Source organism: Cryptomeria japonica, chromosome 6 (genome assembly GCF_030272615.1).
Source record: "Cryptomeria japonica chromosome 6, Sugi_1.0, whole genome shotgun sequence".
Classification (NCBI taxonomy): domain Eukaryota; kingdom Viridiplantae; phylum Streptophyta; class Pinopsida; order Cupressales; family Cupressaceae; genus Cryptomeria; species Cryptomeria japonica.
In genome coordinates this window covers 520424743-520713100 of record NC_081410.1, presented here as the reverse complement: position 1 = coordinate 520713100, position 288358 = coordinate 520424743, and the positions used below count along the sequence as shown (strand labels likewise).

At 38.2% G+C, this 288358-nt stretch overlaps 2 protein-coding genes across 10 annotated transcripts; both read right to left on the bottom strand.

Moving 5' to 3' along the window:
- Positions 1–9065: 9065 nt before the first annotated feature.
- LOC131073051 (uncharacterized) lies at positions 9066–10049 on the bottom strand. The gene has a single exon (XM_058009414.2). The coding sequence runs from the start codon at positions 10047–10049 to the stop codon at positions 9066–9068; it is 984 nt and encodes a 327-aa protein (XP_057865397.2).
- A 37524-nt stretch (positions 10050–47573) lies between these two features.
- Positions 47574–264931, bottom strand: LOC131067952 (uncharacterized). Of its 9 annotated transcripts, none has more exons than XM_059207457.1 (14): positions 264085–264931; positions 232973–233761; positions 199585–199803; positions 199018–199386; positions 198476–198594; positions 196731–198125; positions 193311–193452; positions 192944–193151; positions 192588–192751; positions 149904–149989; positions 143199–143298; positions 94706–94767; positions 94358–94511; positions 47574–47997 (listed from the first exon to the last, which is right to left on the bottom strand). In XM_059207457.1, the coding sequence occupies exons 1-14, from the start codon at positions 264409–264411 to the stop codon at positions 47956–47958; spliced, it is 4176 nt and encodes a 1391-aa protein (XP_059063440.1). In that variant the 5' UTR covers positions 264412–264931; the 3' UTR covers positions 47574–47955. The 9 variants fall into 9 exon arrangements, with proteins under 9 accessions (XP_059063440.1, XP_059063438.1, XP_059063439.1 ...); XM_059207455.1 differs by lacking the exon at positions 47574–47997 and adding an exon at positions 49554–50053 and having other exon boundaries at positions 264085–264926; XM_059207456.1 differs by lacking the exon at positions 47574–47997 and adding an exon at positions 49554–50053 and having other exon boundaries at positions 199597–199803; positions 264085–264925.
- Positions 264932–288358: the final 23427 nt, after the last annotated feature.

Below are 288358 nucleotides of genomic sequence, written 5' to 3'. Positions count from 1 at the left end.
TTATATAGAAGAATTTCCTCCTTTTGATCAAAGCCTTTGAGCTTAATGGTCTTCTTTTCAAGTTGATATTCTAATGATGCTTCTTCTTTCGCAAGATGTGAAGAATGGTCATAAAATTTGACTCTTTTGTTGCTTGCACTTTGTTTTTGATATGTTTGGTTTGGATGAATACTTTGTTTTTGGAAGTGATTTTCTGATTTTTCTTTGACAAGAAAACAAAGCAAGCACACAAACACAAGAATGTTGCCTAAAAGGCACAAATGAGTATGGGTCTAGATCAACCCAATCCTTGGACTTGTATATGACCCTTCCTTTAGATGTCAATTTGCACTTGGTCTTTAAAACGAACACACTTCAAACACTTTTTATCCCTAAGGTCAAATGGCCAGTTGTGATAAATTTAGCCCACATCTTGATATTTATTCGACTTTGGTACTACATACCTTATGAATCCCGCTGTGGCAAGTAAGGATGTGATATACTAAGTCTTGCACGAGCATAACAAATAGATGATCCCTATGATGGGGGAGTCACCACTTTTATCAAGCCACAAGTGACTTTTCAAAAAGCTATGTTTCTACTCAAGGAAATATGTATGGTGAGTATCTTGGGAGCAAAACCATCTATGCTCTTGCACTAAATTATATCGCAAATATCCTCAATCAATAGGACGAGTGGGCTACTACTTATAGGTGTTTAGTCATGTTCGATGTTTTTGGACATAAGTTCATTCTGCAGTGACTCACTTAAGAGCCTTGTAACTGGTGGTGGGGCCCATTTGTCCTTTTGGCCAGTTACACTATAGGAACAACTATACCTAAGGCTACAGCTTTCGCTCTCACCTGATTTCTATAGCGGCTCGAAAGATTTACTGTGCGAGGTCATTCCCAAGAGTGATGTGTCTCTTGGCAGGCCTCTCTTAAAAAGATAAAAAGTTTGAGTGTTACTAACACTTTTCTCTTGCACCTAGGACCACGAAAGCCAAGGGAGAGGATAGTGTGTGTTAGAAGTAGGACCACTCAACCGACTTTTTGCACAAGCGTGCCAAACACAAAAAGCACTTGTTCTTTTTAATCTGCCATTGCAATGTGTTCTAACTATTTGGAGATGTTGCTCCAACAATCATGGTGTTCGTTTTAACTTCAAAGGCAATATGTGTTCTAATCTAGAAATTGGAAATCCTGGTCAACTTAAGGGAAAACACATTTGCATGAAGTAAATCGCTTGCAAGAATTTTGAAACAAGTGGATTGTAAGTTTTAATTGCACCAAAATTTGAAGTGTGGCTTGTAAATTCTTTTGATGCAAGAAAAATAGAAGTGTTGATTTTAAGCCCCAAATGAAGTGTGTTTCCTAACTTGCAAGAAAACAAATGTTTGTTTTGTTCAGTTTTAATGCACCAAAAGACGAGTGACCCTAACTAGAAAGCAAGGAAATTTTCTTTGTTCAAGTTTTAAAGCACCAAAAGAAAGTTTATGATTTTTAATGGTGAGTTTTAACCCTGCACAAACAACGACTGGTTAGTAAAATTCATGTCTAGGGGGGGCTTCCACAAGCCTAAAAACTTTTTTATTTTATTTTGTTACAAGGCCCTTTGTACAACGTTCTATTACAATAGCGCTAGTCTGTGTTTGAACAGAGGCGCTATTTAATACAAAGGCGCTAAAAGAAAGGGAAAGACATAGAGGCAAAAGCACTGAAATAAGGTGAATAGCGCCAAAACAATGTCGAAAGCGCCAAAACAGTTCCAAAAGCACTGATCTTGATACAATAGCGCTATCGTAAGAACAATAGCGCTAGAACAACAAGTATCGATAGCGCTAGAACAAGTTCAATAGCGCTAAAGTGCAACCTGTGTGACATTTTCAACATTCAAACATGTTATTGGTTAAATTTTTTTTTGATCTTTTTGGTGTTTGGATTCACGTCGGGTTCAGCAAATGATGCTCTGCAAAATGGACAAGGTTAGCAAATGACAAACAACACAAAAAACCAGAAAATCGTTAGTGTTAGTCAATCAAAAACTAATCTAAACAGGCATATCAAAAGAGACACTAAAATCATGCTAATATATCTAACAAATGAAACAAAGATAATGAGGCATCTCCAAATGCCTCTTAGCATGCTCTTAGTTCCTTCTCCCTTGCTCCTCTCCTCTCCAAGTTCCAAAGTAGTGTAGCTCTCAGCAACTTTTTGCACTATGGATGCTTATGGAAGATTGAGATTGAAATATTGCTCTAAATGTAAATAAAGAAGCTAATATTAAGTTATTGATACTAAAATGATTTATTTTAACCAAAATGACAATATAGGAGTTTGCTATGCTAAATGCTCTCTAAAATGCCTATAGGTTAAATGCATACAAGTTTTCAGGATCTAGATTATGAAGAAATGGACTCTATTTATAGGAAAAATGGAGCAATGGATGGTTGAGATTGAGTAATCTCAACAAGGGTCAGGATTGAATGATTTCAAATCCATGTGAGGGCTTTCAACCCAATCCCAAGATGACAAGTGTCAATGTGAGATAGGTTGAGAAGAGAGGGAATAAGCATTACATGCTTGACATGACTTTGGGAGTTAAAGTCAAGGTTAAATGAATGAATAAACTCTTTATTCAAAGAATAAAGCTTTTATCCAATGGATAAACTCTTGTGCAAATGTGAAAAGGATGAATATGGTCAAAACAATAAATGCTTGGGGGGACAAGTTTGAAATAAACATAAATGGTTATGTAAGAGCCATAAATGGTCATGTAAAAGCCATTAGTGGTTTTGGATGACTTTGGGGGTTAATTTGTTGAACACACAAAGCATTAAATGCTTTTCAAAGACTTTTGAAGTCTTTGAGAAGTGACTCCATTTTGCTTAGGAATGTGACAATAATTAGGGGATGGATTAGGCTAATTAGGAAGGGGTTAGAAGAATCTAGAAGGGGATTAGATTTTGCAAGTGGATTTGGTGGGTGAGGGAAAATAGGATTTTATTAAAATAAAAATTCATTTATTTCAATAAATGTGTGCACATTGCATTTGTAGGAAAATGCAAGTGGGGGGGGATAATGATTTAAATAAATGTTTTATTTAATTTATTTAAAAGAGGAATAGGGGGTTTTAATTAAATAAATAGATTTTATTTATTTAATTGGTTGTGAATTTGATTAAAATAAATTGAATAATTTATTTAATTAATAGAAGAATGTTTGGGAATAAATTAATTAAATATTAATTTAATTAACTGATGGCTAGTGGATTTTTAATCAAATAAATAGCAAATATTTATTTAATTAAGCTGGACAGATTTGTGTGACTACAATTTTATTTTTTGTTTTATTTTCTGTTTGCAGTTTCAGTTTTCCTTTCTGTGTGTCCCGGTTTTTGGTTCACTGGATCCTGTGGAGTTGGTTTCTACTTGAAGACTTGATCATCTTTCTTGTTTTCAAACTGCATCTCATTTGGATAACTTTCCGACAGGATATCGCCACCGGTTTCCATGACAGTTTCTTGTTAATGATTGTTCCTTTGTTACCGGTTGCCTGAGACCTATTCTAGTGATATACCAAAACCCATTCCAAAGCTTACGGAGCCTTGAGCGTTGATCTCAGTGTTTCTTTGTGTGTGGCCAACCTTCTACATTTCATCCTTTGGATTTTCCAGAGGAATCTCTTGGCAGAGGCTGACCTTGTTCATTTTGCACGTTAGATCTTGTTCTTCGGGTTTTGATCCCTTTTGGGCTGACTGGATCCTTTGGATCGATATATATATATATATATATATATATATATATATATATATATATTTGTAATCATTCTTTAGATTGTAATAAATTAGAATCAATCAGAGTATCAGATAGATAGACTGTTCCTAGAAGATAGACCTTTCGATTCAAGGTCCCGGTTGTGACCTATTCTACCAGGACTATGTGTCAGTATGTTGTAACCCAGTTGTTACCGGTTGGATCTAATCAATTTTCATGTAATAAAACTATTTGTTCTGCATTGCCTCGATCATATCTGTGTGTTTCCATTATGTTTACTCTTGCTAACTAGTCTGGACTGATATCCTTGAGGTCCTTCCTCACCAGTGACTACTTCAAGTGGTATCAGAGCGAAGTTTCGTTCTGAAGGCTGTGTGTCTTGAATTTGGTTGTAGGTTGGCAGATTGCAGATCTGACCTGCAATTGAAGAGGACTAGCATGAATCTATGGCACAAAGAGGAACTAGGAATGGTGGAGCACATGGGAATGCAGACCTTGATGTGATGGAGATGTTGCGAGGAATAACAGCTCGGTTAGAAGTTGTGGAAATAGCCCATAGAAGAGGCTGACATATTGAAGATGTAAGTGAAGATGAAGGAGAAGAATCTCCAATAGAACAGGTAAACCTACTGGCAGTTGATCCAGATGAAGAAATGTTTTTAAGGGTTTTGAGTAGGGCAAACACTAAACCTCATTTTACCCCACCGGAATACGATGGGAAGTTAGCTTCAGATGAATTGATGGATTGGATCTCAGAGATAGAGAAGTATTTTGATTTTAAAAACACTGTAGAAGAGAGGAAGGTTAAATATGCCTATACTCGGTTGAAAGGTCATGCATCTCTTTGGTGGGAGCATTTACAAGTTGATAGATGAAGAAGAGGTAAAGAAAAGATTAAGACATGGGATCAGATGATTGGTAAGTTAAAATCAAAGTTTGTTCCGATGAATTATCAAGTGGATTTGTTCCAAAAATTGCAGAACCTGAGACAGAAGGAATCTAGTGTGAAGGAGTACACCGAAGCATTTTACAAATTGAACATCAGATCCAGACATGTTGATGATGAAGTCGAACAAATTGCAAGATATTTGAATGGATTGTGGATGTCTATACAAGATAAACTCAGTATGATCAAATTGGAGAGTGTTGAAGAGGCTTACCGGTATGCACTAAAGGTTGAAGATAAATTGAATAAAAGGCATGAGTAGAGACATAGAGGTAGAGGTGGAAGGTTTATCGAAGGAAGATTTCAAGGGGGAAGAGGATATATTGGAGGAAGAGGAACTAGTACAGATCAGAACAAGGACAAGGAAGTGAGCAAGGAAGGTAATTCATACCGAAAGGATGATAGAAATTTCTACCAGAGGAGAGAACAAGATGGTTACCGGAATGAGAACTTTGGAAGACAAGACAAGAGGACATTTAGATGAACCTTCTTTAAGTGTGGAGGAGAAGGACACCATGCATTTGAATGTAAGAAGACAAAAGCTATCAGAAGAGCAACAATGGTGGAAGAAAACCCCACCGGATCAGTCAATAAACCAGAAGATGGAGAATTGTTGATGATGAGGAGAGCTTTGTGTCATACCGGAGGAGATGAAGATCCATTACAGAGGAAGAACCTGTTCAAGACTAGATGCAAGGTATCTAGTAAGTGTTGTAAAGTTGTTATTGATAGTGATAGTTCAGATACTCTTTTTTTAGAAGAGATGGTGAATAAGTTTTGTAGACACCTAAAATTGTCATGTCTAATTAAATAAATATTTTATTTATTTAATTATCTTAAGCCTAATTCTTCTATTAATTAAATAAATATTTATTTATTTAATTAATTCATTTATCCTCTTCTAGCCTTATTTCTCATTTAAATAAATACATTTATTTATTTAAATTATCCTTTCCCTAAATTAAATAAATATTTTATTTATTTAATTATCCCACTTCCTCTATTAATTAAACAAATCTTTATTTATTTAATTAATTCATTAACCTTTTCTACCTATGACACATGTCATTCATCTCTTAATTCATACACTACCTACCCCTTTCATTATTTTATTATTTCTTTTACCTACCCTCTAATCATAGCCGACCTCCTTTTACACCTCTCAATCTTATCCCTCCATTTCATATAGTGTCTTCTATATAAGGAGATGCTTCCTTCATTATCAAACCCTAATCATTCATTCTAATGAAAGATCTTATACACTTGACTACACTACGATCCTACTAGCAGCCACATTCCGTTCTTTGTTGAGCTCTTGTGCACATAAAATCTGAGAGCAAATATATCAAGCAAGATCAATGGAGATAGGAAGAATGGAGATCCAAACCCTATTGGACATGTGATGGTATAATCTTTGTGATTTCATTTGATTTGCATTATCTTAGGTAATCTTCATATGTTATGGTGGATCTTTGTTGTTGTTAGGCTAGGGTTTTGTGGTTGAATTCATTTAGCCTTTCAATATCGTTATTATTGTTATCCTTTTTCACCATATACATTTTGGCACGCCCGGTGGGACTCTTGTCCCTTTTGCATTTAACTTCCTTGTTGCAGATTTTGTAATGTGAAGTTGCAGATCCGACGTTTTCGGTAGCATTTTGATATTTCCGCGTCTGCGTATTTTCAGATCGCGTTTTTGATTTTCTGGTGTGTCTGCGACATCCGGAATCGCATCTATGTTATTGGCAATATTTTATTTTTGCAGGTTCAGGAAAACGCGTCTATGTTGTAAAGTCACGTCTGCGCTGATTTTAGCCGCGTCTGTGTTTTGTAGCCGCATCTGTGTCTCACAGAACCACGTTTGCATTATCCAGTCACGTTTGTGTTGAGGGTAACCGCGTCTGTGTTCACCAATTTCAAAATTTTGGGTTTTCATTGATTCAATTTTTTGGATTTTGCATTTAGGGTTTCAGATCTGGTTTATTTTGAGCTAACATTTTCAGATCTAGCTTACGAAATTGGTGCAGCTTGTCTTGAAAGCAAAATCGTTTGGTTGAAGGCCCCTATTTTCACAAAGTCTTTTGGGTTTAAAATTTACCCAACTTGTGTGCTTGCAAGAAGGGGTGATTATTTGAAACAATCCAAACTACTAACAACTCTTTGTTGCAGGTCCTTGGCAAGGGTTTTTGAATATTTATTGTGTGCCTTGTTTTCATAGACTAGCAAACACTTCAATTGGTGCACTAAAATTGAATCATTGTTTTTTGTGTCTTGAGCAATAGGCTCTTTTTGTTTAATCTTTAGAGGGCCTGTCTTCCCGTGTGGTCATTAGGACTACTAGTGAGAAGAGAATGACCCAAGTGGTAGCGAGGAAAACCCACCTCTTCCAAACCACTATAAACAAATGTATTCATGGTGAAAAATATGAATAACGTGTGTTGATTAGTTCATAACGACACTATGTCTCCCACTAAACCTGTTTGATCAAATTTATTTGATCAGTTGTAGGGCGTAACCCCTACCGACTGGGAGCCTTCTGTATTTACAGGGCTGAAAGTGCTGCATGTATGGCCACACGAGCAGATGCCCTTACTAGCACCTTTTTGTTTTAGAAGCCCAAATCCTTCTAGTTGTTGGGGCAGGAGGTCGGACCTCTGGTAGCGGCCCACACACATACGGTTCTTAGTAGAGATACAAAGTTCACCATAGGGAGTTTTCGTGGGGACTGATGCTTGGCTGACCCGAGAAGTGAGTGTCGAGGGTGGAGCCAGTGAGGTCAAGCATCTAAGTATCCGCTCTGAATAGCATAGCCTCGAGGGTAAAACCCCATGTGGGATCAATAACTATTGTCTTGGCCAGCCATAAGAATTGTGCTTGACTTATGTTAAACATTCAAAACATTCAAGACCAAATAGCAAAACATTGTGTCTTTTGTGTCTTCAAGTGTATGCAAAACATTTTTACATCAAACAACACACTTTTCTTGGAGTCATTTTGAGTCTAGACACTTGCAAACATTGGGTCTTCATCAACACTGTGTCCTCTTGTCACGAAAATCAGTCAAACAGTCAAATTTGGTCACAACAAAATGACTTCACAGATTGGAAAAAATTGCACAAATTTTACAGAAACACGTCTGTGTCGGACATAATAGCGTCTGTGTTGTATAACTGCGTCTGTGAAGGGCAGAATCGCGTCTGTGTTCCAACAGTCAACATTACACTTTGCAAAAATCTCAAAAACGCGTATGTGTTAAACAGAGCCACGTCCGCGTCAGGAAACCACATCTGTGTTCAAAATTGAAAAACTGTTACAGTCCAGCAGACAAACACAGTCAGTTTCGAAATTCTTCAGCTTCCTAGGTCATTTCTCCAGGGTTTCATTTAGCATTCAACCTGTCTTTGGGTCTCACAAAGTCCATCATTGCTTCACATTTCGCTTTACATTCACACTTGTCTAAACTTGAGTCAAAAAGGTCACTTGCTTGTCCTCACTATACTTTGTCAACACACTACATACAACAACATTTTGCTAAGTGGTCCCTCATCAAGGTTTCTTACCTTTGGGTCTCATTTGGTCTTACTTAGAGTCAAGGTCAACTTACCTCATCAAGAGAAACTATCCTCTCTTTGGAAGTCACACCTACTCTACTACATACATACTTGGTCTTACACTTTGGACATTTCAAGTACACTTCAGATTCATTTACATTTCATCCAACTCTTGGTCTTCCATACTCTTTCCATTTTTCATCTAGTCTCACAAATCTTGGTTGATACCTAGTTCATGGTTGAAATCCGTCTTCAAAAATCTAGGAGAGAAACTAAAGAGGCTCAAGAGTCCGCAAACATGAGTTCTTATGAGTATGACAATGAGATCTTTTTCAATTCTGATCATACTACATTACCTGACATGGATGCCTATAGAAACATTCCAAATGTTGAGAACATGGACACTATAAAAAACAATGCTATACATAATGACAATGTGGACAACTTTTCATAATGCAGTTTAAACACCACCTCTTTGATCTCTTCCCTTGTGAATTTGTCGCTAAGCAAGATGTCATCCTTGTTTGTAAAAAGTTTGGGGATCTCAACCAGCACAACATTAATACATTCTAGATCTCCTTGCTCCTCACTGCGTCTGCTCCAATCTCCTCCTAATCTGAGCACCACTCTCCTCTGGCATTTTTTATCATGTCGTTCCTATTTAGACTCTTTCGGCCTTCACCGAAGCATGGAAAAAACTCATGTTAGAGTCCCCCTCCTCGAGTCATATTTCTCTAGCTTTGTCCTTCCAATGCGCTTCCTCCCTAGCAAGTACTTTCGTTAATTCTACTCTGAGAGATTTTTCCTCATTGAATTATGAGTCTCCCATTCTACATACTATAACTCTCTCGTTGAGCCTTTCTAGCTCCTCCTCAATCTGAGCCTTCTCTACGAAGATATTCTCAAATTGTGAAATGTTCCACTCCTTCAAATTGTTCTTAATGAAGTTCAATCTGCAAGAGAACCAAAAGCTAAGCGTTCCTTTAAATTGGTCACTATCTTTCCACCATTGTTCCAAGTTATCCACCACTGAACTATCCCGCCACCACATAGATTGAAATTTGAAATAGCCCTTCATATTGCGGTTAGGAAGATTGATCTTCAATGGTATGGGAAAATGGTCTGAGGCTAAGTAAGGAAATATTGACGAGGAAATCGACAAATCACTTCCCACCAATCCTTTAGAAACTAGAAAGCGATCGAGCATTTCTGAAATCTTGGAGGACCCTTCCCTCTTATTGGTCCACGTGAAGCGACCATTATTTGGCTCAATATCGCAAAGCAGAGAATTAGGAACAAATTCCCCAAGGTCGAGCATTGCTTTACTATTCCTCACCAAGCCTCCAACTTTCTCCTTGTGGTTGAGGATCGCATTGAAATCCCCTCCCACAATCATCTCCTTGGGCTTCTCCCTATTCATCACCCCAAGTGTGGTATTCCATACTTCGACTTTCTCCTCTGGCATGGATGGGCCATACACATTGATCAAAACAAATGATTTGTTGGAATTCAAATGATGACCTTCCCCCATAATCCAATATTGGATTTTCTCTTTAATAGATAATTTCATGTACTTGGGGTTCCACACGATCCCCAGGCCCCCTAATTTTCCACATGCATCTTGAAAATCCCCTTCCCAGACTCTACAATACTTAAAAAATTTCACACCACAATCATGGTTAAACTTAGTTTCTTGAATAAGAATAATTTCTAGACTATCCTTTAGCAAACAACGTTTAACCAGTCTCTGTTTGTCAAAGGCCAATAGACCCCCGACATTCCATGAGAGGATTCTCATTTCCATCCAAGGGATTTCTTGACTCCCTTGGATAATTTAAGGAAATCTGAAATTCTTAATAGACCTTTCTTCAAAGCTTCATCCTCCCTCTTTTGTTTATTGGTCTCCCTACCTCTCCTCTTTCTCGAAATGCCAATTTGAGAAGCTGTTGATTGACTCAAACATCTTTTGTCGATAATGTCCAGTACATCCTCTCCCCTGTCATCCTCTTCTGAGAACCAATCCCCCTTTGAACCTAACGCTCTTAAATTTCCATTTGTGCCCATACTTCTCAAGTCACTTGTTTTCAGAATCCCCTCTTTGATAGAAGCCACTTGCATCGATCTTGCATCCTTTGTTTTCTTCTCAGGATTCTTAGGACTGGGAATGGGAGGATTGGATTGTCCAACTCCCATAGATTCCTTATTCAGGCAAGCTTCTTTGACTGACCCACAGACACCTCCCTCTTTGTCTCTCTCCATCGTAACTGAATTAACCGCCATTGAGGACTCGCCTCTTCCCTTTGGTCCATTCCTTTTCGGGGTCCACCGCATGTTGTTTTGTACCCTTGTTTTGCATTCTAATTCACAATGATCTCTACTTTTGCATTTGAGGCAAAACATATTATTTTCCTCAACTTCTATTTCTTGCGTCCATGGACTCCCGTTGACACAACTTAATCACCCTTGGCACTCTCCTAATCACAACAATCCTCATTCTTGCAAAAACATACAGATCTCTGTTTGAAATTTCTTTGTCAAACTCCAACAAAGTACCAAGAGATCAGCCTATTTTATCCAAGCATTCAAACATCCAAATTCCTCCCTGTAATACTTTATTCTTATCTGTAGACACCTAAAATTGTCATGTCTAATTAAATAAATATTTTATTTATTTAATTATCTAAGCTTAATTCTTTTATTAGTTAAATAAATCTTTATTTATTTAATTAATTCATTTATCCTCTTCTAGCCTTATTTCTCATTTAAATAAATACATTTATTTATTTAAATTATCCTTTTCCTAAATTAAATAAATATCTTATTTATTTAATTGATCCCACTTCTTCTATTAATTAAATAAATCTTTATTTATTTAATTAATTCATTAACCTTTTCTACCCATGATACATGTCATTCATTTCTTAATTCATACACTACCTACCCCTTTCATTATTTTATTATTTCTTTTACCTACCCTCTAATCATAGCCGACCTCCTTTTACAGCTCTCAATCTTATCCCTCCATTTCATATCGTGTCTTCTATATAAGGAGATGTTTCCTTCATTATCAAACCCTGGCTAATCAATCACTCTAATCAATCATTCTAACTACTTGATCAATTGACTACTTGGCATATGTGATCCTACTTGCAACCACATTCCATTCTTTGTTGAGCTCTTGTGCACATAAAATCTGAGAGCAAATATATCAAGCAAGATCAATGGAGATAGGAAGAATGGAGATAGGAAGAATGGAGATCCAAACCCTATTGGACATGTGATGGTATAATCTTTGTGATTTTGTTTGATTTGCATTGTCTTAGGTAATCTTCATATGTTATGGTGGATCTTTGTTGTTGTTAGGCTAGGTTTTTGTGGTTGAATTCATTTAGCCTTTTAATATTGTTATTATTGTTATCCATTTTCACCATATGCATTTTGGCACACCCGGTGGGACTCTTGTCCTTTTTTTTGCATTTAACATCCTTGTTGCAGATTTTGTGTTTTGAAGTTGCAGATTTGACATTTTTTACAGCATTTTGATATTTTCGCGTCTGCGTACTTTCGGATCGCGTTTTTGATTTTCTGGCGTGTCTGCGACATCCGGAATTGCATCTATGTTATTGAAAATATTTTATTTTGCAGATTTCGGAAACCGCGTTTGTGTTCCTCAGTCGTGTCTGCGGTGTTTTTAGACGCGTATGTGTCCAGAAGTCGCGTCTGGGTTCTAGAGCCGCCTCTGTGTCTCACAAAACCGCGTCTGAGTCAGGAAGTTGCATCTATGCCGAAGGTAACTGCATCTGTGTGCATCGGTTTCAATTTTTTTTTGGGTTTATTGATTTGGTTTTGGGTTTTGCATTTAAGGTTTCAGATCCGGTTTATTTTGAGCTAACATTTTCAGATCTAGCTAACGAAATTGGTGCAGCTTGTCTTGAAAGAAAAATCATTTTGTTGAAGGCCCCTATTTTCACAAAGTCTTTTGGATTTAAAATTTACCTAACTTGTGTGCTTGCAGGAAGGGGTGATTATTTGAAACAATCCAAACTACTAACAACTCTTTGTTGCAGGTCCTTGGCAAGGGTTTTTGGATTTTTATTGTGTGCCTTGTTTTCATAGACTAGCAAACACTTCAATTGGTGCACTAAAATTGAATCATTGTCTTTTGTGTCTTGAGCAATAGGCTCTTTTTGTTTAATCTTTAGAGGGCCTATCTTCCCGTGTGGTCATTAGGACTACTAGTGAGAAGAGAACGACCCAAGTGGTAGCAAAAGAAAAGCCATCTTCTTCCAAACCACTATAAATAACTGTATTCATGGTGAAAACTATGAATAACGTGTGATGATTAGTTCATACCGACACTATGTCTCCCCATAAACCCGTTTGATCAAATTTATTTGATCATTTGTAGGGCGTAACTCCTACCGACTGGGAGCCTTCTGTATTTACAGAGCTGAAAGTGCCGCATGTATGGCCACATGAGCGGATGCCCTTACTAGCACCTTTTTGTTTTAGAATCCCAAATCCTTCTAGTTGTTGAGGCAGGAGGTCGGACCTCTGGTAGCGGCCCACACACATACGGTTCTTAGTAGAGATACAAAGTTCGCCACGAGGAGTTTTTGTGGGGACTGATGCTTGGCTGACCCGAGAAGTGAGTGTTGAGGGTGGAGCCAGTGAGGTCAAGCATCTAAGTATCCGCTTTGAATAGCATAGCCTCGGGGGTAAAACCCCATGTGGGATCAACAACTATTGTCTTGGCCAATCATAAGAATTGTGCTTGACTTATTTTAAACATTCAAAACATTCAAGACCAAACAACAAAACATTGTGTCTTTTGTGTCTTCAAGTGTATACAAAACATTTTTACATCAAACAACACACTTTTCTTGGAGTCATTTTGAGTCTAGACACTTGCAAACATTGGGTCTTCATCAACACTATGTTCTCTTGTCATGAAAAATAGTCAAACAGTTAAATTTGGTCACAACAAAACGACTTCACAGATTGGAAAAAATTGCACAAATTTTGCAGAAACGCGTATGTGTCTGACATAATAGCGTATGTGTTGTATAACCACATCTGTGAAGGGCAGAAACGCGTCTGTGTCTCACAGAACCACATCCGTGTCAGGAAATCGCATCTGTGAAGTATATAGGCGTGTCTGTGATCAGAAAAAAAAAAAATCTGTTACAGTCCAGCAAACAAACACAGTCAGTTTCGGAATTTTTGAGTTTCCTAGGTCATTTCTTCAGGGTTTCATTTAGTGTTCAACCTGTCTTTGGGTCTCACAAAGTCCATCATTGCTTTACATCTCACATTACATTCACATTTGTCTAAACTTGAGTCAAAAGGTCACTTGCTTGTCCTCATCATACTTTGTCAACATACTACATACAACAACATTTTGCTAAGTGGTCCCTCATCAAGGTCTATCACCTTTGGGTCTCATTTGGTCTTACTTAGAGTCAAGGTCAACTTACCTCATCAAGAGAAACTATCCTCTCTTTGGAAGTCACACCTACTCTACTACATACATACTTGGTCTTACACTTTGGACATTGCAAGTACACCTCAGATTCATTTACATTCCATCCAACTCTTGGTCTTCCATACTTTTTCCATTTTTCATCTAGTCTCACACATCTCGGTCAATACCTAGTTCATGGTTGAAACCCGTCTTCAAAAATCTAGGAGAGAAACTAAAGAGGCTCAAGAGTCCGCAAACATGAGTTCTTATGAGCATGACAATGATATCTTTTTCAATTCTGATCATACTACATTACCTGACATGGATGCCTATAGAAACATTCCAAATGTTGAGAACATGGACACTACAAACAACAATGATACACACAATGACAATATGGACAACTTCTCCATACATTCGACATATGTGGAAGAATCCATTATGGATCCCCATTTCAATCGATTGATTGAGGAAATAATGAGGAGGGATAGACAATACTTCTTACAAATGATGGCACAAAGTGGAGCCAAGATACCTCATGATTTTGACATGTCTCAAATAATGGAAAATCGACCTTTGCAACAAGCTCACTCCAACATGGATCAAAGGAGACCTAATAGTGGAGGAAATAGAGGACCATATTTGGTACCTGAATCACCATCAACTTTGCTTCAAAAACCAGAGGTCCCACATACACATGGTCAAACATATGATACTCACCTTCGCAGACCATTATGGAAGTCTTATGGAGAAAAATATGCTCAATCACATATCAATGCTAAGGATCAACCACCAAAGCAATGGGATATTCAAAGGCATGCTCAAAATTTGGACACAAGGAAACCCTGTGTCAAATTTGGGGGCAATACAATAGAACATGACATTCCTGTAGAGTATGGTATACATGCACAAAATAGATATGGTGTTCCTCAACATGAATCTATACCAAGTGGTTCATATACGCAACATCACTATAGACCTCCTCCATATGAACATGTGTATGATCAATATCATCCATATATGCAACATGCTCCTCCTCCAATGGGTACTTCAAGCATGGGGTATGGTCCAAGAAGTTGTTCTCCACCTAAGAGCAATTTGGAACAACAAATCAGGGACTTACAAAAGAAAATGGAGGACATAAATACACCGAAGCCAATATACACAATGAGAGACATATGTCCTTATCTATTTGACAAGAGCATTCCAATGCCTCCTTTTCCTACACACTTTGTGACGCCTAAATTTGATAAGTATAGAGGAAAAGGGGATCCTAAGGCACACATAAGACAGTTTTTCACAGCTTGCATTGAGGTAGCAGCAGAAGAGACATATTTGATGAGATTATTCCCACAAAGCTTAGGTGATCAAGCTATGGAATGGTTCTCCCAACTACCACCTGGAATTAATTCATGGGGTGATCTAGTAGAGGCATTTATTCAACATTTCTCCTACAACATAGAGACAGACATATCATTCACTACTTTGTGCAACACCAAGCAAAAAGAGGGAGATTCTTTTGCATCATTCTTACAAAGATGGAGAAATCTAGCCAGCAGATGCTCTTGTGAAATTCCACAAAAACAAATGGTAGAAATGTTCACCCAAAATGTTAACAAAGACATTGGGTATGACCTAAGAAAAAATTGTTTGTCCACCTTCAAGGACGTCATTGAAAAAAGCTTAGCGACAGAAAAGGTCCTAATTGAACAAGGAGTCATTAAGATATTCAAGGAAAACAAAGATGATTTTAAAGGAAAAGACAAGCCAAGATTTTGGAATAAAAACAAGAACACAGTCAATGATGGTGTTGTTGATGCCAACACAGTGCGACCCAAATTCACCTTTTCAGGATCAAGTCCTATGAACAATCAAGTGAATACTCAAACAACTTCCAGATCATGAAGGAAGTACACTCCATTGGGAGAACCACTTGAGTCAGTTTTCAAGAAGCTTGTGGCAAACAAGGTAATCACAGTTCCAGATTTTCCTCCATATGAACCAAAGGTTAAACCAAATTGGTGGAATGATGATGAGTATTGTGAATTTCATAAGAGCAAAGGTCATAAGACAGGAAATTGTCATCGACTGAAGAACATCATACAAGATCTCATTGATAGAGGTGACATTGAGATTGAGGGACATTTGTCTAGTCAAGAACATGAGATGTTTAAGGAACCATTCCCAAAACATGATAAGGGAAAAACTAAAGCCATACAGGATCAAACCAACTATACCAGAGCATCTTATAACTATGATTCAACTATCAATCACATCTCGATGGACAATTATGTCTCTACCATTATCATCAAGGACAAAAACCCTGAGAATTATACCCAGAGACCCAAGATTGTCCTAAAAGGTGTTGGATCTTCTTCTGAACCTACCTCTGAATGTAATGTCACAACTCGTAGAGGTAAAATCACTTTGCAAGGTGCTCCAACTAAAAACACCACTTCTTCATCAACCAAACCTAAGTATGACCTTGTAGAACAACTAGGGAAGACACCCACGCTCATCTCGATCCTTGAGCTCCTACGCATATCTCCCGCACATAAAGCCATTCTTGACAAAATATTGAGAGATACTGTCGATCCTACTGATCTGAACATGAACCATTTTCAAGCCATGGTGGGATACCTTTCCATTCCACATTCACTTACTTTCACAGAAGCCGATGACGCCTCCGTAAGTCAGCCACATAATGCACCACTACACATTGAAGCCTTCATACACAAACATCGAATAAAAAGAGTCCTGATAGATGGAGGAGCAGGTCTAAACATTTGCACATTAAGCACTATTACACAATTGGGATATTCTGATAAAGCCATGAATTCTACAAACAAAATCACCATCAAGGCATATGATGATGAAGAACGTTCATCCAAGGGTACAGTCATCTTACCTCTCAGAGTTGGACCAGTTACAAAGGATGTGGTTTGTCAAGTCCTGGATTTAAATCTCACTTATAACATATTGCTAGGACACCCTTGGATTCATGAAATGAGGGCAGTCCCATCCACATATCACCAATGCATTAAGTTTCCTCATAATGGAGTGGAAGTAACAGTTAACGGTGATCCAAATCCATTCATATACTGCAATAACCTGAAATCAAAGACTGAGACCATCATTCCTAGTAATCGTGAGGTTGTTCCTTCCTTAGCATACATTGATTCTGAGTCATTAAAACCTTCGACATCAAAAAAAGGTGAGCTTAAAGGCAAGTTTCAGGACAAAGGCATGGGGGAATATACTTTAAATCAGAAAATGTACTTATGACAAGTCATGAGTTCCCCAAAAGAATATGGAAGACCACATCCTAACAAGCAAATCTCTATCATGATGCTTAAATGGGACCCTACTACCTTTCAAAGATGGGGTGAACTAGAAGAGGAAGATTATTACCAAATGCTTTTCAGAGACAATGAAGAGGAAACACAAGATCACATCAATCTACCATGTGAGAAATATGGCAAAGGCTTCAAAATTCTACAAAAATTTGGGTATGATGGAAAAAGCCCTTTGGGATTACGAAAGGAAGGTATCATTGAACCTTTACAACCTAAATTGACTCTCAAGAAGGAACGCTTGAAAGGACTTGGTTTCTCAACTTTCGAGGTCCACACCCAAAGGACAGAAGAAGCCTTACAAATCAAAGCTGCCAAAATTCAACAAGAGGATCGCTATTCCACAGATTCCAATGAATGGGAATGGGGTTCCGACAAGTCTTCCAGTGACTACGAGCTCACCGAGACATTCAGAGAGCCAGAAGAACCAACAGAAGAAGAGGAATTTTATAACAAGTTCAGAGTTGGTCAAGAAACAACCCATGAGGAGTCTACACAGTCCTTGTCTCAAGGTTCTAGGTTGAAATCACATAGGATGAGAACACCGGTCCCAAAATGCGCTACTAGTGATGATAATTTGGATTCTCTCGTGATCGAGACTGATGAGGAGAGTGCCATCGATGACCTTGATAATTACCTTGACATACCTGAATATAACTGCATCTTCACTCTTAGCTCCGTTAACTTCGAAGACATTAACGACCTTCCCCTTGTTCACCACCAACTCATTGACTGGGATCATGAAGGACCTGCACAGTTTGACACATTCCAAAATGATGAATCTTTTATTAACTATTTGGGCGTATGAGATGATCTTCCCCTTGGAGACCATAAAGCGGGATACACTATAGAACTCAATAGCGTGACATATTTTGGTGAGGGTGTCGGACCTTCCAGTCGCAAAAATGTGAAAATAAAAACAAATCAAGGGTCTTATGGCGAAAACCACACTGTGGCGCTGTCTGACCCCAAAAAAGTGAAAAGAAAGGACGTATCTGAGGGTGAAAACCTCTCTGAGGCACCCAAAGATGGAAGGCTCGACATTCTCCTAGCATCATATGAGGAAAAGTCATCCATGTTGGTAGAAGAGACTATCAAAACAAACATTGGTACAGAAGAGGTTCCATACAACATATTCCTAGCTCAATCACTGACATAGTCCGAAAGGTCAAAATTCATAAGTTTCTTCAAAGAACAACAAATCAACTTCGCCTAGTCCTATGCTAATATGGCTGGATTAGATTTGGATTTGGTAATGCATCATTTGACAGTCAAACCGGGGGCAAAACCAGTAAAATAGAAATTAAGAAAAATGCATCCACAAGTGGCATTACTAGTCAAAGTAGAACTTGAGAAATTACTCGATGTCAGATTCATACGCCCAATTGATTATCCTGAATGGATCTCCAACTTGGTACCTGTTAGTAAACCGAATCGCAGCATCAGAATTTACACAGATTTCAGAGACATCAACAAAGCTTGTCCAAAGGATGACTTCCCATTACCAAATATTGACTTGATTGTTGATCTCACAGCAGGTCATGAAATGTTATCATTGATGGATGGATTATCTGGTTATAATCAAATAAGGATCGCACCCAAGGATCAACATAAAACAACATTTACTTGTCCATGGGGAACTTTCTGCTGGAATGTCATGCCTTTTAGGCTAAAGAATGCAGGTGCTACATATCAAAGAGCCATGACTACTATCTTTCATGATCTCATGCATGTAACTGTGGAATATTATGTTGACGACCTCTTGGGCAAATCAATAGACAGAAATTCACATTTAGACATACTTTCAGTCGTCTTTGATCGATTGGAAAAATACAAAGTAAGATTAAACCCCAAGAAATGTGTCTTTGGAGTAACCTCCGGGAAGCTCCTAGGATTCATTGTATCCAAAAGAGGAATTGAAGCTGATCCAGCAAAAGTCAAGGCCATCTTGGAGATGCAACCTGCAAGAAATATCAGTCAACTTCAGTCCTTACAAGGCAGACTCTAGTCCATCCGAAGATTCATAGCACAACTTGCAGATAAGTGTAATCCTTTTCAGCACCTGCTACATAAAAACATCAAATTCGAATGGGATGATAACTGTCAACAGGCTTTCCAGATGCTCAAAGATTATCTTCTAAATCTGCTAGTTCTGATGCCACCAGTTCCAGATCAACCACTGTTACTATACATATCAGCTACTCCAACAGCACTGGGGGCACTCTTAGCACAACAAATGGCTGAAGGCAAGGAAAAAGCAGTATACTATATCAGTCACACATTAGTAGGATATGAGCTAAACTACACACCAATTGAGAGTTCATGTCTCGCCGTGGTCTTTGCTTCGCAAAAATTATGACATTACATGCTTACTCATAAGACTAAGTTAGTTGCAAGGATAGACCCATTGAAATACCTTCTCAATAAGGCAACACTTACTGGGCGACTGGCCAAATGGGTAATGATCCTGAGTGAATTCAACATCGAGTATGTAGACAGAAAAGCAATAAAAGGACAAGCCATTGCAGATCAATTAGCAGATGCTCCGATGATAGATGATGTTCCTCTAAGTTCAGAATTTCCAGACGAATCCATTTTGACAATGTCACATGCCAAGCCATGGCAAATATACTTCGATGACTCATACATACAGCATGGGGCAGGAGATGGCATCCTTTTTATAACTCCTCAAGGGGATTCTATACCAAAATCACACCGCTTATCATTTCCTTGCACTAACAATATAGCGGAATATGAGGCATTAACAACAGGCTTACGAATTGCAGTTCAATGGAAGATCTAGGAACTTCATGTTTTTGGGGACTCCCAACTGGTCATCCGTCAAGCAACTGATGATTACCAAACAAAAGATGAGAAGTTAATGCCTTATAAACAAATGGTGGACGACCTGAAACAACACTTCACAAAGATAGACTTTGAGCAGATACCAAGAGAGCAGAATTGCGCCACAGATGCCATGGCTACAATTGCTTCCTTGATTGATTTACCTCCAAACGAGACCTGCTATGAGTTCTTGGTGGATAACCTTTTGGTTCCTTCATATGAGATCATGCCTACTGAGACGATATCCGTTGTCAGTCCCGAATCCCAGTTATATGGTTCCATTTTCACATACCTACATGACAATACTCTACCTCCTGATCTATCAAATAACCAACATCACACTTTCATTCGCCAATCCTCTTGATATGTCATTTTAGCTGATATCCTATATCGGCGAGGTCTAGATGGCACTCTTCTTAGATGTTTAGAAAGCGACGAAGCTCAGATTGCGTTATGGGAAGTGCATGAAAGGATATGTGGTCCACATGCTAGTGGTCCTACCTTGGCCAAGAAACTCATCAGGACTGGATATTACTGGCCCAATATGGAGAAAGACTCATATCAGTTTGTCAAGAAATGTAAGCAATGTCAAATTCATGGAGACCTCATACATGTGCCAGCACAAGAACTTCAACCACTTGCATCTCCTTGGCCCTTTTGTTAGTGGGGACTCGATCTCATAGGCAAGATTCACCCTCCTTCTTCCAATGGTCACAAATTCATTATCACTGCCACAGAGTATTTTACAAAATGGATTGAAGCCGTGCCTCTCACACAAGTCACAGGAAAACAGATTGCTACATTCATCCTCAACTATATCATTTGCCGATACGGTATTCCTGTTTCCATTATCACTGATAACGGGCGTCCCTTCAAAAATCAGGATGTTCGTGAACTCTATGACCACTTCCATATTTCCCATCGTTTCTCCACACCATATTACCCCCAAGGTAATGGCCAAGCTGAGGCATCTAACAAAATGATCCTTAAAATCCTAAAGAAGACAGTCAACGATGCTGGTCGTAATTGGCATATCCAACTTAATCCTGCACTTTGGGCTTACCACACAAGTGTCTGTACACCTACAGGAGCTACACCCTATTCACTTGTCTATGGTATTGAAGCCATCTTGCCTATTGAGGTCGAGCTACCCTCTTTACGAGTCTCTTTGCGAAACATCATCAGTGACAAAGACTATAGGGTCTCTCGCTTACAAGAGCTGGAACTACTGGATGAACGAAGACAAACTACTTTTAGTCATCTCAAGGCTTAACAACAACGAATGAATCACAGCTACAATCACAAGGTCAAGCCTCACACATTTGAGGTAGGGGACTTAATTCTCAGAGAAAATCCTAAAAATCAACAAGACAGAGAGAAGAAGGGCAAGTTCGAACCAAACTGGCTTGGTCCCTACATTATTACAGCAGCATATGGATCTGGTGCATATCAGCTCTCAACTACAGAAGGTGAACCTTTGGAGGATCCTATCAACAGCATGCACCTTCGCAGGTTCTACACATAGCTCTTCAAAATATCCTAATTCAAAAATACAAAAAAAATCATAAAACATAAAAAATCGTTACTTGGTGAAAACCTGGCAAACAGGCGCCTTGTGACACAAAAAACATTGAAAAATCAAAAAAGTAAAGAGAAATAATTTCGTCCAATGGTGAAAACCACTTCAGTGGCGCCCTAGGCAAGTACCATGGTGAAAACTGGGTCACCAGCACCATGTGTAGAGACATTGCTCCTCCCTCCTTCAGGATTCACTTTCATCCTTTCACTTTGCACACACTCACAACCTATTCGTCCATAATAAACTTACCCATTCCATCATGGCTTGTTATTGATCTACCCAAGATTGGTTTGCCATTCATAATAAATCTCCCTTTCACCTCCCTTTCCATCCATAATAAATCAAATCCTATCTGTGGCTAAGGCAAATCCTACGTCTAGTGATGGGTGTGGAACTGAGAACATCACATGTTTCGAGGAGTACAGTTTCTTCCGGCTTCCTTCAGTCTATTCGCGCACAATTTGCAATAAAGCAGCATCTGCATCGCCCATCCGCAATAAAGTTTCATCTTCTCCACAATAAGTATCAGTTTCATGGATTCAGTCAGTTTCAGATGAGACACAACAGCGACAATGGGCTTCAACAAATCAAATCTTTCAACAGACTCAGACAACATATGGTTCAGTGCTATCTATCCATTTTGTGAAAGTAAACATTGTGACCACAATCAAATAAGACTTATACAAGTGACAAGAGACACTAAACTTGAGGACTACAATGGATGTTGGTGTCGAGTCTTGGTTTTCTTATGATTTTATCTTTTGGTGACATGTCTTTTAGCTTTTCCGGGATGTCTTTGACTAGAGATTCTATCTCCAGGATGTCTTTGGCTAGAAAGGCGAGGACGGGGTATTGTCACCTATTTGTATTTGTTGTCTGTGGATTGTCTCTTAGTAATGCTATGACTTGTCCAAGGATATGAGGACACTGTGAGTCTAGTGTGAACTGGGGCATTCCTTGTTTGTGACTGTCTTATCTCCATGCAAACAGGTACAATGACTTTCTGGGTCGAACATATGCCTCGATTGTCATAACCTACTTGCCATAATAAAGCTCAATGATGATAACGCACAAGAAGCTCTTTCACTTTCATATCTTCTGTCTTCCATCCCCCTTTCTTTATTGACTTCCATTGTCCTTCTCAAGTCCGCGTAGCTGGCTATCACATGACTGAGTATAATGACACACCAAAAACATTTGCATTTCATGTAGTTTCACCTGCATTACCACATATAAGCATTTCATTCATACATATAGATATCACATCCTGCACACAACACCTGTTAGCACAATTTACGTTTGCATTATCATATTCATTTGCATTACATACATTTACAATTGCATTGGCATAACATTTTAAAACATAAAAGAACAAAAATATTGCATTACATCATATAAATATTTGCATCCATAAAACAAACATCACATAAGAACATCTCATCACATAGGTACACATGCATATGGCTGCCGCAAAGATGAATCATCTCATATATATATAAAGTGTCATGATACAATGATGTCAAAATCATATGGCTACAAAAGCACCCGCAGGTGTCTACAATACAAAAATGGTACAAAAACTGATACATAGGGAGCCCTCTACGGCTATGATGAACTCCCTCCCTTGGAGCCGCCTAGCCTCGATGGAATCTGAGCCCCTGAAGGACCCACCCCAGAATCATCCCTCCTGTCTCCTCTATCTGGTGGTGGTGGAGGACCCATAACCCCACCACTCGATGCCTGTCTCCTCCGGCTCCCTCCCGTAGCTGTCGCTATACGCGACAATCTATGGAAGCTCCTCGCCCGCTGATCTGCTGGCATTGCACCATAGTAGAGATCTTGCCAGTAGGCAATCTCCTCCCCTGCCCGAAGGACATAAGCATATCCTGCCCCTGTGTCCTCCGCTGCCTGTCTCCCGGCCCTTAGTGTTGTCTCAGCTTCTGTATAGCGCTGAATAGCCTGATCCCGCTCTCGCTCAGTATCTCTGAGCCTCATCCTGAGCCGATCCCTTTCCCTCTCTAGCTCCTGGATCTCATCTGCCTGGCCCTGGAAGATCTCCCTCAGATCTAGCAACTCATCCTCCACTGGGTCAACCCCCTCCACCTCTGCCTGTGGCTCCCCCTGTACCTGCCCCTGTGTCTGTACCTGTACCTATACTGGTACCTGTCTCTGTCCCTGTCCCTGCACCTGTACCTGTTTGAGACCCTGTGCTGCTGGCACCTATAGCGGCAATCCACCGCGACCCCTCACCACCCGAGCCTGTCTCTCCTCACCACCCTCCCTCCGAGGTGCAACCCTCCTCTCTCCAACTACTCCCCTCCTCCTCCGTCGGCCTCTGCCCCCATCACCTCCACCATCATCATCATCCCCACCCACATCTCCCTCCAATGGCTCTCCCGGATCCATCAAGCGTGGGAAGGGATGCTCTGCCCAGTATGTTGTGTACTCAGCATCCATGCTGGCGTCCTTGATCTCTGACCACATGTCCCAGGGTAGGGGTATCATCTCTATCAACTGTGTCACTTCCTGATCATACAACAGCAAGGGCCCAAACTATGCCTGATCTCTAACTGTCCGTGCATACAAGCCTGAGCCCCGGGGCATCCTCTGAATCCGGCCAAATTGTCAGCCAATCCTGTCCACCAGCTGCCTCTCTAGCACATAGGGCGTCCGCCCAATCAAATACCTGCTCCGGAAGGTGTAGGAAATCTCAACTGCATCATCCTCCCACTGCTCGCAGCCTAGATACGGTCTCCATATGACCATGTCAATGTCATCTATCACTCACTGCCAGTGCTCCAACCTGCCAATCCGTGGCTGTGATGTGATCATATCATACAGGTGCACAAAGCTACGTCCATGTCCCCTGCCCCTGAAGTGTATCAGTCGGGTAATCGGCAGATGCTCGTAGGCCCATACCTGCAGCAATGTCACTTCGCAGCCCAATCCCACTGATCCATGGTAGACAAACTGATGTAGCTCGTAGTAGAGGTGTGCCAGCACGCACGGTCCCCAAGTATATCTAGTGTGTTGTGTCACCAGTGTCTCCAGTGCTCCTCCCCAACCCACAACCAACCCCCGTGTCGCCCTATCTGGACACAGGAACCCACTGATCGCTCCTCCTACCACTGTTGGTAATGCTAATCCTGTGGCTGTCATGGTATCCCATGCCACGTGTCCTGCCCTCATCTCTAGTCCTGGGTCTTGGAATACTCGCCTCAGGGCCTCCCTGTCTCCATCTCGATCATATGGGATCAGCTCCCCATTAATCGGTATCCGTAGAATCCTGTATACATCCTCTAGGGTGACTGTCATCTCCCCCATTGGCAAATGGAACATGCACGTCTCAGAGTGCCATCTCTCAGCTAATGCAGTCAGCAAACCCATGTTTGCCCGAAACTCGGGCACATACAGAACATGTCTCAGTCCCATCTCGTCAATAGCAGCTCGCTCCTTGGCTATCAGCTCAGGTCGCAACCTCTGAGTTGACGGGAATCTCTCCTGTGACTCCAGCATCGACAAATACTCCTGCAGTCAAGCAAATCACTCATGTCAGTCATAGTGGCATTCAGTGTTCATCACAAAATGCTACTTTTTATCTAAATGCATATGGCATTCTATCCCAGTGACACTCACTGTTCATTACAAAGTGTTGCTTCTATCCTAGTGACACTCACTGTTCATCACAAAGTGTTGCTATTTATCCTAGTAGTACTCCCTGTTCATCACAAAGTACTACGTGTGTGACACTCACTGTTCATCACAAAGTGTTACTCACATTTGCACTCCTTGTTCATCACAAAGTGCTGCTCATATTTTAGTACTCCCTGTTCATCACAAAGTACTCTATCTTGGTACTCACTATTCATTACAAAGTGCCTTGATTTATCCTAGTCTTCCCTAGAGGACCTACTTGAGTGTATCCTCTCAGCAGCTTATCCAATCGATAGCGTATGTTCATCACAGAACTGCCGATTTGACCTAGAAGACCAAAGCTAAACACAAACGTGCTTACCTAACATAAATGCGCTTTCAGACTGCACGGACGCGCCTGAAAAACACAGACGCGCCTGATTGACACAGACGTGCCTATGCTCTACACAGACACGCCTGAGCGACACAGACATGCCTTCTTGGCACAGACACGACTTACCATCACAGACGTAGTCGCATTTGACACAAATGCGGGTTCCAACGCAGACGCACCTGACACAAACACAGACGCGCCTCGTGAGCACAGACGTGCCTGGCACCAATGCAGATGCGCCTGGACGTTCTTGGACACTTTTTGGACCCTAGTCTAATCACATTTATTGCCCTATCTAGCATGCATTAATGACAAAATTAAATGCGTCAAAGTACGAGGAGGTTTGGTGGTACTTACTGGCTCTCCTGCCTCTGCTGGCCTCTGAAATCGACGAACGCGGTTGAATCTATGGATGAAGGCCATCGCTATTGACTGCTGCTGCTCTATTTTCGCTCTGCAATCTGCTCTCGTGGACGTGTAGATGACAATGAGGATGTATTTTCCCCCGTGGTCTATCTTATAGCCTATCCTAGCCCTCGCCTTCGTTTCCCGAGTCAGTCTTCTTTATCCCGTGACTCTGTCACTTTATCCGGTCAGCCCATTCTATCCCTTTCTTTCTTATCGAGAGATTGTCTGCAATCTTTCCAGACATTTTCATCCAATCTCTCGAGGGGGCATATCATTCCCATCTTGGGGCAACTCTGTATCAGTTCATCTTATCTTCTTTGAAACAACGCGACAAGCCGCATTGTCTCAAAGAGGGGCAAAATGTAGACACCTAAAATTGTCATGTCTAATTAAATAAATATTTTATTTATTTAATTATCTTAAGCCTAATTCTTCTATTAATTAAATAAATCTTTATTTATTTAATTAATTCATTTATCCTCTTCTAGCCTTATTTCTCATTTAAATAAATACATTTATTTATTTAAATTATCCTTTTCCTAAATTAAATAAATATTTTATTTATTTAATTATCCCACTTCCTCTATTAATTAAACAAATCTTTATTTATTTAATTAATTCATTAACCTTTTCTACCTATGACACATGTCATTCATCTCTTAATTCATACACTACCTACCCCTTTCATTATTTTATTATTTCTTTTACCTACCCTCTAATCATAGCCGACCTCCTTTTACACCTCTCAATCTTATCCCTCCATTTCATATAGTGTCTTCTATATAAGGAGATGCTTCCTTCATTATCAAACCCTAATCATTCATTTTAATGAAAGATCTTATACACTTGACTACACTACGATCCTACTAGCAACCACATTCCGTTCTTTGTTGAGTTCTTGTGCACATAAAATCTGAGAGCAAATATATCAAGCAAGATCAATGGAGATAGGAAGAATGGAGATCCAAACCCTATTGGACATGTGATGGTATAATCTTTGTGATTTCATTTGATTTGCATTATCTTAGGTAATCTTCATATGTTATGGTGGATCTTTGTTGTTGTTAGGCTAGGGTTTTGTGGTTGAATTCATTTAGCCTTTCAATATCGTTATTATTGTTATCCATTTTCACCATATACAAATTTAAATTGGAGAGATTGAAACACCCTAAGCCTTATCAGATAGCATGGATTCAGGATGAACATAAGTTGTTAGTAAGTGAATAGTGTTTGGTAAAATTGAAAATTGGGAATTATAATGATGAAGTTTTGTGTGATATTATGCCTGTGGATATTTGTCATATTTTATTGAGAAGACCTTGGAAGTTTGATAGATAGGCAATACATGATGGGAAGAAGAATACATACACTATTGTGGCCAATGGAATGAAGCAAACCTTGTTACCTTTGGAGGAACCTTTGAAGAGTGAAGTCTGTATAAATTCCAAAATTTGTTTAGTAGATTGAAGGAAATTCATGAATGGAATGAGATATGAGAATGTGTGTTTTGCCTTAATTCCTAAGAAGATTGAGAGACCAGAACCGGAAGGAGAACACCCCGCAGAGATAAGAGATTTGTTGACAAAATATGAGGACATCATTTCAGATAATGTACCTGATGGATTGCCACTTGTTAGAAGTATTAGTCATTGCATGGACTTGGTTCTTGGAGCTAGTTTGCCTAACAAAGCTGCACACCAGTTGACACCGACAGAGAATGAAGAGTTGAATAGACAAGTGTAGGAGTTGTTGAAGAAAGGTTTGACCAGGGAGAGTTTGAGCCCTTGTGCAGTACCAACAGTATTAGTACCTAAGAAAAATGGAGAATGGAGGATGTGTACCGATTCAAGATTAATAAACAAGATCACAGTGAAATACTGGTTTCATTTGCCTAGGATGGATGACATAATGGATTGTTTGAGTGGAGAAAAATACTTTAAAAAGATAGATTTGAAGAGTGGATACCATCAGATTAGGATCAGAGAAGGTGGTGAGTGGAAGATAGCATTTAAGACAAATGAAGGACTATATGAATGGTTGGTGATGCCTTTTGGATTGACTAATGGACTGAGCACTTTCATGAGGTTGATGAATGAGGTATTAAAGAAATTATTGGGTAAGTTTGTTATTGTGTATTTGGATGACATTTTGATTTTCAGTAGAACAAAAGAGGAGCATTTGTTGCAGTTAAGACAAGTTTTGCAGATGTTGAGAAGAAAAGTTGTTGATCAATATCAAGAAGTGTACTTTCATGAAGGATGAGTTAGTCTATTTAGGACTTGTGATATTTGAGGATGGTTTGAAGATGGACCCTGAGTAAGTGAAAGCCATTGTGGAGTGGCCTACACCGGAAAGCATTGGAGAGGTAATATCATATCATGGGTTGGCTAGTTTTTACCGGAAGTTTATCAGAAATTTCAGTTCAGTTTGTAACCCTATGGCTAAGACCATGAGAGGAGATCGGAAGGAATTCAAGTGGACCACCAGAGCAAACAAAAGTTTTGAATTGTTGAAGCAAAAAGTGATTGAGCAGTCTATGTTAGCTTTACCGGATTTCAATAAGGTATTTCAAGTGGATTGTGATGCAAGTGGAACAACAATAGGAGCAGTTTTGAGTCAAGAAGGGAGAGCAGTAGCATATTTTAGTGAGAAATTGAATGATGCATGAAAGAGATATTCAGTGTATGATCAGGAATTTTATGCCATTGTTCAAGCCTTGAAGAAATGGAGACACTACTTGTTGCCTAAGGAGTTTGTGTTGTATACAGATCATCAAGCTTTACAGTATTTGAACAATCAGAGTAAATTGAATCAGAGACATATGAGATGGGTAGAATTCTTGCAGAGTTACACCTTTGTGTTGAATCATAGAAGTGGGAAATCTAACAAATTTGTTGATGCATTGAGTAGGAAAAGGAATTTGCTGACATAGATGAGAGTGATAGTATTAGGTTTTGAAGATTTGAAGACCTTGTATGATGAAGACCCAGATTTTGTGGAACCTTGGGGAAGCATGTAGAGAACCGGTTATGGTTGATAGAAGAAAATGGTTGGATTATTTCATTCAAGATGGGATGTTATTCAGGGGAGTTCAATTATGCATACCTAAGAGTTCCATGAGAGAGAACCTAATCAAAAAGAAACATAGTGGAGGTTTAGCTGGACATTTTGGCATTGATAAAATAGTTGCATTGGTGAGTGAGCAGTACTTTTGGCCCCAGATTCATAAGGATGTTAAGAGATATGTGTAGAGTTGTAGAGTTTATCAAGTTGCAAAAGGTAGTAGTCAGAATGTGGGATTGTATAAACCTTTGACAGTACCGGTAAGACCTTGGGAGGATATAAGCATGGATTTTGTACTTGGATTACCTAAGACAATGAGAGGGAATGATTCTATATTTGTGGTAGTGGATAGATTTTCAAAGATGGCTCATTACATACCTTGTAAGAAGACATCAGATGCATTGCATGTAGCAGACCTATTTTTCAAGGAAGTGGTGAGATTGCATGGATTACCTAAGAGCATAGTTTCAGACAAAGACATTAAGTTTGTTGGCTATTTTTGGAGAATACTTTGGAAGAAGATGAAGACAGATTTGAAGTTCAGTTCTACTTTTTATCCATAGACTGATGGACAAATAGAAGAAGTTAACTAGAGTTTGGGAAACTTGTTGAGATGTTTAGTGGGGGATAAAACCGGAAGTTGGGATTTGATCCTTGCACAAGAAGAGTTTGCCTATAAACAATTCAGTGAATAGTAGTACTGGAAAAATACCTTTTGAGATTGTTATTGGAGTGCATCCTAGAGGAATAGCATAATTGTGAGACGTTAGCAGTGAAGACCGGAAGAGTTCAGAAGCAGAAGATTTTGTAGATCACATGGCAACATTGCATATTCCGGTTAAACAACATTTGGAAGACATGAATAAAAAATATAAGGAGAAGGTCGATGAGAAGAGGAGATATAAGGAATTTGAAGCTAGTGATGAAGTGATGGTATATTTGAGAAAAGAGAGATTCTCGGTTGGAACTTATAATAAGTTGCAAATGAAGAAGTTTGGACCTTGTAAGATTTTGAGAAAGTTCAGTTTTGGAAATGCATATGAAGTGGAGCTACTGGATAGTCTAAGTATTTCACCTATATTCAACATTGCAGATCTTCACGAGTACCATGAACCAGAATTCAGTAAGGATAGTATTGCAGACTTGGAGAAACAATTGCCCTGGAAGGAACCAGATTAGATTGAAGAGATTTTGGACAATAGGATTGGGCATAATACCTGAAACAGTCAGCACAAAGAATATCTTGTGAAGTGGAAGAGTAGACCAGTTGAAGATTCATCTTGGATTTCTTAGGCAGAGGTAGACCGCCTTGGTTTCCCTTTGACCCTAGAAAAGTGAGAGGCTCATTTTTTCATTAACCTCGGAAATCTGATGTTGTAGCATCCCCGGTTCATAGCAATCTTGCATCAACCAAAATCATTTTCTTTTCTGTTTTGTTTTTTGTTTGTAGTTTCAGTTTTCTTTTTGTGTGTCCCAATTTTGGCTCACCGGATCCTATGGAGTTAGATTCTACTTGAATACTTGATCATCTTTGTTTCTTTCAAACCGCATCTCATTTGGATTACTTTTCGGCAAGATATCACCACTAGTTTTCATGACAATTTCTTGTTATCAGTTGTTCCTTTGTTATCGATTGCCTGAGACCTATTCTAGTGATCTACCAGAACACATTGTGAAGCTTGTGAAGCCTTGAGCGTTGATATCGATGTTTCTTGGCGTGTGGCCGACCTTCTATGTTTCATCCTTTGGATTTTCCGGAGGAATATCTTGGCGGAGGCTGACCTTGTTCATTTTGCACGTTAGGTCTTGTTCTTCGGGTTTTGATCCCTTTTGGGCCGACTAGATCCTTTGGGTCAATATATATATTTGTAATCATGATTTATAATGTAATAAATTAGAATAAATCACAGTATCAGATAGATATACTGTGCCTAGAAGATAGATCTTTCGATTCAAGGTCCCAGTTGTGACCTATTCTACCAGACCTGTGTGCCAGTATGTTGTAACCCTGTTGTTACCGGTTGGATGTAAATATGTGTGTTTCCATTGTGTTTACTCTTCCTAACTAGTCTGGACTGATCTCCTTGAGGTCCCTCCTCACCGGTGACTGCTTGTGTTGTATACTAACCATAAAGCCCTACAATACTTGAATCTAGCCAAGGAAAATTGAACCATAGGCACATGAGGTGGGTAGAGTTCATGCAGAGAAATACATTTGTATCGAAACTTTACAATATAAAATCACACAAGGTAGAAGACGTGTTGAGTAGAATAAAACTTGTTGGCAGAGATGGAGGTACAAGTAATGAAAGTTAAAGAGTTGAAACACTTGCATGAGGATGACCTATATTTAGTGGAAGCTTAAAAAACATATAGAGATCCAGTAGTGATAGATTGAAGCAAGTGAATAGATTGTTTCAACCAAGATGGTCCATTATTCAATGGAAACCAACTATGCATTCTAAGGAGTCCAATATGGGAGAACTTAATCAAGGGAAAACATATGGTGCACGAACATGGCAGTTTGGTGCACATAAGGCAAGTGGATTTTCTACGTGAACATTATTTTTTATCTCAAATTTATAAGGATATAAGAAAGTTTTTCAAGAGTGTAGAACTTGTCAAGTTGCAAAGAGAGTATTTAAAACATGAGATTATACCAACCTTTAACAATACTGAAAATACCTTGGGAAGACATAAGCATGGATTTCATATTAGGTTTGACAAGGACACAAAGAGGAAAAGATTTCATATTTGTATATGTGGACTGATTTTCTAAGATGGCGCATTTAATTCCTTGTAAGAAAACACATGATGTTGTACATATTTGTGGCCTATTTTTTAGGGATATTATGAGATTGCATGGATTACCATATAGCATCAGTTCAAATAGGGATACCAAGTTACAAAGATATTATAGGAGGACATTACATGGAAGAAGATGAAAATAGACCTCAAATTTAATTGAATATTTCACTCATAGATTGATGAACATGTAAAGGTAGTAAACAAGAATTTGTGATTTTTTTTGAGATGTTTGGTAGGAGATAAGATAGGAAATTGGGACATAATTGTTAGGAATAAATCTTTACTTGGCAGTGTTAATTTCCTTTTACATGTTACTTGTAGGAATATTTCTAAGGAATCCCTACAAGTCCTTTGTCTTATTTGAGTTCTCACATGTGTGATCATAACTCTTTTTTTTTTTTCGAATATGTGAAATATTAGATTTCTTTCTTATTAGGATTGTTATACTTTGCACACACATAGGATGCTAGATGACATGCTTAGACTTGGGAGTTAAATTTGCAACTCCACTCTCACCTCTATATATTTAAGGTGCCTCTCTCACTTCTTCTATGGAAGCATTTTGTATGCTAAGACCACTCTCTCTTTCTCTCATTGTATTTTCTTAGGCTTTATGCCATCTTCATAATTATGGGGGCTTTTTCTTTGTTTTTCTCCCCTTACAAATCTTGTGTCTCCTTCTTGGATTATTGTGTGCTTTCCCTTTGTTTTGGCTATTTTTCTTTATAATAATATATACCTTGAAATAATTGCTCATTGATTAGTTTGTTTCTGGTACTTCATGTTATTTTTCTTTTCATGGTATTAGAGCAACTTTCTACTAATCATTTCTTGAACTTGTATTTTTGAAGGATTACCATTTATCTATGGAAGCATTTCTATGCTAAGCTCACTCTCTCTTTCTCTCATTGTATTTTTTTAGGCTTTATGCCATCTTCATAATATTGAGGATTTTTTCTTTGCTACCCCCAATTACAAATCTTGTCTCTCTTTCTTGGATCTTGGTGTGGTTGCTCTTGGTTTTGGCTTTTCATCTTTATTGTAATATCATGCCTTCAAACAATTTCTCATTGATTAGTTCATTTTTTATACTTCATGTTTTTTTTTTTGTTTAATTTATATAATCATCTCTGAACCTCATCAATATCATTTTTTTTTAATAAAAGGGGTAAAAAATTTATTAGAACTTAAAACCGAGTTTTACAAAGCAAACCCAGAGCCAAAATCTTCGGAAGGAGTATACATCATCACCCCAACATAGATAGAATCAACAAAATCCACCAACCTGACCATTCATATCAATCACAAATATCTCCTCCAAATTCTAATAGTAATCAAGGGAAAAGTGATCCCATCCCTCCACCTTCTAATCACCAGCATGTTCCGAAGCCCATTTAGCCAACCAGTCAGTTGCCCTATTCCACTCCCGCAGAATGTGGATAAAAGACACCGACTCCATCTTTGATCCAATCTGTAAAATATGGTAAACAATCAAAGCCAAATGCCAATTAACATCTGTTACCTTCTTGTCAATCAACAAATTAATGATAATCTGTGAGTCTGACTCACAGATAACCTTACACCATCCCAAAGCATAAGACCTCTCTAAAACATACAACATTGTAAGACCTTCCATAAAGTTATTAGCTTGTTGCCCTTTATAAATAGAAAAGAGGAAGACAACCTTCCCCAAGCAGTCTCTACCAACACCACCGATCCCAACATGTCTAGGATTACTACACGAGGAACCATCAGTATTAATCTTTAAAAAATATTCTGGAGGAGGTAACCATCTACCCACTCTTTGAACTCTCTTTTTCCCACGTCTACCTCTTCTGATACAAGCAAAGGCTGGAGACAATCCCTGAATACCAAGTCTGCTCACAATATTGTCATCCCTTTTATCCAGAGGAAGCATTACTTCACATTTAGATTCCACCATCTCTTGGATCATCCCCACTATTATGTGCTATATCTACTTGTTAGAGTTATCTTTTAGTAGCTAATAATTATTTATTTAATTATTAGTCTATTATACTCTATGCTTAAGCTAAACTTAGGAATCTTATAATTCTTTAGGGTTTTCACCTTTAGGGTTTCAAGTATCCTCTTATAAGGATTCTCTCTTTGTATTTTTATAACTATAATTATTTAATTGCATTCTTGTTGCACAATCAATATGACTCCTCTTTTTTGGATCTCTGAATTCTGGCCTCCATAGCTTTTTTGCTTCTCTCCTTTTGTGACAGGTTTGCATGTAGGTGATCTTTGGGAGCTGTAGAGTTGATTTTTCCTCAACTCCTATATGGTATCAGAGCTCCAGATCTACATGCCCATGTTCTCTTCATGAGAGATTTTGGGCCTTGTTCTTCAGATCTGTGTATTTGGGGGTTTGTGCAGTTGTTCTTTTCCAATTCTGGGGGTAGATGATTTTTGGTACATTTTGGTGCCAAAGGACCTCATAGTTGGATTCAGAAGGCTGATTCCATGAATTTCAATATATAATTTGCCTATTTTCGGTGACAACGACATCAAGGGCATATTTTTTATTGGCACATTTTTCGAGGCACATAAATCTGTACGGCTGTACCTGCAAAAGCGTCAAAAAAATTTTGTCAAAAAAAAAAAAAAATTCTTTTTACCCTTTTTTTGCCCTAAAAGAGGGTTTTTTTTTCTTTTGGCCGTAACTTGGTCATACAGAGGCGCTTTTTCAAAAACCTTATATCGTCGGAAAGCTCTTTTCGAGCTCTATCCAAATCTAGAGGTTTGAACTTTTGATTTTTCCTTTTTGATGGCTTTTTTCTATCAAATTCAAAGGTTCCCTTTTGCACTCTGGGAGACATCACTTGAGCATCCGAACTCCGTTTTTTGAAAACTTTATATCGTTGGAAATCTTGTTCTGTGTTCTTTCCATTCATATTATTTTTCTTTCTAGATTCTTCTCCAGGTATATTTTATTCAGTTTTTTGCTTTTCAGCACTTTGGTGAATATCTTGGATGTTTCAGGTCCTGAGATCTCTTTCTTTGAGTAGGATGTCTCGTCTTTGGTTGTTCTTGCTATTTCCTGTGTCCTGTCTCTTCTGATCATTGTAGCATTTTATTTATGCAAACACACTGAGATAAAGTGCCATCATGCATTGTATAATTGGGATGTTGCACATCTTGTGCCTTACTGTACATGCACTACTTATAAAGTGCCATGGGGGGGTTGATGTTTGCCTTTTGTTTGCCATCTACCTTTGTCATGTAAGTATTCCTTCCACGACATTAGCCTCATGATGTGTGTCAAGTGAGTGTTCCTTCCACGATACTTTGTACTTTTTTCTGCACCTTCGATGTTCCTGGTTCTTCATCATGCAGTTTTTGTTGGTCGTTCTTTTCATTGTACCTGTCACTCTCCCTTTTCAGCATTATGGGGAGGTTTGTCTTGTTGGTTCTAATGCTTCCTTGGTTCAATTGATCAGCTCTTCGGGCTTTGGTGTTTCAGGCCATCTGTATCTTCGAGTTCAATTATTTGCCTTTGTTTTCCATCTGATTCAAGTAGTGTCATTTGAGGGCACTCATGCAGATTACAGTCTTCTCTACTTGGTCATGTTCTATTTCAGTGGAGGTTCTTCAGATCAACAGTTACTCTTTGACAGTGTTTACAGCTATTTCATGCTTCAGTGGTGTTCTTCATTCTCTTCTTTTTGTTCCTATCTTCTGGAAAACTCTTGTTTGGAGGCTTCTTAGTCCTTCACTTGAGCTTTCATCTCTTCTTGGAGAGGAGTCTTGTTCCCATAGGGTTTTCTCCTTTTTCTCCACTTTACAGAGATTTTATTGTACTTGGGTGCCTCATTAGGCCTGGTTGTCAGGACCCATTGTTGCTTTCCTATATTTTTTACATGTTTTTAAAGTCCTTAGTTGTTTCTTAGCTACTCCCTAAGTCCATCTTAAGGGGGGGGGGGGTAATTAGAGTTATCTTTTATTAGATAATAATTATTTATTTAATTATTAGTCTATTATACTCTATGCTTAAGCTAAACTTAGGAATCTTATAATTCTTTAGGGTTTTAACCTTTAGGGTTTCGAGTATCCTCTTATAAGGATTCTCTCTTCGTACTTTCATAACAACTATAATTATTGAATTGCATTCTTGTTGCACAATCAATATGACTCCTCTTTTCTGCTTCTCTGAATTCTAGCCTCCATAGCTATTTTGCTTCTCTCTTTCTGTGACAGGTTTGCATGCAGGTGATCTTTGGGAGTTGTACAACTAACATTTCACCTGAGAAAATTCTACGGTTCCTCTCAAACCATATCTGCCATAATATAAAAGTGGGGCCAATACACCACACAATCTAAAGAAAAGAAGGCAAAGTGGGAGGCTTACCCAAACTATTCCATAACTCCACTAGGGATGAATCATGAACACAAGGGTGTTTTCAAACTCCCCACCAAAAATTTCAGAGATGCAAAGAGAAAGGACACCAGAAAAAAAAGTGTGAGGAGTCCTCCTCACCATCACCACACAAGACACGGATAGAAGGGCATGAAAGCCACACTTACGAATATTATCCCAAGTCAAACACCTATTCAAAATCAGAGTCCACACAAAGAAATTACACTTTGGCCAAGAGAATTTTTTCCAAGCATACTTCCACCAAGGAACCTCCTCCCAGCCTAGCCTTCAGGACAACAACTCCCGATATCCACTAGCAACAGTAAAAGTACCCCTCATATTCGAAAACTGAGCAAGACTATCCTTATCCTTGATGGAGCGGAAATATCTATTAGATATAATGCCATGAAGCTCAACACATTCCTCTTCCCTACCAGCAACTGGCTAGTCGGAAGGAGCCTTCCATCTTACCACCTCCAGTTGTCCACATAGAGAAAAAGATTTAAAGTTACTCACCCTAGACCACCCACCCTCAAGAAACTGCTGGCTAAGAATCCTCAAGTTCAGATACTGAGAAGTAATGGGGAGGAAACCATCCCAAGATTCCAACCAAAAGTGTGTCTCCTCCCCTCTCTTGCATATCCAAAATAAACCATCCTTAATTAAAGCTGCCCCTTTCTTGAGTGTGTTCCAAATCACTGAGCCATCCCCGACCAAGGGATACCTTGAAATCTATTTCTTCAGAACTCCCCAAAGATACTTATGCGCCAAAATTTTAGCCCATATTTGATCCTTCTCCACACACCACCTCCAATACAACTTTGCAGCCAACGCCATCCCAAACAAAATCAAATGCCTTAAACCAAGTCCTCCTAACCGCTTTGGGCTGCACAGAATATCCCATTTAAAAAGGCTTCATTTAGAAAATGACAAGCTACCTTCCCATAAGAACTGCCTAGCGAAAGAATCCATCTCCTTGACAAAACCCATCGGGGCCACCTGAAGCATACACCTATAAATAGGTAGAGCCTACACCGCCGACTTGAGCAGTTGAACTCGGCCAACAAAGGAAAGTCACCTGTGAGTCCAATGATTGACTTTCATACGAAACTTGTCAAGAATATACTGCCAAGACTCCTTAGGGAGGTTTCTAGTAGATATATGAATACCAAGATAAGTCAAAGGAAGGGAACCAATCTAAAATCTCAAGATATGAGCAATTCACAACTGTATAGGCTCTATCGTATTGAAAAAGAAGATGGAGGATTTATCCTCATCAATCAACTGACCAGAAGCAACCAGATAAATATCCAATGCCTTACGTAGATTAATATCTTCTCTAACCTTTGCAATTCCCATCAAGGTTGTATCATCCACAAACTGCAAATGAGACATAGGAGGCAAATTGTTTCCACATCTCCACCCTTGAATCAGGCCCAACTCAACTTTACTCTTCATCAGTTGCCCTAGTCCTTTAGCAAAAAGAATAAATAAATAAATAAGGGGAGAGGGAGTCTTCTTGTTGAAGGCCTCTAGAAGCACCAAAGAGATCAATGCGTTCCCCATTGATCAATACAAAATAAAAAATAGAAGTAACACATGACATAACCCATTCGATCCAATCCGCAACAAACCCAAAGGCCCCAAGAACTTTCTAAAGGAAGGACCATCGACCCCTGTCATAAGCCTTCTCCATATCTAGCTTGATGAACATAGCTTTTTCTTTTAAGGTAGCTATGGAATGGATGGATTCAATAGCAATAACCACTCCATCCAAGATTTTCGACCTACCTCAAAACCACCCTGTTCCTCGGAGATAAGTCTTTTAAGCCACTTCTTCAACCTATCAACTATCAACTTGGAAACAATCTTATAGACCACATTGCATAGAGATATTGGGCGGAATTGACTTAACCGATCAGCCCCCTGGCACTTGGGGATAAGGGCAATAAAAGTAGAGTTCAAAGCACTCAACATCTATTTATTCCTCTGGGATTCTTGAACCACCTCCAATAAATCCAACTTAATAATATCCCATAATTATTAAAATAATTCAACTGGGAAACCATAAGGGCCAGGTGCCTTCCCCTTTCTTCATTTGGAACACAACCCTTTCCAGCTCCTCAAGAGAAATATGGCTCATAATATGCTCATTCATCTCCCTACTAACCAATGAAGGGATACAAGAGAACACGATTTTACTCTTTTGAACTCCCTTGAGACTCCTCTCTGAACAAAGAACCAAAGTACCGCACAACTTCCTTCAAGATGTCATGCATGGCTGAAAGCTGCTCACCCCTGTCATTTACAAGAAAAGGAATAGAATTGTCGTGTCTTCTGGATTTCACCGAATTGAAGAAGAAAGTGGTATTTTTATCTCCTTCCTGAAGCCACTCAACATGAGCACTCTATTTCCAATAGATTTCCTCTCATAGTTCACATTCTTCCATATTCTTTACAGCTCTAGCTTCCTCACTGAGAAAGGTCTCAGACAAGCCAACCTCCCTTAACTCTCTAGTGATGTTATCCAACCCAGCCTGAGCAACAACTTTAGCATGGAAAATATTGCCAAAGCATTGACGATTCCACCTTTTAAGTTGATATTTAACAAATTGGAGCAATTTGGTAAATGTATACATAGCAGTGCCATAAGCGGGTTTACCAATCCTCCACCAGTCAACTACATAATCCTATAGAGAGGAGACACGCAACCACAAAAGCTAGAACTTGAAGGAAGGAAACCTAGAAATCCTAGTAGAGAAAGCATTTAGCTTAGTAGGCTAGTGGTCTGACCCCCGCCAATCCAAGATCACCGAGCTGGTAGACCACCCACCACAAATCCAGAAACAAGAAACAAAGAACCGATCAAGTCTCTCAGCAATGCAGTTCTCCCCAATCCTTCGATTGTTCCAAGTAAACTGACCATTATGAGGCTTGATGTCAATCAAATTTAGAGCCAAAATATTATCACGCAATAAGAAATATGAAGGTTCCAACCACATAATACCACCATGCTTCTCTGTCAACTCATAGATGGCATTGAAAGCGCCAACCATAATCCATAGAAGAAGAGGCACCATGCTGTGGACAAAACTAATATGGAACCACATGAGCTGCTTACCCTGGAAATTAGTAGGTGCATAGATATTAGAGAGAAGGATAGCTTCTCCCGTCTCAAGACTTGAAGCAATCATAGATATGGACAATTTAGAGGCCATCCACCAAAGGGGGTGAATCTTCACAAGATTCCAAAGGCACGCCACACCTCCAGAAGAGCCATGAGCCCCAATACATTGGTATTCACCTCTCCCCCACAACTTAGGCAATAAGCCAATCATGCTCTCTACAAAAAGTTTAGTTTCTTGCAAAAAAATAATATTAGGAGAACGACTTCTCACCAAATCCAGAACAACTTTTTGTCTAGGGTCAATGTTCAAGCCCCTAGCATTCCAAGATAGCACAATCATTTCAGGGGACTTGAAAAGTGAGAATCCAGAGTCTTCACTGACCCTGACTCCACCAATTCTGCCCCATCAATTTAATCTTGTCCAAGTCTTTCTTCCTACCAACCTTCAATGATTTCTCCACTGAACCCTTTTTTATATCCTTCTGAAGAAGGCCCAAATGAGGAGAAACCTTACTACTCGTTGCCATTTTAGGTTCTAATCTCTTTACCGTGTGAGAGCCTATCCCCTCATCCATCTTCACTTCTGTTGTAGTAGCCAAATTCTCCTGATCCTCCACATGAAGATCTATGTTCATTTGCAAATCACCACCATCTCGAGGAGCCTGAATAGCATCTAAAATACCTTCCTCCTGCCCCATTATCATAACATTTTGATCCAAAATCATCATGCCCGAATTGACCTCTTGTCGACTGAGGTCATCTAGAGCTTCAAATCTATTGCATGTATCCTCTTCCTGTCTCTCCTTCAAAGACCTCTTTTGACCCCGATTCATATTATGAGCTCCGACAGAAGTGAAACCATCTTCACCAATCCCCTCACTAGGAATGGGATCCTTTCCTTTATCCACCCTAGGGGGACTGCAAAAGGCTGAGAAGGCTGGGGCTCAACGGGCTTAGACCTTGGGCATCTTCGTTGTAAATAGCCATATTTATGACATAGCCGACACCTGAATGGTAAAGCCTCATAATCTAACTATTGTACCCAAGGATAATACCTCGCACACATATCCATATAATTTGGCAATGGCTTACTTCAATCAATTTCAACACAAATGCGAGCGAAGGTCATTACCTTTTTAACTCGAGTTTGTTGATAGGATCCAATTGGTTTCCTCGGCATCGACGCCACCATATGCAAAATGTCATCTCGCCAACACTCCATTGGAAATCAAGGTAGCTGAACCCACACTGGAACCCGGTTCGATAACTCCTCAGAAGGGTTGAAACCCGCATGCCAAGGTTTAATAAATAATCCAATTTGATTATGAAAATAGGGGCCTCCTTCAAAATCTTTTTTGCGATCTGTCGTGCAGTACTTGAAGGTAACCATGAAATAGTTATTTGTTAGTAGCATAATTTCCATCTCCCCCTCCGACAACCATGCCCTTTGAGCCCATGATTCCATAAATTGCAAAGAGAACCGCATCCCCATGAACTTACATAGTAAGGAATGCTTCGAATAATACTTGACATCTTCAGCAATCCACTCTGGCTGAATAACCAACTTCAGCCTCTCCTTGCACCGTTCAAGGCACCCATTTATCTTCATGATACGGGAACCATTAGTCATTCCCATCGCATCCAATCTCGAATTAGGAGAAAATAAGTTGTTCTAAAAAACCCTCATAGTCTAGGACTGCGGCTTAGCTCCAGTCGCAGCTCGAAAGTCCATTGGCTAGGAAGCCCCCATTGTCTCCCCTCAACACATTACATCAGATAAACTCAAAACAAACATGCACGCGATTTGGAGATAAAACCCAACCCGCACACACACTAAGAGTGACCACCTTCCAAAATACCTGCTTCTAGCAGTCCACCAACCCACACAACATTTTTTGCTAAAGAAGAGCACAAGCTACAACACTCGCAACCCAAAAAAGGGTCACCAAACCCTAGCACAAAACACGAACCCCACCACTACACCTTCCACAACACGAGCAACAGAAAGAAACACCCAAAGAGGAAACAAATCAGAAAGAAGACCCCCCCCCCCCCCTCGCACTGCTCAAACACCCCTCCCAACGCACAGTCACACAGAAAACTGGCAATCGAGCTAGGACACAGCTACCCTAGATGGCCTCCTCGTCTGCAAAGGTGCCATCCTGTAAAAAAAGAATAATTTTCCCTCATCAATATCATTTTTAAATGACAAAGAGCATTCTAAATTTTTTTAAAGGTACTCTTAATGTTGGTCTATTTTATGATGCAAATTGTGAATTTATTATAAAAAGGATATTTTGATTCAAATCTAGGAAGAGATACCAATGATGGGAGATCCATTTGTGGCTATTGTTTCTTTATTGCACCGGGTGCAACGCCATGGAATAGTAAGAAACATCGATCTACTTCTCTTGGCTCTAACAAAGTTGAATATAAAGGTTGTACCAATGCATCCAAAGAAGCTCTATGGTTAATAATATTATTTGAAGACTTGGGACTACCTCATTTCTCTTTGACATCACTTCATTCAAGATTAAATTGAAGAAAAAAAAAAAAATCTTTTGTATTGTAAAGGTGAAGATCAATTTGCAAATATTCTCACCAAACCACTTTGTAGAGATAATTTTTTCTATCATTGTAATAATCTTGGATTGCAACCCATTCAAGTGTTTGATGTAAATTCCTCAAGTAAATATTAAGGGACAGTGTTAGGAATTTATCTTTACTTGGTAAAGTTAATTTCCTTTTACTTGTGCTAGGAATCCCTACAAGTCCTTTTCCTTATTTGAGTTCTCACATGTGTGAGCATAACTCATTTTTTTAATTCCAAATATGTGGAATATTAGATTTCCTCCTTATGAGGATTGTGACACTTTGCACACGCATAGGATGTTAGATGGCATGCTTAGACTTGGGAGTTACATTTGCAACTCCACACTCACCTCTATATATTTGAGGTGTCTCTCTCACTTCTTCTATGGAAGCATTTCTATGCTAAGTCCACTCTCTCTTTCTCTCATTCCATTTTCTCAGGCTTTATGGCATCTTCATAATTATGAGGGTTTTTTATTTTCTTTTCCCCCCTTACAAATCTTGTGTCTCCTCCTTGGGTTATGGTGTGCTTTCTCTTGGTTTTTGGTTACTTTTCTTTATGGTAATATTTACCTTCAAAAAATTGCTCATTGATTAGTTTGTTTTTGGCACTTCATGTTATTTTTCCTTTCAAGAAGTCTACTACAAGCAAAGTTTGCATACAACTTAGTGAATAGAAGTTCAAGGACACCATTTCATATAATGTGGATTTCATCCTAAAGGAATAGAATAACTAAAAGACGTAGGGAAGATAAAAGGTATGTGGAAGTAGAGGATTTCATAAGATACATGGAAACAACGCATAATCAAGTCAAGGAACACTTGCCAACAATGAATAGTAAATATAAAGGTCAAGCAAGCATATAAAAAGAGGAGACATAAGAATGTTGTAAGTTGGGGATAAAGTTATGATAAATCTCACAAAACAAGGATTTCCAATAGGTACATACAACAAGATGAAGATGAGGAAGTTTGGTCTATGTAAGATTTTCAGGAAGTTTGATTTAGAGAACACTTATGACGTTGATTTGCCAAAAGAATTAGGGATATAGTCTATATTCAACATTGTAGATTTGCAATAGTATCACATAGGACAATCAAGAGATGACACCATATAAGTTTCCTTCAAGGAACAACTATCGCAACAACGACATGAGAAAATAGAGCATATTTTGGACAACAAATTTGGATGTAATACCAAAAATGGGGAGTACACAATACCTAGTTAAGTAGAAAGGAAGACAAATAGATGACTCATTAATTTCATAAGTTGAGATTGAATGCTTCAAATTTCCTATAGAACTAGAAAAGAACAAGACTCGCTTTCCAAACAACCTCAAGTTTCTAATGCAAGAGCATCCCAATAAATTTTACTACATTTCACTACATAACCTCAATTTGGCTCATGATAGAAAACCAAAGTTTTGTAACATCTCATTCATAACATATCTAGATTTCGATGATTATGGATCACTCTACATAAAGTTACCATCACCATAATTTCATAGTTAAAAACAGTCAACACTCAATTCACCAAGTGAAGATCGCAAAACCTTTATGTACCTCGTGAGATCAAATTCAATAAATCATGAGGTGGTATCAGACAAGAGGTATCCTCAATTGGAACCATAGAGAATTTTATTAACTCTTGTAGCTTCACCATTGGATTCAGGTCGATCTACACATTTCATAGAACATCAAGCTTTGGACACCTTGCAATTGATGTGGATCATTCCTAAAGCTTGGAGCTAATATATAAACATCTCAATAATTTATTTGAGAGGCAACAAGTTAGAAGAACATGTTTTTGAGTAGATAGTAGTAAATTTGTAGAGTGACAATGTTGTTATTGTTTCACTTGTAATGTAACCTTGTAATAAGCCTATGATGAGCAATGAGCCAATTTGTAATCTACACATGGTAGGCTAATGAGCATGTAGTCAATCTATTGTATTGAATCAATGATAATTTCCTTTCTATTCTATGATAATTCTGCAATGTTAACTTTGAGTTGCATGATTGGATGGCTTGATCTCCAGACCCTATGTTTATGATGCTTTAGTCCATGACTTTTTATCTTTTATTTAACCTATCATTATGAATGATGATTTCATATATCCATATACTTATAATCCTTCTCCATATTGAGAATAATCATAACTAAGCATGATATATGAAATAACATCGAATATAGTTGATGGCAATGATGTAAAGTTAGCTAGTAATTTTCCAACTCAAGATCAAGAGAAGAAAAATAAGAAGTAATGAGGTTTTGTTTCTAGCACAAACATAGGAGCTAACCTTTAAGATGCCAAGATACTATTATTGTCTCTCAATTCTCTTTCCCTTAGGAATTGATAACAATGTATGCCTCATTCAAAAAGGAGACAAATCGCTTTCTCTAGTCCCACAAATGAGAAATATTTGAGGAAGATGCTCAAATTGAAAGTAGACATTACACTTTTTTCCTTAAATTGTTGTTGGGGGCATAATTCCTCTCATCTTATCAGAGGTACAAGGTAAACATGAATATCGCTTACATGCTCATGTTGAATCTCTCTTATGTCCTCATGTGGACTCTTGAATTTAGGTGTCAATATGGGAGGAATTCACAAAATGGCAAAATAATTGATTAACAAGGAGTTTCTACTAGGCCTTGACTCTATTCTGACTAATATAGTGTTTAGGAAGGTCTTCCCTAGTGCTAATGTTCCTTGGTTGCTAAGAAATGGCATAGTAACAGGCACTTAGATACTTTTCATTCTAGACAAGCTAAGTTGGAAGCCAACTAACAAATGATTGTAAGGAAAGCACTTTCTTTCCTCAAAGGCATCATACGTATCAAGACCCCAAGCAAGGTGGACAAGAATTGTACATAGGACTAATCTTATTAATGAAGTCTTCATAAGTCAAAAACAAGGGTGAGATAGGTTTTACAAAATGTTTCCTCTAGAAACAAGATAAAATTGTTATGTAATCAACATAAGTTTTTGTCATGTAAGTTTAGGAGTCTTTGTTATCTAAATACAATTTAGGATAGGTTGCAAGCACCCTATGGTGCGTTCTTTTGTCTACAACACTTTAACATTTATGTTATTTTCTCATTGATTTCAATATAAAAGAGAGTGGCCTCATGGCCAAAATTTACCGACCAAAATCAAAATCTGTAGGAGACAAATTTATGTTCTTCCTCAATTATCATGATATTATTTTGTGGCGAAGAAGCATTTGGCAACTAGCATTTAGCCATAAGAGCCTCGTATGATACCAACCCATTCATTAAAACAACTGTACAAAAATATTTGCATGTAGAATTTAATTGGTATGTGATAGAATACATGATACATTTCCCTCTTTCATTCATTAAAAAATAGTTTTGTTTTTTGAGTTACATTGCATCAAAATATATGAGAAACTAACAATGGATGTTTTAGGTCTCTTTTAACCCTTCATCAATGAAACTCCCAAAGTGAATGTATTTTTGTATTGTTTGTATGTATAGCAATGTAAACATGATCAATGCTTTAACTGATGTCTAATACAACAAAGTTACAATGTATTCAAGAATTTAACCATACTCTCATCCCATGTCCATGGGTGTTGGCATAAGATGGTGCTATTGAATTATTCCAAAAATTTGATAGGACTTGAGCCTTACATAAATAGACTACTCCCTTGCAAAGTATCGTGAAAATTATCATATATTCATCATAGCAAACTCTACATATTATCATTGTAGTTAAATTGCTTTGAGCATCCAACATATCAAGCATAAGATATGCATAATTTTGTGAATGAACATGTTTAAAATAATTTAACATGTAATATGTATAATTTTTTCAAAAACAATTAGTAGGAAGATTATGATATGCATTTGTGTCGTCCATCTATGGTATAATTGAGAATAATATCTAATTTAAGTGAGATGTTTGATCATTGACACATGCCACTATAGATGTTTAAAAAAAATCCATTAGGTAAATCACTTTTCACCTAACTCCACTTTAGTTTCAAAAGAAAGCAATTAAAAAATACATATGCACCTAGCATTATACATAACTTTAATATTTACAAAATGAAACATATACTAGACAACTATCTATATTATTTATATAGTACAATCCTACACATTAAAAATTGTGATCTATAACTCATGATAATTATTAGCAACAACAATTTAAGGCCAATCGCTAGGCCAATTTTTCTTTTCTTTTTAAATTTATGAAGTACGATGAAATCTAGAATTCACATAGAATTATACCATGATTTGGTGTTGTGAGGACATCTAGAATTTGCAAATATCTATATTGTATTCAAAACATTCAACTTACTCCATCTTTAAGCTTGTATTTTCTCAACCCCGTGATTGTCTTTAGAATATTACTTGGAAAAATAACAATAATTCTTGTTTGTCTAGTTTCACATTGATTGACAAGATTCCAAGTCTAATTTTGTCTTCTCATTACAGATGATTTCAAATGTTGGTAGAATACAATGACGATACTAAATAATATTCAAACGTCTTAAATGCACCATCGAAGATAAAAGTGAAAAAAGAGCACAAATTGTCTAGTGATCTATTAATTCTAGTAAAAACTGTCTTAGTGTATCTAAAGATTTATCAACTCAATGCTCAAATGCCACATAAAAATATGCTTATTTTTGTGCTAGCATCTCATTCATGTCACTGGGTGCCCTTAATTATTGTATTTGACCACAAGGCTTCCATAGGTAATAATGGTTTGAAGGTTTTATAATGCAGTATTTAAAATAGTCAAATTCAACACCCTCGCACTAGGTGATAAACATGCCTTCCAGACATTTTCCATCATCTTGAGATACAATTCCAAATTTTATGTTCTTTGAAAATATTAGGTCTATTTTTACATTTTCATAATAGTAACACTCCGCAATAAATTTTTCTATTTAAAATGAAAGACCATATCCAAGTAAACATCGACCAGCTTATTTAAATACTTTGAAATGGTTCTAGTGAAATGAACTGATGATGTATTCATTCCAAATCTGCTAGTTTCTAAATCAAGTTGGTAATGAAGGCAAATTGGAGGTTTGTAGCAGAATTCGAAGGCAATTAGAATTGTTTAAAGCAGAAACAATAAAAAAGGAAAGCAATAAGACTCTTATCTTTGAAGTGAGAAAAAATGAGCAATCAAGAGATGCAAACAATCAACAGAATTTGGAAGAATCTATGAACTCAATAATGGGAAATAAAATGATATCAGATTTAGACTACATACCCCAGGCACAAAAATATCGCTCAAAGCGAAAGTGGTTGCAAGGGGGGCCAACATGGGAGAGAGGGGGGTGTTAGAAACAATCCACATACCAAATCACAAAGGGATGAGTAGCTCAGTCGTATATCACTCCAATGGCAAATTCTCTAATTCTGGTTTCAATGAGCTAGTCCAAGGCATTGGTGCTATCCTATCAACCATGGACTTTTATTTGTATGGCCTAACATACAACCCCAGCATATTAAACCATGCTACAAAATAAATCACTATCAATATGCTTAATAAGGTTAATAATCCACCAACAAACATGTGGCTTTTAAGGTAATACTTTCGACAACTTATTATATTTGGTACAACTTGTTATGTTCAAAGAGACAAGTTTCTTCACAATTGCATGGATAGGAACCTTAAACAAAAACAACTATCTTGATATCAAGATAACTATTCGAAACAGTGCCAACAGTATAAGGTGCTACAAGAGCAAATAAAATCCCGCTTGGTCCGGTGGAATGAAGGGCCAAGCTTGAGAGCTAGAAGCCAGAAAAACATACTGAAGGAGCAAGAGGATGTTGAATGTGTGGCTAGACACCTCAAGTCCCTCCATGAGGATGAAGCAGCTGTAGTGCTGGAACATCTCTAGGTCTTGCTTTTTGTTTCTTCAAGATGACTATCATGCCTCTTAATAATGTTTTGTGTTAGCCTTTGGGCTGTGTTCCTTCCTTCTGCTTTGTCACCTAGGACTCTTGTTTCTTAGCTGCAACTTGGTTGTCTTTAGTCTGTACTTCTGTTGTTTTCTTAGACTTTTACCGAATAGGGGAGGGGCCCTTCCAAATCCTCTCTTTTGCCTTTAATTAAAATTTAGATAAAGAATTTATATAAAATCAGAGATTTTTTGACAGAAACATTATCTAACTGTACAAAATAGAATAAAACAATAAGTCGCTTAACAACAATCTAAATGAGTATCTTATGAAAACAATTTTGTTTTATGCTCTTAAAAAACCAATGTCCTTTACGAGACATTATGTTGATCATGGAATATTGCACCTCACTCTCACATATATGTATCACTAAAACTATGCTCACAAAAGTTTCCAGACAAGTTGACCAACTGATGGTTTGAATTTGCCTAACAAGAAAAACATCACTACTGTTTAGTGTCCAAGGTACTAGCACTAATGGATGTTGAGCTATATGGTAGAACCCCATGTGTACCATATATACCTAAAGAAACCCATAAAGTTCATACCCTTATCTTGTCAAGCCAAAAAAGTCTTGTGACTGAAAAATCTGAGTGGGGCAACAAATCTAGAAAAGTTGATTAAGTATGCAGAACCGAAATTGATTGTAAATTGACAGTCTCAAAAGAAAATGAAAGGGGAAGATTACTGCCATATTGGCCAGTACCAAGTAAATAACAAAGTCTCAGAAAAGAACTTTTTAATCATTTTGTAATAAATGCATTTAACTAACGATGTTAAAGACAATTTTATCTAATAATTTACCATATAACTTAAAGTTTCATCATAGAAACCTTCCTTTATCTACTGAAACATTATTGAGGAAATCCGTAACTAAATTAAACATCATTTGTTAAATATTTTCCATTTTCCCATGCATGTCACACGATAGCAATGTTGTAGTTGAATCCTATGAAGCCCAATTTATATGAGACTGCTGGCCAACAGTAGTTGCATTGGGACTATCCTGCCATTTAGAAGTTCTCAAATAATAATAAAATAGAACTTGGATCTGTGCTCACCTAAGCATCTCATAGTATTTGGCATACAAGAGCACAAGAATAATTAATTGTGAGAATTGAGAAATTGAATTCAAAGCAACCAATCTTAAAGACAATTCACATTCTGATGGAATCAACAGTACAATTATGAGTGCATGACAATCTAGATCTGTCTCATTGATTTATACTCATCACTATAAGTTGAAAGAAAATAGAATTTGGATCTCAACTAAGAATCTCATGTATTTGGCATACAAGAGCACAAAAATAATTTGTTGTGGGAATTAAGAAAATGAATTCAAATCAGCCAATCTTAAAGACAATTCACGTTCTAATAGAAACAACAGAACAATTATGAGTCCATGACAATGCAGATATGTCACATGTCTCTTTGATTTATAATCATCACTATACGTTGAAAGAAAATTGAATTTGGATCTATGCTCACCTAAGCATCTCATAGTATTTGGCATACAAGAGCACAAGAATATTTTATTGTGAGAATTAAGAAATTGAATTCAAACCATCCAATCTTACACATGATTCACATTCTCATAGAATCAGAAGTACAATTATGAGTGCACAACAACCCAGATCTCTCTTGTTGATTTATACTCATCATTATACAATAAGAACTTCATAGAATTAACATTACAATCATGAATACACAACAATCTAGATCTCTCTCATTGATTTATACTCATCCTTATACAATAAGAACTTTCCCAAGAAGTGTTTTGGATGCAGATTTTAAAAATCTACAATTTGGTGCAGACATCTTTTCCTTTAACACTGCTATCATATCCTATTTTAAAGGAAAACTTTTTTTTTCAAAGATTCTCTAAGAAATCAAAGGCTTGATTATAGCCACATAACATTTTGAAGATGAAATTGCTTCTTCACGTGCAGAGATCATTTTGAGTTCAAAATTATGGGAAATGCAAGTTAACATGGACAGGCAATTTAAAGTCGGGTCTATCAATCACCACCTTTGCACTGAGCCCTCACACATTCTTTGAAATTGTACTTGAAATAAATTCATTGTAATCTAGGAACATCCAGAAATAACTGAGTGATATTTCACTTTGTTCACTGAATTTTATGTATCTCTCATATAGCTGCTTCAGATTCCGTGCAAAAGTAGCTTTAACTTCAAGCACCTGGAAGATTTAATAGTTCTATCATTTATGTTTAAGAACATAAATTACATAAATATGTGAAAAACGGAAACTTGCCCCACAAAGAGATATAAAAAGAAACTCTATTTTTAACACGAGTCCTAAATCTTAATAGAGATTAGGATTTTTAAAAGAAAGACGTACTGTAAAAATGCAAGCAAAGATTATGAATCAGACACATCTGAATGGTAATTCTAATAATAACAATGCTCTCAGCCTGAAAGATGATGTATTCTCCCAAGATTATAATACTATAGTTGAACTTGCTGTCAACAATAAAAACACCCGAATGAATACTTCAATGAAACTAAAAGAATAGAGCTTCACTTAGTTCCTTAAGGATTATCATAATTTACACCCTGCTCATTTTTTAGATAAAATGAGAAAGGTATGACATGATAGCTTTGTCATAGCTATGGACTAGAGCTACAGCCAATATATGCTAGAGAGTCCACCTTCCTTGGGTTATTAACTTTTAATTGAGATTGGCATCATGATTGATGAGTTATTTGTATAAAAAATTTCTAAGAAAAATAACATGGCCCTCATAAATTGGATGCAATATTAACCACCAAGAACGAATCACCCCAATTCCTTGAGGAGAAATGTTTTAGCCATCAGTTAATCTCTGAATGATAGAGAAAGGAACAAGTGAGGAAGAGAGAGTGCAGGGTGGGGGCGCAAGGGGAAGGGGAAAGCAGGGGTGGTGGACAGGGGATACAAAGCAGAGAAGAGAGAGCAGGTTCACTGTACCCTCTAGGTGCACACTATAGCTGATACATCAACCTCTATGCTATACATTACATCCATCTTAAAATAATATCCTCACAGATGCCTTCTAGTTGCTTGTATTAAAATATTATTGTAATAATTCGTATATAATGGTCAATTTAGTCTTTAGGATAGACATTATGAATATTCTTTATTCTTTCAATTTATTAGTTGTAAGTCTTATCTTGTTAGTTGTCACTCTTATCTTATTTGGATAAAGCAATTTGTAATCTTATTTAAGGAGACTTCACTCCTTATTTAATATCAAATATCTTGGTAATTATTATGTGTTATATTTTTCATAATATGGTATCAGAGCCTAACTCAAGCTTCAAGATCAGTGAATGCATGTAGAAATACAGACTGCTGCAGGCAATGATGGCTTATATGCTTGTGATGCATAACGTGCCAAAGGAGCGTCATATAGAATAGTAAGGTACCATATAGAATTGTGTAGAATATTTTGTGTGAAGTTTCTACAAGGGAAAATCCTAGTGTTTGTATGCAAAATTGCAGATTTTCCTATTGAAAATCACGTACACTATTTCTATCAAAAATCACAGATTTTTTAGCCAAAATTGTGACTTCATTTTGTAGAATCATGTGTTTTTTAGAAAATGAAATTGCACAGCATTTTTTCCCTCTCAAAATCGTGTTAGGGTTTTGACAAAATTTGCATTGTTTTTTTATATTAAATATCGTCGCTGTAATAGGATTTTATTTTGGGCGATTTTGTTTCAAATTGTGAAGCTTTTTGTAGTGTCCCTTTCTACTAAAAACCCTAATTTTTGCCCTAAATCACCATTAGCACCCTTTGAAAGAGTGCAACTCTTCATTATTTCTGCCCTTTGAAAGGGACACAACCTTTCACAATCAGATCTGCACTTCTGATTCCCAAATTATCCCCCCTCAAATGAGGTTCTCTTCTCCCTTTTATATCTCATGTTTGAGGGAGTCAAAACTTTTCATTTTGTCTATTGACCATTCATTAATTAAATTTTAATAATATTTAATTATATTCTTTTATATTTTAATTTTAATTTTTAGTATTTTAATTTTATTATTATTATTTATTATTAAATTCTATTTCAAAGTGGGGACATTACAGTCTGCCACACCCAAGATTGCTTGTCCTCCAGCAATGATCATGGAGTGTTCAAAATGACTCCCAATATGAAATGGTATTGGAAACACACATGAAATAAACATGCTGGAAACATATCAGGCATGAACCAAACACAAAGCATACACATGGGCATATGCAAACACGAAGCATACATACAAATACATGTATCGATAGATCCCTTCTTATTGACTAGAATAATTCATTGATTCGTGTTTACCCTACAGGATGGCAGGATCAAAGCTCTGATACCATTGTAATGTCCCTTTTTAGTAAAAAAACCAAATTTTTGCCCTATATCACCATTAGCACCCTTTGAAAGAGTGCAACTCTTCATTATTTATGCCCTTTGAAAGAGACACAATCTTTCACAATCAGATCTGCACTTCTAGTTCCCAAATTATCCCCCCTCAAATGAGGTTCTCTTCTCCCTTTTATATCTCATGTTTAAGGGAGTCACAACTTTTCATTTTATGTCTTTTGACCATTCATTAACTAAATTAAATTTTAATTATATTTAATTATATTCTTTTATATTTTAATTTTATTATTATTATTTATTATTAAATTCTATTTCAAAATGGGGACATTACACTTTTGGCTGCATCTAGAAGATTTTTTGGCAATTTTTTAATAAAAATTGAGATTTTCAAACCAAATCGCGGGTTTTGCAATACCACTTAGGGCTTTCCCTAAAAATTACGGTATTTTTTTAGCCATTTTGACCCATGTCTAGGGTTTCAATTCAAGATTTTGGCATTTTTTTAATAAGATCATGGGGTTTGTTGTGTGCCTATTTATTGGTTCTAAATGTGCTAGAATTTCAGTTTCAAGATAAGGGATTTTATTCCATTAGTGAGGACTTTTTATCCATATTTACAAATTGCAAGAGGGATACCTTCATTACCCAACATTATGTTGGAAGGAACCCAATGTTTCATAGGAAAAATTACAACACATGGAAGCAAAGCATGCTTGCGATCTTTGAGTACAGATGCCTCGATAAGATTGTCCTTCGTACTAACACTCAACCAGCAGTTGCAAGTAAAGACCAAGACAACTTTGATGAGCATGATCGAAAAGTTGTCATGCTAATAAAGCTATTGGTGACCGAGGGAATTCTTTTGGAGGTTCAAACAAACAAAACCTCTATAAAAAATTTGGAAGCACCTATGAGATTTGCACGAGACATCAGATAAAGGCAAGGCCTTCTTCTTGAAAAATATGCTTTTCTCAATCATGATGGATGAGAAGATGTCTTTGTAGGAGCAATCGATAAAGATCAAAAACATTTAAGATCAATTGTCAACCACGGGTCACAAGATGGAAGAAGAAGATATGGTGGTCATTTTGCTAAAAAGCTTATCACGAGCCTATGAACATTTTATTGAGAAACTCAACAGTACATCTACCAATGTTGACCTAAAGTTCGAAGAGCTGTGCAGAAATCTCTTACAGTAGGATAGATGGAAGAAACAGTTTGACAACAGTAGTGATACATAGAGTGTAGAACAAGCGTTTGCAGCCAAGGAGTAGGGCAAAGGCAAATAGCCTCAAAAGAAAGGACAAGGGAATAATGAAGAGATGTTGAAGAATCTAAAAAACATCACATGTCATTATTGTGGTAAAATGGGCCACATGAAATAGCATTGTAGAAAGAGGTTGGTTGGAAAAAAATTCCAACCCAATATGGCCTCCATCAATGGCTCATGTTGTAGAGCATTTTGAGGCATCATCCTTCTATGCTTTCACGGCCAAATGATTAGAAAACCAATCAAAGTCTTCAGCATGGTACATCGATTTTGGAGCATTTAGACATTTCGCCAACAAGAAAGATTTGTTCACGGTGTACATGGCTTAATCAAATTGGGTTATCTTTGGTGGTGGTGAGTACATAGTTGTTGGCAGAGGAAATTCCAATATTCCAACAATGTTTTCCAGAATTCCGACTTACTATTTAGTATATAGATGATTCTCTTGTAAGATTTCAAGGTTTTCTTAGTTATCAAGAAATGGGAACTCATACTGAAACAAAAGACAAGGAGGGGTACCAAATCACCTTTCTTCATATATATCAGAGATAGGTACTTGGGGATGTGGGTGAAAAAAGTTTACAATAAGAAAATTTTAATTAGATAAGATAATTAATCAATGGCAATACAATTTTAAAAATGCAAAACACTTACAATCAAAAAACTAATATTTTATAGTGTAGAAATAGATGTCAATGGAAGCATAAGTTAACAATATTGGCATTTGATAATCATCAGGACATACACAATTTAAGTTCAGATGCAACACATTGATTACACATGAATAAGAACAAATTGTCAAGACTTGTGACTCAAGTACATACTACACATTGAAATACTAATGACTGCATGCAAAAAAAATAAAAAACATAAATGTGTTTTATCTCATCTAATGCAGAGAGTTCAACTCCTATGTTAGCTATTCATCAATCTCCTAGTCCTCAATTAGGATGCTTTCCAAATATTTATCAATATCAAGTTTAGGATACTCTACAAGGAACCAAACTAGGATAAATCATTGACGCCATTTGACTCAACCACCTCATCCTCCATGAGAGTTGTGTCTCCATCATGTGTCACTTGGTTCCCCTTCTCTCAAGGGTCCAATTTTACCCTAGGTTTATACAAGAGATTAAAAATCATATATGAATGTAGACCATGTTCTTAACCTTCTTTGACCCTAGTCAGTTTGTATTCAAAGAATGGATGAAATGGTAAGTATTCCAATTCCTCTCACGGGATAAAGAACTAACTAGTTTTGAAAGTATTTGTACTAAAATTGATTGCACGTCAAGTGCCTCACCTCCATTGTCCCACCAGCACTCTATTGGGTCTTCCTTAGCAATCATATCATAAAAGGCTTACGCAATTGAAAAATCACTTTGTCCACATGAAAACTTGTTCCACTAGGACTTGATAATGGACGCATCCTCTCACTAATAAATTGCTTTCATTGCAGCCCAAAACCCTTCCATTGCATTGCTATTCTTAGGGACCTCTTCTCGATGGCTTTTGTATAGTGCCATTCTAATGGTCAACTCCAATTTGAAACCAATTTTTTTTAACACCCACAAAAATTACTGATTTCTATTATGCTGGCATTTCCTCAAACAGTTTTCTTTCTGTTGGTTTCTATCTGTTTTCAATGTCTTTTCAATAGGATTTGTTATAGAACAATGCAATATGCAATATGCAAATAGAAACTGTGCCATATAATTTTGCATCAATAACATCACAATAATAGATAGATGTATTTTGTCATACATACATGGTGTCATTCCATAATAATGTTGCTCATATGATGTGGATACACGACAGCCCTAAGAAATTTGAACCCCTTATTCAAAGATTGCTACTATCACATACAACTACACTGCTGTAGCGTAACAATGACTAGCTGCAGGTGCATATTTTGTTCTAAATTATGAATCTGCTCCAAAAACTCTGCCCAACAGGTTTGAAATTGTTTCTAACAGCTGCACCTTTAATATAGAGTCACCGAAACACTCCCAGCTATAGCTCCTTGTCTCTAAACAGCCGCACCCATCCCTCAATACATACAGTCTGACCAAGAAATAGCATCCAATCTGCCCAGTCATAGTCCCATAACCCTCATGGACCTCAATGTTCCTTCCTTCACTCCCAAGTACCTTTAGTCAGCCAAGAGCAAATCGCTACCATCTTGTAGTCACACCTATTAGTGAAATGTGGCATCACTCATAAATTCGCCCTTTACAAACATAAGGTTTTAAGATCCCAAAAATATCAATGGCTGGAACAAGGGAATTTTCTCAAAACAATCGTCTATCATGCCCCCTATTTCATCTTCATGAATTAGCAATAATCCCCCAGAAATTTATTATTGTTTCAATCTCCAATACATTTGAAAAACCTTCAACTCAACACCAAGAAACCTGTAATGAAAATACTCTGAAAATCCTCTTTTACTGGAAACATTCAACTCACAGAAAATCTTTGTATGAAATTGCTCCAAAACTCCAGCATTCAGTACAACAGTAGATTTTGGATAAATCTACGAGCAAAACCTGTCCTGGACAAAGTAACTTTGAATGAGTCGGATACTATTAACCAGAGAGGATCTTTCACCACCATGATTAATCTTCTCCAAGACAGTTTTTATCCTCAAGAAAGCTGAGATGAACCAAGTTCAATCCCAAAGAAACACAAGGGTGTTACCATACAAAAATAGAATAAAATACACAATCCAAATGAGCTCACCAAACCTCCTCCTATACTTTTTCCCACCGAAATTTCTGGAAAACATATTTTAAAATGCAATTTTCATCAAATAACCCCTTTTCGGCTCCAAAAGACCTTTTATAAAAATAAAAATGATATTTGATATGCAAGGTCCTAATTTTAAGCATCCATGATTTAAAATTTTTTATCCCCTTTCTAATGAGCTATTATACTAAGGTACTTTTTAAATTATTTTGATAAAATTAAGAAACCTTCGTAAAATAATTAAACTGAAGCCAATAATCCACTCAAGTTGCAAAAACTGCCAAAAGCATTAGAATTAAAATCTAACCATATTGGAACGATACCGATGATCAATAATGAAAATCAGGGCCAACCGGGTGCTTCCTATAAATAGACACTCTCTCCAAGAATCTTGGAGAACACACCAAAAGCCGGAATTCACTTCAAAAAGTGTCATAGTGGTCCTTTAGACCAACTGGGTTCATTGCCAACATCAAACATCCCCTCAGACAAAGGTTGATGGTAACTGAAAAAGCCGGTGCTAGCTACAAAGCTAAAGTGACAGAAAATGGGGGCATTACTTTGGATTTAAACCTGTAATGGTGACAATATTAGGGTTTACTCCGTTAGATGTATGAAAACCGCTAACTTTTACTTAAAGACCAGAATTAGATAGATCTAATCCTAGGAGATCTGAATGCTGATCTAATTCCAAGGGTGTTGAATGTGCCCTCTTCTTTCCCTTGAGTTGAATTGATTTATTGAAGATGCTGAAATTAGGGTAAATGTGTCGGAATTGGTGTAAAACCGTGTAAATAGTGAGCTACAGTCGTCGGATTGAGCCATGAACCTAGATCTGAGGAATGTAAGAGGATTTGGACTTATTCCCAGAAGGAGCTCCTGATTTGTCGGGACCGGTGTGACGGTTGCTCTTGTCTTCTGAACTTTTAGCACACCAATGGGGGGATGATTCATCTTTGTAAACAAAACTTATCCTGAAGATCGCAGCTCCATACCTGCTTCCTACACACAGAAAGAAGGGGAAATACGTTGGAAATAGGGGTTTGCCTAAGTCAAACCCCGGTTTATGAATTAACCTTGAATGAAATGTTGCAAATACTAAAATAAATGATGGAAGGATATACCTTCGATCTACAATGATTGATAATGATGCTTTGCTTCTTGAATGTAATCACATATGTTGTATGAAATGACATGAACATTACAAAACCCTAATATCACACACATGTTTGCATATGAATGTTGTAACTTGCTCCACAATGATTGAATGAAGAATATGCAACCTTGAAGACCTCTAAAAATGCTTGATGATGAACACTTCAATGCTTGAATGCTTTAGGTCGAATGCTTGGAGTCTTAGTCTAATGCCCCTACTAGTTAGAGATTACTGTCCTGCAAAACAGATTGTTAGAATACAATATATAAACCATTTTTAATTTGCAATCTATCTTTGATACTTAATTAACATAATCATGATTTTCATCTAATAAAAAGGATACGAATGCCATACGAAAGTATGTCCTTAGGCGGCCGTGAAGCTCGCCTTCTTCGAACCCCTTGGTTCCAAGCCCTCCAGGAAATCAAAGATGAGTTCGAATCCTGTCTTGGGTGTAACCTCTTACACCCAAGCCATCCAAGGAAGACCCTTGTCTATTCCTTGCCTTGGGTGATGCTTCCATCATCCAAGTCCTCAGAGGGGACCATCCAGATCTATCTCTTCTTGGTTGAGTTTAATCAACCAAGCCATACATATGCATATCAGTTTTCAGTATATATACTGCCCTAGGGATTATCATAATCCCTCCCTTAGACTAAGGGAGTTTCCTCCCTATAGCCTCCATCATGTGATTAGATTTATAATACATTTTTTGCATTTTTATTACTACTACTTTCCATTCCATAATTAACCTTTACATATTCCTAATTTAGCATATATTCCATAAAATATATTCAGAAAATGTCCGTTATCAAATATTCACCTTTACGTATATTCCTAACTGTTCATTGATATGTATTCATTAATGCTATCACAAAAGCTTGCACCCTTGCAGAGCTATCAACTTAGCAACCTTGTGAAACATGGAAACAACCCCGAAGTGTGGGACCTTGCGCAAGGGGGTTGAATCTCCGGAGAAGGCCAACTTCCTTCTCACTCCAGGTGCAGTGTTGAAACAACTCAACACTTCAAAGCTAATTCCTAAGCCTACCCTAACAACTTGCAGAGGAAAAGAGAAGAGAGAAATTGCTTGAAAACAAAGGGAGGTGATGCACCAAGAAGAGATAGTTCCTCTCCCTACGGAAATGACGGAAGTAATTAACTAAAACACCCTGAAGATGCACAACTTTTAGTTGTATGAGTAACCCCAATGCATAGATGAAGGTTAGAATCCACTGAATGCCAAGAGGGGAGAAGAATTCCCACAAGTCACACTCAGAAAACCAGTTAACACAGCATATATGAAGAGAAAGAGCCACAACATACACCTATGATGAAGGTAAAGAAGCATACACAACATATATAGGTTGAAAGAAGGCAAGAATAGTGTTCTTCAATTAATCATAAGGCCAATCTTACAGTTGCAGAAATGCAAAGATTACAAGTCTTCAAGAGAAGAGGAGAGCATAAGAAAACTCCAAGCAATAGGGAGAGAACCCCTTACAATGAGGCTTAACAGCCTTATATAGAAAAAATGGGTTACAATGGTGATCATGACCCCTGCATGTCAGTCTGGAGGGCAGGGAAGTGCATGCACTTGACTTGTGCATGCAAGCAACCTAGCCATACCCACAAAGAGCAATCCTGAGAAGGTGGATTGACTGACCTTCCAAAGTCAGGCATGACATAAGTCACCCAGCATGGCCCCGTACCTCCCTTGATGGAAATCCTACCAAAAACATTAAATGCACCCCTGTGGCTCCACAAAAAAGTGCATAAGTCACCAAAACCGTCGGAGCATTTAAAGCTTTGAGTGTCGATCACGCCATCCGGAAGTGTTGCAAGTCGGAAGTAGTTTGGAAAACTTTGGAGACCGGGGTCACCATAGTTGGGGAACTTCGGAGATCGGGGTCTCCGTAGTTGGGGAACTTCGGAGCCTGGGGGTTCCGGAGTTGGGCAAGGAACTTCGGAACGTGGGGGTTCCAAAGTTGGGCAACGAACTTCGGAACCTGGGGGTTCCGGAGTTTCGGGGTAGAAGACTTAGGAACTTGGGGAACTTTGGAGACCGGGGTCTCCGTAGTTGGGGAACTTCGGAGGCTGGGGTCTCTGTAGTTGGGGAACTTCGGAGCCTGGGGTTCCGGAGTTCCGGGGTAGAAGACTTAGGAACTTGGGGAACTTCGGAGGCCGGGGTCTCCATAGTTGGGGAACTTCGAAGCCTGGGGGTTCCAGAGTTGGGCAAGGAACTTCGGAACCTGGGGGTTCCGGAGTTCCGGGGTTGAAGACTAAGGAACTTCGGAACCTGGGGGTTCCGGAGTTCCAAGGTAGAAGACTTAGGAACTTGGCGAACTTCGGAGACCGGGGTCTCCGTAGTTGGGGAACTTCGGAGGCCGGGGGTTCCGGAGTTGGGCAACGAACTTCGGAACCTGGGGGTTCGGTTGTTCCGGGGTTGAAGACTAAGGAACTTCAGAACCTGAGGGTTCCGGAGTTCCAAGGTAGAAAACTTAGGAACTTGGGGAACTTTGGAGACCGGAGCAGGAAAGAAAGAGGTTAAGGCAAAGAAACTCGGAACCTCGGGGTTCCGGAGTTTCAGGAAGAGAAAGAGAGGGCCAAGGAACTTCTGACAAGGCAACACTTCAAACCATGATTTCACTTCTTTTCTCCTTGATCAACTGGGCAGCACTAGTCCATGGAACATATCTTTGATCGGTTCTCACTGATGGACCAAGGGTGTCATAAAATGACAACATTTTTGGCGATTTCTGCGGGATGCTTGCCTGCTAAGCATGAAGTCCAGAAGCCTTAAGCATCTATTGGGCACTGAGTCATGGAAGACCCAAACATGTGTGTGCCATCACTTGGAGGAAAACTGAAAACTAGAGCATACACCCTCTTAAGGAGAATGCGACATGTGCATAAGTGCTTATGAAAGCAAAACAAACTCTAGTCTAATATTTACATAGTCATCAACACCCTCTTTAGAAGCAAGGCTTGAGATGAATCCCATTCACTGGGATTGGAAGAACTTCGCCATCAAGCTTGGAGAGATGAAATGCATCGGCCTCCTTGCAACTAGTGATGACATATGGACCACTCCAGATAGCATCAAATTTGGAGTGTCGCCCAGCTTTGGCTCTGTCTGCATCCCACTTAAGAACTAGGTCTCCCTCCTTGAAGACCCTATTAGTAGCCTTTTTGTCAAAAACCTTCTTAACCTGCTCTTGATGAGTCTTAAGTGTATGCATAGCCTGATTTCTAACCTCCTCTAGCTCCATCAGCTCAGCTAGTCTTACTGTCAGGGCATCATTCTCTATTAATTCCAGTTGATGTGCTAGCTCAAGAGAGGGTAACTCTAGGGAAGTTGGGAGTCTTGCTTCTTTCCCATATACTAGCATGAAAGGGGAGTTGCCAATCGCCCTCTTGGGTGTGATCCTGTCAGCCCATAAGGCTGTCCTCAACTTAGTGTGCCATGCCCTCTGATTGTCTTCAATTGTCCTTTTAATTATCCTGATGAGGTTCTTGTTGGAAGATTCAACTAAGCCATTACCCTGAGGGTAATAGTTGGATGATGTCTTCAAGTATACACCATGCTTAACTGCCCAAGAACTGATTTGGGTTCCAACAAATGCCCTGGCATTGTCTGATATGATGGTGGAGGGGATACCGAATCTTGTCACAATTCCCTCAAAGAATTCTAATACTGAGGCCTCAATAGCATCCCTCAATGCAACTGCCTCTGTCCACCTAGTGAAGTAATCTGTTGCGGCCAAGATCCACTTATGGCCAGCACTAGAAGGTGGGTTTATCATGCCAATGAAGTCTAAACCCCATTGGGCGAATGGTTGATCTGCTTGGATGGGATGAAGAGGTAGGGCAGCTAGTCTTTGCTTCCCAGAGAAGAGAGCACATTTCTTGCAATTCCTCACCCATCTACGTGAGTCACTGAATAAGGATGGCCAGTAATAACCAGCCCTCATTATTTTGATAGCCATAGTCCTTGCAGAGAAGTGCCCCCCTGAAGAGCCATCATGAAATTCCTCTAACAATTTGCCGACTTGGTTTTGCTCGATACATCTTAGTAAGACTCCATTGGAGTCTTTTCGAAAAAGAGTGCCATTCACTAAGACATAGGGAATGGACTGCAACCTGAAATGTCTTCTTTTAGTCCGGTCCATACCTTGGGGGTATCTACCTTCCATTAAGAAGGTGGTCATGTCACTTACCCAACTGAATTGAGTGTTGTTGTCAGTTGATTGATCCTCTTGTAACACAAGGGCGGCCTCTGAAGTAGTCTCAGAAGATGAGACAAGTTGTTCACATAGGCCCCTGCCTCTTATAAGCTTGGTGATCTTGATGTTGATGTCATACTCCATGACATTGGTTATCCACCCAGCCCTCTTCTCACTGATATCCTTGTTTAGAAGGAAATCCTTGACACTTGCATGCGGAACTAAGAGTTGGATCCTGTTGTTGGACAACATGTACCTGAAATTTTTTAATGCCCTTACAACAGTGAGGACTTGCTTCTCTACATAGCTATATCGAAGTTCGTAGTCCTTTAGCCCCTCACTAAAGAAAGCAATAGGTTGCTCCAACTTGTCATCGTTCAGCTGTGTTAGGACAGCTGAAATGGATTCTCCTCCGAAGGTATAGAGGATAAAATCCCTTTCATAATTAGGATTGACGAGGGTAGGGGCTTGAGCAATTGCTTGTTTGATCTCTTCGAAACCGGCCCTTCCTTCCTTGGTCCAACTGAAAACCAAGTTTTCCTTCAACATGGAAGTGAGGGGTTTTACCATGGTGGCAAGGTTGGGAATGAACCTCCTCACAAAGTTGATCCTACCAAGGAAACTTTGCAATCCTTTCTTGTGACTGGGGAGTGGAAGAGAAAAAATAGCCTCCACTCGCTCTGGGTCAATGATCAAACCCTCCTTGGATACGATGTGTCCTAGCAATCTTCCTTGATCAACAACAAATACACACTTGCTAGGGTTCAAGGACACACCATACTCCCTGCATTTCATGAACACTTGCTCAAGATGACCAAGATGGTCAGCTGCATGCTTCGAATAAACAATTATGTCATCAAGGTATACAAGTACAAACTTTGCTAATACACCCTTGAAGGCCATGTTCATTGCTTTTTGGAACGTGGCACCTGCATTGGTTAGCCCAAAGGGCATTTTACAATAAGCATAGGTGCACCACTTAGTAGTAATTGCAGTCTTGTATTGGTCTGATTCCTGGACCAAGATCTGATTGTAGCCTGAATACCCATCCAAGAATGAAAATCTTTCTGAGCCACAGACCTTTTGGAGAATTTGCTCCATAGAGGGAAGGGGATAGTGATCTTTAAGGGAGGCTCTATTGAGATTTCTAAAGTCTACACATAGTCTGATCTCCCCATTCTTCTTCCTTACAGGGACAAGGTTGGCCACCCAGGAGGAGTGCTTGATAGGGAAGATGATATTGGCTTCTATGAGCTTGGTCAACTCCTTCCTCATTAGTGGCTCAATTTTGGGATTTATTGGCCTTTGCTTTTGTCTTACTAGCTTTGCATCCGAGTTTAGTTCTATGGTATGCTGGGCTAAGCTAGGATCAAAACCCTTCAAGTCTTCATAGGTCCAAGCAACTATGTCATCATATTGTTGGCAAAGCTCAACGAAGGCCTCTTGCTCGGTTGAGGAGCACACCTTGCCCAAGTTCAAGGACCTACCCTCAGCAACAACGACTAGCTTGTAATCACCCCTCTTTGCAGCCAGGTTCATCTTCTTTTTCAACTGATCATCCGAGTTGAAAATGCCCTCCAAGGTAACTAGACCTTTTGGCAACTTGTTGGAGTTGAGCTACATGATTTGATCTCCATACTGGTCTTGCAGCTTGGACTGATTTTTAGCAGAAAACTCTGCTTCATTTTGCAAGAAGTTGACGATCTGTTGATCGCTTTCAAACACTTGCCAATTCACTTGATTGTCCGGGACAGCAGGCCTCACAACAAGTCTGATGTGTTGCTCTTCCTCTCGTGCAACATACGTTGGTATGTCGAACTGAGCATCAACTGCTGCAAGCCTATTAGCATGCTTGTTCTGACCCTTAGGAATGCTCTGGATATTGAAGGCCTCGAATCCTTCAATCAAGTCCCAAACCCTATGTTTGTATGATTTGAGTAGGTTGTTTTTTGCTACACTTTGGGCTCGGATATGATTAACAACCAACTCACTATCTCCAAATACTTGCAGAGATATGATCTTTCTGCTTTGTGCAAGTTGGAGACCTTGGATCAAGGCTTCATACTCAGCGACATTGTTAGTGCAACCAAATTGAAGCCTAAAAGAGAAGAAATATTTCTCCTGCTCAGGAGAAACAAGCATTACCCCGGTGCCTGCACCATTCTTGTTTCTTGAACCATCAAAAAACATGCTCCATAACCCCTCTGAATCTCCTTGCATCTTGATGAGGTTAGGGATAGGAGTATCCTCTTCATGGATACAATAGGTGCCAACCCAATCTCTTCAGTCTCGGCTAATGGATCAAACTGAAAAGCATTGGCCCATTCGTCCAGCAAGCAATCAGGAACCTCTTGCAAGAGAGTAGCAGGCTCACGGACAGCACACTCCTCCCCCTCTTCATGCAAAGTGCAATTCATGTTTATAGGGCTAGGGGTGTAGGGCTCAATGTGGTTTTGGGAAATGGGCTCTGCCCTTATGATGACCTTGGTACCATACCTTATTCGAAATAACATGTGGGACCAATCAGAAGACAAGTACCCACCTGTCTTGGAGGTGAAGTCTCTAGACAGATAGATGGCAAAGAAGGCAGGGAGGTCGATGATTGATACGTCTTGCAAGACAGTGCAACCAGGGCATGCATGCAAAGTTAACTTCAGATTTTTTACCACCCCTACTGTTTTAATAGAAGTGCCATCTAACTAGACCACCCCTTTGGTCACGGGTTCATATTCTATGCCAAGAAGATCAGCTACCTTCTTAGGCATGACTGAGCTACTACCTCCTAAATCTATCATGCAGTTGTGAACCAAGTTGTCTCCTATGATTAAGGAGAGATAGAAAGGGGGAGGCTTGCTGATCTTGCTTGAATCTTCTTCCTCCCTGGGCTGCACCAAGCTAGTGGAGGTTGCCTTTTCGCTGATTGCTGCCTCACCACCTGACTGATTGACATCCTTTAATGCCTCTTTAAGCAAATCCCTTTGGGATGGGATTGAAAGGGCCTCCCACATAGTGAAGTTGAGGTTGGCCTTCTTCATCTGATCAACTATGTTGAAAGGGATACTAGCTGGTTTTAGAGGCCCCTTTGAGGCTACAAGGTCTACTTTTGCTCTTTGGACGACTTGGACCTCTTCGTGCCTCTTGTTCCCTTGCATGGCACTTTAGCTTGTATCATGGATGGTTACATTGGGTGTTGGAGCTTGGACTGATGTTGAAGGTGAAGTAGCCTCCATGGCTCTCTTCTTTGACCTCGCATACTGCAGCATCGACTCACCATTTGTGTGGTTCAAACCACAAAATTCCGCCTCCTGCCAATTGACAAAGGTAGAATCCCCTTGTAAGTGAGCCTGGGGACCAACACTAGGCTGATTAGGGTCATATTGCTGGCCAGAAGTGGTCGGCTCATCTTGCACCACTAAGGTTTGGGCAAACCCTCCATTTTGGCATACACCTTGGTTGTGTGGCTGATTACATGGTTGACACCAATCTTGCTCTTGGGCAAGGTTATTTTGCATTGGAACTATCGCCTTTGAGTTGCTTGCATTTGTGGGGTTCACACTATTCAAAGGCCTAGCATTGCTCCATTGGTTTTGCCCTTGAAAGGGTGGCCTATTTTGGTGATAATTCTGACTTTGTGCTTGGTAAGGTTTGTTATATTGAGTTTGTTGTCTTTTTAGTGCCACCAATTCATTGCCAAAGTTTTGTAATAGAGCCTTGACCTCATGGAGCTCATTAGAGGATGTAGATGGCGTGGATGGTTGACTTTGCAAGTGCCATGGGAATAGGAGCCAAGGTTGGTTGTTGAGTAGGAGCTTCTGGGAAGAGAGGCATTGGAGGCTTTGGAGCTATCTTCCCAACCTGGATCAAACAATTTTCTGCTCTAATGGCTATGTCATATGCACCTGGTAGAGAGGCTCCACCCATCGATTGTACCATGACAGCTATATCGCTGTTGAAAGCTCTAAGATAATACAAGAAGGCATGATTTGGGGATGGCTTCACTAGAGCAGAAATCCTATTCCCTGTCTCATGGAATCTGAAATTGAAATCTCCCATGAACTCATGGGATGCCCTCTTGATCGTAGTTAACTGCTCCACAATTGATAGGTGATCACTTTTGTCTTCAAAATGGTTGCACAATTTCTCCCCCAATTCATCCCAATTGTGGATGGAGCTAGACGACAACCCTCTATACCACTGCAAGGCTTTGCCTTTCAAAGATGTGGCCAAGAGTCTGACAGCAACATCGTCCTGAGTGATGTTATGGACGAAGCGGATGTTTGCAATGTCTTGGATGTGCTCAATGGGTGTAGTAGTTGTTTCCCTAGTGAAGTGTGGTATACTCTTCAACGCAGCCACTGGTATGTCATTCCATTGAGTCAAAACAAGGGGACTCCCCCCATTGAAGGTAACAAAGACTTGATTTCTTGCCATGTGAAACAATGGTCTATTGATATGAGTGGTGGGAGCCCTTGATAGAAAAGGTCTTGTAAATGGAGGAGTAGAACGAGATCTGGGAGATGGAGTGTTTACAACCTCGTCACCCCTGACTGGTGATAATGAAGGTCTACCTCTCCTTCTAGAGCCTGCAAATGGAAGCTCTATGAATTGGAAACTGCCCCCAAAAGATGCCCTTGTATGAATTCTGGGCATGAAATCTACAACTGCCCTCGGGACCTCGGAGGTCCGGAGTTGCGGAGTGTGACCACTTCGGCACCTTGGGAGCTCGGATATCCAGGGTGAGGAAGTTCGGAAGCTCGGAACCTGGGGCTTCCGAGTTCCTGGGTCTGAGCACTTCGGAACCTGGGGGTTATGGAGTAAGCAGAGCTATGATGACTTGGGAACTTGTAAAGCGGAAAAATCGAACCCTAGTTGTTCTCCCCTCCCCAACTCCAAGGAGAGAGAAGGGAGAGTCACTACGGTACAAACCTAAGTTAGTAGTATGTAAGAACCCTGTGGAATTAATAAATCCCATTCGTCATTCGCAGCCATGAGGATATCTGCGAACATCTCCTCTCCTGGTTCTCCTGTAGGTGCTACCTCAGGCTCATCTCTAATGAAGGTAGGACGTGTAGGCCTGTCTGCTGTCCTGGAATGAGTCCTATGAGCTCTAGGTGACCCCACTGCACTCCTGTTATCCCCTTGCTCCTGATTCTGTCTGTCTTGTGGGTTCATGCGCTCAATCATGGTGGTGAGTGCCTGCAAGGCCTGAGCCATCTGTTGCTGTCCTGTAGCCATTACTCTAAAAAATTCCCTTGTTTCTTGCTCCTCATTCCTATCGCCTCTGGGTGGGCTACCCCCTTGCCTGTCACCCAGAGGCGATAATCCTAAGTTAGTAGTATGTAAGAACCCTTACTAACTTTGCCCTTAAATCATTGATTTCTACCCTTGGGAATTTTGTCAAACACTTGTCTTGCAAAGTCTGTACTTGCTGTTATGAGTTTTTTGTTTGTATTGTTTGGGTCTTGTACACTGCAATTAATGTTTTGAATGCCTCTAACCATGAAAGATTGACTAACAATGTCATAGAAATGATATGCCAATTGATTTTGATGCATATAAGTAACTAAAAATAACAACTACAGCTGCTTGACAAATCATCAAACACTTGGCATGCAAACTAGAAATTATGTGGCAGCAGCATAATGAAGTTTTTATTAGTTATTCTCACACCAAATAGTTACAAAGGTATAACATGTAATTTCCAAAACTTATGACAGCAAAATTAGAGAACCTGATATGTAAAATGCTTGCTGCAAATGATGGTCTCCACTCTTCAATGGACTGCCAATTAAACACGTTCCTGCTGTAGCTACGAATAATTTGCCAATTAAATGCCTGATTTCTTAGGACTGTAACACGTCACTATTCACGCCACTGTAGCATTTCACTATTCACGGATTACTGTAGCGCGAGTACTGTAGCGTCTACTGTAGCGCGGGTACTGTAGCAGCAATTGTATCTTGAAATGATTGCTTCAATTCTGATTTTTAATGGCTGCCAAATGAAACTGTAGGTCTGCAATTGATATATATTAGAAAATCTGCATACCCTAGATGTCTTCCCTTCTTTTTAAAGCCCAAATAGAACTCCAGAATGAAGCTCTCCTGAAATGCCAAATTCAGTGGATATTTCACCACCTCAAATGGTTGCAACACTGAAGAATTGTCGCTCTCCAATGGCTGACTGAATCAGAAACCCTTGGCTTCTTCTCCCAAGTTCATAACAACAAATATCAATTCTCTGGATGGATGATATAAAATGAGCTCTTAAGTCCCTTTTTATTCTTTCTTATGAGAGCTCGAACACTTTTTTGGCCAATGTGGGATTAAAGACATATTCACACATTATAATATTAAAGTGACTTTATTATTATAAAGTTGCTTTATAACTTTATAATAACATTAAAATATTTAAATAAATCACTTAAGTCACTTTTAATTAAATTAATTAAATATAAAGTCGCCTTTTTTTATTTTATTTTATTTAATGACTTAATAAGAAATTAATTTAATCAATTTCTTCTTATTTCTCCACTTAGCCTTCGGAGAATGTAAAGGCTAAGAACTCCACTGAGATGCTAAAAAGGTGGGGACATTACAAGAGAGAAGGGAGAGTCACTAGGGTTGATGGTTTTCACTTAGGAGAGACTTTACATTCAAAAGAGGGGTTGAAACCCACAAGATCCAATCCCATGCAATGCAAGATTGGATTCTAAATGAATTTCAAGGGTTAAGACATCAAGGATACCCTCTTTTGTAAAGAATATAGATAGAATGATTGAACTAGGAATGTATGTAGAAGCAAGAAAGATTCGCTTATAAACAGAGATAGGGGTATGGGATGAAGCTGCGGACCTAGAATTAGCAGTAAAATGTCAAGACGGTGTTGTTCTGCAAATTTGAGCGAAAGTTGACGGGACGATGGCGCCCGGCATGCACACGGTCCTCCGAAAAATCCGTGAAACGAAGGTGGATCTGTTCGTCTCTGCACAAGGATTCCAGATCTTCAATTACAGCCGCGTACTTGCAACCTACACACAAAAAAGAGAGGACGATTGGGGGGCTAGGGATTAGGGGTTTGCCTTTAGGTCAAACCCCGGTTTTGGAATTAACCAAGAAATGAGAATGTTGTAAGTGTAAATGTTTGTAATGTAAACAAGTACTGATACCTTGTTGTAAGAATGTTTGTATTCTTACATGCGAAGGTGTAATGTATGTAGTATGTTGTATGTTGTATGTGATCTCCTCTTCAATGGTTGAATCCGTGTCTTGAATGCAACACCTAGCCTTGAATGGAGACTTAGAATGCTCAATTGCTTGAAGGAATGCTTGAATGCTTGAATGTTTGACTGTTTGAATATCGCTTTTGCCTCTTGCTCTTGCTTATTTTCTTCCTCCCTTTCTAGGAGAGGAAAAGTAGTTTATATACTTGTCAATTAGGGTTGATAGACTGATTTTTCCGACCTTAGGCCGACCAGGAAACATTATTTCCCGAATTGCAAACTTAAAGACCCGATGCCCAAAAGAGACCGGGCCCAAAATAGGGCCAGGGACCAAGGCGCTGGGCGCCATGGTCCCACCTCCCGGGACAGCAGGGTGCAAGGAGGGATCAGGCCAGGGTGCAGAAAAATGCAGTTTTTGATGTCACAAGCAAGTTTCGGGGTCTCCATTCAAGTTCAACGTTGCGCCGCCATCATGAAGACCCAAATGCAGTCGAAATTGCAAGTGTCGCAATTTTAGGACGCTATAGAACCTGGGGGTTCTGGGGTCCCAGAGTTATGAAGCTTGTGTGAGCACCAACTCGTCCTTGAGCGGAGTTGCCAAGTGCTTGAGAGATGACTGCCTCTAAAGGCCAAAACACTAAGAATAGCACTAAATCCTTAGCATGTGAATTGAATAAGTCCCACCGGGCGTGCCAAAAACTGTTATCACAAAAGCTTGCACCCTTACTGAGCTATCAACTCAGCAACCTTGTGAAACATGGAAACAACCCCGAAGTGTGGGACCTTGCGCAAGGGGGTTGAATCTCCGGAGAAGGCCGGCTTCCTTCTCACTCCAGGTGTAGGTGTTGAACCAACTCAACACTTCAAAGCTAATTCCTAAGCCTACCCTAGCAACTTGCAGAGGAAAAGAGAAGAGAGAAATTGCTTGAAAACAAAGGGAGGTGATACACCAAGAAGAGATAGTTCCTCTCCCTACCGAAATGACAGAAGTAATTAACTGAAACACCCTGAAGTTGCACAACTTTCAGTTGTATGAGTAACCCCAATGCATAGATGAAGGTTAGAATCCAGTGAATGCCAAGAGGGGAGAAGAATTCCCACAAGTCACACTCAGAAAACCAGTTAACACAACATATATGAAGAGAAAGAGCCACAACATACACCTATGATGAAGGTAAAGAAGCATACACAACATATATAGGTTGAAAGAAGGCAAGAATAGTGTTCTTCAATTAATCATAAGGCCAATCGTACAGTTGCAGAAATGCAAAGATTACAAGTCTTCAAGAGAAGAGGAGAGCATAAGAAAACTCCAAGCAATAGGGAGAGAACCCCTTACAATGAGGCTTAACAGCCTTATATAGAAAAAATGGGTTACAATGGTGATCATGACCCCTGCATGTCAGTCTGGAGGGCAGGGAAGTGCATGCACTTGACTTGTACATGCAAGCAACCTAGCCATACCCACAAAGAGCAATCCTGAGAAGGTGGATTGACTAACCTTCCAAAGTCAGGCATGACATAAGTCACCCAGCATGGCCCCGTACCTCCCTTGATGGAAATCTTACCAAAAACATTAAATGCACCCCTGTGGCTCCACAAAAAAGAGTATAAGTCACCAAAACTGTCAGAGCATTTAAAGCTTTTAGTGTTGATCACGCCATCCGAAAGTGTTGCAAGTCGGAAGTAGTTTGGAAAACTTCAGAGACCGGGGTCACCATAGTTGGGGAACTTTGGAGATTAGGGTCTTCGTAGTGGGGGAACTTCGGAGCCTGGGGGTTTCGGAGTTGGGCAAGGAATTTCGGAACCTGGGGGTTCCGGAGTTCTGGGATAGAAGACTTAGGAACTTGGGGAACTTCGGAAGCCGGGGTCTCCGTAGTTGGGGAACTTCGGAGCCTGGGGGTTCCGAAGTTGGGCAAGGAAGTTCGGAACCTGGGGGTTTTGGAGTTCCGGGGTTGAAGACTAAGGAACCTCGGAACCTGGGGGTTCCGGAGTTCCGGGGTAGAAGACTTAGGAACTTGGGGAACTTGGGGAACTTCGGCGGGGTCTCCGTAGTTGGGGAACTTCAGAGCCTGGGGGTTGCGGAGTTGGGCAAGGAACTATGAAACCTGGGGGTTTCGGAGTTCCGGGGTTGAAGACTAAGGAACTTCGGAACCTAGGGGTTCCGGAGTTCCGGGGTAGAAGACTTAGGAACTTGGGAATTTCGGAGACCGGGGTCTCCGTAGTTGGGGAACTTTGAAGGCCGGGGTCTCCGTAGTTGGGGAACTTCGGAGCATGGGGGTTTCGGAGTTGGGCAAGGAATTCAGAACCTGGGGGTTCCGGAGTTCCGGGGTAGAAGACTTAGGAATTTGAGGAACTTCAGAGACCGGAGCAGGAAATAAAGAGGTTAAGGCAAAGAAACTCGAAACCTCGAGGTTCTGGAGTTTCAGAAAGAGAAAGAGAGGGCCAAGGAACTTCCGACAAGGCAACACTTCAAACCATGATTTCACTGCTTTTCTCCTTGATCAACTGGGCAGCGCTGGTCCATGGAACATATCTCTGATCGGTTCTGACTGATGGACCAAGGGTGTCATAAAATGACAACAATTAACATATGTTTATACCCATAGTTGAAAATCTCAGACTCGCCTCAAACTCGGCAAACCAAAATTTTGGACCCGGACCCGGACTTGGACTCGTGAAAGACTCGGCAAAAAAAAAACCGTAGTTTTACAAAAAAAACATAAAGAAATTAATGCATTTAGAGAACATAAGTGCCATAATTGAAACATTACACATGTCATATGATCTACAAACACGCAATATTTGAAATTTCATCATTCATGGCAGCATATTCAAGTTTCAACTTTCAACTCTAAAATGTATAATGGCAGCATAAGTATATAAATGTTCACAAAATTACATATAATGATATGTCTGACTCCAACTCCAAATGTTAAAAACAACAATGTGAATGAACAAACCAAAGAGAAGACTACATCTTCCTCTTTGTATTTTTCCTAATATAGCTCAATTTTTCAGGCCTTGAGCTAGAAGTAGTAGCAGTGGGTGTTGTGGTATCTAAATGGTGAAATGATTCTTCTTCAAAGTCAAAGTCCTCATCATCATCCTCATCCTCATCCTCCATTTCATCCAATCTTGCTCCTTCTGCATCTTGTGCTGCTCCTCTCTATTTTTGCAATTTCTTCTTCGGTAAGGAGGACATCATCACCATCATTTTGATCATTCATGGTCCAATCACCATATGGATCAATTTCATCCAAGTCAATGGCCTCATGTGAAACACCCTCCACCTGTCTAACTCGAAGGCGAAGGTTGTACCGAACAAATACTAGATCATTGAGCCGCTTTTGTGACAATCTATTTCTCTTCTTTGTGTGAATGCTCTCAAAGACACTCCAATTTCGTTCACACCCAGAAGCACTGCATGGCTGAGACAAAACACGGATAGCTATCTTTTGAAGATTAGGTGTGCCGGCACCATAATTCTCCCACCATAAATCTACAAAAAACATTTAGAAATATTAGAATTGAGAAAAAAATGTAACAATCAAGTTTGTAGGTTTTTTCTTGCACTATTGAACTGAGTTACTAAATTTTTTACCCGGTTGTTGTTTTCCTCTCCTATCAATTGCTAGTTGTGATGAGAAGAGTCTCTCCTCTGCACTTTTGTAGATCTTGAACAATGAACATTTCCAAATTCAAAAATAGATACTAGATAGTCAAAGTGTCAAACTCAAATTCAATAATGAACATTTCTGAATTCATAAATAAAGATAGAGCAATTGCAAATGTCAAATCTCACCTCCAACTCATCAAGAACCTTGTCTCTCAACTTAGGATCAGGTGTCATCTTATCAATGCATGTAATAACACCTGCCATGACCTCCTCATCAGCCCTAAATGAATCAGAGAAGTAGAATTTCGGGTTCAAAAAGTAGGCGAAGGCATGTATCGGTTGGTGGAGTTGGTTTGTCCACCTACGATCAATGATGCGCCAAAGGATTTCACATTTTCTTGTATTTCCATGATAGTAATGTGAAATGGCCTCTTTGGCCCTATCCATGGCCTCATAAATGAAACCCATTGGCATGCCCTCTCCATCCACCATACGAAGAACCCTTACCAAAGGTTCTGTCACCTAAAAAAATTAAAACAAATTTTAAATTAGTACAAAATCAACCCCTAAAAAATAAAATCAGCAAATAGACAAGATTGTATAAACTTTACTTTTGTGTTTGTTACTTACCGTAGTCAACTCCTCTCCACTTTTATTGAACCCTTCATCAAAAACAATGCTCACAATCTTCTCTACTTCAGGTCATTTGGAGTATGCAGACCCCAACCAAGCATCTGACACAAACATCTGCTTAAGATGAGGAATGGCACTAAGAATGCTCTGCAAAGTGATGAAGTGGCTAGCAAATCGTGTCACTCCAGGTCGCACAAGGTCCTTGCCATTTGTGTGTTTTCTCATCAAAGCAAGCACCCAAGTATGGTTGTAGATGAATTTGGTGACACTTTTTGCATCTTCAACCACCTTCTTCACCCATCCAATCTTCCCAATGTCCTCTAGCACCAAGTCCAAGCAATGTGCAGCACAAGGACTCCATGTAATCGAAGGATGCCTTTCCATAAGCATTCTACCTGCAGATACATATGCAGCTGCGTTGTCCGTGATAATTTGGACAACATTCTCAACTCCAACTTCCTGAACCACACCATCCAACAGATTACACAAAGCCTCTGCATTTTTTATTTCATTTGAGGCATCAACAGACTTTATGAATACCATTGCACCATTTGAAGCCACCAAGAAGTTGAGAAGAGTCCTATTCCGTCCATCTGTCCATCCATCAGATAAAATGCTGCATCCTTTTCTCTTCCAATACCTTTTCTGATCATCAACCACACCTTGTGTATTTTGCACAGCTTTCTCTAGCAATGGCCCACTAAAGTCATGACCTGTTGGGGCCTTAAACCCCTTACCCGCCACTGTACATGCATTAACAAAACTTTCCCAATACACATTGTTTGCTGCAATGAAAGATAGATTATTGTAAAACCAAAAGTTTGAAGCTGCTATCCGTGCTTGTTCATGCTTCTCTCTATTCCATCCTGTGCTAAATAAGTGTATTGATATTTAAATTTATGTCTACTCTTTTGTATTTTAATTTTATTATCATTTATTATTGAATATATAAATTATGTTGATAATATATAATATTTAAATCATGCTCATAAATAATATTTAATTAATTAATTTTACATAATCATTCGTTAATAATTATTATATTAATTAATAACAATAATTTCTTTATTTAGGGTCTCTCTCTTTCTCTCCGTATATATATATATATATATATATATATAATGATCCAAGAGGGGACATGACACTTAGGATTGAAATGAATTGATTAATGTCTTTATATATGAGGATCTAGGTCAGTTTACCTATTAGGCCGGCCTCCAACGGTCATATTGAGCCACCAACTTCGTTTCCTGACGGAGAGATGGGTCTCACCCCCTCCTTAAAAATTGGGCCCCAAAGAGGGGGACAAGGGCACCGGTGCCCTGGTCCTCCTCAATCAGGGACCAAAATCAAGGCCCAGGGAGGACACACTTCCAAAGAGTCATTTGGTAGGTGTTTGAGGCATAAAAGTTCGAGTTAAGGCACTGAATGGACCCAGATAGAAGGTGAGGGAACACACTGAGGTAGGGGCACAAGCATGAGGTGTAAATTGGCCCTGTGACAATTTACGACGCTACAAAACCATAAGCAAGACAATGAAGAGGTGTGTTATGTTTGTTCCATCTCTCTTGTTTTTTTTCTTTTATCAAAGGATGTAATTAAAAATCCCTAAAGCCTATCAATTTTATTATTCATTCCTACATAGGCCCAAATGTGCAATCTACAAATTTAACATGGCCAATCTAAGTATGCAAATCTTATTACATCACAAAAGAACAAGAATAAGTCGAGAAGAAAATTTAACATAAGCCTGAATGTGCAATCTCCATCTCACCACAATGCATTCTCTAAAATAGACTGCCACCACAATGCATTCTCCTAAAATGAATGCAAGGAATTTATGAGAATTTGATGGCAAACACCACAATGAACGCATGCTTGTAATTCACTATCATATGGGTAAGTTACATAGATGGTTGTAACTTGCGTTATAAGTTGCTTCTCAAAAAAATTGGCTAGGTAAAACAAACATCATAATCCAAAACCATATGTGTGTGTGTGGTCCAGTGTTACGAGACTCGAACTTGGCTTGGACTTGGCAAGCTGATTTTAAATTCGGCGATCGGACTCGGCAAAAACTCAGCCAAGTCTTGGCAAATTGAAAAACCCAAGAAATCCAAAGATTTTTAAGGATTTAAAACTTGTTTCATGCATCCTTTAATTAATAAACATTAAAGACACAATAATCTCATCAAATAGAAGCTACTTTGAACACATACACAAGTTTACATTGATCACATAAGTATAAATGCAAATTTTAGGCTTGAGCTGAAGCAAATAAGTTAAATTATATAACACATTAGAAATATAATGTGTCAAATGTCTACAAAATTCATGGTATATAAAATCCATGGCATCAGAAGTTCAAAACATATATCAAAATAAAAGCTAGAGCCTAGAAGTCTAAGGCTCAGAGGAGCCAATAAAAGTGACCACTCGACCTTGCAACCCTCCTACGTGTGTGCCTAAGATAGGACTTGGATAGTTTTGCTGCCATGATATCTACTAGTGTCTTAGGCTCAACCTCAGTGACATCCACATCATCCTCGAGGTCCTCCAATGGGTCTTCTCGTACTCTAGCCTCCTCCTCTGCAATCACTACTGCCTCTACCTCTCGATCCACCTGATCAATCCATTCCAAGTCTTCATTATTGAAGACAAGATCATCAACCTCAATGTTCCACTCTGCTTTTGGATCAACCTGCGCTAATGTGATAGGAGATGTGTCAGTGCCCAAGATCAGTCTATGACGGAGGCGAAGGTTGTAATGAACATACACAAGATCATTCAACCTTTGCACTACCAACCTATTGCGCTTATTGGAGTGAATATGCTTGAACATGCTCCAATTGTGCTCACATCTTGAAGCACTACATGGCTGGCTCAAGATACGAACTGCAATCCTTTGTAGATTTGGAACCTTATTACCAAACATCTCCCACCATGCATTTAAAACGAGAAAAAAATAAAAATCATTTTTATTCTAGAACTTTGATTTTATGATAATGGTAATAGAATCATAGATAGAAAAGTTTAAGATTTAAATTTTAAGCTACGCCTTGAATAGACTTTTACTTGGCATCATTTTTGTCCGGTTTTCCTTGCATATGTCTCATGAAAAGAAGTCTCCTTGTGCATTCCTAAACATCTCTATTGCATGGACTATGTGTGCTCCAACTAATGAATTAGATGACATTTTCTCTACAACATCGTAGAGCCCACTCCACACCTCGTCATCCGCCTTGGAATCTGAGAGAAATTGGAACGTCGGATTAAAGTATTAGGCAACTGCATGCATAGGCTTGTGAAGCAAATTGTGCCATTGTCGATCAATGACCTCCCATATGGGACCGTACTTGGCCTAATTCCTTGAATAAATAGCTCTAATGGCCTCCTTCACCTTGTCCATGCTCTCATAAATGTAGTTCATTGCCGGCTTCTCTCCATCAGCAGCCCGTAGGAGAACAACAAGAGGCTTTATGAACTGTGATCATTGTGAAAGTTGAAACATTAAGCTTTAAGTTTTAAGTTTTACATAAACAAGTGTGAACAAAAATAAGGTAAAGAAATGGAAATGAGAACAAAAATATAATGGAAAATTACCTACACAATCTCCTTGGCCGGTTGCCAAAAGCTATGCTCATCAAAAACCCGATCAGCCATGTTAATCCTGTAAAGCGGAAAAATCGCGATCGAACCCTAGTTGCTCTCCCCTCTTCCAACTCCAAGGAGAGAGAAGGGAGGTTCGCTAGGATTCGATGGTTTTCACTTAGGGGGGAGACTTTACATTCAAAAGAGGGGTTGAAACCCACAAGATCCAATCCCACGCAATGCAAGATTGGATGCTAAATGAGTTTCAAGGGTTAAGACAGCAAGGCTACCCTCATTTGTAAAGAATGTGCAAAGAAGAATTGAGCTAGGAATGCATAAAAAGTGACAAAGATTCGCTTATAAACTGAGATAGGAATACAGTATGAAGCTGCGGACCTGGAATTAGCAGTAAAATGTCGATACGGTGCTGTCCTGCAAATTTGAGCAAAAGTTGTCGGGACGATGGCGCCCGGCGCCACGGTCCTCCGAAAAATCCGCGAAACGAAGGGGGATTTGTTCGTCTCTGCACAAGGATTCCAGATCTTCAATCTCAGCCGTGTACCTGCAACCTACACACAGAAAAGCGAAGACGATTGGGGGGTTAGGGATTAGGGGTTTGCCTTTAGGTCAAACCCCGGTTTTGGAATTAACCAAGAAATGAGCAAGAGCTGTAAATGTAAATGACTGTAAAACAAGCACTAATACCTTGTTCTAAGGATGTTTGTATCCTTATGTGCGAAGGTTTAGATGTTGTATGTTGTATGTTGTAGTAGTATGTGATCTCCTCTTCAATGGTTGAATCCTTGTCTTGAATGCAACACTTAGCCTTGAATGGAGACTTGAAATGATCAATTGCTTGAAGGAATGCTTGAATGCTTGAATGCTTGAGTATAGTTTCCACGCCTTTTTCATCATATGACCTTCTTCCCAAATGGGAGAGGCAAATGTAGTTTATATACTTGTCAATTAGGGCTGATAGATTGATTTTCCCGACCTTAGGCCGACCAGGAAAGTTAATTTCCAAATTGCAAACAAAAAGACCCGAGACCCCTTAGGAGACCGGGCCCAAAATAGGACCCAGGGACCAGGGCGCTGGGCGCCCTGGTCCCACCTCCCGGGACAGCAGGGTGCAAGGAGGTTCAGGCCAGGGTACTTGAAAAATGCAGTTTTCAGTGTCATAATCAGGTTTCGGGGTCTCCATTCAGGTTGCATGTTGCATCGCCATCGTGAAGACCGAAATGCAGTCGAAATTGCAAGTGTCGCAATTTTAGGACGCTACATTTAGCCCCCACTTTAGCGGGAGTATGTATGCTCATACTTCCGGTAAAGTACAAGGAAACAACATTGAAAAACTTACACCACGTCAAGGAGGCAAGACACACCAAGCCCCTAGTGGACTAAGGATCTTACGACTTCGATTGACAAAGTAAAAGGGAAGATCACGAGGGAGAACCATGACTGTCAGTAGTAAGGTTCCCTCACTATGAGTCATGCAAGAAAGATATCAAGAATTTTCAAGGCAAAGCTAAATTTGTCAAGAAATTTTCAAGTATCTTGAAAAGATATGAACGGGATGTATGCCCCCCTACGTTAAAGCGATCGCACACGCCTCACCGGGGGTGATTGTTTTAACGTAGTGATACACATAAGAATGAGAAAGGAAAGGAGCACGTTATCGCAAGGATTTAGCCCCCAAGTGTGAGATAAGCCCAAGGATAATAGACACAAAACACAAAGCACGAGGTGACTTCGCTTTCCTTGGGGTCAGTATGCTGTATGATAAGTCATGTATATATCATATGTACGTATGCATAATTGTTCTTCATTCCCCAATCAAGGAAGGTCACCTAGAAGAAGGGAACACATGTGTCTTTTGAGTCAACATGAGAGAGATCGAGAGATCTCAATGCTTTGCATCATCCTCAAGTAGACAACACTAAGGACAACAAATAGAAGAATGAGAATAACATATAGAAGAAGTAACACAAGAGAGGAGGAGAGAATCTGCTATGCTAATGTAACTAGTCTAGCACGTCATCTACCCCCTGATCTTGCTGATCAATGTTTCGGGAAGGCAGGGAACACGCTAGAGGAGGAACATTCAACACAGCAGATGGAGCTATCACAAGATCCAAACAAGGGCTATGTTCATGTTTCGAGCCACATTGTTCTTGTCTAGGAGCTAGGATAAGTGCTTTAGAAAATTCATTAGATAAATGGTTATCAATATCAACAAGTTCATATTCACTATCAGAATGAACAGGAGTAACATTTTCATCATGAATAACATTTTCATCTATATCATCATCAAGATTTATAAAAATAGGATTTTTAACTCGCACAGGATCAAGACCATCATGCATCTTATGTTTAGGAGATTTAGGCTCAATGTCCGACTGAGGAGAAAATGGAATAATGCTTGTTGAAGGTGTTTTTGGAGATTTCAAAGTTTGAGAAGTAGCTGCTTGAGCCCTAAGACGACGCTTTCGTCGGCGTTCACGTGCAGAACGATTTCGTCTAGTCTTAGTAGGAAGTGAAGAAGATTGAGGAGGAGGAATGTTCTCATCCCTATCACTTGGGTGTTTAGGTTGTGATCTCTTAGGCTGAATAATAGGAGAAGAAGAAGGTCTCTTCTCTCTATAAAAGGAAGGAGGAGGAACTGCTCCATATAAAGGAGGAATTTTTGGTTTAGGAAGGAGACCAAGTCCATCATGACGAGGAGGTATAGGTCTACTTTTAGGAAGTTTATTAGACATAGACATAGTCACATCCATAGGGATGGGTTGGGAATCTTCTTGAGGAAAGACATTAGTTTTATCTTTCAAAGGAAGAACTTCCTTCTCAAGAATGATAGGAATGTCAAGTTTAGGTGTTCTAGGTTCACTTAAAGATAGGATCATATCTGTTTTCCACTTTTGATAAGATTTGAAAAGATGATCACTTCGCGAAGGAAGGGATTGGAATTGTTTAGGCCAAAAGTAATCAAGAGGAACACTAGAGGTTCTTTCAGCTGGTTTAAAGAGGCTATGATTGACAGTAACAACTTCACCATTATGGGGAAATTTCAAACACTTATGAATAGGAGAAGCAATAGCTTTCATGGAAGATAGCCAAGGATAGCCAAGCTTCACACGAAATTGTTCGGAAGATGGAATAATAGCAAAGTCCACATCAAGGGATTTGTTATAGACCTCAATAGGCAATGTAATAGAACCAATTGCGGGAGAAGAAAATGCATCAAATAGTTTCACAATCACATCTGTTTTATCATAAATCACTTGATTCAATTGCAAAGTAAAAAGAAATTCTTCAGTAATAACATTAACCATGCACGAAGGATCAATAAGCACTCCACGGCAAGGTGTATTCTTGACTTTTGCAACTATGTATAAAGGACCATCAGGTGCCCTAATGGTTTCATTGGAATCAAATGTGATGGAAGGTTCTTTAGGGTTTTCTTGCTGCTCTACAAAGTTAATCACATTTGGAGTCATAGACACAAGACCATCAGATGAAAGAGAGGAATCATTAGTCTCAATCGCATTAGAGGTATGAGAAGGTAATGGATCAGTGAAAATCTGAAGATTTTGATTAGGAGGAGCTACAGATGTATTGCCTTTATCATTCACTCCAGAAACAGAAATAGTATTATTATCAATCAAATCTTGAATTTTACCCTTTAAAGAAAAACATTTTTCAGTATCATGCCCAGGCTGACGATGAAATTGACAAAAGGCTTTGTTATCAAAATAAGGTGAAGTAATCTTTGCAGGATCAATTTGTCTTATAGGAGGAAGAGTAAGCACATTTTGTTCCAATAATTTATTCATAATACTATGCAATGATTCATTCAAAGGAGTATACTTTCTTTCTTTCTTGAAAAATTTAGAAATAGGAGGCACACCTGATGTTGCATTCACATTGTTGTTGATGATGTTTTCATTGAATTTGATGGAGTCTCTGTTCGGTTTAAACTTCCCAAATGGTTGTTGACTGCTATCACCCTTATCACTCGGAGCCATAGGATGTGATTGTTCCATTTGACTCACAGTCAGTTGATAATTGTGAAGAGTTGCACACAACTGTTGGAAAGAAGTAAACTCAGAAAACAGAAGTTTGTCTCGAATATCTTTTTGTAAATTAGAAATAAAGATTCTTTGAATATCATTGTCAGGCACTGGAAAAGAAATTTGAGCATACAAATGCTTATATCTACCAATGAAATCAGTCACTTTTTCTTTAACACCTTGTTTACAATGCATTAAATCAATCAAAGTAACTTTAGGACTTATATTGTTTTGAAATTGTTGAATGAAAGCATTTGCAAGTTGTTCGAAAGAAGTAATAGAATAGGAAGGCAACGAGCAATACCATTGTAGGGCTTTGTCTCTTAATGTTCTCGTGAATAGTTTTGCAAGCAACCTTTGGTCATAAGCAAAATCAGTACAAATTGTTTGAAAAGTCTTAACATGTGTTAGAGGATCACCTTTACCATTATAAAGCTCCAAATGCGGAATTTCAACATGTTTAGGGGGAATAGCTCGAACAATGTCAAGAGAAAGTGGGCTCGCAACATCAAATGTGGGCACACTAAACTTAGATTGATTCATAGAGGCAATTTGTTGCTGTAAAGAAGAGACAGTTTGTGCAAGATTGTTAATGGTCGCTTCAGTCGAAGAGTTCATATTAGATGTGTTAAATTGAGATGGAGATGTTATGTTATTGAAAGAAGGTAAAGAGTAAGGTGGTGGGACCCTATGATAATTAGTCATAGGAGATGATTGGACAGGAGGAACACTACAAGGAGGAATGGAATGATTAAATGAATTGCCCCCTTGCGTCATGTTCATTTGCGGAGATGTAATAGGAACACTCATTGAAGGAATGAATGAAGAAGTCAGATTAATTGAAGAGGAAGGATTGCCCCCATGACTAGTGATCACAGGGGGAATGTCTTGTGTAGAAGTAGCCATTATGTTTGATGTAAAGGTAGGTATGCTAGCAATAGAAGTCATCAAAGGAATAGAATGATTGACTTGAGTAGGAGGTTGTGTATAACCTAAAGTTTCGGCACAACTCTTCATAGGCATCACGTTCGAATTCACAATGTGTGAAATACCAGGCAAAATATCAATTCCATTCTTATCACTTTGAAGCATACGTTTTAGACCCTCAATTAAAGGAAGAGCTTGACTATCAGGGTATTCTTGAGACATCCATTGTCGAAAATCGTCAAATTGGTTATCCAATTTCGAAATTTGTTCTTCAGAAACCTCATGGAGAGCTTCTTCATCATTAGGAGGATTAGAGGAATTACCCATGTCCTCGTTAAAAAGGCTATTCAAATTAGGTTCCATCTCCTCAGTAGTTAAACCTCGGAAAGACTTAATTCTACGGCTTCGTCTAACGGGAATAGTGTAAGTAGGGCTTATTGTTGTAAAACTCATGCACTAGAGAAGGAGAGAAAATTTTGATTTTAGAGGTAGCAATTTTCAGTAAAATCAGCCAATCTTCTGGATTTAAGTTGTTAAATGCAATCACAACAGTCTCCCGAAATTTCGGAAAAAATGTCCGGGACCGTGGCGCTCGGAGTGCAACACGGTCCTTGCAACTTTTTTCAAAATTTGCAGGGATGAAAGGTATGATGATTTTAAAGCCAATCTGAAAAAATTGAGTGATTTTACGATCTGTAGATAGGCCAAATTAAAGTTGCAATCTCAAAATTGAACCCTACCCAGATTGTCGAAAAATGCAAAATTTGAATTTTGAAAATGAGAGGGAAACTGAAATTTTGAATTTTATGATTTTAGAGGGAATGTCAAAAGCAATGCAAGTTTTGAAATTCAAAAATTGACTCAATTTCACGCAAAATTCAATTTTGAAAGCGGAAATCAAAGTTGTTGTAATTAAGCACTTAATTTCAAAAGTCACAAAATGCAAGAATTTGAATAAAACACTGAAATTTTTAATGAATGTTAATGCACTTTTCAGATTTAGGACAGTAAGAACACAATTTTGACACAAAATTTCAGTTTCAATGATTTTTGAATGTTTAAAAGTCTTAATCCAAGCAATCACAAGACCAACTTTGACTGTAATTTTGAAGGTGTTATAATTGATAAATCAGCCAAAATTCTGGATTTTAGCAGGAAAATACAGTAAGATCTTGCTCCCGAAATTTCGAAAAAAATGTCGGGGACGATGGCGCTCGGCGCCACGGTCCTCGCAACTTTTTTCCAAATTTTCAGGGATGAAAGATATTGTGATTTTATTGCGGAATCCAAAGTTACAGCTGATTTGGAAATGTTTTGATCAGTGAAATTGTCGGACAAAGGTTGAATCAAGAGGGTTTCAAAAATTAGGGTTTTGACACTTAACCGCTTAATTTTCAAAATTAAAACATAGATATGAATTGATAATTTGTAATAGAAGGATAGATCTGAAACAAGCATTAACAATTAAACATTTCACAAGCTTAATTACTAAAAAGAAATTTTAGGGTTTTTATGCAATCACCTCTAAAATTTTGCAAAAGATCAAACATGGAAATGTAATCAATTTTTTTCAGATCTAAGCATGAAAAATCAGAAAGGATGTTCACGTCGGGTTCACCAAAATGTAAAGCGGAAAAATCGCGATCGAACCCTAGTTGCTCTCCCCTCTTCCAACTCCAAGGAGAGAGAAGGGAGGTTCGCTAGGATTCGATGGTTTTCACTTAGGGGGGAGACTTTACATTCAAAAGAGGGGTTGAAACCCACAAGATCCAATCCCACGCAATGCAAGATTGGATGCTAAATGAGTTTCAAGGGTTAAGACAGCAAGGCTACCCTCTTTTGTAAAGAATGTGCATAGAAGAATTGAGCTAGGAATGCATAAAAAGTGACAAAGATTCGCTTATAAACTGAGATAGGAATACAGTATGAAGTTGCGGACCTGGAATTAGCAGTAAAATGTCGATACGGCGCTGTCCTGCAAATTTGAGCAAAAGTTGTCGGGACGATGGCGCCCAGCGCCACGGTCCTCCGAAAAATCCGCGAAACGAAGGGGGATCTGTTCGTCTCTGCACAAGGATTCCAGATCTTCAATCTCAGCCGCGTACCTGCAACCTACACACAGAAAAGCGAAGACGAGTGGGGGGTTAGGGATTAGGGGTTTGCCTTTAGGTCAAACCCCGGTTTTGGAATTAACCAAGAAATGAGCAAGAGCTGTAAATGTAAATGACTGTAAAACAAGCACTAATACCTTGTTCTAAGGATGTTTGTATCCTTATGTGCGAAGGTTTAGATGTTGTATGTTGTATGTTGTAGTAGTATGTGATCTCCTCTTCAATGGTTGAATCCTTGTCTTGAATGCAACACTTAGCCTTGAATGGAGACTTGAAATGATCAATTGCTTGAAGGAATGCTTGAATGCTTGAGTATAGTTTCCACGCCTTTTTCATCATATGACCTTCTTCCCAAATGGGAGAGGCAAATGTAGTTTATATACTTGTCAATTAGGGCTGATAGACTGATTTTCCCGACCTTAGGCCGACCAGGAAAGTTAATTTCCAAATTGCAAACAAAAAGACCCGAGACCCCTTAGGAGACCGGGCCCAAAATAGGACCCAGGGACCAGGGCGCTGGGCGCCATGGTCCTGGGGGCCAGGGCGCTGGGCGCTCTGGTCCCACCTCCCGGGACAGCAGGGTGCAAGGAGGTTCAGGCTAGGGTACTTGAAAAATGCAGTTTTCAGTGTCATAATCAGGTTTCGGGGTCTCCATTCAGGTTGCATGTTGCATCGCCATCGTGAAGACCGAAATGCAGTCGAAATTGCAAGTGTCGCAATTTTAGGATGCTACAAATCCTTGTAGTGGTCTTTGCATATGATGATGTGGTCCACTCCTCACTTACAAACATCTATTTCAAACTGGCCTGACTGAAGTATGGATTGCAACGTGATAAAATTTGTTGTAAATCTGGTAATTCCTGACGAGCCAACTCTTTCTTATTTGTGGAATTTATCACAAGGTTGAGGACCCAAGTATGATTATATATGTATTTGCAAACATTCCTTGCGTTCTCTACACATTTTCATCTAGGGAATTTTGCCAAGATCCTCCAATATGAGGTCAAGGCAATGAGCAACACAAGGGGTCCAAAACAAGGTGGGGCGCCTCTCCATAAAAAGTTTACCTACAGTAACATAATTTGCTGCATTATCAGTCACTATTTGTACCACATTCTTCTCACCCACCTCCTCCAACACCCCACAGAGATACTCAGCATTTTTCATTTTTCTTAAGGCATCAATTGACTTCAAAAACACTATGCTACCTAAGAAAAAAAAAAAGTGATTTAGTAATATAAAAATTAAAAAACTTAATCACTAAATCAATATACTTTACAAAATACAAAGTACAATTACTTGATGAGGAGACAAAAAAATTCAGCAGTGTTTTATTTCTTCTGTCGGTCCAACCATTAGTCATGATGGTGCAACCCTTCCTCCTCCATACCTCACGTTGCTCGACAATTATAACTTAACATCAGCCACCTTTTGACTCAAAATAGGACCTTTTATCTCCTCATCATTAGGGGCTTTGAACCCTGAACCACAAACAGTAATGGCATCTACCATAATTTACCAATAAGGAAACCTAAAATAAATTAAATAAACAGAATAAGTATTTACTATTAACTATTAAGTTTTACTTGTATCTTTAAAAATAAAAATGATCAATGTGGTATACTCTTAATTTATTAAAAACAAAAATATCAAGACATAGAAATCAAAATAATAATGAATAACTTGTTGCATGAAATGGAATGACGTTGTAGAACCAAAAATCTCCAATTACATTTTCCGCAGCGTCGTGCTTCTCCTTATTCCAACCCATGCTCTCAAGCGATGGTTGGGCACCCAGAGTCGTGCGTGGAACAAAAAGTGAATCTAATGTGGATTTATTTTTACAAATCTAAGGCCTAATGCTCACACTCCAACTACCACTACTTCCAAATGCAAGAAATGGAGGCCGAGGATTTGAAGAAGCCTCTTCACCAATGTTTGCCATTTCTTCCATTTGCTTCCTTTTTAATTCTTTTTTCTCTTAAAATTCCTCTAATTGAGCTTGCACTTCACGTATAGCCTTAGGGGGTGCTCTTTTGCATGTTTTGGCATCATGGCTTTGAATTTGTGCAATGTGATATTTCAACCAGTTAATACCTCCCCCACTATATTTCATTTTGCAATGAAAACTTATTGCTTCTTTTTTTTATTTGGGGATGGTATGTTTCCAAGCCTTATCCGTTCTAATTAGGTCTGCCTTTGGGCACCACTACCACTACCAGTAGGCAAAGACATTAAGTTGCAATATATTATAAATGACAAAAATCAGCATCTACACAATTTAATTAAGTTAAAAATAAATAAAATAAAGAAAAAACAAAAATAGGGTTTCTTATTTTTTCCATCAACATAAAATTAAAGAAAACAAAAATGTACAATAAAATGGAAATATGAAAGTAAAAAAATCAAAAAGCAACAAAAAAATGCAACTTACCTATTCAAATTTTCCAAAATTGAAGAAATGCACCTTCAAATTTGTAGAGGCCTCCTCCAAATCCTTCTTTAACTCCTTTAAATGCATGAATGCAAGCTACTAACTTGCACAAACAATAAGCAATCACTATCTACTCTTCAATCGATCTGTTCTGCTCTTCTATGCCTCAATATTTTTGCTCAAATGCCTCTTTTGGTCAAGTGAAAACACATAAGTTTTTAATTTTTTTTTGCTTTTAATGTGTTCCTACATGACAAAGTCTTACCCTCGGGACTCGGCAAGTCTATTGAGTTTGAGAGACTCAGCCAGACTCGGTCGAGTCCGAGTCCAACACCCCTTGGACTATGCAAAGCCGACCCGGTTATGAACTCGCAGAGTCCTGGATCACTAGTGTGGTCTATTGTAGAAGGTTAAATTCCAAAAAAAAACAATTTTGGCTAAGCAAATTAAACACCATAATCTGAAAACATTTATATAAATTGATTTGGCTGTACGAAGCTAACATTGAAATTTTAAACTTATAGAAGGTTAAATTACAAATCTTGGCCAACAAATGATTGATACCTCAGTAGTAGGGCACCCAAACCAATATATGGGGAGTATTGGGTTCACGTCCTAGCTAGGGCCCTTATTTTTGTTAGGTAAATTGAACTCTATAAATGGATACATATATATGAAACAAAATACCATAAGTTCATAATTTCTTTTCAAATTCTGATCATTTATTAATTGAATGCTGATGGCAATTGTGCATTAAGGATAAACCGGAATGTTTTTGACAATAAGGAAAGAGCCCTCAATGTATTCAATTTTGAAGCCATAATCTATCATGTAATTATGTAGGCTTTATCCAACTCCACTTTGATGGATATTAGATTTGGCTAACTTTGAGAGGAGCAAAAATAAAAGAATTAGAGCCTACAATAAGCATAGCGGGGGCAGATGTACAGTCGAAAGAAGAAGAAAACGTAAAGATAATTAGAAAATTGCCACTCTACAAAATGGAAGTGCTAATCAAGTCCATAACTTTTATCCAGGTCAAAGATTCCTAAACTACAGGAAGATTTGGAGCAGCAACAGGATATTTCTTCTATTCCAGGTCCAAGCAACAGTTCCAGAATAGATCTGCCTCCTGTCTATGCAGGCATTAGTTCCAGCGATGATGAAATCAAGCGAATGGACACCTTAATTTTCTTTTGATTTTAAATGTTGTAATTTGGTAATATTGTGGCACCTCATTTAGTATCTTGGACTGGTGAAATAGTTTAATCCTATTATAAGATTTAGCAGCATGTTTGTACATATATTTTCCAAATAAAAAGAAAGGTGCTTTTCCATGCTCACAATTTGTTGATACATGATAGCCTCGGTAAGATAAATGATTGAATGAGAGATAAATGAAGTCTCCCATTCAATCATCTATCTCATCGATAGACTATGATAAGACTTCAGTCATCATATATATACATGAGATTATGATCATGATTCAGTTATCATATATTTATCATTGATCATATGCCTGATATACAATCTAGTTGTGATCGTATCCCTCGATTCATATATATAACCTTGCATATAAATCCCGATTAACAATCGGGTTCTTAACCAATGCCTAAATATCGATTAACATCGGTTACAAATCGTAATGCACATCACACCGATTGGTATCGGGTTTATTGTTTATCACATACACACCAATTAGTATAGGGTTTATTGTTTATCGCATACACACTGATTAGTATCGGGTTTATTGTTAAGTGCATACACACCGATTGGTATCGGTTAATTCGATTATAGTTGAAGAGGCACGATCAAGTAATATCTTGATCGGTCATGTCTAATAGACATGACCGGACAAGGTATTGCTTGACCTCCTTTGTTTGCATATATATATCGACGGTGAAATGTGGGAAGAACATCGAAATTAATAAATGCTCTTTCTCCATCTGCAACATTCCATATAATAATCAGATTTATTATATTGTGAATTAACATATACTTGAAAGGAAGAATAACTTGAATATAACTTGCACCTTGAATTGAAAATTGAAATACATTTACACAATTGTCTAAAGTTGCATCAAAATTGTTGAACATTCTCTATTTCTGATACGTAATCGGAATTCAGATACATTCCTAGGGACTATTTTGTTAAATTCGTGCCCTAGATCAATAATCAGATTTGTAATTTAGTAAACTATAATCAAGTAAATTCAAGAATGAAACAAGGAACCAAGAGACAAACACAAATACCTTGGGAAAACCTCCAAGGAGGAAAAACCAAGCATTAAAGACCCACAGGTCAGGTTATGTATTCACTCTTATTGCACAACATACAATACTTAGCTTGCTTTTCTAAATCTGATCTTTACATATCAGATCTGCCCCTTTTGCATGCTTCAAGACTGCACCAAAATGCCCTATGTCCTCTTGGACAATTTCGCACAAGTCTAGACAAGTTCGCACCCTCCTTGTAAATTCGCACCTTTTCATGCAGAGCTAATTCCCTGAACTTGAATGAATTGTCTTTGCAAGATATCTTTATTTATATATGTCTTTAGCCTTTATTAATTCAAGTCGACCTCCTTCCCTTTTTGGCACCAATATAGTTATTGTGGCGTGGGAATTTAGGATGGCGTGCAAGTATAGGGTTGGGTTTAGACTTGGGGGGATGTTACCCTTTAGGATAGGGCCCAGTCCTAAATGGGTTCGGATGTTGCCTTAAGGCAATCCGAACCCATATATAGACCTAGTTACAAACAACACTCCCTCTTAACTAGGGAAGAAGAGAATACATAATCTGAACCTTTAGAGTTCCATCTAGCACACAAGCATAGAATTACATCTTCCACCTAGCACACAAGCATAGGATGGTTCTAGCACACAAGCATAGAAAGTGTAATACACAAGTGGGTCTTTACATAATTACAATTATCCATCTAGCACACAAGCTTAGATTGGACTCAATTCATTCTTGCACACAAGCAAAGAATGATCAAAGTGCTGCAGATAGAGTCACTGAGATTGGAGCTCCCTCTCAATTAGGGTTCCGTTTTCCACAATACCAAGTCTGTCTCTGAAGTATTCGAACTTCACTCTAGATAAGGGTTTGGTAAGGATGTCTGCAACCTGTTCATCCGTGCTAATGTACTTTGGTTGAATGGCACCTCTTTGCACCATATCCCGAATGAAGTGATAGTGTGTTTCCACATGTTTGGACCGGTCATGGAACACAGAATTTACTGACATTTTTATGCAACTTTGATTATCACAATGAATGGTGGTAGAACCACTAGCTTGACCAAATAATCCAACGAGGAGTTTGCGAAGCCACACTGCTTCTCTGGATGCAAAAGATGCTATAATGTACTCAGCATCTGCAGTGCTCAATGCTACGAAAGATTGCTTTCTACACGCCCAAGAGATCACTGCAGAGCCCAAGTTGAAGCAGATACCCAAAGTACTTTTCCTGATACATTCATTGTGTAGTCTGTAATCTGAACTCAGCCAGCACTCCTTAGAGAGGATCACAACAAGTAGCCAGTAACCATAAATAATAAGTAACCAAATCACATAATGGAAACTCATCATGGAACCTTTTATAATATTCATCTTGCCTTGCCTGTAGAGGATGAATCCAGAACTTTATCATGTACACTTGCAAGACATGAATAAACACAAGTATATATATCCATGATATCTATCACGCATATACACCATCCATTGCCTGCTAAGAATGATGAAGAGCTTCCATTTCAATCTTCTCTCAGAGAAGAATGTCACATCATAATCCTTCATCTTGCTCACAAGCATAGAATGAAGTTACATAAACCATAGTCCTCCATTTTGCACACAAGCAAAGAATGAATAAACATAATCTTCTATCTAGTACACTTTCCATCCAGCACACAAGCATAGGATGAAATTCCATCTTTTCTACCATCTTACATTGCCCGCAGAGGATGGTAACAATTACTCTTCTCCCTGAGAAGATTACGCTACCACCTTACATTACCCGCAGAGGGTGGTTGATGAAACACAATGCATCACTGAGGTTGAGACTCCTTCTCAATCAAGGGCGATGTTCTCCACAGCTCCAAGTCTATCTTCTAAAGTACTCAAGCTTCAAAAGACTTGGTGAGAACATTTGCAACGCAAGATTATCCTGCCATAAGACACTGAATTTTCAGGTATCTCTATACGATTCTGATAATAAATAATTATAAGAAACCATTCAACAAGAATTTGAAAAACCACACAATTTCCTTGATACAGTTCATGCTCCAATGAATTCAGCTTCAGCAGTACTCAGCGTGACTGAGGACTGTTTGTTGTAGTCCTAAGAGATCATAGGGTATTCAAGTTACAACAAGAGATTGAAGTGACTTCCTTTATCTGAGACACTTCAGAATCTGAGTTAGCCTTCTGAGGTGATTACAGTCTTCTGCTCACAATCATTTGAGATTTTCAAAATGCAACAAGATATGCTTGGCAGCAACAACATGCTTCAACCTTGATCATGAATTAGCTGAGGCATCCACCAATCAGTTGCTTGTCTTCAGATGGATCTGCAAAATCAAACTTTGCTACAGACATCCTAAATCTTTATGTTAGTTTTCATAAAGGTTTACAATCCATTATTCTAAATATCAAAAGTATACTTGACTTGGAATAATTTGGTTAGATCCTTGACATATTTCTAATCCTAGAAGACAATAAATTTAGATCCTTGCGCTAATTATTCCTTATATTCCAATGATGAGAATAGAGTTAAATCATCACATCAGAAACCAAAATACTTTAAGAAAGGAAGTTAGAACTTTACAAAACCCTAGACTTAACAAATGATTGTCAATTCTTTAATACTAAGTATTTATTGAAGATAGGACTCCCTCTTAATCCTTAATCAAATAAGAATCAATAAAGGAACCAGAAATCATATACAACTGAAGATGCTACTTGCTTTTCTCTTACTTTCACCTTCTGCAAGGTGAATTTTCAGAAAACCTTCATCTTTAACCCCGAGAGGCTGAGATACAACCTAGTTCCCATCTGAATAGCCATGCCTGAAAGGATCCTTATATACTTATAAAAGAGAACAGGTGTGAGATTCAAGCAAGCAAAATACATAAGACAAATCATCTTTCAAAGAACAACTGAAATTTAGATTTCTTAGAAACCCAATCACAAGATATAGTATGACTACATACATATGATTGATAAATATCAAGTAGAACAAAATCTTCATACTTTGCTGAACAAGATCCTAATTATATTCAGCTTTGGTGGAAGTAGAAGAAATTAACGAGTGAAATGCTTACCTCAGCCTAAAGAGATCTCAATGCTAATCACAGAAAGAGACCACTTACTTGTTCATCTTTCACTCTTCCTACATATGCTATTTACAACAATACATTCTAACTTCTACTATGTAGGAAAGAGCATCATTATAACCAAATAACTGAAAGCAACCTGTCATGCAGTTATTTTAACAGATAAATGATGCATGATAAGACTGCATTTGTCACAACATTTAATGACATGAGCTCGAATGCAACAGGGATGATATAAGGATGGTAACTCGAGATAACACAGGCACAAACTTGCTTGTAAACCTGCAAGGATAAACACCTGTCACAGGGAACCTCAAAACATGATTGGCCCAACACGGGTTAATTCAAAGAGAATATTATTTTCCTTTCACACAACCCAATAGGGGTTTTACAAAACTAAGTAAGCACAAACCCATAAGAAGCAAATATTGATAATGAAACCTTTATTATTACAACTTGACAAAGAAACCCCATATATTCAACAGGAATACTTAACCTTCAATTATCATAAAGTCTCTCATCACAAAGTTAATAAAGAATTTAAAAAATACACCTGCTGATGTTTAGATAACACTGACACTGGAACCGAAAGCTTCTCAAAAGAAACTATCTTTGCAGTCTATCTTCAAAAGCCATAATTCGCAATCTCCTCTTGATGTGCCTTAGCACAGTCAGCTAGGGTTTGAAGATTGGTGGGAATACAACTGATTTTGTTAGCAATACAAAATAGTAGTTGCATGTCTAGTAGCTAAATAAATCTACCATACCATCAAAGATTCAATCATTATTAAAATTGGATCGGATCACATCAAGGGTTAAGAATCATGAAATATATACCAACCTAGGGTTTAGACCAATTCTGAAAATCAACAACTTTGAAGGTCTGAATAAGGTAATGACTCCACAGTATATACTTTGCATTCCAGAGATCTGAAAATCTGAAAGGAGAAATATCAGTTACTTCCTTCTTTGGTTCTTCACTCGAATCTCCACAATCTTTAATGAATTAAAGAATGACTCCTTGATAAGGACCCGATGATGCCCTCTAACTTCACCCCTGTCATTTTCTTAATAAAAGGCGAACAACAACCTGGAGGTAAGAGCTTACTGAAATCTGAGGGTTAGTATAACCTTAGCTCTGATACCATGTTAAATTCGTGCCCTAGATCAGTAATCAGATTTGTAATTTAGTAAACTACAATCAAGTAAATTCAAGAATGAAACAAGGAACCAAGAGACAAACACAAATACCCTGGGAAAACCTCCAAGGAGGAAAAACCCAACATAAAAGACCCACAGGTCAGATTATGTATTCACTCTTATTGCACAACATACAATACTTAGCTTGCTTTTCCGAATCCGATCTTTACATATCAGATCTGCCCCTTTTGCATGCTTCAAGACTGCACCAAAATGCCCTATGTCCTCTTGGACAATTTTGCACAAGTCTAGACAAGTTCGCACCCTCCGTGTAAATTCGCACCTTTTCATGCAGAGCTAATTCGCTGAACTTGAATGAATTGTCTTTGCAAGATATCTTTATTTATATATGTCTTTAGCCTTTATTAATTGAAGTTGGCCTCCTTCCCTTTTTGGCACCAATATAGTTATTGTGGCGTGGGTATTTAGGATGGCGTGCAAGTATAGGGCTGGGTTTAGACTTGGAGGCACATTACCCTTTAGGATAGGGCCCAGTCCTAAATGGGTTTGGATGTTGCCTTAAGGCAATCTGAACCCATATATAGACCTGGTTACAAACAACATATTTCATGTGACAGGCACAACTTTCCAATTTCTACATTCAATATTTTTTCCAGATTAATGTTCCTTAATAAAGATCTCATGCGTATGGAAAGGTTACATCTCAATTTAAGTTGTTTGATATTCAAATTGGGAATTCTCTGCTATACTATTCCCTCAATGCCTCAGGTTAGTAAACAAGAATTCATCATTGTATCCATTAGATGACCTATAAGGCTTGCTTGAAAATTGAAGATGACATGGACTGAGCTAAAGGAGTCTTTAGTGCCTATAAACTTCTGCATTACCAATGTTATCTACATTTCCAACACAGTCCAATCCACACACGCGGAGTACAGCAAACACAAGATTCCTTGGTGTTTGCAGGTATACAGCTCCAGCTTTAATCCAATTCAGACACAAAGTCCTAAACAACAGTTTCTCCAATATCAAGAGAACAGCGCAGCTAACATCTTTCAGATTTTGGGTGGTCCATGCAAGACTTTGAGCCCAGACCACACTTAAAAGATCAATCAGACAATGTAGGTGACAGAAACTTAAGGCAGACAACATTGCCAATCTCATTATCATTTTTTTCTCAGCAGTGAATGTTAAGAGAGTGGCTGACAGGAATGGCCTGGCTTGCCTTCATTGCTGTAGGTGTATGTGGGCATGAATCTCGATCACTATTAGTATTCTTATTTTGCACTCTTAGATGACTTAGATTATCACCATTTCAGGAATTGTGGACATTTGTTGATCTATAAAAGGGTTCGATTTCATTTCATAATCAATATAGCCATTCTGTTCAATTTACAAATTTAAAGTCAATATCAAAATTATAGATTGTAATATCTGTCCAAGTTGAAAACTAACTTTCAAATTCTTCACTTATAGACTGGAATAGGTTCACATATGCATTGTGAAGACACTTTGAAAAGCTAAACCATAAGGTGAATGGTGAGAGAAAATATGATGGGTTTTAGGAGATGATGCAAACAAATTAAGATCATGTAGATGTATTGAGCATAGAGATTTGGAGGGTAAAGTATTCACCTGGGAGTAATTGATCCTATTGGTCAGCTCAAATGGTTCACCTTCCTCATAATTTTGAGCTCTACAACCAAAGCAAGACCTGAAGTCCAAAACACACTGCATGATGTTGCGAATAATCTCCTTAACAGGACTCATGTCCGAATCAAGAAAGCATCTGCAAAGAAAAAAAAAACATATTAGTAGTTTGCACACAAAGATGCAAATCTTTACCATCTATCTTCTACATAATACCCCTTTTCCACGTGAATAGCCTTAAGATTCAATTTCTTGAACATGATCAACACTCATAAAGATAACTTTAAAATTTTATAAATTTACCAATATCATTCACTTTTGCTTTACACTTACTTGTGCAAAGAATCCAAAAGATAGGCTTTATGTATAGATTCCAAGTCCAGCATGTCCCCCACCTGAAGCATTTATAGAAGATTATCAATGCCTGATATCATTATATCAACGAAAAAAGCAACCAATTGAATTCCTATACCAATAGACATAATAAATTATGTCACAATGAACAAGATGTATGGAATAACTAAAAGGAAAAAGTTCATGTGCAAAATAATCTAAAACTAAACCACAAATATAGTATTATAATTATCTCGTCTATGCTCTACAACACTAATAGCACAGACCCAATAAATTATCACCCTCATAATATTCTCCTTGAACATTAAAAGGCATTTGGTTTGTACTAAAAACTTTTCTAGGAGAGATAAATGATAGTAATTGTATAAGTGTACAAAAATACTTGTGTTCACTTGGGGACTAACACAAATGTTAGGATTATCTTCTTCGATCATGAAATATGCGGAATAGGCATGCTAACAACTTAGGATTTAGCAATGTAGTTTTGGACTTAATTCTTACTACAAAATGGGCAAAAAGGAATAGGGTTCAAGAAATTTATTCTAGGCCTAGGATGTAGGAAATGATGAACAAGTTTAGTGGAATCAAACTAGGCAAGGTCTCACAAATAGGTATTGACACAAGCTTAGTGCAATTGTTTAAGGTATACTCAAGGATTTTCAGACTATCACCATCAAATGTTGACACCATCCAAGTTGATGCTTGTCAAGGGACGCATAATAGCTGAAGTTAAGCTTACTCAAATCTCCAGTTGACCACACAAGGCGCACTTACCAACGGCAAGAGGCTAGTGGTATGGATTAAGGATTCCACACAAATATATTCAACAAATCTTTAATTCAATCTAATAAACATGAAAACAAATTCTAATCTAACTTGGAGGAATTGAGAACCATGAATGCAAAGACAACATTTGAAGAGCAAAATCACCAACAATTGAACAATGATTTAGATTCAAATAGCTGCAGCATATACCAACAATTCTACAAAAACTCTCCCTTACAAATGAGAGACAAGGAGGTATATATAGAGTCTCTTACAAAATGGATGGCCAAGATTGATCCAAGATCAACAACCAAGATCATGCCAACAAAACCCTAGAATTGCCCTAATTAGGGTTTACATAAAAAATGGCGCCACCAACATATGGCCCAATAAAAAGATACCTAGTCATCAAATAGGGAATCTTCTAGAAGATTCCTCCCTGCATCTCTCTCTCTTAGCAAACTCCAATAATCTAGCCAATACAGAATCTAACTCCTCTATGGAAATGCTAGGCAAGTATCCTGCTACAAATCAATTACGTCCAGTGAATCCGAGCAAGTGTCCAAAGTGTTCTCCCAATCTGGCATGAGCTTTTGCGAACTATGAACATGAATCAACAAAGAGACCAAATCATCTATCTCATAGTTTTAAAACTCGTGGACTCGCCACGGACTCGCGACTCCATGGGAGCCACAAGTCGACTCGCCAAGGACTCACGAGGCAAGTCCTGGCGAGTCCATCTGAAAGACTCGCGAGTCTTTTGCAAGGAATCGCACAAGTCTTTTGCACGAACTCGCGAGTCTTTCATATGGACTCACGCGACCCAGAAAAAACATCATGCAAGCTTTAAAAGTGAGTTTTATTTTTATTTTTTTGCCTTCATTTGGCGTAATTGAGGGAGTGAAATATCTCATGAAGAGTTTTTTTGCCAATAGAAAAATAACACCCGACACCTATATAAAATAATAAAAGTATTTTTGGCCTCGCGGGGCATTGCCCCTCGACCCCGCCCTGTATCGCGACAGGGAGCACTGCCCCTTGACCCCAACTTGGGGGCGTTGGCCCCCAAACCCCTGCCGAAAAATTTAGGGGAAAACTGCGTTGATGGAAGTAGTGAAAATTTAACCTCCGAGTCTGATTAGGCTCCATATAACAACATAATTAGCATTGAAGAAATTTGGGTATTTAGATTTAGTATTTCAAATTTCAAATATTGCGTGTTTGTAGATCATATAACATGTGTAATGTTTCAATTATGGCTCTTATGTTCTCTAAATGCATTAATTTCTTTATGTTTTTTTGTAAAACTAAGGTTTTTTTTTTGCCGAGTCTTTCGCAAGTCTTTCACAAGTCCGAGTCCGAGTCCGAGTCCGAGTCCAAATTTTTGGTTTGCCAAGTCCGTGGCGAGTCCGAGTTTTTAAACTTTGATCTATCTGACTCTTCTTCAAAGAGTCCAACTGACAAAAATACATAAGTTTCATCTTGTCTCTTAATTTGGCTAAGTGTAAACCACTAGTATCACTAACATCAACACCCAATAATTCCTCAATTGAGGCAAGGATATTCATCTGAATGTCCTAAATCAATCCTTCCATCTCTGTACAACTCAACTGGGCATTCTCATAAGTTGATTTTTTCACGGACAATGAACAATACCAGCCATGGAAATCATATATGTCTCCACTGTGCACAATGTTCTCGCTGATCAATGAGGACTTAGGAACTTGTTGACGTGTCTGAAATCGCATTGCTGCAAACTCCATACGACCAACGCAGAATAGAATAACCAGCTGAGCATCCTATCCTCTCTTGAGATAAGGAAGTCCCTAATGCTGTTTTTGGTTTGATCAAAGGGGACGACCTCAAAGGTTCTGATTGTCAGGTCTTGACTGCGGGACTACTCAGTGGTTTGATGTATTTTTGCTGGAAACACAAGGGGACTTACGATTTACAACAAACTGGTCTGCTGTGATTCTCGAATTATGCAATAAAGAGCAAAAGGAAAGGGTTAGGAGATCTAAAACTAACAACATGGGTATGTGGGTAGACGGATTCAACATAACCAATTCCTACTTGGCCAGAATAGCTCACAACCTTGCAGGAATGGTGCAATCTCCAAAGGGATTTGGAAGATTTTCAGACTGGAGACGCACGGCTAAGCACCCAATTCTGGCGCTCCTCAAACGGACACCTGCAATTGAACTAAGCACAATTAAAGGCTCAGGTTAACCATACAAAAGGATACACAATCAGTATATCCTCAATGGTATGAGCCTGAATCTATCAAATACCTGCACACCCAAAATAGAAAGATCTATCTAAAATGTTCAGAGAAACCATGCAAACAGGATGAAAACAAAACAATAAACACCAAATCAATGTTTATATATTGATTTCACCTGCCTATTACAACAATTTCTGCAGCATCTCTATGCTACTGTTTAAAATCTAACCTATTCTAACTCTAAAATCTAACTCTCTAACAATCTCTAACTATCTAACCATCTCACTATCTAACCATCTAAAACTTTACAAAAGAAAGGCCTCTGCCTTTTATAGATATTACAATTTTGAATCGAAGGCTAGGATGGACTGCATCCAAGGGTCCTGATCTGCCTTCCAGAAGCTGGTAGCTTTAACCCATGCCGAATTAATTCTCAGTTATCCAACCAGCAACTATCTCAACTACCTGCCACTATTTGGCTTTAATTCAGGTCTATCCAATCTTCTCGGTGGTTAGGAATAGTTATCCACAAAAATATCTTGCGCGGGACCCATAGGCAGTTTACAATAAAGTAGTTTCAGTTTTAAAACTGAATTTCTGGACTTAAATCCAGCTGTGTGCTTTTTCTCGAGAAGGCATAAACTTTGCAGCATTCAGAGTGTTCTTTGGTCTTTGGTCCCGGTGGTGGACTTTATCTTTGTTCAGCGGCATGGTTCCCAATGTTTGGTTGCTCTCGCGCTCCTGCAGCACATTCCCACATCTTTTTCTTTTTCCAGTATTCAGTGCCTGGCCTTGAATTGCGATCCTTCCTTGATTTGCATTTGAGGCCTTCTCCTGGTTCTTTGATGACGTCCTGTGATCAATCAACCAATTTCACTTCAGTAAATTAATTTGAAAAATTAATTAATTAATTTAACAAATATTAAATTTAGTTACGACATCTTGGGTTAAGGAGCTCTTTGTGAGATGTATCTTGAAAATGCTTCTCCTTTCTCTTCGAATGTGAAATCTGATCCTTGGTCTTGATAGTGTTTGGGCGATTTACTTCTGCGTGATTTTACCTTTGGAGTCTTGGGCGTTTTGAATGGGTTTATGGCGTTTTGAAAACTTCTTATAGCGCGATTCTGGAGGTTTGAAGAGCTTCTGCAAATTTTAAAATACTAACACTCATGCTTTTTTGGCAAATTTTGAAGAATGGGGGGGCACTTTTGCAGACTTTAAACTTTACGTCTCCATCTTCCAAATTATGAACTCTGCGTTTTTTCACGCTTTGTTGTCTATTATACTTTTTGCGCCGTGTTCTTTGGAGGAATGGGAATTTTACCAATCTCGAATCGCCATGCTTGCCTTATGCGTTGCGACTTTGGGCTCTATGGCGAATTTTGGAGACTTAACGTTTTTGGCGAATTTATCCAATTTTCGGACCTTGGGGAGTTTTTGCAAACTGAAAGGTAATTTGCGGACCTTGTAGATGTTTTGCAATTTAAAAACTTCGGACCCTAAGCCCTCTTTTGGAAAATCTGAGAAATTTCGGACCATTAAACACTTCTACAAATTCGGAGTTTCAAGGCGTTTTTACAAATTTCGAAGTTTTCGCGATTTTTAACCTTTTATCCGAAATTTCGGACCTTTAAACACTTCGTGCAAATTCTAGGAATTTAGGACCTTTTCCTCGATTTTGCAAACTCAAGGTAAATTTCGGAGTTTTTGAACTTTTGGCGAACTGGAGGCATTTTCGGACCTAAACCACCTTTTTGCAAATTTAAAAAAAATTTGAATTTCGGCCCTAGGGTCCGAAATTGGTGTTTTAAGTGAAATTCAGACCTTAAGGCACTTTTGGCAACTTAAGCAATTTTCGGACCTTAAGGCACTTTTGGCAACTTGAGAAATTTTCGGACCTTAAGGCACTTTTGGCAACTTTTCCACATTTTCAAATTTCGTCCCCAGGGTCCGAAATTGGAGGACTTAAGTGAAATTCGGACCTCTGGGGGCTTTTTGCAACTTTTCCACATTTTCCAGTTTTTGCCCCAGGGTCCGAAATTGGGCATTTTAAGTGATTTTCAGACCTCTAGGGTCTTTTTGCAACATTTCGCTCTTGCCAAAGGATCATTTTATGGAATATAACATTTAAGTATAAGAAAGGAGAAAGCACTTATACTTTAAGTTATATTCCATATATACTTTAAGGATGTTTGAGAGTGGTTTCGGACCTCCACGAGTTATATTGCAAATTCTAGTTTTTGGAGGATTCCTCAGTTTTCCAGACTTAGTCAAATTTCAGAATCAGGACATGCCAGACTTAGACAAATTTCAGGATCAGGACATTCCAAACTTAGCCAAATTTCAGGGCATTTGAAGATCAAGATGACATTCCCGACTTCATCGCTCACCAACTTGACCCTTCATATCCCCTTCCTCTTCCGCAAAGACAGAAAGGCACGAATCGGGGGGGTCCCTGTCCAAGACGGGGATGGGTGTGCGATTCGCACAACAGAACCCTCTTCAAAGCTCCGAGGCGTGGAATAGTCCTCTCCTGAATAGGCCAGAATTCTTCCCAAACTCCTTCCAAATACTGGATTCTAAACATGAGCCCCGTTGTCCTATCATATGCCTAGACAAACCGAGTAAGGAAATCATCCGCCTGTTTTCTTGCACTCTCAATCCACTTCTCCACCCCCGAGAGTGTATCTTTCGCTGCCTCATAGTGTGAATGCAGTCCATGATCAATCGCAATAATGGAAATAAGGATGGGATCCTCACACCTTATCCCCACAATATACTCTCTAAGTCTGATATTCTCTTCTCTGTACTTCTCCTTCTCTTCAATTTCTCTATCCAACCTTATGCTGACCACCTTAAGGTTATCACCAACCTCTTGAAACTCTTGCTCTCTTGTAGTACGGCCAAGGGCAACTGAACTAATCTGGAAATCCATAGGAGTAGCAATGTCCGTTGTCACACCTCCAATAGGAATAACTACCTGCGCAATCCGCATTCGTGTCTCATCTCTAGCTATGTGCGACAAAATCTCAGCTCTCTTGGGTTCTTTCTCCTTATTGCTCCTAGCTAGGTAGTCATCAATGTTATCAATATGTTGTACCTCTATCATTTTCTTACTTTATCCATACTTTTCATCAGCCAATCAGGAATAGCGGCCATTTCCATACCATCATCGAGACACATTCGATCAAGTAATCTTAATGCCAAGATAACATCATCATCATCATCATCATCATCATCAGGATTACTCCTGGTCAAATCATATACCTCATTTCCCAAACTAACCTCCAAAAGGACAGTAGGGGATCCCGGTTGATCATCATTCTCATTTGGTGGAGCAGATGTCGCTGTGGCATGCAACTCCTAAATATTCTCTAGTAGTATCACTGTGTTGGAACATTGTTGGGTTTCCTTATTCTATTATGTTATTTCAATCTCCTTAATTGATGAGACACTGAGAGGTGGTGAAGGAATGATAGTCTTTTGTTTCTTCTTCTTGACCTCCTCAATCTTCTTCCCTCTGGCCTTGACTCCTCCTGGCGTGTTTTTCCTTCTCGTGGGAGCTTGACTCTCTTCATTTGCATGAATCCTGACATCACTGATAGTCCTCTGATCATCTTCGGAAGTAGATTCTTCTAGCTTCATATTTTCATAAGTGAAGGAAACACCCATATCAACTAACTTATTCATCTGAATATCTACCCATGTACGAGAGAAACTCAAGACCTCTCTCATCAATACATTCATATCAATCTCTTCTAATTCTGACCAATTAGGCAATAACATTCCCCCCTTCATTTCATTTTCATATCGTGGATGCATATGATCCTTGTCATCTAACCCCTGATCAGGAATAAGAAAAAGTCCACACTTCCTCATGAAATTTACTGACATTCTGGACCACATTCGTCTCTTCACTGCCTGCTCGTCCTTCAAGTTGGCCCAATAATCTTCTATGTCTACCTTGTGGCTGAACTTCTCTCCCCTGATCCTTCCAACTTTCTTATCTGGATCAAATCTTTCTCTTTTCTTGAAGACTGCAAATCAATAGAATACAAGCTCCTCACTCGCAGTGCTGGCGGCTAAGGCAGACTGTCAAACCTCCAACGTCTTCCCAACTGAAATAGGGAATGCCATGCCTATCCTATGCTTCTCTCTCTGAATGGAATCAAACTCTAGAAGTTGTCTCACCACTTCCAACAAGATCATTATGTCCGACGGATACCTAGGAAGCCTGTAGGGTTCGGATTGAAACCCATGAATCCTAAGATACGTGAAAGTGGGAAACTGAATATACCATGATCCATATTTCTCTATTAGCTCTATTGCCTCCTTGGACAATCTTTTGTGGATTCCGCCTTGCAGCATCCGCGTGATGTACATTGTGAATATGTCATTCACTCTCTTATAGTCTCCAATTCTATACATGTTCAGCTGGGGATAGCACTCATGACTCCTGAATTGTCCTTGCCCATTCCCGACTTCACCTTTGCATATCAATCATTTGTATGAAACAAACCGTGCAAGCAGGTATACCAAGTAGGAAGTCATGGCAAAAGACTTGGACCACTCTACATTCCTCAGCTGAAAGTCCAGATTGTCACTTATGTTTTAGACCAATTTACCAATGTCCCTCTAAAACAATCCTGGATGAAGTAAAACATCCATCCATTGAATATTGCACCCTGCAGTATCCCCATCACTTGAGCAGGAATACTAAATCACTATATTCCTCTTTGAAGTTTGTGCACATGAGTGTCTTGGGAGCCTTGGAATGATGAAGCCTAGGCTCGATCACTCACTCTTTGTTTATTATATTCTTAGACGCATCCATCGTCTTCGTGTACCACTCTTAATATTCATCCTTAGTTGCATTCTTCATATCTGCTCCACGTGGAATCCCAAACACCTCAGCAAGGTAGGCAATGACAACGCCATTAGGAGTCTTGATCATTCGCAAGCGAGGATCATAACATCGTGCACACTCCAGGATATGCTCACTGCATTGTATGGATTGTGGAAATCCAACGGCTTGAAAAATACCACTCTTCATAATGTTTACATATGCTAGGGAAGGAATCTGATTTCCGACTCTGAACATCCGTTGTCGCATCAGGTTCAGGCTCGAGAAATGCATGTTTGTATCTGTAATCTCCTTCCATCTAGATGACAACTTGGATTCTGGATAGAATCCAGTCTCCAGTATCTTCTGTTGTTCTCTTCTTTCCTTAAATTCGGACTTCGACATCGCACTTGTACGAAGCTTGAAGTTAAAACTTAGAAAAAATACAATATTCTTAATAGAATTCCTGACTTCTTAATGATTTAGGCTAATTAGGGTATGAAGTCAGGAAAATAGTTCACACTCTAGGTAGATATTAACAATTTGAATACAAAATTTGACAAGATTAGGGTATGAAACCTTCATGAAATTAACACCTCCTTATACTTAGAAATTTCATGCAAATCATAGTGCAAAGGAGTATACCAGATCAAGAGTGACTAGGGAAAGGTGTGAAAGGTTGTGTTTTCACAAAAAATTATGTCTGAAGACACCTTTCGCAGTCAACAATGGAGGTCACAAATCTGAAGACAACCTGCAACTATACGAATAAACCTCTCAAAATATGTTGCAATTATCTAAATGTGCATAAATTTGATGAAAATCAACTTATACAATGAAAGCAAGTCAAATCCGGGAATGATAGTATGGTTGGTAAGAGTTAAATTTTTTGAGGACAAGCAGCCATGGCAAAGTTGCAGACCTATAACAGCCCTCAAATGGTCAACTAATTGACTGAAAATGACTTGGAAAACCCTCCCAAAGACAAATTGTTGAAGCTGGAGCTGCCTGGCAATGAAAGTTTAAGTCTGAAAATAGATAACCAGCCAACAATGGAGGCTGAACCACTTGAAATAATGGCGTTAAGGCTTAGATCTGAAGCAACATCAGCATGTAGGGAATAATGGTGACCACCAAACATGAGGTAATCCACCCAAAAAGGCACAAAACTCTTGCTAAATCAAAATCGCATTTTTTCAATCATGGCGCCAAACACTTAAGCCAGAAAATGTCTTCAAAGTTTACTTTGCACAATGGAGGTCTGAGAACAGCAAGCAATGATGGTGTCAAGGAAAATCGCCAAAGTTTGTCAATACCAAAATCGCCACCCTTCACCAAAATCGCCAAACACACCAAAAATAGCGCCAAACTTGGAAAATCGTGGCATTAAGCCATTAATGGCAGCCACCAAAAGGTTGCTAAGCTGGACAAAATGGAGAAGAATGGAGTCCTCTACCAATTGCTTCACCAAAACACTTCACCAAAATTCACCAATAAGAGAGAAAATCGCCCTTGCATGGAGACACCTAGCAAACTTAATAATAAAATAATGTTGGATTCCTCTCTTTAAACTTGCTTCATCGCCAACTTTCACCACACAAGCAATGTGGGATAAAACACTTGTTCTTATACTTGCTTTGGTGAAACCGATTTGCTTCTAGAAGGTTGAAAACATTAAATGCTTATTGCAAATCATTTAATTGTTTTTTTTTAAATTTATTAAATAATCGTTGCTTTATTGAAAAACAATTAAAACAAGGCTCACTTTATTAAAATATTGCAATTTAAATCTAAATTTGAGCCACTTGGGAAAATCGATCCAGGTAGGGATTAAAAATCCCATCAAAATATTCCCCATAAGGGAAAATCGATCTTAGTATGGACAATTTCCCAACAAAATCCATCAAAATGCACACAAAATGGAGCTAGGGGAAAATCGATTTGAGTGTGGAATAAAAATTCCGAACAAAAATCACTTTATACATTCAAAAATACCCCTTGGTGGAAAAAGGACCTCAGTTTGGATGAAAATCCAGACTCTAAAACCATGAAAAGTACTCTCAATGGAAAATCAATATGAGTCTGGATGAAAATCCGGACAAAAATCCTCAAAACTTGTCACAAAAGACCCAGTGGAAAATCGACGCAAGTGTGGAATGAATGCAAACGTCATCCGCAACCTTGTCCATACCTCCCTGGTGGAAAAACGTGCGTAGTCAGCACAAATCCTGACACTTAGTCAAATTTTATGCTTCCATGGGAAAAATGATCCTAGTATGGATTCACAGTGGTGAAAAAATGGAGCAAGTATGGATTTCAGGGGAAATCCATGTCCAATCTAGATTCTGAGAGGGGAAAACCATGGGTAGTCAGGAATTTGAGGGGAAAAGCACCTGTAGTATGGAATTTCGACCTTTTAACCCTTGCAATATGGATTTTACTCCGGAAAATGATGGTTTTTCCACTCAGAATCACTTAGAAACTTCAAAACTTAATAAAACTCAACTGGACTTAGGCAAATTCATCAGAAATTGGAGCGCAACACAAGGGAATCTATCGGGGCAAAGTGCGAAATCAACTTGAATAACTCTCTAGGAGCGAGAAAACAACTCCAAAAGGTTTGAAAACACCTTAGCACTTAAAATCACCGATGAGGACATTTAAAAAAACACGTTAACACTCCAAAAGGGTCAACACTTAGACAAACTAGGATCATTAAAATCTCAATTTTATGCACTTGATCCTATAACCTCAAAACCCTAAACGACACTAGGCATGATCAAAACTCCGAGACTCCGGCACAAGAAACACAAAATTGTCCAATAAGCAGCCAAAACCCTAACCTAACAATGCAGAAAGCAGGAAAAGAGGGGGTCCCCGTTAGCAATGGGGCGATGTGTGAAAAGGTCACAACAATACCCTTGCCATTTCATGGTACATTTTGCTCACTTTTCTATCCATTCTTAATATGTTTCTAGGCTCATTTTAGCGCTTGCAATAGCCTTTTTTCCTCCCATGGTCCTTAAACCTTGTTCCTTGTATTCTCTTTTGTCAACCTTTGTGTTATCCTTGTGACTTTCTAATGTATTATCGTTTTAGAGCTCAAATTATCCTAAGACTATTGTATCTACAACGCACCAGCATCCCATGATAGTATCGCGTTTGGTGCTCATTTTCAAGAATTTTTCCACTTGTCACCTTCCCAAGTCACTAGAAATAGCTCATTGACTCCTTTGTTTGTCCTACTCTCTCACTTTTTGAATGAAATATTTTACTTGGACAACCTCTTGGTTTTTCTTCTTGTAACCTTGGCTCTTTTGGAACTCTCCCTTGCATACATATGCATTCCATAGCTCACTACAACATTATTTTTCAAGCTCTCTTGTCTCCTTCACTTCCTCAACCCCTATCCCAGTGATATTGTTTTGCATTTCTATTGTTATTGTTTTTCCTTTCATTCTTATTGCAACAGTCATTTCATCTTATGCCCCTAAGCACCTTTGGATCTTGACATCCTTTTGTTTCATTTTGGTTCACATTACTGCATATTCACAACTCTTACCATCCCCTCACACACTTGGGATAGAAGCACTTTCACACACTTTTTTCTATCTATCTATCTTGGTTGTTGAAGAGGTAAATATACCAAAGCAAAGGTTTGACTTGAAGGCAAACCCCCAAACAGCTCCAATATTTTTCTCACTTTTTGTAGATACAAGTTTCTTTAGATGAGGATGTCCAACTACTTGGGAGATTCGTGACATCTTCCCTCTCTCTTCCTTACTCTTCCATTATCATTCTTGCCAACTTCTTTCAATAAATTAGTTTATTGCCTAGTCATTATATTGTTCTCGTTTTCTAGATTGTATGTTCAGATTACATTTTTCTGGATAGAACAGCATCTTAATTTTTTTTGGCCATACGAATGACAACTCAATGTACTAACATCCTGGACAATGGCTTTCTCTATTTGGCACCAAGTTCTTCTTTTTATCCTGTTTTCAGTTTGTTTTTTTGTTTGTTTTTTTGTTTTTTTTCCTCCTTTTCCAAGTATGTACGTCAAATTTTAAATGACAAAGTAAAAAGAACTACATGATTTCTAATTTTTCTTTTCTTCTTCTTACTTCAGATCACACTAGGTATAGGAGAGGATACATAAAAGCTCAACCTCATCTATCTAATTCAATATTTATAGAAAATAAGGAAAATTGATATCTCATTTTATGTGAATAAAAAACACATCTAGTTTTACTTTTAACTTTCAAAGTTTGAAATAAATCCCCAAAACCTTGGAAATTGGAAGAGATGCAAATCATAAGCAACAAAAAAATAGACAATTATCTATTAATTTTTCTTTAATATTTAATGAAACCCTAAACCCACGATAAAAATTAAATCAATTCTAGTTTGATCCTACATTGAACAAAAAAATGGGAAATAGCACATACCTCTTGCCCTTCCTCTTCCTCTTGCACTTGCAGCTTGTTAACGGTGATTTGAAGCGAGAGTAGGCAAGCATTTTTATTCCTTTTAAGATGGGAGGCCTTGGTGGGGCTCTCTTTTAGATTATAATTTAAGATTTCTATTTTGATAAAATTTCAGAATTATTTCAAAATTGGTATTTTTTCATGGGGCATAGGAACACCCTACCACCCCTAGTACAATCAAGTGTCGTGTTCTCCTAAAAAGCACCCCTAGATGAGAACATCCCCATGCACTACACATTCAACCTAATGACGACCCCTCTTGGAGGTGGCATCCAAGGGAATTGGTGAGAAGACATTTCATCCTCTTCCAATTGTCCCATCACTTGGAACATTTTTTCCCAAGGACACCTTCCAAAGGAACACTGCAAGAAACTCCCTCAAGATCCCTATCAACCCTCATATTTTAAACACTAAATATCTAGAGCAACTAGTCTAATTCACTTTCCCCTAAAAGATCTTCAGTAATGAGCTTGCTAAGCAAAATCCTAAAATCGCTTAGAAAGACTTCACCAATAATTTTTTTGAGGATTTTCCATCCACTAAAGCATCATGATCCCACTCAACTATGATGAGAACACACTAATAATAAAAGGGGAGGGTGAATTAGTATAAGACAAACTTTTACTTTGTTGGTTGAAAATTTTGCAAACTCTAGAAGTTTACAAAATTTAACTTCAAACACAGTGTATGAGATTAAATCTCTCATATTTTCTTAGGGAAGGCTCCCCCTTTTCACTTACTACTCTATCTATTTCAAAATGAATACAACTTCTGACTTCTAATCTAAGCTTGGGTGGTACATCATCCTATTCTTTTTTTTAGAATAGATGTTATTTTTTCCTCTTTCTTCAGGAAAGAATTTACAATATAGAGCAGTAAGAATTCTTACACTTTCAACATTACAAATTAACCCAAAATGTAGGAATGATCAAATACAAATAAGCAAAGAAGCAAAGTTTCCATGAAGGCACAAAATCCCCTATTGCTTCCCCGGGACGAGAAAATATTGTTCAAGCTCAAAGTCTTGTAGTCACTATGATCCTATCAACCTTTTACAAATAACTTATGTAGCCCACAGTGTTGTACTAAGACAACAAAGTAAAGCACAAAGTCTTTATCTTGATATCCTATTACAACTTTTGATAATCTTTTCTTGAAATAACAATGTGAAGCTCAAAGTCTTCAAGTTATTATCTCCTCCTATTAATCCTAATAAACAAAAGCTGAAATATGACACAAAGTCCACAAACCAGCAATTGTTTCTACTCTTTAACAATATTTCCTCAACAACATCTTTACGTGAGCAAAATAAGAATTTACAACAAGAATGACATGAGAACACTCTCACTATAAATAACAATGAATCTAACACAAAGTCTGAATGCCAAAGCTTTCTTCTTATTTGATCAAGTTTGTAAAACAACAATAGGAACACAAAGTTTCACTTTTGCACTTTACTTCGGTAGAGTTTTGGCATATAGATTAAAGATTCTCTAACCCAAAAAGATCAAGAAGATAGATCCTCCAAAGATCCTTATTACAATGAAAATCCTCATATATATAGAGGAGAGGTGCAGCATGAAACTAGGAAAATTACAACTAATTTGTGACCAAGTCAAAGGTAGAGTTCGATTTGACTTAGGACACATGCAAGTTCTAGATGCAAAAGCATGAATACAAAATAACACTTGAGGTGTCAATTGAGATTACAAAATGACACTAGGCTAGAGATGCATAAAGATGACTATGTCTGGAGCCTCATCTTGTTTCTAACATTCTTCACCAATGGAGTCTTCATGTTCTCACTTGGTAGCCTGTATTTCACACTCATCTGGTCCCAATGTGTTGAATCTGGCATCTGGAATGGAGTTGCAGAAATGGATTTGAAGAATTCCCAGAGTTGGACAAAAACAACCAAAAGGGGGTCATGAAGTGTATTTCAGACTTATAAGTCTGATTTGCATTTGGGAAGGGTCAATAATCATAAAGGTGCATATCGGACTCATAAGTCCAATTTGCACTTATGCGAAAACAAAGGGAAGAAAAATTGACTTTGGTGTGAATCAGGGTTATAACCCCGATTTACACCTGAGAAAGAATAATGGTGCAAGTCGGAGTTACAACCCCGATTCGCACCAAACCTTAGCACTTGGAAAAAATGCAAAAGGAAAACAGTGTGGGTCGGGGTTAACCCCGACATGCACCGTGATGGGGAGACTCGGTGTTGATCCGGGTTATACCCCTAATTTACACCATTGGGTAAGACTTCAATGTAGGTTAGGGTTACGGCCCTGACCAACACCATTTCAAGGGGACTCGGTGTAGGTCAGGCTTACAGCCCCGATCTACACCAGGATGGGCAGACTTGGTACAAGTCGAGGCTGTAACCCCTCCTTGCACCAGAATGGGAAGATTCAATGTAGATCGGGGTTACGGCCCCGATCTGCGCCAAGAATGGAAGGACTTAGTGTAAGTCGGGGTTACAACCCCGATCTACACCAAAAAACAGGACTTGGCTATGGAATGGTGTAAATCGGGGTTACAAACCCGATTTGCACCGGACTAAAATTTTTGAAGATAAGTGTAATTCGGGGTTGTAACCCCAATTTACACCAAAACACAAAACTAACTTAAAAGGCCTAAAAAAGGACTAGAACCTTTGAATCAAGAATCGAGGGTCCTAAATCACGCATGAGACCTCGAAAAACATGCTTAGAGCACACGGACTACAATTTGGACAAAATTTGTAGGGGTTATCCTGTTTTTGTAACATAGCCAAAAACGAGGACAACATACTTATCTAAAATTTAACAACAACAATAATAGAAAACACACAAGATACACACAATTAAGAGCACAAGATTTATGTGGAAACAATTTCGATGAAAAAACACAGAGGATTGCTTCAATCTACCATCCAAATCAAGCCACAACCAAAAAAAATGATCTGACAATATTTTTAGGCGCCAACCCATTGCAGACAACAATTCCTACTTAATCAATTTGCGGGCACCAAGCTACTAGATACACCAACCCCACACATAGGTCAACCCTATAAAATTAAACCATAATAATAAAATTCCATGAGTTGGCATCCAATTTCACCTCTTTCAAACTAATAAAATTACATAAGGTGGCTTCTAATTACACCCCTTTCAAAATAATAAAATTTCAAGATTCGGCCTCCAATTAAAACCAATATAACAAACAATCTCCCAAACTATGACATCAACAACCTTTGTCATCAATGACAATATTTCCAACAATCTTTGTTTTTTGAACACTCTTTTTGCAATGCTCCCCCTTTCTATAACTCTCCCCCTTTAACATCAATGGATAAGGGATGTCCAATACTCTCACAAAGAATCTCCCTCTTTTTGAAATCCACCAGCTGATCTTTCTCTAAGCTTTCTTCTGAAAGTATAACACCAAGAAATCTATAGGATGAAAGATAATACAGTCATTAGCTCACCCTAAAAACTTGCCACAAGCACTCAAAATTTCTTCTTGAGATACTCCATCTTGACATGTTCTGCTACCTTACTATCTTTCAATGTTTTCTTCATCCAAAGAACTTGTTTGCAACATGACACTACTTCTATGTATTTTGCCTTTGTTGTGTATTCTAACTCTGCAACATGACACTGCTGCTATCATCAAACACTATTTTCCCAATCTGCATCTATATATGGTGCTAAAGTGAAATCCTCACTTCTAAGATACCAGAAACCAAAATCCAAAAAGCTCTTCAAGTATTTGAATATTCTTATGACTGCATGTACATGAGTCTCTCTTGCATAATATTTGGCCTAGATGATATCACATATAATAGGCTGCCAAGCATTGACTTATACAATGTTTGATTAACAAAAGTTTATATGGCCCATTCGTCAATTCCATAACCAACTTTCATATAATTGTCCTACATAACATCTTTCTCCCTTTATCTCACTGAGGATATATAGGTGTTGATGTGTTTTTCATGCACATGCGAACACAGAATAAAATACCTAAAGGTACCTTATCCTCTCTTGAATAAAGCTTCTCCGAATGCTGAAGATTTAGCAGAAGGATCAATCGGAGTAGCTCCAAGGTTCTTGTATGTAGGGTCTCTACGTGTGGATAAGCTTCTCACGGTATGATGTGATTTTGCTAGAATCAAAAGGGGACTTACACTCGATGACCTGAGCGTCTGATTTGCTTTGGATAATACTGGAACGTGGAATTTCACTGGCCCTTGATTTTGAAAAAGGAAAAAAGGATAAGGGTTGAAACGGGATCTATTTCTAACACTAAGAATGTAAGACTAATGGATGACCTTTGATGAAACTCTAACTAAGTCTTGCTTTGACATGCTAGGATCATCTCCACAAGGTTAGTGCAATCTTCTAAGGATGGCTTTATGATGTTCAGATCACCGCTACAAGCATAGATATTGTCAGGTTGATGCATATCAATGAAGAAGCAATAATTGAAGTTAAGCTTAAGCTGAATGATTCCAGTTGACTACACAAGGCAAGTTTGCAATCAACAAACTGCTAGTAGTATGAATATACAAATTTCACCATTGATCATACACATTTCTTCCACTCATCTAATAACATGAAATCAAATTTGAGAAGTATAGAGACCATGCGAATTGTTGAATCGACACATAGAATTCACCATTTCTTCAATGAAGTTTACAAGTCTTTTGCAACAATGTCTTGGCAACAACCTTTGCCTTCTCTTTCTACTCTACTCTAAAATGCTACGAATTACTGACTATTATCTCTAACTATTTCCTATTCTCTAACTATTAACTATTAACCTTTACAAATGAGGAGTCAGGGCTTTATATAGAGAGCCCTTTACAAATTGACGACTCTGATGGACTTAGAATCAATGGCTAGGATTACAAGAAGAAACCCTAATTAGGGTTTGTCATTAAAAACTTCCTTAGCCAATTAGAAAATTACATTCTAGGAGTGAGGACCAATAGGAAGCGGGGGTAGGTACACTGAAGTTTGTGCCGCCTTTGATGAGTCAGGTACATTGAATCTAGACATACTGAGGTGAACCAATCTGACTAGAGGAGCAGTGACTGGGATGCCACCTTGTCTGACGTCTGTGTCCTGGTTGATCTCTTTTCTGCCTCAATTTGATGAATGATGTATTCCTTGATTCTATGTGCTTGATGAGGCTTCCTTACTGTCAAGTTCTTCTTTCTCCGGTAGCATACCTTGCCTTGAAGTGCTGGCGAAGCCTTTCTTTGTCATCTTGTGGTTCCTTAGTGTGGCGAAGTGAAGGTTTTGGAGGTAGTTGGCAACTCCTAGAACACGTGTAGTCCACCTTTATGCTTTTGGAATGTCCTTGATGATGATGGACTAGAACAGGTCGTCCTTGTCCTGATCTTCTTCCCTCTGCAAAACAAACCAAAAGGTGATTAAGGACACATAATAAATTCATTCAACATTGCATTTTCTACCTTAAAACATCAACAAGAAGACATCAAAATGAAGCTTACTCAAAATCCTTCCCAGGGACAAGCGCTATAAAAATTTCGCTCTGGACCCTTTGGAAGGGTCAGGAGCGAAATTTGCATTTTAGCTCAATTTTCATCATCTTTTTGCCTTGAACTTCTCTTGACCTTTGAAATGCTTTCTCCTGAAGATATCATTGATTTGACCCCCAAAAAGACCAAAAGAGGATTTCGCTTTAGATCTAGGCCAAGGACAGGACCTATTTAGAATTTCGCTTTGGATCCTTTGGAAGGGTCAAGAGCGAAATTTGCATTCATGGCTCAAATTCTTCTCATTTTGTGACCATACTTGCTCAAATGCATGCCTAAGGATGCCCTTAATCTCAATCAACACTAGGTTTGATGCAAAATTCGAGAAAAATAGTTTTTAAGGATTTCGCTCTGGACCCTTTGGAAGGGTCAGGAGCGAAATTCTTGATTAGGCTCAAATTCTATCATTTTTCTACTCCAAAATGCCCCCTAAGACAAGCACATGCTAGCCTTCTCTCCACCAAAGCTTAGGAATTCACAACTTGACCTTCATCATGAGCAAATTAGGTGGAATTGAGAATTTCGCTCTGGACCCTTTGGAAGGGTCAGGAGTGAAATTCAAGTTTTAGACTTGATCCTTCATTTCCTTCACTTCAATTCATCTTACAAGGCAAAAATACATTACTCCACCTTCAACCACGCCATAGGAATCAATGTTTTGGCTTCACACAAGGAGAAAATAGGTGGTTTGATGAATTTCGCTCTGGACCCTTTGGAAGGGTCAGGAGCGAATTCTTTCTTTGCTTGTTTTCTTTTACTTGGCTCCATTCTTCTCACTTTGTTCTACCTTGACTCTCCCTTTGGATCCTTCTCTCATGCTTGCAACACTTAGTTTGACCTCAAAATGACTTGCTAGGAGAAATTCGCTAAAAATAATGGCCAGGGACAGGACCTATTTAGGTTTTCGCTCTGGACCCTTTGGAAGGGTCAAGAGCGAAATCTTTGTTCTAGCTCAAAATCTTGATCATTGGTGGCCACAAGCCATTCAAATGCATGTCTAAGGGTCTCTCCAAGTTCAATTCACCCTGATCCACACTTGGCTTGACACAAAATGGAAGGAAAAGAGAGATTTTGGGAATTTCGCTCTAGACCCTTTGGAAGGGTCAGGAGCGAAATTCGTGTTCTAGGCTTGACTCTTCATTCCTTCAACTCAAAACCACCTCAAAAGGCAAGGACACATCATCTCACTTCCATCCACGCCATAAAAACCAAGGATTTGACCTTCTCCAAGGGAAAAATAGGTGTTTGCAAGAATTTCGCTCTGGACCCTTTGGAAGGGTTAGGAGCGAAATTCAAGATTTAGGCTTGATTCTTCATTCCCTTCACCCTCATTCACTGCCTAAGGCAAAAACATGTTGATTTACTTCTAAATACGCCCAAGGGACTAAGATCTTGGTCCAAACAAGGAAGAAATGGGTGTCTTCTTGGAATTTCGCTCTAGACCCTTTGGAAGGGTCAGGAGCAAACTTCTTGACTAAGGTTGATTTCACACTCCATTGCTTCTCTTTGCCTTCAAGCTTGATCAAACTCACTTGTCCTCACAATAATCAAATCCATCTGCCATCATTTTAGGTAAGATAGGGGGTCAAACTGAGGATTTCGCTCTGGACCTAGGCCAAGGACAAGACCTATAGGGAATTTCACTCTGGACCCTTTGGAAGGGTCATGAGCGAAATTCTCCTTTTGGGTTTATTTCTACCACTTCATCGCCTCAAACCTCTTCTCAAAGGCAAATATGCATCAAAACCTCCTCAACCATGCCTCAAAAATCCAAAACTTGGCCATATCAAAGAGCAAAATAGAGGAAAAGTGAATTTCGCTCTGGACCCTTTGGAAGGGTTAGGAGCGAAATTCTCATTTTAGGCTCATTTTCACCTTTTTCCTCCCTTCTTTGGCTTGGATATAACTTATAGGCCTCTCTTGATCATCCTCCAGTCCAAGTTAGCATTCACTTCAAGGTTTTGTGAAGAAAAAGGATCTCATATGAATTTCGCTCTGGACCCTTTGGAAGGGTCAGGAGCGAAATTCCTCCTTATGCTCAAATCCTGACTTCATTTTCATATTTCTTTACTCCAAATAAGTGTTTTGCCCGCAATAATGCTTGGGAATGAGTTAGTTCTAAGTTTGGATCAAAGTAGAATGTCCTATAGAGGAATTCGCGCTAGACCCTTTCGAAGGGTCAGGAGCGAAATTGAAATTCGCTTTGGACCCTTTGAAAGGGTCAGGAGCGAAATTTGACATTTTGGTCTCTCCGTCAAGATTCATATATGGAATATAACATTTAAGTATATACTTTAAGTTATATTCCATATATACTGTCAGGATGTTTGAGAGTGGTTTCGGACCTCCAGGAGTTATAATGCAAAATCTAGTTTTTGGAGGATTCTTCAATTTTCCAGACAGTCAAATTTCAGGATCAGGATGACATTCCAGACTTAGCCAAATTTTAGGACATTTGAAGATCAGGATGACATTCCAGACTTCATCACTCACCAATTTGACCTAACTCAGATCTTCAAAGATGATATTCACTCACCAAGCTTCATTGACCTCCTGAAACTCAAACAAGACAATTAGCAACAAGAGCAAAACTTTGTCCTAAGGAAGACTTTCAAAGATGACCCTAATCCGGAGCATCCACTGACTCACCCTTTAGCTAAAACAGAGCCTGCTATCTTAGTGATCCCTCTAGCAACACTCAGCATGCAAAGGCTAATAGACAAAACCTTAAAAGACCTAGAAAAACAAACCCCATAAAGCAAAAAGTAGGGGTCCCCATTTACAATGGGGCGATGTGTGAATACATCATAACAATAGGTTAGTCAGTAATGTCTAGAATTTCAATACTCTTCTTAAACCTCAAGCTTTTGTTCAGTTGATCAATTGTTTTCTATAGTTCCTTTCTCAAGGTAACAGTCTCAAACTCTAGTTTCTCACAGTCTTCTTCCTTTGTGTTTAGCTGAGTTCTAACCAACTCTTCTATCCTCTTTGCCTCTTCTAGTTGAATCTTCAGGCTGATGATGATTTTTTTTATTCCTCAAGGCTTCATGACATTTTTTCTTTTGATTCACAATCCTCTCCATATTTTTTCAGCCGCAAATTTTGTTTCAAAACCTTTTTCTTAAGCTTCTTGATCTCACCTAGGGCACAAATGAATTCTTCTTCAAGATCCACTTCTCCTGCAATTGCATCATCTTCTTACTCTTATGAATCCATCTTTTCTTTCACACAATTGTCTTCACCTTTCATAACATCAACCCTTGTATCTATTGCCATGAATAGAGTTTCTTCTTTGCCATTGTATGAGACGCAGTCATCACTCTCTTCATATGAGTTGTTGTCCCTTTTGGTGGGGGTCTTGGAGCTTGATAACTATTAAAACTGATTGACAAATACCAAACCCCAAAGCCATCAAATAAGTTCTCATCCTTATACTCCAAAATGCATAGTTTGATATGTCAAACAATGGAGCTCTATTTGAGGAGAAACCCTCTTGGCCATGTGTGCTCCAAAAATCTACCTTCTAGTGGCTAGGCTATTTTTGAAGGAACCCACTCCAATACCAATAGATGAGCACACACTTACATTAAGGGAGCTGAATCAATATAAGACAACTTTTACTTATTTATAATTTAACAATCACAATAATAACAAACACACAAGATCCACACAATTAAGAACACAATAGTTAGATGGAAACCCTTTCATGGTAAAAGCACAGAGAAGGACAGCTTGGATCTACTGTCCAAATCGAACCACAACAAAAATAAAATGATCTTACAATATTTGTAGGCACCAACCCACTAGAGACACCAATCCCCACTTGCTGAATTTGCAAGTACCAACCTATTGGAGACACCAATCCCCACAATTGAGCACCAACTCAACAGAGACACCAATCTCTTCTTTTAGGAGGCAATCAACCTCTTCCACAAAATTTCACCTTCCGGATGTCGCTTCTTCAACGGATGATAAACATAGTTTTATGCACTTTCACACTTCACAAAATATACTCTATATTAAATCTCTTATGCATTAAATTACTCTGCTTCGTATTCAAATGATAAAACATTTTCCCACACCTCTTTATACCCCTTTGGGCACCAAATTAATAATATAAAACACATAGGTCAACCCTATACAATTAAGTCATAATAATAAAATTCCATGAGTCGGCCTCCAATTACACCTCGTCCAAAAATAATAAAATTCCATGAGTCAACTTCCAATTAAATCCAATATAACAAACAATCTCCCAAACTTTGACATCAACAAACTTTGTGATCAATGACAATATTTCCAACAATCTCACTCTAACATCAAGGACCATGAGATTAGATCAATGACAATATTTTGGGATTGCCTTGAATCTTGCCCTTGTAAATATCAAAGTTTGCTAATTTTCACCCTTATTAATTTTGATATTAGATATTGATCCATTGACTTTCTTGTCTTCTTTGATCTTGAAATATCCCCTTACTTTGTTTCAAAAATTTCCAGTTACAAACATTACAAGCACCCGTTAGGGTTAGAAAATGATAATCAAAACACTGCTGAAAGTAACCCTTCCACTTTCTGATCACCAAGAGCCTAGTGTGGGAAGGTGAGAGCATACAATGACAAGGGGATCGTTAGCTTCAATAATCAACTGGAAATTACAATGTCAGGCGGCAAGCCAGCCTCTTTCGCTTATCCAACGGGTGATAGAGATTTCCACAGCAGTTTGGCGGCGCAACTAGCCAAATTACAAAATCTAAGAAACTGAAATGAGCAACAATCACTCGACCACTTATCCAGTGGGAGGACTGAAAATGAAATTACAATCTACTCAACCACTTATTCAACGGGAGGACAGTATTACAATAACAAACAAAGGCGGCAAGCCAACGTCTTCCACTTATTCAGTGGGTCTATTGTTACAATCCAGAAAGAAGTAGCTGTTAGTACTACTAATCAGCTTTACAATAAAGAGCATGAGATTTTGGATTAAGAACATCACTGTCCATTGCTGCAAATGATAATATAAGCACTCCCAGAACCAACACAAACCAACCACACCAAGAACACACTCCACACTATCAATTTTCAGATTCTGATATGCAAACCACATGCTGAAAAAACGCAGACCAGCAACCTAAAACTCACCAAAATGCTCACAACTTTGCCCACACTCAACAGAATGACCCCAAATCAAATGCAAATGAAAGCTAGAAGATAGGCAATGAAGCTAGGACTGATCAAACGCATCAAACAGAACCCAAACTACTTTGCACGCATCCTAAGGCAATTACAATAGGGTACGACCAAGCAGAAAATTCGATTTGCATTTAAAAATTCAAGACTCAAAGACAAGCACTAAAAACTTATAGATATGATCACCTATAGCACAGAGAAATAATGAGCCGATACCCAGAATGAATGAACGCACGGGCAGAGAGATATGAATGAAAATAAGTTATAGCCACACCAAAACCAGCAACCTGGAACACACACACAGCAATCAGAAAAACTCAAACACACTTCGCAATGAATCCATCCATTCTTCTAATTGAAGAACAATCCCAAATCTCAACTAGTCGCTATCTTTCAAGCGAGAAGCAAAGCATACAATCTAGGAGGTAAGCATTCCTCGAAGCATTCCAATAGCATTTCGGCAACACTTCGTTATAATATTCTTGGATAGTCTCAAATGAAGGCCAAGGCACATATTTATAACTTCCTCCTCAAAACGAATTTCTTTTCCCTCCAATATGGGATTAAACAATGACATTCCAATTTCCTTAATTTGCATTTCATTTCATTTTTCCCAAAATCGCCCATCACATGGTGGCAAATACACTTTATAAAAAATACATCAATAAAGTGTATTTTGGCGTCCAAAGAATAAAGTGAATTATATCATAAAATTGTCTTATTTTCCTCCTAAGGCGTCCATCTTGCCTTAATAATTCACTTATAAAATATTTTCCTTAACCAAGAATCGCCCGCATATAATTAAGGAAATGATTTTAGATATCAATATAACTTAAGCAATCCCCTTAAATAAATCGTCCAACTTTTGCCTTAAGTTATAATTTAATTTAAAACACCATTTTTCATCAAATACTTAACTTGCCAAAACAAGCTCCAAAAATGTTGGAAGACAAACTGCTCAAACTGACCTGCCAAAAATAGCAATCTGAACTGACCAGCTGAACCCCTGCTAAAAATAGTAAGTGTTTCCAAAGTGATTTTTACCACATTCTGAGCAGTCGTCGTGACTTATTAAAAATAGTAAATCCGGAAATCATCTTCTAAGAATTTGCATGTCAAACCACGCTAGAGCTCTCAAAAAACCTAGAAAAACCCTATAAAGTAAACAGTTGTCAGCATGTCTCAATTTACTAAAAATACTAAATTCAAAAATCCTCTCTGATTGGAATGCATGTTATACCATCCTAAAGCTCACGAAAAACCCAGAAAGAATCCAGAGAGTAAACTGTAGAACTCCTGCAAACACCTCTCTAAAAACCTTCCTGAAGACAGAAACCCTAATTTAGTCTCTGGTTAGCCTACAGGTTTCCAAAATAGGCTGAGACTCCATCCATCAGTCTAGAACTAAGAAGGGGACATTACAATCTTATGGATGATTCCTCCAATTCCCCATCTCAATTGAATTAATCTCTTCTTTATATCTTCATTTGTGGGAAGTCACACCTCTTCATAAGAAATGAGTCATCACTCTTCATTGCTGCCCTTTGAGAATAATAAATTATTCTTCAAATTGATCTCCCTTGGATGTCCTCCCCAAATGACACTTTCTCCTTTTCATATTCTCCAATGTGAGGGAGAGGTCACACCTCTTCATCATGTATGCCCTTTTGGCAAGAGACACACCCTTTCCACCATTAGCACCCTTTGAAAGAGTGCAACTCTTCATTATTTCTGACTTTTGAAAGGAACACAACCTTTCACATTCAGATCTGCACTTCTTATTTATATCAGATCGGCACTTCCGATTCCCCAAATTATCCCCTCAAATGAGGTTCTCATCTCCCTTTTATATCTTATGGTTGAGGGAGTCACAACTTTTAATTTCATGTCTTTGACCATTCATTAACTTAATTAAAATTTAATTATATTTTATTGTATTCTTTTATATTTTAATTTTATTATTATCATTTATCATTAAATTGTATTTCAAAGTGGGGACATTACAAACACCCACTTAACAGCCTGAGCACCAACCAAGCATTCTTAAAGCTTATGATACTTAGAACAAGTTACAACCGATTACAATCTTTGGACTTACTTCTTATGATACTTAGAACAAATCGATAAGTAATTCCAATTTGAATAATTAAACAATTGATTTCAATCTGATTGCTTAACAGGATAATCCAATCTGATCACTTAAACAATTGGCTTTGGTCTGAACATTATCCAAGTTTGCTCAATCTGAACACTAAACAATTGATTGTAACCTGTAAGTTCACTCTCTGCAAACTGAAAAACTAAATTCTCTTGTCTGTTAGATTAGTAATAATTACAGATGAAATGTGTATAAATTAGCAACTTTCAGAAAACTTAGTTTATACAAATTCTGAGCAAACACAAGATTATATAATATACTGCAATAAACCTGGCCTCAAGCCTCTGCACTCTCTGTATTCATACTGAATCAGACTTCTATATCCTTTACTAATGAAGCATACTCAGAACTGTCCTTACTGCCGACTCATGACATTTTTCAATATCACTGCTCTATAAACACTATAAACAAAAAGACTCTCTTTAGATTATAGATATTATTCACATTTCTCATGTCTGAACACAAAACATTTTACCATCCTTTTCTTTAAACAGTATTTATGCAATAATTACCAACAATTGAACTCCAAATCATATATAGAGAGAGTGAGTGTAGTTTGAAGAAGTTAGAACCAACCATAACAATCAAAGCTGTCTTGTAGTTCAAACTACCTCCAACTAATCATAATCGGCAACCATAACTATCAATGCTGCCTTGTAGTTCAAACTACCTCCATATAATCATTCTTTTGTGTATTGATAACTTCCAGTGCTGCTAAAGGAAATCAAAGAATGTTTAGTCCCGTAGATACTCAACCTGTTTCAAACTCCACAATAACGTATTCTCACGACCTGGCAAATGGAATACCCACGATTATTGATGAGTAATCTTTATATCCAGAAAGATTCAATTCCAATCTTCACACACCTGATGGTAAATTCCTATATGCTCTATTCACCCAATGCAATCTTTATAATAGATGAGATTATTAATTCGCCAGGGTAATGTTTGTACCAAACCTCTGTAATAAATATTTATTGTGGATGTTATTTGCTTCAATACTCAAGCACCAATACTATAATTTTTTGCCATGACATTGGCATTCAAAAATACAAGTATCAATAATAAAGAACCTAATAAATCTTTGCCTTCTTAGTAAAGTCCATTCAAAGATATATTCTGTTTGGCGGCTATTGACTATACAAATATTAATTGCATCCCACAATTTTTTGGTTTTCAGATTAAAATATATGAGTTTCACGACGATACATATTCACTCACATAAACGTTTATTTGGATAATAAATCAATAGCTCTGCAAATTACCATTATTCTGATAAATGACAAATACCTATGTACCAAGATCAAATGATCTTGGAAATATCTTTACACTGCAAATACAATACTGTCAATGACATCAATGACAAACTGCTAACAAAAATATCCTAGCAACATAATGTTGTGCAAGTAGATGCAGCTTAGAATGCATATACTTTAGAAGATTTATGTAGAAGAATCAATAAAAATTTATACCATATATAAAGAAAGGAGTCCTATTGTGGTTGTGGTAATAAGCAATAGGAAGCAATAGAAGAATTAAAAACTAGGTTAACAAGTGCACCATTTTTGGAATTTCTGAAATTGAATCATCAAATTTGCATCCATTTCCCTTCATTGAAGTTCCCAATCTATTTTTGTTGACACAAGGATTGCATAGGTTTGATTGTCTTGCAACCAAACAAAGACCCCCACATAGACTACTAGATGGTACCACATGTATATGCATCATTAACATTTGTGTTTAACTGTTGAAAAATGATAAAATTTTGAAAATCAATAGTATTTTGTATCTTCTTCACTTTCTACGTAAGTTGTCTAGGGGGCATATATTATTACGAAAAAATACAAGACACATAATGATTACCAAGGTACTCGACATTTAATAAGGAGTGAAAGTCTCCTTAAACAAGAGTTACAAAAGATCTCTATGTAAAGGATAAGATTGAAAACTAATAGAGCAATGGATAAGAACTTGACTAAAAGAATAAAGAATATTCCTAAAGTCTATCCTAACAACTTAATTGACCATTATAAATATTACATTAATGCTCTCCCTTTATGGTCAATCTACTAACTACACCAATTTTAAACCCAAAATTCACAAAATTGTCAAAACTCAAGGACTTGGTAAGAATGTCTAAAATTTGATCCTCAATTTGACAATACTACAACATCACCTAACCGTCTTCTACAAGTTGCTAAATGAAATGACAATGAAGCTCCACATATTTGGTATGCTCATGGAAAATTGGATTATTGGCAAGCTTTAGCATCCCTTGATTGTCACAAAACAAGGTTAAAGGCCTACTTGAAACATTTTTCTGTCTGATAGCATCCTTGGAAGCCATACTACCTCACATGCTACTTTGATTGTTCCCTAATATTTTGCTCCTATCACCCAAAGAGCTACTGCTTAATGCTTCTTATTGGTTCATGTGACCACACAAGTGCCAAGACTAAACACATTTAGAAGTGGATTTTCAATCATCAACAAAATTTGCCCAGTTTGAATTTGTTAACTCAACTAGCCTAGGATCTTTCCTTATGCTATGCATAATGCAAAAGAGAAGTGATCTTTTCACATATCTCAGCACCTGCTTCAGTGTAACCCCAAGTTTTTCCTTTATTGTGGTGATGAAACAAGGAATGTAACTCACAACATAACTCAAATCAGGTCTAGTGGCCTATATGTTGACTCTTTGGTCACCTTTGAATTTGATTTGGCTGAAAGCTTCAACCATTTCTCCATAAATGTAGATGAGATTTTCCAGTCTATCATTCTAAAATTCTTTAGAAAACTCCTGGCATTTTTAGATTGACAAATAAAAATAACACTTGTCTACCAAACTTCTACACCTAGGAAGTAAGGTAGGAGGCCTAAATCATTCATGACAAAAGACTTACTCAAATTTACATTTGATCTGTTCAATCAAATGCACCTGACTACCTATAATGATGATATCATCCACATAAAGGATCAGTAGAATGATCTCTTTGCCTATGTTTTTGACGTACATATTTAGATTCAAACGACTTCTCTTGAATCCGTGTTGAACCAAATACTTGTTAGTCTTAATGTACCATGCCATGGGTGCCTACTTCAAGCCATATAGAACTTTCTTCAATTTGCATAACTGATGCTCCTTTATTGCAACATGAAAACCCTAAGGCTAAGTCATGTACACTTCTTCCTCCAAATCATCGTTAAGGAAGGTACTCTTTGCATCCATCTGATGGACTTTCCAACCATATTGTGGTCCCAAAATCACAACTATAGGGATGTGTTGTGCGTTGCACACGCTCCCTATCGCTGACAGGGTCCCCCTTCCCTTTTTATTTTGAGCCTTTCGTCTTCGCCCTGTTGAGTTTCGCGCAAAGTGTCTCATGTCCTTTTGAGCGATCTGTGGCCGGTCCATGAAGTGATGATGTTGAAAGAAAAGAGCCGATGATTCCATTAGGCTAGTCTAGCTCTCGGGCATGAATGCCAAGAGATTGTTCAAAATTGTGAAATTGCCTTGGATAGGCGTAAGGTGATAGAAGTTGGTGAAGCCCACCAAGCAAAGAGCAGCACGTCTGAAGGTCACATGACGACCCAAAATTGCCATTTTCGCGTAAGAGCAATGAGATGGATTACATGAGGTTTGTTTTTTACGGAGTTTACAAGATTTAAATGAATGACGATTTAGACAGCCGGAGGAGGAGGAGCGAATTTCGTTGCAAAATGCCAAAGACCTCCAAAATCGCCCAAGGGGCCGAATTTCGGACCCTGGGGACAAAATGAGAGAAATTTCAAAGGCTTGCAAAATCGCCCAAGGGGCCGAATTTCGGACCCTGGGGACAAAAGGAGAGAAATTCATAAAATTCCAGAAGGTGCCTAAAGGTCCAAAATTTGTTAAAAAATGTGCCAAAGGTCCGAATTTGTCTTAAAGTTGCCAAAATCGCCTTATGGGCCGAATTTCAGACCCTAAAGGCAAAATGGGAGAATTCGTAAAACTCACAAAAAAACGTGAAAGCCCCGAAAATCGCCAAAACGTCTAAAAGGTCCGAAGTTTGTGTGAAAAGCGCTGAAGTATTTCAAGGAAAAACGCAGTTTAGGTTTCAAAAACCTCCATTCCACCGAAGTCGCGAGCTAGAGGATATCCCTGAAGAAGCAAGGGCAGTTCTGGCAAAATCCCATATGCTCCGAAATCCTCCATTCATCCGAAGAACACAGCGCGAAAGTGCAGTAAACCTCATAACGCAAAGGCATCTGAAGTTTGCGATTTGGGAGACGAAGTGTGAAGTTTAAAAGGCTTGCAAAACCCCTCCATACCACCGAAGTTCGTGTGAGAGAGGATCGCGTTCGGTTTTGAAAGGAAAGCCAGAAAGTATAATTTGCATTCAAGGTAAAATGCGGACACAAACCCTTCAAAGCGTCCAGGTTCAAATTGCTAAATCGCCTAAAGTGAAAATCGCCTAGTTTAAAACTCGAGATTGCAAATTCTTTTCCAACGGCAACCGCGAAAATTTGAATTAGAGAGATAACCATTGGAATTCAAAATTTGCAGATTTATCCATTCGTTTTTGCACAGCGAGTCGGGCAATTTCTCGCCATCCATTTTCATCAGGTAAGTACACTTTGTCTCTCTTGATCATCTGAAATGTTTATAAATTGGATGCATGCATGTGCAAAACTGATTAGAATGCTTAAAATTCGCATCTTTTTTCCGATTATTAAAACGTCGTGCAGAGCAGTCGAAATTAGAATTTGCTCCTAAGATTTAACCAGAAATTGCATTTTCAAACTTAGGAGAATTTTTCGAGCTTTGTCCCTTTTGAAAATTAATCCAGAAAATTCTTAAATATAAATTCGCGATCAAAAGCTTCATGAATAAATGTGTTACTCGATCAAGCTCTCAGCTAGCAATATCACTCTGTTTCCAATCTAAATTTTGAATTAATCCTTGAATGCTAGAGTATTCTCTATCTAACCCGCCTTACTTCTTTTATATCGCCCCGTAATCCGCGTCCGGCTGTGCAGGATAAATGCCTAAATCGGTGGTGGAATCATCGAAAACGCCCGCTACAACCGAGACATCGTGAGCATCCAAATCAGGTATCCCACATAAAGTCGAAAGGATGAAGTACCAGTATCAAAGAGGGGGATTGACGGAGTCAAAAGTTCAAAGTGCCTGGGACAGTGTCGATGATACCGACTTAGGCCATATTGATATCCAAGACTTCAGGAATCAGGTCTTCTCCCCTAACGCATATGGCAAGCCAAGACAAATGGTGAAAAGCGGCATCGCCCCAGCGGCGGGATTTCCTCCAGCAGTACAAAACTATGAGTTAGTGGTAGAGGCTGCCCGGCATTATCAGCCAGGTTCTAGATTGGTGCTCCTCAAGAATATGACTCTCACCAACTTCACTCCTGAGGCCATTGGCGACGCATTCAACATTCCCTTTCCAAACAATCCCACGGCCACGACTATAGATGAAGCACAGGGGGCATGTGATATGAATCCGGCCAGATGCAGAACACTGATCAACGAAGAGTGGTACAAGGAGAGAAGGCCTCCAAGCGCCAGAATTGGGAAAAAGACCCCAAGAAGTGACTTTCATAATGAGCATGGGGATATGGTCACATTACTCAGCCGGGTTATGGGACTTCCTAAATCCAACTACTTTGAAGAGTGGATGTTTTATTTCACAAAGCAAGTCTTCGCTGGGAAGTCTAAGTTTGACTGAGCCCAGATTATAAGCGACAACATCCATGCTCAGCTAATTGAACTCGAGAGCAAAAAGTACTTCACTATGACCTCTTACTTGGTCTACATGTTCGCCAAGAACCAGTCGTTGCCAGGTTTGATAATAAAGGTGAAATCGGGAATGGGCCTGGTCAGGTAAAGGTCTATGATTGTTACCCGCAGCTGCACTACCAAGATATAGCTCAGAGAGAAAAGAGCAGCCCAACTTATGCAGTTGGCCAATATGAGCACGTCAATGACGCCTTCACAATGCGCCTGGTCAGGCTAATGCAGAGAGGATTACACATAAGGCTCTTAGAGCAAGCTACTATTCTAGTACAGAGATATGGAGCCTGGAGTCTGGTTCATCCAGTTCCCAAGGTTCTCCTATATCCGAATAGCAGGCTTTGATGGTGCCCCTCTCCGACTTCCACAGTACCCAACTGACAAAATAGTTCTTATGGAGGTCGCAAGGCAGTCACGTCCGGCCGACATCTTACTCAGAGAGAGCAAGCAGGCTGGATTCGCGTTCCCCATGATCATAGGCAACCAGGATGTCCATCTGAAGACCCCCACCCTAGCAGAGGAATCCCTCGCAGAGCTGGCCTCTTATGGCCTACAAGAGCACTTTCCGAGAAAATATTTCGATCACGATAATCTGGCAAAGAGAGCCTATGGCAGGCGGTACAGGGCAAAGGAATCAGTTGAGGATTATTGGAAGAACTGCTTTGATGACTATGAGGTTCGGAGGCGTGAATATTCGAGACTGAGTGTGCAGCAAATGCGACTCTTTGAATACCGTCGGGTCCCGGATCAACTCATGGATTCAGGGAATTGTCTGCAAGTCCGGGAATTTGAGGCAGTGAGACATCTTTTGCCAGGCGTTGATTGGTCCCAGGACCCAATCACTGATTTTGAGGCAGTCATGGCAGCCCCAACAAGATATACAAACCAATGGTTGCATTAGCAGATTGAGAGACTAACTCATGAGGGAGTCCAATTCACCTACCACCTAATGGGTAGCTTCAATTCTCAGTCTTCCGAAGATGAGGGAACTTCCAATGCACCTAGGGAAGAAATTGAAAAACCCGAGAAGAGAAAGAAGGCTAAGGCTTGCAGAGGGACGTGGACGTCAAAGAGAACAAGAAGGGAGAAAATTCCTATAAGGAGACCAGAGGTCACTTCAGCATCAAAGGACCCCAGTTCGTCCGACGATGTAGTGGAATTAGATTATATAGCTGCCGCCTTCCCAAAGTGACATCGATGCATTTGGAGCTGATGATCCTCCCGCACCCGATATGCTAGAAGCTGAGCTAAGGGCCATTGAATCAACCCAACTGGGTAACCAAATAAAGGAGAGATTCCAACAATTCAAGGGATCAGAGTGCATGAACCCACCCAACAGAGCCGCCATGAACTGCTGCTCCATAATACAACCAAAGATGTCTCTACCATTGAAGGAGAGCAAAGGGCAGAGGAGACCCGTGAGCTCGAGAGGACTGAAGAGCAACCATCACACGGAGGCACCAGACAATTGTTCAGTGAAGTGGGAGAAAGTTCAGCTGCAAGTAAGGAACTTGGCACCTCCTCCACCCCTCCGGTAACAGAACAGCTGCAAATTTGTGATGAGACGACTGAAAACATCAAAGAACAGAGTGAAAATTTAACCATAGCATCAGCCCAAACTGTACCTCAGAAATGGTTAATTGCCAGAGCCCGGCGCAAAGGCCGCCACCAAACCACCTATCGACCTCGAGGACATATTCTCACGCATAGACCAAGCTAAAGCTAAGGGGAAGAAAAAGCCCAAGGCATATTCCAGAATGACTAAAGATGAGCAAAGGAACAGTACTCTCCACATTGCCACCTCGCCTATAGACAAGCCAGCAGATCAGACCACACTGGCAGATTATAGCATCACAACCGTCACCATCGAACGAGCCACTAAGGCACAGGAAAAGGAGAAATTCAAGGATTCAGTGCAGAACATACTCAGGCAACTTGAAGAGATAACAACTGAGAAGGATATGTATCGGGCTCGTGCTGAGCAGGCCGAAGGGTACATCGATCAACCCTGAGACCATTACACAATGCCTCCGAATCCCACATTCCCCCAACAGCATTGGCGCAGAGGACCACAACAGAATTTGAAGGAGTACAGGACACCGCAAGGGCCGTCAAGGAATGGATACAAGGCATCAGAAGAAGGGGAGAACAAATCCTTGAGGAAGTGAAGGAAATGGCTCACCACCGAGAAACCACTTTGGTTAAGTTATTAGAGGTAAAGAGGGAATCCCTCCACATCCAAGAAGTGGCTGCCACTACTCTTCCCCTCATGAACACTCTTTTTTGGACCCTGGCACAGATCCCTACACTCTGCGACATCCTACACCCTCATGGTATCGACATTTTCAAAGAATGGTACTGGACTATCAACATGAAGAATGATGCAAAGAAAATCATCCATAGAGAACACAATGCATGCAAGGTAATTTTGAAAACCATGTAGGAACTTGGCAAGATAATCCTTCGATCAATGGTTTCGGGATGGGTAAATGACTGATCCGATGAAGTGATACCGCCAGACTGGGACGAAAGATTGGGAACAAATAAGATCACTTATTCCACAAAGGACCTAGGCTTTGCCGGTCAATTCCACTCGGACATGTTGTGCTTTGAGCGTAATCGTTCCAGTTGGCAAGATGGTCTGAAGCAGGTAGACCAATACCTCGAGGGCATGCAATATAAAATTCGCCATCCTCCTATGCCTCCATTTAGTCTGCTTTTCCAATTATGTATCAGGTTCCAGGAGTATGTTCGTGAGGAACGTGCAGCAGGTTGAGATCTCTGGAGGGAATATTTGCATGAAGAAAGTCAATTTTTCATAAAAGGATTTGAAACTGGAAAAGAAAAAGTGCTTTCCTAAAAATGCACTTTTTTGTTTTTAAAATTTTGAAAAGTACACTTTTGGCCAAAAGGGGCATATTTGACTTTCAAGTCAACTAAAATGTAAAACTTTATGAATGCACCATTTTGGATAATTTTGGATGAGTTTTAATTATCCTTTTTGGGTAGTTATTGCTCATTTTGGGGTGGTTGTTGATATTTGCCTCCCATATATGGGTATGGGCAGCCATGTTTTATGGATGAATCTGGGCCATTTGTTTAGATTAGATCTGGGCCATTCATCTAATTTTGGAGACTATTTAAAGGGGACTGTTTTCCCTCATTTTGTAAGAAGTTCTTGAATTGTTACAAAAGCTCTGGCAAAATTTACAGGATTTAATGCAAAGTTAAAACTGTTTCCAAATTTCCTTGTGAGTGAATGGTCTCCTCCTTCATTAATTTAGAAATTTTTCAGTTATGTTTATTTCCTTTATATAGTATTTTCAAACAAACATCCGATAGAATCCTCGCAGTTCACACCATTAGGGAATGGCTGATTGCCCTTCCTTCTGCATGGTTAATCTGAACCTTTCATATATTTAGTTCGCTTATTGAATGCTCACTGAATGAATGTAAAAGTTCTAATGTTATATCTGATAACATGAAAATCCTATTTTCCTTTGAAGATCGCACAAAATTTATGCAAGTATTGTGCTTAAAAAGCTGGTGATGCTTAATCTAGTTATTTGGAGGTGTCCGTCTGTTTACTGAACCTGCTATCTTAGTTAAAATTTATATTTTTATGTATCTCTCTCTCCCTTGTTGGCATTTTCAATAGAAAGATTGTTGATATTCATTAAGGATATTAAGAAGGTTGTTGAAGATTATTTGATATAACTGAAAAAGGATGATAACTATCTTTATAACATTATTTTGTCATTGATGTCAAGAAATTGATTTTCTAATTCACTATGATGTTGCCATATCTTAAGAAGATTGATTTGATGAGTATTAAGTGGTCGGTAAGTGACACAGAAAGAATGTGATAAGAAAGGGGAGAAATAAGTTATTCAATGGGCAACTATTACCGAGTTAGACAATGATGAGATCATGATGTTTAGATGTTTTGATATCCTAAATATGTTGTTGATTGTAAGGTTAATACTATACTATGTTACCGAGCAAAGAACCTAGTCGGTAAACCCTAAGGTTATCGATATCGGTTAATGAAGGCGGAATGTCTACCGAGTAAAGTTTAGTATTTACCAAGTTGCAACCGAGTTATGACAGATCGCATTGGATGGATAAAAGCATTATTTAATGAAGAACAATGATTAGCTGGAGATGTATAAATGATTGGTATGCCGAGCATGAAGTTTGTTAAGGATCTACGGCAATGGAAGATCGGCAGGAAGATCTACAGCGCAGATTGAACCGCAATAACCTTGTGCAAGTTCCAAGAAAGGAATGCAAGTCCCAAGGTAAGGTAAAAAGTTTTCAGATCGAAGGATGCATTGAACCTAGTCAAGATTGAAGATCTGATGGTTAAGATTGATCATGGGAAATGTGATCAAGGAGATTCAGCGATTAGCAAATTGTTTATAAATAAGAAATTATTGATGAACAATGTATGCGGGCAAGTGTAAGCATAGGGATGCTACATAGTGATTACCGAGCACAAAAGCTTGAAGACCTGTTTGAAACACAGAGTAAGGAGCCCAGCACAGGGACAAGATAAGTCTTATGACAAGATTCTTTTGGGCAAATAAGAATCTGCTTTAGCATTTTAGATGTGAAGTTGCAGATATATTTATTACTGTTGTTTATTTTGTAAGTGACAGAAAATCTCTTAACCGAGTGGACTTAACAGTCTTATTTGTAAACCCTCTAGCAAGGTAACATTCTAAATGAGTGTTTGAAATCCTTTGACAAGGTCACTTCTAACAAAGTGAAGATCCTAACAGATCTGAGGGAAATCCCTTAACCGGGTCACATCTAGCAATGTGTTTGTAATCTTTAACAGGATTTGTTTTTAACAGAGCATACTCTAGAAGAGTATATTTCTTAGTGGGTCCGAAATCCCACAATGGTTTTTCCCTATTTGGGTTTCCACGTTAAATCTGGTGTTATATGTGTTATGATGATTATGTGTTTATAAGTTTGCATGTTTAGCAGTTTTTGGTTATATTGCTGAAGCATAGGTTACTGAGGTTGAATCTGTTGATTTTATGGGAGGCTAAGTTTGTATGATTCACCCCCCCACCTCTCATCTTGTTAGCTATTGGCATCAGTTCTTTACATTTAGTATCAAAACTTAAAAATTGGTATCAGAGCTTTGGACTCCGGAAAAAAAGTTTAAAGGTACTTGAGGCAAAGATCCGAAGATGTATAAAAGGGATGCACCAAAGATGAACAAGTCAAGTTTCTCCACATGGCAGAAAAGGATGAAGCTGCATCTATCAGGAATTGGAGAATATGCAACATATTATTTGGAGAATGATTACATACCACCAAGCACCAACCCGATGACCTTGGAAGAGATAAAGGCAAAGCAAGAACATATTCAAGCCATGATTGAAATAAAATCAGCATTGACCGACTCAGAGTTTAATGATCTAGAAGGCTGCAATGATGCAAAAGCAATGTGGACTAAGCTCATATCTGTGTATGGCGGTGATGAACATGTCCAAAGAGAAAAAGTAGATAGTCTAAGAGGACAACTTGAATCCATGAAAATGAATGAAGGTCAGAACATAACCCAATACAGTACAACGTTAAAGGAGATTGTCAATCAAATTGAAGGAGCAAGAGGAACTATTGAAGAAAAGGATGTAACAAGTAAGTTGTTGAGAACTCTTCTACCTGGTTATGCCATTCGAGTCTCTGCAATCAATGAATTGAGGTCTGTACCTAACATGTCAGTTTCTTTGGATGCTACTATTGGTAAGCTACATGCATTTGAGTTAAGTAATTTTGATAACAGTGGGTCTTCGGTAAATAAAGTAGAATCTGCATTCAGTTCTTTTCATATTGGTGAATCTGATGATTACAATGATAGAATGAGTAAGTACTCTGAAGGGAATCACAGTGGAGCAAGTGAAAGATTTCGCAAGAACATGGAAGAAGTGCAAAAACTGTATGAGCAAATCAAGAAGCAAGAAGAGTTTGAAGCATTATTAGCCAGAAGGTTACCGAGAGGAAAAGGTAAGTATAAAGGAAAGCTACCTTTAAAATGTTTCAATTGTGATAAAATAGGACATATGGCTTCTAACTGCCCTGACAAAGAATTTAGTGAAAAGAGAGAATACGGAGATAACAGGCAGAAAGACAACCAATACAAAAGACACCGAGACTTCAGAAGAAAAGACAGAAAGACATGCCTAGTAGCTGATGAGGAATCCAACGATGATAAATCTGATGAAACTGATACTGAGAAAGTTGTTTATGTGGCTATTAAAGATGGATCATATGAAGAAAGGTATGAAGAAAAAGCCCTAGTATCTCACATAAATAATAATGATTCTTGGATCATAGACAGTGGATGCTCACATCACATGACAGGTGATAAACACAAGTTTGTTAAATTAGAAGACTATGATGGAGGCTATGTAAGATTTGGTAATGATGCACCATGTCCGGTGAAAGGTAAAGGATCTATAACACTTGTTGACAATGCTAAATATGATGATGTATACTGGGTTGAAGGATTGAAATACAATTTGTTGAGTGTAGCATAGCTAAACAATACAGGATACCGAATAGAATTTCATAAAGGAATTGTCAAAGTTCATGACAAACATGGAAAGTTAGCTGCTACCGGGACACAAACAAAAGGTAATACATTTCATCTTGACTCAACTCGGAACAAGTGTCTTTATGCTAAGATAGATGATACTTGGTTATGGCATAAAAGGTTTTGTCATGTAAATTTTGATAATCTGATCAAAATAAGCAAGAAGCACCGAGTAAGAGGTCTACCGAGTCTTGAAAAACCTGAGAATGCTATATGTCGAGGATGCCAGATGGTTAAGATGACAAGATCAAGCTTTACAAGTAAGTCCTACACTTCTAAAGGAATTTTAGATCTAGTACACACTGATCTTTGTGGTCCCATGAAAGTTCAAAGTTATTATGGTGATAAATATTTCATATTATTTGTGGATGATTACTCAAGGATGATGTCAGTTATGTTTTTAAAAGAAAAATCAGAAGCTTTTCAAATGTTTAAATGGTACAAGGCAAGAGTTGAAAATGAAACAGGAAGACAACTGAAATGTCTTACATCTGATAGAGGACGAGAATTCACTTCTGATGAATTTAACTTATTTTGCAATGATCATGGTATAAAAAGGCAAGTATCTGCACCAAGAACACCTCAGCAAAATGGGATAGCCGAGAGAAGAAACAGATCAATTGTGGATTGTGCCAGAACCGGGATGATAGAAAAGAGGGTACCTCAAACATGTTGGAGAGAAGCAATCAGCACTGCGGTTTACACCCTGAACCGAGTTCAACTGAAGAAAGGAACTATGAAGACTCCATATGAGATCTGGTATGACAAGAAACCTAATGTAAGTTATTTTAAAATCTTTGGAAGTAGATGCTATGTTCACAAAGATGACAGAAATGGAAAGTTTGATCAGAAAAGTGAAGAAGGAACATTTCTTGGTTATTCTTCTAGAAGTAAAGCATTTAAATGTCTGATCGAATAATCTAACAAAATAGTAAAAAGTGCAAATGTGAAAATTGATGAATTTGTAGAGAGAAATGATGAAGGAAATTCCAAAGAACCAGAAGATTATGAAGAATGTGTTTATGTTCAATCGAGAAATCCTACCAAGAAAGCTGCTAAAGAAAATGAAGATAATGTCCAGTTACCGAGTGATGAAGAAGATCATACAGAGCCTACCGAGCCTATATTAGCCAAATATGTCAGAAGACATCATGCATCAAGTCAGATTATAGGAGATAAGGATGATCCAGTGATGACAAGGAACAAACTGAGATAGAACACATGTCTGATATTTGAATTTGAACCGAGAATAGTAAAAGAGGCATTTAACAGTGAAGATTGGGTAAATGGTATGACAGAAGAGATTGATCAAATCAAGAAGAATGACACATGGACACTGATCCCAAGACCGAAGGAAAAAAATGTAATCAGTACAAAGTGGATTTTCAAAAACAAGCTGAACGAAAAAGGTGAAGTCATTCGGAACAAAGCAAGACTAGTTTGCAAAGGTTATGCTCAAGAAGAAGGAATAGATTATGGTGAGACTTTTGCACCTGTGGCTAGACTTGAGGGAGTAAAAACATTGTTGGCATATGCTACTTTCAAAAATTTCAAGGTATATCAAATGGATGTTAAATCTACATTTTTGAATGGTATACTAGAAGAAGAAGTTTATATTGAACAGCCTGAAGGATTTGTTGAAGACAAGAGTAAAGATCAGGTATGTAAACTAAACAAAGCTTTATATGGTCTGAAACAAGCACCTAGGGCATGGTATGAGAGACTGCACTCTTACTTAATCAAGATTGGTTTTATAAGGACAAGTGAAAACAGCAATATGTACATGAAGAATGATGAGAACAATGGTATACTGATCTCAGCCATATTTGTTGATGATATTATTTTTTGTGGTAATGACTCCTTATGCAAGAATTTTGGGAATGAAATGTGCAAAGAATTTGAGATGTCATTAATCGGTGAGATAAAGTATTTTATAGGTTTACAAATACTGCAAATGAAAGATGAGATTTTTATTACTCAATCCAAGTACATAAAGGAAATCTTGAAGAAATTTGGAATGGAGGATTCTAAACCAATAAATACTCCTATGACTACTAACTGCAAACTATCAAACAATGATGAATCTGCATTTGTTGATGAGACACTTTACCGATCTATGATTGGGAAGTTGCAATATGTTGTGCATAGTAGTCCAGATATAGCACATGCAGTAGGTATGTTGCAAGATTTTCTGCAGATCCCAAGGAAACCCATATGACAGCAATCAAGAGAATTTTCAGATACCTGAGAGGCACTGAAAATTATGCCTTCGTATAGGAAAAGAGAAATAATTTTGATTTAAAAGTTTATACTGATGCTGATTGGGCAGGCAACATAGATGACAGGAAAAGCACAAGTGGTGGAGCTTTCGTTTTGGGAGAAAGACTAGTGAGTTGGCTTAGTAAGAAACAAGGATGCATCTCACAGTCAACAGTAGAAGCTGAATATGTTGCTGCAGCATTGAATTGTACCAATATAGCATGGATCAAACAACTGTTGGAAGGTATAAATGAAAAAGTTACCGAGCCAGTAACTATATTCTGTGATATTACGAGTGCCATTAACATTTCAAAGAATTCGGTAATGCACTCTAAGACAAAGCATATATCTATAAAGTATCATTATCTCAGAGAAGAAGTTCAAGAGAAGAAAGTTGTGCTGGAATATATCAGTTCAAAGAAGCAATTAGCAAACATTTTCACAAATCCACTGCCAAGGCACACTTTTGAGTATCTTAGAAGCAAGTTAGGGGTCCTACCCCTATATTCTACTCACTGACAGAGTTCGGTGAAAGCATCAATTCGATGAATCTACAGAATATTATGTGTCGATTCATGCTGATTTACTCACTTTAGAAGGTTTTCGAAAGGTGTGCAGGAAATAGTAAATAGAGACAAGTTGCTCTAACCGAGACGGAGATGAGACACAGCAAGGCAAATCACTTCATAGAGGAAGAAATCTTGATTTAGTTCTTTTGCTTTTTGGCATTGTTATCAAAGGGGGAGAAGACTAAATGGTAAAATCCTAAATGAAGAAGATAACAGAAGACTAATGACAGGGGGAGAAGAATACAAAAGGGAGAAGACTTCAAAAGATTTTAACAGCTCAAGGATAACAGGAGAAGTCTAACAGCAATCTGAATCCGAATCAATTTGAATATCTTGTTGGTATTACCATTTAAAAGTTGGTTTTGCCATCAATGCCAAAGGGGGAGATTGTTGGCATTTTCAATAAAAAGATTGTTGATATTCATTAAGGATATTGAGAAGGTTGTTGAAGATTATTTGATATAACTGAAAAAGGATGATAACTATCTTTATAACATTATTTTGTCATTGATGTCAAGAAATTGATTTTCTGATTCAGTATGATGTTGCCATATCTTAAGAAGATTGATTTGATGAGTATTAAGTGGTCGTTAAGTGACACAGAAAGAATGTGATAAGAAAGGGGAGAAATAAGTTATTCAATGGGCAACTATTACCGAGTTAGACAATGATGAGATCATGATGTTTAGATTGTTTTGATATCCTACATATGTTGTTGATTGTAAGGTTAATACTATACTATGTTACCGAGCAAAGAACCTAGTAGGTAAACCCTAAGGAACCTAGTCAGTAAACCCTAAGGTTATCGATATCGGTTAATGAAGGCGGAATGTCTACCGAGTAAAGTTTAGTATTTACCGAGTTGCAACCGAGTTATGACAGATCGCATTGGATGGATAAAAGCATTATTTAATGAAGGACAATGATTAGCTGGAGATGTATAAATGATTGGTATGTCGAGCATGAAGTTTGTTAAGGATCTACGACAATGGAAGATCGACAAGAAGATCTATAGCACAGATTGAACCGCAATAACCTTGTGCAAGTTCCAAGAAAGGAATGCAAGTCCCAAGGTAAGGTAAAACGTTTTTAGATCGAAGGATGCATTGAACCTAGTCAAGATTGAAGATCTGATGGCTAAGATTGATCATGGGAAATGTGATCAAGGAGATTCAGCGGTTAGCAAATTGTTTATAAATAAGAAATTATTGATGAACAATGTATGCGGGCAAGTGTAAGCACAAGGATGCTACATAGTGATTACCGAGCACAGAAGCTTGAAGACCTATTTGAATAACAGAGTAAGGAGCCCAGCAGAGGGAAAAGATAAGTCCTATGACAAGATTGTTTTGAGCAAATAAGAATCTGCTTTAGCATTTTAGATGTGAAGTTCCAGATATATTTATTACTGTTGTTTATTTTGTAAGTGACAGAAAATCTCTTAACCGAGTGGACTTAACAATCTTATTTGTAAACCCTCTAGCAAGGTAACATTCTAAATGAGTGTTTGAAATCCTTTGACAAAGTCACTTCTAACAAAGTGAAGATCCTAACAAATATGAGGGAAATCCCTTAATCGGGTCACATCTAGCAATGTGTTTGTAATCTTTAACAAGATTTGCTTTTAACCGAGCATACTCTAGAAGAGTATATTTCTTAGTGGGTTCGAAATCCCACGTGGTTTTTCCTTATTTGGGTTTCCACGTTAAATCTGGTGTTATATGTGTTATGATGATTATGTGTTTATGAGTTTGCATGTTTAACAGTTTTTGGTTATACTGTTGAAGCATAGGTTACCGAGGTTGAATCTGTTGATTTTATGGGAGATTAAGTTTGTATGATTCACCCCCCCCCCCTCTCATCTTGTTAGCTATTGGCATCAGTTCATTACATTTAGTATCAGAACTTAACATCCCTATCCTTCCTTCCTTTTCCCCCTTTTTTTAATCAAGAGAATCCACAGTCCCATTGAAGACAATATCAACTCAACTGAAATCATTTGATAAGAAAGATCATAAGAATTTCAGGGAACTCATCTAGCAATCGCCTATCTCACCGTAAGTCCCGCTTGTGTTTTGCAGCATAAACACATCAAACCACTGAGCAATCCCCCAGTCAAGACCTGACAATCAAAACCTTGAGGTCATCCCCTTTGATCAATCAAAAAACAGCATTAGGGATTTCCTTATCTCAAGAGAGGATAGGATACTCAGCGAGTTCATTCTATTCTGCATTGGCTGGATGAAGTCACAAGTTCAGCGATTTTAGACCCGTCAACAGGATGGTGCTCATCTTTGTTGTAGAAGAAAAGGTCTCCTCATTGTCAATACCTTTTCTCTATGACAACCCTTTTGCCACTAACCATACTTTGTACTTTTCAAGTGTACCACCAACTTTGTACACCTATTTGCAACCAATGGGTTTCTTCCCTAGTGGAAGATCTAAAAGAACCCACCTCTTATTTTTCATAACATTTTCATATTCTATTTCCATGGCCATTTCCCATTTAGGTTTAACTTTACCTTCCTCAAACACATGGCTTTTAAATCTTCTGAATGTTAGCCATAAGAGTAAAATTAACTATGTTCTCTTTACTCTTGCCTTTAAATGATCTACCTTTGATCGTTTCATCATCCTGAACATCACCAACAAGTTTTTCCCACCATTTAGTCATTTTTGAGAAACCTCTCTCACCAAATCATGACTTGCGTTGCTTGGTTCAATGACATCTATATGTTGATCCAAGTTCTCCTAAAGAAAACCTTTTGGAACTAGCACCTGTTTGGGAGATTGTACATGCTCAGAATGAGATTCCTCATGTTCTAAATCATCAATCCCCTCCTTCAAGTGGAGATAATCGAAGCTAGACACCAACCCTCAAAGGCCGATCTTCAATACATTTCGTCTTTGAAGGGAGAGTTGAAAAGCCCCAACTTCTTCATCGACCACAAAATCCCTAGTGAATGTCAAGCAATTAGTGTCAATTGTCAACGTGAATCAATTTGTAGGCTTTGTGATTGTCACTTTTCCCTATTAGCATCAACTTCTAACTCTTCAAGCCCAGCTTCATTCTCTTTGCATCTGGAATCCAAATGTATGCAATAGAACCAAAAACCTTACAATAGAACCGAAAACCTTAAGATGACTCACCTTCGGTGTACTCCCAGACCAAGCTTCCTCTAGGGTCTTCACCTTCACTACCTATGTCCAAAAATTATTAATAAGATAAACTACAATGTAAACTACCTCAGCCCAAAATTTCTTGGGAACATTATTATCCTACATCGAGCCATCCTCGTAATAATGTGGTTCCTTCTCTCAACTACTTCATTTTGTTGCGAAGAGTAGGGTGTTGTATATTGATGTTTGATACCATGTTTAGCACAAAATTCAATGAATTCGTTTGAATAGAATTCACCTCCATCATCAAATCTAAGAGTTATGATGTCACATCTTGACTTTACTAATGACATGAACTTCTGAAATTCCTTAAACACATCTGATTTTGATTTCAAGAAAAACACCCACATTTTCCTATTGAACTCATCAATAGACAAGAAAAAACACTTGGCACTAGTGATCGATGTCGTATTCATTAGTCCACAAACATCTACATGAACCAGTTGTAGGACTCTTGAGGCTCTCCAAGCTTGTCCATTTCAAAACAGAATTTTGTGTTTCTTCCCTACTTCGCAAGCTCCACAAACATCTAGAATATGTTGTTGTGTGTCAAGTAAGTTGCCTACCATATTTGCTCATGCCAACTAAGAGAGGTAAGTAAGACTGAAGCGCCCAAACTATTCGATGTCATAGTGTACTAATATTTAATGGACAATCCTGAACCTCTCCAATATCAACAAGGCCATACAAACCATGATTTTTAATCCCAACAACAAAGCTTTTCTTGGATTCCTTGTCAACAAAATAGCATTGATGTTTGCTAAATATGACATCTAAATTGAGGCGATGGCACATAATCAAACTCATTGAGAGAAAATTGACCTCCATTCTAGGCATAGTAAACATTGAAAAAAATGAGATTTTCCCCTTAAAAATATATTTGAACATTTCCTCAACCAACCTCTTTCTATAGTGATTCTTCATATGACCAAGTTTACCACAATAGTGACATGTGATATTTTTCAAATTCTTGGAAGTATTTCATTATTCCCTTGACCTTTCTTTTAAGGCCACTTGCTTTTTCCCTTGTCCTTGGTTGCAAAAGCCTATCCCACACTTGGTGAATCATTGCTACACCAAATTGCTTCTTCCCTTTGTCCTACTGCAAGAGTTTGTTGCACAAATATTTGAAATTTGAGTCAAAATTAGAAAATGTGACATTCTATGTCTCAGTGAATTGTTCATAGGCCCATGGTAATCATTTCAACATAATAACCACCATAAATATTTCCATTGTGTGACCTATGACTTGCAATTGATCACTCTTTGATCTTCATCAAATGATCCTACAAAGACATCTTCTTGTCCATCATAATTGAGAACATATTTTTCACAAAGAAGGCCAATCTTTTGTCTAATGTCTCATGCAAATCTCACAATCGCTTCCATATCCCAACAGTGATTTTGCCTATTTGAACCTCTAGAAGCATGTCATTTGTCACTGATCACTTGATCAGCATGACATCTTCTTCATCATGCTCATCAAACTTGTCTTGGGTTTACCCACAACCTATTAGTACCAAGCATGATCTTCTCAAGGCATTTGTAATCAAAGATAGTGAGCATGCATTGTTTCTTGGTGTCATAATTTTTGCTAGTGAAGTGTTGACTACCTTCCAATTTGATATTAGGTAATCAAGCCATCCCTCTCGCAATCCAAAATTACGAAAAATAAGTCTTGCTGTCATAGCAAAAACCCTATGTCAAAAACCCTAGGCGTCCACAATTTTGTCAAACAATATCAAAACAAATGGGGAAATCCTACCACAATTAGATTTGAAGATCACCTGAAACCCTATTCGCCACCAAAAGATTCCCAAAAACCATGATTTTGTCCAGAAATTGTCAAAAAAAATTGCATGAAACTTGCTTAAAACCCTAGGCATCACCAATCACCATGATTTTAATCAAAACCAACCAAAAAAGATGCATAAAAATACTACCATTTGAGGAAAATCCTTTTGCTAGGCATGGGACACCAGACCAAGTCACAGTTTGCAAGAATCAGGTCCTTTTGACAATCAAGTTTTTCAAAAAATGATGTCTAAACAAGTGATAAAACCTCCCAAAATGCCCTAGCCATGGCTTAGACACAATATGCAAAAGTAAAAAAACATGAAGGGGGCATAGTTTTTCAAACAATCTGCCCAAAAATTGATGTTTCTTTCCTCACATGACTACAATAGGCTCTATTTGATGAAATTTGCCTTGAAAATGACACAACTTCTCATCTAGACAAAATGCAATGCCCTAGAGACAAATTCCATGATTTTACTAGTAAACCCACAAAAATTTAGAAAAAATCATAAAAACACTTGACAATGTCTTTTAATTCTGTACGTCTTTTTGATGGATCACTATGCAACTAGCTATTCCTGACCGTCGCTACCAACAGCAATCTCTTACCATATTACGAAAAATATGAAAAATAGAATGATTACCAAGATATTTGATATTTACTAATGAGTGAAAGTCTCCTTGAAGAAAAGTTACAAAAGATCTATCCATAAAGGATAAGATCAACAACTAGTAAAGCAAAGAATAAGAACTTCCCTTAAAGAATAAACAATATTCCTAAAGTCTATCCTAACGACTTAATTAACCATTATAAACTTAATATTACAATATTACTTTAATATATCTCCACCATACTACAGCCATCAATTTCACAAGGTCTACTCTCTCTTCCATAAGGCTTTCTCTTGGAAATTTTTCTTTCTCACTTATTACCTTGCATTTATTTAAAAATTCTCTACTTCAATCATAACACTACAACAAACCTATCAAGAACATGTTCAAAAAGTTCCTTCAAGTGTTCATGTTTGTAAGGCCAAAATGGAATCTTGTATACACTTTCCTTATATGCCCTAGGTGCTTAGAAGTTGTACGCTAAAAGTCATTACAGTTCAATCATCATGAGGCATCAATAGAACTTGTCTCAATCGGTGGTCATCCACTACTCACCTTAGCATTCACCTGTATCTTTCTTTCTTCCTTGTGTGAGCATGTATAAGCATTCCCAACCTTAATAAATGGCCATTCCTAGCATACCAAGAGTCAATTCTTCCAATTATTAAGCTTCTTTCAAAGAGGCTTTTTATTTGCAGAAGTCCATGTTCAAGGTTACACAATTTTTACTACTGTTACTTGTGAACAACCAAAGCCTATTTCCTTTGTAGACTCTCAAGCACTTAGAATCAGCCTCCACAAAGGTTACATGCCATATCTAAGTACCAGGCCAAGAATCGCTATCTATTATATATTGTAAGACAACAGCGCTAGCTGTGATACATTTTCCAAAAAAATTGTTATATTGTTACTTTCAATTCATGGTATTGAAACTAGAAATAGCACCATGTTATTGTGAAGTGATCACTTATTCGCCTCATAGATACATAGCACAAAGAAGAAATTAATAAAAGTGTGTGATTTCCATCTACCACAACCATGTCCATGAAGTAACACCTAAATATCTTAATCATTTGCTGCTCAACTGTAATTGCTCTAAGAATTACCCAAAAATAAGCAATAGCAGATCTCAAATTCAAGAATAGTTGATGTTAACTTTAGCAAGTAATTGTTAGTTTTATGTTAAACTTAGCAATCAGATTGACAGTAAACAACAAGAAAACACAAATGCACACATAACACAGTGATACCCTGGGAAAACCTCCCTCTTGGAGGAAAAACCCAGCAACAATAGTCTCAGATTTGATTTGATTAAGCAGATTACAAGTTTACCTTTCTAGGGCATAAATCAACTATAGCAAAACTTATCTTAATCTGGAAGTCAGGGTGATGTGCAGATCACTGTCAAACTTAGACAGCCTTTGGGCAGCCTTGACACGCTCCAGCAGACCTAAGGCAAATTCGGCAGCCCAGAAGATCTTCGCCCAGCCTAGTAGACAAATCACTGACTGAAAAGCATTCACTGCCCTAGAGTGCAGCTCCAGATTTGCTGATCACGGATGTTGATCAATGAAGGAAATTGCAGATCACATACAATAGAAGTTCGCTAACCTTGCAGAGGTAATTTGCTAAGTGTGTATATGTTGTGTTGATGCTTGCATTGCCTTGAAAATATATGAGCTTTTCCATCTTATTTGACTTAGGTCGGCCTTTACAATAAATTTATAAGGCATCTAAAGTTGGCGCACAAAATAGGGTCTGACCCATAATAATTACAAGTTACACATTATAGGGTCAACCCTATCACATCAACAAGTTACATTATATCACCCATTTTGGACCCAGCATGAATCACAAGTTACAATGCCCATTTAGGGCCAGACCCAATTACAAGTTACACAAGTTGAGCACCCAAATAGGGCCTGCCCTTTAACATTCACAAGCTACATAATATAATCACATAACTAAGCCCATCAAACATTTACCAAGCTAGATCGGCCCAATCAAGGGATACAACCTAGCTATATTTCAACAGTAATACTTATGGATGATGATTATATTATACAACAATAAAAAAAATCACAAGCCTAAGGAATACCCTAAACCTGTCATACAGAGCAGTTGATATTTAAAATGGGAAACACAAATGTGTGAGCAGAATTACAATGGTTGATGCAGTTTCTAGCAATGATTTTCCCAAACAGATAGACTACCTTGTGGAAGCATATGCTTCTATTGGAACATGGGACAGTTAATGTTGCACCTTGTTACTCTTTTTAACACTTCCATGCCCTGCTCTGTGCTTCTTAGTAACACTCTTTTCTTAATCACACTATTTGAGTGTATAAGAAGTAAAAATGCAACAGGCATGAACTGCAAATTGTTATGGAAAAGAAAATCATTGGCAAGGAAAAGAATGAGGTACTGCACCTGATTCCGAAGAATATGAAGGAATTTGTGCCATACAACATGCAAAAGTTGAGACTGAACATATTGCTGTAGTGCTGCAACGAAATGACTGACCTGTTGCCTATACATCAAAAGAATTTATATAATATTCTAGAGGAAACAAAAATGATTAAAATAAAGCACTTGCACACTATTATTAAAGAAATTTAAGTTCTACAAAATATTTTAATCTGAGGAGCTACAAGTAAACACCAAAGCAAACGTGCTTCTAAACCTTGAAGACAACAATCATACAAGCACTTCATATACTTCACTTCCACATTTAAAAACAAAGGAAAATATTAAAAAATAATTTGCAGAGCTGAGATCAAAGGAAGCTAAACATCCATTGGTAGATTGATGTTAAATATACAATCTGTTCTCTATTTATGTTTTTTGTTTCTTCTGAATAACATAAGAACACCACATCGTTGCAAAAAGTAAATATGATAAATGCAAATCTCTGGTACTTTGTACAGTGTGTGGTGAAGATGCCACAAAGCGGTTACTGAACCCCAAGAACAAAATCAAACATGAAACAAGAACTAGTTTATGAATACCAGAATAGAAGAAAAGCAAAAATAACATTAAGAACATGACTCTCAAGGAATATATGGAACATAACTGTGGCACCCATGCTTCTGCAAGTCAGTTGACTGAGAAAAGAATATTTCAGATCTCAATGGCACATATATTCTAATTATATTCCAAATTTCATTCCATATAACCAAGATCCTTCAAAGATGACATGTACCACTCGTGTTAACTCTTGCCTTATCCTGATGCTTTTATGATTAGATTACAGGTTATTTTGAGTTGATTATGTTATGATGTAATTGCAGGATGGATATGTGCTTTGCAAAATTGCATGTCTTCATTGGCTATTATATGCTGCTTCAGATATGATTTATGTTCTCAAATCTTGTTTCACTTTTGAGTCTGTAGGTTATGTACAGATGTTTGACCAATGAATGGATGTGGAGGAGAAAAATATAGATTCACTTGAAATTCTCACCATACCTTGTCTTCGTGGTCAAGTTAGCAACCATTTGACTCTTGTGGCATGCTTGTGTTGGGAATTAAGGTGTCTCAACCTTAGCCATTCTTAGCATTGTATTAATTTATTTAATGCCTATATTGTAATTTCTTGCTCATCATATTTTGTCATCTAGTGTGACATGGCATGGTAAGTTGTCTTCATGTTGAGAGGTAACATGGAAGATGACAAGGATGTATTTTGTCCCTACATAAGAAAGTTGGCATCCCATTTTGGTAGAAATATTTTGTCATGTATTGGCATCTTAAAACCTATGTAAGTCATTACTATATGATAGATTCCTATAACAGGTTATGACGGATTCCTATGACACATTGGACAAGTGTTAGAAGACATCTTGCATCAAGAACATGAGTGCGCAAGTTGGATTATGACGAGTTGTAAGAGAATTAGTTACCTATAGTCAGTTATGACGAGTTCTCTTACAACTGTAAGTGTTGTCATATATGACAGATTCTATGACAGTTGTAAAATGTGTAAGAGCATCTGTCATACCTATTTTTAGCAAAAATGAAGTGGCCAAGTTTGGAGGCATGTAAGAGGGGTTAGAGAATCTTGAACAAGTTTATGTTGCATGCTTGGAGGTGGTTAAAAATTGTGTCAAAATGGATTTGGACGCCCACCTCTTTTGGCTTGGTCTAGAAGCTACTTCAAACTTGTAAAGCTCTATATATTGTATGTCTTATATGTGGGTTCAAGAGAGGAGTAAGGAAATTTGCTCTTTGCAGGGTTATGCTGTCAAATTTCCTCTAGAAGAGCAAGATACAGGCTCCATGTAAAGGCCTAGAGCCTAAAAGTGTACCGTAACAGTTTGTTGCAAATTAATACATTGGTTCAATTCTTTGGAGTGTGGGGTTTTTTACTCGGAAAGGTTTGGCCCACATATATTGGTGTTCCTTCTCTTCTATCTATATTTCTTCTATTCTTGTTCTTTCATGTTCTTGAAGTGTTGATTTGCATCCATTATGTTAATTACAATATCGATGCTTCTTGTATTAACCTGTTCCTTCTCCTACTTTTGGTTGGATCATGAGTGCCCTTGTGGTGATTTATGAATTAAGCCCTTGGTGTTTGTGTATTCAAGTGTGGTTTTGCATTAAATTACTAATGCATTGTTATTCTTGAATTATGCATCTGACCCTTGATGTTTGTGTATTCAAATATTGTGCATTGAATTCTGCTAGATTATTGTTCCCATGGTGTTCTGCATAGGATGGTGTATGATACCCACATGTAACCATGGTGTGAGTTATTTGTTGTGTGAGACCCTAGTTTGCATGTGAGATTGATTGTGCTAAAAGTGTATCCATGATCTTTTCTCTCCATAGCCCAAGGATTTCCTAGAGTTGCATAGGCATCTATTTCACTCGACGATGGTAATATGGTTGGAAGGTGGGTGACATTCCCCATTGGTCCCTTTTTAGAAGATCATTGATCACTTGGGAGCTTGAAGAGCTCTTGGTTTGGTATATTTGTCATCTCATATTATCTCTTGAGTTATACAAGGTTTGTAATTATGTGATTTATGTAATTGAGCATATAACTGATCCCATAATGTGCCCATCCTTATATTCATCAAATGTAGGCTTCTAAATTTAATAATTATTGTACTATATCTTTTGAAAGAAAATCCATGTGTAGGTGGATGATTCCATTTGAGCATCATAGATGCTGCTATTTATGCTTTTGGAAAAAAATGCTTAAGTGATGTTTTATTTCATGGATGTATTGTAGATGTTAATTGAAACTACATGCTATGGGAGATGTTCATCCATCTCCTATTTCCATTAAGATATAACCAATTTGATATGTCACTGTAGCATGATTGATAAGATTGTTCTCATACATTGTATAGTTGAATTAGATCTTATTTGAAAAGTGACTATTTTGGTGACTTAAGCATTGAGTTGTGTCATCCAAATGATATGAGATTCCATAGATGAAAAACTCTGAATACTTGCAAATGGTGGCAAGTCACTCATCACTGAGTTTCTCAAAAACTCCTAGTGATTTTTCATGAAAAAATTGCAATTTTTTATCAAAATCCATCAAAAACTCACCCAAATTCGATATAAAATCAACTTTATGCCAAACACGAAATTATTTTAAGATTATTCAACAATTTTGAGACACAATTCAGAAAATCATCTTAGTATTTGTAATGTCCCCTAATTATCTTAAATTTTCCCAAATTTGAAATAGGTAATTAAGTTTTAAGGGAGTACCTTTGTATACTGTTTTCTTGCAACACAAAATTAGAGAACATATATGAAGTAATACTTATAAGTTGAAACATATGCTAATGAATTTGTGATGTCCCCTTTTTGTTGACATCAGTTCTTTAGTGAGGATTAGCCTATTATCCTGACCCTCGTAGGCTAATGTGTTGGATAGAGGGTCTTTTGAGGATTGGTATCATCTTCAGTGTTCAGAGTGCTTCAGTTTGTTCTTCGTTTGGCATCATTCGGACATCATTTGCTCTACTTCCTATTTTTAGTAAGTCTTGGGATGTTAGAGATGGACCCCTGCTATTTTTAGTAAAGGGGGTATGGTCATATGCAGTCTCCTCATGTTAGCTCCCAGTTTAGACGGCATTCGAAAATACAGAGTATTCATGGAGATATTAATGTTTAATTGGCTCAATTAAACATTAATTATTTGGAGATTATATTATTAAGTTATAAAATGACTTTATAATATAAAGCACTTAAATGAGGGTCTATTTATCATGAGAAGGGAGCCAAGTTTATTAATAATTTATGAGCACATAACCCAAGGTTTAATTACATTATTGATGTCAATGAAATATTATAACATTTTAATGTTAATTAAGAGCTTTTTGAAGAAGTTCGAACTTCTTGAGGAAATATAAGTGTGCAAAAGGAATCGAACTTCATTATGTGATTGGAGTTTTTGATTGAAGTTTCTCTAGAGCATTGAAGTGTAGAATACCAAAGGTTTCTGCAGGATTCAAGGCTCGTCGGCATTGGAGAGCGTGGCTTCTTCATTGTAACAGCATATAGAGGGTGTGCAATATCATCTGAATATGCTTGTGAGCTGATTGGAGGGTTTATTTCAGAGTTTATTTGCAAATTGAAAGGGATTATATTCAGAGATTTATTTGCTGCTACAATGCCCGTGAACAATGCGCTACAATACCCATGAATAGTAAATCGCTACAGTACCCATGAATAGTAAATGCTACAGTACTAATGCATTTTAGAAGAGTTAATCTACATAAATTCAAAGGGGTTTGAAGAGCGATTTCAGATTGTTGGAGGCTACATTTATTGCTGTTTGAACCACTCATTGGCACGTGGGAATTACATGTATGTATGACAAGTGTTTGTGTTAATGACAATCTGCTATAAGTGCATTTTGGTATCTTAGAATGCATGTCAAATGTTCGTAGAAATGTCTAACAGCTGTAGATGCATATTTCATACGATTTCAGTCACACATTGTCATTGAAAGGTTAGTGATAGATGTTACATTGCATTCTCATTTAACTTCAGACTTTGATATATGTCCTATTGAGTTCAATGAATGCATATTATCATCTCTTCAATCAGAATATCAAAAAGAAACCACAATCAGCAAGTACAGATGTTTCATGACAAGTGTTTGACAATATTCCTTGAACATTTAAATCAGAAATTTTCAATCAGATTCGGAAAGGGATACTACAGAATTAGATAGAATGATATAAATTTTTAATGTATTAATTACCATTAGCATTATATTTGTTAGATAAAATCAGATTGTAGGTTAGTTGCCATTCTTAATTATCCAATTTCTTAGTGCACTAGGGTAGGCTGGTTGGATAGGGTGTCCAAGAGACCCTCCACCCTAGGCCCAAGAGCAGATGCTACATCCCTCTTGGCTCCATGTGGCGGGTGTTAAGCATCCATCATGGAGTGGCGTACCCAATGAGGTTTCCTGTCGTCATTCCCCCTCATCACAACCACCTTCCCTCTTAAGCCCAAGAGCAGATGCTACAGCCCTCTTGCCTCCATGTGGCAGGTGTTGACATCCACTATGGAGTGGCGTACTTAAGAGAGAGTCCCTCATATACAATGAACCATTTGTGATATTCTAATGAAGTTATATTTATTATTCAATTCAACCCATTATGATAATTATTATACTTGACATAGCCATTACAATTCTATTACATTATGTTACATTAGTGTCTCATGCTTTCTGTTAGTACTACTTTGTATCAGAATTATTCATTTTCTGTCATGGCTACTTCTCACCATATTAGCACTGTATGAATTTACAGTATTATAATTTATACAAACTGAATTTGACTTGCTTTATTCCTTCTGGATTTATTACCAAATATATGTACATGTATTATGTCTAACAGTGATGAATAATTATATATTATTTGCCTTTTCAATTTTATATCATATTAATGGTCATCAATTTGATTAAGATTATCCACAATGGTTTATATTCTTTAATGTACATATTGAATTTTAGTATATATAAGATGCTGACTGTTATATTTAATATTAACTCAGAAAAGTACTTGTCACTGCTCCTTACTTTTTCCTTCCCGTCTTGCTGGCAGTCTGAATGGTCTTGTTCTATCTTTTCTATTTTCCTCACCAAGAACAAAGATGCTACTGCCTGTAACTTAATAACAGTTCTGATCTGATCCAATGTTGATGTTGCTGGATGATTTGATTCCTTTCCTTTATATCTCTCAATGCGAGGGAGAGGTCACACCTCTTCATCATGCATGCCCTTTGGCAAGAGACGCACCCTTTCACTATTAGCACCTTTTGAAAGAGTGCAACTCTTCATTATTTCTGCCCTTTGAAAGGGACATAGCCTTTCATAATCAGGTCTGCACTTCTTATTTAAATCAGATGTGCACTTCTCATGTGCACTTCTCATTTCCAAATTATCCCCCTCTCAAATGAGGTTCTCTTCTCCCTTTTATATCTCATTGTTGAAGGAGTCACAACTTTTCCTTCCATGTCTTTTGACCATTCATTAACTTAATTAAATTTTTTATTAATTATATTTAATTATATTTAATTATATTCTATATTTAATTTTATTATTATTATTTATTATTAAATTCTATTTTAAAGTGGGGACATTACAGTATTCCTCTCAAAACTACTAATGAACCCATTCAATGCTTTCTATGCATACTCTCGTCATGGTTGTGGAATTGTGTGCATTTAGCAAAAAAATCATGAGACCAGGCTTCTATAAATTGATTTTCCAGCAGTTATTTTCAACTACTCAAGTAGACAATTGTGCTACCAATAAGCATATACTCCTTTTCCAACACACTTTCAAGTGGGAGAGGAACGAAATTCGTGATCTCAGAAATCTGTATAATTTGGTGCACTTATGACTTAATCATCCACCTACATCCATTTTCCTGATAAACTTTAACAATATATGCATGTTTACCATACATGAAAATGACCTGTACATATCCATAACAGACAATCTGGCATCCCTGTGGCATGGTTGCAATTAATTTTTAGATATTATTGATACGTATGTTTAAAATAATGAGCAGATATCTTACAACATTTACACTTGAAATTTCCAAAAACAAAAAAAGAAAATTAAATGTAGAATTGTGTTTATAACCTTACCTAAGCTGCATCAGTAGTCGAAACTGCTCCATCTCTTCTTTATCTTGGGGTAACTTGCAGCTCCTATTTACACAGTGTGCAAATTCCTGCAACTCAGAACATGAATTTGATTCTTAACAGAACCAACGGCTACCAAAAAGAAAAAAATATATATAAAATGTAATTAAAAACAAATAGTTTTCAAGTGGAAAATTAAAAAGAAATAATAATAAGATGGTGAAGGTCCATGTTTACAAACAGCATAAGCACCATGGTCCTCATTATTATTCATAATTCCACTAAATCTTATGAACTCAGAAATGCCATCTAATTTTTTCTCTAATATTTATAAATGAGCACAATTATAGCCATAAACATGTGACCTCAACTCTTGAGGACAAGGTGCACAGTGATCAAACTTGTTTAATGCAAAGTTGATGTAATGTCCCCATTTTCGGCCCATTGTCTAAATTGATGTTTTCGACAACTTCTATTACTATATTTGTAAGTTGAATACTTTATTGAAAACAATGGTGCAGCGAAACAAAAAAAAAAACGAAAAATCCACAGGGCAGAAAGGCAGAAGAACAATTAGTTGAAAACAACATGAAAACAGCGGAAACCAGAAGTGTGGTGGAAGAATCCCCGCTCACGATTGATGTTTCGGAGGAAACTGAGGCGGACAGAGAATTTCTTAAGGATTTAGCAATCATCTGCCGATTCATTGGACCTAGAGCGGATAGGAAGACGATTCTCAATTGGATTGAAAACACATGGAATACGCAGCAAATCACGAAATTTCTACCAAGAGGATTCTTTATAGTAATTTTTGCCTCCGAAGAGGAAAGACTGAAAATTTTGCAGGGCTGAGTTTGGTATTTATATTCTAAACCCTTGTATATTTAGAAATGGTGTAGGAATTTCAATCCCCTCTTAACCGCGCCATATGAAAAACCTATTTGGATCCTCCTCAAAAACCTTCTGATGGAGTATTGGACGAAGGAGGCCTTGGAAAAGATCAGCAGATCTCTGGGTACCTGTTGTGACCATTTCACACATCGCCCCATCGCAAATGGGGACCCCCTCTTTTTGCTTGTTTTTCGCTCGTTTTCGCTTTCGTTTTTAGGGTTTTGTTAGTTAGTTGGTTGTCTGGATTTAGGGCCAAGCCTTAGGGTTTTAAATTTTGCCTTTTCAAGCCAAAATCCAGTCGTTTTTGAGGGCTTTTGAGCTTCCTTTTCTAGGATGCAAATTTTGAATGCAATAAATTCGCCAAAATGGTCTAATTCTCAATTGGAATGTTAATGCAGAGCTTAAATTTGTCTAAGTGTTGGATGTCAATGTGAATCTTTGTCCAATTGAATATTTTGACCAAATTTTGACTTTTTTGAATTTTGATCCTGGGCATTGGGATTGGTTCGTTTTCGCCTCGTGAAGTGTTAGAATGTGAAAAATCATGTTATTTTGGCCTGTAGGAGCAAAATCGCTCTTGTCCCTCAGTGAAGGACGGGAGCTCATTTTCAAATATCTCATCATCCCTGCAGAGTCCAGACAAATTTCGAGTTGGAAGTGATGGAGAATGACGAGATCTTTCCATTGAATATAAATTGAAGATTTTTATGAGCACAGAAATGCCTCCAGGAGGAAAATCGCTCCTGTCCCTCAGTGAAGGACCGGAGCTACAATTCAAATTTCGCCTTGTCCTTGCAAGATTTTGAAAACTTAATGATTTGAGGACGTCCAAGGGAAGATGCTTTGCCAAATGAATATAATTTGATATGCAAAAACGAAGGAGAATGGCCTATATTGACCAAATCGCTCCTGTCCCTCTCCAAGGGACCAGGGCGAGGTACCTTGTGGCTCTCGTCCCTCTCCCAGGGACCAGAGCGATTTCCTTCATTATGCAAAATCCAGACAAGGGTCAAGGCAAGTTTACGTTCAAAAACAAGGGAAAACATGAGATGAACGCATTGAATATAAGTTGAAGATTTTTGGGACGTCCATAACAGTGTTAAATGCCTAGTTCGCTCCTGTCCCTCAGGAAGGGACCAGAGCGATTTTTGATATAAATGATTTTCTTGCAAAGTTACAAACAATGTCAAGGCATGAACGAATAGAGTGAAGAAGGACGAGTCCGTTGAATATAAACTTGGAACCTGGCAAAGTGAGATAGTGGCCACAAGGGAAGGATCGCTCCTGTCCCTCTCCAAGGGACCAGGGCGATACAATGATGATAATACTCCCTACGCAAGTTCAAGGTCGTTCCTCCAAAGTTCAAGGTCGACACAAGTCAAGACAAGGTGGCGAGGGACATTTCAAGGCATCTTCATCATGCTCAAACACTCAGAGGACGTTAAAATGAAGAGATTGACACCCTATAACATAGATCGCTCCTGTCCCTCAGGAAGGGACCAGGGCGATGTTAGATGCATTGGCCATTTCATGCAAAATTTACGTAAGGACAAGACGTTGCAGTGTTTTAGAGGGTCCATGGTGTGATAAAAAGATGATAAACAAGAGTTTTGAACGTGAAATGATCATCATTTTGAGCATGGAGACTATATCGCTCCTGTCCCTCTCCAAGGGACCAGGGCGATTTGCTTTGGATTCCTTATTTTGCTTCAAGATCAAGCTAAGTCAAGACGTCCTAAGATAGCATATGGTCCAAGGCATCGTTTGAAGATAATTCGCAAGGGTTTTGAACGTCCAAACATCGCCAAACAATGTAAAGGCCTCATATCGCTCTTGTCCTTTGGACAAGGACCAAGGCGATATCATCAAAAGCCCGCATAGATCAAAGCCAGGCGAGGATAAGCAAGGCAAGGGACATCGTTTGGAGGACATTACAATGAAGATCGAAGTGCAAGCTTGCCAAGGTCAAGGAGAAAACGTGGATCGCTCCTGTCCCTCTCCAAGGGACAAGGGCGATGGTCCCTTTAATGCGTCCAAACACATAATGAAGACAAATGGAATAAGCGCAAAAGACACGAGCATAGGTGTTACTCGCCCTACAATGAAGAGTAAAGACAGAAGATGCATATTGAACGTGGAAACTAGAAGATCGCTCCTGTCCTTTGGACAAGGACCAGGGCGATATGCACTTAAAAGACACCCATATGCGCACACAAGGCGATCAAATTCGAAGAACCATCAAGTTGATCGATTTTCAACATGAAGATGAAGGAGTTGGACGTAAGAAATGCAAAAATCTAGACAAAAATGGTGAATCGCTCCTGTCCCTCTCCAAGGGACCAGAGCGATGAGGTACGTCCCTTTATTTTCATATTTTTTGGCGCCAAATTAAACAATTCAAATTTCCTTAAATGCTGAATCGATTTAAAATTTGAAAATCTTATTTATTTAGCATTTAATATTGCGCTTGATATTAATTATTTTTTTTTGCCTTTATTAAAAATCGAAATTCCCATTTAAAAAACGCAAGGCATTAATGGTTAATTATTTAATTAATATAAAAATCGATTTGAGCGCTCAATTAGGCAAGTCGGCCTTGTTATTTTATTGCAAATCATTTAAAAAATGGTTTTATTTTGTCAAGTCGGCCTAAGGGATGAAGAGATGTGAGCGCTATATATGGGGAGTGAAGGATTTCATTTTCACACAATCATTATTTTTATCCTTTCTTCATGCGAAGTGAGGAGAAGTGAAGATAGTGCGAATATTATCCAAGGTGGCGTAGACACTCCAAAGGTAAGGCGAATATAGTGCGAAGTGTGTTCAAAGGTGGTGCGATTTCAAACCAAAGGTGGCGCTAGTATCATCTTGTGTGGAGTGCGAATTACGTTGAAGACCAAGGGTGGTGCGAATTTGAGACCACGTCTAAGGCAATACTTGAAGATCACGTTCTCTCCAGAGGTGGCGAAGTCAAATTTTGAGGAGATCATATTGAAGATTACTTTATACCTCAATTTTGCCTAGGCAAATTTTGTTTTTGCATTCTAGAGTTAGCTCTCTATCGAGGTATGGCGATTTAATTATTATTGCTTTATTCATTCATCGTCATATTTCAAATTTTGAAATTTTGAATTTTTGAATCTCTTGGCTCAATCGTTGTTTTTTAGGAAATGATAACTCTAGAGACTTATCATGAGGTTTCCTAAAAACTTTTCTCTCTTATTTACGCTATTTATTGCAAAATCTATTTCTTATAATGAAATGTTGTGTAGGTATGGCGACCCCAAAGGCGGGAGCATCCACCAGCCGCTCGGCTCTCATGAAAGAAGATCAGAAGACTGAAGAAGTGGAGACCAAGATCGTGTCGAAGTGGAGTAACATTGGAGATACAAACTTGGGGAACTTTAACACGAAGAAGTTTCGAGAGGTCCCTTACATCGGCAAGCCATCACCTGTCGCCCGGAGAATAATAGAGAGTGGCATCATTAAGGCGGCCGGTTTTCCTCCAGCTATTCAGTGCCACGAGTTGATGATCGAGTGTGCCCGTCACTACAATCCACAGTCCAGGACAATTGTGTCCAACGAAGGAAACACTTTGGCGTACCTTTCAGAGGAAGCCATAAGTGAAGCCTTCCATCTTCCAGAGCACAGGGACATGATATACAAGAGCATTGAAGGAGCCAGATCAGTGTACGATGATGATCCAGATGCTTGCCTAAGCATAATCAACAAGAACTGGCTACTCAAGAGTCGTCCCCGTCTGAGCAAAGTACCGAACACACCACACAGGATTGATTTCCAAGAGGAGTACAGAGATTTGATTACCATGCTCAACAGAATTACAGGAGCACCTCATGCCTTCTATTTTGAGAAATGGATGTTTTACTTCATCCAGGTGATTGTTCAAGGAAAGGGTACGATACATTGGGCTAGGATAATTAGCCATTGCTTAGACGTACAGTTGAGGAGACTCAGGGCTACTAAGTCCTTCCACATGAGTTCATACGTCATCTATGCCTTAATCAGGAGCGTTGAGTACGCAGGACTACCTCACAGAGGAGTGATTGGAAGAGGACCGGCGAGGTCAGAGCTTGCGAATCCTATACCTACTTGCATCATCCACCAGGGAAGAACTACAAGTTAATCAATGATACTTTCACGATGAACATCACCAAGACGTTGCAAGGAGGGATTCACAACAGATTATCTCAGGATGCCCAGGAATTCATCAAGAGGTACGGTGCTTGGTTCATTCAGTTTCCCAAGTTCACTTACATTAGAGTGCATGGATGTCCTTTACCTCCATACATGTTGCCGAGGTACCCGACAGACAGAATTGTGTTACTTGAAGTAACAAGACAGTTGGCAGCATATGTGAAGGCATTCAGACACAGACATCAGAATGGAGTTCAGGTACCTATTATTTTGGGTAATTCAGTTGAGGTATGTCCCAATGTCTCAGCCATGGATGACGCAGAGAAGGAGTTAGCCTTGTATCCTTTTTCATCTTTTGCTTGGAGGAATAGTTTTGATCCCCATGGACATTTAGAGGAGACGGTCGGTAGAAGATTTAGACATGAGCACCAGATTGAAGATTTTATGATGAATCTCCTAGACGATCTCGAAGTGAAACGAAAGATACATTCTAGATTGCCTTTGGATTTCATCAGGAAATGTAAGATTTACAGAGTGGCCGACCAAGCTCAGGACAACGGCAGGCACATCCAATCTTCATATGATAGAGAAAGCAAAACAATAAGTTTGAATTGGAATGAGCCCGAGGCCGTGGATTTCGATGATTTGATGGCACCAGTCTTGTCTTGTACTCGCAGATGGGTAGACGTTCAGCATCAGAAGTTGAGAGAACAAGGCATAGCTATGTCTTTTACTTTGGAAGAAAAACCAGCTGAAGGTGGAGCCAGTGTTAGTGAAGGCAATCCTAATCCTAGGAATTCAGGTGAAGGTAACCTTCGATGTGCCAGTGAGGGCAATCTCCATTCGAGAGGTTCAAAGAGAAAGGAAAGATCAGAAAAGAAAGAGCCTTCCAAGAAAAAGTTAGGTGCCAACAAAGATCAAGCACCAGGTACTTCTTCCAGACCGGAAGATAGAACAGTTCGAGTGGAAGAGTCCATGGAATCGATGGTACAGAATGATAGACAGGAGGAAGGACAGGCGCAGCATGTTTCATCCGATGGATCTCTCCAAGACTATGATTTAGAAGAAGATAACGAAGTAACATCTCCTCCCAGACAAGAAGAAATAGTACATAAAGAAATTCAAGTTCAAGAGACAAGATCGAATATCCCAGATTGGTTGAAGGAAAGATTGACTAAGGTGATCGTAGTTGAGGACGAGGACAGTGCAATTGATTTAGAGAGCCTTGTTGGACGTTCACATATGACAACAGAGAAGAAGAAGGCTACAAAGATGTCCAAGATGATTCGAGATGAGACTGGATCTAGAAAACTGCAGATAGCTACACCGGCAGCAGACAAATATGAGGGTGAGATCCTAGCAGAAGACTATCATATACAGACTATTGAGTTAGGACCATCCACAGCAGAGCAGACTTTAGATGATGCCACCGACACATTTGAGGCATTGAAGGACAAGCTTAGAGAAGAAGTAGAAAAGAATAGAAAGCTTGAGAGAGAGGTCGGCGCATGGAGGACATATTTCAGTCACATCAATGAACCTTTGGGACGTCAGGATCCAGTTAGATCACCATTGCAGGCATTGCCCCTTCAATCGATCAATGAAGCAGAAAGATTCAGGAACCTGGTCCAGCATACATGTAGTTGGATGGATAGATCTCATACAATGGCCATAGAGTTTGTTACAAGGATGTCGAAGATCACCCATCAGGCTATCCAAGTTCTTGAGATAATTCACAGATTGATGGCAACAGTAGCTGCATTTGCCCATACCAAGGACGTTGTCATCCCTGTCTTGAAAGTTATAAGACACACATCCAGAAGAATTTTAGCACAAGAGAGGATCTTAGAAGGTGATTCTCACAGTTTGTTTCAGTGGTCAACCTTACTCCATATAAAGAGTGTTCTCTTCGAGGACATCAGTGTTAGATGTGGTCAAGTTGAGGAGGTGATCAATCCGATCCAGGACAGAGTATTTGAGGTACTTCGTACCATTCTTGGCAGAAGGATCGAGGTCGAGACAGATGTGGATTTACAAGAATTTGAGGATAGAATCACGATCATCTTTCGCAAGGACGAAGATGTCACAGATGAGCAATATGATCAGATGTATGCCACCATGCTCCTGATTGATAGAACAAAGGAACTTGAACCTACTTGGGACGCAGCTCTTCTAGATGCATTCGATCAGGTCATCCACTTAGAAGAGAGTATCAAGAATCTTCCCGAGATTCCAAGCACAGAAATCGAAGGAATCGTGACAAAATTCATTGCATATGCTAAGAAAGAGAATTGGAAAGGGAATAAGATTCTAGATGAAAGGTTGTTACAGATGACATGACATCTTATTTCTCATTGGTTGATACCTCCTAGATTTTTGTGCCAAATTTAATATTTGGCTATGTATTTAATGTTGTTCAGTAAAAAGGAGGTCATTTGTAACAAACCCTAATTAGGGTTTAGGTGTCATGATCTTGTCCATTGATTTATTTTCAATCTGGACCTTTCATTGTAACTGGGGATGCTATTTATACCCCCATTTTTCATTTCATTTGGTAATAGTGAATAGTGTAAGAGATAATAGTTGATGCAATAGAGAGATTAGAATTAGAAGCAGTTTTATTTTGTAGCAAGATTGAGTCTTGAAGAGAGAAATTCAAGCAATTGTTGTATATGATGACTTGGAAATCAATAAAATATTGAAGTTATGGTGTTTTGTTGCAAATTTCTTAAGTTATCTTCATGGTTGTTGGATGTACTTGAATCACGCTCAATCAAAGTAGTTTGTTAATTTGAAAGACTAAGTGTGAGATTTGATATTTGGTAGGATTCGCAATCCAAACCACTAGCTTCTTGCTGATTGTAGGAACGCCTTGCGTGGTCGACTGGAAAACATTTTGAGTCCTTAACCTTCAAGCATTTTCGTATCTAGGATATGTACCTTCGTAGTAGTGTCCTTGGTCTTTGATGCATTGAACACCATTATTACCTTAGAAGATCGCACTAATTTCAATTGAGTTGTTATCTTATGGCAAAATTGAAGTTGGTTGAGTCTTGCCAAATCTCATTCATGCTGAGTCGTTCATAGGGTTAGGCTAGATTAGACTTCCTTAAACCCTATCCTTTTGCTATTTTTGAAAGTTCCTTTTTAGATTAGTAAAATCTTCGAGCCTTTGAATCCGTAAGACGCCTTGGAGGAAACAGCAAATCACATCATACCACTAAAAAGCTTGTCCACACGTGGAGACCCCACTAAAAGAACCTTGGAGTCCATCTAACTGATCCTTTTGCAGATCTTCAGCAGTTAGAGACTATTTTCTCAAGAGAGGATAAGATGCCTGTCGGTATTTTATTCTGTGTATGATTGTGTACAAAATACACGTCAACAGTACCCTACTTAGAATCGATACAGAAATTGCAGAAGGAGATTCATATCTATATGCAAGATTACAGATTGTTGTTGTCAAGAAAATAACGGCTAACATTGGTTTAAAAGTCCATGATCGGGTATGGATTCAATCTGTTGAAATACAGGATGAAAAATTCTTCTGTTTAAAATGCGGTAGAAGGAACCACGCTACAAATCAATGCAAAATCCCAAGAAAAGGCAAGGAAATATGGGTACCTAAGTTGGCCGCACCCGCAAGCGGAGGAAACTTGAAAGAAAAGGAACGACATCCTCCCCAACCCACGACTCTGGATGACAATGTTGCACTGGGAAAATCTGAGCATCAAATGCATACAATTCCAAGCCCGAAGGAGGCTGAGAAGACAAAAGATAATCAAGGGAATGCATTCACCCAATGTTGGGATAATAACAATCATCCCCAAATCGACCCCGAGGAAAGCTCAAGTCAAGATTTTGAAGCGGATTGGGATTTAGAGGAGGACGGGGCAAATGATGAATTGGGAATTGTCGAAACCAAAAGCATTTGTCAATCGGCTGCAATGCCATTAGGAAGGGGAAAGGGATGTAAAAGGCGGAAATCAAACAAGCAAAAGCGCAAGGAGCTGGCTGTTGAGATGGGACTCATGAGCGTTGCAAAATTTTTGAAAAAGAAAAGTACCAAGGGAAACAATGAAGATCCTCAGTTGGAATGTCAGGGGCCTATCGGCCCCTAACAGAAGAAGGATGGCCAAACGCCATCTAGAGAAATCTACAAGCAATACTGTTAGGTTACAGGAAACAAAATGTAATGAGGCGGAAGAGGGTAGCTTTATCAATCATTGTAGGGGTTGGTCTAGTGTTTTTCAACTTGCAGAAGGTCGCTCGGGCAAGTTGGGTATTCTATGGAAAACTGGTTCCACTGATGTTTCAGAGATTGTTAAATGCAAGAACTGGATTTCATGTTAGGTTAGAAGTAAACTGAACGCAATTGCCTTTACTCTCTGTAATGTCTATGGTCCCATTCAATCTACGGAAAAAGTCAAGGTTTGGGCGAAGCTTGGCCTACAGGTGCTTACAAATGATAGCAGGGACTACATTGTGGGAGGTTATTTTAACGCAATTCTAGACCTATCAAAAAAAAGTGGGGGTTTGGGCAGAATTTCAAGAGATATGTTGGACTTCAGGGATTTTGTCCATATGATTGGGGTTGTGGACTGCAAACCCTCAGAGGGCTGGTTCACGTGAACAAACAGAAGGTTGGGCTTTACCAATATCGTGGAACGATTGGATAGATTTTTTATCAATCCAAACTGGATGATGAAGGGAATCCCAATGATGGCAACAACTCTACCATACAGCATCTCTGATCACTTTCCTATTCTATTGCAAATCGACAGAGACACTCAATGGGGCGGTGGCTATTTCAAATTTCAGAACGTGGTGGAGGGATCAGACACTGAAAGGCACCATTGAAGAATGCTGGAAGGATTGTCGCCACATAAACGGTATGCCTAGCTATTGCTTTTCAAAAAAACTCTCTGTTATCAAAGATAAACTAAAAGTTTGGAACAAGGAGACTTTCAAAAACATATTTGCTGAGAAAGCAAAACTTGAAGGAGAATTAGAAGCTCTAAATAAAAAGGTCATGGTGGAAGGGATGAATAGGATGGATTTCTTAAAAGAAAAAGAATTGAAATCAGGATTATCGGAGATCCTTGCAAGAGAGGAAATCTATTGGAGAGATAAAGCTAGAGAACTATGGATTAAGGAGGGTGACAAGAATACACAATTCTTTCATGCCTCTGTCAAGGCTAGGAAAGCTTTGAATCAAATCAATGAGATTCGAGATGAAAATGGGAAAATTCATCAAGACAGAGACAGTATGGGGCAGGCAGCTGTGGAATATTTTGCAAAAATCCTCAATGCTTTTGAAGACGATGACACATTGGACAGATTTGAAATTCTCAAAGCTATTCCTAGACTCGTCTCGGGGGATGACAACAAGATGTTAATGGCCCCTTTCACAAAGGAAGAAGCTCGAGCTGCAGTTTTTAGTTTGCACCCAGACAAAGCGCCTGGGCCGAACGGTTTCCCAGCTATGTTTTCTCAGACATGTTGGGATTTCTTGAAAGCAAACATATGGAAATTGGTCGAGGATGTCAGATGTAAAGGAAAATTTGTAAGGGAAATAAACAACACGGTTTTGGTTATTATAACTAAAAAAGCTAATGCCAAATCGCTAGATGAATTCCGGCCAATTGCTCTATGCAATACAGTATATAAAATCATTACTAAAGCCTTCGCCAACAGATTGAGGAAGGTTTTGTCGAAATTGATATCTGAGGAAAAAAATGGTTTTACACCTGGTCGGGAGATTGCGGACAGCATTATACTAACTGCGAAATCAATACACTCGATCACTACTACAAGGAAGAAATCCATGCTAATCAAATTAGATATATCGAAAGCATATGATAAAGTAAGATGGGACTTCCTGGTGGAGGTATTAGAGAGGTTTGGGTTTGATAACAATTGGATCCAGGTTATTAAACAATGCATAAGCACTCCTCATTTCTTTGTGGTGGTGAATGGTTCTCTATTTGGATTCTTTGATAGTAAGAACGGGCTGAGACAAGGAAATTCAATCTCCACATCTTTGTTTGTCCTAATGGTTGAGGCTTTAAGCAGACATATTCATAGTCTACAGGAAATGGAAATATGCAAGGGAGTAGTAATTCATGAGGACTTGAAACCTATAATACATTCCCAATTTGCAGATGACGCCACCTTATTTGGTGAGGCAACATTAAGAGAGGCAAAGGTAATTAAAGATGGTTTGGATTTATATGCTAAAGCTACAGGACAAGGGATCAATAACAAAAAATCGGAGGTTTTTTTCTTTAACACCAAGAAAGTGGTCCAAATCAGGATTTCAAAAGAGTTGGGGTGGCAAATTGGGCAACTACCTACCAAGTACCTGGGGTTCCCAGATTCTCAAGCGCATCTAAAACAAAGTTATGGGAGGATCTAATTGCAAAATGCAAACAGAAGGCAGATGCTTGGAAACACAAGTAGTTGGCACTTCTAGGTAGAATTCAGTTGATTTAATCAGTTTTATCTACCATGCCTATTTATGCTATGTCATGTTTCAAGTTATCTGTTGTCATTTTATGACACCCTTGGTCCATCAATGAGAACCGATCAGAGATATGTTCTATGGACCAGCACTGCCTCAGTTGATCAAAGAGAAAACAATGGAATCATGAAGTGTGAAGTGTTGTCTTGCCGGAATTCCGGAACCCCCAGGTTCCCAAGTTCCTAAGTCTTCAACCCCGGAACTTCGGAACCCTCAGGTTCCCAAGTTCCTAGTTCTTCTACCCCAGAACTCCGGAACCCCCAGGTTCCCAAGTTCTTAGTTCTTCTACCCCGGAACCCCCAGGTTCCCAAGTTCCTTAGTCTTCAACCCCGGAACTCCGGAACCCCCAGGTTCTCAGGTTCCTAAGTCTTCAACCCTGGAACTCCATAACCCCCAGGTTCCCAGGTTCCTAAGTCCTCAACCCTGGAACTCCGGAATCCCCAGGTTCCCAAGTTCCTTATTCCTCAACCCCGGAACCCCCAAGTTCCCAGGTTCCTAAGTCTTCAACCCCGGAACCCTCAGGTTCCCAAGTTCCTTATTCCTCAACCCCGGAACCCCCAGGTTCCCAAGTTCCTAAGTCTTCAACCCCAAAACTCCGGAACCCCCACGTTCCCAAGTTCCTTATTCCTCAAAAACCGAAACTCCGAAACCCCTTGGTTCCCAAGTTCCTAAGTCTTCAACCCCAAAACTCTGGAACCCCCAGGTTTCCAAGTTCCTAAGCCTTTCTTCCTTTCTTTCTCCGGAACTCCGGAACCCCGAGGTTCTGAAGTTCTCTTCCTTTGCTTCCCTTCTTCCTTCTTAGAACCCCGAGGTTCCGAAGTTCCTTCCTTAGCCCTTTTTTCAGTTCTCCGGAACCCCAGAACTCCGAGGTTCCGAAGTTTCGTGCTGCTCTCCTTTCTCCTTCCGAAACCCCAAGGTTTCGAAGTTCTTTCCATGTCTTCCCCACTTCGGGAACCCGAGTTTCTGAAGTCCCCGAACTTCCTTTCGATTGGCGACACTCCCAGATGGTGTGATCAACACTCAAAGCTTTAAATGCTCTAACAGCTTTTGTGACTTATGCACCTTCTTTTGTGGAGCCACAAGGGTGCATTTAATGTTTTCGACAGGATTTCCATTAAGGGAGGTATGGGGCCATGCTCGTTGTGGTGACTTATATCATCTCTGCATACATAATTTGTTCAAAAAACAATTCCCGCAAAGAAGTATATGTGCCGATGAAAATAAAGTCGCTTCTTTATCTGGAAGCTTACGTTGAATTTATTTCTTTGTTAATAAACGGCACTAGCTGAGCATCCTATAACTCCGTCAAGATATCTTTCTGAAGATCAACTCTTATGCAGGAGACATACATCCAATGAACATCTCATGCCAAACTGTCAGGAATCACGATAGGCTTAGGAAGATAGCTTCCAGAATTAAGCCTCACAACGGATTCACTTACTTCCAACAAATACCAAGAGGCTTAAGGAAAATCTTCGTTGCTAGGAAGAATTATATAATAATTCCAATTCATGTCTTCAGTGCTTCTTAAAGCATCTTCCTGAAAGTAGATTTTAATTTCGAAACTTCAATCTTGAAACTCTACAAGCTGGCACGAAAACCGGCTCTGATACCACTGAAATCTCCCCCTAGGGATATTCATTCTAGAAATTTGAACAAGCTACCTACAAAGTTACAGCATAGAATTTGCATGTAATTGATTTCAATTAAACCAACAAATTACAGTGAAAATCATTAAATTTCACGCTAACGCAGAATTTACTGAAATTTAGATATGAATATAATCTCAAATCTTTATTGGAGCAACAACAGCAAAATCCAATCGTAGCTAGAAAACTTACAGTCTGATTGGAACCCAGTAAATAAAACTTGAAGCACAAAGTGAGCCACCTAAATGATAACTCTAACTAACAATGGGTTTTCGTCCACTGCCTCCAAGCTCAAGGGTTTGCGTCCTCGAACCTAATGAAATCTAGAACTTCCCAGAAACTCTCCCAAAAGAATTAATCTCCAAACATAAAACCAAGCATATCCAAAATGGGCCTTCCCAAGATATTAAATAGCTCAACCTTATGACTCTTCGTTTGCCCCCTGCTTGTCTCTTGGAATTTCCTTTTATGAATAAAGTGACTATCTTAAATTTGATGTTGACATTAAAGTCACTTAAATTTGCTTTAATAAATAATTAAATTAAGTTGTCTTTTAAATTGTTATGTTTTGGCAGCTTAAACTTAATTAGTTAATGGGTTTTCCTAATGTCCCAAAAAGGGGACATTACACTTTATCATTTTCTTTCCTAATCCAAATCGGACTTCATGATTTTCTTTCCTAATCCAAATAGGACTTAGCAAACTTTGTGACATGTTTGGATAGGACTTTGAACATTCTTTGACATATTTGGATAGGACTTTGAACATTCTTTGACATAGTCGGATAGGACTTTGAACTTTCTTTGACATGTTCCAAGGCGAACTTAATTAACTTCATGATCAAGCTTTCTCCTTTGGACGGACTTTACATGATTTGCAACCAAATTCAGGTCGGACTTTGAACACTTCATGATTACCAATCTTTTCAACTTCTCAAGGAATTTCCCTTCGTGACTTAAAAAAATCTTGAAGATCCATGCTTTTCTAGATAAATTTTGAATTTAGACGACATTTTCCCTTTGTTTTTTAATCTTGGAGACAAAATTTGCTTTTGAAGACCTTATTAGTAGCCTTTTTGTCAAAACTTCTTTTGAATTGTTCTTGATGAGCCTCAATCGTATGCATAGCCTGACCTCTAACCTCTTCCGGCTCCATTAGCTCAGCTAGCCTTACTGTCATGGCATCATTCTCTGTCAATTCTAGATGATGTGCTATTTCAAGAGAGGGTAACTCTAGGGAAGATGGGAGTCTTGCTTCCTTCCCATATACCAACATGAAAGGGGAGTTACCAATCGCCCTCTTGGGTGTGATCCTATCAGCCCATAAGGCTGTCCTCAACTTAGTATGCCAAGACCTCCGATTGTCTTCAATTGTCCTTTTGATTATCCTGATGAGGTTTTTGCTGGAAGATTTAGCTAAGCCATTACCCTGAGGGTAATAATTGGATGATGTCTTTAAGTATGTACCATGCTTAACTACCCAAGAACTGATTTGGGTTCCAACAAATGCCTTGGCATTATCTGATATGACAGTGGATGGGACACCGAATCTTGTCTCAACTACTTCTTAAAAGAGAAGACTGAGACGAATAGAACCTGATTTTGAAGAGACAAAAACATTAGGATAGGGCTGCCCCGCATTGGTGTCTGACACTTTTTCGACGAAATTTCAGGGAGATGCTCAGAACATCTTTATTCCTAAATTGTTCCCATTGTCTGCATTTGACAATTTTGGGACAATGATGCCTAGCATCTGTGTCCAGATTTTCGAGACCAAATTCCAACCATAGGTTCCCCTCTACTTCCCATTTCCAGATCTATGTTATGTGTCTATATATCTATTTTGAAACTATTTCTGCATGTTGATTACTTCCAATTTTCCTTCATTAGCCCTAATTTAGATTATCAAATTCATTTTCAACTCAAACAAGGTGTGATGTCCCCTTCTAGTTGATATTACGTCCGTTAAGTAGATTGGCCTATAATAGACCCTCGTAGGCTGATGAGGTTGGATAGAGGGTCATTTGAGGGGAGCTTCTCCTTCAATGGTCAGAGTTATACAAGATTGGTGTTCGTTTGAAGTCTTTTGGGCCCCGCATGCAGAACTTACTATTTATAGTAAGACAATGGGTGATCGAGATGGACCCCTGCTATTTTTAGAAATAAGGGTTGGTCATACGCAGAATCCTCATGCCATTTTACAGTTCAGACGGTGTGCAAAACAGATGAGTATTTAGAGAGTTATTAATATTTGTTTGGTTAAATAAATATTAATAGTTTTGAGCTCATATTATTAAGTTATAATATGATTTTTATATTATAACTTAAATCACTTAAGTGAAGGGTCAAGTTCTCATAGATGGGGCCAAGTGAACAATTAATGTAAAAGGATTATTGGCGCACCAACTATGGAGTTTTCAATGAATTTTTTTTGAAAGTGGGAATATATCTTTTATCCCACATTGGCCGGGTTAGTGTGTGAGATCTCATAAGAAAAGAATAAAAGGGACTTAAGAGCTCATTCTTTGGGGAGGAAAAAAATATATTTGATCATTGTGATTTTGAACTCTAAGAAGGGTTTACAGCTTTGCCATTGGAGAACGTAGTTCTTCTATGTGATCATCATTTGAGCCAGTGAAATACCTGGTGAATTTGATAATTCTGAAAGAATCTCATACAGAGGTTCTGATTGTGCTGCAACAGTATTTATTTCAGTGTTCATCGAATTCACAAAATAAGGGAGAGATAAGGTGCAGTTGTGAATGGTTATTTGCTACATTGCGCGTGAACAATGACGCGTGAACAAGGACGCGTGAACAATACCCGTGAATAGTACCCGTGAACAGTACCCCGTGAATAGTGACGCGCTACATGTAATATCCCTTGGCTAATCTGACCCTGTTTCACTTATTTGAACCCCAAGGAATATTGTCAAACACATGGCATACAATGTTTGAAGCCGCTGTAGTGAATTCTTTATTTGTCTTCTTTGGGTTTGTAGGCTGCAAATGAAGTTATGGAAAGCTTCTAACAATGCAAAGTTGTTATAGAAATGATATACTAGCTGTTTTAGACCTTTACACACACATGTAATGACTGAAATTAACTAGTACAGCTAGTTGACATTAAGACAAACACTTGTCATGCATCCCAATGTATACCTACAGCCATTAGGCATTTAAGCAAACAATTGGCATGAAAGCTGAGTGGCTGATCAATGTTGAATGTTACCATGAATGTGGAATATGCAGCTTATATCTCCATTAAACATATACAACCTCCAAGTATTTCATGATATAATCATAATAGAAAATGATGCAATGAAGTAATGATTTTCTAATACAATGACCATAGATAGAAAACCTGGAATTTCAATGGCTGCCTTGATATATTGGTTTGATTCTCCTCATACGCAAAGCCCTTGTCAAATATATATAGTTGTTCACCTTTCTAAATCCCCTTCTATAGAATTCAAACTACTGTAGCGCACTGTTCATGCGCACTGTTCACGGCACTGTAGTGCACTGTAGTCTCTTTCAATTTGCAAACAAACTCTGAAATAAACCCTCCAATCAGCTCAATATTGACTTCTGAATGAAGCCAACTCTCACAAGCATAATCAAATGATATTGCACACCCTCTATACTGTTACAATGAAGAAGCCACGCTCTCCAATGCCGACAAGCCTTGAATCCTGCAGAAACCCTTGGTATTCTACACTTCAATGCTCTAGAGAAACTTCAATCAAAAACTCCAATCACATAATGAAGTTCCATTCCTTTTGCACACTTATATTTCCTCAAGAAGTTCGAACTTCTTCAAAAAGCTCTTAATTAACATTAAAATGTTATAATATTTCATTGGCATCAATAATGTAATTAAACCTTGGGTTATGTGCTCATAAATTATTAATAAACTTGGCCCCCCTTATCATGATAAATAGACCCTCATTTAAGTGCTTTATAATATAAAGTCATTTTATAACTTAATAATATAATCTCCAAATAATTAATGTTTAATTGAGCCAATTAAACATTAATATCTCCATGAATACTTTGTATTTTCAAACGTCGTCTGAACTGGGAGCTAACATGAGGAGACTACATATGACCATACCCCCTTTACTAAAAATAGCAGGGGTCCATCTCTAACATCCCAAGACTTACTAAAAATAGGAAGTAGAGCAAATGATGTCCGAATGATGCCAAACGAAGAACAAACTGAAGCACTCTGAACACTGAAGATGATACCAATCCTCAAAAGACCCTCTATCCAACACATTAGCCTACGAGGGTCAGGATAATAGGCTAATCTCACAAAATCCAAGTTTGCTAAAATGGGGACATTACACTACAGTGCTGCCGTGAATAGTAAAATGCTTCAATTCCGGTTGAAGGCAAAAAAGAATCAAATAAAAATCAGGTTCCATGTTGTTGCTGCCATTGTTTTTATTATTAAAAAATAATGTATTTTCCCATCTTCTTGAGAAACAAAGATACATTGCAGCAGTAGTTCAGTTGTTTCAAAATTTTCAGATTATTGTAATTAGTTTCAGTTTTAGGTTATTTGTTTTCAATAAACTCTCAAAATACAAAAAAACAATATATCTATTCAATACACCAAAACAAATTCAGACAGGGCATTCAGTAGTAGAGCAGTATAGAAGCAAAGAACCAGTAGGGTTCTTACATTGGTATTAGAGCCAAATCCTGCCATCCTGAGGGTTTAGCAATCACATGCAGCCGCCTGAGGTTGGCTCTCACAGATATTACACTTGCAGGCAAGCTTTGTTTGACAGGGAACAAGAATTTGACAGGCAGCCGGGCACCATGGGTGATAGGCAAGAGGGTAGCCCACCCAGAGGCAATAGGAATGAGGAGCAGGAAACAAGGGAATTTTTCAGAGCAATGGCTACAGGACAGCAGCAGATGGCTCAGGCCTTGCAGGCACTCACCACCATGATTGAGCGCATGAACCCATAAGACAGACATAATCAGGAGCAAGGAGATAACAGGAGTGCGATGGGGTCACCTAGAGCTCATAGGACTCATTCCAGGACAGCAGACAGGCCTACACGTCCTACCTTCATTAGAGATGAGCCTGAGGTAGCACCTACAGAAGAACCAGGAGAGGAGATGTTCACAGATATCCTCATGGCTGCGAATGACGAATGGGATTTATTAGCTGCACAGGTGCGAGAGAGGATGACATTCGAGAGGTTTGTTAATCAGAGGAGAGAGCATTACAGGGCAGCAAGACAAGATAGGAGACCTCGTGGCCAGAATAATGAATTAAAGCGTGCTACAGGCAAGCTTTCCTTGACTACATTTGATGGTAGTAGCAGAATGACAGCGCAGGCTTGGATTCACAAGCTTGATACCTTCTTAGCACTGAGACCTATGACAGAAGTGGAGGCAATAAAATATGCCACGCTACATTTAGAAGGAGCTGCACATGATTGGTGGTACCGTGGGATGGTTACCCTTCAGCATAACCAGGTGACTTCATATCAAGACTTCGTGGACAGGTTGGTAGAGAGGTTTGATAAGAAGGATCCAGAAGTCTACTTCAGGGAGTTGGCACAATTGAGACAGACAAGCGGATTGGAGTATTTCATTAGTGACTTTCAGAGGCTATCCGTTATGGTGCCAGATATCTCAGATAGGAGATTGGTTGTTTTGTTCACTGAGGGATTATCTGAACCACTGAAGGGTTGGGTAAAAGCCTTTGATCCATTCAATTTGCAAGAAGCAATTAAGAAGGCTAGAAGTATGGAACAAGCAGCCCCAATAAATAAATTTTAGTCAAAGGGTGCATCATCTAGCAAAGACAACAAACCATTCTTCAAGAAACCTGAGAGGAATGAAACAAAGGCTGAAAATAAGGATAAATCATTCGCTCCCTTGGATAGAGAGACATTGAATGATTTAAGGAAGAAAAAACTCTGTTTTTATTGCAAAGTGCCCTATGACCTGAACCATGACTGTCCTTTGAGACCAAAGGGGAAAGCAAACAAGGTTATGTGGGCTTACTATGATGATTCCGATTCTAAAAATTCGGACCAGCAAACTAAAAATGGCGAACCTAGTGAACCAAATGAAAGTTTAGATGATGAAAAGTTCAAGCAAATGTCTACCGATGAAGAGAAGGTTGAAGGTAGGCTTAAGGAGGCCCGCCTCACTAGTGTGCAGTAGTAGGGATCATTTCGGATGAGAGGAGTGTTGGCTGGACAGCGAGTTATCACATTGCTAGATACAGGTGCCACGCACAATTTCATTGATTCCAGGTTGGTTGAGAGACGTGGGATCCAAACTGAGCAGTTTGAGGGCTTGAGAGTGAGGGTAGCGGATGGCTATGTCCTCAAATGTGATAGAAAGATTACAGGTTTGCCATTGAAAATTAATAACTTTGAATTCAAGGCTGAATTCTATGTGGTTAACATGGGTGACACGGATGTAGTTCTTGGCATGACTTGGCTACATGATATTGGAGAGTTCACTCTCAATTTGAGAGAAATGGTGATGAAATTTCAGATTGATGGTAAAACTCACATTCTCATGGCCATCCGAGACAGTGAGTTTAGGATGATGTCTTGCAGGCGCATGAAGAGCTTGTTGCGTCATAACCAAGTTGAATGGGCAGCCCGTTGCACATTGATGCCATCACAGGGGCAGCAAGAATCCAAATACCATCCGGACATACAGGAATTGAGAATCAAGCACTACAAGGTTTTCAGTGACATACCACCAGGCAGACCTCCAGATAGAGGTATTGAGCATATTATTGAGTTAGAGGAGGGGGCTAAACCCATCATGATCACACCTTACAGGCATCCAAAGAGATTGAAGGATGAGATTGAGAAAACCATCAAGGAACTACTTGCTATGGGGCACATTAGACCGAGTAAGTCTCCTTTTGCTTCTTCTGTGGTTTTGGTGAAGAAGAAGGATGGTACTCTTAGGATGTGCATAGATTACAGGGTTCTGAACAAAAAGACTATTAAAAACAAGTACCCCATTCCACGGATTGATGAGTTATTAGATGAGCTACATGGAGCATGTTTTTTCCCCAAAATTGATTTGAGATCAGGTTATCATTAGATCCGAGTCAGAGAGCAGGATATAGAGAAGATGGCATTTAGGTGTCATTGTGGCCATTTTGAGTTTGTAGTTATGCCATTTGGGCTAACTAATGCTCCAGCTACTTTTCAGTCTACGATGAACAGGGTCTTTCAGCCTCAGTTGAGGAAATTTGTGTTAGTCTTCTTTGATGACATCCTGGTGTATAGTAGGACATGGGATGAGCATGTGCGACAATTAGACACTGTGTTGAGCATTCTAAGCAGGGAGTCCTTGTATGCAAAGGAGTCCAAATGTGATTTGGGATTATCAGAGTTATTATATTTGGGTCACATTATCAGTGCACAAGGAGTACGCATGGATCCTGAAAAGATTCGTGCTATTGTTGAGTGGCCTACTCCAGTGAACCTGACACAGTTGAGAGGATTTTTGGGGTTGTGTGGGTTCTACAGGAGGTTTGTTAGTGGATATTCCAGGCATGCAGCACCCTTGACGGATTTGATGAGAAAGGGGGCTTTCTTGTGGACTCCTGAGGCACAGGAGTGTTTTGATAAATTCAAGGAGTTGATGACTTCTTGTCCAATGCTAGCATTACCAGATTTCAGTAAGCCATTTGAGCTTCATTGTGATGCATCAGGTGAGGGCGTTGGAGCGGTGCTTATGCAAGACAAGCATCCGATTGTGTATGAAAGTAGGAAGCTCAAGGGACCTGAGAGGAGCTTCAGCATTTATGATAAGGAAATGTTGGCAATAATGCATGCTTTGGCCAAATTCAGGTAGTATTTAGTGGGCAGCAAATTCAGCCTAAAAACCGACCACAATAGCCTGAAACATTTCCTGGGGCAGCGTGATCTTAATGACAGGCAGCAGAAATGGGTAAATAAATTACAGGCATATGACTTTGATATTACCTATTTCAAGGGGACACAGAATGTAGTAGCAGATGCCTTGTCACGAAGACTCCACTTGAGATTGATGACTAATAATTTTGAGCTTCTTGAAGCATCTTTCTAGCCCAAAGTGGTCTCTTCCTAGTTTCAGGAAAAGGTTCTTCGAAAGGTAAGTCTTGAACTTCATGCTCAACGTTTTCAAGGGTCTCCTTCTGAATCTCAAGGGTGGGATCCTCATCCATGCTTGTAAGAGGATCTTGGTGTTCTAATTCATTAGAGCTTTTGGACCTCCTGAATGCTATGTCTTCTTCAAAGATGACATCTTTGCTTAGTTCAATTTGCCTTTGTCCAAGTATGTATACTCTATACGCCTTGGAGGTTTCACTATACCCAACAAATACCCCTTTCTTTCCAGAAGGTTCTAATTTTGATCTCTTTTCTTTGGGAACATGAATATAGACTAGACACCCAAAGATCCGGAGATGACTTATGTCAAGTTTGTTACCTGGTAAAAGGCTTCTTCAGGGGCTTTATTATCAAGAAGAGAATGAGGACATCTATTTTGAATGTACACAGCTGTCCTAGATGCTTCAGCCCAAAATGAGGTTTCTATATTTTGGTCAAACAACATAGCCCTAGCAGCTCCTACTATAGTCCTATTCTTTCTTTCAGCTACCCCATTTTGTTGTGGGTTATAAGGTATAGTTAATTCCCTCTTAATCCCAGCATTTATACAATAATCTTTAAACATATCAAAAGTGTATTCTCCCCCATTGCTTGTTCTTAAGGTTATGATTTTCTTACCTGACATGTTTTTTGCAAGAGCTTTGAATTCCTTAAATTTAGAAAGGATTCCTTCAGACTCTTTGTACCTCAGAAAATATATCCAGGTCTTCCTAGAATAATCATCTACAAATATTAAATAATATAAAAATCCTCCTAAGGAGGGTATAGACATGGGTCCACATAAATCAGGATGAACTAATTCTAATACATTTTTGGATTTACTGTTGCTAGAATTGAAAGACCCTTTAGTATTCTTTCCCAAGGCACACCCCTTGCATGCTCCTTCAGAACTGTGACTTAGCTTGGGTAAGCCAATCACCATCTTCTCTATCTTAGATAGGGCATGGAAATGAAGGTGCCCTAATCTTTTGTGCCAAAGTTCATTCAAATCTGGAGTCTCATGAATCAAGGCTTGAGGTGGAGTGGTGCAGAGTTTGTAGAGGCTCCCTTGTCTTACTCCAATGGTGTGGGCTTTCTTGATAGTGGAGTTTCTTGGCCAAGCAAGTAACTTTCCTTCCATAAAGGTTAATCTGTAACCCTTATCTTCAAGTGCAGAAACTGAGACAAGGTTTCTCTTTATACCAGGTACAAATAGAACTCCAGTCAGTTGTAGGGATATGCCTGACTTTAGGTTGATATTGCAGGTTCCTATTCCCATAACTGGATAATTTGAGTCATCACCAATTGTCACTTCTTCATTTGAATTTTCCACAAGTGTATCTAGGTGCTCATGGAATCCAGTGATGTGTCAAGATGCTCCACTGTCAATCACCCATGTGTTGGAACTGGAGGTGACTTGACTAGAGAGGGCTGAGTAGAAGACTAGTCTCTCGGAATCACTCCCTTTCTTAACTTCTACCATTGAAGCCTGTTGCTTGATCCTGTCTGGACACTTCATTGCATAGTGCCCATATTGATCACATCTGAAACATTGTACTTCAAAAATGTCTCTCTTCTTCTTTGAAGACCTCTTTCCATTTGAGCCGTTGTCCCTTTTTCTCTTAAAGTTCTTCTTCTTTCCTTTCTTGTGGGAATTAGAGTTTAGAACTTGAATGTCATCATTACAATTGTTTTGTTTTATTCCTCTTGTGACAAGCCGAGATTCCTCTTGAATGCAATCGGTTTTCAATCTATCAACCTTAGAAAATTTAGAACGAGCATTGATTCCTTGAATGAACAATTCCCAAGAGGTAGGAAGTCCATTTAGGGCCATTAAAGCAAGTTCTTTGTTGTCTACTAGATGTCCAATAGTGGATAGTTGATCCCTAAGCTCAGTGATCCTCAAGAAATAGGATATAATTGTCTCTCCTTTATTCATCTTTATATGGTAAAGTTGATTCTTCAAGGTGAGAGCCCTGCTAATGTTGTTGATTTCATAAATGTCAGCTAGGGCTTTGAACATCTGAAAAGCCGTCTCATATTTAGAAATAACTGGCACAATGTGGTCTCTCACTGAATCCACAATTATCTTAAGAGCCTTCTCACTGTCCTTGCTCAACTGAATTTTCTCTATATCATCAGAGGGTTCAGGAATTTCACTTTTGACATGGGAGTCAATTTTATTTTCTTTCAAAACAAGCATGATCCTAAATTTCCAAGATACAAAATTTGATGCTCCATCTAGTCGATCTTGAAACCTAACTCTAGTTGCCATTAGGATTATAGGAATGTGATCAACTAAGAGACGGGTCAATGTCTATATGATCGTTACATAATTTAATTTGATCTTCCTTAACTTAGCTCTGATACTATGTTAAGTTTATTTAAGTTCTGTGATCATGAGGATAGAAGAGATGAAGATATAGTCTGGAATTAAATTTGAACTGCAGTAGTGCAAATGGAAAGGAAGCACAACACTTATTAATTTCGGTATTGTCCTTCTCCTTATTGTATGCAAGTAATATCTTCGGAATTAAAGTAATATATATGTGAATGAGAGGGTACGTAGAGAAGAGATATGTCTTCCCATGTGGGAAGACACATCTCTCCCTACGTACCACTCATAATATCACAACACATTTAACAAACAAATCGCTTGCGTGACTGATTGTGATTTATTATAAATTGTTTTAACCCTAGCCCGTTAACATGAAGGGGTGTAACCGGTGGCATAAAATAACATTCCCAACCCGATAACATGAAGGGGTGTGACCAATGGCAATCACCATAATGAATTTGATTTATTTATTGTTTATCATATATACTAATATGTTAACATGTAAGCATCGGAATTATGAAATTGTACGACCGACGTTACCAGAATTAAGACCTAGCCCTGTAGTTATAAGTAGCACTCGAAAGAGGAATTGTCTTCCATGTGATTGTGCTTATTGGTGGATTCTAGAGGTATCCTCATTGATGGCCTTCTTGGTCTTGTTATCTTTTGGTAATTGGTTTACGAGATTGAGTTATACTTGATGTTTTGGTGTTGATGCTCTTTGTTGAGTATTCCCTTGCTTGGTATGCATATCAATTGCATTGAGGTTGAAGAGCACATGGTTATATTGAGAGAGGGGGGGGGTAAATCAGTATAATAACTACTTTTCCCAATTTGAACTTTTTCAACTTCATTCACAAGTATATAAGTTATCTCATAAACATATTCATTGCACACCAATATTCATATGTGATCTAAATAATATGAACACAAGTAGAACACAAGATATATGCATGGAAACCCTTACAGGAGAGAACCAAGTAAATCAATGCTTATATATATTTCTTCTTTAACAATATTTCGTAGGCACCAACCTACTAGAGGCACCAACCCCGAACACTGTTTGTGAGCACCAACCCACTGGAAGCACCAACTCCCAAATCTGATTTGTGAGCACCTACCCACTGGAAGCACCAACTCCCACTTCTGAATTTGTCAGCACCGACCCATTAGAAGCACCAACTCCCACTTCAGAATTCGTGAGCACCAACCTACTTTACATAAATCTGGAATTCCACCTTTACAATGTTGCTATAACAACATATGATGGATTACTATGAATTTCTTACACAAGTCTACTATATTGTCTTCTTCTGACCTTCTATGATCTCTTTCCAAATCTGCTATAATCTCTTCGTAAATCTGTTATAGATTCTTCTTCAAAATCTGTTAAGTACTCCACAAATCTTCTATAAGACTGTTTTAAATTTGCTATTAAGTCTGCTCCAAATCTGATCCAAACTTCTGTACAATATCTGCTCATAAGGCCTTCATTAAATCTTCTAAATCTGGTACAAAGTTCTTCTTATGTACTGCAAACACATACATCTCAAGGATGTTTTTATTCCATACTCAGATATACAACACACTTCATAACAAACTTGTATTCCCTGATCTTCTTTGTTGCATAAGCCTTTTTCTTCTTTATTCACATACACTCAAAACATTCTACACCACACACAAATATATCTAAAGGACTCTCCTGATTTCAGAATTATACAATCCTCCTTTTGAAATATTTACACAGCATTATACATTCTCATATTCACTTTCTACACATACTTACGCACAGCATACTTCCCATAAAGATCTTTTATTTTTATTTTTCTTTCACACATATTGACAGCTCTCCTCACTTTTCAATCTATCTCTCTTATATACATTCATGTGTATTCGAAAGGACATATCCTTTTGTGAACAAATATCTCTTTTTAAATGAGTTGTGTCAAAACAATACTAATGACACCTCTTCAATTTAAATCCTTTTTTTTTAAAACAGGTAAACATATTACTTGTTAATTGTATCTTTTATTATATTAAGATTAAACTTTAAAATCATACCTTTTATAAAAGTCTTCTTACAAGGATCGTGTCTCTTCAACAACCGAATAATTATCGATCATGACTTAGTTATGATCTTGTTTAATTATCAAAAGGTATTATCTTTAGTTATCTTTGTTTATCAAAGACTATGTTGGACCACCGATTACTTTTGTCTTGAACTCCTCGACATTAGAGTTGATATGATTTTGACCATGGTAAAAATGTCTATCAGTCATATTGTTTCTGACTGTAAGCATCATATTTACTATTTTGATGGTCTTGTATTTTTAAAATCTCTTTGGAACATATCAAACATAACCACGATACTTCGTTTCTCATAATACATATCCGAAATATATACCACTGCATCTACAGTCGGTCAATATTTGAATGAAGTTGTATTTTATTTATCAAGTCGCTGCCTTTACTTTTCAATTTTAGTCGACTTTGTCAAACATAGAACATGGATAAAGTTTTCCAGAGGAATGGTATCGCTGCCTTATTACTAATCACTGCATTAATAACCATATTCATTGCTTCTTTCTTAATGGTTATTTCCAGATTTATATATACCAATCACTGTCAGCATTTTGATGAAGTTCTTACAATCTGCCGCCAAAAATCTATTTTAATATTGTTATTAATCCCGATAAATTCTTGAATCTGTATCTTAGTCGTTGTAGATAGTTAATAAATCTCTTTCTTTATTCTTTCTATAGCCAAGTCGTCGATTGCTGCATATATTATTCATATGCGTTTATTATTCAATACGATGACTATGAGTCATCGTACAGGTATCGGCCATGCATAATGATATCGTCATTATCACTGACATTGATCGTTACTGTTTTCATCTGTTTTCATTGTCTATTCACTGTGCATCTGTTTTGCTGCATATAGATGTTACTGTAGATCACAATGATATATTAATTGTTCATAGTTTCTTTCTATTATTCCCATCTCTGTTGCTTCTCTAAGACGTTAACATATTCACTGTTTGGTTTCTAAATAACAAACCAATTCATTTGTAATCTTTAATTGGTTCTTCTTTGCTGAATATAAACTGTTGTAAATTAATGAATCAATCTAAATATTAATTATATCACCTCCATTACTTAATCGTCTCTTCAACTTTGTCCTTTACAATGCTCTGTCCGCATATTAGGAAGTTCCAAATCTGTATTCGATTCCTATGTTCACCAGCATTGATGTTATGACTGTTCATAAAGTCGGCTTGGAAAAACCTGAGGAAACTCGCCATTCTTTGCCAAAGGATTGTTTCATATATCATAACCTCAATTTTTATATTAAGTCGCTACTTTATTGATCGCTGATCATAATATTATTCATGTCCTCAAAGCTGTTTACTGTTTGCTGTATGTAGTTAATAGGATTAACTACTGACCAAAGTATCATATAGAGATTACTTTAATCACTGTCGTCCTTAACTCGATTTCTCCATATCCGCGTCTATATTTGATAAGATTGCAGTGTTTAATGTGTCTTTTTTTTGTCCAAGAGCATTCAGCACGAATGATGAACTCTGTTTGCATAAGAGTCACAAAGACCTCTTGTATAACTCGGATTGTTGTCCATATCTCTTACTGATTAATCTCTGCTGTCAATACTGATTAATGGTATCAACGATGGTAAGTTGCCTTTATGCATTGGGGAGATATCTAATACAATTCCAATCTTCAACATCATAAATAGGAGAATTAATCTCTGTCATTACAGTGTTGATCAACAACTCAACAAATATATCAATCTTCATCATTCAATTGTCTTTTAATGCCTTTCACATCAATGACAACAATTCCAACAGAGGTTACGCTTCTCTTTCTTTCATATATTGATGTGGCACTATGTCCTTCATTTATTGTATGTTCATGTTGAGTGTTACTCCATGTTTGCTCTTGTGTGAGCCTACTTGCCTCGCTTGAGTGTGTGATTGTTTAGGCCATGTGACTATCTCCACGAGCACGATGGAGTGGACCTACCGGATCCACATGGTCAAGTGGCATTGCAAACAACCGTTGGGGACCAGAGGACTTGGTTCGTGTGTGGCTTCAAGAGTTCTCCCTCCTTCCTTAACACTTGGAGTTTCTACTTCTCTCATTCTTGCAAGTTGTAATCTATGTAATTTTTCTATTTAGAATTGTAATCATAGATGATTTGTATATTGAACTCTCCTTGTGGAGATAGATGTAATTGTAATTTGTTGTAATGACTTGATGTATCTTTAAGTGGACCGATGTTGAAACTAGCCACTAAGCATGATCTTGTATGCTCTCATTTGATTTTTTATTATAATGTTATCATAGGAACACTTGGTTTGGTGCTTAAAACGAACGTAGACATGTTCCTTATGGTTATGGAGATTCAATTAGCCATCTCCTATTGTGGTCATAAGTTCTTGACTATAGATAGTGTGGTTTTGAGCGTTTGGAATCATTTCAAGCTCAATTAGGACTACCGTGGGGTGTCCCAAGGTTTCTTGATCTTTCTCTTGATAGTTTGGACATTCCTGAGTGATGTGAAGCCGGTTATGGGAAGTTTTGGGTGCAATGAATATGGTGTGAGTGCACCCGATTCCCAACTAGCCTTGTAGATGCCACCCAATGATTCGGTGACACCGTCCTTGACTCTATTTCTCACCTTTTTGCCCAATTCTTTCAAGGGGCATATGGATATTTTGAATTCACCAAGGGGTTTAACGTGTCCAGGGCTTTGTACAGCTCATTGGGGAGGCTCACTGGTTTTGGACAAACACCTGTCTCACGGATGACAACGCAAGTTCACCAGTCCGAAGGGCACCAATGCGTTTCTGGGACGCCAACACAACCTAGGGACACCAACATGCCACTCTAGTGTCCCTTTGGTGTGCTACTGTCCAATGGTTTTTGTCTGGTTTCGCCCCAAGAGCCTATAGTTGTTTGTTCAATCCAGAGGTAATTTTGGGGGCTAGAGAAGTTAGTTTGACTCAATTTCGGATGTGTTGCGAAGGTAGCGATGTGAGGGAACCCTCTGAGGGGTCTTGAGTTGGTTTTGAGTGAGTTTAGATGGTGTTGGGGGCTTCCATTTACAATTAAGGTTTCGTCGAAGCCCATCAGTGACACCTAGGACATAACAGTTTGCCCTATTTAACGAATTGAACTTTGAAACTTCAGGGATGGTCATGTGTGACCCTAAACACCTCTTAGACCATGTCCTCGTGTTTGGGACACCTTTCCCCTTGATCGTTTGGAGTTCCAATTGTTTAGTCTTCCGCTTGTGCGTTGTCGATTATCGACAAGATTAATGTTACCTTGAGTTGAGCATTATACGTGTATCGTTATGCGTGATGACACTTTATTACTTCAAAAAAAAAATATTTCCATGCATTCCTTGTGTATTTTTCTCTTATCCTGTAGGGTTCCTTGGCAGAGCGTTACAGGTGGCATTGTATGGTAGCATGGTGAACAAGGGAAGAAAATGAAGGCCACTACAAAAGTAGCAAGGATGTGAGCCACCCTAGATTTGGGAAAATTGCCCAAAAACTAGTCACCAAGACACTACATAAATAAATGAACGACCATTGGGAAGACCAATTAAGAACTCCAAAAAAGAGACCCTAGCAGCCATAAACCAACTATTAGCAAACACATGAATGCCTCAAACCAAGAAAGAAGAATTACCAATCCCTTCGTAGCAAGAAAACCAATTCCAAAAACACCTACAAAAATTTTATTTGCAAAAAATATTTGCCTTAGAAATTAAATTTTTTCATAAAGTACACATCTATACAAAGTACAGTTGTACAACCATACAACAGAGATTACCAATTTTAATAGAATGAAAAGTTACTCTTACCTTCTCGAGCCTTCCAAATTCAATGGCAATGTTCATTTGGCTCCATAACACTCTATTGATGGGACTGAGTGCTGAATTTATGAAAATGTGAGAAGGAACTTGCAACCATGGCTTTAATACCATGTTGGAGCAGCTGTGATCTTACTGCAAATTCAAGATTAACTTGCGCAGTGAATAATAAGCTCAAAAGCATGTCCATCAAATAAAATAAGAGTGTATAAAATATACAATGAAATTATCGCATCTATAGGCAAGGAAGAGGAGGTAGGAGGGTAGGAACGAACATCTAACTACCCCTCCAAATGTTTAACACATATTAGCTCACATGAGATGAGTGTGAGGACTGTTGATGGATAGCTTTGGTCGGATCCTACAAGAGCAGACTTTGCCATCAAATGTGTGAAGGGCGTTTCGGCCTTAAACATTTAATTGTTCGACTTTTATACATAGAATGAATCAGTTTGTTAACTAAAAGATAACTAATATATGTTCCGCCACCTTGGAAGATGTATCGATTGTATTATAACCGATTTCTAATAAAGATAAAGAGACGTGATGGTTTATAAGAAGCCCGACCATTGGAATGATCGTGCTGTTTGGATGCACACTTAATATGGGTATAAAGTTCGGTTCACTTCTCACTTCCAAGGCAATTGGATAATAGATAATTTCAACAGATCGTATTATCATTCTTCAGCAGTTTGATATCATCCATCAGCAGTTCGTGTTCTTCCTCTACAAATCAACTCCTTGTGCAGCAGCGTGCTCTCATCTTCAAGACATATAAATTGATATTGAAATCAGATTGATCTAGATAGATCATCTCTCAGCATTAATACTGCACTGCGAATTGTATACAGCAGTCTAGGAGAATCTATACCATCATATAGCTTCAAGGAGTGGAGCAGATTCATTCTAAAGACATCTTGTCTATCAATATATAAATAAAGGAACTTCTTTGCTGGGTTTTTCACCTTCAAGAGGAAGGTTTTCCCAGGGTAAATTATGTGCACTTGTGTTTAAATTATCTCTACTTAATCTGATCACTAAAACTTAACAAGGACCTGTGTGAAGTCTACATGAGGTAAGACAAATGAGAGAATAACCTCTAAAAGACTTAATTTAAGAGTGAATGATGCCAACCTAAAAAAGGTAATACACTAACTAGATAGATAGTGGACAAAACCATCTTTCTATGAGCCAACCTCTAAAAAAATCATCCATTTATAACTTGGAGATTTTTTAAACTTTTGAGAAAAAAAGCCTATCCAAATCTCAAATTTGATTATAAATTTACAATCTTTCTGGAATTCTAATATAAAATTTTTAAAAGTTTGCAAATTTTCAATAATCAAAGTGAAAGTTATGTCTCAACATAAATTGTGCAAAACAATAGTCTCTTGAGGCCTAAAGAATGGTCAAAACAATAGAATTTCCCAAAATTGATATAACCATTGTGTAGTGGACAGAACCACATCATCTAAAAAATCATATAAAGAACATGTCCATGTGTGTTTTATGCACATAACATTTCAGAATAAAATACCAAGGTGATTTACCCTCTCTTGAACAAAATCACCTCAGATGCTAAGGATAAGATCAACTAAAATGATTCCAAGGTTTCTACATGTCAGGGCTTGACAAGTGGGTAACTCAATGGTCGATGTGAATTGTTGTGTTCACTTGGAGACTTACGCAAATGTTTGGATTATCTTCTTTGATTATGAAGATGCAGAATAGGTGTGCTAACAACTTAGGATTTATCAATATGGCTCTGGATTTAATTCTTACTAAAAATTGGGCAAAAGGAATAGGGTTCAAGAAATCTATTCTAAGCCTAGGAATGTCGGAAATGATGAAGAAATCTAATGGAATCAAACTAGGCAAGGTCTCACAAACAGGTATTGACACAAGCTTAGTGCAATCGTCTAAGGTATACTTAAAGATTTTCAGACTATTACCATCACACATTAACACCATCCAAGTTAATGCTTGTCAAAGGTTGCATGACAGTTGAAGTTAAGCTTACTCAAATTTCCAGTTGACCACACAAGGCACACTTACCAGTGGCAAGAGACTAGTGGTATGGATTAAGGATTCCACACAAATATATTCAACAAATCTTTCACTCAATCTAGCATACATAAAAATAAATTCTAATCTAACTTGGAGGAATTGAGAACCATGAATGCAAAGACAACACTTAAAGAGCAAAATCACCAACAATTGAACAATGATTTAGATTCAAATAGCTACAGCATATACCAACAATTCTACAAAAACTCTTACAAATGAGAGACAAGGAGGTATATATAGAGTCTCATACAAAATGGATGGCCAAGATTGATACAAGATCAACGGCCAAGATCATGCCAACAACACCTTAGAATTGCCCTAATTAGGGTTTACATCAAAAATGGCGCCACCAACATATATCCCAATAAAAAGTTACCTAGTCATCAAATAGGGAATCTTCTAAAAGATTCCTCCCTGCATCTCTCTCTCCTAACATACTCCAAGAATCTAGCCAATACAGAATCTAACTCCTCCATGGAAATGCTAGGCAAGGTATCCTGTTGCAAATCAATCATGTCCAGTGAATCCGAGCAAGCATCCAAAGTGTTCTCCCAATCAGGCATGAGCTTCTACGAACTATGAACATGAATCAACAAAGAGACCAAATCGTCTATCTGACTCTTCTTCAAAGAGTCCAACTGGCAAAAATACATAAATTTCATCGTCTCTTAATTCAGCTAAGTGTAAACCACTAGCATCACTAACATCAACACCCAATAATTCCTCAATTAGGGCAAGGATCTTCATCTGAATGTCTTGAATCAATCCGTCCATCTCCATACAACTCGACTGGTCGTTCTCATAAGTTGATCTCTTCACGGCTAATGAACAATACCAGCCATGGAAATCGTATCTGTCTCCATTGTGCACAATGTTCTCGCTGACCAAGGTGGAATTAGGAATCTTCTTCAAATCCTAGAGGCGTGGAATAGTCTTCTCCTGAATAGGTCGGAATTCTTCCCAAACTCCCTCCAAATACTGGATTCTAAATACGAGCCATGTTGTCCTACCATATGCATGGACAAACTGAGTAAGGAAATCATCTGCCTACTTTCTTGTGCTCTCAATCCACTTTTCCACCTTCGAGAGTGTATCTCTCGTTGTCTTATAGTGTGAATGTATTCCATGGTCAACTACAATAGAGGAAATAAGGGTGGGATTCTCACGCCTTATCCCTACAATATACTCTCTAAGTTTGATATTCTCTTCTCTGTACTTTCCTTTCTCTGCAATTTCTCTGTCTAACCTTGCGTTGATCGCTTTGAGGTTATCACCAACCTCCTGAAACTCTTGCCCTCTTCATGTACAACCGAGGGCAACTGAAGTGATCTGGAAATCCATAGGAGTAGCAACGTCCGTTGTCACGCCTGCAATAGGAACAGCAACCTGCGCAATCCGCATTCCTGCCTCATCTCTAACTATGTGCGACAAAATCTCAGCTCTCTTGGGTTCCTTCTCCTTAGCACTCCTAGCTAAGTAGTCATCAATGTCATCAATAGGCTGTACCTCTATCATTTTCTTACTTTTCTCCATACTTCTCATCAGCCAATCAGGAATAGCGGCCATCTCCATGCCATCATTGAGACACATCTCTCGATCAAGCCCTCTCAATGCCGAGATAACATCATCATAATCAGGATTATTCCTGGTCAAATCGTATATCTCATTTCCCAAACTAACTTCCAAAAGGACAGTAGGTGATCCCGGCTGATCATCATTCTCATTTGGAGGTGCAGATGTCGTTGTGGCATGTAACTAATGAATATTCTCTAGTAGTATCATTGCGTTGGAACATTGTTGGGTTTCCTTGTTCTTCTCCGTTACTTCAATCACCTTAATTGATAAGACACTGAGAGGTGGTGAAGGAGTGATAGGCGGAGGAATGATAGTCTTTTGTTTCTTCTTCTTCACCTCCTCAATCTTCTTCCCTCTAGCCTTGACTTCTCCTGGCGTGTTCTTCCTTCTCTTGGGAGCTTGACTCTCTTCGTCTGCATGAATCCTGACATCACTGATAGTCCTCTGATCATCTTCGAAAGTAGACTCTTCCGATTTCATCTTTTCATAAGTGAAGGGAACACCCATATCAACTAACTTATTCATTTGAATATCTACTCATGCACGGGAGAAACTCAAGACCTCTCTCATCAATACATTCAGGTCAATCTCTTCTGATTTTGACCAATTAGGCAATAGGATTGCCTTCTTCATTTGATTCTCATACTGTGGATGCGGATGATCCTTGTCATCTAACATTTGATCAGGAATGAGGAAAAGTCCACACTTCCTCATGAAATCCACTGACATTCTGGACCACATTCTTCTCTTCACTGCTTCCTCGTCCATCAAGTTGGCCCAATAATCTTCTATGTCTACCTTGTGGATGAACTTCTCTCCCCTAATCCTTCCAACTTTCTTATCGGGATCAAATCTTTCTCTTTTCTTGAAGGTTGCAAATCAATAGAATGCAAGCTCCTCACTCGCAGTGCTAGTGGCTAAGGCAGACTGGTAAACCTTTGATGTCTTCTCAACTGAAATAGGGAATGTTGTCTGTCCTATGTTTCTCTCTTTGAATGACATCAAACTCTAGAACTTGTCTCACCACTTCCAACAAGATCATTCTATCGGACGAATACCTAGGAAGCATGTAGGGTTCGGATTGAAACCCATAAATCCTAAGGTACGTGAAAGTGGGAAACTGAATATACCACGATCCATATTTCTCTATTAGCTTTGTTGCCTCCTTAGACAATCTTCTATGGATTCCGCCTTGCAGCATCCACGTGATGTACATTGTGAATACGTCATTCACTCTCTTATAATCTTCAATTCTATACATGTTCAACTGGGGGTAGCATTCATGACTCCTGAATTGTCCTTGCCCATTCCCAACTTCACCTTTGCATATCAATCCTCTGTATGAAACAAACCATGCAAGCAGGTATACCAAGTAAGAAGTCATGGCGAATGACTTGGACCGCTCTACATTCCTCAGCTGAAAGTCCAGATTGTCACTTATAATCTTAGACCAATTTACTAATGTCCCTCTAAGACAATCCCAGATGAAATAGAACATCCATCCATCGAATATTGCACCCTGAGGCATCCCCATCACTCTGTTAAGTAGGAATACTAAGTCACTATACTCCTCTTTGAAGTCTGTGCACATGAGTGTCTTGGGAGCCTTGGAATGATGAAGCCTAGGCTCAATCATCCACTCTTTGTTTATCATATTCTTGCACGCACCCATCTTCTTCGTGTACCGCTCTTTATATTCATCCTTGGTCGCATCCTTCATATCTATTCTGCGTGGAATTCCGAACACCTCAGCAATAGCATCCTCAGCAAGGTAGGCAATAACAACGCCCTTAGGAGTCTTGATCATTCGCGTGAGAGGATCATAACATCGTGCACACTCCAGGATAAGCTCACTACACTGTATGGATTGTGGAAATCCAGTGTAATGTCCCCACCTTTTTAGCATCTCATTGGAGTTCTTAGCCTTTACATTCTCCGAAGGCTAAGTGGAGAAATAAGGAGAAATTGATTAAATTAATTTCTTATTAAGTCATTAAATAAAATAAAATTAAAAAAAGGTGACTTTATATTTAATTAATTTAATTAAAAGTGACTTAAGTGATTTATTTAAATATTTTAATGTTATTATAAAGTTATAAAGTAACTTTATAATAATAAAGTCACTTTAATATTATAATGTGTGAATATGTCTTTAATCCCACATTGGCCAAGAAAGTGTTCGAGCTCTCATAAGAAAGAATAAGAAGGGACTTAAGAGCTCATTTTATATCATCCATCCAGAGAATTGATATTTGTTTGTTATGAACTTGGGAGAAGAAGCCAAGGGTTTCTGATTCAGTCAGCCATTGGAGAGCGACAATTCTTCAGTGTTGCAACCATTTGAGGTGGTGAAATATCCACTAAATTTGGCATTTCAGGAGAGCTTCATTCTGGAGTTCTATTTGGGCTTTAAAAAGAAGGGAAGACATCTAGGGTATGCAGATTTTCGAATATATATTAATTGCAGACCTACAGTTTCATTTGGCAGCCATTAAAAATCAGAATTGAAGCAATCATTTCAAAATACAATTGCTGCTACAGTACCCGCGCTACAGTAAACGCTACAGTACCGCCGTACGGACTGCTACAGTGCTGCGTGAACAGTACCGCGTGAATAGTGCCGCCGTACGGATTGCTACAGTACCGCGTGAACAGTAATTTTTTCAAAAAAATTAAAATTTGCAGTTGGCAGATTTTTTTCAACTACTGGGACAGCAAAAATCAGGTTTTTATCTTACATTGTAATGAATTTGTTTTCCAGGCATATTGGCCATAAAACAGAACAAACATTCCCTTGATAGTTTCGTAAATTAATTCCAGCAGTAATATTATTGTTCCAGTATTATTTTAAGCATAGGAGTTTATTCCAGTATTGTTTCATTGCTCATTATTACCAAAAAAAAAAACACAAAAAATCTATAAACATTCAAAAACCAAAACAAATTCAAATCTATTGCATTCAAAAGAAACAGTCAGCAGAGGAGAGCCAAGTTGGGTTCTTACATCCAGCGGCATGAAAAATACCACTCTTCATAATGTTCACATATGTCGGGGAAGGAATCTGATTTTTGACTCCGAACATCTGCTGTCGCATCTGGTTAAGGTCCAGGAAATGCATGTTTGTATCTGTGATCTCCTTCCATCTGGATAAAATCTTGGGCTCTGGATAGAATCCAATCTCCAGCATCTTCAGTAGTTATTTCCTTTCCTTAAATCCAGACTTCGACATCGCACCTGTACAAAGCTTGAAGTTAGAACTTAGGAAAATAAATAAAATTCCTAACTTTCTAAAGATTTTAAGCTAATTAGAGCATAAAGTCAAGACAATAGTCCACACTCTTGGTAGATCTTGATAATTAGATTCAAAATGTGACAATGTTAGGGCATGGAAACCCTCTATAAAATTCATTAATACCTCCTTATACTTAGAAATTATGCAAACTAAAGTGCAAAGGAGTATACCAGATCAACAATGACTAAGGAAAGGTGTGAAAGGTTGTGTTTTCACACAAAGTATGTCTGAGGACACCTTCCGCAGTCAATAATGGAGGTCAACAAAATCTGAAGACAACCTGAAAATTAAACTTTTAAAACATGTTGTAATCATCTAGATATGCATAAATTGATGAGAATCAACCTTCCAAGGCAATGAAAACTTGAGTCTGAAGACAAATCTAAAAATGAAAACTTAGTCTGAAGACAAATCTGAAAATGAAATTTTCAGACTTACCAGCACCCTTAGGAATGATAAAATGCTCAGAAATAAACTCCAGAATGAAGCAAAAATGCTTCCCAAGTGAAATTGCAAAGTAGGTAGGTGGCTGGAAAAAAAAAAATTTGAGGACAGCACCCCTACAATGGAGTTTCAGGTCTGCAACAATGGAAGATAACTCTGAAAATTGATTGAAAATATCTCCAATTAGCTCCCTGGATAAAATCGCTTAAGGCACAAAATGGCTGGGAACAAGATATAAGTCTGAAAAATTGATTTTCAGCCAGCTATGGAGGTCAAACAAGCTGCAACAATGGAGGACAAACTCAGATCTGCAACATATTAGCAAGCTAGGAATGATGGCAGCCACCAAGTGTGAAGGGAATTCACCAAAATAATGGCACAAAACACTTGCCAAATCAAAATCGAAATTTCCAGCTATGGCACCATCCTTGAAAATTCTGAAAAATGTCTTCAATGCACCTCCAATCTGCCAACAATCTGCAACTCAGATCTGGAACAGCAAGCAATAATTGTGGAAAAATCGCCAAAGCTCATCAAACACCAAAAATCGCCACCTTCCACAAAATCGTGATTTTCACCAAAAATGGCGAACTTCACCAAAAATCAAAAATCTGGAAATGGAGGCAATAAACCTCAATGGCAACAATGGAGAGGATTGCCAAGCTGGAAAAAATGGAGGCCTTCAATCAAACATTTCACTTGAACACTTCGCCAAAATTCGCCAATAAGAGAGAAAAATCGCTAAACATGGAGACACCTAGCAAACTTAATAATAAAATATTGTTGGAGACTCCTCTCTTATACTTGCTTTTGCCTCTCACTTTTACCACACAAGCAATGTGGGATAAAACACTTGCTTATATACTTGTTTGGTAAAATTAACTTGCTTCTAGAAGGATAAAAACATTAAATGCTCATTGCAAATTATTTAATTTTGTTTTAAAAATTTTAAATAATCGTCAATCATCATTTAAAAACAATTAAAATTGGGCTCATTTATTGTATATTTCAATTTAAGTCAAAATTGAGCCTCTGGGGGAAAATCGATATAGGTAGGGCTTAAGAAATCCCATTAAAAATCATTTAAAACATCAAAATATTCCCCACAACGGAAAATCGATATTAGTATGGATAAAAATCCATGCTAAAATTCACCAAAATGCACATAAAATAGGCCAGGAGAAAATCAATATGTGCATGGATAAAGAATCCACACAAAAATTCACTTCATTTGCAAAAAACATTCCTTGGTGGAAAAACGAAAAAACTACCTAAGTCTGGATAAAAATCCGGACTCAAAATTCATCATATTGCTCTCAGTGGAAAATCCACTTGGGTATGGACTAAGAGTCTGCACAAAAATCCACATTAACTTGTCACAAATAGCCTAGTGGAAAAACGAAGGCAGTCAGGACAAAATCTTGACACTTAGTCAAATTTTAATGCTTCTAGGGGAAAAACGACCCAGGTATGGATAAACAGTGGTGGAAAATCATAGCCAATATGGATTTCAAGGGAAACCCATGTGTAGTGTAGATTTTGAGTGGGGAAAACCATGGGTAGTCAAGAATATGAGGGGAAAAGCACCTCTAGCATGGAATTTTGAACTTTTAACCCTTAGAATATGGATTTCCCTTAGGAATTTGACATTTTAATCACTCAAAATCGCTAGAAAACTTTAAAACTTGATAAAACTCAACTGAATTTAGGAAAATTTTCCAAAAAAATTGAGCAAAACACAAGGAAATTTATCGGGATAAAGTGCGAAATCAACTTGAATAATACCTTAGGAGCGAGAAAATAACTTCAAAAACCCTAAACGGCACTAGGCATGATCAAAACTCTAAGACTCACGCGAAACACAAAATTGTCCACTAAGCAGCCAAAACCCTAACCTAACAACGCAGCAAGCCTGAAAAAGAGGGGGTCCCCGTTAGCAATGGGGCGATGTGTGAAAAGGTCACAACAGGACATTTAAGCAAAAATTGTTAATGTTAAACAATGATTAAAACCGAGGTTACCGGGTTCAGCCCCCTACCCCTCTGGTCCTGGTCCGATCCGGTCCTAGTCCGCTCTGGTCTTGGTCTAGTCCACCCTGTGGTCGGGACAAGGTCTATGTTCCACAAGCGTGGTTCGAGCCAGGACGGACTTGGGCGGACCCAGGTCGAAACCAAGCGGCTAGCGGCCAAAAAACTTGTTTTTTTTTGCAAAATTATTTTTTAAAAAAATCCACCTCTTAAAAAATGAAAATAAAACCCTAAAAGTGACTTTTAAAACATAAACTTGGCTCATTTCTCCTCATTTGTGTTGCAAACAAAATTTTTTTGCTAGGAGCTTGAAGAAAGGGTGAACAAAGTTTGGCTTCCAAAATCAAATAGGAGGAGTTGAAGACTAATTTTTGAAGCTTCAACAAGTGTTGCAGCATCATTTCCACACATTTGCAAGCTCCCATTGGCTGCAAGAGCTAGGTTTCCGAACATTTTTTTCAACAATTTTTGTTTCACAAATTGTCAAACATGAGACATTAATTGTTTTTCATTATTTTGTTTTGGTTTTTGAATATGTTCATATTATTTCTTGCCATAGGAACTAGAATGGCATCTACCTCTTCCTCCATTGGCACAAATGAACAATCAAAACAAAGAAATGATCCAAATTCTCCCCTATGGAAGTATCTCGACATTATAAGACCGCTTCCAGGAGGTGGGGGATTCCATTGGAGATGCCAAGGATGTGGTATAGAATGTAATAGTTCATATTATCGGGTGGTAGGCCATTTGTGTGGAATACCAGGAAGAGGCATCAAAAAATGCCCTAGAAAAAAGGGTAAACCTATACCAGATGAGATAGTGATAAAATATATTAGGGAGCATGAGGCAGCAAAAGAGAGAGAAGCCCGCAGATTGAATCAAACCGCACCAAGAAAAAGGAAGGGAATGCAAGCCCCATCTAATCCCAATGTTGTAGTAGAAAACCACCCCTTCTTTTCCACAACTAAACCTCAAAGTGAAGCACCCTTGACACGCAAAAGAACAAAGGGGCCTTTAGAAACCGCATTTCAAAATGAGAGTCGAGACATTGCTGACCAAGATCTAGCAAGGTGCATATATACAAATGGGTTGGTTGTCAATGTTGTTTGCTCCCCATATTGGAAGCAAATGTTGAGAAGTGTTAATGAAGCTCCAAGAGGGTATAAGGGCCCAAGTTATGAGAAGGTACGTGGAACCTTATTGGAAAAAGTGGTGAAGGGGGTTGAAGATGCATTGAAACCCATAAAGGATTCATGGGTTGAGACAGGTGTATCAATTGTTTCAAATGGGTGGAAAGATTCTAAAAATTGTCCCTTGATCAATGTCGTAGCGGTGTCCCCTAAAGGGGCAATGTTTTTGAAAGTTGTGGATTGTGAGGGCCAAGCAAAAGATGGCCAATTTATTACAGATATTCTCATCTCCGCCATTGATTCAGTGGGACCCCGCAATGTTGTCCAAGTCATAACGGACAACGCAAAAAATTGTAGAGTTGTTGGTTTATTGGTTAAGGAACGCTATGATATCACATCTTTTGGACACCTTGTGCAGTCCATTCACTCAATCTTATGCTACAAAAGATTGGAAATAAAATTAAACGGATCAGAGATGTGTATGCAAAGGCTGAGGACATCCAGATGTTCATCACAAACCACCACATGTCTCAAGGGACTTTTAGATCCTTTTCGAATTTGGAGCTATTGAAGGTAAGTGAAATAGTAATTTAATTTTACATTTTCTGATTTTTTAAATTTTCAATGTTCATAATATCATTGTGTAAGCTATATTGTGTATTCTTCTTTAAAGTTTGGCTTTATTTTTTAATCATTTTGGCATTGATTTGTGTTATAGGTTGCTGGGACCCGTTTTGCATCAAAGACAATCGTCTTGAGATGACTTGTGAAAGTTAGAGTGGCACTATGCAATATGGTGATCAGCACCAATTGGACAATATGGAAGCAAAGTAGCAGTGCGAGGGCAGCAAAAATTCACTGAGCCCATTACGAGCATGATTCGCTATACCGACATGGATAGCCCTTGCATTGGTGAGATTTATGATGGCATTGACTCAATGCTTGAAAAAATGAAGTGCACTATAAATGCAAGAGAGAATGACCCCGAGGAGAAATTCTTCAAAGAAGTGGAAGCAATTGTTGTAGAAAGGTGGAATAAGATGACCACTCCTTTGCATCTTCTTGCCTATGCCTTGACACCAAAGTACTATAGCAATCAATTTCTTGATAAACCAGGAAGGATTCCACCATGGAGAGATCTAGAAGTATCTAATGGGAACAAGGCAGCATTCTTTAGACTCGATCTTGATGATGATTTGCGAGATATTGTTACAAATGAATTCATAGAATTTGCAAATGGAAATGGTCTAAGTGTTGATGCTCTTCATCATAGATCCAAGAAAGGATGCTCATAGTTGGTGGTACTTCCATGGCACATGCTTCCAAAACCTACAACCCCTCACTGTCAAAGTTTTATCACAAATAAGTTTAATTAGTTAAAATTTATCACAGGTTTATTTATAGTTTACTTTGTCTTTATTGGTTGCTAGTAATTTTTAATTTTAATTTTTATAAATATATAACTTTAATTGTTTACTTTGTCTTCATAGGTTGCTAGTTCAGCTACTTCAGAAAGAAATTGGAGCACACACTCTTTCATCCACTTAGTAAAGCGCAATAGGTTGCTATCAAAAAGAGCGGAGAATTTAGTATATGTGCATTCCAACCTAGTCTTCTTTCACACAAACAACATGACTACAACCAAGGGGAAACGAAGATGTGGGATATAGAGCAAGAGCATACTGATTTGGATGCTTCCGCTTCTCAGCTTGTTGCATTAACACTCGGATAGCTAGCAAACTTATAGTGCAAGTGCAAGTGCAAGTGGCATTGGCATTGGTTCATCTAATATCGAGGAGGATGAGGAGGAGGAGGAGGAGGAGGAGAATGAGGATGATGAATTAGACAATCCAAAGGATGATTAAACTTTAAATTGTTGAAAGTTGAAACAATGATACTTCAATATTTTGTCATTTTGATATTAAACTTGATGTATATGATGCTATTATGGTATGATCATGATGCTATGATTACAAGTTTATGTTGATTTTGTTGTTTATATGATGCTATGTGACATGCTAATGTTAATTCATGCTTATAGGCTGCATAAATATATATATATATAAAGTTTTTGTACTAATGAACCCAAACCCCTTTTCAAAATTTTGCCGTACAGGTTCTTTGAACCCGAACCAGCAACTTAGATTAAAACCAAAAAAAATTATTAAATTTATAATGCCACCAACAAGAAACTAAGCACCACAAAGGCACAAACTACAGCCCTGGATGACATTAAGAGGTAACTACCAATATACACTTCAGAAAATAAAAGGAAAAATGCACCATAAAAAAGTCAGACACTACTACAAGATGACAGAAAAACAGTCGCAAAATAAATACAGATATTTAATCAAGGTGTTGAGAAACAACGCAGACATTCCAAATTGTTGTTGATGCATCAAAGATTTACCTCATGATCATGTGCTTGCAAACATTACTAACTGACTCTACAACTTCTTATTATGAAACAACATCAGAAATGTATTGCTCTCAAAGCACAACTTCCCTTCATAATCCACGAAACTCACATTAAGAAAAATGAATGAAAGACCATACCCTCAAGCAATTCCAGATATCATTTAGTGAAAACACGGTCAGCTTGATCTGGATCAGGAAGCTGAAGATAGAACTATACATATTCAAAGCATCTGGTTTAAGAATAATGTTTAATGGCCAATCCACTTTGAAACCCAGGCCTATGAAATCGAAAGCATTTATACCTGCAATCATCAAAATTGTCTTGTTTACAAGGGTAATGTTTTAATTTTGATATGGAAAAATATAACAAAATGAAAATCTACAAATCAGCTCAAAATGTCAATATGACAAGCACAACCCAAGTAATAGCAGTGTCCCAGCTGATATTTTAGCTTATGTATCTAGTTAACAAATTAGAAAAAATCACTACTCACTATTAGTGTTAATAAAATAAGAGGCACCAGTAGAAATAGGCAAGACATGCAGGCTATTTTCAGAATGTGGCATTCCACCAGCATCCTTGATGTAAATATATAGCTGATCATCATATTCATCTCCTTCACATGAAGACCTTTGTAAGGCTGATTCTAACATTGCCTGAACCTCCAACAACCTCTGATGACTGCCTGCTGGAGACCATTTCTAATTCAGAGAGAAGACAACACCCATGCAGCATTAATGAACATTAACATTAAAAATGCATCTCCATGATTCCAAAACAAAAGACAGCTGAAAATTATCTCATAATGTTGGAATTCTTAAGAATGAAATGGGATCTGCAATCGTTTAGTAGCTACACACATGTTGGCACAGAGATGTGACAAATCCATCAGCCCAATCTGCCACTTCCATGAAGAAGTATCGCCGCAATGCCAACAAATGTTTCTGGAAACCAAATCCTTCCTCAAGCAGCTTCACAGTAAAATCACTGATGCATTGATACCTGACTCTATTAAGAAAATTGTAGCACATTGTGTGAATGAACCAAAATAAAATTAGAAAGCTTAGAAGAAAAGATGATTTATAAGAAATTCCTTAGACCGTCTATCTCAAAAGTTTATAGAAACATAAAGGAATATAGAGAAAGAAGGACACAGATTATTTTTCTTTCATAATAGAATGTACCTGACTGTATTAAGAAAAATTGTAGCACATTATGTGAATAAAGTTATAAACCAAAAAAACTTCAGAATGTTTAGAAGAAAAGATGATGTGCTCCATGGACTAGTGCAGCTAGTGGAAAAGGCTTAATGCTACTTGTGGTTCCAACTAACCAACTGATGACATTGATGCTCTTGATGAAGATCACTATGATGATCTGTTTTGATCTTCCATGTGCAGTTGCATTAATATAGATTATAGACCATATTGATTATCTTTAAAAGTTGACTATAATTATCAATTGTGTTCTAAATTAATTTTGCACATTTTGTGTGAATGTGTGTGTATATTTTACAAACCCAAACTGACAATTTAGTGAGCAATTAATAATTGAACTAAACAATTTGGACAATTGATAAAAGTGACCCAAGAACGGTTATGCCACCAAAATTTATGAATATAAGTTTTGCATCTCCAAAACCTTCTATAACTACATTTTGATCTCAAGATTGACATAGAATAATTACTATCCTAGTATAAACCAGGATAATTCTCAGATCCTCAAAGAATTCCAAGATCTGCATTAACAACTTAAATAAACTCCTCAACGTAATATAAGAAGATTATAAAGGATTTAGATTTTTTTCAAATTTTAAATATATAAAACATAGGAGGATTGCATTCAAATCCCGAAAGTTGAACAATGTTATCTAGGTCATTTCTACAAGCATTTGTCCTAAGCTATGTTATGTGTTTACTCCCTCTCCAAATGTGTTATCTTGTATCTTATATTAATTTAAATTGAGTATAACATGAATATAACCTAGATATGTAATCAGCCTAAATCCACACTAGGATACTTCCCTAGTAAGACTGGGAGATGATGATATAGAAGCGGTACATAATCTCAGTGGTCTCCTATGGGAAAAAAATTAGAATGAATACATTCAAGAAAAAGATAGGTGTGAAAAGAAAAAACACATATTATATAGAAGCAAATTAACTCTCTTTTATTGTGTATCACTTATATAGAAGTATCCTAGAGGAAGTAATGGAGTATAAATAACTTTTATTGACTTCAACAAGGTTAGTTGGAAAACTTTCTGCTCTTCAAAATAGATGCAGAGAGGCAAAGTTATGGGATCAAAAAACAATTCAAACTTTTCTGGATGTGAAATTTAGGCTAGCAGTACTTCTGACCAGAGTTCTGTGACTCGCGACGAGTCATGCAAGTCAGCGGGCCGGGTGACCCCTGCCGGGTCACGGTGACCCTGACCCGGGCTTGGACGGGTCAGAGGGCGTGACTCGCCTGACTCGCCGAGTCAGGCGAGTCATTCTCTGACTCGCCGAGTCAGGCGAGTCATTCTCTGACTCGCCGAGTCCGAGGGTCGTGGCCCGGCTGGAGTCACTTAATAAAGTGCAGTAAAAAAAAAAAAAAAAAAACATAACATTTTGTAATGACTTTTTTCGCCATTTCCCTTTCTTATAACACCCGACGCCTTTAGAAAATAATAAAAGTATTTTTGGCCTCGCAGGGCGTTGCCCCTCGACCCCGCCCTGTATCGCGACAGGGAACGCGCAAGGGGCGCTGCCCCTTGACCCACGCAAGGGGCGATGCCCCTTGACCCCAAGTTGGGGGCGCTGCCCCCAAACCCCCGTTGAAAAATATAGGGGGAAACTGCGCCGATAGAAGTAGGGAAAATCTAACCTCTGACTCTGATTAGGCTCCATATAACAACACAACTTAGAAATCTTGGTAATTGGTATTTAGATTTAGTATTTCAAATTTCCTATAGTCTCATTTGAAAATGTAATTCTTATACTGTAATACTGTCATACATCTTTTCAAAACTAGTTTTTCAAGTACTATATGTATATGTATAACTATATTAGCACAACCACCCCGCCACCCCTCCGTCGCCGTCCCCCTGCCGTCCCCAAACTTAGGCCCTTGGTCCCCCCATCCCGGAAACGCGTCCCCTCATCCCCAATGTCCGTGGAACACTGGAAAAATAGGAAGCCATAGCTTTGCAACCAACTGAGAGGAAGAGGTGAAAAGATTGCACAAATCACATTGGGGCAACACTACAGTTTGATTGGCTCACTCAGTCCACCGATCCAGTCTTCACTAATGAGGACCTTGAGTGGGTTGACCAAGTAGACAGAGAGGCTGAGGTTGTGGGTATGGCAGAGGAGGAGGATAGAGCATGATCAGGCACAACACCTATGGCTACTCAGACTGGCACATCACAGGCAGAGACTATGGCTACTCAGTCATCCAGGACCTACCTTAGACGCCTTTCTAGGAGGCAGATAGACGAGGCTGAGCTAGAGCTTGAGCCATAGACTTGTTTTTGTTTACACTTTACAGTTACATATATGTTTGGGAACATTTGAAGTCATGGATTTTATATACATTGGACAACATTTATAACTCTATATATCTATGTTTTCTAATTCCTTCAACTACAATTTACATTTCTACGCATGTGATGGATGTATGTTTATGTATGTGATCAAATTAGCTTCTATTTGATGATGTTATACTGTCTTTAAGCTTAATTCAATAATGGGTGTATGAAACAAGTTTTAAATTGTTAAAAATCTCTAAATTTCAAGGGTTTTCTTATTTTGCCGAGTCGTTGCCGAGTCATTGCCCAGTCCGAGCCGAGTCACGAGTCGAGTCAGCCTTGCCGAGTCAGAGCCGAGTCCGAGTCTGGGAACTTTGCTTCTGACACCAAATGGATGTAAATAGAGAGAATTCAAAAATGAATGACCAAAAGCAAACTCAAGTTGAAAGCATCAGTTGTCTACAAAAATCTTCTAGCTGAAAAAGGTACAATTCCTACATCACAATGGTGTGTCGTTTAAGATATCTAAAAACAAATTGAGCAAATGGAAGCAAATCAATGGCTCAATATTGCCTTTAAGATGTCTTGAGCAAATGGAAGCAAATCAATGGCTCAATATTGCCTTTAAGATGTCTTGAGCAAATGGAAGCAAATCATTGGCTCAATATTGCCTTTAAGATGTCTTGAGCAAATGGAAGCAAATCATTGGCTCAATATTGTCTTTAAGATGTCTTGAGAAAAAGAAAGAACAACACAATCAGAAGGATACTGAAGCATGATCTCCTGCACAATACACTTGTCAATGACAACATCGAGTGGAATCTCTGATGCAATTTCTGAATCTTCCTCAAATTCTCCTGTTTCCAAACTTTCTTCATTCTTAGAATACCCTAAAGATGTCTCCCACTTGGCACCCCCAAACACTTTTGACAAGCTGTCCTCTTTGTAACAATCTGACATTAAATAATTATTGTCGGTATCTGCAAGTTTTCTTCTGTAAATCATGTTATTATGGTCAAGTTCACAAAAGATTTCTCCAGATGGTTGTGTTTCTTTGAGAATACCACTTTCAGAACTCGGTTTACAATCATCTGTCAGGTTTGTCCTTCTATTCTCATGATTGATCATCCTAATGTTATTGGAATGTCTGTTTTCCATGTACTCGTGGTGCTCAGCCAAGAAGGAATGGTCAACTCCAACATCCTCGGAAGCCATGTTCTTTGCAAAAGTTTCAGGATTTTCTGTTACAGAAGAAAAATCATAGTAAGGGAGACTGTTAGCCTGCCGCTCACTAAGACTCCTCTCAGGAATAAGATACTGCAGATGGCCCCAAGCATTTCTTGTCAGCAGTGGATGAAAAGCCATATAACTGCAACTACTTTGATGTTCCAAAAAATAATTACCATCTACAATGGAAAAATCTGAACATTCATGATCACTATAACTTTTCATCGTAAATGGTTTGGATTCCACTTTAGAACTCTGGAGAGACGTTTTTTTCATTAGAGAAGTCTCTGAAACCTGGTGACACCTCTGCACAGGACCCAAGGCGCTACCAAATGCAATGTCCCATGCATTATCACTGTCAGAAAAATCTGGCAAAAGATAATCATTTGATTTATTTTCACATGCTAATGCAACGAGAAATGGATTTCTAGGAAGACCACTCTGTGGCCAGTTTGTTCCTCTTTGATAGTCTGAAATCAGCGAATCAAGCTTTCTGTTCTCAGTTGCATCGGTTGATAACTTGATACCTGATGAGGGAACTGGAACCCAGTTTCTACATCCCATTCCACAATGGAGAAACATTTCAGATCCTACTTTATCATTACAATTAGAATCCTTTATTACAACTTTATCATCTTTGGACTTCCTGATCAAAGAAGATTGTGAATTCCCATCACCTGACCTACCCATTTTTTTAACATCCAGTCTTTCTCTAGGTATTTCCTGCAATTGATCCCCAAATATTGTTTCCGTTAACTTGTGTCCCGATACTGCAGTGCAGTCTGTAAGGATATTATCACTCCAGCTATCCTCATCACTCGATGATTCGGAGACATCTGTATCTATAGCTTCAGATGTTGTTCCAAATCCACCTTGAAAATCATCCTCCAAGAACTTGGAAGAGTTTTCCTGATGTTCTTCTTTGCACAGAGTATCTCTGTAAAAACAATTGCCACATATGAAATACTAATGTTAGCAGAAAGAATCATAAAAATTCATATCCAGATTTAATTGATCACTAATTGCCTCTGCCTTCTAGCCAAAAATCTTCATAAATGGAATAAAAGTGACTTCGAACTGTCAGATTCCATGAAAAGTTTATAATGTAATTCCTTTGTAAGTGCCAAACAAAAGTAGCGTAGTATAACTCCAAATTCTCCAACTAATTTATCAGTTAGTTTTTCAAACTTACAGGGAAAGTAGGAAGGTGAGAAATAACAATATAGTACCCTATTCAGTATTTTTAATTGAAACTACTTAATCTTTTACATAAAAAGTGAAACTTACAACGTTCTAGTAGCAGACATGGCATCTCCTTTCTCTGTCTGGTCATTAACCTTCTGTGAGTTTCCTTGGTAGTCTTCTGGACCATGAAAATATTGTGAGCCATGGCTTACAGGGGCTACCTGGAACCAAAATGGTATTTAAACATGCAAGCTTAGCATCTAATATAACAAAGTCAAACACACTCTTTAACAAATGTTTGTACAATGTGTATCAGATTATATTGAGAAAAAAACTACTTAAAATTACTTATTCCAAACCAAAAGCTGACTACAAGCAACACATTTATAATCATCCAATATTTTCTTCAAAATGTTCACATTAAGTGTAACATGTCATATTGAGAAAAAAAAACACAATAATATTATTTATACTAACACAAAGGCTGACTATCAGCAGTACATTGAGACATAGCTACCTCTTGTTCTATGTTTAACATAAATAGCATATGGAAGTATTATTTCCTGCGAAACTTGTGCACAGAAAAAAGGAAAGAGCAATTCAAACAGCCAAAAACAACTTAAGGAAATAATAAAAGCACTCACCATGAATCCCTTCTGCCTACAAATATTGCTCAGACCTACAAAAATTTTGTCAAGTCTTTCCAGCATCTGTCGATTTGCCTTTTCCCTCTTTTGAATCAACCCCTCTAACTTCCTTTTGCTATAAACTAAAACAGGCTCATGCAATGCATTCTCATTTGAAAAATATGCCCAAGAGCCTAAAATAGCTTCCAAACTCGATAACTGAGTCAAAGCAGCAGAAGGCATGCAGTTGCTCAAAAAATGTGATATTTTCTTTCCAAACATAGCAGTATGAAACAACCTTGTAAGTACTTGAAGCTGCTGGCCAGCTCGAAGGAGAGGAGTAGAAACATGTTTCAAAAAACAAGGTACAGAAACTCCATCACGCACCTGCACAGAGAAATTCATTCTATTGTATACTTAAAACAGTAACAAAACAATACAACTATCAACCTGAAAGAAGATATATAAACTTGAATGTATGCTATATGTTTATTATTTTATTAAGTTAACACTTGGTTGACTCAATAGATAGTACTTCTTCTGACACAATATCTCTGAAATGAAATCAAAAGTCTCGAATGTAACCTTCAACATTACCCTTATACTTGAGGCAGGAAAATGATTTGCATATCCTTTCCCAATACATGAATTAGATTCCATGTTTTCTGATGCCTCAACAATGAACTCTTTATATGGATCCTTGACAGCTGCTCGATAAAGCCATGACTTTATGAAATCAAAGTATGGTCTGCAAGCACGAGCAAAGAGAAACTTCAGAAGTGGACGGTGAATTGGATCAGCCTCCTGCAGATGACGGTCAAGAAAGAATAACAATATGAATAAAGTGACAGGTCAACAGAGACTATTAACAACAGCCAATACACAGGAAGACAAAATCAAAGCTTTGTCCCATTCAAATATAAAAAGTTCCGATCCAGCCATTCAACCCCATCATAAAATGGATGAATGACCTCAAATCAAAGATACTAGAAAACTATAAAATTGTGATCAATATAGGTCTGCATTAAACAAAACCACACATCATGCATCAAACTTGTAGAGATATCATGTTTAATCCCAACACAGAATGACTGCATCATATGAAAAACTCAACATCCAAATAGAAAGACTCAAAGGGCTTAGTGTACACACCTAAAATTAACCACACCCTAATGACACACCTAACATCACTACTTTTGCCACCATATTAGCCCACTTGTAACCACATTCTTATCATATCAACTCTTATTAATTGGTTAAATTATATTAATTTAATTAGCTATGGCTTATCCTCTAACATTTCCACCATCATCTAATCTATTAAAGATATCATATTTGTTTAATTAAACTAACATCCTACATACATATTAAATAATCTAATTATTTGATTAGTTCAGCTAAGTCTCCAAATCCTAGGCTGATCCCCCATTAACAGGATAATCATGTCACGTCAACAATTTAAATTTAAAATAAATCCAAATCATCAATCCAAAGTCAAACTAGCATATAATCTTAGCCATCTATTTTCAACTAAGTTCTTAAATAACGATTTTAAATTCCACATATTCAATCCAAAATGAAATTAATACTCAATCCTAGCGATTAAATCAATCAGTCTAATTGTACCCAACCATCTCCAACTACCTTCAATACAAATTTAACTAATTTTTAATCCTTGCCATCCATATAATCAAGTCAATCCTAGCCCTCTATTTGAAACAAATCCTAACCTCCATTCCTCTCCCCTCAACTCTAAAGATTCATGCCATCAGCAAGCATTTTCATACGAGAAAATTTGCAGGTATATGCTGTCACATTGGAGACCCCAAGAGCAACTCAACATACCACTACAACATCAGCACATCACTTTGGAGCAATCAAATATATCATGGAAGGTATGATGCTTTTCTAAGTTTGTATTGTTTTATTTACCTTTCATTTACACTATAATCCAAGGTAAAAGCAGACCATTAGTTTGCACTTGCACTCTTAGTTCAAATTTCCTCTTCTACAGTTAGCTTATTGACCTAACAATTAATAAATATCCCATTGACAGAACAATTAGTAAATTTCCTATGAAATTTTTTGGGGTTATTGATTGATCTCAAACAGATGTACATAGCTAGAAGCATCTTGCATACTACTGGTATGCAAATAGAGGAGTATTTTGAACTGTCTACAAAACTTATAAAGTTGGGTAAAACTAACACAGAACCTGTTGGCAATATGCTGGATCTGGTTAAGTGTTGTCATTGATGTCAACACTGTATCCCGGTTGGAGACTATCCCGGTTGGACCTATCCCGGTTAGTCTTGGTGATCATCTTGGTCTTGGCTATGATTCTAATCCGGTATGATCAGATCTCTAGAATCGGTTTTGGATGCTTACTCTGGATGGTTATTTGTTTTCCATATTCTGTTGGTTTATGTTTTGGTGCTCCGGTAACTATCGCTTATGTTCCCGGTTGGTATTTACCAATACTGGCTAGCTTCTGGCTTTCCCGGTTAGCTTTACCAATATATATTTGGTGTTTTGGTCAGACAATTTTGGTCCGGCTTATGAAATCGGTTTCTATCATGTTGAAAGTGCTTCTTGATCATATTCCGAGTGTTTGGTGACTTTGCATTGGCTGGTGTGCTGTTATGGTGGTCCTATTTGGATCTGGTTGGACTTTCTTTGTTACTTCACTAAGGGTTTCTACCGGTTAGTGAAGCATGTTGGATTTTGGTCTTAGCGGAATTTCCAACGGAGGGAATTGTTTGGTTACTTGATTTAGGTCCATGCTATGTAATGAAAATCATAATATTGGTCCGGTGATACCGTGTAATGTAATTTTTGTTATTATGGGTTTAGGGTTTAGCCGACCTTGTCAATAAGGTTGATGATCTGTATTTATAGGTGACTTATTCATGTAATTTAGATATCGATGGATGGGATCGATGGTTATGTCTACATTATAAGAGGAAGGTTTATGTGTGAACAAGTGATATATCATTCGGTGAAGGTTTTTGTATTGTAGGGCAGACATATGTGCTTAACCGGAACTGTATCAAGCATTAGGAGATGCTACTTTCACAATTCATTCTTTCCGGATTGTAGTCCGATGTTTTTGTAAGTCAGTGAGTCTTCTTTTTGTGATGAGCAGTGCACTCTAGGCTATTGGCCTTTCTGCAAGTGCAGACCCCATTGTAATTGTTCACAATACTACTGTAGAGTATTCATCTAATTGTGGGTAGGGTTTCCCACCGTGGTTTTTCCCTTTACCGAGTTTTCCACGTCAAAATATTGGTGTTGTGTGTTTTGTGCTTTCATGTTCTATTCTTCACTGTGTTGGTTTCTTTGTACTCCGGTTTAATGGTTTTGATATGCATTAGTTCTGATTTCTGATGGTAAACTGATTCACCCCCCCTCCCTCTCAGTTTACTCCTGGTATCAAATCTGTCTAACAGAACCCTCTTCCCTGATGATGAGTACAGTATAGAGAACCAAAGTGTTAGAAAAAATTTGAACTGCCAATTCAATCCAAAAAACTCTCATTATTTGTTACACTAGAAACAATTCAAATCACTAATTACAGGTTCCTCATGTACAATGAAAAATGCCTTAGGAAACCCAAAGTGAAATTATTAAAACTACATGACAAGACATTAGTGTCCACAATAATGTCAATCATGTCAAAACACTGAGCTGTCAACTGGAGAAACTGACTGAACAGCTTGTCTTTGAATCAATGGCTGTCAAAAACTATCCTATTTGTTCTAAATTTCACTTGTTTCTCAAGTTCCACTATTACAGTAGGGGTCATGCTTGTAAAGCAAGTAGATCCTATTTAGAAACAAGTGGCAAAGTTCATGTTCTCTAAGATGAATAGTCACAACCATAGAGCATATTCTTTGTGAAACACCAAAAAAAATTAAATGGTCTTCCCAAATATTTAACAAGTATAAATAGTGATTGGTCCAAATGGAGTGAAGGTTCATAAATAGTGATTGGTACAAATGGAGTGAAGGTACATCAGGAGAAAATACAGGCAATACTTGATTGGCCCTCTCCTAGGAATGTTTCAAAGTTGAGAGGATTTCTCGAGTTGTGTGCATACCACAGGATATTTGTTAGAGGATACTCGCAACTTGCAGCCCCATTGACAGATTTCACTAGGAAGGGTGCCTTTAGATGTGAGGAGGCTTAGAGTGTTTTTGACCGGCTGAAGCAGGTTATGAGTTCATGTCCAATATTGGCCCTTCCTAATTTTACTAAGCCTTTTGTGCTAGAGTGTGATGCTTCAGGTGAAAGTATTGGTGCAGTGCTCATGCAAAATCATCATTCTATTGCATATGAGAGCAGGAAATTGAAGGATAATGAGAAGTTATACTCCACCTATGACAAAGAAATGCTTGCAATCATGCATGCTTTGGCAAAATTTAGACAAGACCTGGTAGGTGGTAGATTTGTGGTGAGGATGGACCACAATAGCTTGAAGTACTTCTTAGAGCAGAAAGAACCCAATGAGCGTCATCGAAAATGGGTTAGTAAAATTCAGGCATATGACTTTGACATCGAATATGTCAAAGGTAAGAAAAATATTGTTGTTGATGCACTCTACAGAAAACCTTCAGTTGCTGCCCTGTGTTCTTTGAGTGATATTTCAGCTGATTGGAAATCTCAACTTTTAGTTGAGTACTTTAAAAATCAGCAGGCATGCGAGATTTTAGATGGGCAATTTCATGATGACAGGTTTATAGTGGTCGATAATGTGATATACTACAAAAACAGAATTTATTTGGTTCTTGGATCCAAATTGAAAGATCAGATCTTACGAGCCATTCATGATACACCAGTGGCAGGACATCTAGGCTATTGCAAGACATACAGGCAAATACGGGAGAGATTCTCATGGAAGGGTCTCAAAGAAGACATCTTTCCCTATGTACAGTAATGTGTGACTTGTCAACAAAATAAGTCAAAGCATACATTCCCTGCAGCTCTGCTGCAACCATTACCTATTCCAGAGCAAAAATGGACAGGACTATCCATGGACTTTATCACTGGACTCCCGAGGGTACAAGGGAAAGACTGTATCTATGTAGTTGTGGATTGGTTGACAAAATATGCGCATTTCTTCCCTATTGCAGCCGACTACACAGCTTCTCAAGTAGCGAAGGTGTTTTTCAGAGAGGTGTTCTGTCTCCGTGGTCTTCCTAAGACCATTGTTAGTGATCGGGACAGCAAGTTCATGAGGACATTTTGGCAAGAGTTATTCTGACTTATAGGTACAAAAATGATTCCAAGTACTAGTTACCACCCCCAGACAGACGGACAAACCGAGATAGTCAACAAATGGATTGAGGGGTACTTACGTAACTAGGTTGTAGGACAGCAGAGAGCATGGGTACGCTGGTTATATCTGGGAGAGTACTACTACAACACTACACACCATGTGTCTATAGACATGACTCCTTTTCGTGCTTTATATGGATATGATGCTTTGTCCTTCGTGGGTTTGGCACTTGGAGACAATAGAGCGCCTCTGGCTCAGGATTGGATTCAGGAAGTCAAGACATTCTTAAGACACTTAAGGATAACATACAACATGCACAGAATCAGCAAAATATATACGTTGATCGACACAGGGGTGAGAGGACTTTTGGGATTGGTGATATGGTATTTTTGCATCTACAACCTTACCGGCAAAGCAATCTTTAGAAAAGTGGGGCGGAAAAGCTCAAACCCCTCTTCTATGGGCCATATAGAGTACTGAGGAGGATTGGGGAGGTTGCCTATGAGATTGAGCTGCCTCTTGAGAGCAAGATTCACAATATTTTCCACGTATCTTCAATAAAGAAAGCCCTTGGACAGCATACAGTGATTTCACCAAAGTTACCTCCATTAGATGAAGAGGGTAGTTTGATTATGATACCAGCTGAGGTCCTAGATATGCGTGAGAGGAGACTGAGGAATAGAGTGATCCAGGAGTATTTGGTGCGATGGAAAGACTTGCCCATAGAGGATGCTACATGGTAAGGAGAAGCAATTCTACAACATTCAGCATTGCGTTTGCTTGAGGGCAAGCAATCTCGAGAACGGAGGACTATAATGTCCCCTCTTTCCTAGTGGTCACTCAGGAGACAAAGATTCGTCCATTACCCATCTCCGCAAGTGAATTTAGTGGATAGGGGATGTTTGGCTAGCAAAGGGAATTCATACTTAGCCAATTTTGGCCTTGGACAACTTATTCTATAAGCACTTTATGTTATTTTATTTCCTAAGTCATTTTTTCTGAAAATAGAAATAAATTATAGTGTGACTTTGTTAAGTTGAAAATTAAGTTCAATGTTAAAACATAAAGTGACCCCCCTTTTGCACACCTACCTAGGCAAGTTGTATTTTAATTAAAGTGGGCCCATTTATTAATGAAATTGGACCCTCTATTATGTACGCCCAAGTTGAGGAGAATATTCCAACTTGTCATAGCATCTAGAACCCTAAAGTGGCGCCTAGGGTTGGAGGTTAATAAAAAAGGTTGAAGGCTCTCATTTTGGCATTTGGTGATTCATTTTTTTGGCATTGTATGGGAATTGGAGCTCTGCAAATTCAGAAATGCAGCAAATCTACATTCGAGAACGAAACCTCCACGATTCCAGATGAGCTTGGACGAAACCCCAAGTCACAAAACTGAGGAATTCATCCATAATTCCTATGTGGGCTACAATAATCAGACTTTATCAGCAATTGCAGTCCTGCAATAGCAAGGGAATCAGCTTTTGGAAGCAATCAAAGGTAGCCACAACCTTTCCTAGCACCTACGTGGCCTCTCATAGCCAGTCGTAACACTTTGGAGGCAGCTGGGATATCAAATAATCCATACAGCAGTGATTAGGGTTGGAATAAGGAAGGAAATTCATTGTCAGCATTAGCCATCAGCAAATAAAGTGATTTAACAGACTTATCCAAGCATATGTGATTGATATGAGTGATCCTTTGTGGAAAATTAGGCAAATTCAGTGATCTTGCCTAGGAGCTTGGAGGAATCAGTAGCAGAATTGTCAACTCTTCCAATAATTGTTTTTGATAATTATAGTTAGTGCAAATAAACCTCATTGGAAGCATTGGTCTACCTTGGACGCCCTTATATTGCAGTTTATTTGAATTCATCAATAAAACACATCATCCTAGGCTTGGCGTGGGACCCCTGGTATGCTATTTGTCCTTCTATTGAAATAAATCTTTCAAAATCACAATTGTTGTTTGCTGTAATAAAAATCAGAGCTCTGATTTCCTAATCAGTCACTTATTTAATAGTAGAAAAGGTCCAAAAAAGTGTCATTGTTCTATTTATTTCCTTTTCAAGCATTGTATTCCCATTTGGCATCAAAAACTCAAAAATACAAAACCAAACCAAACACTTCCTTTCGCTGGTCAAAGAAAAATCAAACGAGAACAATCCAAAAATCAGAAAATTTAGTTCAATTTTCAGATCAGCTGGAGAAGGGATCTTTCATTGGTATTAGGGCAGTGAACCTGCCAGCCTGAGGGTTTGGAGAAATTTTCATGTACCTTGGTAGGACAGGACCATACAGATATTATACACATAGGAGAGCACAAGGTTATTTGGACTTTGATATAGGTGACATTCCTGAGGGAAATAGGAGTCCTCAACAGGAGGAGAGATGGAACCACCCCGACCCTGATGAGGTGATGAGAACATTGGCTAATGCTCAACCTAGGATTGTGCAAGCGCTTGACAGGTTACAGGATACATTGGACAAATTGGATTTGAGACGCCATAGGGATAGGTGTGACAGGCATGACAGGTATGTGTCTGCAGTTGGCAACCCTGGCAATAGTACGGCCCCTTCATCAATGGGCAGTGCAGTCAAATAATTACTTAATTGAATCATGTCATCATTTTGCTCATCAGGCAGGACATAGGGTTGCAATCTCACTTCTTGATTCACCTCTTCTTCTTCCTGCTGATCAATTCTTTCATTAACTTCTTGTGAATGCTCATATCCACAATCGCAAATAGAAGTCCACAATTGAACTGGCTTCTTGACATTGTTTTGATCAAAAGGTCTGACATGGAGTGTTGGTCCCCATACTTTATACTTCAGTCCTTAGAACAAGTAGCATGTGCATTAATAAGGGATACCACCTGAATGTTACTGTGGCACTACCCTGTTTAATTCTAACCAATGAATCATGGATTGCATCTGCCACAAATTGAGGATAGTCCTATGTTCTATAATCTGTCTTGTTGAAATAGTAGCTAGCTCAGATACCTATCTATTGTATTTTAATGTTGTCAATGACAGTTAAAATACACATGTATTATCTACTATGTAAATTGAACTTAGGGCTGGGCCCAAATACATGTAACTTGTAATTATGTCTTGTTATAATGTAACTTGTGGATAGGACAGGCCCTACAAATGTAACTTGCAATTTGGTCTCACCCTAATTGGGCGATGTAACTTGTGGTCCTATACTGAATGTAACTTGTAGATAGGGTAGACCCAAATGTAACAATTAACTATGTTTTGGGCTGGGCTCAATTGTAACATGGTGGCTATTGGGCTGGACCCAATACCTAACGTGGGAAAATGTATAATATTAATTATTTATCTTGCAAGCTGACTTGAGGATGTTTAGCGCCAAAAGGATGGTATATAATCCACTTGAAGATGAAGTCATTTATACAATCATTCTTAGCAAATGCAATCTGCTCTCCTACACTTTAGCGAACTCTTCACTTGTGCGAATTCAGTCAAGGATATTGTTGGGCGAAGTTGTCAAGATCTTCTGCAATTCTGCTCCAACCTATTGTTGTCATCTACTGCTGATCCTCTCTTTTCGTCATCTACTGTTGATTAGGGCTACATCCTTCATTACCTTGTCAACTTGCTGTTTGGACAGCAATCTGAGATAAGTTTGCTATATTGTAATTGCCTACAATTGAGATAATACATATCATATTTAAGGCTAGGTTTTTCACCTCCAAGAGGGAGGTTATCCCAGGGTATTAGCGTCTTGTGTCTTGTGTTTTATTACTATTACTGTTTATTCACAGTCTGATTATAATTAATTGGGTTAGTTTAACATCTGATTGCTTGAAATTAACGTGTCTCACTTTGAACATTACAAGTAAGCAACATAATTTCTTTTGGCATCATAGAATTTCCATCATACCCCAACACCTGACATATTGTATAATATGTCATCTCAAAATATCTATAGAATAGATCAATTTTATAGGGGGTTTTTTTGTTGTAGCAAATTGTTGCAAATCACCCTTGTATCTTGGTCTGTGCACGGGCAACCACTTTCTCCTATAAAAACCCTCAGTGGCATCATACTCTATTTTTAGCCCTTCCAAATCAATTGTTGTGGTGCAATCCCTGCAATCTTACATATCAAATACTTCTAATATTTTATCCCTGTTGATATCCAGTACACTCCCATTCACAACTCTAATGTATCGACGCTCAGGGTTATAACAATTGGCTAGAGTTTTAATCAGGCCTATATTGACAAACACATTCGGAACTACCAACCTAGCCAGCCCTAACCTCCAAGGGTTGCATTCTTGGATAGCAGACTCTGACTTCAAAAAGAAGTATTTGAAAATGTGATGTCCCCTAAAACTAAAATAACTTTCTCTGCAATTGTGTTGCTTGTCAAAAAACTTGGGGACACTCGCCCCAGTCTGTTGACGTGTATTTTGTACACAATCATACACAGAATAAAATACCCAAAGGCATCTTATCCTCTCTTGAATAAAGTCGCTAACTGCTGAAGATTTCGCAAGAAGGATCAGTTAGGATGACTCCAATGTTCTTGTAAGTAGGGTCTCTACGTGTGGATAAGCACCAGTGGTCGTTGTGATTGTTGTGTCATCAAGGGGCCTTACGTTGCCGAAGATTTTGCTAAACTAAAGAAGCTTTTCAAAAAAAAATATCAAAAGGATAGGGTTTGCAAGAGATCTAATCTAGTCTAACCCTAAGAATGACTCAATGTGGACAAGACTTGGCAAGATTCTACCAACTTCAATTTTGCCATAAAATAACAACTCAATTGAAATTGATGCGATCTTCTAAGGTAACAAATGATTTTTCAATACATCAAAGATCAAAGACACTACCACGAAGGTACATATCCAAGATACAACAATGATTGAAGGTTAAGTGATTCAAGTATTCTCCAGTTGACCACGCAAGGCGTTCCTACAATCAACAAGAAGCTAGTGGTTTGGAAAGCGAATCCTACCAAAGATCAAGTCCAACACTTTGTCCTTCGAATTAACACACTACTTTGATTGAGAATGATTCAAGAAAATTGAACAACCATGAAGATAACCAAGAGAATTGCAACAAAACACCATAACTTCAATATTTCATTGATTTCAAAGTCATCATGTACAACAATTGTTTGAATTCTTTCCTCAAAACTCAATCTTGCTACAAAAGTAAATTGCTTCTAAACTCTAATCTCTCTAATACATCAATAATCTAATCTTCTTCTCACATCTAATTATTGAAAATGAAATGAAATGAGGGTATAAATAGCATCCTCAATTACAATGAATGGTCCAGATCAAAAAGCAGATCAATGGCCAAGATCATGACACCTAAACCCTAATTAGGGTTTTATTACAAAAGTTCCCCTTTTATTGCACAACATTAAATGCATAGCCAATTATTAAATTTGGCACGAAAATCTAGGAGACATAAACCAATGACAATTAAGGTGCCATGTCATCTATAACAACCTCTCATCTAGAATCTTATTCCCTTTCCAATGCTCCTTTTTAGCATATGCAATGAATCTAGACACGATTCCTTCGATCTCAGCAATTGGAATCTCGGGAAGATTCTTCATTCTTTCTTCCAAGTGGATGACCTGATCAAATGCATCTAGAAGAGCTGCGTCCCATCCAAGTTCAAGTTCTTTAGTCTTTTCAATCAGGAGCATGGTAGCAAACATCTGGTCCCGTTGCTCATCTGTGATATTAGCGTCCTTGCAAAAGATGACCTTGATTCTATCTTCCAATTCCTGCAAATCCACATCTGTCTCAACTTCGATCCTCCTGCCAAGAATGGTACGTAGTACCTCAAATACTCTGTCCTGGATCGGATTGATCACCTCCTCAACATGGCTACATCTAGTACTGATGTCCTCAAAGAGAACACTCTTCATCTGGAGTAAGGTTGACCACTGAAGCAAACTATGAGGTCCTCCATCCATGATCTTTTCCTGCGCTAAGACCTTCCTCGATGTTTGTCTGATTACTTTCAAGACAGGAATGATAACCTCTTTGGTATGAGCAAAAGCAGCTACTATTATCATCAAGTTGTGGATAATCTCAAGAACCTGGATAGCCCTATGAATAGTCTTCATCATCCTTGTTGTAAATTCTACGGCAACTATATGAGATTTGTCCATCCAAGTACTCATACGCTGGACCATACTCTTGAATCTCTCTGCCTCACCAATTGATTGAAGGGGAAGTGCCTGTATGGGTGATCTTGCTGGATCCTGACGTCCTAAAGGCTGATTGAGATGGTTGAAATATGTTCTCCATGCACCGACCTCTCTCTCAAGCTTCCTATTCTTCTCCATTTCTTCCCTAAGCTTGTCTTTCAAGGCCTCAAATGAATCGATGGCATCATCAAGTGTCTGCTCGGCTGTGGATGGACCTAGCTCAAATGTCTCTATATCATATTCCTCTACTAAGATCTCACCTTCATACTTGTCCACTGTCGGTGTAGCTATCTGTAATTTTCTGGATCCAGTCTCATCTCTAATCATCTTGGACATCTTGGTAGCCTTCCTCTTTTCTGTCACTTCCTGGGAATGTCCGACAAGGCTCTCCAAGTCAATTACATTGTCTTCGTCCTCAATCACGATCACCTTAGTTAATCTTTCCTTCAACCAATCTGGGATGGCTGATCTTGTCTCTTTGACCTGTATTTCCTTATGCAATATTTCTTCTTTTCTGGGAGGAGATGTTACTTCGTCATTATTCTTGTCTTCATGTAGCTCATAATCTTGGAGAGATCCACTTGGTGACTTTTGAGGTGCCTGTCCTTCTTTATCATTCTGAACCATCGACTCCATAGACTCTTCCACTTCAAGTGTCCTTTTCTCTTGTCGAGAAGATGTACCGGATGAACGATCTCGGCTGGCCTCTTGTTTCTTCTTGGAAGATTCTCTCTTTCCAGGTCTCTCTTTCCTCTTCGAGCCTCTTGGATGGAGATCGCCTTCACTTGCACTTCGAAGGTTGCCTTCATTTGCATTTCTGGGATTAGGATTACCTTCGCTTACACTAGCTCCACCTTCGGCTGGTTTCTTTTCCAAAGTGAAAGTCATAGCTATGCCTTGCTCTCTCAACCTCTGATGCTGCACATCAACCCATCTGCGAGTACAAGACAAGACTGGAGCCATCAAAGCATCTAGATCCACGACCTCGGGCTCATTCCAATCTAACCTTACTGATTTGCTTTCTCGGTCATAGGATGACTGGAGATGTCTGCCACTGTCCTGAGCTTGGTCGGCCACTCTGTAAATCTTGCATTTCCTGATGAAATCCAAAGGCAATCTAGAATGCATCTTTCTTTTCACTTCAAGATCATCTAGGAGATTCATCATAAAATCTTCTATCTGAAATTCATGCTTAAACTTCCTACCGACTGTCTCCTCTATATATCCATGTGGATCAAAGCTTTCTCTCAAGGCAAAGGATGAAAAAGAATACAAAGCTAACTCCTTCTCTGCGTCATCCATGGCTAAAGCATTAGGACATACCTCAACTGAATTGCCTAAGATGATAGGTACAAGAACTCCATTTCCATGTCTGTGTCTGAATGCCTTCGCATAAGCTGCCAACTGTCTTGTTACCTCAAGTAACACTATTCTGTCTGTCGGATATCTCAGCAACATGTATGGAGGTGAAGGACATCCATGAACTCTGATATAAGTAAATTTCGGAAATTGGATAAACCAAGCACCGTACCTCTTTACTAGTTCCTGTGCATCCTGAGATAATCTGTTGTGAATCCCACCTTGCAACGTCCTCGTGATGTTCATCGTGAAGGTATCATTAACTAACTTGTAGTTGCTTCCTGGCGGATGATGCAAGTGAACATAGGAATCACAAACTCTAACCTCGCCGGGTCCTCTTCCAATCACTCCTCTGTGAGGTAGTCCTGCGTACTCAAAGCTCCTAATCAAGGCATATATGACGTATGAACTCACGTGGAAGGACTTGGTAGCTTTTAGTCTCCTCAACTGTACGTCCAAGCAATGGCTAATCATTCTGGCCCAATGAATTGTTCCTTTTCCCTGAACCATCACCTGGATGAAGTAGAACATCCACTTCTCAAAGTAGAAGGCCTGAGGGGCTCCTGTGACTCGGTTGAGCATTGTAATCAAATCTCTGTACTCCTCCTGGAAATCAATCCTATGTGGTGTGTTCGGGATCTTGCTCAGGCGAGGACGACTCTTGAGTAACCAGTTCTTGTTGATGATGCTTAGGCAAGCATCTGGATCATCTTCGTACATGGACCTGGCTCCTTCTATGCTCTTGTATATCATATCCCTGTGCTCTGGAAGATGGAAAGCCTCACTTATAGCTTCCTCTGAAAGATATGCTAAAGTGTTTCCTTCCTTGGACACGATCGTTCTGGACTGAGGATCATAATGACGAGCACACTCGATCATCAACTCATGGCATTGTACTGCTGGAGGGAAGTCGGCCGCCTTAATGATGCCACTTTCGATTATTCTCCGGGCGACAGGTGATGGCTTACCAATGTAGGGGACCTCTCGAAACTTCTTCGTGCTGAAGTTGCCCAAGTTGGTATCTCCAATGTTGCTCCATTTAGACACGATCTTGGTCTCCAGTTCTTCGTTCTTTTGATCTTCCTTCATGAGAGCTGGACGACTGGTGGATGCTCCCGCCTTCGGGGTCGCCATACCTACACAACATTTCATAATAAGAAACTAGATTTTGCAATGTATAACATAGATTAGAAATTAATTTTAGGAAACTTCATGATAAGTCCTTGAGTTATCATTTCCTAAAAAACGATTGAGCTACTGGAATTCAAAATTTCAAAATTCAAAATTTGAAGCTATGACGATCAAAATTCAAAATTCAAGGGATCCTCGCCATACCTCACTTGAGAGTTTAACTCTAAAATGCAAAACAAGAAATTCGCCTAGGCAACAACTAAATTTGAAGCTTCCACGTGATCCCTCTTCAAATGAACGTCCTCCTTATCAATTCGCCACCCTTGGGGTCTTTGATGTGATCTTTAATGTCTTTGGCAAGTTCGCCTTACTTTAACTTCAAGTTCGCACTCCCTTGATGATGTTTGCGCCTTCCTTGGAATGGAAATTCGCTCCACTTGAATACCAATCGCACTTCTCCAAAATCGCATATGGAAGATGATAAAATGATAATGTGAAAATGAAAATTTTCACCCTCCTTTTATAAGCGCTCACCTCTCATTTACCTCTAGGCCGACTTTGCCAAAATAAAGAAATTAAAATGATTTTTAAATAAATAACAAGGGCCGACTTTTGTAAAATATTTAAATCCAAGCGCTCCAATTTGATTTTTATTTAAAATAATAATTAATTAATTAAATGCCATCGTTTTTTTTAATTAATTCGATTTTTAAATAGGCAAAAATTAATTAATTAAATATCCAAGCGCAATTTTTAAATGCTATTAATTGATTTATCGATTTTTCTAGCATTTAATAAAATTTAAAAAATTGTTTAGCGCCAAAATTTGGAGGAGGGAAAGATACAAACCCCATCGCTCTGGTCCCTGACTGAGGGACAGGAGCGAACTTCATTTTGGCCTTGATTCTTGTGCTTTCGACGTTCAAAACCATCATCTTCACGTTGAAACTGGCATATTTGCAAGGAATTTCGAACTTGAGTGACTTGATTTCGTAAATGAATGCCTCTTGTGACCATCATCGCCCTGGTCCCTTGGTGAGGGACAGGAGCGATCTTGGTGTTTTCTCCTTGATCTTAGCTTCTATGATCACCAAATTTCATCATGAGGAAGAAACAACGTTATCCTTTCGTTCCATGCTTGTTCTACTTGTCTTTAACAAGGCATTTTGATGCTTGGAGGATTATCGCCCTGGTCCCTGACTGAGGGACAGGAGCGAACCTTGTATCTTAGCCTAAATTTGTCGTTTTGTAACCTTTGTTTCTTGTTCATTGCCTTCCAAACGATATCCTTGATCTTGTGTATCCATGCCTTGTCATGATTTTGAAGGAAAATGAATGATCTTGTGAAAATCGCCCTGGTCCCTGACTGAGGGACAGGAGCGATGTTGTCTCCTTGGCTCAATTGATCACCTTTTGACGTTTGATTTCTTTGCATATCATCTTCTTAAGACACCTTAGACCCTGTGCAACCTTGTACAACCTTGACTTGGCGTGATTTTTGAAGGATTTGGCCAATATGGTAAATATCGCCCTGGTCCCTGACTGAGGGACAGGAGCGAATTTGGGCATCCTGGGCTCAACCTTGTCTGTATCAACCTGCAATCACTTTCACCATGTAGAATGAGGTCCTTTGATCCCTCTTGGACACTTGAAACTTGATAAACCTTCAAAACCCAAGCCTTCATAAAAATTTCGCTCTGGTCCCTGACTGAGGGACAGGAGCGAATTTGGGCATTTGGTGCAATTCTTTCAACTTTAGTGGTCCTTGTAACTTTGTTCTTCGTCAAGATGCTTCAAAACATCCTTGCCTCCGTGTATCCTGACTTGGAGTGGTTTGAACTTGAGTGGACGGCAAGATAATCATCATTTCGCCCTGGTCCCTGGCTGAGGGACAGGAGCGAATTTTCATGTGCAAGCTCAATTACATTTTGCCAACCCCAAAATTTATCTTCAATGATCTTGTTGTGCATCCCTTCATTCATCCATGGCTTGGAATTCATTCAAACTTGGCGAGGAATTGACCTAAGGCAAAATCGCTCTGGTCCCTGACTGAGGGACAGGAGCGCCTAGGTCAATTTGAGTCTCCTGTTGATGTCTTGTAATCTTCAATTTGTCTTCAACGGGTTCATTTCATCCTCCTTTCTTGCTTCAAACTCAAAACTTGCTCAATCTTCACCCAAATTTTGCCCTATGAGAAATTTCGCTCTGGTCCCTGGGAGAGGGACGGGAGCTACACTGAATTTCGCCCTAGTCCCTGACTGAGGGACAGGAGCGAATTTTGCATTTTTGGTCCGTTTTCCTTCACGAAGGCACTTCAAGTTATATTCAATTGATAAAACATATCTCCTTTGATCTCTTCAAATCGTCAAGTTGTTCAAATCCTGCAAGGACAAGGCAATGTTTGATTTTGAGCTCTGGTCCTTCACTGAGGGACAGGAGCGATTTTTACTCCTGGCACATTTCCATGCTTGTGAAATTCTTCAAATTATATTCAACGGAAAGATCATCTCTCCCTTTATCACTTCCACTCGAAAGATCATCTTGATCCTGCAGGGACAGTAAGATTTTTGAAAACGAGCTCCGGTCCTTCACTGAGGGACAGGAGCGATTTTGCTCCCACAGGCCAAAATATCAAGATTTTGGGATTTTAATCACTTCACAAGGCAGAAACAAGTCATTTCCAATGCCCGGGATCAATTATCAAAATTCTCAAAATTTGGTCAAAATCACTCAATTGGACAAAATTCGCAATTTCATCATTCACACTTAGGCAAATTAGACTCTTCATTCAAAATTCCAATTGAAAATAGACCAACTCACTTAGCCTCTGGCGAATTCACTTTATTCAAAATTGCATCCTACGAAAGGAAGTTCAAAAAGCTCTCAAGAGTGACTGGACTTTGACCTGAAAACGTCAAAACGGGAACCCTAAGGCTTGACCCTTAATCCAGACAACTGACAAACTACCAAAACCCTAAAAAGCAAAACGAAAGGAACAGGCAAAACGAGCAAAAAGAGGGGGGCCCCATTTTTAATGGGGCGATGTGTGAAATGGTCACAACACAGTCTTAGGCCTATACGATGACCCAGGTAACAAGCCAATTAAATCATCATGGAGATTCTTCTCCTTTTTTTGTTTCTTTGCTTTGGGCTCACCAAACTGTGAGACTTTCGAGGAAGTGGACATTTTATTTGCTTCGCAATTATTCTCTCCTAATCCCGTATAATTTTCAACCTAGGGTTATAGCTAATTACCCTACTCTGCCTTTTCAAAAGTAACTCAAAATGTTATCAGAGAATGCAGAGAATGGAACTTACAAGCTTTTGTCGAATTGATACAAACTCTGGGGTAGCCGAATCTTTCGCAGGAAGAATAGCCTCATCTCCTTTTCCACACTGAAACTCTCTTTGAACTTCGAAAATGAAAGAACCAACAACAACTTTCAATCTTCAGCCTCTTCCTCATAAATGCAATTCGTGTGAATTATGGGGACGCAATAACACAAGTTTGAATTTGAACCATTGATCATAAATCAACGATGGCTGACGGCGAAATTCAAATCTCCTTACCTAAGGAGACCACTTTTGATCCATCACTTTGTTTATCCCCCACTTTATTTCCATTTCTCGAACGCTCGTTGAAATCCTTCAAGCCACCTTAGCGAGGTCCGAGCTGACACGCTGGATCTTATTCGTATGCTGACAAAACATCCTGTCCTCTTTTACTCGGGCCTCGTTGGAATGGAGAAAACACCCCCAACGAGTGTCGAGTGACTCTTACATATCATTGTCATAACCATTCTCATCAGAAACTTGCCATAAAGTTCCCCGAGCTCCGAGCTCTTAGTTCTCGTGCCACAACTCGAGACTCGGCAAAACGAGAAAAAGGTCCTCACTGAGTTCTGAGTTTTCCAATGGAATACAACCTACCCGCCACATTAGACAACAACTCACATTACACAAAAGACATCTCAAAAAGAAGGACCCACTTTAAAACAATTTAAAACATGCGATTTAAGTTAAGTCCTGTTGTGACCTATTTCACACATCGCCCCATTGCGAATGGGGACCCCCTTGTTGTTTGCTTTTTAGGGTTTTGGTCTTAGCGTTGCAATTTCATAAGTCTTCTCATTGAGAGTTTAAGATTAGGGATTTTGAGAAGTCATCCGGAGTCAAGTAGAGAATTCTTGGTTAGAATAGTGTTTGAACGCCATCAAAGTACTTAGAAAGTCTGAAGGACGAGGACCACAATTGTTTTGGGTCATTTCTGATAACTTTCTATTTTTAGAAATTTTTGCTATTTTGTTTTTTTCTAAATTTAGAAAGATTGGTTTTTGGCATTTTGGGAGCAATCCAGGAAGCAACTTTTTTGGCTTGCTTTTGCTTTTTCTTGCTTTTTTGCTTTTTTCTGCTTTTTTGAAAGTAGAATTAGGGTTTTGTTCCTCGAGTCATATGATCAGTGCCCATGTTGTCAGAATTGAAAAATTATGTCTCTGTGTAAAAAGCAGGGTAAAAACCCTAATCTTGGGTTTTGTTCCAGATGATCCAGGTATGAACATGGCAAATCAAACTTGAACATGGCAATTTGAATGAAAATGGTTTGAAAGTGCAAGATGGCATGAAGGTCAAATTCGCCTTGGCCAAGAGAAAGATGGTTGATGACTTTCCAAGTCCGCCATGGCCTTTGAGCCTCCAACTCAGCCCAAGAAAAGATGAACTTGGCAGGACATTGGCAAAGTCCGCCCCGCATGTTGGAAGTTGTCCAAACAAGTCAAGGACCGCTCAAGCCAAGGAAAGAATGGCAAGACATTCTCAAAGTCCGCCCAAGAGAGGTTGGCAGACGGAAAGCCAAGTCCGCCCAAGGAAAAAGTCTAGACTTGCATGAAGTCTGCCCAAGAGAGGTTGGCAGATGGAAAGCCAGGTCCGCCCAAGGAAAAAGTCTAGACTTGCATGAAGTTCGCCCTCTTTAGCAAGGATGTGTCCAAGATGAATCAAACTCCTATTTGCAGTTAGGAAGGATGGCAAAAGTTAAGTAAACTCCGACCTGCAGTTAGCATGATGGAAAGGTTAAGTAAGCAACAAGGAAAGTATGGCCAAAGCACTTGTCAAGTTCAACCTAAGCAAGATAAAGCATGGCAAGAACAAGCCTAAAGTCCTGTTGACGTGTATTTTGTACACGACCAAACACAGAATAAAATACCCAGAGGTATCTTATCCTCTCTTGATTAAAGTCTTTGAATGTTGAAGATGTCGTGAAAGGGATCAATCAAAGTAACTCCAAGGTTCTGTTATGTAGGATCTCTACGTGTGGATAAGCTCTTCGCAGTATGATGTGATTTGCTGGAATCACAAGGGGACTTACACTCAATGACCTAAACGTCCAATTTGCTGGAATCACAAGTCCTATTCACTAACTGGAAGACAAAAAAATGGCAAAAGATGGCAGGGTTGAGGAAGTCTACTCTACTACCTAGAATGCGAGAAGATGGATGAATGACTAGGTGGAGTCCTACTGGGCTGGGTCTCACCATCAGGTTGAACAATTCAACACCAACTCAATGCGATCTTCTAAGGGATGCTTCCAATACGTTCAAATCGTACACCATCCGACAATGATCACCATTCAAGATAATGTATGAACAATAGACGTGTAACGACTTAAGATTAAGCTCATTTTATGCCAGTTGACCATGCAGAGCGCACTTACCATCAGTAAGAGGCTAGTGGTATGGACTAGACAGATTCCACACAGGTGCATTCAACAATTTTCTTCACTCAATCTAATTATCTATCATCAAAAATGAAGATTCAACAAGAGACCATGCACATTGCAAAGAAACAACATATTCCACCATATCTTCAATGAAAAGAAGTCTTTACAATTAAGGCAACAATGTCTTGCCTTCTCTTCTTAATCTACTCTAATTTCTATTCTATTGACTAACTATTCACTATTAGCAAACTATTCACCCACTATCCTCTATTGACTAACTATTAGCTTTTACAAATGAGGAGCCAGGGCTTATATAGTGCCCACAATACAATTCAATGGCTTAGATCAATTTGAGATCAATGGCCAAGATTTTACAATGAAACCCTAATTAGGGTTTGTTACAACAAACTTAATTTTGACCAATGAAATAATTGCATTATTTGGACACATGTCTTCTCTGGAATATTTGACCAATGGATAGCCGGGGTAGGTACATCGAAGTTAGTGCCATCTTTGATGAGTCAGGTACATTGAACCTGGACATGTTGAAGTGGACCAACCCGACTGGAGGAGTGATGACTGGGATGCCACCTTGTCTTTCCTTCAAATGTTGGATTGGAAGAGGTCGTCCTTGATGAGGCTGGGCTGGAGAAGGTTGTCCTTGTTGATGCTGGGTTGGAGAAGGTTGTCCTTGTTCTGGCCTGGTCTTCTTTCATCTGCCAAAACAAACCAAAAGATGATTAAGGACACATGATAAATTCATTTCAACATAGCATTTTCAACTTAAATCATCAACAAAAAAGATATTAAAATGAAGTTAGTTCAAGACTCTTTCCAGGGACAGGCCCTATAAGAATCTCACCCTGGACCCTCTGGAAGGGTCAGAAGCAAATTTTGCATTCTTGGCTCATTTAGACCTCCTTTCAACGTTACCTCACAATTAGCTCCTCGCCTGGCCCCAACAAGGTGAAAAATAGCAGTTTCAAAGGATTTCGCCCTGGACCCTTTGGAAGGGTTAGGAGTGATTTTCTTGATTAGGCCTCAATTACCCCATTTTTTCACTCAAAAATCCTCCGAAAGGTGAGCATATTCTTGTTTTAGTCCAACAAAGTCTAGGGATCCATCCTTTTAGCTTCTCATATGGGCAAATTAGGTGATAATGAGAATTTCGCTCTGGACCCTTTAGAAGGGTCGGGAGCGAAATTCCTTCTTTAGGCTTTATTTTACACTTCCTTTACTTCACTTCACCCTACAAGGCAAGAATATCTCACCCTAGCCTCAACCATGCCAGAGGTATCAATATTTTAGCTTCACTCAAGGGAAAAATGGTTGATTTGGAGAATTTCGCCCTAGACCCTTTGGAAGGGTCAGGAGTGAATTTCTCTCTTTGCTTGTTTTCCTTCACTTCAACTCATCTTGCAAGGCTTAAACAACCTCTCTCCAATCTTTCCATGCCTTAGGAATCAAAATCTTGTCTTGACACAAAGAGGAAATAGTGACTTTGATGAATTTCGCTCTGGACCCTTTGGAAGGGTCAAGAGCGAAATTCACTTTTTTGCTTGCCTATTCACACTAAATTTCACTTTCTTCACTTCACTTCATCTGGAATCCCCCATATTGAACCCACTTCTCAACTTGGCAACATTGGTTCGATCTTCACAAGGCCCAAAAAGGAGAATTCGCTCAAGAAACTAGCCAGGGACAGGACCTATCCAGAATTTCGCTCTAGACCCTTTGGAAGGGTCAGGAGCAAAATTCTCTCTTGAGCTCAAAATTCACATTTTTTGAAGATCCAAATCTTTTCAAGGCATTCCAAATGGCTTCTTTTACTGCAATCCAGGCTTAGTTTTACTCAAACCTTGAAGGAAAAGGTGACTTTAGTGTTTTTCGCCCTGGACCCTTTGGAAGGGTCAGGAGCGATTTTCTCCTTTTGTAGCTCATTTTTTATCATTCCAACTTCAATCCACCTCACAATGCTAGGAAATATCTTTCTTCTTTCACTCAATCCAAGTTTGATTTCGTTTTGCAAGGTAGAATAGGAGATTTTAGGATTTTCGCCCTGGACCCTTTGGAAGGGTCAGGAGTGAAAATCCTCCTTTGGCCTAAAATCATCACTTTTGGAAACCAGCATCAAGTCAAAGGTAGTCTCAAGGGCATTTCTTACCTTAATCAAGCCTTGTCTTAGCATAAATTTGAAAGGAATGGGTAGGTTTTAGGATTTTCGCTCTGGACCCTTTGGAAGGGTCAGGAGCGAAAATCTTGTTTTAGGGCTATCTTGCCACCCTTCCAACTTCAAATCACTTCCAAGGCATAGAACATCTTGTCCTTCTCCTTCCCATGGTATAAAAACCAAAATCTTATCTTGAATTGCAAGGAAAAAGGGGAATTTTAGAAATTTCGCTCTGGACCCTTTGGAAGGGTCAAGAGCGAAATTTTCATTAGGCTTTCAATTTTGCATTCTTGGCAACCAAAATTAATTCTAAGGCAATCCAAATACCTTTTCACACCCTTTTCCTAGCTTGGCCTTGCCCAAAATTTTGAAAAAACAATGTTTTCAAGGATTTTCACTCTGTACCCTTTGGAAGGGTCAGGAGCGAAAATCTTGTCTAGGCTCAATTCCTTCATCATTCATGGTCTTTGACAACTTAAAGTCATTCTTAAGGGCATGCTCTTCTTGATTTTGCCTCATCCCACACTTGACCTAGCAAAAAACTTGATAGCAAACGAGGTTTTGAGAAAATTCGCTCTGGACCCTTTGGAAGGGTCAGGAGCGAAATTTTCATTTTTGACCCAAAATCATCATTTTCTAAACTTGAAACTTCTTTGCAAGGTAGGATTTCGTCCTTCATCACCCTAGGAATAAGATTTCATGTCCAAAAAAGGTCAAAAGGTGGGTTTATAAGGAATTTCACCCTAGACCCTTTGGAAGGGTCAGGAACGAAATTTCCTATCTTGGCTAGAATTCTTCATTTTCACAATCTTCTAATCATCTCCAAGGATTTCAACATGTTCATACTTCATCTCATCATGCCTTGGACATCAAATTTTGGCCAAATAAGGCAAGAAATGTGCTTCAAGATGATTTTCGCTTTGGACCCTTTGGGAGGGTCAAGAGCGAAATTTTCATTTTTTGTCCAAAACCCTTCATTTTCAATGCTTTCAAACCTTTCAAAGGCAATAAGAACGTCCCAGCTTCCTTCCAAGGTACCCTGCAAGTCAAAGATTAGCCAAACTTAAGATGAAATGTGCTTTGGGAAGATTTTCGCTCCTAACCCTTCCAAAGGGTCAGGAGCGAAATTTTCATTTTTGACCCAAAATCATCATTTTCTAAACTTGAAACTTCTTTGCAAGGTAGGATTTCGTCCTTCATCACCCTAGGAATAAGATTTCATGTCCAAAAAAGGTCAAAAGGTAGGTTTATAAGGAATTTTGCCTTGGACCCTTTGGAAGGGTCAGGAGCAAAATTTCCTATCCTGGCTAGAATTCTTCATTTTCACAATCTTCTAATCATCTCCAAGGATTTCAACATGTTCATAATTCATCTCATCATGCCTTGGACATCAAATTTTGGCCAAATAAGGCAAGAAATTTGTTTCAAGATGATTTTCGCTTTGGACCCTTTGGGAGGGTCAGGAGCGAAATTTTCATTTTTTGTCCAAAACCCTTCATTTTCAATGCTTTCAAACCTTTCAAAGGCAATAAGAACGTCCCAGCTTCCTTCCAAGGTACCCTGCAAGTCAAAGATTAGCCAAACTTAAGATGAAATGTGCTTTGGGAAGATTTTCGCTCTGGACCCTTTGGAAGGGTCAGGAGCGAAAATCTCATTCTAGGCTAGATTACTCACTTTTCAAACTTCAAACCACTTCAAGAAGCAAACTTAGATCATTTTCCACCCGAGGAAGAAGGTTTCAAGGTCAAACAAGGTAGCAAATGAAGTTTATGATGAATTTCGCTCTGGACCCTTTGTAAGGGTCAGGAGCGAAATTCTCCTTTAGGCCAAAATCTTGCTTTTCAAAATCAATCAAACTCCCTCTCAAGGCAAAAACATACCCATTCATCTCCCATCAAGCCAACGCCTAGCCAAAATAAAGAGGAAAACAAGAGTTATAAAGATTTTTGCTCTGGACCCTTTGGAAGGGTCAGGAGCGAAATTCCTAATCTTGGCCAAGATCCTGACTTTATTTTCACATTTCTTCATTCAAACAAGCGTTTTTTCCTTTATTCAAGCCTAGGAATGCATTAGTTTTAGGTTTTGGTCAAAGTAGAATGTCTTATGGAGAATTTCGCTCTAGACCCTTTGGAAGGGTCAGGAGCGAAATTCGCTTTGGACCCTTTGGAAGGACTTATACTTTAAATTATATTCCATATATACTTTCAGGATGTTTGAGAGTGGTTTCAGACCTCCAGGAGTTATATTGCAAAATCTAGTTTTTGGAGGATTCTTCAGTTTTCTAGACTTAGTCAAATTTCAGGATCAGGACATTCCAGACTTAGCCAAATTTCAGGATCAGGGCATTCCAGACTTAGCCAAATTTCAGGGCATTTGAAGATCAGGATGACATTCCAGACTTCATCACTCACCAACTTGACCTAACTCAGACCCTCAAGAATGATACCCATTCACAAAGCAAGACACAATTAGCAACGAGAGCAAAACCAGGCCCTAAGGAAGACTCTCAAAGAAACCCTAATTTTGGGGCCCTATGGACTCACCTTGGCTCAAGCAAAGCCTGTAATCCAACGATCCCCTCGACAACACTCATCCTGCAAAGGCTAACAGACAAAACCCTAAAAGACCTAGAAAGCAAACCCCAGAAAGCAAAAAAAAGTAGGGGTCCCCATTTGTAATGGGGCAATGTGTGAATACGTCACAACAAGTCCGTCCATGGATAGATGGCATAAGAGAAGTCAAGTCCGCCCATGGCAAAGAAGTCACAAAGTCCGCCTTGGATGAATGGCTATACAACTTCAAAGTCTGCCTAGGAGGAGTTGAGGGTAGCAAGGTAAAATTTGCACCAAAGTAAGCATGTTCCAAACCAATCTACAGTCCGCCCTCTCAACACTGTCCATCATGAAGCAAAGTTCGCCCAAGTGTTGGCAGATGTGAAGACAAGTCCGCCTAGGAAGATAGAGGAGTATGTCTCAACCAATTGAAAATCCACCTAAGTAAGGAAAAACATAATTAAAGGATGATTGGCACAACACTCTTCAACTCCACCCAAGCCTAAAGCACATGTCTAACAAGCCTAAAGTCCACCCAAGATGGCCAAACATAGCTGAAGTCTGCCATGTCTAGGGGAAGGTAAAGTAAGCATCAAGGATGAATGGCTAAGCAACATCAAAGCCCGCCATGAGAAAGAAAAGATGGCAAAGAAAAATGTAAAATTTGCCTTGGCCTAAGCATAGGTGAAGTCCGCCAAGAAGACATCAAGAGGAGATGGTCTAAAAACTTGCCAAGTCCACCTTGGCTTGGAATTCACAAAATTCGCCCAAAACTTAAAGGACAGAGCCAATGAAGAGGTAAAGTCCGCCTAGGAAAAGATGAAAGGCAAGGTAAGAAGGTTGGCCAATGAAGTCATAAAATCTGCCTAGGCAGACACCTTGGCTTAGGATTCACAAAATTCGCCCAAAACTTAAAGGACATAGCCAATGAAGAGGTAAAGTCCGCCTAGGAAAAGATGAAAGGCAAGGTAAGAAGGTTGGCCAATGAAGTCATAAAATCCGCCTAGGCATGATTGACTACAAAGTATGATGGAATTCGACCTAAACATGAAGGATGTCCAAATTAAAGAGTATGTAAGAGGTCCACCAAGATAGATATCCAATCAAGTCTTCAAAGTCCGACCTAAGGCATAGACAAATGCCAAGAAGTAAAGTTTGCCTAGGCATAAATGGAATATGTGAGGATGCCTAAACAAGATGAAAAATTCGCCCATGATTTGAAGATTAGACATGAAGATGATCAACTTGCCATGACGAGGAAAGAAAAATAGCTAGAGGAATAAAAAATTTGACAAAATAGCACATGAAATCAAGGATCAATCAAATGAACGGGTTGGAAAATAAATCTTTGACACATGAAATTTTTTTTAAATTATTTTCCAACACGTAGAATTATTTTTGAAGGCAAAATAAATTCAACACTTGAAAAATTTTGGAATTTGAAAGAAAGATCTAGAACTAGAGGAACAACAAATTTGACAAAATAGCACATGAAATCAAGGATCAATCAAATGAACGGGTTGGAAAATAAATCTCGACACATGAAATTTTTTTTAAATTATTTTCCAACACGTAGAATTATTTTTGAAGAGAAAATAAATTAAAGACTTGAAAAATTTTGGAATTTGAAAGAAAGATCTAGAAGATTCTTTGGCTAAGAAAGAATCCTTAAGAGAAAAATAAAACTTTCCATTTTGGAAATATTTAAAACATTAAAAATAATTAAAATCAAAAAAACAAAAAACATGGAGCTCCTAAAATTAAAATTCTTAACTCTATATATTTTCAACCAATTGCTTTCAAAATCACTATCAGGTTGGAAGATTGGAGTGCAATTGAGATGAAGTTTTCTTTCTTTTAGGTTTTGTGGAAAATTGATTTTCAAGAAGGAATTTTTAAGAATTAAAATTTTTCTAAGTATTGGAAGTCAAAAACAAAGTGCTTTTTTTTGAGTTTAAGAAAAAATTTCCAGAATTGAAGGTAGATTTCAGTCACGAGCAATTCCGAAGATCCAAAATCTGAAATTGACTGAATTCTTTCCCCTTTCTGTCTTATTTCTCACAAATTTATCGATTTCGTGGCCAAATTCTTCCACTTTCAATCTCATTTTTCACAGAATCTTAACTTTTTAACAGCTGAAAGTGAAATTTCTGAGTTTAAACGTCCAGAATCAGAATTAAAACTATGAATTTTCTCAAGAAATAATGATAGTTTTCATGTGTTTTGCAAGCTAAAGACCATCAAAGGAGTTCCTTCCAGAAAAGCTCAAGATGAAGTTTACCAGCAAAGGATTGCAGCCGGAATCAAAGATCAAATCCAAGTGGAAGAATGTCATAGATACTGACCTTGGGCATGTGGATTTTGAAGACTTCAAAAAGAGAATGTATGGCCATGATGGATACTTGCCAACACCCATTGCTCGTCGGATGATGAGGAATGGCATCGTCCAAGTAGTTGGATTTCCACCAGCTAAAGAATGTGCTGAGCTAATGGTTGAATGTGCTATGCACTATGATGCACAAGAAAGAGCGATCATTGCACCTGATGGAAGGATATTAGCTAATCTTTCCGAGTTAGCCATTCAGGAAGTGTTTGGAATACCAAACTACAATAAAACCTCATATAAAACTAAAGAAGATACCCAAAAAATCTATGATGACCAATCTGAACTCTGTGCGGCAAATATCAACAAGTCATGGTTAGAAAAGACAAGACCTTCCCAAAAGAAAATGCCAAAGAAGCTGCTACGCCCATACTTCAAAGAGGAATATGGTGACATTATCCTACTATTAAAAAGAGTAATGGGCAGCCCTCAAGGTGTGCCGTTCGAGACATGGATGTACTACTCATTGATGAAATCACCTTGGAGTCAAGATGTTCAATTGGTCCCGCATAATCAATAACAATCTTCATGAGCAATTGACAAATTTAGAAAGGACAAAGTCCTACATGAGCTCTTACATTGTCTACCTGTAGGCCAAAAATTATAGATATTCCGGACTGATTTGCAGAGGCATAGTTGGCAATGGTGAAAATGAATCCAGGTCTTATGACTGTTACTCGCAGTTGCAACTTAGTGAAAAGGCCCAATTCAAGCGAGTAAATGATGCATTCCTAATGTATATCACAAGGACACTACAAGGGGGAACTCATCAAAGGCTATCTCCTAAAGCTAAGAGTTTAATCAGCAAGCATGGATCCTAGTTTATCCAGTTTCTGAAATTCACATACATAAGAGTTCAAGGTTTTGCCAGTCATCCTTACTGACTTCCGATCTATCCCACCAATAGAATGGTCCTACTAGAAGTTCTTAGATAGCTGGAGAGATATCAGGGTGAGACATATCAGGGTTTCAAAAGAATAAGGCAGAAGGCGGCTATTTCCTTCCCATTCTTTATCAAAAATATGTTGGAATCTTGTCCGACGGCACAGGCAACTAAAGGTGCTAGGCTAGAGATGCAATGGTATCCCTTTACATTCTACTGGTCTGGAGCTAACTATGATCCTCGTGGCAATATTGGGACAATAAATGGAGAGAGATACAGGCATAGAGCGGACTTGGAAGATTTTTGGGAGATGTTGCAGATGAATTTGACATCAGGAAGATACTATGGTCCATACTACCAATAAGCTTGATCAAAATAACTAAACTTTTCTGTGTGCCTGATCAGTTGGAAGATAATGCAGAATACACTCAGCCACGCTTTGACAAGAATACACCTCTTCCGCCTATCAGATGGTCAGAACTTGAGCATGCTAACTTGGCTACTTTGATGCGGCCAATTGTGAAGTATTCTCGTTGGTGGGTCGATCAGCAAATTAATGGACTAAGACAGAGAAATTTGACCTTGACTTATGACCTGATAGGTGAAGCAGAAGAATGTTCCTCAAATGCAAAAGCATCTCAAAGTGCCAGACCGATTGAAGGTGCTAAAAAGAAAGAAGTAGGAAGCTCTTCAAGAACAAAAGGGAAGACAGTTGTAAATGACGGACCTGCTCAGAAAAAACAAAGGATAGAACCATCTCGTTCCGCCACATCAGGGAACATAATTGATACATTGGCTATCGATGAGTCATTGGCAGATATGGAGATTCCTTCCCCAGTTCATGGAGGAAATGTAGAGTCAGTCCATCAAGAAGATGAAGAGCCCTCGTCTCCTACAGGCACAGAAATATTGGAGTCAGATGATGAAATGAATGTTTTTTACGGTGAATTTCAAGAGGGAATGGTTTTCGCTCTTCGAGGAGTCCAGGATGTCTCATGTAAGGAAGGCAATCAGGAAGAGGAAGGCATTGAACAGCCCACTATTCTTAATTGGCTAAAGGAAAGATTGAAAGTAAAGACACAAGTAATAGAAAATCAAGAAGAAGATGATATGGCCGACTTCTTGGCTAGATTAGAACAAGTTGTTGTAAAGAAGCCAGCCAAAAGGTTTTCCACCATCCAGAGAGATGAAGCCGACTGTCGCCGACTGTCGCACGGTGCAGATTGTTGTGCCAAAAGTGGACAAGGCAAAAGAAGATATTGCTCCTCATGAATATGCAATCACTACAATCAAATTGGGACCAACTACAAGAGTTGGGGAGTTGAAGACTTGAATAATTCAGTCGCTTCCATGAATGCAAGACTGGACAAAGAAGTAGGAAAGAAAAGGGAATACAAAAGAGAAGTTGAGCACCTGAGGGAATACATTCAGCACTTGACTAAACTGCTCAATCAAGCCAATCCAGAAGTTCCTCCACTTTTAAATCCACGGGAGACAGTCAGATATTCTGAGGAAGAAGCAGTTACGGCCAGGGAAACCAAAGAATGGACGGCAAATGGAAAAGAAGAAGCAGCAACATTTGCGGACAAATTGAGACTAACATATGGGCAAACTTCTTTCCTGCTCTCCAAGACATTCAAGACAGGATTATCCCATGCCTTAGAGTATTAAAGGGCATGCATAAATAGGAACTGATTAACAAAGAGATAATTGCAACAGGGGCTGCCTATGATTTTACTGCATGGCATTGGACATTAGTTGCACGCAGTGAAGTTTTGGAGAAGGTAAAGGTAGATAGTGCTAAGGCTAAGGAGCAGATAAAAGAGATTCAGGATAAGATCTTCCTTATAGCTGCAGATGTGTTCAAGAAAGAAACAATCAGTGAAAGTGATATGCAGTTGGAAAGCCTAAAGCTCAAAATTTAGGAGATTTTCTTCCCCATCACAGGACCAGTCCTGAAACAAAATTTGGCTAAGGCATCAGAATTCTTGTCCATCCGAGATGCCTTCCAAAAACAGGAGCTGGAGTGGGAGATTGCTTTTGCCGCTTGCGCAGATGATTTGGACAGATGGGAATACAAGATCAACACGTTGCCACATGTCAACATGGAAGATGTCGACTCAATTGTGTCCAGATTCTTTAAACACATTGCTGCCAACAAGGATAAGGATGCACCTTCTTAGGAGATGGCTAACTACGCCACTTGTCTAGCATACACTTGTCTTTGGTTTTATTTTGGGAAACTCTATCTAGGGTTGTGTTATCTTAATCTTGACCGTTGATCTTAAATTGATCTCAGCCATTCATTCATTTTTTCAGAACTCTATATAAACTCTAATTCTCTCATTTCATTGTTGTTGTGGAGAGATTTATGAAATTGTTGCTTAGAGCTACTTGAATAATAAAAGTTCATTTGCAAGTGTTTGCCTTGAAATCTTATTATTATTAAGTGGTTGCATATCTTTCTTCAACAAAGAATAGAATAGAATAGATTTGTTTAAACTAAATTTTGCTTTGAAGTTGTTAGATGAATGAAGGATTGATAGTTTAGATTGGTGAAACTTTTAATCATACTTTCTTTGAATGGATGATTTTCGTTCAATGTGTAAAGTTAGCCTAAGCTTTTGATGTGGATGCTTAACTTCTACTTTGAGTAATATTGTTCAATTGTTGGTATTATTCATAAGTATGAAAATCTTGTGCACAACCTTAGAAGATTGCACCCGCTTTGCGTAGTTGTCTAAGAGTGGCGAAACAAAGTGTTGTTATTGGTTTCACCCAATCTTTACCGTCTCGAGTTCATAGGAATAGTTTAGAAGTAGCATAGAACTCTTGAACCCTTATCCTTTTTTCGAGGAAGTCCAAAATCTGAAAATCCAAAAACAAAATTAAAAAAAAAAAGAGAAAGCAGTTATTGTTAAATCCGTCGAAGTCTTAGCTTGCGAATGATATTTGTCGAGCGTAAGTCCCCCTTGTATTTCAGCATACATAACCAAGGAAGCTATCCAACATATAGTCGCTCGTTCGCACATATAGACCTTGGAGTCGCCTTGTGGTCTTTCTCGCAATCTCGGCACAAGTTGTGATGAACCCTTGTTGGTTCAACTCTTCAACCTGCTGTAATTTGTAGATCTTCTTTGTAATTTTGATTATTAAGATGGTCTTTCAGAAATAGACAAAAGTTGCAGAAGGGGATTTCTTTAATTTGCAACACATATTGAAATAATACATGAATTTAATCAACTGAAACAATAAATTGGAGAATTTAGAAGCATACTCGTAGGTCCTTAGCCAATTTATTGAAATGAAAGATTAAATCAGCAACTTACAAAGTTCTGATTTTTATTCTGAAACAATTCAGATCTGCTCTTATTTAATACTAAGACACCCAAACAGTGGAAGATGGCACCAATAAATGAGCAAGCTGTGTGTTTGGGAAAAGAAGCCTCCAAACCGCAGAAGAATTAACAACAAAACAGTAAATAGGGAAACCTACAACAAATCTGCCTTGTAAGAAGCCAAATCTGCCCCAATTCAATTCAATTTAACTTCTGAGTGAAGTCAACCAAGCTGTAACAATTCGATTGATCTTTCACAATCTCAAAGCTACTGAATTATGAAGAATGCACGCTCTCCAAATCAGGTCCAAACCCTAGCCGCCATAGCCAAGTGCTCAGAAGAAAATGTCAAATTCTCAATATCAATGAATGAGGTTTAATTTCCATCTTGGTTGCCTAAATACCCAAAAGGTGTGATTTTTGGCAATTAGGGATTTGAAAATTATAACTTGCTTTTAGGGTTCCCAACTTAACCCTAAAAGCAACACCTAACTTAGGAGATATTAATTTTTCACTTAAATAAATTTAAGTGATGCACTTTGTGATTTTATATTAATATTTCATTAAAATATTAATTGCCTGTGGGACCACTTAAAAATTCATATCTCCCTCATTATTGCTCGGAAACTGAATCTGTCAGAAGCTAGGGCCACAGTTCGCCACGCCAATGAAAATAGGACCATGTCTATTTTTAGTAGTTTTTCCCTAAAAATTAGGAAATCCTCATCTAATGTCAAAAACTGATGAAACAAAGACCAGAACTGAACTCAACACTAAACTAGAACAAATAGACAGGCCACTCTTCAAGATACTGCATTATTGACCCCCTTATCCATACCCTGTTAGCCTATAAGGGTCCAAAAATAGGCTAACTCCTCGAACTCTAATGCTCACGAAAACGGGGACATTACACAAGTAGTGATTTTGTTCAAGAGAGGATAGAGTATCCTTGGATATTTTATTCTAATGTTCGGTATATGATAAAACGTACACCACCAAGTCCCTAGGACATCATGCGCAAGGGCCAAACCTAAGGAATTCATTCGAGACAAAAAGGATATAACTCATTCGAACACTCTTTTTTCTTTTAAAATACCGACTGAAAGAGGAACTCTAGGACAAGGGGTTGGTTTTTGAACGATAATAAACCCTTGAACAGTGAATTTAAGAGAAAACCAACCATGAAAGCAAGTCACCGCTCAAAAAGAAAGTCCACCAAGAAATATTTAAAAATTGAGGAGAAACCCAAGGCTAGAGCAAAATGGTGGCCTATCCAAAACAGTCCTAACACCACTCTGGTTGATGCAAATGTTGATACAATATTCCCCGTTAGAGCAAGCCCAAGCATGCATAGAGAAATCTATCTAGCAGGGATGAAGGGTATCCAAATGAGAAATAGCATACTACAAATTATAGTCAGCTGGTATTTCCCATAATTGGGTGAGGCACAAGCCCACGCATAGGTGGAGCTAATCATGTCTCATAGACTATTTGCTTTTGGGTCCGAGAAGGGTTGAATCTGAGTTCAGATTTTTATTTTTAAGTTTTGTTTTATTAATATTTTTTGCTTTTTCAAATTAAAATTTAATATCAATATTTTTTATGAATTATGTCAATTTTTATCCAATTTTTTATTCATTTAATAAAATCTAGTAATTTAAATTTAAATATTTTTAATCATAATATATTTATTATTTAATATATAAAATTTAATATATATTTACTATTTATAATATATATATTAATAATATTTAAATCAAATTTTTAACATATTTAAACTATAATATTATTATATTTAATATAATGTAGTCAAATTTAATATAATTTTGTTTTATTTTTATGGATTTATTACTAATATTTTTTTAGATCAAATTTATGTAAGGCAAATTTAATCAGGAATTTTCTTCCAATTTTTTTCCCCTTGCCAAACTTCATCCAAAATTTATGGTTGTCGAACACGAACTCAAACTTGAACTTGTGACATAGCTTGTGCATGCAATCAAATTAGCTTCTATTTGATTAGTTTATTGTGTATAAGCATGAAACAAGTTTTAAATCCTTAAAAATCTATATATGTCATGGCTTTTTCAATTTATTGAGTCTAGACGCTGAGTCCAAGTCTAGGTCAAAGATCAGATTCCCAAATCTGAGGCAAGTCCAGCCATACCCTACCAAAAAAAATTGCCATACAGGCATACTTGAACCCAGCGCCCGTAGCTAGTCCTGTACCAGAACCGGCAACTTAGTGGGAGGAAGCATTTCAAAAAAAGAAGACCTGTTCTACCAATGTCAAAGCACTGCTATACAGGAAAGTTTCTAGTATGAAAAGCTCGTTATCTGTACACTGATTACCTCCACACATCTCGTAAAACATCTAGTAAATATAAAGTACAAAAAATTATCATATTTACAATCCAGTATTTACATTTGATATGGATGAATTTTGTAATTATTCAAATGGTGATATGCTATTTCATTATTTTATCATCATTTCTTTTTAGTAAACTTATATTCAACAAAACTAAATAAGTATGGTGGCAAATAAAGTAGAGTTAAGGCTGCTTCCAAATAAGAAACTTGAGAAAAATCACATTTACAGAGCTTCTTTAGCATATAACTTTCCATCTCTTTATTTTCTATACAGAGCTTCTCTAGCAAACATAAATCCCTTACAATATTACCTAGAATTGGATTCAATTCAAATGCATTTTTGACAGGTTTTATTACAGTCCCAATTTCCTAAAATTAGAAGATTTTAGAAACGCTTAATTTAAGCGCACCAGGGGGAGGGGGGATTTTGATTATTCACTATGCATCTTTCCTCTATGCTGCAATGATATATTCCACAAAAACATTCAAATGCTATCAGCTATTTCAAATTTTCAAATCATACTGAAATTCTAGGTCTTCAAAAATTTGAATCTTATATAGATCATCAATATGCACAAGACAGCCATATAACTTACCTGAAGTTGAATGTAAAGATAAGTGAGCAAATCTGCTCCTCTAGGAAACTCCTGAAATGCCTTGTTAACCAAATCATTTTCAACTGGTACTGCTTCTGAAACACTTCTATACCCTGGCAACATACAAATAGCTCCAAGTGCTTGAACGTGAGTTCGTAATTCTCCAGTATGCAAATACAGCTCCAGAAGAGTGATTTCCTGTGAAACAACACTTGTGAGACAACCTGCTTCTGATGAAGAGACAGATGTAAGTTGAGGTTTTCTGTCATGTTTCTTTGAACGTCGATGAGCAACAGATGCAGGCAATGTGTTTAATGCAGCAAGATATCCTTGAAGAATGCATCTGAGAGCAATTGCAAAGGCTTGATTAACGAGGCTAAAGGGAGCAGATGATGCCAAAGCTCCCTCAGGGACAATCTCCTCCTCTGTCATACAGCACTTGCTTTTATTACCCTTAGACTTCGGATGTTTTCTGTTCCTCTTGCCTTTGACTTCATCTCCTTTATTAATTGTAAGACTTTCAACAGTCTCATCAATATTTGATCTTTTTCCTGAAAAATAGGCCACAAATTTTCCAATCTGGCAATAGATCTGACCAGCATGAGCTATAATATAAAGCAATTTTCCCAAAGCATTTGTACTAGATGTTCTGCACCAAAAACTGGAAATGCTATGGGAAGTCCTGTCAGCAGGTTGAGAAGAAAATGTGTTTGAAATGTTCTCCAAATTTTTAACAGCTGACTCAACACCTTGTAATGCATAGAGAGCATTTCTAACTAATACAAACTCCTGCAGAGAAGAGATATGTCACTGAACAAGCATTTCACAATTCTCAAGCACCAAAGGCATATAATCAATAATGTTTAACAGGAGCCCATAAGAAGCATAAATTGCATAATCAAACTTTTTAAGCATCCAACATAATGAATGCCTGACCTACACATAGTAATATACAATACTTGCGTCATTTGTCACTTATAAATATAAATCCACTCCAAATGAACAAACCAAGTTCTCCACTGAGGCAGTTGCATTCATGTGACTGTAGCCTCTTATGCAGAGGTTTGACATGAATTGTCATAGTATGCACAACTCTGAAGGAAAAAGCCAACCTATTTGTAAATGAAAAAAAAAAATTACCTCATTTTGCTTCAAAAGCACTTATGTTCATTTGACTTTGCAGCCCCTCTCAAGCAGAAATTTTAAACAAAGTAACAGCCAACTTTCACATAGTGCTTAAAATTTTCAGGAAACTGTGAATCTCATTTTACTGGAGAGGTACTTAAGCTCATTTGGCTTTGTAGCCCCTCGCAAGCAGAAAATTTAAACAAAGAAAGGGGCCATATCAGGAAACTGCGTAACTGCATATTGAGTCATCTCACAAAATATTATTGCAAGTTGCCTTTTCTACAAGCAAAAACACAAATCAAATAATATAAAATGTATGAAAAACACGAAATTCAATACAAATAGGTGACACCTAGAAGTCTTCTTTTCATATTCATATATGAATATAGCACACAGACAGAGATGTGAGGAAGGGAATCATGAAGGGGACTGAGAGATGGGAACACTTCCCTATGGAACATAGCTTGAAACTATTAAGAAGTCATCATTCACAGTGATAGATACTTTCCTTGGCACCATTCAAAATATTTTCTGAGGAAATTATGACTGTAACAATGCCACAAAAAAAATTATAATTAAGTGATGGAAAACTCTGTGTAAATGGGACAAAAACATGAGCCAAAGTGCCTATGTTCACCAATAGTTGCTGAAACGTTGCTAACAACTGGCAGAGAATATGAGAAAAAATGTTGTGTGTTCAACATCCAATGCAATGACCAAATAACAGATGCATGTTAACATCCATTACGAACAACAAAAGGACCAGTTTTTACAGAGTTAAGACATATTTCAGTAACTGTGTACAATATCAGCAATGCTCCAAAACATCACTGCAATCTGCCTAAAGCACAAGCAGAACCACATCTCAAATAATATAAATAATAATCCACAGAAACGGTAAGGCAGTCATCATTTATAGAGCTAAAAGCTTTCCTCAATGTCATTTTATGTTTTACAGCTAGATTCTAACTTCAGTAGTAATGCAAAAAAGCAAAAAAATCCCAACATACAACACAAAACAGTGCAATCACCAGCTTAAGACATGATCTAAATGTGTATACTCACCAACACCATAAGGCCCACTTATTTCTGCAACCCTTGTCCCACTCATTGCACCCATTTATGGGCGCTTTTGACAACTTCCATGTTGGCATCTTCTATTCTTATGCATAGAGGATGCCCATTGCCTTAAATTCAACAATTCTTTCACATTGGACGAAGTCCTATGTTCTAGACACAAGCCTCATGTGACTACAATACTATCTACTCAGTACGGAAATCTTCTTCCATGCAGATCATCAACTTTTGGAGCATAAATCTTCATGTGAGAAATAGTTTGGTATCAGCAACATATTTTGATCTCCAAGACACTTTATTCCTATGTGGTGTCCTCTTATTCAAAAATTAGAATCTATCCATCTTGGTATTCCCATCATGATTATCCACAGTTCACATACAATCCCTACCCCACCAGCTTCCAATTTCTAATGTTTTGTCTTAGCACCTATGGAGTGGTTCTAATTTGTTTTTAGAAATTGGGAATAATTTTCTGTAAGCACAACAAAAATATTGAGATCATTCTCATTGCAACTTCCTTTCTTTTACTAGCATTATCATTGTTATTTCAAACATACACAAAATAAATAATGAGAAGTAGAACACTCTCCTAGGGATGTCATTTCTTGTGATTATCCCCACCACTATAACAATCTCAAATACAGCCTTGGCCCAAATTACAAGAGCGCCTTATTGATTGTATGCAAAGTTAGATTAAATGATGAATTTAGCATGCCCAATTCTCGAGCAGTTTGCATGTGCCTGGCCTTATCCAATCACAACACACCCTTAGTAATCTATTAAAAAATTTAACTACCTAATGAAAATTGTATGGGTAACAAACTGTTGAGAATCAGAGTCGGCACAGACTCAACAAAACCTATCAGAATTTTTGACTTGGATTCAGAACCAAAAACTCAGTGCAGAGTCAGCAAAACTTGGCAATAAAAAACATGACATACAATAAATATTTTTTATAGTTCTTTTTATTTCAAGTTGATTTTCTGTTTTTCTCTTAGATTTAGTCAAATCTATGAATCTCAGCTGTCAGATTTGGCCAAGTCTGCAAATCAGGGCTGCAGTCTCCCCAAACCTGACTTGGACTTGGATCCCTGAGCCCTCATTGCAACTCGCCAAGTCTCAACAACATGATAAATGTTAATTTGGAAGTAATATCTGCATTATTTGTAGATGTTATTTGTGTTTATGTCTGTCCTGTTGTGACCTAATCACACATCACGCCATCCCAAATGGGGACCCCCTACATTTTAGGCCCTCTTGGTCTTTTGGTCTTAGTTTTCGGGTATTTCCGTGGCAGTCTCGTCAGTCTCTCTGCTTTGAGCGTATTTGGGGGGTTAAATTGATCAAGTTTGCTTTGAGCGTATGAGCGAATTTGGTTAAGTCTAGGGCTCATTTTGTCAATTTTAGGGTTTTTGCCTTTAGTCCTAGATTTTAGGGGTTTTTGTTAGGGTTTTCGAAAAACTGAATGTGGAATTGGAATCAGGACCCTTCGAGGAACCTCCCAATAAAATTTGAGCGAAATTGGACCAACTTTCTATTTTTAGAAAGTTCCTATTTTTAGGGATTTTACTGTGTCCCGGAATGTCCTCATTTTGCCAAAAATCAAACTTACCATTTTTAGTAATTTCTATTTTTAGTAAGTTTCTGTTTATAGTAAGTCATCCTGCATCTTGTTCTAGGCTCTAACTCTAACATTTTGAAACGTTTATATTTTTTGGAAAGTTCATTTGTGGCAGGCCCCCGCAGGTAGACGATGAAGACTGAGCATTCCTGAAGAATTTGTCTAAATCCGGAAGGTTAGAAAGCAAACAAGATCGATCAAAAATGGCTAAGTGTTGGCATCCATTCCTGAAGTGGAAAGCTCGGAAAATCATCTAAGTCAAGGAAAACACTTCAAATTCACAAATGGCATCCTAACCCGGAAATGGCCAAAATCATCTAAGTCTAGAAAATTCACCCTCGTTCCTAAAGTGGCATCCTGAATTCTAAAACATGAAAGTCACCCAAGTCCGGAATTCATGAAAATCTGTGAAATCCAGTACCAAGTGATTTTGGTGCCCAATTCCCAGGTAGGGCGCCAAAATGGCACTGCCTTGGAATTGCGTAAAGACGGAAGAATCCAAGTCCAAGGCAAAAAATCGCCCAAGGCCCAATTAGGACACCAAAAGCAAAGAGTCAGGGAGAATGTGAAATGCAATGGGCGCCAAAATGAGGAGGCCCTGGAGAATTGCAAAAAAGTGAATTTCCTTGCCTGAGGAAGAATTGCGCCAAACACCAAAGGAGGGCGCCAAAAAAAGGTATCCAAGGAAAACTAAAAAATGTTGAATTCCATGCCTAATGCAATTTGGCGCCCAAAGGAGTGATGGGGCGTTGAACTAAAGGGACCAAGGAAAATGCTTGAGGTGGAGAATTCCTTGATGGAGTTGAAACAGTGCCTAGGGAAGGATAGGGGTGCTAAAGATAACATGCCATGGAGAACTTGGGAAATGTAATATTCAAATTCCTTGACATGAAGAAATCAACGTCCTGGCTAAAGAAAAGAAGTTGAAATGACTAAGGCATGGAAAGCATGCAAATTGAAGAATTCCTTGCCGATATGGATTTAATGCCCATGGAGATGAGAAAGCGCTAGGAAGGGGTCAACGTGGAAAGCTTGGAGAATGTTGAATTCCAAGCCAAGGTCAAAATTCTGCCCTAAGAAGTATAAGGGCGCTAAAGTTGAGTTGCCATGGAAAACGAAGAAAGTTCAAATTTCCCTGTCTACTGGAAAATAACACCTAGGAGTGATGCAAGGCACCAAAATGGTTAAGGTAAGAAAAATCAAAGAAATGAAGAAATTCCTTCACAAAGTGAATTCCACGCCTAGGTTTGAAAATTCAAAGAATTTTCCAAGGCAAAAGGAAATCCAGGGGTCAAGAAAGGAAAGGAAAAGCAAGAAATCCCCTCGGTAAAAATTTTGAAATTTCCATTTTTAGACACCAAATCTTGTCAAAATTCAAAAAAATTTCCAGATTTGGACTCGTAAGAGAATTCTCTATCCACTGGACCCGGGTCCTAAATTTTAGGAAAATCTCTAAAAAATAGGAGATGGTCAAAAGGCGTGAAAAATTCCCTCCAAAGCAAGAACAGTCAAGCCAAGGAGATGAATTAGGTGAATCTTGAAGAATATTCCAATTTCCCTTCAAAATTTGAAAATTTGAAAGTTGGTGAATTGGCATGGAATATTCTAAGTATGACGCATGACTTAGAGCATTAAGAGAAATTTCCAAATTTGAACTCAACTATAAGGAAAATTCCTTTTCCATGGCATGGTGAATTGGAAAGTATGACGCATAATTAATGCAATTGCCCAGATTCGATTCCTCCAAACTTAGTAGCACGAAAGGGAAACTCTAAATAAGCATTGAGATACATTTCTTTTCTCACATGCGAATTTCAAGAAAGAAGGGTTGGAGAAGTGAAGAAAGTCATACTATGAGAATTTTTCATCATTTTCAAGGAGTTTTTCATTATGGCAGAATCAAGCAAGGCGGCTACCATCACCAGGCAAGCACAGATAAAAGCAGAGAAGAAGGGATTGCTTCCTGATTCCAAGATTGCTTCCACGTGGAAGGAGATTAGCGATACAAATTTAGGCACGTTCAACTTGGCTGCCTTCAAGATCAAGATGTTTGGAACAGCGGGGCATAATCCATCTCCTACAACTGTCAAGTTTGTCAAAAGTGGAATTGTTGCAGCAGCTGGTTTTCCTCCTACTATCCAGTGTCCACATTTGATTCTGGAATGTGCAAAGCATTACAATCCGAAGCGGAAGACAATTTCAACGTCAGATGGCAAGCTGTTGGTGACATTGACTCCGAAGTCAATTGATGAAGCCTTCAAAATTCCTTCAAACTGTTCCATGACATACAGGACTATAAATGGAGCTAAGGCAGTTTATGAAGCGGGTCCTGGCAGATGTGTGGATATGATCAATAAACAGCGGTTGCTAAAGCCTAGGCCGCATATCTCTAAAATGCCTAAGGTTCTCACTATCTTCGAATTCAAACAGGAATATGTGGACCTGATAAAGATGCTAAGCTGTATAGTGGGATGTTCACATACTGTGAATTTTGAACCATGGATGTTCTTTTACATCGGCGAAATCATTAATGCTAATGGGTTAGTGGATTGGGCCGGGTTGATTAGCCACTACTTGCACGAACAGCTGAGAGATTTGAAGGAAAGGAAGTCCCAATCCTTCTTCATGAGCTCCTATGTGATTTATATGCTTGCAAGAAGGGGAGGCTTTGATGGTTTGCAGGCAGTCGGGGTCATGGGTTGCGGGCTGGCACAGCTGAAAGTGCATGAGTGTTATCCTCAACTACATCTTCATAATACTAATTCTTACAAGCTGGTGAATGACACCCTCACTATGTATTTGACAAGACTTATGCAGAATGAATTGCACACAAGGGTGTCACCACAGGCTAGGGCCCTGGTTCAAAAATATGGAGCCACGTTCTTGCAATTTCCGAAGTTCACCTATATCAGGACGCAAGGATTCTCATATCAGTCATACAAATTGGTACTGCTTGTACTCATGAGGCAGTTGACGGCCTATGATCAATTGCAGAAGAAGAAGAAGAAGCAGTCTATTGAATTCCCAGTTGTCCTAGGTGATTAAAGCACCAGAGGAGTTGGCATTCTATCTCTTGGCATTTTACACATCCAGTGCTCAATATGATCCTTATTGGCAAATCAAAAAGGTTGTTGGAATGAAATTTATACATAAGTTTCACCTAGAAGACTATTGGGCAAGTGCCAAGGATGACCTTGAGGTTCGGAAGAAAATGTATTCCAGACTACCCCTTGACACCATCAGGATAGTTGAGATAATGCAGGTGCCGGATCAAGTGAAGGAAGATTTGGACTTGGTGCAACCAGAATTCGAAAGGGTGAAAGATCAACCCATTCAACTGTCAGATTGGTCGGAACCTGAAATTGACGATCTAGACATCTTGGCCATACCTGTTTTAAAGTTTACCAGACATTGGATTGATAGGCATATCAAAAGGTTGAAAGAGGGAAATGTCACCACCTGACTTTTCAGTTGATGGGAAGTCTGGATTCCGATAGCGAAGCAACTAAAGGATCTTCGCAAGCCCAAGAAGAGGGAGAAGTCCGGCTTGATAGAGGGAAAAGTGCTCCAAAGAGACCAAGGACGACAAGGAAGAAGGATGTCCATCGGGAAGCTTAACAGGAAGCCCAACAGAAAACCCAGCAAGAAGTCCATCAAGAAATTCATCAGGAAGTTCAGCAGGAAATGCAACAAGAAGAACCACTGCAAAAGAGAGCAAGGGTAGAAAGAATGCAGTCACCAGCAAGTTCTTCCAATGATCGGGAGGTAGAAATGTTTTCGCAAGAAAATCCAATAAATCCACCTCCGAGCAACATCCTTGACAATGCTCCAGCGCAAGATATTCTCGGCGTCAGTGCTTCACATAGACCACATCAGTCAGGAAGTCAGAGACAAGAAGTTCCTCCTCATCAGGAAGAAACTTGCCAGGATAGTTTCATGGAAGCCATCCTTGGCGAAATTGAGGAAGTATCGCAGAAGCAAGAGCAAGAGCAGATCGAAATCCATAGTCACTCCATTCCTGCTCCTGATTGGCTGATGGATAGATTAAGAAGTGAGCCGGAAAAAGAAACCGATCCAGCATGGGAGTTGGAGGAGTTGTTGAATGGATCAGCCAGCAAAGAAGAAGGCTCCCCGAAAATTCTCCAAGGTCGTGAGGGATGAATCTGGATCCAGAACCTTGTACATAGCTGAGCTTGCAGTAGATAAGGACAAGAATTAAATAAGGCCAGAAGATTATGTAATCAGACAAGTTGACCTTGGGCATGCTCCCACCGGACAGGTAATCGAAGACTTTGAAGGATCTTCCTTGGCCATGAGGGAAAAGATGCAGAAAACAAAGGCAAAATGTAAAAGGCTAAAGGAAGAAAATAAGGTCTTATGTGAATATATTAGAAGTCTCAAGCGGCCATTCAGGGAAGTAGATCCATCTTTCGTTCCTCCTTCCTCCCTCCCTAAGGAAGTCGTTGATGACACATAGGTAATCAGAGTGATGGCACAAAGTTGCAAGGAATGGGTGGAAGATGTCTTTATTGCAGCAGGGAAGTTCATTGAAGACTTAGCTCGTCTTCATTCTAGATTTGTTGCCCTTCTAAATAGGTTGGAGGTAGTGGAAGGTATGTGGGAAGACGTCCACATCTATCAAGACTTAACCATTCCGCGACTCAGGGCTCTAATGAAGATTCCAAAGCAAACACTGATTGATGGTAAGTAATCCAAGAGAATGAAATTTATGACTTTTCCCGATGGTTCTGCGCTGTTTGCTCAGGAAAGAATACCTTTGAAAATTTTAGCATGGAGTCTTCAACTTTGAAAGACTCAATTAGAAGAGTGCAGGAGGAAGTCATCAATGTGATTGAAGCACTATTCGCAAAAAGGCTCAATGAGGATGGAGTAACGGTGAACTCCTTGAAATATCAGTTACATGAATTCTTCTTCGTAGGTTCCTTTTCTAAGGAACATTTTAGAATGTTTCCTCATTTTCCAACACAATGAAGAAGGCACAACAAATGATTGTGGAAAGGGAAAACTGCTTCTCTAGGAGCAAGGAAGAAATTACCTTGATGGAATTTGACATTGAAAGTGTGCCAAGTGTCTCCATAGGAGAGCTGGAAGCCGTCATCGGTAAATTCATTGCGTATGCAATCAATGAACGGGATAATGGTCCTCCATTCTTGGACGAGAATCTTTTGACTAAGTAGTGGCGGTACATTTACTACTGGGATATTTTGACTTAGTGGCGGCCCGGTCAATGCATGAGGAATCTTTTTGCATGTAGCCGCCATATTAATGATTTTATGACAGATTCCTTTTGCATGTAGCCGTCGCATGAAGAATGATGGGCATTTATGTTTGCATGGGGAATATTTGTGGTATTTTGGGCAAATTTGATGTAATGGGGTGCATTTAATGCACGAATGGATGCCATTTTGGGCTTCTTTGAATTAATTGTATATGGGCTTAGTAGATATTAATTACTGATTCCCACCTTGTTGCATCTTGAGTGGAGAATCTTTTAGGGTGAAACCCTAATTAGGGTTTGCATGTTTTCATGGCCCAAGGCCTATATAAAGGGGTGACCCCCCTCATTTGTAAAAGAGGAGAGATTGTTTTCTGAGATTGTTGCATTAAGATTGTTGAAGTAGCCAACATAATACATTGTTCAATTTGATGGTGTATTCTTGTTCTATTTTAGCAATCTGCATGGTCTTGCTCTCTTCAGTTAGAATAGATTTTGCTTTATGTTGTTAGAAGAACTGGATTTGATAGGATTACTTGTTGCAAAGTCCGAGATCATACTTTTGGTGTGCAACTGATTGTTGCATACTGTGCAAAGTTAGCTTGAGCCTCCATTATATATGTATGCTTAACTTCGATTATCAGTGAAGATTGTTTGATTTGATGGTTTCCATTGGTACTTTGAAAAAAACCTTTACACACCCTCTGAAGATTGTGCTTAGATTTTGCATGCGTGAGCTTGTCTCCTTGTTCGTAGGATTAGATTAATCTTAGCCTAGTTTTCTAAACCCTTCACTCATTTACTTTCCGCATATTTTAAAACCCCCAAAATCCAAAAAATAGAGCTTTCATTGCAAATCATTCGAGTAGAAATCCTTGAACCCGCAAGCTTGTTAAGATCTTCTGTGAGCATACGTAAGGCCCCTTGGGTTAACAGCAAACCCATCAACTAACTGAGTCACGTCCACGCACAAAAGGAACCTTGAAATTAGCAGTTTGATCTTTCTTTGCAATCTTAGCATATGGTCTGATTTTAAATAAGAGAGAGTGAAGTGAGCGTTGGAAACTTTATTCTGTGTTCGGCGTAGTCCTTAAAAACACGTCAACATGTCCCTTTGTTGTATGTTTTTACTGGCTACTACCAAAGATTTTCCAAAAAGACCAATTAGTGACTTTAATGAGGAGATCAAGATCTTCAACAAAGAAATTGGGATCTCCAGTGGGACACCTAATTTTTCTATCGTGTCTCTCAAACAAAGGCTCAAGATCACTCAAATGATTTTGTCTAGAAACTTAATGGCTATACAGAACAGATTGCAAATGAAACTCTAGTGAATATTTAGTGAAAAGAAAATAGAAATGTGTATTGAACAGGGTAACACAGGAACACATTTCCCCACAATCCTGCAATCCCATTCCTCTGGTGTCCCAGGACAGAGGGACACGAGGGAATGTCTACCAGGAAAACTAGGGTTTGTACCTAGGACAGCATCCATGGGGGCCTAATGTCTCCAGGACAGCCAGGATCAACTGAGGCATCCCTTGACAATCTTAGAGACAGTGAAATGTCTGCTTGGAGATCTGCAATTTCTTTAATGAAAACAAAAGTACCAGTGTGCAAAAAGCAAGTGTATGATTGAATAAAACAGTAGGAAGAAAGTGTAGAACTTTTGAAAAACTTCCTACAGCTACAAGATGAATGTGTACAACAGTTGAATGACTGTATACAACTGTAGAATTAAAGAATAATGACAACATACATTTCTTAATTCATCAACAAAAAATTTGTGACCACACACAAGTATGGAAGGAAAGTTTGCAGTAGTTGAATGACTGTATAGTGCATACAACTATGGTATGAAAACATACCCCCATTAGATGACAACATACTGGTGTCAGTTGTTAGCACTTTCATCACTGGGCAATTATGTAATGTCCACAAATTGGTTTTACTGATTACGAATACTTTTTATTTTGTATAATAACCGTATGGTCTGAATTGTGTTTCACTCAGATCAGATATTCTTCCTTCATCAATTGATATGATGGTCCCTTACTCAATATGCATACTCTACTTTCAAATCTGTTGTATATGTCTGTTGCATGCATTCATATGTCTGCTGCCCTAAGGCTGCTCTAATTCTTACTGCTTTTAAGATTTTCTCTGCTTATATCTGCTAGAATATTTTATTCACTTTTTCTTGCCTTTAACTCTATCCCACATACCCTTTCTTGTACTCAGAAATCTCCCTTTAATAATCTTCTATAATATCTTCATATGAATTCGCTCAAACTACCTTAAATATAAATCTTCAATGCTCTTCATGTTTTATGTTCTAGGTCTGCTCTTAATGGGGCTGATATATCCTTTTTTTCTATCCTTTAACTGAAAAATAATTGAAGGAATATATTTACGAATATACAACATATATATAGAGGCTTACAAGACGATGTTCTAAAAAAAGAACAAACCGTTGAAGTGAAACTAAAAAGCTAAAATAAAAGAAGCAGTAGTTAAACTTAATCAAACAAACTAAAAAAATTAAATGACGAACTAAATGACCATAAAATAGAACAACTAAAGGTAACTAACTAAAAAGAATAAATTATTCTAATACCCTCCCTTAATGGTCATTGTATCAATTAACTACCCTACAAAAGACACTGCAGGTCTTTTGATCACAAACGCAAGAACACTCTACTGCTGTGGAGACCCTCCCAAGATCTGCAAAGTGTTAATGACCAAAAATAGCTGATTCCATCAGACTGATGTAACCCTCACACGTGAATTACAAAACCGTCACACGCGAATTACAGAACCGATGAGGAAAAATTGACAAACCCTCCAAAGAGAAACAAACACGATTTTAGCAAAAACCGCAAAAACTTTTGCAGAAGAGTACTGAGCACTGTTTGCTCTAGCAACTCCAAAACAGACTGCAAGATACCATGGTTGCAAATCTTCACCCCAACAACTCCAGGTGCAACCCAAAATTGACTACAACAAACCACGATTTTTGTGGGAAAAACCCTCAAACACTGAAAACAAGAACCCTCCAAAAGAGAATTCACGATTTTTGAGGTGAAAATTGAAAAACCCAAATCCCACACAAACGTCGCGAATTACAAATGATTTTTTAGGACAATCAAAATAACTAAGACAATTTTTGAAGAAAAAATCGTGAAAACCCATGAACAATTTTTTAGGAAAAAAATCATGAAAACCCCCAAACAATTTTTTTAGGAAAAAATCGTGAAAACCCTCAGATGACAAAATTTGCTCATCAAAAAGCATAGAAGGCAGACTCCTTTTCAAAACGCTCGGCAACATGAGCCTATTGCTGCTCCTAAGACCCTCCCTGATTAGATTATGCCAACAATTTCCTACAATCTCTCTTCATATGTCCAAACTAGTGACAGTAATTACACTGGACACTTTTCTTCTTCGAAGACTGCTGAGGTTGACCTTGTCCCTTTTGCTAGAAGAACTGAGCTTTACCCTTATTCATATCTGAGGCTTTTATTGGGAAGGCCTGTTTAGTGGAGGAAGAACTAGCGTTGCTTCCAAACTATTGCTTCCATCGATCCTACTGCAAAAGCTTGTTGCAGAGATCAGTAAACTTCAGATCAACACTAGTAGAAGAGATATTGAGCGTATCAATGAAATGCTCATAGGATCGGAGCAATCTTTTCAGCGTGATCACTACCATATCATCTTCCTCCATCATTCAGCATATAGCCTCCTACTAGTCACAGATCTCATTGATCTTCATAAGATGTGCCTGGATAGATGTTTTTTCATCCATCATGATAGAAAACAACATATTCTTCAAAAAGAAAGCTCAGCTCTTGTCAAATGTTTCATGAAGACCCTTCAAGAGATCCCAGATCTCTTTAGCTGTTTCCCATTAAGGCACCTGAAGGAGTTCTAGGTCTGCTCTTAATGGGACTGATATATCCTTTTTTTCTATCCTTTAACTGAAAAATAATTGAATGAATATATTTACGAATATACAACGTATATATAGAGGTTTACAAGACCGTGTTCTAAAAAAAGAACAAACCGTTGATGTGAAGCTAAAAAGCGAAATAACTAAAAAGCTAACTCTGTCTTCTAATAAAAGAAGCAGTAGTTAAACTTAATTAAACAAAAAAAATAAAAAAATTAAGAACTAAATAACCATTAATAGAACATCTAAAGGTAACTAACTAAAAAGAATTACTTATTCTAATATTAACCTTCCACTTTATTGTCTATTTATATCACTCATATGTCTCTTTACCCAAGAGACATGATCTTTCACAAAGGAAACACCTATTATCAACAAAGCACTCTTTAAAAGGAGGTCGGCCTCATAAAGAAACATTTAATTATAGTTTATTTAAACTTTCTCAAAGTGCAGTGACTTCTTGAGGGAGGAGTCGGGCTCTTCAACAAATTAGCTTATTTTTTATTATTTTAATTTTTTAACCTTACAATGAGTCAGCCATAATAAATAAGAAAGTAGACCATAACAACAAAGGAAGCCAGCCACAAATTTCTTTAAACTATATGGCAGGGCATGACAGTCCGCCCTTCCCGAAATTGATTGTCCTCAAGCAATGATAGTTTTAGCCAAATCTTTTTCAATGTGAGGATCCCTAAACTAATCCTTAGATCTCCTTGTGATATACTTAGCTTCCGTTGTGCAACTCTTATATTATCCCAAGGCATATGTCTCTATCTTTAGTTCAATGTGAATTATCTCAACCAATGATTGGAAATTTGCTAAGTTTTTAATTTTAAGACAAGTTTTCTCTCATCAATTATAATCGTAAGAAACGTCTTGGTTCGTCCTATGGATATCTCTTCAAGACAAAGCAAGAGCAAACTTCCCATATATTGAAAAGAGGATTAGAAGCATGACACGCATCTATAACCTTAAATGCAATGTTCTTTCCTAAATAAATTCACATCTCTTTTGGTTTTCTTTTGTTATTCTCATATTCTAGATCAACCCAAGGCAATAATAATAGAGATTCATGGAATAGACATGTTGGAAACGCATCAAGTATGAACTAAACACGCAGCACACACATAAAAACATGAAGCATACACATGAATATACGTAGACATAGTAAACAGCCAGATTACAATAACATTTTGACTAGCTAATTAACCTATAACAAATCATTGCTTAGTTCAGTAGGAAACTCGAAAGGGCACCAATAAACTGCCCAATCCAACTAAGCCCAAGAGTGCATCACATCCAAATCATGGCCATTCGCTTCATATCCAACAAGTGGCAAGAACGTCCAACTATGACTAGTTCATCCCTTGGGGTAATCAATTGGCCCACAAGAGGCAGGAACATCCAACTATGACTAGTTCCATCCATTGGGGTAATCAATTCATCAATTGGCCCACAAGAGGCAACAAAGTCCAACTATGACCAATTCCATCCCTTGGGGTCCTCAATTAATCACTTGGCCCACGACAGGTAAGAACATCCAATTATGACCAAGTCCATCCCTTGGGGTAATCAATTCATCACTTGGCCCACAAGAGGCAGGAACATCCAACTATGACCAATTCCATCCCTTGGGGTAATCAATTCATCGCTTGGCCCACAAGAGGCAAGAACATCCAACAATGACCAGTTCCATCCCTTGGGGTAATCAATTCATCGCTTGGCCCATAAGAGGCAAGAACATCCAACAATGACCAGTTCCATCCCTTGGGGTAATCAATTCATCACTTGGCCCACAAGAGGCAGGAACGTCCAAATATGACCAATTCCATCCCTTGGGGTAATCAATTCATCACTTGGCCCACAAGAGGCAGGAACGTCCAACTATGACCTGTTCCATCCCTGTAATGTCCCCTACTAGGTTTAGGCTTATTTTAACCATAATTAATCTATTTCAATATACTTATGACTTAAACTAAATTGATTAGGGGCAGTTCTATGAAATAAATCAGTGATATTCCATAGTTCAATCAACTAATTTATTAATGAGTAAATTATTCATCTATCATACATCCATCATTCTTAATGCAAGTGTCAACCTTTAGTACTACTTCAGTTTTAGGGAGAAGGGTTTATGTATGTTACCAAAGCGCTTAAAGACCAAATACAATAGGTTCCCTCAAAGTTTACAGATCCAAGCCCTTACCTATCTTGGGACCATGTCCTCAAGGTTTATGGGTCGCATATCCCTACCTTGTCTTGGGACTTAACCTATTGATTGGATTTAGACCGCCCATCTTTGGAAACATTTCATCCCAACTTCTTAAATACTAATAGTAGCAGCAAAAGTTATATACAAACATATTCTTCCTACTGTTTATTACCTTATGAGCTCTTTCTGATTTACAAACTAACATTGTTATTTATCTGATATTAACTTAAGAATTCTTCTGATTTATATTCTAATATATATTTGTCTGATCAAAATAAATATTTTATAATATTTATATATTTTTTATTTATTTATAGACATTATTATTATTATATACAACTGCAGAACAGTTCTCAGAAGATCACTGTAATAATTATAATTATTATATTTCCATCAATTATTATTAGATTCTTATAATTATTAAATTACTATTAATTATTATTAGATTCTTATAATTATTAAATTATGTATAGGATCATAAGCAGGTTTCAAAGATTAAGCATACATATTAAGCACGACCCTATGCATACCACCAAGGACAAGGATGTTACCACCTGAAACTTAATGACAGTTCTGATCTGTTCTATATTCCCGATTGTTCGTTGCCATGCCTTATTTTTCCTTCATAGATGTTGACTAATGAAAGATGGCCAGTAAAACATTCCAGTCCCCCCCCTGCTCCCTTGAAATAGTTCCCACGAACTCCTTATATCATGGGAGAGGAATCATTCAAAAGACATGTTTGCTTCTCTTAGGAATCGCTGCCTTTAATCCAAAGTGCCTTTTCATAATATAATCGATGAGGTTTGTTATCTCAATAACAACCATGTAACTGTTGTTAACATTAATATGTTGGTAGGACACATCTGACCTTTTTCAAAATAATTGGTTTGCTTATCATATTGTGTCTCTTGGGTTATTTAAGATTGGTGATTAGTTTGCTTGTGTAGTCATTGCCTCCCATCAGAACTTAGTAAACTACTGCCTATTATTGCTGATGATTAACATTAGACTTAACCAATTATGACTAATTATCATTGTCTACAGCTTAGGGGACAACTCTAACACCTGCAGTCCACTTAGTCTTTATTTATTTTGCAGGTTATTGATGAGGATGAAGGCAGTTTTTATATTATTTTCGTTATATATATTTTCTGAATTTATTTATTATTATATTTGTTTATAATAATAATTGTTTTATTTAGGTTATAAATAACGATCAAGGAGAGAACAAGACAATCCCTTGGGGTAATCAATTCATCACTTGGCCCACAAGAGGTAGGAAAGTCCAACTATGACCAATTCCATCCCTTGGGGTCATCACGTGACCCACAAGAGGCAAGAACATCCAACTATGACCGACCAAAAAAAAAAGAACATCCAACTATGACTAGTTCCATTCCTTGGAGTAATCAATGCATCACTTGGCCTACAAGAGGCAAGAATGTCCAACTATGACCAGTCTCATCCCTTGGCATAATCTAACTTGCTTCTTATCTCAATCATAGGACTGACACTTCTCATTACCCTTCCATGAGGGTTAATTCTCAAAACCCTTGTCCCTCTTGTGTGCTCTTCTTGGTTTAGAAAGTCATGAATGTCTCTTTACACATTACCAAGACAATCTCAACCATTACAATTGTGCCCTAGACTTATCAAAGGACAATCACGATGTTTGTATGATATTTAATCTGCCCTTTGTCTAGCAAACCCAATCCTTTGTCATATTTCGTTTTGGCATCCTGACACTTGGCTAGTAATAACTTATCCTCCCTTCTATAGTGATATATAGTTGTGATTTGCATTTGACCAACTAAGTAATAGTTATGATTTGCATTTGACCAACTAAGTAATAGTTATGATTTGCATTTGTCCAATTTGAGTGACCGACTAAGTAAAGATTTGCACTACGACCCTTGTCATTTCTTGCCACTTATTATTGATCACCGTCTTTAGGCACATTGCATAGTCAGAATCACTTCTCTGATACCAATTGTAATGTCCCCAAATTGATTTTAACCGATTACTTATAATGTATTCTGTATAATGGTTGTGTGGTATCAATCGTGTTCCACTCAGATCAGATATTCTTCCTTGATTAATTGATATGATGACCCCTTATTCGATATGCATACTCTACTTGTCACAGCCCTCCTTTATCACTTTTTGATTTGATGCAATTCTATTATGTTTTTTTTAGTTAAGCTATTAAAAATGATTGAATAAATGTTATAAAAGAATAAAAAAAAATAGACACACACACACACTTGGAGAATATAATTCAAAAGGCATTATTTTTATTTTATTTATTTTTCCTCCCAATTATGGCACATGTTGTAGGAGGAATTAGAAGCTTCTAGAGGAATCTCCACCACTTTGCATGTAACTCCCCCACTAAGTTTTTAATCAATTCACATGAGTCCAATATTGGAAAAGAATCTCTTTTTTTAATTAAATTCTCTAGATAGTGGAATTGAGGGATTTTTCTTATAAAATTGTATGCAAGTTTCAAAGAAGGGAGTTGATTATGTTTTGAAGAAAATTTCCCAAGTTTTTAGTAGAAGGATATTCTTGGTAGTCTCATTTTCGTTGCAGGATTTGTTAAGTTATTGTTTGAAAGATTTCTCTCAAGTGGCAAGGAAGGATCTAAGGAGGATAGCTGGAAGGTTGGATTCAACATTGAATTTCGATAAGCCAGGTTCTCCTCTTGTTATTTCACATTCCCATATGAGAAAATGGTATTATCCAAAATATAGCTTCTAGATCTTCCTTTATAAAATTTTCTTTTGTGATAATATTGAAAAGATAGCTTATTTATTTGTTTAATTTTTCCTTAGAGAAGAAATATCAGATCTTGCTTGCATGTGAAGGATAGCTTTATTATTTGTTTTAGAAAATATCAGATCTTGCTTTTCTTCTCTCAATTTCATTTACTAGATTGGAAATTTAAATGTAATTCTTTTCTTACATTAAAATCTTACTTCCCTGCGAACAGAAAATGCCTGATAATAAGATATAAATCTCATGTATTCATTTCTCTTTCTAAATAATCCTCTATGTTATTCATCTCTGTGAATAATTCCTTATTCTCATTTGATTTCATGAATATTTTTATTTGGTTATATACTTCTCTCTATGAATATTAGTTGAAATGAAGGAATATACTTCTCTATGAATAATCCTCTGTGTTATTCATCTCTGTGAATAATTCCTTATTCTCATTTGATTTCATGAATATTTTTATCTGGTTATATACTTCTCTCTGTGAATATTAGTTGAAATGGAGGAATATATTTCTCTGTGAATAATCCTCTGTGGAAATCTAATTATCTATTTTATTTGCTGAAACAAATCTCTCTGTTTTCTTCCTATGAAATCAATTTCCTACCTCTGTGATAATCTAATTATCTATTTATTTCTGAAGCAAATCTCTCCATTTCATTTCATTCCTGTGAAATTCTTGTTCTTATTTCATAAAATACTCCTTTTTATATACCATTAAATTCTGGAAATGTAAGCCATATATATATATATATATATATATATATATATATATATTACGAAAATGAATATAGTAAACTAGTAAACATTGCAAGCAATTTTAATATGAAATCACGTCATTTGGATTTTATGGGTATCAAGCGGCGTGCAGGCTAGTGGAGGCGGTTATAGTAACCGCCAGGGAAGTTGTACCCTCCACTTCCCCTGCGGTCACTGTCACGGCAGTGGCCGCAGGGTAGTGGAGGGGACCACAAGGTCCCCTCATCACTGCGGGCCTGCTTCCGCAAACCCGCAGTGGTGATGGGACCCATGGGTCCGCAGGGGAAGTGGAGGGTACCACAAGGTCCCCTCATCACTGCGGGCCTGCTTCCGCAAACCCGAAGTGGTGATGGGACCCATGGGTCCCACTCCCACTTGCCCCCTTTCCTTTTTTTCAAAAAAATGCCACTACAAATTTAATTCGTGGCAATTTGTACATTGTTAACTTTTTTTTATTTTAGTTTAATAAAATTTTAACTTAGGTAATTTCGAAATGTAATTATTTTAGCAATTTTCTAAATTGTAAATTAAATTTTATAATTGTCCTTGGTAAAATTTATAATGATTATTTTATTTTAAACAATTCTCTAATTGTAGATCAAATTGTGTTAAATTTTATAATTGGAATTTTATAAAAACTACTTAAATTCGTTGGGTCACTTAGTTGGCATTTTTAAAAGCAATTAATGTATATTAATATGATTTGAATCAAATGTCGAAACCAATCGCTATTTTGGAACCTATGACCATAATTAATTATTCCGTGATGGGAATCATGCATTGCTTAATCTTACACGCAAGTTACACTATTCTTGTATCATGCAATTTCTTATACATTAATTACATTTATTGACGTTTTCGTCTCCATGCAAGTTACACGATTAATTATTAATATGCAAGTTTCATAATTGTCATTATTATGCAAGTTATATTTCAAGTTTTGAATAATAAATAATTTTAGTTATGGTTTTTATTCCGCAAAATTCATCAAGTGGTTATTTCAATTAATTAAGTTTCGCAATGTTTGAATTTTGCATGTTCAAGTCATAATCGTTTTCAAGCATGATGTTTTCATAAGTTTCTTAGTTAAGAAAACTAATAAAGGAAGTTGGAAAATCAAAACCTAGCAACGTTCGGTATATACAGTGCCTCTGGGTCACACTTACAGGTAATGTCGTCGTGTTGAACTACTGCACTTAACGCCTAATAAAGTTGCATCAACGACGACTGTGGCATCGTCCCTATAAATCGTCAGGGAGTAATAAGGGACACTTGGAAGTTAAATTCCAAGGGGCGGGTAATCCCCCTTGGATCGATAATTTAATAAGATAATTCTAAAATGATCTTTCATCCGCCGAGTTAAACCATAGTGAACTCCTATAGGGATGATGAGTGAAATGCTCTTATGAAATTGATTTAATCTCGAAGAATTGTTGTCGATTGACAATTGACCAAGGATGACGCTTATGATAAGAATTAGGATCTAGTTGTTTTAGGCCACAAGCAATAGGCCATCTTGAGCCTTTGCTTAAGCGCTACCACCGTGGGTAGCAACCGCAGAGAAACTGTCTGGGACATTGACCCTAGAAAGGGTTGCATACCCACTAATCAGTTTACACCACCGTGGGTAGCAACCGCAGAGAAACTGTTTGGGACATTGACCCTAGAAAGGGTTGCATTCCCACTAATCAGTTTACACCAAACCATAGAGTAGAAAATAGAACTACATATTTTATGCCTTGATCCTGTGCCGAAACGGGTATGTAGGCAGTCTTGGGACGGAGTTGTCCCTAGTACTCAGGCGTTCGTGGGTGGGGTCTAGGCTTGGTATAGAAGGATTGAATAGAATCCTAATTTGAAAGATAAGTATAATAAAAAGGAAAAAGTAATTCAATGCATACTCGGAAGGAATCCCGTATGGATTCGCTTGACTTCCCGAGGCTTTAAGCCAAATTCTGAGGCGGAATTCAAGCTTGTATTATGTTATTTAATTACTCCTAAGGACGGCGACCTCGGTGCACTTCTATTAGAAGAGTGTAGTACTTAGTGAGTGGCTCAGGGTCCGAATGGTCTCTATGAGTCTAAGTCTCTGGCCAGAGCACCTCCTATCCCGATTGGATAGATGCCTACCCCGTATGGGTAGATGCCTATCTCGTATTGGATAGATGAAATCTTATGTCCCGTATGGACCGATGCCTAACCCGTATGGTTAGATGCTCATCCCGGATGGATGAATGCCTAATCCAAATGGATGGATACCCAGAGTATGCAATTGAATCAAACACAATGATTAAATTTAAAAAAAAAAAAAACAGAATGGTCAATTTTGTTGGGTTTATGGTGGGTTCTTACACTACTTTCAAATCTGCTGTATATATCTGCTGCATTCATTCATATGTTTGCTGCCCTAAGGCTGCTCTAATTCTTGCTGCTTTTAAGATTTTCTCTGCTTATATCAGCTAGAATATTTTATTCCCTTTTTCCTGCCTTTAACTCTATCGCACATACTTTTTCTTGCCTTTAACTCTCTCGCACATACCCTTTCTTATACTCAGAAATCTTCCTTTAACAATCTTCTATAATATCTTCATATGAATTCACTAAAACTACCTTAAATATAAATCTTCAATGCTCTGCATATTTTCTGTTCTAGGTCTGCTATTAATGGGACTGATATATCCTTTTGTTGGCAACAATGCAGCAAACTGAGAGGGGGGTGAATCAGTTTGCACACAAATTCTACACAACTTAAACTAAAATTCAGATCTGATTATTAGCAATGAAAACATAAACCATCACCACATCAATAACACACACAACACCAAGATTTTTGACGTGGAGAACCCAGTTAAGGGAAAAACCACAGTGGGAACCTACCCACAATGAGATAATACCCTGTTAGGAGTAAATGTAAATATTACAATGGGGAATGCACATACATTCAAGCACACTGCCTAGAGCTCACTCCTCAAATCACAAGAAGGGCTACAACCCTAATGAAGACTCACTATCTTACAAAGATCAGACAACAAACTGGATTACATGAACTGATGAAATAGCATCTCCCAATGCCTAATTACAGTTGCGGTTAAGCGCAGATACTCAAACTCTACTCTTTCCACTTCTTCACACTCTTTCGCACTTCTCCTCTGCTACTGAAAGGTCAATTCCATGTTCGCACATGCAGATACATCTCAAAAATGAATATTACATATATTTATACAAATCATCAACCTATATTTCAGGGTCGGCTAAACCCTCAACACAAATTACAAAATAATAACCTTACACGCTACAACGACACATGCAAACCAAAACAATGTCAGCTAAGACATGGTCTGGACCTTAACCGCAACCAAGAAACACTGCCAAGAATTATGCCTCGATCATCCGCAACACACTACAATCACCAAGAATGTCGCATAACACAAAGAACACCACTGGATCAAGAAAATGATCAATAATGCACACAACGATCAATGCAGACCATCAACAAGAATAGGACTGTCATGTCCCCTTTCTAGAGTGGACATCAGAGACGGAGGAGTTGGCCTATCATTGGAGTCTCGTAGGCTAGCAGAGGTTGATTAAGACTCATTCAGTGCATATAGTGACTGGATTTTGGCTTTACAGGCAGTTTGGAGCAGTTCCTAGATTTTAGGGGATATCCCTAAATTTTAGGAGGTCATGACACTTGTCAGTCGTGAGGTTATTCATGACCTTTTAGATGGTTTCAGTTTCAGGAGATTTGGGTGTGTTTCCTAGTTTCTAGGAGCATCCCTAGATTTTAGGGATGAGACTGCCAGTTGATCCATGATTTCCGACATCAGTCACAGACAGGTGACAGGTTCAGTTTCAGGCTTTTGGTGTATTTCGAGCTTTCTGTAGCTATTTGGGTTATATTTTTAATATATTTAAATATTTCCTAAGTTAGCGTTTTAATATTTTAAATAAGGCTATGTCTATAGTCATTTCGGAGTAATAAGGGGTTTTTGGCTTCATCTGGATTCGTATGCCCATGTGTTATAGCTCGTTGGAAAGGTCTTGAACTTTTCTAAATGATTTTCACTTGCCAGGGTCCTTTTGGCTCTTGGAGTTATTTTATATTGAAAAAGTGGTGTTTTTTCTATACTTAGGCGCCCAATATTGGGAAATATGACTTTATATTAAAGCGCACTTTTCATATATCTTTGGGGTTCAATTTGGAAGGAAAAAGATATAAGGAGAAGGAAACGTAATTTCACATTATCTTTTACATATTGAAAACTTGTTTGGTGCGATATTGCTCTAGTAGAGCAATTCTTCAATCTGGGACACAAACCCCATGATTGGTACTGGCTGGGACGTAGCCCTCAGCTATTGATTGGCAGTGGATACTTTTGGCATTGGCATTATTGGTCAGAGAGTATGCACTATTCCTTGTGGAGATTCAGATTGCTTGGTGAGGGTTTCAGCAGGGTGGTTGAATTTCCCAGCTGGGGCGTGATTGTTTCAGCTTGATGCCACCATTACAGCAGGTACACTTTACGCTGGAAGTGGCGAAGACTTTCATTCAGCAATAGTTGGTATTCTTGGTTTGTGTTCATCATCTATCCTTCAGTTGGTGCCATTATTGGATGTAAGCACATCCCCAGTGCATAGGGAATAATCTGGATATTATAGATCAGAAATCTGCCTGGTACGATTTGTATCAATTCTGATTTAATTGAATGTTCTTACTTGTTTCAGTTTCTTTCCTTATTTGCTGTTCTTTATTCATTACTTGCTTATATATTCAAAAAAATACAAAAAGAAACCAAACATTCTGCAACTTCTCTCTATTTTGTAAGACCATCAGCAAAATCACAGAAAAAAATATAGTTTATTATTTTAAAAATTACAGCGGATCAGCAAGGGGATCCATCAGGGATCTTTCAGTGGTATCAGAGCCTACATCCTACCAGCCTGTAGGGTTTATGAAAAATTGTCTCATCTGGGTACTGGATAAAAGATTTTGATAATTCATTTCAGCATCTAGGTACTGGATTAAAGGTTTTGATAATTCATTTCGGCATCTGGGTAGTTGATAAAAAGTTTTGATAATTCATTCCAGCATCTGGGTATTTGATAAAAGGTTTTGATAATTCATATCAGCAACTGGGTAGTTGTCAGCCTACACATTTATGCTTACAGTTGACAGTTGGTAAGACAATACGTTGGCCAAAGTCCCAAAATTGTTGAGAACAAACTTTATTTCGACCTCCGGGATCCGTTGGGATATCAGTTTAGTTACAGGTAAATACCATGGCTAGAACTAAAATTGGGCACTCAAAAGTTTCATCTTCTCCAACACGTAAAAGTAGGATGCCTCCTGCCAAGATATTTAACGATACAATTATGAGCAGCTATCATCAGTATTGTTCTCTTCCTAAGATGATACGTGAGCACCTTTCCTTCACACAATTTATGGGTGTACCCGGAGCAGACGAAGATAACTTGGTAGCTACAAGTTCAGATCAGTGGCAAAGAAGGAAAGAGGAATCAAGGGTGCAAGAATCAAGAATGGACAGAGAACTTTCATTTAGGGGTAATATACCTCTACATAAGAATGTTTTGGAGCCCTCGAGTTCTGATGAGTGGGACAAGAATTTATGTGATAGTTTTGTTAGACATGTGGATTCAACTCAAGGAGACATTAGGACAGCTTTGGAAAATGAATTGTCCTCACCTTCCGTGCAGGGGATTTCCCAAGAGGCAACTCATTTAGAGGTTAGCAATTCTGATTTTCATGACAGCAGTGAGGTACCTTTGCATAAGCTTGAGGTATCAATGTCTACACTTGTACAAGATGGTGCCAATGGGCTGTCACATGAAGGTATTCAAAATTCGGGTACCAATGATGCTTTGAATGTTGAGGACTCATATCATGATGATTCTGATTTTATAGATCAGACCTTAGAATCCAGCCCAGTATGTTCTCTTAGTAGCACTGGACCCCAGGATCGTGAGCCAGTGGGTTGTGTGGACACATGGGATGCAGAAGAGAGTGATGACAGTGCATTTTCAGCAGTATCATCATTGACGGATGTGGTGTTCTCAGAGGCACAGAGCAGCAGTACTTTGGATGAGGTTGTATCCATGGCCGAGTGCATACACGATGTTGACTACAAAGAGGTACAGGATACAGATACAACTTCTTTTCACAATGTAGATTTTAAGTTTGTACAGTTACAGGAGAGCCAACATTCTCAGACTCCTCATCACCTGATTGGACAACTCAAGGTTGATGACAGGAGTATAGACACAGTTATTGAGCATTTCAATGTCACTCGCCAATTGTTGGCTACACATAGTTGGAGCACCCTCATGATTGATGAGCAGGGCAGCAGTGATTTTTCCTTACCAGAGTTTCATGCTCTTTATGGAGCCATTGGGATACTGAAGCATGAGTATTTACAGTTAGTGGCTGACCGAGATTATCTCCTTCAGAGGGATTTTATTAGTTATGGTGCTTTGTTGAGGGAAGAGGAGGAAGTTGATATCCTCTCTCAAGAGCTTGAGGCGACTGTTGTTGCATGGGAGGATACCCAATTGTCCCTTCAGGAAGCAAACTCCAAATTGGAGGAGCTTTCTGATAGATTGAGAGTGGCACAGACATCATCAACGACAGATACAGTATAGTGTTCTACTATGACACTGCGAGATTCACCAGAGAGTTGTGATTTAACTCACGATATTATTCCATCATTGTTTTCACAGGCGACTTGCAGTTTGTCAGCTGGTCGGGAGTATGATACTCCTGTTGACTTGTTTCCTTCTCTGGAAAGCAAATCTTCTTTTACACCTCTTACAACTGACGAGGGAAACCAGTATGTTTCACCGCAGAGCCACAGTGCTCAGTTGAGGTGTATTTTGGATTTTGGATCTCAGACATATGAGTTGTCCTCGGATTCATGGTTTGAGAGCAGTGGGACTGATGATGAGTTTGATGGACAAGATTATGACACAGAGCCATTGAGTGAGCCTACGAGAGTCCATTTAGATTACCTCGCGAGGAGTGCAATTCATTTCTCTTTTAGTCTGATTGTAGATGATTGGATGGCTCGCAGATGTGAGTTGGTTCGGGACTTATACTATTTGTGTTGCGATAGTGCTCTCCCATCTTCAGAGGATAGAGTTATTGATTGCAGGCACCTGATCCAGCAGTTTGGGATGGATTGTTTGCGGGATCAGCAAACAATCAACTGTTATGATGAGCAGCGACCGTCAGAGTTTTTCATCTCCTTGACACGGAGACTTCATCCAGGATCATGGGGGAAGGATGATGCATGGATTAGCAGGTGTGTTGTTGTGGATGGTTATCACAGGTGTGAGAGTTTCACAGTGGTTGTAGAGAGACACGGTATCAAGGATGCCTCTTACTATCATTGTCTCTTCATGACAGATGGATGTGGATTTAGTTCTATTTGGGATCCAAGTGTTGATTCATTTGATACAGCATCTTATAGGGATTTTAGTATGTTGCTCCAGATATTAAGATTATATGGCACTTATATCAGAGGAGAGCAGCAGGAGCAGTTTATGTCCTACAGGTGGTTTGTGTGGGATCATGGTATAGACATGTGTAGTACCTTTCTTTCGTGGATCCTACATGGGTTGCTTCACTTCAGATGTATAGATGTAGTCGCGGGTGTACAGTGGTTGTTGACACTTGGACGGTATGTTCGGAATTTCACGAGGACGGAGCTGGAGTTTACCCACTATCCATCTCAGTTTATCGAGCAGAGTGGGAGGACAGTTGATCCACAAGTTGATTGTCATAAGATAGCTGACGTGGATGAGTTATGTGATGTTACTCCTAGTGAGTACTTTGAGCCAATTGATGTGGCAGTTTCACCTGATTCTCTAGACACGGTGATTGTTTCATTGCTAGTTGGTGATTACATATTTTTAGATGCCAGCCTGGACAGTGATGATTTTAGTCAGTATTATATATTGTCTAGTGAGTTGGCATTAGATCTTCCGGCACATCAGCAGCAGTGTGTGGCAGTTGTGTGTCACTTGTGTCAGATGGAGTCAGATCACAGAGGGTCTTCCATGGATTGGCATTCATTGGATATTATGACGGATGTTATGCATGTTGGTGATCACAGACACACTAGTGATCTTGGCATTTATGGATATTTGATCTATGGAGGTGATATAGTTTTCCATTGCTCACTTGAGATATTCAGCCGGAGCTATGCTTCACTCTGGGACCCAGGCAGTGTTGATTTGACAGCACAGGTGCTTCAGCGTTTTGAGGAACCATTCCAGCCCGGGGGTATTGCATGTTCTTTATATCAGAGATGAGCAACAATTACATGCAATGATTTGTTTACGTCTTATTTGGGATGGTGGAGGATTGGTGTTTCAGTTGCTTGTGGGCAAGCAACTCCGAGAGGGGAGGATTGTCATGTCCCCTTTCTAGAGTGGACATCAGAGATGGAGGAGTTGGCCTATCATTGGAGTCTCATAGGCTAGCAGAGGTTGATTGGGACTCATTCAGTGCATATAGTGACTGGATTTTGGCTTTACAGGCAGTTTGGAGCCAGTTTGGAGCAGTTCCTCGATTTTAGGGGATATCCCTAAATTTTAGGAGGTCATGATAGTTGCCAGTCGTGAGGTTATTCATGACCTTTCAGATGGTTTCAGTTTCAGGAGATTTGGGTGTGTTTCCTAGTTTCTAGAAGCATCCCTAGATTTTAGGGATGAGACTGCCAGTTGATCCATGATTTCCGACACCAATCACAGACAGGTGACAGGTTCAGTTTCAGGCTTTTGGTGTGTTTCGAGCTTTCTGTAGCTATTTGGGTTATATTTTTAATATATTTAAATATTTCCTAAGTTAGCGTTTTAATATTTTAAATAAGGCTATGTCTATAGCCATTTCGGAGTAATAAGGGGTTTTTGGCTTCATCTGGATTCGTATGCCCATTTGTTATAGCTCGTTGGAAAGGTCTTGAACTTTTCTAAATGATTTTCACTTGCCAGGGTCCTTTTGGCTCTTGGAGTTATTTTATATTGAAAAAGTGGTGTTTTTTCTATACTTGGGCGCCCAATATTGGGAAATATGACTTTATATTAAAGCGCACTTTTCATATATCTTTAGGGTTCGATTTGGAAGGAAAGAGATATAAGGAGAAGGAAACCTAATTTCTCATTATCTTTTACATATTGAAAACTTGTTTGGTGCGATATTGCTCTAGTAGAGCAATTCTTCAATCTGGGACGCAAACCCCATGATTGGTACTGGCTGGGACGTAGCCCTCAATGATTGATTGGCAGTGGATACTTTTGGCATTGGCATTATTGGTTAGAGTGTATGCGCTATTCCTTGTGGAGATTCAGATTGCTTGGTGAGGGTTTCAACAGGGTGGTTGAATTTCCCAGCTGGGGCGTGATTGTTTCAGCTTGATGCCACCATTACAACAGGTACACTTTACGTTGGAAGTGGCGAAGACTTTCATTAAGCCAAAGCTGGTGTTCTTGGTTTGTGTTCATCATCTACCCTTCAGTTGGCACCATTATTGGATGTAAGCACATCCCCAGTGCGTAGGGAATAATCTGGATATTATAAATCAGAAATCTGCCTAATACGATTTGTATCAATTCTGATTTAATTGAATGTTCTTACTCGTTTCAGCTTCTTTCCTTATTTGTTGTTCTTTATTCATTACTTGCTTATATATTCAAAAAAATACAAAAAGAAACCAAACATTCTGTAACTTCTCTCTATTCTGTAAGACCATCAGCAAAATCACAAGAAAATATATAGTTTATTATTTTAAAAATTACAGCAGATCAGCAAGGGGATCCATCAGGGATCTTTCAAGGACCCGATCTAGAAACATCCACAAGCAACGTGAATCGCACCAGAAACAACCGCAAAATCACCACTTACTAGAATCTCCATCATCAATATACCGAACCTCAAGAACACACGTTGAACTAACTGATAAACTGAAAGATTCACTTGCGGACTTCCAAATCACGAACCATCTGCATTGAGGACACATATGAACATCCCAAACACTCTGTCAAATCCGCAAACCAAGATAATGCAATTCCGGAGCAATGTGAACCACAAATCAGAATACTTAATAACACGAACAACTGAATAACCAACCATAATACCGGACCTCATAACTCGATCAAATCAACATGCCGATCACTAAAACTTCTATTGAATCAACTAAACATGCATATCTCAAAACCCATTAAATCACAACAGCTCAACTGCAACACACTGACCAAACCAACTCATTTAATCTGACTGCAACACTAAAATACACAAAAGAATATGTTGACATCAATGACAACACATCATTCCAGCAAACTCCTCAACAATATCCAACACCTTTAACCTCCCACTTTATCTTCTATTTATATCACGCATATGTCTCTTTACCCAAGAGACATGATCTTTCACAAAGGAAACACCTATTCTCAACGAAGAACTTTTTAAAAGGTCAGACTCGTAAAGAAATATTTAATTATAAGTTATTTAACCTTTCTCAAAGTGCAGTGACTTTTCGAGGGCGGGGGAGTCTGCCTCTTCAACAAATTAGCTTATTATTATTATTTTAATTTAATTTACCTTACAATGAGTCAGCCATGATAAATAAGGAAGTTGGCCATAATAATTAAGGGAGTCGGCCACATATTTCTTTAAACTCTATGGCAGGGCATGACAAATTATATGACTGCAGACAGCTGTACAAGACCATACAATTATTAAACAAGCGTATACAGGTGTAGAATAAGCAGAAGCATGATTGCATAAAACTGTAAAGTGAAATCATGCATATGTCAAATGGGGGCATACAGTTGTAAGAAATGTGTATTGCCATTAAACTTTCATTTGTCATTTTGTAGCCTTCAGACCTTTTGTCATAATGAAAACATTGAACCCCCCACACCCCCGCTTCCCTCCCTGCCCGACTGCCATCCCTGAAATGCAGCCCACTGTCCCCTGCCATTCCTATCCCCAAAACGCCATGGAACATAGGTGTTGAACAATATTGCCTAATAATTTCCCATTGTATCATACAAGACATTGCAGAGCAGATAACCATGAGCTAAAGGACTTTATCCCCTAACAGTTGCAGGAGAATACATTTTGATGTCAGCATGTGGATCATTCTACTCAAAAACGTAAATCCATGCCAAAAGACTAAACTGGGATCTTTTGCATGAACTTACTTTCATTTGATTTTATTGGAGCCACCCTTTTTCCGTGTTTAAGATTGTCTTGTAGAGCTTGCGTGGACAGACAAATCCACTGAGGGAAATGAACGAGAATCATTTTAATTATAAATGTATATTTATGTGAAAAGACGAAATGCAGCCTTCTGCAAGGCATTTACCTCCATTTGATTTTATCGTAATCTCTCTCAAATGAAGGTTTTTACCTTGCCACTACAGAACATGCCAATATAGGTTTAGAAGCTTGGATCATTTTACTTGTGAATTCTCCACACCAAAAGATCAATCCATGTCTTCAACACACTTATTTTCATTTTATTTTACGTGATCTCACTCAAGGAGAGATTGAGGCTTGCTTGACAACATCTCAAAAGACACAACCATAAGACCTCCCACTGGCTCTACTGCCTAGATACTGACCCCCCATGTTCTATTTCTCTCAGAATATAGACTGTCCTTTCAAATGGCTTACATAGAACAACTCAGAGAACAAAATGTGTGCATATCCAAGTTACTTTATTCAAAAATGCTCATTAAATTACGTGTTTTATCTTAAGAGGAGGCTTTAAGCTCAGATAGAGAAATTCATAAATTATTTTTTTTAAATCTCGAGTATATGAAACAGAATGTCAAACAATATATGCAAGTATTTAAGCAAAAATCATAAATGCAAGTGCATATCAGTGATCCTTTCCTCCAAACTAGCAGCAAATTTCTACATTTTCATTTTTTTCCCTAAAAAAGTGTTCACGTTTTTAATCCAATAAGTAACCTCGCTCATCGGAAGGGTTACTTATTTCTGCATTCTTGACTTGACGTTTCCACATACCTAACTCGCCGGCGCATCATCGGGGAAATTGATTTCATTTTCCTATTATTCTTGATGTTTTGTTTTCAGCGAGCTACTCACTCATCATCAACGAAACTAGTTTTGGTGGTAAATTTGGGATTCCATTGTTTATAGACTTCCGATAAATCAAATTTCTCTGTTTACAAACTTCAATAAATTTTACTTTACATTATCTTTTAAAGTCGTAGACATCATGGCATGTAAATTTCAACATTTTCTTTTCTTGAGATTTCCTTTCACACCAAAATTTTGCCATGTACTAATAATTCTTACCGGAATTTCGCTCGCACCGCTGTCACGCTCCAAATTAAGCCGCTCTGCAGTGCCACCAGGCTCCCGCAGCTCTGAAAAATCCCGCATTTCATCCGACGACACTCGATCACTTTCAGAAGCACCAAATTTTCCAACATCTGCAAGATTTCGCGGAACTCGATATTCCGACTGATGGCAAATTTCCCAGGGTTTGACATGGTACAAAGCCGCTGGCATCTTGGCGGCCTCCAGCCACATGCGTAAGCATCTTAATTCCTTTGATAATGGATTGTAAGCCGCTTCTTCTTCTGCTCTGCACTCTTCTCGCAAACAATCTGTGAACCCCATTGTTTGTTTCTATGGAGCTCAAACCCTAGACCATAACTAAAATTCACTTTTCCTGACCGACTTAACTTAGAGATAAATGTCCATCATCATAACTGTCGCTTCCTTTCAGGTAACTGCTATTCGTTTCACTATCCTTTTTGACTGCGGCTTTCCAGATTTTTATACTAAAAGAGAGAGATAACTGCAACTGTATTCGCTGTTTCCATTTTGAACTGCCTTCGGAATTTCAAAAAGAATAATTGCAGTGAGATGAAGATTAACGATCTGGTTTTGCAGAACGAGAAGAGATTTGAGCGTCCTCGGCTCTCATCCATTGTATATCTGATCTGGAGCAACTGTCTTGACCATCTACCAGAGCATCAAATTCAAATTTTTAACAGCTGCTCGACAATAAGCACGCGGGGATTGTAAATATGAGGAGTCTAAAGTTAGTTCATGGGCGGTCTGGAATTAGAAGCAATTTTAAAATTCTGGAGTTCTGAAAAATGTGACTTGTTTTTATAACCTTGGCTTTAGCATTTTGCTTGTTTCTGCTAGGGGAGAGGAGCCAATACGTATGCGGGGTCCAAAATGTAATATAGTTTGTGTGTTGTCTCACCCCACAATTAACCACCTAACCTGTCAAAACATGTGTTGTTCAATCCAAATAATACATGAAATTAACTCGATAAACATTCACATACAAACATAACATGTTTTAGAGTCTAACTGTATCCATTATATTTAAAATATAAATCATTCAGTTCCACATTGAAATATTCAAACAAGTACAACCGTCACAAGAAAGTCGTGTTTGTCCATGTACACATTCCTACGTGCCACAAAGTGGCCCGAAATAACCAAAATTAAGTGTCTTTAATAAAACCGTAAAGGAGGAAAAATTGATAGCTTTACAGACTTCGACACCAACATAACAAACATGTCCACAAAATTGATATTGCCACCCATGCACACGTGGACCCATACGCAACCCATAATATAGCACCTAACCAAATGTTTAGGTCCACATGTGCGCCATGAAACGTTATGTCCTTGACATAGTTGCCAACCCTCCGTCCCATTTGTACTGCGCGAACCATCACCTTCAGCAATCTTCAACGCGCATTTACTGGTCCTGTCACAAAATCTCCCACCTGCAACGACGGTAGCAAGCATGTAAGGCCACCATATTCCATTCAAAAACAACCAAATCAGGCTTAAATGAATTGCTTCTGCAAATTCAATGGACATTCAAATTTCAAATTGAAACAGTACATTAAAAGGGGGAAACCACAAAAGGTTTGTATAAAAAGAAAAGTCTCGGCATGGCAAGCATCGAAGACGAGCAAACAGGCACACCAACAAAGGAGCTTCAACAAAAGCACACGGGTATTATTCATGTTACCCTACATTTTCACAGTCCTTTACTATCACTTTTTGCCCATACATATATAGATTTTGTTTGAACTATTCTGATTAGTTTTAAATTTATAACAAATACAAAGCTTACCAAATAATCATCCAAAAAACCTTTAATTCTTCTTTATCCACGACTATCACATACGCTTAGTTGACAGGGGTGGTGTATAATCTTCATCATCTTTTGAACCCCCATCTCCCTCCAAACTTTCACCTCTCTCCACACTTTCACCTTCCCCTCCCTCTACACCTTCACCTTCACCTTCAACTCCCTCTGCACTTGCACCTCCCTCTGCACCCTTTCCATGGCCATCCTCTTTCTCGTGCAAAAATATCTTCAACATTGTCCACCCCAAGGTCGCTTCTGCCCTCCTTGTCGGTCGGTCCTCCCCAACTTTTCATCTGATAAAGGGGATGATGGTAGTAACTCCACCTTTGTTTTCCCTCTTCTGAGTATCAATCCCAATACCTAGAATTGCAGTGAGGAGCAAATTGTCCAGCCCATCAAGCCATTCATCCCCCACGCATGCCTTCATCAACCACCGTACCTTGTCTGCACTCTTCCCAAACTGCAACGCCCGTGCAGCCACCATGCTAACGATATCCACATTCATGCAATACCGGTGACGTCTTTGCATGAAGCAATCCCCAAGAAATAGCTTCAAATATCTCATAAATCTTTCATCACTGTACTTGAAAATGGATTTCAACCTTTTATCAGATACCTTTCCAACAAAAGCCAGTTGTTGCTTCTCTGTGTAAATGGTGAATGTGGCTTCCATTTTACCTGCAACTACCCAACACCCAATGCGGCGACTCTGGCTTCCAATTTACCTGCAACTGCCCAAAACAGTGAAAGTGGCTTCTATTTTATGTGTAAACGGTGAATGTGTATTTTTAAAACTCCTTTAAACTCTTACCGAAAGATATAATAAATGGCAACTTTACTGCTTTTGCTTTATGGCGGTGTTGTAAAAATATCGTGTCTTTCACAACTCGATGCACACTTTTCATAAAATAAGGTCACCTCATCTCAGTCGGGCATGTCATTGATTGTAATAGGTAATGTAATCTTTTTTGTAAGATTTTGTTATTTATTGGTGTTGAGGATAAAGTTGAACTCCAAAGAAGTATCCTAAAACTTATTAGTCCATCATAAAGGAAACTTAGCTTCAACCAATGAAGTAACATGAAATAAACAAAATAAACAAGATCATACCTTCCATGATTTACACCTCATTGTGTCCTAACTCCATTGTTCTTGGTTGCAGATGATTTTGCTCTCAGACAAGCATTGGTAGCTTCCAAGATGGCATATGAAGAATGGACTAATAGTTAACTGATACTATTATATGCAAATGATATTAAGCTAACATGGTATGAAAATGATTTATGCTCAAAACTCTAAAAATGCTATTTGCTTCAAACTCAAACTCACAGATGCAAGATAAAGACTCCTAGAATGATTGTAAGATTAGCTATTAGACTATTAGTTTTTAAAAATGGCTTAGGAGACCTCTATTTATAGATTTTTGAGTGCATAAGCTTAGGTGGCAGAGATCAACGGTCATGATCAAATCTTGCGATTTTGAATGGCTGTGAGCAAGAGGTTGAGATGTGAGAGAGAAAGGTGGAAGATGTTCCTCCTACTCCTACAGGATGGAGGAAAAGGTGGAAAGAGAAGGCAAGTGTCATTCATCTCACCTTGACTGAGGATGAAGACTGAGAGAATATAGGATAGTTGGAGAAAATTTAGGGATAAGAGGACAAGTGGACTCAACTCTCTCCAAAGATGTAGGAAGGTTGAAGAGAATATAGGGAGGTTAAGGAATGTGTGTACTTACACATTATTTGAAGAATGAAATGAATGTTGAAGATAATGATATATTAATATAAAAAATATTAATATCTTTAGCCACATGATAGATGAGTTGGCAATGAAGAAGTAATGTGGAGATGAGGGTGAGTTGGAAAAGGGAGATTAAATAATTAAAAAAAAAATTAATTAAGGAGACTATAGGATAGTGGATAGAAGAATAATCATTAAATATTAGATATTTAATTGATTATAAGAAAGGCTAAATGAATTAATTAATAAAATGTTTTAATTAATTAATAGAAGAATGAATTAAATTAATTAATCTTTTCAAATTAACTATTTAATAGAAGAATAATTATTAAATAAATATAAAATATTTATTTAATTGCTTGTAGCCAATTTTATGTGTATACAATTGGATTTTAATTCTTCCACTCGAACTTGCCATTTATTAACTAATTAATAGTGTCCATTTCCAGTTCTCATGCGTATACAATTAATACCCATGCCAACACATATAAATTCCAATCATGTAAGGGACAAAGGAGCCAGAACGTGCGCACCCTACATTTGGGGTCCATTTGACTACCACCTTTGACCACTAGCCAGGTAGATAGCTGAGTTGGCTACCCAATGTCATAATATTGGGTGTATATATGTTATATGCATTTATAAAATACGAATTATATGCATATACAAAATACAAAACACACACACACACACATATATATAGCGACATGTATGAATATACATATATGTACACGAGCGCACATACACACACACATATACTCAAATGTATGAATGTACATATATGCACACACACACACACACATACTGACATGTATGAATATACATATATGAACATGTGTACATTGAAAAAAATAATGAAACTGCGATTCAATCTTTTAATTCAAACTTTCATACCTCTTCAACTGACTACTACATACACTGACAATGAAACCTTCAACCAATGAAATTCAAACCCATAACCCCAACTTTTGTAATGTTTTCGTTCAATGACATGCAAACTTTCATACCACCATGATTCAAAACACACCTACATGGATGTACATTGAAACTCTGCAATGTTTGAAATGACGAAATACAATTCCATATCAAGTCATGTACATGCACATATATTCAGATGAGCATATTTGTATATACATGTGTACATGAAAATACATAATTTGAAACGATGTATTTCCTTATGTTATTGATTATATCTGTATATATATAGATGTGCATTTCTATTTGAATTTCTCAAAATATTGTTATCCTCTTTATCCTTTCACTGCAACCATCATGCTTAGTGGCATGTTCGTATTTGTAAATGACCACTCATTGTTGTACTTGAAAGTAATGTTTTTCTAGGTCACGATATATATTTGTAATCTATAGCATGATGCAAATGACTGTGGACAATTCAAGATGATACATTCCAGGCAACGCACATGGACACAACAGAGCGTGGAATTGTCGAACACAGATCAACAGTATCAAATTGTAAAACATTATGATAACGATACGCAAAACTATTTGACGGTACATCAAACACTAACAAGTCAAGGTCTTATTGAAACCTTACCTCCAAATGATGCAGCTAATGAAATCCTGAAATATCTCCGCAAATCTTTCCTCACGTCCCAGTCTGCTATTCCACCCATAGAATGGCTTGTTCACATCCCATTTCCACGCATCTGAGCACAACAAGAGTGGATTGCAAGTCATGCTCATCATATTCACCAACTCTTTGTCTATCCATACCCCTACAATGATCTTGTCTTCCCCGCAAGATCTTGTTTCTTTTCAAAACTATTCAAGCTTAGGCTTGAATCATGGCAAACCAACTAGATCAATAGATTTTTCTTTAAAAACTATGGTCCTCAAGTTCGACAAAACTCTGAAAACCTATCATGGCAATGGTTGCTTCGTACAGTAGTGAATGAACAAATCCCATCGTGGATTTTTACAAAAGTATACATTCAACCTAATTGTTAGCCTAACACCCCTTCCCGACTATACAGTCAAGTAATTCTTTGGAAAGAACTCATTCCCGCTACACCACCACATCTAGTTGACCTCGAAGGTTTCAACCATGACTCTAAATCAGAATAGATGTTACATGTATAGAACAATACCTATTTTAAACCCCTACTGTACAAGTGTCCAATACAGTAAACCAATAAACAGTTGCAGGCCTAACTTTAGAAAACAAACAATGTTTCGTAAAAGGGAACCATAGTCCTAATGTTCAAGCATAACTGACATCTTGCACCATGTTGTCATTGAATCTGAAATTGCACCTCAATTCCATATCAAGCATCAATGTTACTATTGATCAATAGGCATCGGTGTACAACATGACATGGTTAGTTGGTTCCATCTCACACTACCAAATTCCAAATAGTAAACCAGTTGTCTTGTGACAAAGTTAAACATATCGATCATATTACTCTATAATTGTTATTAATCTGCATTATTAAAATGATTGGACAACTAACATGCATGTTCTTCTTGTTATGTGCATATGTGGAAGGCAAACAAGATGGCTCCCCATGGTTCAAAGAGATCAACATGCACGAGGTTGCATTCATAGAAAAGAGGAGTCATATTCCTTGTAGAAGCAGAAGCTCCGCCTCCTGTTGAGAACAATGCAGATCCTATACCCCTAGCAACAGAGGTTACTAATGAACAACCTCTCCCGCCCACGGTCGAGGATCGTAGTCCCCCTTCAACTTCAAAATTTTTTACAATGCAACAAAAGTTGTGGTCGATAGCAGACATGGAAGGTGCTCTCCACGATGTTGAGGACAATGACATGTCCATACAGGGTGCATCAAAGAAATGGGGCATCCCAACTACAACACTGTCGAAATGGTTGGGTGGTCTCACAACCATGTCGAAGAAGGGTTTACCAACAATCCTCACCGTCGAAGAAGAAGAAGAGATAGTTTAGTGGTGCCAAGAGATGGTTGTGGTTGGTCATGGTCTCAAGCTCATCAACTTGAAGGCAGTTGTCTCTCAGATATGTGAGACTAGTCCAACCCCATTCAAGGATGGCATGCCTAGGAAGTCATGGTGGGCTGGTTTCAAGGCCCGTCATCCAGAAATCGACTTGCGGACAACTGAAGGCCTCAACAAAGACAGGGCACTGATTTTGATACTAGCTGTTGTGTCTGCTTTCTGCAGTACTTTGACTAAAGCCTATGTTGCTAATCCATATGGTCCTGCTCGTATTTGAAATTGAGACGAAATTGGTGTGATGGTCGGCAGAAATGGGGCTATAAGGATGCTTGCGAGGAAAGGAAGTCGGAACGTGTCTTATATACTCCCAAAGAGTCATGAATGGATTACAATAATTTGTTGTGTTAATGCTTTCAGGAAAAGCATACCAGGCTTCTATTTGTTCAAAGGGAAGAGGCAGTTGCAAAATTATATCTCGAAATGTGAGTCGGGTGCTTGCATGGCAGCACAACAACATGTCGGGATGACCAAGGAATTTTTCCTTAATTGGTTGTACCACTTCAAGAACTCAATTCTAGGGGGTGTATCACCCAGCAACAAGCACTTGCTGATATTTGATGGCTATGGTAGCCATGTTGCACTGCCACCCATCTAAGAAGCGAGGATGCTAGGCATAGACTTGCTCACATTGCCAGCTCACACCTCTCAAAATTTGCAGCCACTAGATGTGAGTGTGTTCTCTCCATTCAAGACCTACTTCAAGTCAGAAAGATCTGCATGGATAGCAAGGTTCCCAAATATAGAAATCAAGAGGACAAAACTAGCAAAAATAGGCAGCAAGTCTTTGGCCAAGGCATTGACTATTTCCAACATTGTAGCAGGATTCAAAAGGACCGATATATGGCCCATCAATCTGGATGCCCTCATGGACGACATGCATCCCAACAACACATTCGAGATTAACGATGGTGAAGATGCATCTATAGTGCAGAACATGCTCAACCTCTTGGGTGTTCATGTGTCACTGGAAGTGGTTGCAAAAAACATTGCTCTTATCCATCAATCAGATTCAAATGGACAAGTGGACAGTGAACAGCCAGCCAACAACATTGGTGCAGGTGCAGTTGACAATGTGGATGACAATCTTGGCCATCCATCGGAGCGAATTGCACCATCATGGGTAGTGGAAGGGGCAATGGGTCTAGGTGTTGACTTGCAAGGGCAACAAGAACAGGGAACATTCACCTTCCCTTCACCACCAACATGTGTCATGTCGGAGGTGGTGCACTACTATGCAGAATCTGGTCAATTTGACAACGGAAATGATGCAAAAATGATACAAGAAATATCAAAAGCTGGTAATGTGGAAGATGAAATCCTGTTGTCACAATTAAATGAGATGCCTGACTCCCAACAGGAGAACTCACTTACACAAATCTTAAATCTACCAATTCACATTGTGAATAAGAAACATGGCAGGGGGGATGGTAATGGCATCTGCTTGACAAAGGAAGGGCAGTTGTTGACTTTTGATGAGTTCATGGAAGCTTTCATGGTGCAAGAGACGAATAAGACAAATGCCTTGGAGACAAAAGAAAGAAAGAAAGAGAAGATCAAAGCAAACAAGGCAACAAGTTTATTGGCAAAGGAAAATAAGGCACAAGAGAAAAAGGAGAAGGCGATTTCGCGTAAGGAAAAGGAGAGGCTAAAAGAACTAGAGAAGAAGGAAAAGGATGAAAGACAACAGCGAGAGAATCACCTTCATCCTTTTCCTTTTCCTTCAGCCTCCTTGATATGACAAACTTTGGTTGAAGGGTTTAAATGTCACTGTTAATGTTTGAGGGTTTAAGGGTTTGTATTTCACAGTTAATGTATTCAATTTAACAGTTTAATATTTATAAAAGAAACATGGCAACTATTTACTAAGAAACATGGCAAGTATATAAGTACATGGATGTTCACAAGTATTAAGAAACATGGGAAGTATTTATAAAGGAACATGACAACTATTTATAAATAAACGTGGCAACTATGGAAGTGCACAAGTAGACAAGAAACATGTAAAGTATATATAAAATCTAGAAAGGAACATGTTCACCGATTAAACCAAGTATTTATTATTACATTTTTAACACAGTAAATGAAATTGGGGTTTAATTGAGTTAACAATACATAAAGTAACATGGCAACTAATTAGCAAATAAATGAACAAGTACATCCAATGAACCTAAACAAGTAACATTGAAAGGGTTTGAAACTATTGCACCCTTTCAACCCTCAAACAATGTAGTAGAAGTAGAAAATCCTTAAACCAGAAAGGAAATGTGATTCTTGAAATGGAAACGAAGAATGCATGAATATGAGGAAACAAATTTTGAAATATTGTACATTTACTATAAAAAAAATCCAGAGTTAATCTGAAACCCTTGACCATTCAACTCTGCAAACCATTAAAAGGGATTGAAACCATTGAAGTGAAACCCTGAAACATTAAATGTCAATTTTAAAAACTCATTAATAGTGATGCTGGAAAGCAAAATCCTTTAAACCCTCAAATATATATTTTTTAAATTGAATGCCCTAAAACCACTAAAGCAAACTCTGCAAACGATTGAAAGGGTTCCAAACCATTCGAGCAATGAAAGCATTCAAACCATTAAAATATTGAAACCATTGAAACCCTCAAACATCAACAGTGAAATGTAAAACCCATTAACAGTGATTCTCGAAATCCAAATTTATAACCATTTTTTAGCAATGTGTCGGTCGAAATCTAATTCATGCAACCAATTTTAACAATGATGCATGAAATGAAAACCTTTTTTTTTGGGAAAAGTCACCATTAAAAACACAGTAGAGATTGAACAAAAGATTATGATTCCCTTTTTGCATGTATTTGTGTTCATGAACACATCATTTAGTGTTCAGAAACATAAAGACCTGCTGAAACATAGTTGGACACGCAAACGAAGTAATGGACAACATAACACGATGTCAAAAAATCGTAAAAGAGGAAAGGAAAATGCCAAAAAATAAAGTGAATGAAATCAGTAGGCCTTAGTGAGGAGAAAGCCTCACCTGGGTCGAAGACGAACAATGACTTTGATCCCCATACCGATGGCATCCTGTCCTCAGCGCCATTGAAACCTGCAAAAACCACATAACACATAAGTACAAAGGAAACATTGAAAAATCAAAACCCCAAACCAAACGAGAAACCAGGTAAAGCAACTAGAAAACCAATACTTGTATTTGGAAAAGGGTGTGCACGTTCTGGCTCCATCTCGAATTCATTCAATGCCATCATGAATAGGATGTGGTGTGAAACAAAATGATGATTATAGAGAGCGCGCCAAACACACCAACTTAGTCAAGTAGTGAAATGCAAAGGGGCAGGCACATTGAATGTTGTCGTGCATGAAAAGGGCAAAGAGATAGGTGCAGTAAGGGCGAGGTGACGCAAAGTAAATGCAGCTGCAAGGAAACTTTGGAAGTGGTGGCGGGAATATTGGACGAATAAGTTGGTGTATTGGGTGGCCATGTATAAGAATGCCACGCGACAACCCTGTTCAAAGTTGATGAATATTGTAAATGGCTAAGGGGGTGGGCCCAGCCACATTCTGGTCGATGCACTGAATAGGCATAATATCAACCACTCCCACAAATGTGTATGGTATACATGGCATCAAGTCGAGTTTGTGGTCAAGATCACGTTCTAGGGTAGCCAACTCGGTGGTCGACATGGCAGGAGGTCAAAGTTGGTCTTTGGGTCCACGCGACGTGGACCCCCAAAGTTAGGGTGTGCACGTTCTGGCTCCTCCCCCTATTATTATTATTATTATTATTATTATTATTATTACTATTATTATTATTATTATTATTATTATTATTATTATTATTATTATTATTATTCCTCTGCCTTGCAAAAAAAGGGTTTGAACCATCAACAAATAGCTTAAATATATATTTTTATAATAGGTCAAGTTTTATAATAAATTTGTAAATAAATTAAATCGATGTCTTCAAATTATGTGGGTTTATAATTATTTAAAAAAAAAATTATTAAGTGTTGAATGTGATGGAACAAAGATTTAGGGAATGGATCTAGTACTATATTCCCTTAGTGTCCATGATGTATGGGTATTGTATGGCCTTTCATTGAGTTTAAAGGTAAAAATGTGTTACAGAGAATTCAGAAGAGTATGGGATTGTTATTGTACATAGATAATTGCACTTTGGATAAAAATCATATCAACAGACAAGTGCTTTGATCAAAAGTCATGTAGTCAAGAGTAGGGAGCCATATGACTCACAATGTTTTCCTTGTAGTAAGTGTTAATGACATGACTATAAAGGACCTATGAGGGGTCTATTTCACAATTGCAAATTGATTTGAAAAATATAATTTCATAAGACATAAATTATGAAAAAATTTGTCTTTGACTTGCTATACATACTTGGCCATGACAATTAAAATTTGGAATTAATTTCAAGGATATTTAAAGTATCTTATAGTTCATTTATAATAGACCCAAGGATCATCTAGGGACCCTAATCTTCTAATCTAAAATCAATAACAAAATATGAAAACTCTCTACACATGTTGAATTTTTAATCTCATGGAGACAATACATGTATGTAGGGAAACATTATTCTTATATTGCATGGTTTAACAACATTTTTATCAAATATTAAAATAGGATTCAAATAGAGTGTCCCCATCAAAAGGGACAATCATATCCAAGAACATACAAAATTGATTTAGGAACCATACATAAACGATATGAGAAAATTGGATGCCTAGACTTGCAACTATCACATTCTTGAACCAAAATATCTAAAACTCTAACATAGATCTCCCATCTTGCAAAAAACCTATCAAAAGTTCTTGTCCCACCTTTAACATGTAGGAAGACATATGGGAAGCTAACCCCAAATCATTCTCTCCTTTTCTTTTTATAAATCTTTCTCAAGCATGACATGTAGGAAGTTTCAAGAAGCATCTATAATTTCCAAATTCTTCCTTAACATGGCAACACTTACAAAGGAATAAATCCATTCAAGGTGGTGTTATATATTAAATCTCACAACTATGACTTCCCCTTACATGAGCCATACTTCATCAATATGGTACAAGGAAGAATCTAAGAAAATTTGTAATTCCTTCCACTTAGTTAACATAATGAACACAAGGCATGCAAGATTATTCTAAATTGTAACTCCACATATGAGCACCCATTCAAGGTCATTGACATGCAAATGAAGGTCAAACATGTAATTTATATAAGCAATATGTTAGTGTCCCACCATCCCTAGCACCATTATGAGAATTTGTGACTCTTCAATATCCATGCGGTGTCATGAACAAGTACATGCAAGTTCAAAATGGACCCTCCAAAGATGTTGGAACCAAATGTGAACATCCAAATGAGAGGGTAAATTTTTTAATTTAAAATAATTTTTCAAGTGTAAATTTTATGGTCTAACCTTATGTTTTCAAGTGTAACTTATAAAGTGTATACAAGAACAAAATGAGTATATTAATGATCATGTCATAAGATTCCAATCTACGTGCTCTAGATTGCTTACTCCCATACATGATCTTAATTTGTAAAATATCTTAATTAAGATATTATTAAAGCTAGTTGCATTGATAATATAGTTCTCAATATCTTTGCATCTTTTATGGATCTCTGTACACATGTGAAAACTATTGAATATAAATTATTAGCAAGAAGTGTATTTAAATATGGATCTTGAATCAACTCCAAATACTTCTTCATACCCTTCAAAAATGAAAATAACGTGTGAGAAAATGTCAATCAAGTTGCTACTTCCACTTTTCCTTCCTTCAAAGAAAACATTCATAAGGAGTTCACTAAGCTACACAAACCATTGAATGATGCTCTTCAAAGTTTATCACATGTTAATTTGATTGCTCTTCATCTAGTACATCCATAGGATCCAAATAAGCCTCCTACTGGTAGCTATAATGATTAAGAATTTTATAACTTTCAAAGTAAAAGGGTATACTACACCATTATATATTGGTTTCACGCGTAATGAACAACACATCATAAAAAATAACTTGATCCATGTGGAATTTGTAAATAATAATGGAAATCCTTCTATTGCTCCTAAACATAGGTAATCAAGTATTTATACGATTATATTTCCCAATCACATGGAAAAAGTTGAGGCATATGATGCCATTGTTATGGATGATACACTTAAGGATAATAATCCATATAATTGTCTTGTTGAGTCTAATTGTGCATCACATCTACAAGCTAGCGTGGGACTCATTAAGACAAAGATGAGATCATCTTTGTCTCTTTATAGTCAACTTAATTTTTTTGCGATGAGGAGATCTTGTAAAATATATGCTATGGTTCATTTTACATTATTTTGGGAACACATATTTTATTTGTTACTAATATACTTATAATTCTGTATATCCCACCAATCAATATAACATATACATGAAATAGTTTTCAATTACAAATCATATGGAACCAATAACTCACTAACAATAAAGAGTATCACTGTCAATGTTTAATGGGATCTTACTATGTACTTTGGCTTATATCATGCTAGCATTAATGGTTTTAACTAAGGAAGCACTTGTAATGTATCTTGTTATACCTTCTTCTAATAGAATTGATATGCCATATACTAGAGCTTTCTTTAATTAGTTGACAACTATATGTTTAATTTTACATTAGTGTGTCACATTTGTTCATGAAGGTAGAGTTATCGAGATGAACAACGATGTGTACCATCTAACAAATTTGATCCATTTTACTTTGGACAAATACATTCTTACTACCAAGGATCCCCCATATGAATGTGACAAAAATATTCAAGCCAAATTATGATAATATATTTCTATGTGCACATTTAAAATATTATTGAAACAATTTACCAGTAGAAAATATATTTAAATATGAGTCATAAACTCTAAACACTTCTTCATGCCCTTCAAAAAGGGCAAATAATGTGAAAGAAAACATTAACCAGGTTGATACTTCCACTTTCCATCCCTTAAAAAAACACTCCTAAGAAGTTCACTAAGCTACATAAATCCTTGGATGATTTTCGTAAGTAAAAAATAGCTTACTACACCATTATGCATGGGTTTCAAGTATAAAGAACAACAATTCAAAGACAATAAGATGATACATGTGTAAGGTTTCAATAATAATGGAACTAATTTTACATTTCTCCTAAAAATAGTTAACTAGGAATCTACACTTATCTATTTCCCTAATGTTGAAGAACATGATACCATTTTTATTAATCAAAACTAGTTTGATTATTATTTAGTCTTTATTTTAGAACATTAGAAATCATGATTAAATCTTGTGAGAGAATAAATGCTTGTGTTCTTTTTATACTCTACATGTGTTTTTCAATTTAATAGTTGTTTCTACTAGTTTTCTTTCATTCTTTCACTTTTTCTTATTCTTTCTTTAAGGTATATCAATGTCTCATTTCATAGTTGTTTCTATTATATATCTCACATTATTTAGATCTTTTCTCGCTCTTTCTTAGTATTGTTTTAAACAATGTTACTCTATTGAAGTACATGTAGATAACATAATTTACAACATATCGTCTCTTAAAATTAAGTCAAAAATATTTATATGCATGGATTGTCTAATATGTTGACTCCTCTCTCATCAAGGTTTTTGAGCTCTTGTAAGTGTAATCTCAATATGTACATAATTATCAATGAGTCACAAAGGGAAACATGTGATAATAGAATGTTAATATCAAAAGGAAATGTCTTCAATGATATTCTGATGATCATGTCCCGAGACAAATTTGCGCATATTAATGATTAATTTTCAGACAACAGACAAAAAAAATATCATGTTTCTTCCTTGTTCCTCTAGTCAATGACATCCTGGAGTCACTCAGAAATCATGATAGCGAAAAGCAATATAAAAAAGTTGAACAATCATGTTACAATCAATCATTCAAAAAGATATTATCCACTAAAAAGTGTGTGATGTGCTTAGATTGACTTTGTGATAGCTTGATAGTTGATAGTCTAGTCTTGTGTTCAATGTTGGATGTGTCTCAATTTTCGCTTGATAAGAGTTGTCTAATTGTTTGTTCTACTTGTTTGATTAAGCTCAAAATGATCAAGAGTTTTGCCCCCAGCTAGGTGTAGGATTTTGCCCCAAGCCTAGAAACAAATTCGTTATGTTATATCCAATGATCCAAACCATGGTAAGAAGCCACCTAGGATGTCTACGTATGTATAAAGGCTTCATGATGATCAACATTGATGGAAGAATGAATGCATGAACTAATAGACGGAAGAGCTAGCCCACAAATAGCGCCTATTTGCCAGGTTGTCACCGTCTGTTTTTGTTGCACTTTTTCTGATATTTGATTTTTTTTGGATTTTTTTGCTTTTTCACTTTATGGGATTTTTCTGATTTTTCCCTGTTTTTGATTTTTTTGATTTTTCCCTTTTTTTTTGATTTTTTCTGATTTTTCCCTGTTTTTGATTTTTTTGATTTTTCAGACATAGAACTTTTTCAGGTGCATGCTATTGATAGGTTCCTCGAGCTGATCTCCATCCTGTGTTGATAGTTGATATGCTCCTGATCCAAATACTGCTGTGACCACAAATGGACCTAACCAGTTTGGTTCAAATTTTCCTTTCTTTTCTCGATCTGCCTGGTTGCGTGGATTTTCCTTTAGCACTAGTTCTCCAACTTGAAAGATTCTTGGTTCAACCTTATGATTATAGCTCTGGCACATTCTTTGCTGATATACCTTTAGATGATCAAAGGCATTGTGTCTGCGTTCATGGATTAGTTCTAACTCTTGCAGTCTAGATACTCTTTGTTCTTCATCTGGGATGAGACCTTTTAGTGATACACGTAGAGAAGGTATCTCTACTTCGATTGGCAATATGGCTTCTGATCCATATACAAGAGAGAAAGGTGTGGCACCTGTCGGTGTGCGGATATTGGTGTGGTAGGCCCATAGAGCAGGATTTAGTTGGATATGCCAATCTTTCCCAGCATCGTTCACTATCTTTTTAAGAATTTTCAGGATAGTTTTGTTAGATGCTTCTGCCTACCCATTTCCCTATGGATAATATGGTGTGGAGAATCTGTGCTAGATTTTGAACTTCTCACATAGCTCTTGTACATCTTGATTCTTGAATGGTCGCCCATTATCAATGATAATGGTCATTGGTATTCCATAGCGACAGATGATGTAGTTCAAGATAAATGCAGCAATTTGTTTCCTGTGATATTTATGAGATGTACCGCTTCAATCCATTTTGTGAAATATTCAGTAGCTACAAGAATGAATTTGTGTCCATTAGATGAGGAAGGATTTATCTTTCCTACTAGATCGAGTCCCCATTGAAAAAAAGGCCAAGATGTTGCTAAAGCATGTAGTTCTTGTGCTGGTGCATGGATCAAATTCCCATGGATTTGACATTGTTTGCATGTTCTTTCTATCTTAAAAGAATCTCGTTCCATAGTCGGCCAATAGTAACCCAAGCATATGAGTTTCTTCGAAAGGGTAAGACCACTTGAATGAGTGCCACAAATGTCGTTATGGACTTCATGTAAGGCCTTCTCAGATTCTTCTTGTTCAAGACATCTTAAGAGAGTACCGTCTAGACCTCGTTTATACAGAGTATCCGTGACAAGAGTATAATGAGAGGATTGGCGAATAAAGTTTCTCTTTTGGTTCTTGGATAAGTCAGGAGGTAAGATATTATCTTTCAAGTATGTGTAAGTTTGGCCATAGCGGGAGGAATCGTGTCCAATAAGTTGATAGATGGTTTGGGAATCAGGACAATTATAGGCGGGATGAAACAACTCTTCAACCAGGAATTCATAACGCTCTTGATTTTCCTGTTTCTGTAATAGAGAAGCAAGTGTAGCCATGGCGTCTGCTTCTTTGTTGTCATTTATGGGGATCTGTTCAAAAGTTATTTCTACAAAGTACTTCTTGATATCATCCACCATCTTTTTGTAAGGCATGAGTTTGTCATCTTTCGTTTGATAGTCATCATTGATTTGATTAGTGACAAGCTGGGAGTCTCCAAAGACTTGAAGCTGTGTTATATTCATTCTACAACCATTTTGATACCTGTTACCAATGCTTCATACTCTGCTATATTGTTTGTACATGGAAAGCTTAGTTTGTATGCTTTCGGGATTGTATGCCCTTGTGGTGTGATGAAAAGAATTCCTGCTCCTGATTCGTATTGTGTATATGAACCATCAAAGTATAGTTGCCATGCTTTTGTTGTAACTGTTAAGATATCAACATCAGGAAATTCAATCTGTAGAGGATGATTATCTTGAAGTGGTGTCTCTGCTAGTTGATTTGCGATGACTTGTCCCTTGATAGATTTTCTATCAACATATTTGATATCAAACTCACTTAAAATCATGATCCATTTTGCTAGTCGTCCTGTCAATGTGGCTTTGTTGAGAAAATACTTCAGAGGATCGATTTTAGCTATCAACTTGATGGAGTGAGATAGTAGATAGTGTCGTAGTTTTTGGGAAGCAAAAACTACTGCCAAGCATGCTTTTTCTGTTGATGAATAGTTAAACTCATATCCCACTAGTGTTCTGCTGATGTAGTAGATGGCTCATTCTTTTCCTTCATTATCTTCTTGTGCGAGCAAAACTCCTAATGATGCTTCGGTAGTTGATACATAGAGTAATAATGGTTTTCCTGGAATTGGTGACATTAGAACAGGTGGTTGCATGAGATATGCCTTGATCATGTTGAATGCTTCTTCACAGTGATGGTCCCATTTGAAATTAACATGTTTGTGCAACAGGTGAGTAAATGGTTGACATTTATCTGCTAGTTGAGCAACAAATCTTCTGATTGACTGGAGTCTTCCTTGTAGTGATCTTAGTTGACTGATATTCTTGGGAGATACCATTTCCATGATTGCTTTTATCTTAGCTGGATCTACTTCGATTCCTCTTGCTGAAACAATGTATCCCAATAGCTTTCCTGAAGTAACACCAAAGGCACATTTCTTAGGGTTTAGCCTTACCTTGTATTGTTCTAATCTGTTAAAGATCTTTTCCAGTATGTCTATATGTTCTTCTCTGTTGTATGATTTAGCTAATATGTCATCCACATAGTCTTCCATGAATGTATGCATCATGTCATGAAATATAGTTGTCATAGCTCTTTGATATGTAGCACCCGCGTTCTTTAATCCAAAAGGCATGATGTTCCAGCAGAAAGTACCCCATGGGCATGTAAAAGTTGTCCTTTCTTGATCTTCAAGTGCTATTTTGATCTGATTGTATCCAGAGAAACCATCCATTAGAGAAAACATGGAATGTCCTGCCATTAAATCTACAATGATGTCGATGTTAGGCAAAGGAAAGTCATCCTTTGGACATGCGTTATTAAGATCTCTGAAGTCTGTGCATATTCTGATGCTTTTATCTGGTTTTGAAACAGGAACAATGTTAGATACCCATTGAGGATATGCTATAGGTCTAATGAATCCGACATCCAATAATTTTTTTAGTTCTGCCTTGACTAGAAGAGCGATATGCGGATGCATTTTTCTTAGCTTTTGTTTGACTGGTTTATCTCTTGGATTAACATTCAAGTGATGCATAATAAGCTCTGGATCTAACCCTGGCATGTCTGCATATGACCAGGCAAAATTGATTTGTCATCGTTTGAAGAATTCCACATATTGTTGCATTTCTTGCTCAGACAAAGAAGTTGTTGGATGAAGAATCTTTGGTTGCTCTTTTGTGCCAATGTTAACTGCCTTTGTTGGTTCGATCAAAATGGATGACCTTTCTTGATAATGCTTAGGTAAAGTGTCAAATCTCCCATCTTCCAGTGCCTCAAGGAGGTTTTCACCATTGGATGTGTCCTTTGTTTTTAATTTTTCTTGATCTAATGTTGCCAATAAATGGTTTTCAGCATTAGACCTGATGCTATTTTCTTTATTTTCATCTTTACGACTAGGAGATTTGGCGCCCACTTGACTGGAAGATGCGTTGCTGAAATTCCTGGTGAGAGTTGTTACGGGTTCGATTGCATTAAGATATACAGATATGGCATGGTCGTTTGGAAAGGTATCAATGGCGGTATGTCCTTCATTTTCCCAATCAATAAGCTCAGGATGTAGTAGAGGTAAGGGATCGTTAGGTTGAGATGTTTCAAGAGTATTAAGGGTCATGATATATGTGTCAAAGTTTTCAGTATGTAGGTTCATGTCTAGAATAGTACTCTCATCAGAATGACCTTGTATAAGAAAATCCTGATCGTCCTCGATTAAGTCCAAGTTAGTCAAATGTGGTTCTAATTCAAGTGAACTAGTTCCTGATGTTTGCCCTGCATACGTGTGAACTATATCGACTTCTACATCTCCTTCAAAGCAACTTTCTTTAGCAGAGTCTTTAGAATGATAGGAATCCCAGTCCCACTCATTAGAATCTGTCTCACTGACAGCTTGTAATCTACAGATTTTATCATACAACATTTCTTCTATTATTCTTAATATATCTTGTCTTCTTTCATGTTCAGCTTCTTTAGGACTGAGATTGAGTTCTGTCAACCTTGTTATGAGCTCTCCTAGATTTGTACTAGGATCATGCTTGTTTTGATCAAGATTTAATGCTGCTTGAGATGTACTTTTGGTTTGTTTTTCTTGTTGATTTGAAGCTTGCTGCTTTTCCCATTTCATTGTTTGTGCTTGTTGCTCCCTTTCAATAACAAGTTGTTCTTGTCTATTCTCATATTCCTCTTGTTGTTGACTAAAAAGTGTATCTTTTGGTAAATTAGCTTGTCCATACCCTATGCCTGATTTGTCTGTAGCTTGCTGAGTATAAGGTTGGATAGGTTTTGAGATACCTTCTTTTCTCTTCCCTATAGGATCGGTTCCAGTGTATCCCATCTTTCTGAGGATGCTAAATCCTTTTCCATATTTTTTTGTAGGTATACAAACATTTTTGATCTTTTGTTGGACCTCTTCATCCTTGTATAGCCACTGTAGCACATCTTTGTCTTTTGTTTCCTCCGATAAGGTCCCAGCACTAATAAATGCTCCATCAAATATTGGAAGATGTTTTACAACTGGTCGTTGTGTAGAGTTTGATGGTTTTCCCAAGGATTTAGCAGAGAGTGGTATTTGTGATATCGAATATTCTCCATTTCCTCGATCTTTTAGCTGCATTTGTTTTTCCATACTTGATAGAATAGAAGCAAATGATTGTTCCTTGGATTGTGTGTTTGAAGATGTTGCCTCCCTATTACGAGGAACAGTGACTTCTTGAGCTATTTTGAGATTGCTGCAATATTGAAAAGGATTTGAATCTGCAGAGATAGTGATTTCCTCTCCATTGTATGGAAATTTTGCACATTGATGGTATGTTGATGGGACAACTTGCAAGTCATGGATCCATGGTCTCCCTAGGAGTATATTATATGATAGATCCAAGTCTAGAACTTGGCATGCTGTATCTTTCTGCAAAGGTCCCACTCTGATGGGTAGTATCACAATTCCTTTGGAGGAACACTCTTCTTCATCATAGGCTTTTATAGTGATCCTTTTCTGAGCATCAACTGCATCTTCTGAATATCCTAAAGCATGAACAAGACTTAATGAACAGATATTTAGACCAGCTCCTCCATCTATTAGGACATGTTTAACGCGCATTTTATGAATGATGACTTCGATATGCAAGGGAGCATTGTGGGGATGTCGCAAGGACATGTCATCTTTTTCAGTGAATGATAAGTAGTGAGGGGTTGTGAGGTGTCCCACCATGGTTTTGAATTGATCAATATCAAGATCTTTGGATACGGTGGTATCTACTAATGCTCGTTCAAGAATTTCCTTGTGTGCAAGTGAAAGTTTCAAAAGCTCCAAGATGGATATCTGCGCAGGTGTTTTCTGCAATTGTTCCACTAAATTGTATTGTTTTGTTGTGGATGATGTGTTTGTTGTAGGACTTGGCAAAATAACTTTGGTTTTTCTTCTTGTTATAGCTTGAGCATGTTCTTGATCTTGTTTTTCTTTAACTACAATCACGTTTACCACATTATCATATGTATGAGCGTAATTTACCTTTGCTTTACCCTCACCATTGTTTATTGTTGATGATTCACCTTTCTCATAGTTGGGAAGCGGAGTTTTAAAAGCTGTATGAGATTCATTTGTTGTATGTCCATCCACTGTTATTACTCCTTTGTCAATCAAATCTTGTATGACATGTCTTAACTTTTGACAATTATCTGTGAGATGTCCTTTGTTTCGATGAAAATCGCAATATTGATGATCATTCCACCAGTGTGGTTTTATTTGAGGTTCATAGTTCCTTTCTTCTAGCAAAGAAATCAATTTGTTAGCGATAAGTGTTTTTAATGCTGACCCTAGGGGTTCACTAATGTCTGTAAATTGTCTTTGAAAGAATGTTTTGATAGTTGCTCTTTGGTGATTATTATTTTGTTGTGCTGCTGCCAAGTGAGTAGATAAATTGAAAATCGGTTGTTTTGGTTTTACATTATTATTATCTACTATTCCATCATTGAAGACATTTCGATTTCTATTCCAAAACTTTGGTTTATCATTGTGATTGTTGTTATTATTGTTGTTAGGTGGATGGACTCCTTCTTTGTATATTTTCAACTCACCTTTGTTTATCATAGCTTCCTCCATTCTGATTCCATTATCAACCATTTTTCCAAAGTTTTGATTTCCTTGCATTTTTAAGTAATAACTCATTTGATCATTTAAGTTGTCAATGAATATGTCCATTTTTTCATACTCTGGCAATGTGCGAGGATACCGTGATACTAGGCGTCTCCATCGTTGTAAGAATGTCATGAAGGGTTCTCCACTTTTTTGTTTAGTGTTACAGAGGTCTAGCATGGTCACTTCATGTTGTATATTGTAGGAATATTGCGAAATAAATTTATCTACCAACTCTGAAAATGATCTTATTCTAGGTGCAAGTTTGGAAAACCACTCCATAGCTAGTCCAGTTAAGCTTTTTGGAAATAGTCTCATTAAGTAGGCATCTTCATGTGCAAACTCCATACTCATGGTACAAAATTATCTTATATGATCTTGAGGGTCAGAGCTTCCATCATATTTTTCATATCTCAGAGTTTCAAAACCTATTGGAAATGGTATCATGTTTAGATTTCAGTCGAATGGATAAGGACAGATTTCTTGAAGTGAATATCGTCGAACATTTCCTCTTTGCATCTATTGGATTTGTGTTTGCATAACTTGCAGTTGTTGTGTGAGAGTCATGATAGGATTATCGACATGATTTGTTCTTGCATGACCATGATTTTGCGTTCTAGTAGGATCTGGATCTTGTCTTGTTTCATCCCTAGTCCTTCTTGTATTCTCATCGAATTGAATGTTATTCAAAATTTCTACTTCATCTCTTTTGGGGATGTAAGTCTCTTCATTGTTTTTGGTGTTAATAGGGATTGACATGTTATTCATTTTGATACCAAAGATGTCCTCATGTTGTTCGTTATTAGGGGGAGGGTCACTTTTCTTTTGCGTTAATTTGTTCAAATCAAAATCTTGAGGGAGTGTAGCATCAGATTTGGCTAACATTAGAAAATATTTTTCTTTTTCTTCCTCCAACAATTTTCGCATAAATTTGTCGAATTGAGGGTCCATTTTGATGTCTTTGATGTTTTGTTCTATTATTTCTCCTTCCCCTTGTATTTCATCTTCATGTTCCATGATTCTAGTTGTTTCTAATGTTTCGATTTCGGTCTCTGCAATTTTTCATCTTTGAGATCTAGTTAGGACGGGCATACACGTGATGATTTAAGCACAGAATAACAGACACTGGGTGTTTATGTTTATTGCAATTTGACCAGACAAAAATGACAACTCTGAAATAGGTATGTAAGACTCAGTTCTGGACTGACAAATGCAGAGTTTCGTACGACAGATTATGCAGCATAGGACGACAAGAGATACAAGACAGAATGACAGACTAGTGGCTTCATGTGAACAACAGTTTTTCGTACGACATAGAACCTTGACTCATACGATAGAAGATCAAGCAATACAACAGAGACTCCTGACTTGTATGACAGGTATTTGAGCAGTTATAAAAAGTGCTTGCTTTTTTTGAGTTTTGATCACTGAATTTTGATGTTTTACTTTGGTTTTTCAGTTTTAAGTGTTTGATTTTGCAATTTGGGGATGAATACACAACAAACACATGATGTGATACATGACTCTCAATCAAGCTAAACACTAAGGAAGTTGGCTGAGAATGAAAACCTTTGCTTGCTGACTTAGGTACACACCCAATAGTTAATCAGAATACGACCGCTGAGTCTCACGCAATGGATTCTCAACACCGTATTATCCGACTCCAAACGCTAATGGGGGCACGATATGGCAAGTGTCTTGGGAGAGTTACTATCTTTCTTGCACAAAGATTATTACCCTTTCGGAGGTGAATCAAGTAGCTTCTATTTTAACCGACACTAGTAAGGGATCCGTTCGGCGCGTCGGGGTATAAACTCAATTAAGAGGTCTCCCAGCCTTGAAAACCAAGGTTTGATATACTCGAAGGTATGGAGGAGAGCTATTCCCAAGCACTGCCATTGCTTTGATTTTCATCAAAAACACATTTATTTTATAGTGGGTTGGATTACTTGGTGTTAGTCGTTCCCCTCTCACCGGCCTTAATGGCTAAGAGTTAATAACTCCTCGGGAGGGTAGGCCTGCTAAAGAGATGCACTAATGAAAGCAAAAAGATGAGTCTAGCTTTCTGATCACCTAAGAAAGGTGAGAGCATACTCACCTATCATCAAAGACACACAAGACATGATAGTTCATTTCTTTAAGCCCGAATTGAGATGTGCCTAAAAATCTTAAAGAATACACAAAGTTTTTTGCTGAATCCTTAGGCAACTTGCAAAAACTCATTAGTAGTCATTGTTTTGAATTTTGTCTTTGACAAGCGTATCTGCAAGAAAGAGTTAGGCTGCAAACATCTCATAGACATAACAAGATTAGCATTAGTGATCCAAACTATGAAATTTTCAGAAAAATTATATGAAATTTTATCCTAACTTCAGATAGGCATAACTTTCTGCTCGGGACTCGAAATTACAAGCTGTTTACCTTGTTGGAAAGGTCTCCAAGAGTTCTAGATGCAATTTTTAAAGGGTATGGCACTCTCAGGGGCTAAAAATGACCAGAAAGCCTTCAAAAATGCAAATTACCGATGTATAGACAAATTTGAAATTTCTAATTTGCAGTTTTTTTAGAAAAACACAGCTGCAGAAACTCGTACGAAATGATTTATCAGACAGAATGACAAATGATTAGATTTCGCACAGGGACCAAAATTGACTCATACGACATAAGATTTAACAGCTAGAAATTTGTACGACACAAAATTAGCTTTCGTACGATAGTGAAATTTAACTCGTACAACATAGGATCAACCTAGTACGAGTAAAGAATTTACAGTCTAAAAACTCATACGACACAGATTTATACCTCGTATGAGTTAGGATGAGGTGTCATCCGAGATTGAAAGGAAGTTCGTACGAGCCAGAAAGACAACTCGTACGACAATCTGATTCTGATCCGGCAGAGATGAAGTTTGAGGAAGCTTGGGAGGCTGAAAATGATGATTTCGGCCCCATGGTGGGCACCAAAATGTCGTGCTCTGTGAAGTGTACCTGTACCTACAAACACAATGCACTCAATAAATCATTATAAGC

Bases quoted from the DNA above. Each gene is read 5' to 3' on its own strand.
- LOC131067952 (XM_059207455.1), bottom strand. From the start codon at position 264,411: ATGGGGTTCACAGATTGTTTGCGAGAAGAGTGCAGAGCAGAAGAAGAA. The intron at 149,990-192,587 runs GTATGGTCTTTC...TCTGAGTTGCAG, and splicing joins ATATCTGGAATTGCTTGAGG to GAATTTGCACACTGTGTAAA. The intron at 50,054-94,357 runs GTGAATACTTTA...TAAATCTTCCAG, and splicing joins ATAGGATCAATTACTCCCAG to GTGCTTGAAGTTAAAGCTAC.
- LOC131073051 (XM_058009414.2), bottom strand. From the start codon at position 10,049: ATGAGAATCCTCTCATGGAATGTCGGGGGTCTATTGGCCTTTGACAAA.